At 43.2% G+C, this 288,358-nt stretch overlaps 1 protein-coding gene and 1 pseudogene across 1 annotated transcript; both read right to left on the bottom strand.

Moving 5' to 3' along the window:
- Positions 1-76,819: 76,819 nt before the first annotated feature.
- Positions 76,820-207,125, bottom strand: KCNA7 (potassium voltage-gated channel subfamily A member 7). Its single transcript, XM_073602821.1, has 2 exons — positions 206,042-207,125; positions 76,820-88,659 (listed from the first exon to the last, which is right to left on the bottom strand). Exons 1-2 carry the CDS (start codon positions 206,627-206,629, stop codon positions 87,790-87,792), a joined length of 1,458 nt encoding a protein of 485 aa, XP_073458922.1. The 5' UTR covers positions 206,630-207,125; the 3' UTR covers positions 76,820-87,789.
- LOC141111520 (U2 spliceosomal RNA) lies at positions 195,289-195,415 on the bottom strand (annotated as a pseudogene).
- Positions 207,126-288,358: the final 81,233 nt, after the last annotated feature.

Raw genomic sequence — 288,358 nt, 5'->3', positions numbered from 1 at the left:
CCAAAATTAATACTGGTGGCAACCCGGGCGGACCCGGACACACCTAAGGTGAACATGTGACAATAAGAGTAGGAGGTAATTAGGCCAAATAAATTTAGTGCAAAGTTGGTGTGAAAGGGGGTGTGAGGTCTATGTCGTGTGGTGGGACTAATGTATACAGGGGAAGGGGAAAACTGCACGCTGGATGTGCGGCGTCCTTGTGATGCCAGTGGTGCAAAGCTGAGGCCAACCTATATTTGTGTTTGTTGTTTCATTTAATTAACACTTTTTATTTCAGGAGATTTATTTAAAAAAGGGTGCTTATGGGCTCTGCAATCCCATGCCCAAAAGATGTGAGAAACTGTCAGGTTGTTTGCTTTTACTTTATCTACCAAAAATGAAACATTAGTTTTGGCAGAATGACCTTTAAAAATAGGAAAGAGCGACACAATCAGCATACCCCATTTTGCTTTGAGTGTCCTCATCACCAAATCAGCCTGAAACCTTATGGTTGGTACATCTGTGCCATCGTGTAACCCAGGCTTGGAAATCAATTTGGAAGAAATCCACAAAGGTCCTCCTGACCAAGCGTTGCAGAGGTGTCCACCTTTCTCCAGTCTGGGCAGTTTTGTTCCATGTATGTTCATAACAGGTCAAAGTCTGAGGGTGTCAGGTGTGGGGTGGATGAGGAATGACCAGACAATTTTTTTGCACTGGGTTGACCAAAGCATACATGATCTTGGCAGCTTCAGTCCAGCACTGAGTTATCACTAGGTTTTATTTATGACACAACAAAGTGAAAAAGTTATTCACTTAAAAATCCCTTTACTTTCCTTCCAATGTTATGAGGCATCTTTCACCGCGATCATCCAATTCTGCTTTAATAACAAATTAATAAGAGAGAGGGAAGATACATTTCATAACAGGGCAGAACTATTACCGGAGCGGAACTGCTCCCTCAGATATCTTCATGAGGTAGAGGAAACTTTATAGCACCAACACTTTTAATTGAATCTATTTATTAGTGGAGACCCACTTAAAACTTGCATAGTATGAGGAAACCTCCATGTGAAATGATTGCCCTGATATGTCCCTTTGGCCTCCAATGGGTTTATTTTTTGTCATGTAAACCAGGGAACAAGTCCTAATAACATTTCCAGATTTCTTAAAGGCTCACTAAAGCTATTTTTTTTTTAAATAACAAACATGTTATACTTACCTCCACTGTGCAGCTCGTTTTGCACAGAGTGGCCCCGAACCTGGTCTTCTGGGGCCCCTCGGCCGCTGTCTCGGCCCCCCCCCCCGCAAGGACGCAACACTTTCATGCGAGCTCCCTTGCACGGTGTTGAGTGCTTGCAGGCGCGCTCCCGTGATACAGCCGGCGGCCATAGCCACTCACTGTATCACTCAGCCCCGTACCCTGGCGCGCTGCATCATTGGATGTGATTGACAGCAGCTCGAGTCAGTGTTGTCAGATGTTTTTTCACCTTAATGCATAGAATGCATTAAGGTGAAAAAACTTTTACCTTTACAACCCCTTTAACAAAGAAAATATGAAATAATAATGAATAACAATAAAAAAAATAAATAAAAAAATACAAACTTTAATGCATCTCTGCATTTTTGTGTATTTTTTTTGTTTGTTTGTTTGTTTTGTTTTGTTTTGTTTTTTATGCAAACAGTGTAAGTACCTGAATTTAATTGGAATTAGCTTCTTCCAGTCCCTGTACAGCACAGTTCAGATCAGGCCTAGGAGGGAGAAGCAGCAAAAGTAGCAATTCAATTGTTCTGACGTAAAAAGCATGTTGATAGCAGGAGAGAGCAGAGTGACAAGGAGATGAGCTTATCAGTCTGTTGCTTTTCTTTTCACTGTCCAGTCACAGACGGGGTGAGGGACAAGACATGTAAGTGTTACTGATATGTAGCAAAAAAAAAAAAAATAGGTTTCTTCCCTGACAGACTAGTATGTGTTGTGTAAATCAGAAAACGTAAAGGAGAAAAATACAAATCCTTTGACATGTAAAATAGCTGCATATTTAGATGTTTAAAAGATAATTCTCCGCTAGGTGATAAAAAAAAACAATAATCAAGGAATTATACACTGAGCGATATTGTGATTATTCAAAACGATTGACAGCTGCACTCAAAATATTGTACACACCAATATTAACAAACACCATAAAGAAAATTATATTAATATCATACGCCATCAGTTGCTTATTGCAAAGTGCCACAAACAATAAAGTGAACACATTTCCAATGTCCATAAAGAAATATGGTGAGGTTCCACTTTAAAAATCCATAGTGATCTCCATGCTAAGTAACCCGAAAAATGCTCCACCCCCACAGATAAGAATCAGCTCCTTACCAGAAAAATGTCACCCTTGCAGGTCAAAAAACGCATCAACAGATAGGTATCCACAAAAGTAATGGCTTTCAGCAGGCAGGTTAAAGCCCAACCACTTAAATGGTTGAGCTTTAATTTTTTTTTTCAGTTAGAAAATGCAGCTGTACCTCAATCTTACAAATTAGAATTCAGTCTGTAACGTAGACATTGGAAATAAAAACAAAGAAATGGCCAAAAATTTTGAGTACTGAAGCTTGTCGCCATTTCATGGACGTGCGCAATTTTTGAGTCATGACATGTTTAGTATCTATTTACTTGACACAGCATTATTTTTTTTAATATGTTATTGATAATATATTGGGTTTTTGTACACTAAAAATCATTTTAGTGCATTTTTTCCTGAAAATTTGCATTTGATAAATGGCTATTCAAATATTGTGCGGCATGAAAAATTGCAACAGTCAACATTTTATTCTTCAGGGCCTCTGATTTCCAAAAATAAATTTGGGGATAATTGTATGAGTAATTTTTAAGTAAAAAAAAAAAAATTGAGTGTGTGGAAAATTTTAAAAATGCCCCAGACAGCAAGTGGTTTAAAGAAGAACTTCACTTGAACAAAAATCAACAGAAAACGTGCACAATGTCTACCTATGTACACCTACTGTGTTTTTTTCAGTTAGAAACTGCAGTTGTACCTCAGTCTTACAAATTTGAATTCAGTCTATAACCAGTGATGGCGAACCTTGGCACCCTAGATGTTTTGGAACTACATTTCTCATGACGCTCATGCACTCTGCAGTGTAGTGGAGCATCATGGGAAATGTAGTTCCAAAACATCTGGGGTGCCAAGGTTCGCCATCACTGACCTAGACATTGGAAACAAGCCAAAAAACAGATGTCAGGGTGGTGCCTTTTATTACATTATCGGGAAGAAAATAACTGCCTCTTTAGGCTCGGTTCACACTGGGGCGACTTGGGATCCGACTTGTACGCCCTCAAGTCGCCCCAAGTCGCTCCAGAAATAGTTTCAATGGGAGTTAACGCTAGTGTCTTAACAGACACTACTGAAGTCGCTCCGACTTCAGAGCGTACTCCCTGTACTACTTTGATCCGACTTTGATCCGACTTCAGCCTATTGACTATCATTGAAGTCGGATCAAAGTCGGATCGCCGTCTCGCATGATCCGACTTCGGCATGCGACTTGTGCTCAGATGATCTTGAGGGGAACTCCGCGCCAAATTTTAAATAAAAATCCGGCATGGGTTCCCCCTCCAAGGGCATACCGGGCCCTTGGGTCTGGTATGGACCTTGAAGAGAACCCCCTACGCCGAAAAAACGGCGTGGGGGTCCCCCCCCCATTCCATACCAGACCCTTATCCGAGCACGCAGCCCGGCCGGACAGGAATGGGGGTGGGGACGAGCGAGCGCCCCCCCCCTCCTGAACCGTACCTTTAATAAGGGGGCCCCCAGATCCCGGCCCCCCACCCTATGTGAATAGGTATGGGGTACATGGTACCCCTACCCATTCACCTAGGGAAAAAAGCGTCAATAAAAAACACAGTACACAGGTATTTAAAATAATTTATTAGGCAGCTCCGGGATCTTCTTCCCACTTCGGGGGTCTCTCCGGCATCTTCTCCCGCTGTCCGCATCTTCTGCCGGCTCCACCGCTATCTTCTGGCGCTCTTTTGCCAGCGGTGGTCCAGACCTCTTGATCATCTTCTTCCCTCTTCTCTTCCAGAGATGTTGACACGACGCTCTCCCCAGCCAGAATGGTTTCTCTGCGCTCTGCAAGGGACTTATATAGGCGGTGACCCCGCCCCCTTATGCCGTCACAGTCCCTGGGCATGCTGGGTCTGTGACGTTTTAGGAGGCGTGGTCACCGGGTGATGACCACGCCCCCTTATGACGGCACAGCCCCAGCATGCCCTGGGACAGTGACCTCATAAGGGGGCGGGGTCACCGCCTATATAAGTCCGTTGCGGAGCGTTCAGAGACCATTCCAGCTGGAGAGAGCGTCGTGTCAACATCTCTGGAAGAAAAGAAGAAGGCAGAAGTCCGGACCACCGCTAGCAATTGAGCTGCAGAAGATAGCGGAGGAGCCGGCAGAAGATGCGGACACCGGGAGGAGACGGCGGAGAGACCCCCGAAGTCGGAAGAGGACCCCCGAAGTCGGAAGAAGATCCCGGAGCTGCCTAATAAATTATTTTAAAAACCTGTGTACTGTTTGTTTTATTGACGCTTTTTTTCCCTAGGTGAATGGGTAGGGGTACCATGTACCCCATACTCATTCACATAGGGTGGGGGGCCGGGATCTGGGGGCCCCCTTATTAAAGGGGGCTCCCAGATTCCGATAAGCCCCCCGCCCGCAGACCCCGACAACCAACGGCCAGGGTTGTCGGGAAGAGGCCCTTGTCCTCATCAACATAGGGACAAGGTGCTTTGGGGGGGGCGCACACTGCGCCCCCCATGCCCCAAAGCACCCCCCATGTTGAGGGCATGCGGCCTGGTACGGTGGGGGGGGGCCGCCAGCGAAGTCGCCCGTCATGGAGGCGACTTGAAGTCGCCTCGTAATTTGCCGAAGTCGTGCCAAAGTCGCGCTGAAGCCGCGTTGAAGTCGCGGTACAAAGTCGCGTTAAAGTCGTGTTGCCCATGTGTGAACCGACCCTTAGGCTGGGTTCACACTGGTCCGACAAATGCTCCGACATTGGGAGCTCATGTCGCATGACGTGTGAAATTTAATGTTTCCCTATGGGAGCCGTCCTAACTGGTCCGACACAAGTCGTTCCGACTTTAGAAATGCTCCCTGTACTACTTTGGTCCGACTTTGATCCTACTTCAGCCTATTGACTATCATTGAAGTCGGATCAAAGTCGGATTGCCGTCTTGCATGATCCGACTTCGGCACGCGACTTGTGCTCAGATGTCCTTGAGGGGGAACTCCGCGCCAAATTTTAAATAAAAACCGGCATGGGTTCCCCCTCCAAGAGCATACCAGGCCTTTGGGTCTGGTATGGACCTTGAGGGGAACCCCCTACGCCGATAAAAACGGCGTGGGGGTCCCCCCCAATCCATACCAGACCCTTATCCGAGCACGCAGCCCGGCCGGACAGGAATGGGGGTGGGGACGAGCGAGCGCCCCCCCCCTCCTGAACCGTACCAGGTCGCATGCCCTCAACATGGGGGGTTGGTGCCTTGGGGGAGGGGGCGCGCTGCGGCCCCCCACCCCAAAGCACCTTGTCCCCATGTTGATGAGGACAAGGGCCTCTTCCCGACAACCCTGGCCGTTGGTTGTCGGGGTCTGCGGGCGGAGGGCTTATCGGAATCCAGGAGCCCCCTTTAATAAGGGGGCCCCCAGATCCCGGCCTCCCACCCTATGTGAATGAGTATGGGGTACATGGTACCCCTACCCATTCACCTAGGGAAGTGTCAATAAAAAAAACCACAGTACACAGGTTTCAAAATTAATTTATTGGGCAGCTCCGGTATCTTCTTCCGACTTCTCCCGGTGTTCCGCCTCTTCTCCCGGGCCCCGCCGCTATCTTCTTCCAGCTCTATTGCCAGCGAGGGGCCCGGTCTGCTGCCGCTGTCTTGTCGCCGCTGTCATCACCCGATGACCACGCCCCCTTATGCCGTCACAGTCCCAGCATGCCCAGAGACTGTGACGGCATAAGGGGGCGGGGTCACCGCCTATATAAGTCAGAGCAGAGCGCACAGAGAGCATTCCAGCCGGGGAGAGCGTCGTGTCAACATCGGAAGAAGAGATGAAGAGAAGAAGCGGCGAGACAGCGGCGACAAGACAGCGGCAGCAGACCGGGCCCCTCGCTGGCAATAGAGCTGGAAGAAGATAGCGGCGGGGCCCGGGAGAAGAGGCGGAACACCGGGAGAAGTCGGAAAAAGATACCGGAGCTGCCCAATAAATTAATTTTGAAACCTGTGTACTGTGGTTTTTTTTATTGACACTTCCCTAGGTGAATGGGTAGGGGTACCATGTACCCCATACTCATTCACATAGGGTGGGGGGCCGGGATCTGGGGGCCCCCTTATTAAAGGGGGCTCCTGGATTCCGATAAGCCCTCCGCCCGCAGACCCCGACAACCAACGGCCAGGGTTGTCGGGAAGAGGCCCTTGTCCTCATCAACATGGGGACAAGGTGCTTTGGGGTGGGGGGCCGCAGCGCGCCCCCTCCCCCAAGGCACCAACCCCCCATGTTGAGGGCATGCGGCCTGGTACGGTTCAGGAGGGGGGGGGCGCTCGCTCGTCCCCACCCCCATTCCTGTCCGGCCGGGCTGCGTGCTCGGATAAGGGTCTGGTATGGATTGGGGGGGACCCCCACGCCGTTTTTATCGGCCTAGGGGGTTCCCCTCAAGGTCCATACCAGACCCAAGGGCCTGGTATGCTCTTGGAGGGGGAACCCATGCCGGTTTTTTATTTAAAATTTGGCGCGGAGTTCCCCCTCAAGAACATCTGAGCACAAGTCGCGTGCCGAAGTCGGATCATGCAAGACGGCAATCCGACTTTGATCCGACTTCAATGATAGTCAATAGGCTGAAGTAGGATCAAAGTCGGACCAAAGTAGTACAGGGAGCATTTCTAAAGTCGGAACGACTTGTGTCGGACCAGTTAGGACGGCTCCCATAGGGAAACATTAAATTTCACACGTCATACGACATGAGCTCCCAATGTCGGAGCGTTTGTCGGACCAGTGTGAACCCAGCCTAATCATTAATTTAATGATCTGCTATGTTCATATTTGCATGTTTTAGGTGCGCTGCAGGTGGTGCACATTGAGAAAACAATGCGTGGTATACCTTTGATGCAGTTAACATGCTCTGAAGCTTAGCTTTAGGCTCTATTCACACTAATAACCTATGGAACATGTTCACATCAATGCATTTTTGTGCCTCTGCGTTTTTGGAAATAGTGGGGGACTTTTTTTTCATGCAAAATGCAGCATTTTGCATGTAATAGAATTCAATGGACCCGCATCCAAAACGCAAGTACCCGCGTTTTTACCGCGCATTTGCCGCGTTTTGCGTTTTTTTTCTTTGTTTTTTTTTTTACATTGTATACAGTATAAAAAAAACACTGTAAAAAAAAAAAAAAAACACAAAATGCGCCAAAAACGTGCCAAAAACGCATGTTCAAAAACACGGCAAGCACCGCAAAAAGCACTGCAGAAACGCTCAAAAGCAGCATGCATAGATGTGAATCGAGCCTGAGGCTCCATTCACACTAGCGCGCTTTTTGATGCATTTTGCATTTTGCAGAAATGCACTGGAATTTTTTAACATGGGTTCCTATGGAACATGTTCACATCAATGCCTTTTTGTACCTCTGCGTTTTTGGAAAGGGTCAGGGACTTTTTTTCATGCAAAATGCAGCGTTTTGCATGTAATAGAATTCAATGGACCAGCATCAAAAACGCAAGTGCATCGTTTTTGCAGCGTTTTTACAGTGTTTTTGATGCGTTTTGCGTTTTTGCCTTTTATTATTTTTTTTTTTTAATCTGTAAACAGTCTTAAAAAAAAAAAAAAAAAACGCAAAACGCGACAAAAACGCTGCAAAAACGCTGCTCAAAAACGTGGCAAGCATCACAAAAAACACTGCAGAAACGCTCAAAAGCAACATGCATAGATGTGAATCGAGCCTGAGGCTCGATTCACACTAGCGCGTTTTTTGATGCATTTTGCATTTTGCAGAAATGCATGGGAATTTTTTAACATGGGTTCCTATGGAACATGTTCACATCAATGCCTTTTTGTATCTCTGCATTTTTGGAAAGGGTCAGGGAATTTTTTTCATGCAAAATGCAGCTTTTTGCATGTAATACAATTCAATGGACCAGCATCAAAAACGCATGTGCACCGTTTTTGCAGCGTTTTTTTTTTTTTTTTTTTTAATTTTTTCTTTTTTAAAAACTGTAAAAAAAAAAAAAAAAACGCAAAACGCGGCAAAAACGCAGCAAAAACGCTGTAAAAACGCTACAAAAACGCTGCTCAAAAACGTGGCAAGCATCAAAAAAAAAACCTCCAAAAACGAGCCTGAGGCCTGATTCACACCTATGCATTTTTAGTGCTTTTTGCATTTTGCAGATTTGCACTACAGTCCATTTAACATGGTTTTCTTATGGAACATGTTCTGTAGTGCAGATCTGCAAAATGCAAAAAGCACTAAAAATGCATAGGTGTGAATCAGGCCTTAGGCTCGATTCACACCTATGCATGTTGCTTTTGAGCGTTTTTGGAGGTTTTTTTTTCATGCTTGCCACGTTTTTGAGCAGCGTTTTTGCCACGTTTTTGCAGCGTTTTTGCAACGATTTGCGTTTTGTTTTTTTTTTTACAGTTTTTTATTACAGTCTTAAAAAAAAAAAAAAAAAAAAAAAAAACGGCAAAAACGCACCAAAAACGCTGTAAAAATGCTGCAAAAACAGTGCACTTGCGTTTTTGATGCTTGTCCATTGAATTCCATTACATGCAAAACGCTGCATTTTGCATGAAAAAAAGTCCCTGACCCTTTCCAAAAATGCAGAGATACAAAAAGGCATTGATGTGAACATGTTCCATAGGAACCCATGTTAAAAAATTCCCATGCATTTCTGCAAAATGCAAAATGCATCAAAAAACGCGCTAGTGTGAATGGAGCCTTAGGCCTGATTCACACCTATGCAGGTTGCAGTTTGCATAATGCAGGTGCATTTTGCTTTTTTAAACTACACGTATTTGATCAGTTGAAGTCTATGGAACCAAAAACCAGAAAAAAGGCCCCTTGCCCTTTCCATAAAATGCACAGATGTGAACTTCATCCATAGGAAACCACGTTAAATAGACTGTAGCGCATAGGTGTGCGCAGCCTATTGCATTAGGGTGTGCACCCCAAAGCTCAAACACATACTACCGATCACTCACGATGAAAGGGAAGGGGCTGGTAAGTTACATATTTACCGGCCCCTTCCCCTACTCATCCTAAAACATCCCCACAGCAACAGCCGGAGGGAGAGGAGAGTTGGGAAGCCGGCAGCACTGCGAGGGAAAGGATGGGGGGGAGCCAGGGCAGTAGGGGGGATCTGTGCTGCACAGTGTGATTAGGGTGTGCCTGGGCACACCTGGCACACCCTGTGCGCACGCCTATGCTGTAGCGTGTTTCTGCAAAACTGAAAATGCACTAAATGCTGTACCCGCTAGAGTGGCAAAATATTCACCTAATACCTCAGCTCTTTGTTTTCGAGGATGCCCAGAAATAGGCACATATTTACACATATGGTGGACGTGCCCAGTAATCCAAACCTTCTGGAAGGAAGTCTTCGTGATTGCATCTAAAATATTAAAAAAAATAATACAACCAGATCCATATTTAACTTTACTTAATCTAAAACCGGAATGGTTAACACTCTCTCAATTCAAACTTATGATCCAACTAATAACGGCTGCAAAACAAACAGTGGCCAAGGCATGGAAATCTCCTACATTGGTACTAGCAGAAACAATTCACAGATTGAATAATACAATATCCCATGCTAAGATGGTAGCCATCGATCAAAATCAAATTCCAAAATTTGAAAAACTTTGGCATCCTTGGATAAAACAACAGTTCCTGTCAAACTTCAATGACTCTGTCCTGTTGCCATGGTAACAGATTAAATGACTTACAGAGACACCCATTCTAAGGCTTCAAAGAGAACTAAAAAGAATAATAAACTGACGAGCGGGACAACCTTGTGGACCATACCTCTACCTTTCAACCCTTTTTCTTCTTTCTCTTTCCTTTTCTCCACCTTACGATTAAAGCTCATTATCAGAATTTATTTGACCTATATACACTCTACTTGTAAACAATATGTATAGTAGGTATAAATCATTTAAATACCTACAAAAGTAACTAAGGAAATGATATATATCTTTAATTTAGGTTTACGTGAACCCAATGTTTAATATTTGAAATTTCATGATATTTACCTATATAAACCCTACTGTAAAACAATGAGCTTACTTTATAGATCCTTGTAAACTTACTTTATGTATCTTTATAACATTGTATACTCAATAAACTTCTTTTGACAAGGAAAATGTACTAAATGCATAGGTGTGAACCAGGCTTAACCCACTCACAATCACCCTGCTGTTCTTAAGTGACTAATAATGTCACCTTTTGCCAGTGTGCTGGGTGTTTTTTCCTCTGGAAAGGCTTCACAATACTTAATGTTCAAGGTGAACTTCTGTTTATTTAATTTTCAGTTCAAAAGATTTGTATTCTGATATTCAAAAACCACAGGGACTGTTTAATTTTAAGAGATCTATGTAATATACAATATATCCTATCTATATAGAGGTTTGCATCTTTATAATATAATTGTCTGATACTGAATATGTCTATACTTTGCTCACTGCTTTGTATAGTCAGTATATCCAGTTTTGCTCATAAGTTTACATACCCTGGCAGAATTTATGATTTCTTGGTCATTATTCAGAGAATATGAATGATAACACAAAAACTTTTCTTTCACTCATGGTTAGTGTTTGGCTGAAGCCATTTATTATCAGTCAACTGTGTTTACTCTTTTTAAATCATAATGACAACAGAAACTAGCCAAATGACCCTGATCAATGACAGCTTCAAGTCTTTTGTGGTATTTGTGGATGAGGCTTTTTATCATCTCAGATGGTAAAGCTGCCCATTCCTCTTGGCAAAAAGCCTCCAGTTCCTGTAAATTCTTGGGTTGTCTTGCATGAACTGCAGGTTGGAGATCTCCCCAGAGTGGCTCAATGATATTGAGGTCAGGAGACTGAGATGTCCACTCCAGAAACTTCACTTTATTCTGCTTTAGCAAATGACAGGTCAGCTTGGCCTTGTGTTTTGGATCATTGTCATGTTAGAATGTCCAATGCGCAGCTTCCTGGCTGATGAATGCAAATGTTCCTCCAGTATTTTGTTAACATATTGCATTCATCTTGCCATAAATTTTGACCAAACTTCCTGTGCCTTTGTAGCTCAGACATCTCCAAAACATCAGCGATCCACCTCCATGTTTCACAGTAGGAATGGTGTACCATTCATCATAGGCCTTGTTGACTCCTCTCCAAATGAAGCGTTTATGATTGCGGCCAAAAAGCTCAATTTTGGTTTCATTACTCCAAATGACTTTGTGCCAGAAGGTTTGAGGCTTATCTCTGTGATGTTTGGCGCATTGTAAGGCTCGATTCACACCTATGCATATTGCTTTTGAGCGTTTTTGGAGGGTTTTTTTTCATGCTTGCCACGTTTTTGAGCAGCGTTTTTGTAGCGTTTTTACAGCGTTTTTGCGTTCTTTTTTTTTGTTTGTTTTTTTTTACAGTTTTTTTTTTTGACTGTATACAGTCAAAAAAAAATTAAAAAAAAAAAAAAAAAAAAAAAAAAAAAACGGCAAAAACGCATCAAAAACGCTGTAAAAACGCTGCAAAAATGGTGCACTTGCGTTTTTGATGCTTGTCCATTGAATTCTATTACATGCAAAACGCTGCATTTTGCATGAAAAAAAGTCCCTGACCCTTTACAAAAAGGCATTGATGTGAACATGTTCCATAGGAACCCATGTTAAAAAATTCCCATGCATTTCTGCAAAATGCAAAATGCATCAAAAAACACGCTAGTGTGAATGGAGCCTAAGTGGGATAATTTGTGGCATTTGCATGGTAATAGCTTTCTTCTGACGACTCGACCATGCAGCCCATCTTTCTTCAAATGCCTCCTTATTGTGCATCTTGAAACAGCCACATCACATGTTTTCAGAGAGTCCTGTATTTCACCTGAAGTTATTTGTGGGTTTATCTTTGCATCCCGAACAATTTTCCTGGCAGTTGTGGCTGAAATTTTTGTTGGTCTACCTGACCGTGGTTTGGTTTCAACAGAACCCCTCATTTTCCACTTCTTGATTAGAGTTTGAACACTGCTGATTGGCATTCTCAATTCCTTGGATATCTTTTTATATCCGTTTCCTGTTTTATACAGTTTAACTACCTTTTCCCACAGATCCTTTGACAATTCCTTTGCTTTCCCCATGACTCAGAATCCAGAAACGTCAGTGCAGCACTGGATGAAAGATGCAAGGGTCTGTCAGGAGTCCAGAAACTCATTGACCTTTTATACACACACACTAATTACAAGCACACAGATCACAGGTGAGGATGGTTACCTTTAATAGGCATTCAAACCCCTTTGTGTCAACTTGTGTGCATGTTATCAGGCCAAAATCACCAGGGTATGTAAACTTTTCATCAGGGTCATTTGGGTAGTTTCTGTTGTCATTACAAATTAAAAAGAGTAAACACAGTTGATTGATAATGAATGGCCAAACACTAACCATGAGTGAAAGAAAAGTTTTTGTGTTATCATTCATATTCTCTGAAAAATAGCCAAGAAATCATAAATTCTGCTAGGGTATGTAAACTTATGAGCTGAACTGTATATCTATATGTAGTATATTATTTCTTATACATATTTATATGCAGGTTACATTGTATAAAAGCAATAAGTAAAATAAATATTATGTTTGCATTTGAGTGCATTATTTTTAGAAAAAAAAGTGTTTTTTGAGGGGGGGGTAGGTTGAGGAGGTTTCATACTTTTGTTGTTACATTTGAGAATGGGGCTGACTGGGGCAGTCTATGACCAGAGATAATCATCTGCAGATAATTGCTGCATGATTGATTACATAAAAATGGCTGCAAATACCTGCAAACACTGTCAGCAAATTGTTAAAGCGGAGTTCCACCCAAATTTTGAACAATATCTGTATATATTCTCTTCCTTGCCTAGATGCTGACATGCCGTTTAAAAAAATTTAAATCGCCGTAATTACCTTTCATTTTTCTATTCTTCTCTGCACTTCCTGGTTCTCCTCCCGTGGGAGTAGGCGTGTTTCTAGCCTCTCCCAGACTCCTGGGAGCTAGTCTCAGGCTTCCCAGGATGCCACTGAGCATGTGCGGGAACGAGCGGTGAATGCTGGGAGCACAGCATTCACCACATCCAGGAAATAAATGCTTGTGGGCTTCAAATGCCCACAATGAAGATGGAAACCGCCTGCAGTGAATAATATAAGTTATTCTTTACGACGAAATCTGACACAGGCGGACATATTACACACAATATGTGAGTATGTAATGTTGAGAAGAAAAGTTTGTGAATGAACTAAAAAAAAAAAAAAACGATAGATAGGTGGACCCCCGCTTTAATTGGAGCTGCTCCCCTTAAAGTATAGACATGCTAACTTGAGTATTTGTAAACAATGGTAGGGGCGCTAGTGATAAAGTGCTATAAACATAATAGTATACAACTTTAACATGCGTAAAAACTTAATATATATTTTCAAAGTGCAACGTGCTCAGCATATTGTGAATGCAGTAGAATAATAAGAACAGTCTTTCAAAAGTCCATTAATTCTTCAGTGATAAATTGCCAAATCATAACACCATCACCATGAGGCAGTAGTCCATGCAGATTACACCCGATGTGTCTGATTAAGATTTACTACTCACCAGAACAAAAAGACCCCGTTAAAAAAAAGAAGGTCAGACACCCTTGGTTTGTGGATCTTTGAACTTGCTTGGATTTCAATGGAGATGGAAAATTTAATGGGATACCATGGTACATCTCCATTGACATCCAAGCAAGTCCAAAGACCCACAAGCCAAGCTTGTCTGACCTTCTTTTTAATTCAAGAGGTCATATTGTTCTGGTGAGTGGGAAATCTTAACTACTTGCTGACCAGCCGCTGTCGTTATATGGCGGAAGGTTGGCTCTCCTGTGCGAATCGCCATAGCTGTATGGCAGCTATCACCCGCGGCATGCTGTGGGAGCTTGCCCGCGAGTCGGGAGGACTCGATGTCCGCCGCCAACCTGCGATCGCCTAGTACAGAGGCAGAACAGGGATCTGTCAGTGTAAACAAGCGGACCCCCATTCTGACAGGGTACATGTCAGAGATCTACTGTTCCCAGTGATCGCGAACAGTGATCTCTGTTATGTCCTTGGCAGACCATTCCCCCCTTTAGAACATGCTGTGGGAACATAGTTAACCCCTTGATCGCCCCCTAGTGTTAACCCCTTCCCTGCCAGTGTAATTTTTACATTAATCAATGCATTTTTATAGCACTGATCATTGTAATAATTTCACTGGTCCTCAAAAAGTGGCATTCAGGGTCAGATTTGTCCGCCGCAGTGTTGCAGTCCCACTAAAAATCACAGATCGCAGCCATTACTAGTAAAAACAATAAAAAATAAATAAAAGCCCCTAAATCTATCTCATAGTTTGTAGACGTGATAACTTTTGTGCAAACCAATATACAACTATTGCGTTTTTTTTAACCAAAAATATGTAGAACAATATACAGTGGGGACGGAAAGTATTCAGACCCTCTTACATTTTTCACTCTTTGTTATATTGCAGCCATTTGCTAAAATCATTTAAGTTCATTTTTTTCCTCATTAATGTACACACAGCACCCCATATTGACAGAAAAACACAGAATTGTTGACATTTTTGTAGATTTATTAAAAAAAAAAACCTGAAATATTACACGGTCCTAAGTATTCAGACCCTTTGCTCAGTATTTAGTAGAAGCACCCTTTTGATCTAATACAGCCATGAGTCTTTTTGGGAAAGATGCAACAAGTTTTTCACACCTGGATTTGGGGATCCTCTGCCATTCCTCTTTGCAGATCCTCTCCAGTTCTGTCAGTTTGGATGGTAAACGTTGGTGGACAGCCATTTTTAGGTCTCTCCAGAGATGCTCAATTGAGGTTAAGTCAGGGCTCTGGCTGGGCCATTCAAGAACAGTCACGGAGTTGTTGTGAAGCCACTCCTTCGTTATTTTAGCTGTGTGCTTAGGGTCATTGTCTTGTTGGAAGGTAAACCTTCGGCCCAGTCTGAGGTCCTGAGCACTCTGGAGAAGGTTTTCGTCCAGGATATCCCTGTACCTGGCCGCATTCATCTTTCCCTTGATTGCAACCAGTCATCCTGTCCCTGCAGCTGAAAAACACCCCCACAGCATGATGCTGCCACCACCATGCTTCACTGTTGGGACTATATTGGACAGGTGATGAGCAGTGCCTGGTTTCCTCCACACATACTGCTTAGAATTAAGGCCAAAAAGTTCTATCTTGGTCTCATCAGACCAGAGAATCTTATTTCTCACCATCTTGGAGTCCTTCAGGTGTTTTTTTAGCAAACTCCATGCGGGCTTTCATGTGTCTTGCACTGAGGAGAGGCTTCCGTCGGGCCACTCTGCCATAAAGCCCCTACTGGTGGAGGGCTGCAGTGATGGTTGACTTTCTACAACTTTCTCCCATCTCCCGACTGCATCTCTGGAGCTGTAAGGTCTTATATAGACAGGTGTGTGGCTTTCCTAATCAAGTCCAATCAGTATGATTAAACACAGCTGGACTCAAATGAAGGTGTAGAACCATCTGAAGGATAATCAGAAGAAATGGACAGCACCTGAGTTAAATATATGAGTGTCACAGCAAAGGGTCTGAATACTTATGACCATGTGATATTTCAGTTTTTTTTTGTTTTGTTTTTTTTTTTAATAAATCTGCAAAAATGTCAACAATTCTGTGTTTTTCTGTCAATATGGGGTGCTGTGTGCACATTAATGAGGAAAAAAATGAACTTAAATGTTTTTAGCAAATGGCTGCAATATAACAAAGAGTGAAAAATGTAAGGGGGTCTGAATACTTTCCGTCCCCACTGTATTTTGGCCTAAATTGATGAAGAAATTTAATGTTTTTAAATTTTTTGGGATATGTATTATAGCAAAAAAGTAAAACAAAGGTTTTTTTTAAATTGTTGCTCTTTGTTTGTTTATAGCGCAAAAAATAAAAACCACAGAGGTGATCAAATACCACCAAAAGAAAACTCTATTTGTGGGAAAAAAGGACAACAATTTTGTTTGGGTACAGCGCAATTGTTAGTTAAAGCGACGCAGTGCTGTATCGCAAAAAAATGGCCTGGTCATTAAGGGGGCAAATTCTTCCGGTCCTTAAGTGGTTAATCAGACACATCAGGTGTAATCTGCAGAGACTACTGCCTCATGCGAATGGTGTTATGATTTGGCAATTTATCACCTAAGAATTAACATACTTTTGAAAGACTGTTCCTAATATTCTACTGTATTCACAGTATGTCAAGGGAGTAGCCCTTGACATATTCTTCCAACCCCCTTCTAACACAATATACTGAGTACGTTGCACTTTGAAAATGTATATTAAGTTGAACATTTATTCTATTCACGCATGTTAAAGTTGTTTACTATTATTTTTATAGCACTTTATCACTAGCACCCCCATTCTTAAATAAGAATGAGGCCTAATATTCATAATGTATCACATGACTAGACTACATTATCAGTAGACGTATTTCAAAAGGAGGGTATGATCTTGTACTTTCTGATACATAGTTACTGTACAGTAGTTAGATTTGTTTATACTATATTTACTGTGTTCTCATTTTCTTCTCCCAGATGCAGATCATAAGTAGGGTTAGGAAAGGGTAGATCCCTGCTACATTGTGCCCATGATGCCACTGTATGCATTTCTCAGTTTGTAAATGTTGTGTTAATGTATACTCCAGTCAACCCAAGTCAAAACTCGAAGATAAACCTCAGTGGTTTGATCTGCTGGCTCCTATTTCATTACTGTGTCCAGCAGTGATGTGGGTGTAGCGGTAGCGGTAGGAAACACAGCAGGATCTCTTCACTACTGTAGAAATCAGTAGCACAAACAGCAAGGAAGATGAGTATTCAGGAATATTATTTGCAGAGAGCCCTATCCCCTTGGGGACTGCTTGGACCTACCTGCTCATCTGCACCGTCATGACCCTGGGAAAATTCCAACCCATCTGACACTCTGGGTTCAGACATCTTTGCACCACCTTAAAGTAATAAGTCAAACCACTAAATGAATTTATATTCTATATTCTAACGTTTACTGAATAACTCAAGAAAGATTTTGTTGCACAAAGGAGGTAATAAATCAACTGAACTTTGGATAACAGTCCTAGTTCAGAAGAATAAATCCTTCTCAATAATACAAGTTAAGACAATTAGAAGACAACAGTATATTATATACACGTATGTACAATGGAGTACCACTTGAGCATAACCTAAAAGGATAAGCAAGAGTTAAGCATTAGTTTTGGCAAGACTTCTAAAGGGGAAACCCCTATTCAACTTTTAATCCTAATGAGAGGTTGATTAAACAAGAACGCTATGAGGGCCCTTTAAGCAGTAATGACAGCAATGTCCCAGTTGCAGGCCTGATGGTCTTCACCAGCAGTCGGAGCTTGTTAACTATATCCAATAAGGTGCAGCAACAAGGCAATGGTATTTCTTGGAAAGGTTGATGCAACAGGTGTATATGTACAATGTTCAAATAGAGATGCAGTAAAGTGTTTCCCCAGGGTAAAGCTGTCTGTGAACAGTGTCCCAGTGAGGCAACAAAGAAAGGCTTGCAAAGGTGGGCAATTGCCGTCTCACCAACGATCAGGCCGATTCAATGCCTTCTGAACAGTGGTTCCCGAAGAGGCGTCCTTGCAGCGGTTCCACTCATGACGATCATCCGATGCAAAGCACGAGATGTTGGTCTATCAGAGTTATGCTGGATAGATGTCTGATGATCAGCAAGCAGTGATGGGCCCTTCTCGACTGGGTTGGGATGTCGTACACCGCATGGTAGGCCACGACCTCACCCTCTCTGAAGAGAGGTCCATCACACACCAGGCCCAGGAGGAAGAGAACGTAGTGCGCGTCTCTGGTCTCTTTTATGCTCTTCCCAGCATTCTCTCTGATGATAGCAAAGATCCCTGGGATATGTAGTCCGGGTGTATCGTCATACGGAGCAATTGTCATTCTGAGGAATTACTAATCCCACAATCCCTTTGGGTCAGCTCACAGTTATGATCTGATGTCAGTGAGTGATGCTGGGCACTAGAAGGACAATACGGTACATAGAAATGACGGGGAGTCGCTATGTTTTTCAATTGTAGTCCACATTGCTACATTAGAAAGTTCCATTTTATCAAAAGAGTTTCTTTGATAAGCGGCCATGATAGAAATACATAGCCTCTCATTGCTGATGTCTTTCTAAAATGCTTGGTCCCTGGCTGTCACGCTGATACACTGGATGTAAAGAAAAGTTATGACTTCATATGTTTTTTTAATATACTAGCCCCTCCTTTGGGTATAAGGGACATCTAGCACTTTGTTCCATCATTCTAGGAGTTGTAGATGTTGAGATCCAGTATGTGACAGCGCACCCCAGCAAATGTGACTGCAATTTTATTTTTCTGCCGAGACAGGTTTTCTGAATAGGAGGAGACCCAGCAAAAACTATGATAACTGATATGAAATTCATCGAAACCAGCCAAAGAAGCAAATGCAGTGGTAGCCATTGACTCCAACAGCATGAAGTACAGAAGCTGCTGTCACATTATATTCATCCCACTTGGTCCAGTTACAACTTCTTCAGAACAGGAATCTCGACTATCCTAACAGCCTAATTTTAACGCAGCTGTCTCAGCAGGCAGAAGAGGCATCTCGTGCAAATAACATGACAGAAGTTGTACAGACAGTACCTTTACTATGGGGACCTCTGTCATGTCTTTAGTAGGAATTGCGTGCTTCTGCAATGTTGTTTCCAACCAAACAAAAGCATCAGCAGGGCTGTCATATTGTACTATATATCTAAATTCATTAAAGCCCAATTCCAGCCAACACATTTTTTTTTGTGGGAAAGGATTTGTCTTCAAATGGATGACCAAGCCTAGACAGCAGCATTAGACTGCGTATTGCTGAAACTGGACTGACAGGTTGTTGCGGCCTGTACAAAGCAATGACAGGCTGACCGAAGCAGCAGCTGTACACCAATATTTGCATGTATTGGCAAATCAAGCAGTTATCTGGAAACACACAGATTTAGGAATACACTGGATTCTTTCTGCAGTTGGCACAAAAGTACTGTGCGAATGAAGCCTTGCCTTTTTGCTGATTTTTTAAATCTTTTTTAACTTAGATTTGTAACAGGTGATTAGGAGAGGAAGTTATTAAAAGGGAATTTTGTCCATAACAACTTGATTAAATGAATGTTCTTTAGCAAGGAGCATACGTTCCACATTAATAATTATGCTACAAAATGAGTGTGTGCTGTAAATTGCTGTAAAATATTGCTTCTGTTTCTCCTTCCTGGAGGTTGACATTTTGCTGAAGCCCAGAGCACCTGAACAGCAGTAAAACTTTAGGCTCTTTGGATATTAGCCTCTAAAAATTCAGCATAGTGCCTAAAAATAGAGAGCAACTAAGCATGTGAGGCAGTGTATTGTTGGGTTTTATACAGTATAGGCCCTTATTTGTAATGTTTTCCATAGCTATACCTGCAAAAAGAGCCAGACTGAAGGTAAAAGGAGTGTTTGGGAAGAAAAAATGTAAATACAGCAGACTGCTTCTGGCCAATCAGGAGTTTGCAGGAACAGAAAAAGAAGATAAAGGGGATGGCTTACATAGTGAGTGGCATTATATAGGTTCTAGTGAGCACTTACATATTCTCTTGAGGCAAGGCCTATCTCCTACCGCCCCCTATAGATATGCTGTTCTTCTCTTCTAGTGAGAAGTTCTAGTCAAACACAGGTGGGGCTTAGGAAGCAATATGTGATTTCTTGATGCTCTCCTGGGTGTTTTCTGAAATCTGATGTTACTTTTGAAGAAAGGAATAAATAATTTTAAAATGAACAGTTATAGACATTTCAGTCCACTTTGCTGCGCTGACGGACAATGAATGAAGACATTATGTAAAGTTTTTAAATTATAGTACCCATTATATCATTTGTCTGTGCCCCAAGTCATTTTCTTCGCAGTGGAGGTGAAGTCATGTTGGAATATGAACAAGTTGAAAGTTTGGGTGAAATGGCAGGATACAAATAACCATCTTGACTATTAAGCTTGCTAATGTTTGAGATAGTGGTTGGTTATCTGTGTACAGAAGCTTCACCCCTAGTATATGCACAGGTGGAAGTAATTCTATTGTAAGTGAAACATACTTTTTTTACTATATGTCAGTGGTTCTCAACTCCAGTCCTCGGGACCCACCAACAGGCCAGATTTTAAGTATTACCTTGGGGAGTTGCAGACTAGAATACTGCAATCACTGAGCAGCAAGTGATATCACCTGTGATGTATTTCAGTTATCTTGCAAACCTGGCCTGTTGGTGGGTCCTGAGGACTGGAGTTGAGAACCACTGCTATATGTAGTATAGTATGTATCTGCAAGAAGCTACAAAATGCCTGACACACAAAGGAGTCACAGCTATTAAGGAAAGAATAGGTAAAGGATAGCCCCTCTGTCTTGTTTTTGTTGCTTTCTGTGTCCTCATTGGGGAAAGTCACCCCTATATTTGTCCTGGTAACCACTGTCACCAAGAAAATCCAAAATCTGTCCCCCAAAAAAGAGGTAATGGGAAAGCTTTCTGAGTTTTCCCAGGACAGAAAATGAAGGGAGATTTCCCCAAATGGTACACGGGGAGCAAAAATAAACTGGCAGGGGTTTTATCTTGAATAGTTTTCGCTATACACACACTTGAAATTGTATCTAAAGCCCAAATTTTTCCTTCTAGTTTTAGAGTACAGAAAGGTTAAAACTGTTGTCAGGATTTTATTGCTGTCTGTATCCCTGCTAAAGAAATTCACTCTGTCTTGTTGTCCAAGACATTACTTAAAATTGAGGTCAAATTTAAGAGTGCACCACAACAGGAACAGAGGAGAAATCTTCCAAATGGAGCACTTGTTCTGGTGGTAAAAATTGTATAAGAGGGAATTTACCTTACTTTGGACGTATATTTAATTTTTAAAGAGAAGTATGGTGGAAGCTCTTTTGGCTATACTTCTCTTCTAGGTGCACTTATTTTTGCATTTCTGTGATCCAGATTCAGCTGACATCACAGAGCCGGTCCAGGCTCTGGAGAGATCCTGACTTTAACCAGAAGCTGATGCCCTGAGAGCCTGAGCCAGCCATTCCTACCCCCTAAACAGTTTGGCGCTCCAGTGAGCGCTGGAGGAGCAGCACAGAGAGCGGTGACTGAAATTTACCACTCTCTGCTCAGTGAAGACCAAGAACTTAGTAATCAGTAATCATGTGAACTTTCTGTTCTCGGGCCTAGAGCCAGTGGGGGACAGCTGCAGCATTGGACTGAGCCTTATAAAATTTTTAAAAAAACATTATTTTGGAAACAATATATACTCCACAAGTCCAGTATCGGTTTTTCATGTTTTCCCCAAGTAATCTTAAGTCCTGATTAAGGTGAACAGCCTCTAAATGTGTGTTTTTTGGAATGTAGCTCCCAAAAAATGTAATTTTAACAAACCTGTTGCTTGCTTAAAATGGGCTTGTCCTGAAGATATTTTCTAATTGGTTGCTATTGGCTACTCAAAGTTGCACATTGTTTTATGAAAGATCGTTGTGTTTTATCAGCTCTATTTCTATAGAATTATTTTTTTTGTATAATCTGTGTTTATAGATTTCAAAAAAGTATAAATAGATCACATATAATAAGGAATAAAAATGTTGTATACAACCATTTTACATTGGACAGATATTTCCCTGAGAAAAACACAAATGGTCCAGTTACTGACAAGACAATGCACACTTGCCATGCTTAAATATGTCAAAGGGGTTCTGATTATAAAACCAATGGCTGGTGCTGAAGACAGTGTAAATGTAGTGATTAATTATTCATTGGCTGGTGCTCCATTTTTGGGGGGGTGGCAAAAGCACCCGCCACCCTCCGGCTGGTCGGTCACACCCGCCCCCTCCCTGTTGCTCGATCATCAGCCCACCAGCCCCGCACTTACCCCATCTAGGTCGTGGGCAGCACTTCCTTTGTGTCGGCTTCACCCAACGTTTCCTCTTCCTCTGCTTCACAGAGGCTTCCCCTGTGTCTCCTCTTCCTCAGCTGCCAATGCAATCACTTCTTCTCTTGACCAAACAGGTTTCAGGACCCACTTCCTGATTGGGTCTGGCTCTAATCACGTGCTTCTAAAAAAAAAAAAAAAAAAAAAAAACCCATTGGAATCCATGCGCCGGTGCCCTGCATGTAGATTAGGGGTCGGGCACATGGACTTATGGACGGGCCGCCATTGATTAATTGTATGAAAACAAAGGGAAAAAAAACCTGTGAAGTTAGCACATGTAAATTAAACATACAAAATTCAATCTCATGTTGTACAGGAAAGTCATATAGGCAAAAACTGTAGACCAATTTTGACATGCGATCCCAAAAGAGATTAAAAATTTTTAGCAGCTGTCATGTTATCATATTACCGTAATTAGAACACAAAACATATTTTCCACCCAGTTCTGTGAATGCAGCACTCATTCTCACACAGAGGATATGTGTTTTAAATAGTCCTACAGACTGAAGATACATATGAGGTAATAAGGCTAAAATAAAACTCAAAATATTCCAACAGCAAGAGAAATGTACAAATACTTAATTGAATTCATACTGAATGAATAAACATACAGTTCATGAGGTTCACTTACTGTATAAAGAATAGTGAATAGTGAAGAATAGCCACAGTCACAGAAGTCACAATAATGACGACCACCAAGGGATCATGGGGCTCATAATACTATCCCTGACTGCTATTTAAACCTCCACTTTTTCTATGCAACACTTACAAGTACATCCAGGGAACTCTATAATGAGACATTTATGTGTAACAATACAGACCTGAATTTTTGCAGACTTTATGGAGTGGATGTGATATGTCAAAATATGGGAGATTTTAATGTGAGCTTTTTAGTGGAATTAGATGCTGGTAGTTTCAAATAATAGTATTATGTATATGTAATATTATGCATTGTTACTGAGAGTGCAGAAATGTATTAATCCACAACATGGTAGCATTCAGCACTTTTACTTGCCATTGGCTTACTACAGGTGTACAGAGACTTCTGGGAATTGTAGGCTGTAAGCAGAACTTTCTTCACAGTGAAGCTGTGATTTGGATTTGGATTTTGTGGGAATTTCAGAGACCTGGTTCAACAGCTCTCATGATTGGCTGGCAACCATTAAAGGGTATACCCTTTATCGCAAGGATAGAGAGGGTAAAAAAGGGGGAGGGGTATGCCTATATATCAAGAATAATGTACAAGTGAATGTGAGAGATGACATCAATAAGGGAGCTAGGGAGGAGGTGGAATCCTTATGGGTGGAGCTCCAATGGGATGAAGCCAAGGGGAAAATAATACTGGGAGTATGCTATAGGCCCCCTAACCTGAGGGAGGAAGGGGAGGCAGATCTCATATCACAATTTGGATTAGCAGCAAGGATGGGAAGTGTTATCATAATGGGGGATTTTAATTATCCAGACAGACTGGGCGGAGGGAACCACGCATTCATCTAAGGCTCGCCAGTTCCTAAATGTCTTGCAGGACAATTTTATGGGTCAGATGGTAGACGCCCAAACTTGAAATAAAGCGTTACTGGATCTACTGATTACCAACAATACAGACCTGATCACGGATGTGGAAATACGGGGCAATTTAGGTAACAGTGATCACAGGTCAATTGGCTTCAGTATAAATCACACAAGCAGGAAACATAAGGAGAATACAAAGACACTGAATTTCAAAAGAGACACTTCCTTAAACTACGAACCTTGCTAGAAGGCATAAATTGGGATAAAATCTTAGGAACAAAGAACACGGAGAAGAGCTGGGTTTGCTTTAAGAGCATATTAAATAAGGGCATTAGTCAATGCATCCCATTGGGTAATAAATTTAAAAGAGCGAACAAAAGTCCTGGATGGCTTAACGCCAAAATGCATATAAAAGCAAAGGAGATGGCCTTCAAAAAATACAAGGTTGAGGGATCATCATCAGCATTCAGACTTTATAAAGAATGCAACAAGAAATGTAGTAAGGGTGCAATAAGGACAGCTAAGATAGAACATGAAAGACACATAGCAGGGGAGAGCAAAAAAAAATCCCAACAAATTCTTTAAGTATGTAAACAGTAAAAAAGGGAGGACAGACCATATTGGCCCCATAAAGAATGAGGAAGGACATCTGGTTACAAAGGATGGGGAGATGGCGAAGGTATTGAATATATTCTTTTCCTCAGTCTTCATGAGGAAATATGGGGCTTCAGTAACCAAAACTGCAGTGTTTATCCTCATGACACATCACAGGAAGCACCTCCATGGTTAACAGAGGACAGAATTAAAATTAGACTTGGGAAACTTAACATTAATAAATCACCAGGACCAGATGGTTTGCACCCGAGGGTACTTAGGGAACTCATTTAAGTAATTGCTAGACCATTGTTCCTAATTTTTACTGACAGTCTACTGACTGGAATGGTACCAGCTGATTGGAGAAAAGCCAATGTAGCACTAATATTTAAAAAGGGCCCAAAATACATCCCTGGAAATTACAGACCAGTTAGCCTAACATCAATAGTATGTAAACTCTTGGAGGGGATGTTAAGGGACTATATACAAGATTTTAGTAATGAGAATGGCATCATTAGCAGTAATCAGCATGGATTTATGAAGAATTGTTCTTGCCAAACCAATCTATGAGGAGGTGAGTTGCCATCTAGATAAAGGAAGGCCCGTAGACGTGGTGTAGCTGGATTTTGCAAAAGCATTTGACACAGTTTACTGTACAAAATAAGGTCCGTTGGCATGGCCCATAGGGTGAGTACATGGATTGAAAATTGGCTACAAGGGCGGGTTCAGAGGGTGGTGATAAATGGGGAGTACTCGGAATGGTCAGGGGTGGGTAGTGGGGTCCCCCAGGGTTCTGTGCTGGGACCAATCCTGTTTAACTTGTTCATAAATGACCTGGAGGATGGGATAAACAGTTCAATCTCTGTATTTGCAGACGACACTAAGCTAAGCAGGGCAATAACTTCTCCGCAGGATGTGGAAACCTTGCAAAAAGATCTGAACAAATGAATGGGGTGGGCAACTACATGGCAGATGAGGTTCAATGTAGAAAAATGTAAAATAATGCATTTGGGTGGCAAAAATATGAATGCAATCTATACACTAGGGGGAGAACCTCTGGTGGAATCTAGGATGGAAAAGGACCTGGGGGTCCTAGTAGATGATAGGCTCAGCAATGGCATGCAATGCCAAGCTGCTGCTAACAAAGCAAACATAGTAATGGCATGCATTAAAAAGGGGATCAACTCCAGAGATAAAACGATAATTCTCCCACTCTACAAGACTCTGGTCCGGCCGCACCTAGAGTATGCTGTCCAGTTCTGGGCACCAGTCCTCAGGAAGGATGTACTGGAAATGGAGCGAGTACAAAGAAGGGCAACAAAGCTAATAAAGGGTCTGGAGGATCTTAGTTATGAGGAAAGGTTGCGAGCACTGAACTTATTCTCTCTGGAGAAGAGAGGCTTGAGAGGGGATATGATTTCAATATACAAATACCGTACTGGTGACCCTACAATAGAAATAAAACTTTTTCGCAGAAGAGAGTTTAACAAGACTCGTGGCCGCTCATTAAAATTAGAAGAAAAGAAGTTTAACCTTAAACTACGTAGAGGGTTCTTTACTGTAAGAGCGGTAAGGATGTGGAATTCCCTTCCACAGGCGGTGGTATCAGCGGGGAGCATCGATAGCTTCAAGAAACTATTAGATAAGCACCTGAATGACCGCAAAGTACAGGGATATACAATGTAATACTGACACATAATCACACATAGGTTGGACTTGATGGACTTGTGTCTTTTTTCAACCTCGCCTACTATGTAACTATGTAACTATAGTATATTGAAACATATTTTTGTGGGAAAATAATTGTTGTTAACTAGATGTTATTATTGATAACAAATTAATGATTTAACAAAAAGTGTTTGACATATCAATAGACAGTAGGGGCCAAAAATTATTGGGACAAGAATGAAAAATGCTGGGGTCAGAATTATAGTCTTTTCTATTTATTAACATTCAATTTGCAACAGTCATGAGCTGAAAATTGTGTGTGATTGACGAACCAAAAACTAAAACTATGTCCCTTTTTCATACACAGGAAGACCTTAGCCAGGACGAGGCTCTGGAATGTGGCAGCCAGGAGGAGGCGGGGGGAAGTGTCAGTCAGGAGGTGGAGGTTAGTGTCAGCCAGGAGGTGGTGGGGCCCAGCCTCACCCAATCCCAGGTGCCTCCCCTCCACCTTCCAACCAAAAGGCCCAGGAAGGGGAGGAATGTGGAGGAGGCAGCACTTGTCCTCATTAAGGAGTGTAATGATGCCCTGAAAGCCCCCTCGACGCTGGAGAGGCCTATGGCTACTATCTAGCCTCAAATATGCAGAAAATGGAAGAGGGCCAGCGCCTCAACTGTGAAAAGATTTTTTTTTTAGGCCATTCACAAGGGGTTGAGGGGGCAAATGACCGATGATGTCCACTTATGTTCGCTCGCCCATTCTCCTCCTCCTCCTGCCACAAGTCCACCTCCAGAGTCACAGCCTGCAGGGAAGGCTGCAGGCTGCAGCAAAGTGATTGCCTGGGTTCAGTCTGGTCTGACATAAGTTGTTGTAGTACCACAGCCTGGGAACATATATGTCATCTGCTGCTGTTCATGATCTCTGGGAGTCCTGGATCAGATTGTGCTCCCTATTAAATGGACTTCTCAAGCTACCAATTTTTTTATCCACAGAGTTGATGTCTGCCCTAGGGGCCAAAGGCTTTGCAAATTCCAGCTGTTTCTCCAGCGTTGCCTTCCCTCTTTATTTTGTTATTATGGGCCAGAATAAATGGAGATTTTTTTATGTGAAAATACTTGCCGATGTGTTTTTCTTCAAATAGGACAGTTTTTTTGGTGAGTAGGCAGGTACATTTCAAAAATGCAATGTCAAATTAACAAGGGACACTAAGCAACCTCCTTGAGGTTTAGAAATACAAGATACATAGTTACATAGTTAGTAAGGTTGAATAAAGACACCAGTCCATCCAGTTCAACCCGCGTGAGTGTGGGTGCATGTCTACAATTATCCCTATTTATTTAAGGTACCCATATAGCGCTGGCAAATTACGCAGCATATACTCCACATATACATCGCACACTCACATCGGTCCCTACCCTCAAGGAGCCCACAATTCAAGGTCCCCAACTCACATTCATATACTAGGGCCAATTTTGGACAGAAGCCAATTAACCTACCAGCATGTCTTTGAAGTGTGGGAGGAAACCGGAGTACCCAGAGGAAACCCACGCAGGCACAGGGAGAACATGCAAACGCCAGGCAGGTAGTGTCGTGGTTGGGATTCGAACCAGTGTCGCTTTTTACTGCTAGTTGAGAGTGCTACCCACTACACCACTGTCCCGCCCAAGATAATAATGGTGTTGTGGAAACGTGACATACAAAAAAAAGAAAAATATGGAGATCACTATAAAATAATAAAAACAAAAAAAAATACAACAGGAGATCTTGATGAAAAAAAAAATTACTATAAAAAAAAAAACAAAAACATTATTTTGGAGATCTGGCTTTAAAAACAAGAAATATTAGTCAGGAGATCACGAGAAATAATAAAGAAATAAGTTTGTGAGAAGTCTGAGTGAACGACCACAGCATACAGGGATATACAAGGTAATACTGACATATAATCACACACATAGGTTGGTCTTGATGGACTTGTGTTTTTTTTTACCTCACCTACTATGTAACTATATATGTAACTATGTAACTATGAAGTTAAACTACAGAGCCCGTGAGCAATCACCAAGGATTTTTTATTTTATCTGTTCTTAAAAAAAAGTCAAAAATATAAAAGAAAATGCCGGGAAGACACAGGAGGAGTTGGAGAGAAACTTGGCAAGTGAAAGAAGTGTGTAAGAGTTTGTGCTGAGCGGCGTAATTCCAGACTGAACCGGGTTGGGCCGGAGTACCCAGAGTAGAGGAGAGGTGCGCATCTTCACTGGCCTCGCGATTCGATTAGATTATGATTATCATGTCAACAATTTCATTCGATTCAATATCATGATGCATCGCAATTGGTTTTCATTAAAAAAATTCAAGCAGTCAGGAGAACTCTATTTTTTTTATTTTATCTGTTCTTAAAAAAAAGACAACACTCCCTGCATGTAGCAAAGTCTAAAGACAGCAGACAAACTTTAAGGAGCTCCAGGCTCTCCCCCAAAATACTAGAGGAGATGGACAGAGACTGCAGACATAATACAAGAGATGGTCAGAGACTGCAGACATGATACAGGAGATGATCAGAGACTGCAGACATGATACAGGAGATGGTCAGAGACTGCAGACATGATACAGGAGATGGTCAGAGACTGCGTGCGTACATAGTACAGGAGGTGGTCAGAGACTGCGGACATGATACAAGAGATCAGCAGGTAAGTACGATATCTTTTTTATTTTAAAGAAAAAATAATACCCTTTAGTATCACTTTAACAAATCATTGAGTCTTTTGGCAGCAACTTGCATAGTAAACAGGTACACATCACTGCAAAAATAAAAAAGGAAGACATTCCAATCAGCAAGAATTATACTGCTTGCAGATCAGTGGAAGTTTCCAGAGGGGAGAGATGATAGGGAAATCTCAGGAAGAAATTTGACAGAAAAAGCTTGTGTACTGTGCAGCCCCCAATGTGTTAGGCACACAGCACACACACACTGGATAGGTGCAGCAGGTGGGGGATGTGGCACTTCTATACCATCACCCGCACATATATCAAGCATGACAGGCTGATCTCTCACCTCCGGAGCACTCCTACCATCCCCCTTCTCTCCTCACAGCTCCTTTCCTGAAGCCGACTCTATGCCTCATTCCACAGATGTTAAGACAGCTGCAGTGATCTGTGTGTCACAGCTACGTGTGGCTCAGCGCCCGCCCATTGCGGAGATTACAGGTGTCACTGTCCAGAGCTACAAATCCCGAGAAGGGGGAGAGCATGGGTGGTGGCAGTACTCTGAGGCTACATTTTCCAATGAGGGGGGAACGACGCCAGGCGTAGCCAGCCGGTCGGCAGCTTGTCATTTCAGCAAAGAGACTACTGTGTGGGGGGAGGAGCTGGAATTATGTCATGCACAATCGATTATGCTGGATACCGCATTGATGCCGAATCGGAAAGGGCAGCATCGTGATGCATCGATGTGACGATCATTTTCAACACCCCTAATCCAGAGTAGCTGTGGAAGCTGAGAATAAGACTGTCAAGCCGAACATCACAAGGAGAGGGCTGCTCCAGGGAGACCTTTCAGCTGCAGGAGTGCATGAGTCACAGCTCCCACAGCCGCATCTTCAATTACAGGGGGCCCCCACCGCACCGCTTGTCGTTCTCTGATTGTCACATAAGGACTGGATGAGATTCTCGCTGACCTACACATCATTGCTACCAGTTACAGTTAGTTTGTTGCCAGCTAGGTTGTTCAAGGTTAAAAAACGTTCTTAAGCATTGGCCTTTATCAGAGACAAATACGCCAGTGCCTTTAACTGGTGAAAGCTGCTATCTGTTGTCATTGCCATTGTGATCAGTGCCCGCAGGTTGTTGAACTGAGTTAAACCCTTGCTCCCTGCTTGGTAGAACCTTTTCCATGTGGCTGCATCCACTTTGGCCCAGGTCATTTAAAAAAGGCACTGTTGCTGTTTAAGCCCAAACTTACATCTACAGATTCACCCTCTTAAAGTATTCTTCCCAACAATTCTATGTCTTAAAGTGAACTATGCCAACAACCCCACCTTTTAAAGTGACCTGTGCCAACTTTGCTTTTAAAGGGAACTATCCTGTTCAATCCACACCTTCAAGGGATAGTATCTTAACCAATTTTTAGAGTGCTTCATACTCAGGGTTTATCCTGTTAGCAATACTCGTTTGAAAACAGTCTAATGCTGCGTACACACGAGCGGAATTTCCGTCAGAAAAAACTTGGATGGTTTTTCCGACAGAATTCCGCTCAAGCTTGCCTTGCATACACACGTTTACACAAAAGTTCTCTGAACTTCCGACCGTCAAGAACGCGGTGACGTACAACACTACGACGAGCCAAGAAAATGAAGTTCAATGCTTCCGAGGATGCGTCGAATTGTTTCCAAGCATGTGTGATTTTTTGCGCGTCTAAATTGCATACAGACGATCGCATTTTCGGATAGGAAGTTTCCCCACCGAAAAATAGAGAACATGCTCTCAGTCTTTTGCTGACTGGAATTCCGCCAGCAAAAGACCGATGGAGCATACACACAGTCACATTTTCCAACATAAAGCTCTCATCAGGGTTTTGCTGGCAGCATTTCCGATCGTGTGTATATGGCATTACAGATTTTCAGGCTTAAACCTAGTCTCCCCTAACTGTGGGCCTATAGGTAAGCTGGCCAGTTTATCTTCTTGTTTATCCATACATGTCTCACTTGGGGAGTGATCTCCCAGCCAGAAGGCTATTGTTTATGTCCTTGGTCTGGCAGGACATAGATGGCCATACTTTAAAAGGGTATTTGACTGTACAGTATTATTACTGTGTTGATTCCCTGAGTCTATCGTATTTCTTCTAAACTGTTGCTTTGCCTTACCCATTAATTGCTATCAATACAACCTGTTCATTTTTATCACAATTGGTGTGTATCTTTCTTGTATAACTGGAGATTCGCTGGCCAAGGTATTTTGGTGGTGTCAGCAGGAGTAGGGCTACATTTAGGGCCAGGGAAAGAGCAGAGAAATCTATCAGTGGCTCCTTCAGGGGTAGCACTACATATACATTATTAGTCAATAAACGATTTTTACACTTTTCTGGCAGTAGGTCCCTTTAAACCTACCTTGGCCTAATCCAAGCAAGCCTTTGGGACAGATTTGGGAACAGTACCCACATGTGCGAAAAATTCAGGTAGTTCTTTCTAACGCCACTTTAAGAACCCGTTGCCATGGCTGCAACAGATTCAAAGGGAATTACTGCCAATTTGCAGATTACAAAACTGGCGGGATTTAAGATCAACTTTAAACTGGCTACAGACAAATGCCAGTGCTCAGAGTGGGAAATGTCTGTGCTAGGAAGCTGTTATGAATGGGACTGCTTCTTGCACCGGGCTCTATCACCAGCCCCATTCACCTGTTTCCTAGGAGATTCCTTGGCTGAAAACTTCATGTAAACAAAGAGGCTGGGGATGCTGGTTGACATCATTACCCAAATATGGACACGTCCATATTTGTCCAATAACAAGTCACATGGTATGGGAGGCAGAATTGATGGAGAACTAGACTCAGAGTTCCCAATCAGGCTTCACCCGGCCAACTTCATGGCCACAGTGTTTGCGCTGTCAATCAAAAGCAAGGCAGAACTGATAGTTAACTTGCCTCCCACTTTCCCTTCAGGCTCAGCTGACCCCACTACAAAACTGTTTGGCCATCTGCCTTTCTGTGCGACAGGAGCAGCAGCCAGGGAGGGAGCTCAGTAGTGTTGGGCTGCTCCAAGGGTGCAGTATCAGTTATAGACACTCCAGCCCCAACATTGCCACCTTCTAATACAGATTTACATACCATTTCCTGACAGGTACATAAATCTGTGGTAAACACCAACCATTTTAGTCGCAATGGAATTCTAAAAAACTGACACTTTTTATGGTTTCTCCCTAGACAGTCTAGCTGAGACTTACTACTTCAATAAAACCGTTCAGACTACAGCTTCTTGCAATTATCAACATAACCAGCATCGCTCCCAGTAGTCCAGGGTTGTTCTGGTAATACAAGTGTACAGCTGGAGGGAACCAAGATCAAAGGACACAGGGTCACCCAATGTAGCTGGAATACTCACATCACTTACAAGCCATGGGGGGGACTTTATTCTGCAGTACAGTATACCATCCCTCAGGAATGGGATCATGTTTGTTTATTTCTGGTAGTAGCTTTGATAACTTTCTGGGAGTGGGCTATCATGATAGCTAAGTTGCTATATTAGGTGGCAACCACTGTTACCTTTCTCTGTGTCTCTGATTAGTTTCATATGAGGTTCACTTGAGGCTTACTCTTAGGCCTCCCTGCAGTCAAGTCGGGATTTTTTATCTCTTCAGCTTCTTCATCCACATCTTGGTGAGGCCTGACTAGTGGCTACAGCGATAGGGAATCTGTGTTGTTCTTTCTTTAGAGACAATACAAGGAGAATTCAAACTTCGCTAGATGGCTGCACAGTATTTCTCCTGAGCACAAGTTTAGCTGTTTAAAATAGCACCAATGAATTGTTATACATCCAGACTTTGAACTTGACTCCTGTCAAGTACACAGCAAATCTAAGTACCACAGTGACTGGACACCAAAAGGGGAACAGCTCCAGCTTGAAGGAACTGTAGTTTGCAGAGCTCCTCTTGGTCATATGTAGACTTTGACTGAGGTAGGCAATAACCCTGATGTTTGCTATGTATTACATAGTTGGTCAGGTTGAAAAAAGACACAAGTCCATTTACAATGTAGTTCAATCAATACAAGATGACCCTCTCTGGGCCACCTTGCATATGCAAGAGTATGGTCCCCTGGAGTACTACAGCTGGAACAGAAGAGCGAAGATAGCAAAGACCAGCATGGGGGCTGAGATCAGCTGCTGCTTAAAGAAGTAAGTAAAACTCCTCCTGTTGTTCAGATCTCACACCCTTCTTAGCATAACCCGTATAGGGGCTTTTGAATTGGGACATAAAGATAGGCATAGTGTTTGATGAAACACTTATGATATCCTGGCAGCTCCAGAACAGTTCTTATTTCAGTTAGAGTTGTTGAGAATCTCCATTCCTGTATGGCCTTTACTTTCTTGCATGGAGATGACATGTCCCAGAAACTCAATCTGACTTTTCAATAAATGGCACTTACTGGTGCAGTTGGGCTAACACAAAATCTAATGCCGCGTACACATGAGCAGAAATTCCGACAGAAAGAGTCCGATGGGAGCTTTTCATCGTATTCTGACCATGTGTATGCCCCATCGGATTTTTTCTGTCGAAAATTCAGACGGACTAGAGAACAAGTTCTAGATTTTTTGGCCGGAACAAATTACTATCGGAAAAAACGCTCGTCTGTATGCTTTCTGACGCACCAAAAACAACGCATGCTCTGAAGCAAGTAGGAGACGGAAGCTATTGGCTACTGGCTATTGAACTTCCGTTTTCTAGTCCTGTTGTACGTGTTGTACGTCACCGTGTTCTGGACGGTCGGAATTTGGTGTGACCGTGTGTATGCAAGACAGCTTGAGCAGAATTCCATCAGAACTCCGTCGTAAAAACCTTCAGAGTTTATTCCGACGGCAAAACCGGGATGTGCAGGATGGTCCTTTTGAACTGGAAATAATTTAAGTGGTCTTTGGTCCATCTGCCTTTGAAACAGGGATATGACAATACCCACTGGTGCAGTCGAATGTGAATACACATTTGGCCTGTCATTGGACCTGCTCTCTTTGACCCATGGAAGAGAATAGGCATCCCTCGTAGTAACATAATTTTGTGCATAGTACAAACAAAGCAGAGGGTGCTGTCCTCCTTTCTCACCAGGTGGAGCTGTCCAGGGACTCTCACCCTCTTCAATAACCCATAGTTGCAACATCTGTTTTAACAACTGCTTGAATTCTTAGTAGCGGCGTGGAGGTATGCTTCAATATGTCAACTGGCAATAGCCCAGGTCATGATATGAGAACACCTTTGAGCAATAGACACCTTACTGCTTTGTGAATTCCTTGGTGGTGAGTGTTAGGAGTGGTAGTATCCTGCCCTCTCTCAGTTAATTCCTTATGACCACTAAATCATATTCACTCTTGCCATATAGAGTTTTAAAAGCTTCATAGTTGTGGCTATGTGCCCCACCTTGGGGGCAATCACATCTATGATTACAGCCAGTTTTGACACTGCTGTATCAGGGATCAGGCAGAGTGGAAGAGTCTTGGTGTTATGGATTATAACTAGTATCATAGCTTGTCAGACCACTGTCAGGATCTTAGCAACAAATGGAGCCACTTCTGATAACAAGGGTTTCACTGGCACAGTGAACCCTTGCAGTCCACGGCAAGAGCTGACATTTATGGGAAATATGAGTACCTTATTAGGGGGTACCACAATCTCTGTCTCAAAGGGAATTCTAACACTGCCAACTTTTCCCCAGATGTCTATGAAGTGTACATCAGAGCCCTCCAGTGCTTCCAGAGCATACAATAGTTGTCTGATTCCTTTAGGTGGTCAATGTGTGCAGGATGCTCCTTCAGCATCTCGGCCCTCTGTCCCTTGATAGCATGTGTAGCCAGGTGCTGGTAATTGGCCCCTTAAAGAGAGAAATAAGGACTTCTAATGCCGCGTACACACGAGCGGACTTTACGGCAGACTTTGCTCGGCGGACTTTTCGCCGGACTTTGTCGGCTCCTTGCGCCGGACTTATAAAGGGACGGACTTGGACACACATGATCACTGCAAAAGTCCGCTGATTTGGAACGCGGTGACGTACAGCACGTACGACGGGACTATAAAAAGGAAGTTCAAGCCCCACTACGGCACCCTTTGGGCTCCTTCTGCTAATCTCGTGTTTATCTCGTGTTAGTAGAAGTTTGGTTAGAGACGATTCGCGCTTTTCACACTCCAGCTTATTTCGATCGTTTTCTGCGGTTCAGTTTGTGCTTGTGAGGTTTGTATCTGCTTTTCAGTGCGTGTTGGTCAGTTTGTAACCTGCTCGTTCCTGATTTTCAGGTCGTTCTTCATAGGCCTTGCTGTTCTTCAGTGCGTTTGTTATAAGTTTGTTTGTTTGACCAGCCGACCGTTTGAAGCCATGTAGCGTGGACGTACTCGTTCTCGAGTTCATGCTGCGTGGGGACTTGGTGTTGGGGTTAATACTTTGACCCGAGTCCAGTCCATGAACAGGGCGAGGAGGAGTTTATGGATGAAGAATTGGTTGCGCCAGCGTGACCAATTCTCACATATGCCTTTTGCTCCGTGAGCTCCGTGAGAATAATCCTGAGGATGTCAGGAATTATCTCCGGATGACGGACCCCATTTTTAAGTGTCTGCTGGCTATGCTGACCCCCTATATCAGCAGGATACCTGCATGAGGCAAGCCATCAGTGCGGAGCAGAGGCTAGTTGCCACGTTACGTTACTTGGCGACTGGGAGAAGTCTTCAGGACTTGAAGTTCTCGACAGGCATCTCCACCCAGGCTCTGGGGATAATAATCCCAGAGACTTGTTCTGCCATCATTCAGGTCCTGCAGAAGGACTATATGAAGGTAAGTTTTATCCTTTAACAATACATGATATATATTAAATGTTTGCTAATGTATAGTCTAATTGTCCTCCTTACCTAATTACCATGCTTGGAATATGCTGCGAATGTCCCCTTTATCTTCATGCATGCCTGTTTTTGGACATTAATCATTTATTGCCCTACATACATATTTACATTCAATAACCTCCTCACCATGCAATCCTGGGTCCATTTATATCTCTAGCCTATAGTCCCTTGAACAATGTATATTGTCAGCTCCATTGTACTGTTTGACCCTCCCCCACCCCTCAAATGTTTTAAAATGTCAGGTGTATTTTTCACCCTAATTAGAACCTCCCCCACCCCTCAAATGTTTTAAAATGTCAGGTGTGTTTTTCACCCTAATTAGAACCTCCCCCACCCCTCAAATGTTTTAAAATGTCAGGTGTGTTTCTTAACCTAATTAGAACCCCCCCCCCCACCCCTCAAATGTTTTAAAATGTCAGGTGTGTTTCTTAACCTAATTAGAACCCCTACCCCACCCCTCAAATGTTTTAAAATGTCAGGTGTGTTTTTCACCCTAATTAGAACCCCTCCCCCACCCCTCAAATGTTTTAAAATGTCAGGTGTGTTTCTTAACTTAATTAGAACCCCTCCCCCCACATTAAAATTGATCAATGGGCCATCAGAGGGGGTGATTAATCTTATAAGTGGGCCTTATGTTTTTTCTAATTTAAATAACAAACACACATAATAATAATGTTTGACTGCTGTTGTTCAGTAATGTTTTTGTGTAATCTGATATCCAAGTTATGTTTTAAATTCCTTATATTATTTTTTTTTGTTTTTTCACTCCACAGTTTCCTTCCAGTACACAGGAATGACAGACTGTGGCCTCCTAGTTCGCTGACCGTTGGGACTTTCCCAACTGTGTCGGGGCGATTGACGGGAAGCATGTCCGCATTGTGCCACCACCGCATTCGGGGTCTTATTTCTATAACTACAAGGGGTTCCATAGTGTAGTTTTGATGGCGGTGGTCTCGGCACATTTGGACTTTCTGTTTGTGGATGTGGGGAAGAACGGCCGGATGTCTGACGGAGGAGTGTTTGCACAGACTGAGCTGTGCCAGCGTCTCCAGACTGGTGGCCTGGGATTGCCACCTGATGACCAGAATGTGGATGGACTCCCCTCAGTTTTTATCGCTGATGAAGCGTTTGCTCTCCGTGAGCACTTGATGAGGCCGTTCCCCCAAATAACACTCACCCCTGAGAGGAGGGTATTTAATTACCAGCTGGCCAGAGCAAGAAGAGTTGTGGAGAATGCCTTTGGTATTCTGGCCAGCCGGTTCCGTTTGTTCCTTTCAGCCATAAATCTGGCGAACTATAAAATTAATCACGTCATAGTTGCTTGCTGCATACTACATAACTTTTTACATAGACATTCTGCTACATATCTAACCTCTGTTGGGCCTGAGGCCGGACTTGTACAAGATCCAACAATGACAGGCCTGGAAATTGGCCGTATTGGCTTGGCCCCCTGAACCGCACGTCAAGTGCGTGAGCGATATGTGAATTATTTTAATGGTCGGGGGGCCATTGCTATTCAAGAAGAGTTTTAATTTTACAAAATAAAAAAAAAATTTTTTTTGAAAAAATATCTTGTTTTTATTTTTGTTTGCATTTAGTTTGGTCTGTCTCCTAGTGCACTTGTAGTAGTGGCAAGTGCATTTACCTTTAGTTAATAAGGCCCTTTGTCACTGTAACCACACAAAAATTTACTAAACATATTATTGAGAAATAATCAGCCACACACATTGTAGTAGTACAAACATTTTACTGTGTGCTGTTTTTTTTTGTTTGTTTTTTTGTTAAAAAATAATTTTTTTTTTTAGAAAACTTTATTAAAGGCATATTTAAACAAAAATACACCTTGTTTAAAAGCTTAAACTTCACAACAGTGTTTTTAAAAACATACCAAAAAATCAAAGAACTTACAAAGTTCAACATTTGGAGAACGGTGCTGGTGATGTCACCCTTGTAAATAGAAAATTTTGAATATGCTCAAAATTGAGCATTACAAAAGGGTCAAGTCAACATGTGCTATCTCCCATCATGGGTGAGCAATGTACGTGTTTTGTGTGTGCAATCCCTTTGTTCCTCTCACCACTCAATAATTTTGAAGATGAAGGGGTTGCAAACACAAAACAAGTACATTGATATCTCATGATGGAAGATAGCACATGATGACACACCGTGTGCATCATAAAAATTTATGGGTAATGAAAAAACTTGTAACCAAAATTTCAAGAAGAAAGAAACTTCACAAGGAAATGAAGAACATGATTGATGTTTTTAGGCAAAACGTTATTATATTCTGCCCAAAACATCAATCATGTTCTTCATTTCCTGTTGCATGGAGTCCAGGCGAAGTTGCATGCTGTGAATTTGTTCACGCATTTTATCAATTTGGCCATTCCACAGCATTATCTGGCCAATCAGTCTTTGGGCACTGTCTGTGGTGAATGGCTCTGCCGCTTGGCCTTCCACAACCAGAAGCTCACCTAAAACGTGTGAAAAAAACAAGGGTTAAAATATGCACGCCTAAATACATTACCTTACGCTGGGGTGTCAGTCACTCACTTGGTGGGGTTGAAAGGTTGCACACTTCCTCCACCTCTCCTTCCTCCAGCTCGTCGGGTGGGCCTGGTCTTGGGCTGGGGCTTGGGCTATCTTCAGCCTCAGGCTGGTGACTTGGGGGGGTCCTGGGATCCTTGGACTGTTGTCTGAGTATTTTCTCCCCTATGATAAGTCAACAAAAGGTATAGTTAAAACACAGTGTTATTTTATATTTTTAAAAATAATCTGAAACGTTGGTTAGGAGTTATGGACAATTGCCTTTTTTTGTCCTCAAAAAATTAGAAGACAGGATGAACATTCCCTCTGAACAACAATTCTAAACAATACACATTTTCATGCAAGTTTCACAGATGCAGATACCTCAATGATCTCCTATGTGTATTACCCCTCTAAAATTTCTTTATGGTCACATAATACACTAGTGCTCCTGAGTCCAGATGTGGAAGCAGCTCCTGTGTCCTGTTCTTACATTACACTGAATCATTTTTGAAGAAGCATTATATTTTCCAACACATCTACACCACATCCACAAATTATCGGAATAAGAAAAATTAGCAAGACATAAATGTATATGTCCAACCCTGTAGCATCGTATTTGGCGTAAAAAAAACCCATAATTTTCCTTAGTATCATATGTCTTTTACAAAGAACGGTCTTTACGAACGATGCTGTATAAACAAAAAAAATATGGATGAGCATGCAAGTTAAGTATCTCAATAGGAAAACACAACAAGTACTTACTTTTTTAAGCAGCTTCTTTATTCGCAAATATTGTTCTGGCTCCCGACTTTTGATGTCAGACCACCGCTCCTCAATTGTTCTTTAGACCGTTTTATGCCAAATTTAGCTTCTAGAGCAGTGACAACTGAGGGCATTATTTTGTCTTTACGCATATTCGGTCGTGTGTACGGTCCTTTTTTGCCATCGTAGTCCTCCCTTCTCAATATGGACACATCTCCACCATCTCTTCAAAAGCCATGTTGGTGGCCTTATATCTCCTCTGGGATGTGGATGGTTGTGGCTCCGGGCTTTCCTCCGCGCTACTTCCACTGATTCTCTCCGCCATCTTCCTCTATCTACTCCCACTGCGCAACGAAGAGTGAAGGGGCGGGGACAAATCGTACTAAAGAACGTCAGGGGCGGGCGACGCAGGCGGAGCATGACACATGCGCAGTGTATATAAAGCTATTACGATGGCCTACGTATGTCCGTGCGGAAGTAGCGAGCATCAGAAACGATTAAACGTGGGGGTGTGTGTGTGTGTATATGTGTCCCCTAGATTCTTCCCAAAATAATCCTGGGAGTTCTGACTGACATTACAGTTTTGATCTTGTGTCTTGTCTTTCAGCAACAATGAATCCCTTTAAAGAGGCAGATTTTTTGTCGCGATTTATTGACCTATATCAGGAAAAGAAAAACCTGTGGGAGGTCAAACACCCACTATATTACAATAGAGATGTAAGGAAGGCAACACTGGGCACACTTTTAGAATTTGTGAAGACTCGAGTCCCCCAGGCAGACCTCAAGTTTGGACAAGAAAATTGGTATCTTGCGAAACATGTACAAGCGGGAACACAATAAAATCCAGGAGTCGCTCAGATCTAGAGCAGCAGCCGACCAAGTTTATGTACCCAAGCTGTGGTACTACCACAAAATGCGATTCCTGGATGACCAGACAGAAGCCAGGCAATCACTTTCGACCCTTCCCCCCACCCTTCCCCCCACCCTTCCCTCCAGCCTTCCCCCCACTCTTCCCTCCAGCCTTCCATCCACCTCCACCCCAGCTGAGGAGTCCCAGGAAGAACTGGGCCTTTTCATCCCTGATGAAGTGGATGCGCCCAGCTTCAGCCGGGTATCCTTTTTTGTGGAATTTGTGATTGTGTAAATGTTATTAATGATGTTAACGTGTTAAATTTTTAAGTGCTTCATAAAAAATGACTTCATCACAAATATTAATATGTAGACATATCACTAGACAGTAGTGGCCAAAAATATACTTCTGCATAGGTGTGCACCCCAAAGCTCAAATACATATGCATGTGTATATGTGTTGATGGTGTCAGTAGGGCAGTGTACAGTGTAATTTTGTTTATTTTCTTTGCCAAAAAATAATTTTGTTTTGTAACATTTTTTTATGGGGATGAAATATCAGTGGTCTAAACAGGGGGGAATATGCACCACACAAGGCTATTAGGGTGTGCCCAGGCACACCTGTCACACGCTGTGGGCACGCCTATGTACTTCAGATATTGTTGATCACCTGAAATAATGGTGGTGTCAGATAGCCTTTACTATTTGTGGAGAATTATATTTGCAAGTTATGAGCTGAAAATTGTGTGTGATTGCGTAACCCAAAATTACAACTATGTACCTTTTTTGGAAACAGGATGACCTCAGCCAGGAGGAGGCCTTGACCAGTGGGAGAGAGGAGGAGGACTTGCCCAGTGGGAGAGAGGAGGAGGCTGTGGCTGGGCCGAGTAGAAGCCACACGGAGTGTCAGGTGCCTTCTCACCAAAAGGCCCAGGAGAATGACCCAAACTGAGGAGGAATCCCTAGCCCTCATACGTGAAGCAAGCCAAATCCTGAGTACACCACTCAATGCAGAGGAGGCGTATGGGACATATATGGCCACCAGATTGCTGGAATTGGAAAAGGGTGCCTCCTCTGTGAGGGTTTGATTTTTCAGGCCTATCAGAAGGGCTTGAGAGGGGAGCTTACTGCTACCACGTATCTGGCAGATGAAGCCACTCCTCCTCCTCCTCCTCCTGCCCCAAGTATACCACCAGAGGCCCAGCCTCAGAGGAAGGCTGCAGAGAAGCGTGGAGGGAAGGCTGCAGAGAAGCGTGCAGGGAAGGCTCCACGGAAGAGTCGAAAGTGATTGCCTGGCTTCTGTCTGGTCTGACTGTGCTCCCTAGTCGCAAGATATCAATTTTCTTGTCATAAAACTTGATGTGTGTCCTGGGGGATGAAAGGCTTCACAGATTCTAAAAGTGTCTCCAGTGTTGCCTTCCTAATTTTTTTTTCACCAAAATAAATGGATTTTTTGGTTACCTTACATTATTGACTATGTGTTTTGATTCCAAAACGACATTTTGTTTGGGAGTAGGCAGGTACAGGTCAAAAAGACTATGGGGTTGATTTAATAAAAGCAAATAGATCTGTGCACTTTGCAGAGGGCAGTTGCCCTCTGCAAGGGCAATTGCTCCAGATCTTAGGAAATGAGGTAAGTCTTGACTTTGCAAAGAGTACCCAATCCTGTGCAAGAAAAATTAAAAAAATAGCATTTTTGCTTGCACATGATTGGATGATGGAAGTCAGCAGAGCTTCTGCTCAATTACTAAGCTCTGGAGCAACTGCTCTTGCAGAGGGCAACTGCACTTTGCAAAGTGCACAGTCTTTTTCCCTTTAGTATATCAACCCCTATGTGTGTTTTTGCCAAAAGGCTAAATCATTTCTAAAATCAAGTGAAAAGTGCTAGTGAAAAGTTCACTTTAGAAATTGCACAGCAAGTGCACTTGTTGGAAGTGCAGTCGCTGTAAATCTGAGGGGAAGAGCTGAAATGAGGGGAAGCTCTGCTGATTTTATCATACAATCATGTGCAAGAAAAAGGTTGTTTTTTTGGGGGGTTCCTTGCATGTGCCCCTCGGATCCACAGCGAAGGCACTTCAAAATGCTCTTTCTGTGCAATTCCAAGTAGAATTTGCACTTGTAGTGAAAAATGAATTTGCCTTTGGAAAATAAACCCCCCTATGTCTAATTAACAAGGGACACCAACCTCATTAAGGTTCATTAAAACAACGCAAAATATTAAGGTTATTGTGGTAACTTGAAAATACAAAAATAAAATAAACAAAAAAAAAATGTTTGTATAATTTAGCACACATTGTAAAATAGATAAGTGTTGAAATCAATAAAAAAAAAAGATGAGCCCAAAATCTAATTTAATACTTTATTTATGGAGATCTGGCTTTTTAAAAATATCATATTAGTCATGGCATGAGGATAAATCATGAAGAAAGTAGTTTGTGAGAACTCTTTGTGAATATAAAGCAGAAAAACAACTTCATTCCTCTCGCATTATATATAAAAAAAAAGCGCTGTATTAAAAGATCACAGAAGAGGAATGTGCTAGCTTCAATATGAAGGCTAGTTTTACCATACCGAGCGCTTCCGTCTTGTAATTGCTTCAGAGCATGCATCAGTTTGAGTTCGTCGGACTAGCACACAGACGACCAGTTTGTCCGCTAGAAAGAAGAGTCCGTCGTATAGATTTAAAACATGTTTCAAATCTAAGTCCATCCAACTTTTGAGCAAACAAAGTCCGCTGGAGCCCACACATGATCGAATTGTCCGACGAAATCCAGTACGCCGGACCAAGTCTGCTGTAAAGTCCGCTCGTGTGTACGCGGCATAAGACTGCTAATGTAAAACAACAGGTCCCGACATGTCTCACTGTTACTCCTCTGTGGGTATTGTATGCCTTCCATTGATTTAGCAGCATCGGGCTTTGGAAGAGCAGATGCGGCTGAAGAGAAATTTTTGGGAGATGTAATTCTGCTGTATGGTTGTGGTAATACTCTAATGCTGAAAAAAGGACTACAGTTCACAGGAAACCATGGGATGAGAGGGAGCAGTTGAGAGATTAATAGTGCTCTGCCTGGGAAAGTCCTGGGCAGTTGGTGCCAGGACATGGGTACAGACATTTGGGCTAGCGTCTCAAGCTAACCAGAGCTTTCTGCTAGGAGTGTGCGGCAGTACAGCTAGCAATAAGAGACCACTGCCACATCTGCCACTCATCAGATCCAGCATATTCCTGTGGAAGCAAGCGGATTTGCTGGACATCATCAATATTGCCAGTATTCCTTGTGCGGGTTCACCAGAGCTCAAGTCATCGATCCATAAAGGGCCCTTCCTCTATTGGTATTCAAGGCTGAAGCGCAGGACTGGTGAGAGTTTCTTAACCCATTGCATACACTGTATGGCAGGAACAGAGCCTCCTAACCGCCTATCATAGCCATACCCTTTCACTCCCTGGATTATTGTCTTATCACATGTAACCTACCGTAGATTAACAACCTAGTACTCATTATAATATTTGTTGAACTGACTCTTTACTGGATTCTTCACCACCCTTTTCCATGTTTACCTTTCTTCTCAATCCACCACTTCAAAGCACTCCTGCAGCTAATTGTACTTTGAACTGAAGCAGGGTGTTTTCTAACTGTCATGGTTAGTGTACCACCATTAAAGGACTCCAACGATAGCAGAAGAAACCATCCATGAACTGCCCCTTCTATCTTTCTCAATTTGCCTAAATCTCATCATCTGTGACTTATTTGAGGTTGTTAGACCTAAAGGTGTCCTACAGGCAAACTTGGACCTTGCGCGGTCACCCCAGTGCACTAGTGAGCAGTATAGCTCCAGGGGTTTAGACTCATCCACTGCTAAACTGCCCCTTGTAACACCTTTGGTGATCCTGTTACTCTTTAAGCTGATCTAGGTAGATAGTGAAGAAATAGGCCCAAGTACCACCTCCAGTTATTGCACGTGTGACTTTGTATAAACCTACCTCTAATTGTGTATTACTCTATTCTGCTACAGACCAGCTTTGTATTTTATCATTTCTGTTGTCTATTATATGGTTTACAAGTTTCTAACCTTAATGTGTGTGTGTACAGTACCTTGCAAAAGTATTCACCCTCTTGGCATTTTTCGTGTTTTGTAGCCTCACAACCTGGAATTTACATGTATTGTTTGAGGATTTGCATCATTTAATTTACAGAACATGTCCATAACTTTGAAGATTTTTTTTTTAATGTGAAGCAAACAACAAATAGGATAAATTACAGAAAAAGTTAATGTGCATAACTATTCACCCCCCTAAAGTCAATACTTTGTAGAGCCACCTTTTGCGGCTATCACAGCTCCAAGTCGCTTTGGATAAGTCTCTATGAGCTTGCCATATTTTACCACTGGGATTTTTGCCCATTCCTCCTTACAAAACTGCTCCAGCTCCTTCAAGTTGGATGGTTTGCGCTTGTGAACAGCAATCTTTAAGTCTGACCACAGATTTTCTATTGGATTGAGGTCTGGGCTTTGACTAGGCCATTCCAACACATTTACACATTTCCCCTTAAACCACTCAAGTGTTGCTTTAGCAGTGTTTGGGGTCATTGTCCTGCTGGAAGGTGAACTCCTGTCCTAGCCTCAAATTACACACAGAGTGGTACAGATTTTGCTCAAGAATGTCCCTGTATTTAGCACTATTCATCTTTCCCTCATCTTTCCCTCAACTCTGACCAGTTTCCCAGTCCTGAATGCTGAAAAACATCCCCACAGCATGATGCTGCCACTACCGTGTTTCACTGTGGGGATGGTGTTCTTTGGGTGATGTGATGTGTTGGGTTTGCACCAGACATAGCGTTTTCTTTGATGGCCAAAAAGTTCAATTTTAGTCTCATCAGACCAGAGCACCTTCCTCCATACATTTTGGGAGTCTCCCACATGCCTTTTCGCATACTCAAAACATGCCATTTTGTTTTTTGCTGAAAGTAATCGCTTTTTTCTGGCCACTCTGCCATAAAGCCCAACTCTATGGAGCATACGGCTTATTGTCATCCTATGTACAGATACTCCAGTCTCTGCTGTGGAACTCTGCAGCTCCTCCAGGGTTACTTTAGGTCTCTGTGCTGCCTCTCTGATTAATGCCCTCCTTGCCTGGTCCGTGAGTTTTGGTATGCGGCCGTCTCTTGTAGGCTGGCTGTTGTGCCATGTTCTTTCCATTTGGTTATGATAGATTTAATGGTGGGGATCATCAAAGATTTGGATATTTTTTTATAACCTAACACTGACTTGTACTTCTCAACAACATTGTCCCTGTTTGGAGAGTTCCTTGGTCTTCATTGCAGTGTTTGGTTAGTAGTGCCTTTTGCTTAGGTGTTGCAGCCTCTGGGGCCTTTCAAAAAGGTGTGTATATTTATTAACAGATCATGTGACACTTAGATTGCACACAGGTGGACATCATTTCACTAATTATGTGACTTCTGAAGGTAATTGGTTGCACCAGAGATTATTATGGGCTTCATAGCAAAGGGGGTGAATACATACGCACATGCCAATTATCAGTTTTTTATTTCTGAAAAATAGTTTTATGTATATATTTTTCTAATTTTACTTCACCAACTTAGACTATGTGTATATATATATATATATAAGGTTTCACACTTCATCTGCATTTTGGCCATTTTCAGGGTACATTTTTATGGGGTGGTCAAGGGGTAGACCCCTTGAACTAGTGGCTCCTATAGGGGTAGTGCTACACATTAATGCATAATCTCAGCTACGGCTGCCCTTTCTTGGAAGCACATGCAATCCTTATGCCCTTCTGACTGAGGTTCTGCCACTTGGCTATTTTTTTTGAGCGAACTAAACTGGGTTTGGTTTGCAGGACAATCCATAAATCCCATTGAAGTCTATGGGAGCAGAATCTTGTAAGTTTTATCTGGCCTTTTTCAAGGCTAATTTGTAAGCCTTTGGTTAAAAAAAAAAAAAAATCATGAGTAGCTGGGCACTGCCATATGAGATATGTACCAATTCCACAAAAATAATTAAACCAAAAAAATACCATTCAGCGGGGAGCATGTTTCTTAATAAATCTTAATGACATTAAAAATATTTTATATTTTTCTTTTAATTTCTTTAAATAACATGCTTGATGGATACTTTAACCACTTGCCCAATGGGCACTTAAACCCCCTTCGTAACAAGGCCAATTTTCAGCTTTCAGTGCTGTCACACTTCAAATGACAATTTTTCAGTCATTGTACCCATGAATTTTTTGTCCTTTTTTTCATACAAATAGAGCTTTCTTTTGGTGGGATTGAATCACCACTGGGTTTTTTATTTTTTGTGCCATAAAAAAAAGACTGAAAACTTTATAGAAAATGCATTTTTCTTCATAAATGTTATACTGCTACATATCTTTGGTAAAAATAACCCAAATCAGTGTATATTTGTTGGTCTTTGTGAAAGTTATAGAGTCTACAAGCTATGGTGCCAATCACTGAAAATGTATCACACCTGACGTACTGGCGGCCTATCTCATTTCTTTCTTCATTTTCTTGCCAGAAAAGTAAAAATACCCCCCAAATGACCCTGTTTTGGAAAGTAGACATTACAAGGTATTTAGGAAGAGGCATGATGAGTTTTTTCACGTTTTTAATTTTTTTTCCCACAATTCTTTGCAAAATGAAGATTTTTTTCTTTTCACAAAATTGTCATATTAACAGATTATTTCTCTCACATGGCATATGCATATTTACAACTACACCCCAAAACACATTCTGCTACTCCTCCTGAGTATGGCGATACCACATATGTGAGACTTTTACACAGCCTGGCCACATACAGAGGCCCAACATGCAGGGAGCACCATCAGGCGTTCTAGGAGCATAAATTACACATCTAATTTAATTCCTACCTATCACACTTTTAAAGGCCCTGGAGCACCAGAACAATGAAAACGTCCACAAAAAGACCCCATTTTGGAATGAAAACACCCCAACATATTTTCTATGAGGCATAATGAGTCTTTTGAACATGTAATTTTTTTCCAAAAGTTGGGAAATGTGGAAAGAAAAGGAAAATGCATTTTTTACACATTTTTACGGCGCTGATGAGGATCCACTGATAGGCACTTACTGATGGGCACTGTATTGACTCTAATGGGCACTTTAGTGGCACTGATGTAGCACAGATGTGGCACTGTAGGGCACTGATGTGGCACTGTAGAACACTGATGTGGCACTGATGGGCACAAATATGCACTGATGGGGCACTGTAGGGCACTGATGTGGCACAGAAATTCACGAATGTGGCACTGATGGGGCACAGATGTGCACTGATGGGGCACTGCTGGGCACTGACGTGGCACTGATGGGGCACAGATGTCCACTGATGGGGCACTGTAGAGCATGGATCGGGCACAGATGTGGCACTGTAGAGCACTGCTGGGCACAGATGTGGCACTGCTGGAGCACAGATTTGCACTGATGGGGCACTGTTGGGGCACAGATTTGCACTGCTTGGGCACTGATGGACACTTGGAATATATACAAAAAAAAAAAACGAGCAACCTCACGCTGCAGCTTCTCCCTCCACTTTTCACACGATTGGTGTGAGGAGAGAACCGGACATGATGCCGGTTTGTTGACAGTGATTGCTCTATCATTGGACTGATACCTTTACCCCGATCCATGACGCTCTGGTCCCAAGAACCCGGCGAGCACGGACACTCCCGTGTGCGTGCCACAGGGGGCACGCTAGGAGTGCGATTATGGGAGAATGTTATTTTACGTCCTCCCAGAATTATCTGACCGCACTGTAGCCATCATTTGGCTGTGGGCCGGTCGGCAAGTGGTAAATTTGCGCATGAAATGGCACACCTGTAGGATGTACTGTAACATACCACCATTGACACTAAATGACAGTCCCTGCCTTTGCCTCCATCTCTTTGTTTTTTTTTTTTTTTTTTTTATTTAGAGATGTGTCACAGGTACAATAAAAGGACAACTTCTCAGAACAATCAATGTCAAGCTGGTGAGGTACAACCAATACTTCATGCTGTATTGCGAAAGGTCGAAACAAGCATTGAAGGCAATAAGAAATACAAAACATTCGTATCTACATGTATGAAACCTTTCAAGCAGGTTGTACCGAAGGCAAGTTTGAGTGGAGGTATCCCTAAATTGCCAGGGAAATCTATCAAGTCATAGAGGGAAGTCTAAAATGGGGTAGAAAACACTAGCCTGCACACACCATATTTTCTTCTATTTATTTTAGAAGAATTCGAAAGGAAGCAGAAGAAGAATAAGTGAAAGGGAGAGGTAAGGGGGGGGGGGGAAGAAAAGAGGAAAAAAAGAAAGGAATGTGAACGATGGTGGGGCGATGGAGAGACCACCTCCCAGGAGAAGGCATCAGCAGCATCCATGTCTTTGTTAACAAAGCAACCAGGGTTCCCAGGTAAACCATATTGCCATTACCATATTTGGTAAATGAAGTCAGCCAGTATTACTGACCAGTATGTTGAGAGATTTAACCTCCGCATGCAGAAAGGCTTTTTCACAGTAAGTGCTGTGAAAATATGGAATAGGCTCCCTCAAGAACTAGTTCTAGCCAGCTCAGTAGATCGCTAAAAAAAAGATCTGCATGCATTCCTAAATGCGCAAAGTATAACTGGATATTAACATTTATAGATAAAACACCAGATTAGTTGATCCAAGGAATATCTGACTGCCCTCAAGGATCAGGGAGGAATTTATTTTTCCCCCACTGGAGCAAATTGGATCATGCTTTATAGGGGTTTTTTTTGTCTTTCTCTGAATCAACTGTGGGTATAAGATGCTGTATATGGTGGTTTTCTATTTATTCAACTGATTTTTTTTCTATTGGTTGAACTACAGTAGATGGACTTTTCAATGTGTTTTTTTCAACTTAACTAACAGATAGTAGGGTTGAGTCAAAAATGGCCTGGGTTCAGTTCGAGCAGAGTTTGGCAAACTTCAGAGATGTTTTGATGAACAACCCAATCCCCACTGAAATCAATGGGACCTGACTCTGTCAAATTAAACTTGCCAATTTTCTGGGTTAATAGACAATAGGATGCATTAAAATAGCTTTGGGGGTAGGGCACTGCCCTGAGGAACATATACCAATGTAAAAAAATATTACAAAATTCACTTCTTCCAGGAACAGTGATTTTTTTAAATGCTTAAATTGGAACATTAAAAATGCCCAGTTTCTTTTAAAAAACATGCCTGGGGGGAGGGGATGGTCCCTAATCCAGAGCCTGTGAATAAAAGCATCTCTGTGTGATATTTACAAAAGAAAACATGTGTTTAATTTGCTGGCAAATGACATAATTGACAGCTTGTTTGCTAAAAAACAAACAAAACAAATATAAAAACAGCACACACACCCCTTCCAAGGGTCTGCTATATATTTGGGGGACCTTTGGATAGATGTGTGTTGTTTTTTTGTTTTTTTAAGAAGTCATCAATCAGATGTAATTTGCCAGCGGGGTCTCACTGTCTACAAGTTTTTTTTATTATGGGAAAATGACAAAGATTATATCATTGAAATATGTTACTCTCTTTTTCTGTTTTTGTTACTTTCGGATGTAATTTTTCTCCCAAAAAAAAAAGAACTTTTAAACATTCCTAATGACAGTTCTCATCTTGCCTGTGGGCATGTGAAGCCCACAGGCATCCTCTTCCGGGATATTGTGCCGCTGATCGACCAGCATGCACCGCCCGTTGTATTGCCGATCTCGCGCATGCGCAGTAACCATAAATCGGAGCGCCGTAAACAGCTCAGGTTGCCATCACAACGGGCGTCGTCATCGGATTGAAATCTCGCAATAACTCGCGCCAGGCTGCCGCACTGACTCCTGGGAATAATGACACAATCTCCCAGGAGCCAGTGCGGCTAATAGGAAATGACGACTTAGCCGCACTAAACCCGCCCATATCCGCAGGCTGTACATCCTGGAACACAAAAGGATAATCTGAACACCAGAGGTACAGTGGAAAAAAAAAAAGTGCAGTTTTTTCATTAGGGCATTGCGGTAATCCTCTTGAGATATTTTCATAAAATTGGGTGGAGCTCCGCTTTAAAAACTCCCCTTTACAGGCATTTGCCATTTTTTTCTGCCTGTAAGCACACCTCCCTCTGTTAGCCTATGTGTCCATGCATGCATAGGCATTTACAGGTGTATTAGAAGAGGAGTGTTTACAGGCAAAAAAGAAAAACTATCACCAGCATGTTCAGGAGAGGAGCTTTTAGGCAGGAACATCACAGAACATGCATAAACACTAGACACGTTTAGATGTGTTCACATGTTTGCATGTCAATGCATTCTAATGGCCAGAATCAATTAATATTCTAGCCAAGAGAATGCATTAACATGCATGAACGCATGTGCAACACACAGCTTTTACCATGTTTTTGTAAGCAGCTTTTATCCTGCTAGGAGAAAAGGCATTAAGAGGAGCTGAGCAAACGCTTAGTGCGCAAGAGACCTAATTGTTACATTTGTTGTAGCACATCGTATAGCAAGAATGAAAATAAAAATGCGTAGAGTCCCCCCCCAAAATAAATACCAGACCCTTTGGGGTTGCTTTATTAAAGGCAAATAGACTGTGCACCTTGCAAAGTGCAGTTGCCCTCTGCAAGTGCAGTTGCTCCAGAGCTTAGTAAATGAGGTAAGGCTTCACTTTGCAAAGAATACCCAATCACGCGCAAGGAAAATAAAAAAAGCAGCACTATTGCTTGCACATGATTGGATTATGGAAGTCAGCAGTGTTTCTGCTAATTTACTAAGCTCTGGAGCAACTGCACTTGTAGAGTGCAACTGCATTTGCAAAGTGCACAGTCTTTTTGCCTTTAGTAAATCAACCCCATTGAGTCTGGTATGGATTTTAAGGGGGTACCCCATGCAAAGAAAAAAAACACAAAAAAGTGTGAGGTCCTGCAGGAAATCCTTACCAAACCCTTTGGGTCTGATACAGATTTTAAGGGGGACCTCGTGCAAAATAAAACAATTTTTGGGGCATCCCTAAAAGTCCATACTAGACCCTTAATCCAATCATGCAACCTGTCTGGCCATAAAAGGTGGGGGATGAGCATGCGCCTCCCCTCCTGAACCTTACTAGACATTATGGGGGTACCTTCTCTCATGGGACCCCCCGGTAAAGCACCAAAGCACCTTGTTCCCATGTTGATGAGGACAAGTGCCTCATCCCCACAATCCTGGCCAGTGGTTGTAGGGGTCTGTGGGACACCTAAAAAATAAAGACACCCAAATATTTGACAAGTCCTTTTTTAAGAAGAAATTAAATTCCCAAACAAGTCCGTGGTTGAAAATCCATCATTAATCATGTCATCCAGAGTTGCAAATCCATGTCAATCAAGATGCCAGACTACCGTCGTCCAGCCGCCAACGCACCTTTTGCGTGTTCACTTGTCACCTTCCAAAGGACAAATTGGGTGGATGACAGCTGTTATATACAAGGGGGCAGGTGATGTCATTGACTATATTTTATCATGTCCATATATGGCCAAGGACGTCACTGCTCAGTTCTGGGGAAGGGGGTGCTCGCTTGTCCCCCCTTCTTTCCTGGCCATCCAGACTGCATGCTCTGAATGGGAGAATGGAGGGGGAAGGCGGCAGTGCTGTGGGGGTGGGAGGCACACAGGGAGGCCCAGGCAGCAAGAGAATTCTGAATCAGTGCAGCAGGTGGGGGAAATAAATAAACTGGAACCGATCTTTTGTGGCTATCACTGCAGCAGCTGGAGCAGATGTCAGCTTTCAGCTGCTGGAGTGGCAGCCACAAAAGATCTGCTCCAGTTTCCCTACCCGCTACACCGACCACCTACTCTGTCCACTCCACACATGATCCCCTCTGTTGTTGTTAATGACCAGTTTTGCCTGCTGAGAGGCAGAGATCTGCTATGATCAGATCAAGCCCCCACAATCTCTTACTCCAATGACTTGTGTACTTGGGTAATTGTTGCGGCAGGAATGTTAGACCATTACACAATGCCGACCTGAACATGTTCGTTACAGCTCCCGGAGGTGACATTTTCGGTTGGTTTGTGATCCTTAATACCGCACCACCAATGCGCAGATGTATCTGTAAGTTTGTAGGCAACATATATATGGGGTGCTCGCTCCTATCCTATACTTGCTTATATATATTCCCATAATCCTTTGAGTACACTATAAAAAAAATTCTCTTATTTATACATAATCATTACGGTTTTGCTCCTGGTGAGTGGCTATAAGGCCCCGAAACACGTTGAGCTAATAACTACCATATACAGTAACTATTATGGGCCGTCAAGATTTCACTATGAATCAATATATGTCTATATTCATCAATTTTTTATCAACATTCTTTTAACTTATTTCATCCTTTTTCATCTCCATTAAGAGACATTCTAATAGATCAACAGTCTGCATAGGTGTCATCTGCAATGTATGTAAATATGTATCAACTATTCCCTGTATCTGTAAATATATGGTTTCTTGTTGGAATGTCAATCTTTGTGTAACATCAGGTTTGAATGAAATGTAAAAAATAGTAATATATAGCAATATGCAAACAATTTATATATGAAATTATATGATATGTGAACCTATTAAAGGGTGTTTTTTTTATATATCCAACTTATTTATCTGCTCACGTGTGCTTCATACAAAGTCCCACCTCTTGCCTCTCCTCATATTATATTGTTTTGGTAATCTAATTGTTCAAGGATTATATGATCAGATTTTAACATGTATGGTAAGTTATAAACACACTTACCTATACCAGATTCAAAGCATATTGAGGTGCCACATCCCAAAATAATAGTAGCAATTTAAGGTTTTTCTGAAAGGGGAAAAGTGACTTTTGAGCACCCAAATATAATCCAAAAATGATATAAAAAGATTACTAAACTTTTATTGACATGTGTTCACCCTGTAGGTTACTATGGTTACTATGGCACAATAAATGTGTGCATGCAAAGTTAAAAACACATTCTAAACAACCACTGAGTAAGTTATTTCAAAACTCAGGAAAACTGCCAGAAGTGCATGTATAAATCTCAACGCGTTTCAACTTGCAAATAGTGTACATCTTCTTCTGGAGTTTATTGTCACTGTAGAATTCTGCACCTTCATTAGAGAATTCTACAGTGACAAAAACCCACCTGAACAAGATGTACACTATTTGCAAGTTGAAACACACTTTTCCTGATTGTCCAAGATACTTATTCAGTGGTGGTTTAGAATGTGTTTTTAACCTTGCATGCACTCATATATTGTGTCATTGTAACCTACAGGGTGATTTTTAACACTTACTGAGGTTGATTTACTAATGGCAAATAGACTGTGCACTCTGCAACAGCAATTGCTTCAGAGTTTAATAAATGAGCAGAAGCTCTGCTGACTTCCAGCATCCAATCATGTGAAAGCAAAAATGCTTTTTCTTTTTCATACATCATGGGACACAGAGTCAGGCTAATATTCATTACCTGCTGGGTTATACTACATCTCCAGGTGAATGGACACAGGTAGACCAAAGGTCTTTAGACAGGAAGTGATCCCCTATATAACCCCTCCCATACAGGAAGTACTTCTGTTTTTTACCAGTGTCTGAAGGGTGGATGGCACGGTTTGTTTGAGCTCTCTGAGCTCCAAGTTTCTAGTCCCACAAACGGTTCTTAAATGAATCAAGGAACTGACCGACCGGATTTATTTGACACAGGCTTTATATGCTTAGATAAATGGTACCCAAGCCTCACAAAGAAGACTCAAGATCCTGCAAGGTTTTCACAAAAGCGCAGCTGGACTTAGCAGTTTGTTTGGCGTAATGGAGCACGTGGCTTCGCCACACATGCGCAGTAACTTTTATCTGGGAGCACGAAGATTCACATCATACTTAAATACAGCCACGCCCATTCATACGTGTGTACGCACGAATGTACAGGACGTTACGGCATACACCCAGCTTATTAAAGCTGGGTAGTCCAAGCATGCGGTGCTTCCAGAAGGCAGCTGTGGGACACAGAGCAGGCTCTGAACAGACACTTGCAGCAGTTCATTTCTCCTTACCCGAGTCACGTGAGTCACCATGTGTTGCTTGGCAGGCTAAAGGTGCTAAGCAGGATTGTTAAATAGGGGCTTGGTGAGCCCTATTAAGTGCTCTCCCTTCTGAGGTGTTTTAATATTATTAATATATTCAGACAAGCGGTTTTCCTGATAGGAATTGGTTCCGTTGGAAAACATGTTCCATTTCTAGGTCCATCAGAATTTTTGAAAAAAAAAGTCCAATGAGGCATACACACGATCGGAATAGACGATGAAAAGCTTCTGTCAGACTTTTTCTGTCGGACATTCTGCTCGTGTGTATGCGGCATAAGAGGTTTTCCCTTTTATATCCTATGGATGAAAAGTTTGTTAAAAAATGGAGCATGCCAGCCGTAGATGCAGCAGTCTCTTCCTTAAACAAGAACTTAACTTGTCCGGTAGATAACGCACAGGGCTTGGGTTCATTATTAAAGGCTTCCTTTTCTTTGGCCAGCCAGCTGTTGCAGCAATTGGTATCTGCCAGTCCGTAAAGGATCAGGTCAAGCGGCCTGATAGGCCTAACCAGGAGGATGATCTGCCTGAAAGTAAGACAGATATTCCTTGAGCGCTGTGTTTTGCTGTTGACGCCTTAACCACTTCAGCCCCGGAAGGATTTACCCCCTTCCTGACCAGAGCACTTTTTACAATTTGGCGCTTTAACTGCTAATTGCGCGGTCATGGAATGCTGTACCCAAACGAAATTTGCGTCCTTTTCTTCCCACAAATAGAGCTTTCTTTTGATGGTATTTGATCACCTCTGCGGTTTTTATTTTTTGCGCTATAAACGGAAAAAGACCGAAAATTTTGAAAAAAAATGATATTTTCAACTTTTTGTTATAAAAAAAATCTAATAAACTCAATTTTAGTCATACATTTAGGCCAAAATGTATTCGGCCACATGTCTTTGGTAAAAAAATGCCAATACGTGTATATTTATTGGTTTGCGCAAAAGTTATAGCGTCTACAAACTAGGGTACATTTTCTGGAATTTACACAGCTTTTAGTTTATGACTCTAATTTCTTGAGGTGCTAAAATGGCAGGGCAGTACAACCCCCCCCCCAAATGACCCCATTTTGGAAAGTAGACACCCCAAGGAAATGGTTGAGAGGCATGTTAAGCCATTGAATATTAAATTTTTTTGTCCCAAGTGATTGAATAATGGTAAAAAAATAAAATAAAAAAAATTTACAAAAAGTTGTCACTAAATGATATATTGCTCACACATGCCATGACCCCATTTTGGAAAGTAGACACCCCAAGCTATTTGCTGAGAGGCATGTTAAGTCCATGGAATATTTTATATTTTGCCACAAGTTGCAGGAAAATGACAAACTTTTTTTTTTTTCACAAAGTTGTCACTAAATGATATATTGCTCACACAGGCCATGGGTATATGTGGAATTGCACCCCAAAATACATTCTGCTGATGCTCCTGAGTACGGGGATATCACATGTGTGGGACTTTTTGGGAGCCTAGCCGCGTACGGGACCCCGAAAACCAAGCACCGCCTTCAGGATTTCTAGGGGCGTAAATTTTTGATTTCACTCCTCACTACCTATCGCAGTTTTGATGGCCATAAAATGCCCAGATGGCACAAACCCCCCCAAATTACCCAATTTTGGAAAGTAGACACCCCAAGCTATTTGTTGAGAGGCATGTTGAGTCCATGGAATATTTTATATTTTTCCACAAGTTGCGGGAAAGTGACAAACCTTTTTTTTTTGCACCAAGTTGTCACTAAATGATATATTTCTCAAACATGCCATGGGCATATGTCGAATTACACCCCAAAATACTTTCTGCTGCTTCTCCAGAGTATGGGGATACCACATGTGTGGGACTTTTTGGGGGCCTAGCTGCATACGGGGCCCCGAAAACCAAGCACCGCCTTCAGGATTTCTAAGGGCGTTAATTTTTGATTTCACTCCTCACTACCTATCACAGTTTCGTAGGCCATAAAATGCCAAGATAGCGCAAACCCCCCCAAATGACCCCATTTTGGAAAGTAGACACCCCAAGCTATTTGCTGAGAGGCATGGTGAGTATTTTGCAGCTCTCATTTGTTTTTGAAAATGAAGAAAGACAAGAAAAATGTATTTTTTTTCTTTTTTCAATTTTCAAAACTTTGTGACAAAAAGTAAGGTCTGCAAAATACTCGCCATACCTCTCAGCAAATAGCTTGGGGTGTCTACTTTCCAAAATGGGGTCATTTGGGGGGGATTTGTGCCATCTGGGCATTCCATGGCCTCCGAAACTGTGATAGGCAGTGAAGAGGGAAATAAAAAATTTACACCCTTATAAAGCCTGAAGGCGGTGCTTGGTTTTCGGAGTCCCGTACGCACCCAGGCTCCCAAAAAGTCTCAGACATGGTATCCCCGAACTCAGGAGAAGCAACAGAATGTATTTTGGGGTGTAATTTCACATATTCCCATGGCATGTTTGAGCAATATATCATTTAGTGACAACTTTGTGCAAAAATTAAATAAATAAAAAATGTTTGTCTTTTTCCCGCAACTTGTGTCACAATATAAATATTCCATGTACTCGACATGCCTTTCAGCAAATAGCTTGGGGTGTCTACTTTCCAAAATGGGGTCATTTGGGGGGGGGTTGAACTGTCCTGGCATTTTATGCACAACATTTAGAAGCTTATGTCACACATCACCCACTCTTCTAACCACTTGAAGACAAAGCCCTTTCTGACACTTTTTGTTTACATGAAAAATTTTTTTTTTTTTGCTAGAAAATTACTTTGAACCCCCAAACATTATATATATTTTTTAAAGCAAAGGCCCTACAGATTAAAATGGTGGGTGTTTCATTTTTTTTTTTTCACACAGTATTTGCGCAGCGATTTTTCAAACGCATTTTTTTGGGAAAAAACACACTTTTTAAAATTTTAATGCACTAAAAGACACTATATTTCCCAAATGTTTGATGGTATTAAAAAGATGGTCTTAGGCCGAGTACATGGATACCAAACACGACATGCTTCAAAATTGCGCACACACGTGCAGTGGCGACAAACTGAATACATTTTTAAAAGCCTTTAAAAGCCTTTACATGTTACCACTTTAGATTTACAGAGGAGGTCTACTGCTAAAATTACTGCCCTCGATCTGACCTTTGCGGTGATACCTCAAATGCATGGTTCAATTGCTGTTTACATTTGACGCCAGACCGACGCTTGCGTTTGCCTTTGCTCGAGAGTGGGGGGGACAGGGGTGCTTTTTTTTTTTTTTTCCTTTTTTTTGCTTTTTTATCTTATTTTTAAACTGTTCCTTTCATTTTTTTTATTTTTTTTTAGCAATGTTATCTCAGGGAATGTAAATATCCCCTATGATAGCATGATGGTATGTGACAGGTACTCTTTTTTGAAAAAATTGGGGTCTATTAGACCCTAGATCCCTCCTCTGGCCTCAAAGCATCTGACCACACCAAGATCGGTGTGATAAAATGCTTTCCTAATTTCCCAATGTCGCTGTTTACATCCAAATCTAAGTAATGAAATGCTTGTAGCTTCCGGTTTCTTAGGCCATAGAGATGATTGGAGCCATTCTGGTCTCTGATCAGCTCTATGGTCAGCTGGCCGAATCAACGGCTGCATTCTCAGGTTCCCTGTTGGGACAGGAGAGCCAGAGAAAAACATGGAAGACGGTGGGGGGGGGGGGGGGTATTCCCTCCTACTGCTTGTAAAAGCAGTCTAGAGGCTAATTAGCTGCTAGGATTGCTTTTACATGAAAGCCAACCTCTGGCTGAAACGAATGATACCAAGATGATACCTAAACCTGCAGGCATCATTCTGGTATAACCACTTAAAGTCCAGCAACATACCAGTACGTTGCTGGTCCTTGTTGGGCATATATTGTAAACTTTTTTTTCATGCAGCCTGTGGGCTGAACGAAAAAAAGAGATTGATCGGTAGGTATGCCCACCATTAGAATACCTCCCTTCATCCACCCACTTCTAATGATGGGCATATATGCACCATTTATATATACCAAAGCATGGGGGCATCCTCCCGCAAAAGGTAGGAGCAAAACGCTCCTCCGCCCACTGTTGCCCCCACGCTTTGGCATATCTGCTGAAGTATGTAACTGTGGTGGGGAAATCACCTCCGACAGTGCTGGAGTCATGGCTTTATGTATTGTGGGAGCAAACGCTGTTGCTGTCAAGATGGATAAATACGCGCTGCAACTGAATGGCGTACCTACTAAGCAAATGATGGTTCACAATAGAACAAAATAACATTACAGTATAACATTAAGACTTACCATACCTGCAAAGCAAATACAAAAAAAACATAGTAAAAAATAAAACATTTAACGCAACCTGTGCCTAAAATATATATATGCCGAAGCATGGGGGCATCCTCCCGCAAAAGGTAGGAGCAAATCGCTCCTCCGCCCACTGCTGCCCCCACGCTTCGGCATATATGCTGAAGTATGTAACTGTGGTGGTGAAATCACCTCCGACAGCGCTGGAGTCACGGCTTTATGTATCGTGGGAGCAAACGCTGTTGCTGTCAAGATAAATAAATCCGCGCTGCAGCTGAATGGCGTACCTGAAAACAAAAAAATGGTTAACAAAAAAGCACAGTAAACAGTAAAGTATAAAAAAATTACATATCTGAAAAGCAATATTTTTTTTTGTGTTTTTATTTCTTTTTTTTACTTTTTTTTTTACATTTTTTTTATAACTGTAACCGGTTCCAGGCTTGGGTCTCTCAAAATGCGATGGCATCTTGGGAGACCCTGTGAAAGTGTGTCCTAGTCTGTGCAATGCTGTACCCTACGCTAAAACTCAACTAGTGTATGGTAGCGCTCAAAACATTCACCAATGCAAAGACCAGGATTGCCAGGACAGGAGGGACAATAATACCGGGTGTCACACCTACATCTGCGCTTTCTGCAGACACAACATTTTCTTTGGGGGGGTCGTTGGGTAGGGGTACTCGGGAGGACATAAATAAAATGCCTCTCATGCAGCCGGCTTACTGCATTTAGTTGGGGATGGTGAGGTGGAGCACCGTCTGGAAACAGAAGGGCTCTGACGATCTCTTCCTGGAATTTAAGGAAGGATCCAGTCCATCCTGAAGCTCTGTATAGAACATAAGCGTTCAGCAAAGCCAATTGAAATAAGTATACAGACACTTTTTTGTACCAGCGTCTGGCCTTACGGGCAGCTAGGTACAGCGCCAACAACAGGTCGTTGAGGTCCACCCCTCCCATATTTTGGTTATAATCGTGGACACAGAGGGGTTTCTCCACAACACCAGTCGCCGTAGTAATTTGGACCGTCGTGTCTGCATGAAGGGAGGTAAGAACGAAAACATTCTTATTGTCCCTCCACTTCATAGCGAGCAAATTATTACACCACAAGCAGGCTCTCTCCCCCAGCCTAAGACGGGAATCTACAAGCCGCTGGGGAAAGCCCCGGCGATTAGATCGCACAGTGCCACGCGCTCCAATTTGATGATCAAAAAGGTGACTAAAAAGTGGCACGCTCGTGTAATAATTGTCCACGTACAAGTGGTACCCTTTTCCAAATAAGGGTGACACCAAGTCCCACACAATCTTGCCAGCGCTTCCTGTGTAGTCGGGGCAGTTTGTTGGCTCTACGTGACTATCTTTGCCCTCGTAAACCATAAAACTACATGTATAGCCTGTGGCCCTGTCACAGAGCTTATACATCTTGACCCTGTATCTGGCACGCTTGCTGGGAAGGTACTGTTTGAATGACAAGCGGCCAGAAAATTTAATCAGGGACTCATCAACGCAGACAACTTGATGGGGAGTAAACAAGTCTGCAAAACGTTGGTTGAAGTGGTTTACGAGGGGCCGAATTTTGTAGAGCCGATCGTATTCAGGGTCTCCACGAGGACGACAGAGTTCATTGTCGTTGAAGTGCATGAACCGCAAAATCTGCTCATATCTGGCCCTGGCCATGGAGGCAGAGAACACGGGCATATGGTAAATTGGGTCAGTGGACCAATATGACCGCAACTCACTCTTTTCATTTATGCCCATGTTGAGGGAAAGGCCCAGAAAGATCTTAAAATCGGAGACCGTAATTGGTCTCCAATCTCTGGCAAGGGAGGACTGGGGAATAGTGGCGATGTGTTGACAAGCGTACAAATTGCTTTGGTCCACAATAAATCTATAGCGATCTTCGGTGAAAAACAGCGAATAAAAATCAAGTGACGTAAAATCAACTGTTTCCACCTGAATGCCGGGTTGGCCAGTGAACGGGGGAAGTTAGGGTGCTGCAGAAGTGGTGGGTTTCCAATTAGGATTGGCGAATGCAGCAGGAAGGGCACTATGGGCACGACGGGCCTGTGTTCCTCTTCTTGGTGGCAGCGGGACACTACTTGTGCTTGCCACCTCGCCAGCTTGAACTGCACTTATGGGACTCGCCACGTCACCAAGTGTTACTGCAGTGCTGGATGTACGACCAGGGTGTACTAGGCCGCTGGTGCTTGCCAGTTCACCAGAAGTAATAGCGGCGCTAGTACTGCTCTGCTCCATACGAGAGCCCTACGGTTCCTGCACCTCAACAGCAGAAGAAGTTTGGGGTCTGGTACGCCTGACCTTGGCAGGGACCAAAACTCCGTCGTCAGAGCTATCTGTCATGGAGCCGCTGTCGTCTACAAGATCGTATTCTGAGCCTGAATCTGACAAATGAGTGGCTTCCACTTCACTATCTGTCATGCTCAGAAATGTGTAGGCCTCTTCACTAGTGTACCTTCGATTTGCCATTTTGGGCTCTAAATTTAGTGGTACACTGGTGAGACTCACAGGCAAAAAAGCTCCTGACTGTCAGCGACTGTATCAAAACGCTACCAAAAAACTGTTAGCGATCGCAGGTATCAGGCCTGACTCTGCGAACGCTGCAGTTATGTGTGCTTAGTGTTTTGTAAGTGTCAGTGATTGATCGATACTGCACTTGGGTGGGCTGGGCTGGGCCGAGGGGCAAAACGCAGGTGTTAGCAGGTATCTGGGCTGATCCCGCTAACACTGCGTTTTTGGGAACCCTAAACTGCTGGGGATGCTAGTATAGATCTGATCGGATCAGATATTGATCTGTTCAGATACTATAATGCCGCGTACACACGGTCGGACTTTTCGTCTACAAAAGTCCAACGGACGCCGACGGACTAAAGCTGGCTGGTAATCCGATCGTGTGTGGGCTTCTCCGGACTTTCAGCAGACTTTTTCAGCCTCAAATCCGACGGACTTTAGATTTGAAACATGCTTCAAATCTTTACGTCGTAACTACGACGGACCCCGAAATCCGCTCGTCTGTGTGCTAGTCCGACGGACAAAAACCCATGCTAGGGCAGCTATTGGCTACTGGCTATGAACTTCCTTATTTTAGTCCGGTGTACGTCATCACGTACGAATCCGTCGGACTTTTGTGTGGTCGTGTGTAGGCAAGTCCGTTCGTTAGAAAGTCTGCTGCAAGTCCGCCGAAAGTCCGCCGGAAGTCTGTCGGACAGGCTGTCGGACTTTTGTAGACGAAAAGTCCGACCGTGTGTACGCGGCATAACACTGAGGGAGGCCTATGCTGCGTGTGTGGGTGTTAGCGCTACTGACACTAACCTGGGGCGACGCAGACCTTATCTGACCCTAAAACTTAACTTATATCACCGCCGGGCGATCAGGGGGCTAAACCTTTATTAGGTAATAAACGGCGGGTTCCCTAAAGCTATAAAAAACAAACTAACTAACCAGCGTCACCCGTAACAGTTATACGGTGATCACTGGTGAAAGGGTTAACTAGGGGGCAATCAGGGGGTTAAAACCTTTACTAGGTAGTATATGGGGGTCCCTGTCGCTATAAAACACTATATACTTACCTCCCTAACTAGCGTCACCTGTGTCACTAATACAGCGATCAGATAAACGATCGCTTAGTGACACTGGCGACGGGGGGTGATCACGGGTTTAAACTTTATTAGGGGGGGTTGGGGGGGTACCCTAGACCTAAAGGGGGCTAACCCTAACTGCCCTACCACTCCTAACTGTCACAAACTGACACCAATGCAATAATCAGAAAAAAAACCCCGCTATTGGTGTCATTGTGACAGGGGGTACAGGGGGGGTGATCGGGGGGTGACGGGGGGTGATGGGGAGTGAAAAGTGTGCCTGCGTGTTCTACTGTTAGTGTAGTGTTGGTGCAAACTTACTTGATGTCTTCTCTCCTCGGCGCCGGAACGAAAAGACCAGCTCGAGGAGAGATTACATCACTTCCTCCGCTTCTGTTTACATTACAGAAGCCGAGGAAGCATTTCATTCGCCAGGAGCGATCGCGAAGGGGGGGCCACGAATGAGTGGCCTCCCCCTCACCTTTGATTGCCCCTGACGATAATCCGACCGCCGCAGGCACCGGGGGGGGTCCGATCGGAACCCCCCCCCCGGGAAGGCAAGGACTTATATATAAGTCCTTTTGCCTGCCCGTGCCATTCTGCCGACGTACATCATTGTATGGCGGTCGGAAACTGGTTAAAGGATTCAATACAGCAGGTTTCTCGTTTGGCTCTCTTGTCTGTACATGTGTGCAGACTCTTGTGGCTTAAGAACTGGTCAGCCGAGCTTCCTTGTAAAAAGTTATTGGAAGGTTTCCCTTTTCATGGGGAACGTTTATTTGGTGATCATTTGGACAAATATATCAAAAAGATTTCCGAAGGGAAGAGTTATCTACTTCCTGTGAAGAAAAGCACCAGACGTCCCTCGTTTAAAACCTCAGGGACTGCTTCCTCAAATGTCTCAGAGTCAAGTCAGTTCCACCGCCAACACGGCGCTAGGGCCAGGGGCCCTTCTAAAATTCTTCTAAACCCAGCATCCAGCCCACCTTTTGAGGGGACGCTCCCACTCCATTGAGTGGGGGGAAGGCTGCTGCACTTTGCGGACATTTGGAGAACAATAATTCAGGACGAGTGGGTCACCTCAATTATATCTTGTGGTTACAAGCTGGAGTTCCCCCTCAGAGGTTTTTAAGATCCAACGTTCCTTTGGATCCTCCAAAAATAAACTTATTGCTTCAGGCACTACATCATCTAGAGCATCAAGGAGTGATTGTAGAGGTTCCTGTATCTGAAAGGGGCACAGGGTTTTACTAAAACCTGTTTATGGTTCAGAAACCAAACGGGGACACAAGGCCCATTTTGGACCTAAGATACCTGAACAAGTATCTACTGATATAGTCCTTTCGGATGGAGTCTGTCCACTCAGTAGTACTTTCTAGCCTCCATTGATATAAAAGACGCGTATTTACAAATATCTATCTTTCAGCCTCATCAGAGGTTCCTACGTTTTGCAGTAGAGGAACGTCATTTTCAGTTTGTGGCTCAACCCTTCGGGCTTGCTACAGCTCCCCAGGTGTTCACAAAGGTCCTAGCACCAGTACTGGGTCTTTTAAGGGCCCAAGGGTTCCTGGTGCTCGGGTATCTGGAAAACCTCCTGCTCAGAGATCACTCGTTACAGGCTCTAGAACAGAGCATAATATGCACCGTGCGGTATTTGAAAATCTTAGGCTGGATCATAAATACCGAAAAGTCAGCCTTGAATCCAGCTCAAAATCTAAAGTATTTAGGTCTGATCCTATATACGGTTCAAGCCACCTGTAAGGATCTGTGCCCTGAAGGTTCAGGTGCGTCAGATAAGAGGCACCAGACAACCTTCTATTTGGCTCTGTATGAGTCTCCTAGGGAGGATGGTATCCTCCTTTGAAGCAGTGCCCTATGCCCAGTTCCATTCCAGGCCTTTACAACAAGACATCTTGTTAGCTTGGAACAGAAGAGGACAAGCCCTGGATTATCCAATGTGCTTATCTCCTCGGGCACGCTTAAGCCTAAACTGGTGGTTGCAGGATCAAAACCTGCAAAAGGGAAAATCCTTTCTCCCGGTAACTTGGAGAGTACTGACTACAGATGCCAGTCTCTCAGGCTGGGGGCGACCCTAGAAGGGCTCATAGCTCAGGGGGAATGGTCAGGGACAGAATAGATCCTGACCATCAATGTCCTGGAATTACGGGCAGTACGTCTGGCCCTACGGTCCTGGACGGTAGAGCTTCAGGACTGCCCTATCAGGGTTCAGTCTGACAATGCCACTGCAGTGGCCTATATAAACCACTAAGGTGGTACCAGGTACCGTTCAGCTCTGAAGGGGGTGAACCACATACTAGCCTGGGCAGAGGGACATGTGCTGATACTATCTGCAGTCCATGTCCCGGGAGTAGAGAACTGGAAGGCAGGATAGCTCGGCCACCAGCAGATCTGCCCAGGGGAATGGTCCCTACACCCAGGGGTGTTCCAGGAAATTTGCCAGCATTGGGAATGGCCAGAGGTCGACCTATTGGCATCCAAGTTCAACAACAAGCTACAGCAATTTGTGTCCCGAACAAGGGATCCTCTGGCAATCGGAGCTGATGCTCTGATAGTTCGATAGAGCCAGTACTCCCTGGTTTATGCTTTCCCTCCAATCCCTCTCCTTCCACATTTGTTGCGTAGGATTCGAAGAGAGGGGGTTCCAGTCATTCTGGTGGCACCAGCCTGGCCCAGAAGTCCCTGGTTCCCGGAGATTGTGAGAATGACAATAGACGAGCCATGGACACTTCCACATCGCCCCGATCTATTGTCTCAAGTTCCTATATTCCACCCCAATTTACAGTCTCTAAATTTGACGGCATGGCTATTGAAGCCAGGGTGTTGAAGGACCGTGGCTTCTCAGGACCAGTAGTGTCTACCCTAGTGAATACTAGAAAAGCCGTCACTAGGAAGATTTATCATAAGGTCTGGAAGACTTATATTGCTTGGTGTGAAGCCAGAAAATGGCATCCTCGGAAACACGTGATTGGGAGAATTCTCTCTTTTCTACAGTCAGCCGTGGAAATCAGATTGGCTTTGAGTATAATCAGAGGTCAGATTTTGGCCTTGTCAGTATTCTTCCAAAGGTCTTTAGCATCCCAATCGTTAATCTGAACCTTTATGCAGGGGATGACTCGTTTGCTTCCCCCCACTAGGTCACAAATGTGTCCTTGGGACTTGAACTTGTTTCTGTCTGTGTTACAGAAACAACCATTTGAACCTATCAAGGAAATTCCATTAGACTTGCTGTCATGCAAGCTAGCCTTCCTGATGGCCATCACCTCGGCTAGAAGGGTGTCAGAGTTGGCGGCCCTTTCGTGCAGAGAACCATACTTGATCCTTCACCACGACAGGGTTGTGTTACAACCTGTTCCATTCTTTTTGCCAAAAGTTTTGTCGGCCTTTCATTTAAATCAGGACATTATTTTGCCTTATTTTTTCTCTCAGCCTCGCCCCGGCGGAAGAAAGACGACTGCATTCATTGTACGTTGTCCGGGCAGTCAAGGTTTATTCGTCTAGATCTGCGGCCATCCGAGGATCAGACTCCTTTTTTTGTTTTACCAAAAGGACCCTAGAAGGGGCAGGCAGCTTCCAAGGCTTCTATTGCCAATTGGGTCCATCAATTGATCATTCAGGCCTACGGTCTGAAACATAAGGATCCTCCTTTTAGGGTGAGTGCTCATTCTACCAGGGGTGTAGGAACCTCCTGGGCTTTTTTGCCATCAGGTATCTGTGGCTCAGATATGTAAGGCTGCTACCTGGTCTTCAGTGCATATGTTCACAACATTTTATCAAGTGGATGTTCGAGCACCTGAGGATTTGGCTTTCGGACGTAGTATACTGCTGGCTGCCGTATAAGTTCTGATGGCTATTGTTTGGCAGGGTGTCTCCCTCCCCTCAAGGCTATTGCTCTGGGAGGTCCCAGCAGGTAATGAATATTAGCCTTACTGTGTCCCATGATGTATGAAAAAGAAAATAGGATTTTTTTCATCATATTTACCTGTAAAATCCTTTTCTTTGAGTACATCATGGGACACAGAGATCCCTCCCCTCTTTTTTTGAGGATTCAGTGCTTGCTACAAAACTGAAGTACTTCCTGTATGGGAGGGGTTATATAGGGGATCACTTCCTGTCTAAAGACCTCTGGTCTACCAGTGTTCATTCACCTGGAGATGGAGTATAACCCAGCAGGTAAGGAATATTAGCCTGACTCTGTGTCCCATGATGTACTCAAAGAAAAGGATTTTACAGGTAAGTATGATGAATACATTTTCCTTGCACGTGATTGGATATTCATTGCAAAGTGAAGCTTTACCTCATTTACCAAGCTCTAGAGCAACTGCACTTGCAGAATGCAACTGCACTTTGCAAAGGGCACAGTCTAATTGCCTTTAGTAAATCAACCGCATAATGTCAATAAAAGTTTTGTAATCTTTTTATATAATATTTGGGTGCTCAAAAGTCCCTTTTCCCCTTTCAGAAAAAAACTTAAATTGCTACATGTATGGTAAGCTTTACTGGTGTTAGAAGCCAGCAGGTGGCTTTTGCTGCTGGTATATACCCAAGACACATAAGATTTGGATAAAGTAAATCTTTAGTTACTATTGGATTCATTGTTTTGGAACAATTTCCAGCTATTAACAGACAGTAAGCTTATATAAGTAAAAGAGGTTTGATAAAACAGAAGAATCAAGTCATTAAAGCCAGCTAATGAAGCTAGACTCCTAACTGAAAGGCTCAAAATTATATCAACATTATTATTCTTGGGAAAAGCATGGGGAGGCAATTCGTCAATATTATATGTCTGCATCCCATGGGGATAGTACATTTCCAGAAAAAGAAATGTCCTCATGAAGAATGCCAGACACACACATACACATACACACCAAGCTAAATGTCATATCTCAGATGTTTATCTCTTGGGCTGCCTTGCATTTCTATATGCTGGTATTATATAACACATAACATGCATTAGGCAAGATGAAAAAGAAGTTCAAATCATTGGTATAAGGTCCAAGATGCCCTGAATATTTGCTAGATATGTTGCGGTGTTTTAATGCTGATGCAAAAAAGGGCATTTACCCAAGCAACGTTCACATTAGTTCACCATCATGGAGCTTTGATGGGGGGGATTAAAACGGAAAATTGAGTTCAAATACTTACCATAATTTTCCTTTCCTGACAAGCTCCATGGCAGCACAGCTGGGTGTAGGCTCAGCCCCCCATATCTCCAGGACTTAACTCATATAAATTTGAGCCCACCTACAGCCTGAGCGTTCTGTAACTAGTCCTACCTGCTGGGTGGGATCTGTGCTGCCATGGAGCTCATCAGTTAAGGAAAATTACGGTAAGTATTTGAATTAAATTTTTCATTTTCCTGATGGTTCCATGTCAGTACAGCTGGAAACTAACTAGCCAAAACAGGGGAGTGATAATGCTACACACTCCTCAATTCTGACTAAAAAAAAGAAGCCAGGATGCCTCTGCTAAATTCAACTGTCATTAAGCCATGAATATGAATATTTTGGTGCCCACGTAGCTGCCTTGGAGAAAGTTTCAGACACTCGGCCTGCTGCCACTCTCAAGGTCAAGACCCTTCTAGTGAAGGGTGCCATGATTCTCATGGCACGGCCAACCCTTTCAACTTGTAGGCCAAGGAGATGAGCTTTACCAACCAAGAGGCAATAATCTTGCTGGAAGCCGTAAAATCATTTTGTGTTCCACCTGGAATGACAAACAGATGCTCCGACTTACTGATGGCAGAAGTCACCTTGATTAAACATTTTAAAGCTTGGCCCATATCCAATGGGCTAATTTCTTGAGTACTCCCCAAAAGGAACATAGGAGAAAAACCTCTTGTGTGATATGGACTCTGAAGGTCAGTTCAGGCACAAAATTCAAGCATTGGCATGAGTACCACCCTGTGTGGGAAGTACGCAAGTATGGGTTCTTTAAACCCCAAGGCCACCAATGCTGACTCTCTTCTGCCTGATGTTATTGCCACCAGTAAAGCAGTTTTCAGTGAGAGGTACCACAGGGAGATTGAATTGATTGATCTGATGCAATAACGTCCAACAGCAATGGGAGATCCCATTTCGGAAACAATTTAAGGTTTCAACCAAATTGCATCTCGAAAAACAGTATAAATTAAGTGTTGGATGCCCACTGTATGCCGGTGAAGGCAAAGATAGCCGAAATGTGTGCCTATAGCATACTTATGCATAGACCTAAATCAAGCCACACCTGCAGGCATTTCAGAACGGACTTCTGAAGAGTCCAGCGTAAAATCTTGATCAGCAATAATACTGGGGATTTATGCCATATTCTAGTATGGGCACGGTTAGCGCAGTCCTTTTTTGTTTTCGTAAGAGTATTTACAATCTTCACAGAGCATTCAAATCCATTAGCCCCTCCTCTCTAGACCCAGGCCATCAGCCAGTGCCTGTCGGATGCTGGATGAATGGGACTTTAGAGAAGATTTGATCTTACATACAGAGGGAGTCAATCCTTGACACTTATAAGGATAAGCAAAGGGTACCAAGGCCCCTTCGACCAATCTGGGATCACTACCAGAACTGTTACCTTCCCCCGCCACAGCCTCAGCTGGAAGCTGAGAATCAGAGGGAGCAGCAGAAAGGCATAAGCTGTCTTGGAGATCCACTCTGCAGTCAACACCTCCACCCCGATTGCTTGCAGATTCTGGGTCCTGGAATGGAACTTCAGCAACTTGGTGTTGACTGGGGATGTGAGCCGTCTACCTCTGGAAGAAAAATACCAAGCTCTGTTAGTTCTCGAAAGACTCGCAGTAGTCTGGACCATTCATTGTCGTCCAGACTTGTCCTGGACAAATAGTTTTCCTGAAGATTCTTCTGACCAGGCACACAGGTCGCAGATAGCTACAGAAGATTGACTTTGACAGATTCTAGAATTAGAGAAACCTCCTTCAGAAGGGAGAGACTGAGCCTTGTTTCCAGATGTAGGCCACAGTAGTTGCACTGTCCAACTTTACCAGGACAGGCTTACCCCGGAACATTGCAGACAATTTAGTTTCTTCAACCATAAGTTTAGGCCACTAGTCCAGAAACCCGACTTGAATGGGAGCGGGGGTTAAACTGAGCCTACCTGAGCTGCTGGAGCGAGGCGATTTATATGGCTCAATCTGAGATGTGAAGGATGAAAGATCTCTAAATATGACCTAAAATGCTTGCTTTAATGGACCACATGTCAATCACCAAAGCCGTACCTATGTCCACAGAGGAGCCACATAGTGCCCATAAGGCATGCATGGGTGGCACAATCCCAGAATAACAGAAAGCATCCTGACGTGGAACTCTTTACTGACTTCTTGGTGTATGCGTTGGCATCCCAGTTTTTTCTGTACTCCCAGCCAGAAATGCTAAGCTCTCTGGAGTGAGCGTGGAAACTGAGTCTTGAGTTTTTCGGTCTCCTTTAACTTAGCAGACATTCATCTTGAGGCAGGAAGCCAAACTGACCACTATTAAATTTAGGCTTGACCTTCTATGATCAAGAAAAATGCAGTGATAGCGTTTGTCCTCGAAGGCCACAACATCTTCTGATGGTAAGGTCATGTATATGGCCAATCCCACAAGGGACACACACTGACCAGAGGGGTGATCCCAACCCCTGGACATCTTTCAGTTCAAAAGGGAATTACTTTGACATCCTGCCGTGACAACATACTCCAATCTTGTAGAACAAGCACTTGATCCATCCAACATAAGGACATTGTCAAGCTGTCCTCTGGAGGTACTTAAAATATTTCCAAAGCTTCACTTATACTCAAAGGCATTTCACCAACCTTACCAATCTGGACAAAGGTTGTCCTCATCTTCCTGTTTAGAAGAGACTGAAGAGGATTGATTGACTTGAGAAGGCCCTGACAAGAAGACTGGAAATTGCCAGAATAGATGGCCCTTGCAGAAGATGAATTTAGCAATTCATTTTAGAGTGTCTTGACCATATGCTTAATTGTGAAAACTTGGTCACCATCATCTTAATCACAGCCTGCCTGAACAAAGTAGGAATCACATGTTTATTCACCTCTACTTGGGAAGAAGCTGACAAGGGTTAATTTGCCTGAGGAGGTTCTGAGGCTACTCATTGGCACATATATGTCTCCTTCACAGAGTGAGTGGAAAAGACTCCTTTAGAGTCTATTGACCACACGCTTAATGAATGTGACAACCGGTTAGGTGTTGTCGTCATCTTTATCCTAGGTTGCTTTTACAAGGTAACATTCTTGCAGTCATGTTCATCTGTCTTCTCTTTGGAAGAATCTGAAGCAGATTGTTTGCCTGGGAAAGCTTGGAGACCTCCCCGTAACTCTTTCACAGGGTGAGTGAAAACACTCCTTTAGAGTGTATTGACCACAGGATTAATGAATGTGATAACCTGTTAGGTGTCGTCATCTTTATATTTGGTTTCTTGAACAAAGTAGAATTTATGCAGTCATGTCCATTCGTAAATTCGGAAAATGGACTGTTTTGCCTGGTATGGCTAGGCAGCTTCTCATTGCCAGAGCAGATAAGCCTTTCGAAGGGTGAGCAGAAACCACTCCTTTAGAGTGTATTGACAATGTGTTTATTGAATGTGACATCCTATTAGATGTCATCCTTATCCCTGGCTGCTTGAGCCAATGGGATACATACTGTAATGTCCATCTGGAAATTCAGAAAATGGTGTTTTCACCTGGTATGGCTAGGCAGCTTCTCATTGCCAGAGCAGATAACCCTTTGAAAGGGTGAGCAGAAACCACTCCCTTAAAGTGGGTTGGCAATGTGTTTATTGAATGTGACATCCTATTAGGTGTCATCTTTATCCCTGGCTACTTAAGCCAGTGGGATACATACTGTCATGCCCATCCATGTTTTCCTCTTCTAGAGTCTGAAGAGGGATGTTTGCTTGGGAAAGCTATGAGACTGCTCCTTGCCAGAGAATTTAACCCCTTCACAGGGTAAGTGGTAATAACTCCTTTGAGTGTATTGGCCACTTGTTTAATAAATAAAACAACCTGTTAGGTATCATCATCCTTATCTCTGGTTGCTTAATCAAAGCAAGATTCACACAGTCATGTTCATCCACGTCTTCTTTATTGAAGAGCCTGAAGAGGGCTGTTTGTTCTGAGACTGGTAATTACCAATAGATAACCTTTCCACAGGGTTTTGCGTGCCAATTAACAAACCAGCCCATAAAAATAATTCAATGCAGTAAAATAGTTTGCTTAGTAACAAACCTTAAGGGGTTAACCACTGCTAGAGGGAGACTGAAGCCTCCATCTACTGCCCTGATTCACCAGGTGGTTAATGAGCTAAACCTTGCCCTGCCAGGAATCAGGACATTATGAAACATTTTGTCCAGGACAGCAACCAAAAGGGAGGAATTTTCAACAGAATTACACTAATATTCTGCAATGTAAACAAACCAAGGGAATTGTAGACCTCATAAACATGCTTCTCCCCCTTTTTTTTTTTTTTATGAAAAACTGGAGAGCACATAGAAATATAAAAGGATATCCCATACCTCAACAGGCCATGGCTGGCCCAGTAGTCATCCACAGGTGACTCTTCTACCTTCTCTGGAAATACTGGTCTTTTGAGGGGGTTGGCATAATGACACAATAGTAAAGCAAACATGAGAAGCCACCAACAGGTTATTGCCATGTGTGAACAGACAAAGTGTTACTTTGTGTACCTGTTATGCAGAGTACTCCCTGTGGAGGAGCTCAGGCTATGCATAGTGGCTGCAGGGAGCAAGGCACAACAATACCCAGCAATACAGCATTCAATTGGATACAAAGCATTTTTCAAATTTAGCTCACCCATCCTCCGTCATTCGACCGTAAACACCGGCACAGCAGGGGTGCGCGTGCATAGGGGAGACTCTGCCAACACCGCTGCCCACTTTACATGGACCCAGCGGACGAGGCTGTTAGCCCTGATAAAAGCCACCCCAAGGACCAGCAACGTTCTCCCTGGAGTATGGAGTATGCGTCCAGCCTAATCCACACGCATGGACGGACAGCCAGCCCTTTAGACCAGCCAGGTAGAGGAGCATATGAAGGTCCTGCGCATAGGAGGAATAAAGAAGAAAGCTGTAGGTGGGCTCAAATTTATGTGAGTTAAGTCCAGGAGGCATGTGGGGGGCGGAGCCTATACCTAGCTGTGCTGACATGGAGCCGTCAGGAAATAACATTATATTTCATCTGCCTGGTGCATTACGAAATTATAAAACCTCTTGATCCAAGGGCATGTAAAGTGGTTTGGTATTTATTTTCTTTTTAGCCCCTGAAGAAGTTGCATGGTAGACTGGGCTTTCTGTTCTTCTGCCTAGACTCTGAGAACAACCTCAACCTCATGGACTCACCAGGTTAAACAAATGCATACTGCACTGCTACTGGAAGCACAATTATAATTACCCTGCACCAGGACCGGATCTAGCCTGTCTGATCTGGGGGTGCAATAAAAAAGTCAGGGGGGCATAATGTCAATACACTATCATTTTATCCTCTCATCACTTAGTTCCTTATATTTTCATGTGACTGCAATGAAAAGCACATGTATTAGGCCAGTATTTCTCAACCATTTTTTTAATTACCGTATTTATCGGCGTATAACACGCACCGGCGTATAACACGCACCCCAATTTAGGAGGGAATTTTAAGGAAAAAAAACTTTTAGGAGGGAAGTTGAAGGGAAAAAAACTTACATTTAAATGCCCATCATTGCAGCCTTGTCAGTGCAGCCTTCCCCAGTGCAGCCATGTCAGTGCAGCCTTGTCAGTGCAGCCTTGTCAGTGCAGCCTTCCCCAGTGCAGCCATGTCAGTGCAGCCTTGTCAGTGCAGCCTTGTCAGTGCAGCCATGTCAGTGCAGCCTTGTCAGTGCAGCCATGTCAGTGCAGCCTTGTCAGTGCAGCCATGTCAGTGCAGCCTTCCCCAGTGCAGCCTTGCCCAGTGCAGCCTTCGATCCCCTGTCTTCAAAATCGCCGACCGCGATTTGAAAATGGCGCTGCCGGCGCCGAAATACACAGAGCCGGTCCTCAGCTCTTTCCGGCGGCTCTGTGTATTTCCGCCGGAAAGAGCCGAGGACGGGCTCTGTGTATTTCGGCGCCGGCGGCGCCATTTTCAAATCGCGGTCGGCGATTTTGAAGTTGTGCAGCTCGGGATCGGCGTATAACACGCACCTGCGACTTTCCCCTGATTTTAAGGGGAAAAAAGTGCGTGTTATACGCCGATAAATACGGTATTCATGGCACCCTTTCAAATCCTGAGACCCCCCCCCGTTCTGATCTGTATATATTTGACTGAGGGACGGACACTGACATTTGTACCAGAGCCTGCTTTTGACAACGTTGCACACAGACGATGAAACGCATCAAGCTGAATCTCCTGTGCATCACCTCCGACTCAGAGAATGGAACGCATGCCAGGTAATCAGCAGTGAACAACACTCTCACGCTCACAAAGGCCGTTTTTTTATTGTGATGCTTAGTCCTTTTTTATCTCTATTTCTATTCTTTCTTTTTATGAAACCATTCCGAAGAGTTTTTTAACCATGTAAGATGCCTTATATTGAATAAAATCACCCAAGGATTTTACACTATGAAGAGTTTTTCTCTCTATTCATTGCAAACCTGCACAACTTGAATTGGGAGCTCTGGAACCATCATTGGAGGTCATCTCTACTAGTGGAAGTTACCAGAGGATATTGGAGTGGGATAGGTCCCCCAATAAGATCTGCAAGCTCAGCAGACTCTCCTTGCTATATGGTAAGGGAGTCCATCATATCTGGTGAGTGCGGAGTGTTTACAGTCTCTCACAAGGTGGATGCACAGACATCAATTCGAAAACAGGGCACTACAGCACTTTATTGTTCAGAAAAAGACTTGTTTTGCACAGTTATAACTTTATGCACTTTAGCACTTTATTTGACAGTTTTTTCATCAATTGATTATAAGTACTATTTTTCAGCACAAAATATTTTATCGGTTTATGATTTTGTTATTAGGGAACAATATTGATTGGTACAGTTATAGACTCACAGTATACACTATCACAGTAATGGTTTAATAGTTTAAGGTGGAGTAAGCATATTTCATTCAATCTAAGTGACTTACCTGAGGGGAAAGCATTGATAGCAGCAGCTCAACCACTCTGTTAATAAAGTAACCAGGGCGTGGATTTTTAACACAATTATTTGCCTCCATTACATCGCCTCCTTCAAATCGGAACCATCTTATCAGAAGGGAGGGTGAGAGAGAGAGGAAAAGGATAGAGAAGGGGGTGGGTGTAAGAGATATGGTAGCAGGAGGGATAAGGTGGAGATGGGGAGGGAGGAGGAATCGGAGAGAGGAGGGAAAGCGAGAGAGAAAGATGGAGTGAGGGGAGACATGGAGAGGGGAAAAGAAGGGGCAGAGATGGGGAGGGAGAGAAGAGATTGGAGGTCAAAGGAATTAGGAGAGAGAAAGGGCAGGGAGAAGGAAAAAAGTGGGCAGAGAAAGAGGAGAGAGAGGGGGGAAGAGGAAGAGGGACAGGAAGAAAATGAAAAATGAGGATGTACAGAGGTCACTTACAGTGGTATCTACAGTGCCTTAAAAAAGTCCACATTTTGTCATGTTACAACCAAAAACATAAATGTATTTTCTTGGGATTTTATGTGATAGACCAACACAAAGTGGCACATAATTGTGAAGTGGAAGGAAAATGATAAATGAGTTTCAATTTTTTTTACAAACAAATATGTGAAAAGTGTGGTGTGCATTTGTATTCAGCCCCCTTTACTCTGATACCCCTAACTAAAATCTAGTGGAAACAATTGCCTTTAGAAGTCACCTAATTAGTAAATAGAGACCACAGCTGTTCTGTGAAGCCGTCAGAGGTTTTTTAGAGAACTTAATGAACAAACAGCATCATGAAGGCCAAGGAACACACCAGACAGGTCAGGGATAAAGTTGTGGAGAAGTTTAAAGCAGGGTTAGGTTATAAAAAAATATCCCAAGCTTTGAACATCTCACGGAGCACTGTTCAATCCATCATCCAAAAATGGAAAGAGTATGGCACAACTGCAAACCTACGAAGACATGGCCATACGCCTAAACTGACAGGCCGGGCAAGGAGAGCATTAATCAGAGAAGCAGCCAAGAGGCCCATGGTAACACTGCAGAGATCCACAGCTCAGGTGGGTCAATCTGTCCACAGGACTATTAGTCGTGCACTCCACAAATCTAGCCTTTATAGAAGAGTGATAGGATTGGCACAGCACAATGCACCAGCTCCCAGCCAGAACATAAACTCCCAGGACCAACAATGATGCTGCTACTGGCAAAATATTGATTACATTGTGTGTGACAGAGGTCCTGGGGTGTGGCACTGCCTAGATCTGGCCCTGCCCCGCACACAACTGAAGTTCAGGATCAAAAAGCAAACATCAAACTGATTAGTTGTAAATTAACCTAATATATTGTCACAGGTTTTAGTAAATAGCAGTTTGTTCATAAATAAGTAAAGGATTAGGTCAATCACAGTTCACTAGACCATATGTTCACTAGCCAACAGCAGCATAGAATAGAGTTGGCTAGTGCTTGGCTGGGAATTGAGAGTGAGAGGTACACTGGCTGCAGCTGCTTTCTGTAGCTGCTGCCCTGCGGTGCTGAACTGGTTAGCAGCTATATCAGCAAGAGGAAGGAGCAAAGCAGGAAGAATTTAATAGACAGTCAGACAGTGATGCACTGTGGGAACTGTAGTCCAGAGGAGAGAGACTCTACTGTAAGCAAGAGCTTTTGAACTGCATTTCCCACAGAAATATTGCCAGGAGGATGGAAACAGCTACATTTTCTCGTGCTGTACAGGAAACAGCTTCCTCTTACTGTGAGGGAGACCAGATGGTGCACATCGCTGTCCAGTGTGCACCATCAGTACTGCATATCAGCGGCCTGAGCTGGATCCAGAGCTTTGGAGTTTGGGAGTGCCAGAGTCAACTGGGTGCAGGGCAGAGAGTGGACTAATCGCTGTGCGTGATCAGATAGTGAGCTGCAATATTACTGGGACTGGTGAGCTGTTGCTGTGGGGATTTACTATCTGCCGCTAAAGAGACTGAGCCCTTTAGGAAATGACCATACAGCCATCTAGGAGCCTTATGGCAGCCTGCAGGCTTGGCTGGGGCTATTCTCATGTGCATCAATGGTATAACTGGGCCCCAATGCTAGCCTGTTGAAGAGTTATGACTAAAGGCTGCCCATTTTACAGCTGCTACACAGAGACCTTAACCTATTGCTTATGTTAAGAGGTACCTCTGAGGGTATATTTCACCATATCCTAGCCATTATCATAGAGTGCACTCTAGAATAGTTATAGTATTCTTATTCATATTGCAGTTAATGCTTATATGCACTGTTTATTGTTGACTTTGCTAATCCACTAATTTATGCCATTTTAGTGGTACAGCACTCTATTCTAAATTACCATAGTGATATTGTCTAGCAGACTGAACCTACTGTCTGAACCTACCTCCTGTGTGTTTTTTCATGCTCTAACCACCATTTATTCCTACCCTTACCAATACATTGGGTTCATTTATCACTAAATGGTTTTGTGGCTACTTCCTTGTGAAAATAAGGGAATATGAGCCTGAATAAAGTAAACAAGTGTAGCATGTTTTGGAATTTACACTTTATGTACTTCGAAGAAAGTGTGTAGATAAGAAGTGTATGACTGGCCATACATTATACAATTTTCTTGCACAACTTTTCTTTAGATTTACCAAAACCATATAATATGAGGTCAGACCTAAACACTTTCAATTTGTATGCAATAAGGCAGGCCCTCCCACTACATAGTTGAAGGTAAATCTAAAGCAAATTGATTAAGAAAATTGTATGGTGTGAGTGAAGTCTGAACTTCAAAACTCCTGATATGGTCAGTGAGATTTTCAGGAGTGCTAAGCAATGGCAGCCTCCATATTCTCTCAGAACAGGTTTACTGAAAAGTCAATCCAAAGCCAAAACTTACATGCCTCCAATTACTCATACCATAAAAAACAAACACAATCTCTGCAATAAATAATGATTTATTATTAGATAAATATACATTACTCCAAGATGCCATTGTGCTTACATGGATTAAGAAGTAGCCTATATCACAGGCCGTTGTGCATGTGGCACATTTTTCATGATTTAACAGCAGTAGTCCTGTGTAAACATTTTGCAAGTTTTTTTTTTACTGTTGACCAATAAGTTAATACAAATTATTGATGCATAAAAGCACTCAAAGTAGAATAAAACATTGTGGTTCTATAAAAACAGGCTTATTTATTCTGTTTACCAAACAACAAATGTGAAAGCAATGTTGGATTTAACAATGCAGAAAAGTCTTTGTCATATTTTGTTGAACTGGAAATGAGAACTTGCAGCTCTTCAGCATTCAAGGAACTACAGGTTCTAGCATGCCCTTTATTGTAGTTCCTTGGTGGTTGGGAGATACCATTTGCTCTCCCTGTGTCTAAATGCCTGGTTGTCATATTTTCTATATGTTATCAACTCCAGGGATAACTCAAACCGCCTCCCTCTGCTCCCAATTCTTTACTTGTCATCTTGTTGGCTTGGAAGGCTCATTAAAACAAAACTATGCAGTTTATTTTGTCATGCCTCTTGGCAAGCTGGTTGATTGAGCCAATTACAGCTCTATGTTGAGTCTGCAATGACTATGACCTTACTGACTTGTGAAGCAGTTGAAGAGGTAGACATGAAAACCAACTCCTTCACTTTCTAATGACTTTAAGGACAGTCAGAAGCACATGTATGGGCCCCATTCTCCAAATACCTCCTATCGAACTCTGGACTCTGTCTAAAAATACAATTCTGATAGAGCATTATGTCCCATTTTCAAACAGTTTCTTAGTACATGTTACAAATTTACATATTCCTCCCATGATCTCCTGCAGACCTTTCAATATTTGGAAAAGTCCAAGTGGTGGGAGGAATGCTACCAGTGTTATTTCTCTAGTCTGTAATGTTCCTGATAGGCTATGCAACCCCAGCTTCCAATACCATTGTAATTTCAAGTGTGGATTGTACCCCTAGTTTCTACGATCTTCCTGGAAGGAATCATCAAAATTCACAGTAATGCTGATAACAATTATGTTTTCATACAATTGCAGATTTGTGAAGGTATAGAAAGGGGCAGAGAGGTGACACAGAAATGTGGCACCTCTTGTGGCCATTTTTGCTTTGCCAACTGGAAAAATGTTGGTCGTTACAAAACTTTCTGCAGGGGATACATCATTGGATGCAGACAAAAGGCCAATTTTACAACTTTATGTATAATACTGCAGGGTAAGTGCTGAGGCAATATTTTTCATAACATTAGTTTCAGTTTTGGCTCCTTTATGTGATCCATAGGCATAAAGGTCATTCAGTATGAATAATTCCTACCATTTTAAAAATTATCTATCTATGTGTATCTGTGCAATTATTAGATCAACAAATAGTTGAACAAACTGGCCAAAATGTTTTTGTTAACTTACCGTCAAAGGACAGTGTATAGACATTTCCATAAACAACATCCAATCAGTTATTGAAATGTGCATGTGTAGGAAAAATGGGAGAAAGTGTTTTTCTCTTAAAGTGGAATTAAAAGCAAAACGCTTTTTTGCATTTTAGAATAAGAGAGGATTATAACCCCTGTCAAGTTTTTTTGCCTTCTGTGTCTCATTTAGGAGATTCCCCCTTACTTCCTGCCCCATAGCCAAAACAGGAAGTCAGAGGAAATCCGTGCAAAGTTAGGGAATTCCTGGTTTTCACCAGGGTCTCCAGAACTAGTGTCCTCATTGGAAGATTTCCCCTCTATTCGTTTTCAGGGGAGAACCCAAAATTTTGAATTTTCTTTTACTTTCAGTAATAATGGTAAATAAGACAGTCAGGGAGAATTAATCTTCCTAATTGAGACACAGACAGCAAAAAAACCTGGTTGTTCCAATCCCTCTCCACTCTATCCAAAACTAAAAAAAAAAAAGTTTTACCTTTAGTTATACTGTAACCACTTGCTGGTTGGAACTGAACAGTGGGAACCTTGAGTGGAGTGTGAAGGATTTTTGCTTTTGACTGCTGGTGATTGCTGTGTTGCATTTTTAGTTTTTTTTTGGGGGGGGGGTTTCCTTGCAGCTTTTTTAACACTCCTTCTGTCACTTTTTAAACAGCCTTTTTTTTCTTTCCTTCCTTCAGTCCACTAATTAAGGGGAGTAGTTAATTGGTCACAGGTGCTTGAGGCCTATATAACTTTCTTTAGAACTTATTTTGAGCCTGCTCATCTTTGAGCTTGCCACCTTTTTGCTCGCTGGAACTTAGACCAAGTGGAACTGGACTAAGTGGTGAGTTTAAAACCAGAGTTGAAAACAGGAGGTTGTAACAGGGGTCAAAGTACCTGTGTAGTGTGAGTACCTGTGTATTGCAAGTGCACATGGGCGGTAAGTACCTGTGTATTGTCTTGTTGAGTACCTGTGTATTGTATTGTGTGGTATTAGTGTCAGGAAGCTAGTTAGGCAATTTGGACAGGGTATAACCCCAATACTCATTAAATTAGTAGGTACGATGCCGTCGGGTGTGGAGATGCGACTCGGTGTACATCTTGCTGCATGTATGCATTCTTTGATCATCTGATCGAGGGCGAATACTGCTGTGCAAAATGTAAGCACATTGTTTCCCTGGAAGCCCAGGTTCTGAATCTTGGGAAACAATTGTCAGCACTGAGAAGACCCTTCATACTAAAAGAAGAGCTGGGAACATACGGCAGAGGCCAGCACAGAGGTGGGTGGAGACAAAGAGGTACAGGCACCAGAAAAGAGTAGTTGGGTTACAGTCAGGAAGGATAGAGGGGGAAGTGCCAGGGAGGTCGATCCAGGGCTGGAGCATCCTAATAAGTATGCTCCATTGAGTGACATTGGTGAAACCAGTCAGGGACCAGCACTGCTGGAGCGGAGGGACTCTCCTAGCTGCCAGGGGAAGAACTCCTCCAGTGAGAGTGGGGGGGAAGCGAAGGGAAAGGATAGACAGATTCTGGTGGTAGGGGACTTAATTTTTAGAAGGACAGAGAGGACAATCTGTGACAAAGACGTGAAGCGCCGAACTGTATGCTATCTACCGGGCTCTCAGGTTCGGCACATCACGGATCTGGTGGACAGATTACTGGGAGGGCCTGGGGAAGACCTGGCTGTCATGGTGCACGTTGGCACCAATGACAAAGTCAGAGGCAGATGGAGTGTCCTAAAGAACGATTTTAGAGACTTGGGAGCTAAATTGAGGAAAAGGACCTCCAAGGTAGTATAATCAGGAATACTACTGGTACCATGAGCCACACCAGAAAGGCAGAGGGAGATTAGGGAAGTAAACAAGTGGCTGAGAAGCTGGTGTAGTAAGGAGGGGTTTTGGTTCCTGGAGGACTGGGCTGACTTCTCAGTCGGTCACCAGTACTATAGAAGGGATGGACTGCACCTAAATGAGGAGGGTGCAGATCTGCTGGAAGTAAAGATGGGCAAAAAGTTAGAGGGGTTTTTAAACTAGGTGACGGGGGGGGGGGTCCAGAGGTAGAGATAGTCAGCGCAAAACATGGAGGGTAGTATTGGGGGCATTAGTAGTAGGTTGACTAAAGCACATAAACCCAAGGTAAGTGTAGTAACAAGTCCTAATTGCAATCTCGGAACACCCAATAAGAGGATAGTATGCGACCGGTCTAAACTACGTGGCATGTTCACCAATGCCAGGAGCCTGGCGGACAAAATGGGTGAACTAGAGATACTGTTGTACGAGGAGGATTCGGATTTTGTGGGAATTTCAAAGACCTGGTTCAACAGCTCTCATGATTGGTAGGCAACCATTCAAGGGTATACCCTTTATCTCAGGGATAGAGGGGGTAAAAGGGGGAGGGGTATGTCTATAGATCAAGAATAATGTACAAGTGAATGTGAGAGATGACATCACTAAGGGAGCTAGTGAGGAGGTGGAATCCTTATGGGTAGAGCTCCAAAGGGATGAAGCTAAGAGGAAAATAATACTGCTATAGGCCCCCTAACCTGAGGGAGGAGGGGGAGACGGACCTCCTATCACAATTTGGATTAGCAGCAAGGATGGGAAGTGTTATCATAATGGGGGATTTTAATTATCATATCATAGACTGGGCGGAGGGAACCATGCATTCATCTAAGGCTCGCCAGTTCCTAAAAGTCTTGCAGGACAATTTCATGGGTCAGATGGTAGGTGCACCAATTAGAAATAAAGCATTACTAGATCTACTGATTACCAACAATACAGACCTGATCATGGATGTGGAAATACGGGGCAATTTAGGAAACAGCAATCACAGGTCAATTGGCTTCAGTATAAATCACACAAATAGGAAACATAAGGGAACATTGGGTAATAAATTTAAAAGAATGAACAAAAGTCCTGGATGGCTTAACTCCAATATAAAAATGCATATAAAAGCAAAAGAGAAGGCCTTCAAAAAATACAAGGCTGAGGGATCATCATCAGCAGTCAGACTTTATAAAGAATGCAACAAGAAATGTAAGGGTGCAATTAGGGCGGCTAAGGTAGAACACGAAAGACACATAGCGGAGGAGAGCAAAAAAAAAATCCCAAGAAATTCTTTAAGTATGTAAACAGTAAAAAAGGAGGACAGATCATATTGGCCCCATAAAGAATGAGGAGGGTCATTTGGTTATATTGAATTTATTCTTCTCCTCAGTCTTCACAAGGGAATTGGGGGGCTTCAGTAACCAAAACTGCAGTGTTTATCCTCATGACACATCACAGGAAGTTCCCTCATGGCTAACAGAGGACAGAATTAGAATTAGACTTGGGAAACTTAACATGAATAAATCACCGGGTCCAGATGGCTTGCCCCCGGTGACACTTAGGGAACTCATTTAGGGAACTCAGTCAAGTAATTGCTAGACCATTGTTCCTAATTTTTACTGACAGTCCACTGACTGGAATGGTACCAGCAGATTGGAGAAAAGCCAATGTAGCACCAATTTTTAAAAAGGGCCCAAAATACATCCCTGGGAATTACAGACCACTTAGCCTAACATCAATAGTATGCAAGCTCTTGGAGGGGATGATAAGGGACTATATACAGGATTTTAGTAATGAAAACTGTATCATTAGCAGTATTCAGCATGGATTTGTGAAGAATCATTCTTGCCAAACCAATCTATTAACCTTCTATGAGGAGGTGAGTTGCCATCTAGATAAAGGAAGGCCCGTAGACGTGGTGTACCTGGATTTTGCTAAAGCATTTGACACAGTTCCCCATAAATGTTTACTGTACAAAATAAGGTCCGTGGGCATTGACCATAAGGTGAGTACATGGATTGAAAACTGGCTACAAGGGCGAGTTCAGAGGGTGGTGATAAATGGGGAATACTCGGAATGGTCAGGGGTGGAAAGTGGGGTCCCACAGGTTTCTGTGCTGGGGCAAATCCTATTTAAATTGTTCATAAACGACCTGGAGGATGGGGTAAGCAGTTCAATCCCTGTATTTACCGAAGATACTAAGCTAAGAAGGGCAATAACTTCTCTGCAGGATGTGGAAACCTTGCAAGAAGATCTGAACAAATTAATGGGGTGGGCAACTACATGGCAAATTAGGTTTATTGTAGTAAAATGTAAAATAATGCATTTGGGTGACAAAAATATGAATGCAATCTATACACTAGGGGGAGAACCTCTGGGGAAATCTAGGATGGAAAAGGACCTGGGGGTCCTAGTAGATGATAGGCTCAGCAATGGCATGCAATGCCAAACTGCTGCTAACAAAGCAAACAGAATATTTGCATGCATTAAAAAAGGGATTAACTCCAGGGATAAAGCGATAATTCTCCCTCTCTACAAGACTCTGGTCCGGCCGCACCTGGAGTATGCTGTCCAGTTCTGGGCACCAGTCCTCAGGAAGGATGTACTAGAAATGGAGCGAGCACAAAGAAAGGCATCAAAGCTAATAAAGGGTCTGGAGGATATTAGTTATGAAGAAAGGTTATTCTCTCCGGAGAAGAGATGCTTGAGAGGGGATATGATTTCAATTTACAAATACCGTACTGGTGACTCCACAATAGGGAGAAAACTTTTTTGCTGAAGGGAGTTTAACAAGACACGTGGCCACTCGTTAAAATTAGAAGAAAAGAGGTTTAACCTTAAACTACATAGAGGGTTCTTTACTGTAAGAGCGGCAAGGATGTAGAATTCCCTTCCACAGGCGGTGGTCTCAGCGGGGGGGCATCAATAGTTTCAAATAACTATTAGATAAGCACCTGAATGACCGCAACATACAGGGATATACAAGGTAATACTGACAAATAATCTCACACATAGGTTGGACTTGATGGACTTGTGTCTTTTTGCAACCTCATCTACTATATAACTATGTAACTTGCTGACTGTAGAACGTCCATGGATGTCCTGGGATTGCAGTAGTTATACTGGGATGATGCCTGCACCGGCATCATCCCGGTATGAACATTTTCAGCCAGCGATTCCCTGTACTGCAGAAGTGATCAGAGTGGCTGAGCAGCATAGAGAGAGGAACATTGTTCCTCCCCCTCTGTTACCCCAAAAACCGCAAGCGACGAGTATGTCATCACTCCGATTCCGCCTCTCTGTTTACCTGACCGTTATCGGCCAGGGAAGCAACAGATCAGACCGATCTGTGTCTCATCGGCTGCATTGGAGGCCAGAGGAGAGATGTGGGGTCTAATAGACCTGTCACAGCCCATGCTGCCACAAGGGATGTTGTTCATCCCTTGTGATAGAAATAAAGTTAATACAAAAAAAATTAGAGACAGTTTAAAAAAAAAGTTTTGAATAAAATAAATCATAATAATAAAAAAAATTTTAAGTGCCCACATTCCCCCTTGTTTACACACAAATGCGAATGCATACGTTACTACTGCACGCATATGTAAACAGTGATCGTACCACACATGTGAAGTATTGTCACGAACGTCAGAGCGAGAGCAATAATTCAATGAAATAATTCTTTAGATTTGAGCTCACTCAAAACTAAAGCTGGCCGTTTGTGAGATTATACTCCTCTTTAGAGCAAAGCTTTGAAAACAATCCTATTCATATTTGCGCAGATATAGTATAACTCTTAAAATAACTGAAAGAGGAACCTTTCTGTGTCCAGGTATTTATATCATCATTGGTAAGATGAGCAATTACTTCTTTTTCCTGTATTCTACAGCTCTAGGCAGAGAATCATAATCTGATATTTTTAAAACCAAAGACTATGTGACTGTCTTCAGTTTGACCCCTGGTTTAGTGGGATAGAACCATGAGGCTCAATTAAGGCTTGAAAGGCTCAATCAAAAATGAGAAAAAGAAAATATCTCAAAACACATAACCTAATCCTTGGAAATATTCTGCAAGCTTTCTCTAGAGTTTCCCTCAGCTGGCTATGATTGCAGCTCGCTGGAGTTCTCTGGGGCAGGTTCCATCTAAGGAGAGGTTCTGACAGGTGCAAGAACGGTGTTACAACCCTGCCGCTGGCCACGGTTGTGGGATATAGCTGACTTCACTCCACCGGCCTGGATTCACTGCTTCTTCTTAATGTTTGTGAGTAGCTAAATAGTTTTTAACATTATTAATTGTATTGTTTTTTTTTCACAAGATCTATGCACCCTTGTTCTGCTCTTTATTGTTTCTGTATCCTTGTTATGCATACCACAGAACAAATTCTGATGGAATTTGAGATGTTGGGGTTGTGAAATTGATAATCATCGACTGCAGTTGCAATGAATAATAATATTATACTTACTGTATAAAGGAGTTAAAGTTATATTAAAGACAAAAAAAAATAAAAACAATAAAAACAAACATGCAAACAGCTTAGGATGGGGGCACCCAAGCAGGCGCATTCCCGAGCCGCTGCTCTGTGGTCCATTCAGACAAAGGGCCATGGCTCGCCCCTCTCTCTCCTCATTGGCTATATTGGCTATTGTGATTGGCTCCCGCTGCTGTCTCAGCCAATGAGAAGGGAGAGTCCCCAGTGAGCCAAGCTCTCATTCACATCACTGGATCGAGAGGGAGCTCAGGTAATTATAAGGGGGGCTGAGGGGGACTGCTGCACACAAAAGGTTTTTTACCTTCATGCATAGAATGCATGAAGGTAAAAAACCTTCAGCCTTTAGAACCACTCTAAGTTCCAGAAGCATATATCACTTGATTAAAAGTGCTTACAAACCAGGGCATACCTAAATGTGAGAAGGGAATGCTGTATTTCAGAAAAAGTTTAGTAGTCTGGAAATGTCTTATTTTACAATGTACAAAAAGCAGAAAAATGCTGCCGAGGGAACACAAACACATTTAATCTTGCCCAGGGGATTAATGGAATATGGTGGATTTCTTCTTTGTTGTACCTGTATGATGACCCACTGACCATACTTTTCATACATTACTTTATAAATTATTGGATCATGTTTTTATTTTTTTTGTTTTTTCTCATCTCCAGAACCTAAAAAGAGGGCCTCATTGCTAGAAATCATCAATTTGTCTATCTGATGCATCCCTTTACCTTTTAAGGAGAGGTGGGCTCCCTCCAGGCAGACCTGCCCTTAAACTATCCAACAGCTATATATGTGCTCCAATTTGGGAGACTCTAAAAATTAGTTAGGACGGCAGTAAATTGGAGTGCCTTGACATGGCCACTGCGGCTTACACAGATGTTTGTAAAGTTCTTTTCTTAACGTGAACTGTTAGACAGGGTCAATTTTGGTTTTGTTACAGGCTAGCTGGTAAGTGAGCCAGGAAATTTTGTTTGTTTGTTTTTGATATGCATGGCCCTTCCATGTGCTCCTTGCTGCAAAGGCTAGTTATAGGTTGGGGTGGTTGCCATTTGTTTGCTCAACTGAAAAATTACCTAGTTCAATGTTGTTTTCGTTAAGTGATCAACAATATACTACGTTGTACTTACTTATCATTTTGAAAACATTTCAGTGTCTTTTGTTGATGATTGTAAACCCTAGCAATATAAAAAGGCAACATTGGTATACAGTCATAAACACCTTGGTGTAGAATATACATTGTGAATATTCTACACTTCAGGATTTTTGAATAAAAGCTGATAAAAAAAATTGAACACCAGTGCCACTATCCAAAGGGAAAAAAATAAATCACTTATGAATGTCTGTTCTCCTTAAACCCAGGATAATTTTAATCGTTTCCATTCTCCAGTTTCTTTTAACAGCAGGAATGGGTAAGAGGTATACACTCCGGAGGTAGACATTTTATAAAGTGTACCACCTATTATAGACCACTAACACTAAAATATACATTGCAAATGATCTATAATAGTGGGACCCGTTATAAAATTTCCACATCCAGACTACAGATAGTTGTTTAGATATGTTTTTTTTTTTTTTTTTTTGACCAAGTAACAACAGGCAACAGAATATATTCACTTGTGAGTGTGTGAAAAGTTCTGGGAAACTCTCATTAGTGACAAACAAGGGTGGGATACAAATTTATGCAGAAAAAAAAGGAAAGAGGCATTTAGAAAGTATTCAGTTAACCTTAGCTAGCTATGTAAGAAATATTGATATGGAAGGTGCATGGCTGCACTACTCTCACGGTGTGGACAGAAAGTCAGCTTTTCATGAGCCAGGCATGCACTGTAAACATGTTTAAATCTTCAAAGGAGGGTACAATCTAGTTTCTTGCCTACATGTTTTTTTCCTGCTCCTAGCCTTAACCATTGCTGATGACTAAGGCGAGGTATAGCTGAAACGCATAAGTTGTATCCTGATTTGAAGACTTAGTAAAGAGTAAACAGTGGATGCATAACACCTGGAGTGCTAGTTTTCTGACTGTGAAAATCAGAACTTGACCTGAAAAAGGCTTCACAGATAATTGGGGCCCAGTATAAAAGAACTAAGCGCTTCTGACTTAGATCAAAAGTTGCACCACCAGAAAGAATAGACACCGTGCCAAGATTTTCAACTTAAAGACCTTGAATGCATTATTTTGTTACAAAATATACTTTATAAAAATTAAGACCAACCTGACTGAAATTTATATTCAGTTTGAGCAAAATAAACCTCAAACACTCTGAATAATATGTACTTGCTGAGCATATTGATAAACATTTTCCTGCATAATTATAGACTTGGGGAAAGCAGTCCATTAATAGTCTAGATATTGCGATTTAACATCAACATGTCTGCATAGAGACAGATCTTTGGAGATCACTCTTTTATCATTGGGGCTTGAACTTAATCATAAAAAAACTATTACAGACAATGTTATTTTGTAAACCTCAAGACTATTAAAATTAATTTGACAAGCATTTTTCACAAGCTGAGGTTTTCTGGTTCCCTCCAAAGCAAAAAACAAGTTTTCCAGTCTGTAAGGATCACATTCCAACAGTAAATATACTGCAACAAATATTGGAGCAATGGAATCTTGACATTCAACTTAAATACTTTTTCTCTGTAATGCCATCTTTGGTGGAAAGGCTCATTCAGCATTCATGCCCTTGGTTACCTTTACAGTCATATATATGTATTTAGTCAGTTGCTGTTATTTGATCTTTCCCTCCACTATCTGTTTCTCTGGGCTCTACAGCACTTGTAATTTAGTAGGTGTGTTCTATTATTTCATAGTTGGGTAATGGCCAACTGCTTTCCTGGAGATGTTGGTGAGAAATCCTTGCTACTACAAGTGCAATGCATTTTTCAAAGCCTTTCACTGGCCAACAATGAGTTCCAGTCTCCAAGTCCAAAAGTCTTCAATAAAAATCCTATGTCACCTGTTGAGGTGTCATTTTGTTTTATCTCCAGCTTTGCATCAATCCATAGTGATGCTTCCTATCGTATGTCAGATTGTTGAAAAAACAAACACACTATAAAGCAGTTTCCACTGGTTGCATAAAATAAAGAAACCAAGGATTTAAAAAATCAGTTTGGTACCATGCAGTTTCTTATTTTAGGACGTCTTTGTATTTCTGTAAAACTTTTAATTTAAGACTCCTGAATGAAGGGTGATGAAATAAGCTTATGCGAGAGTAAACCATAATAACAAAAGTCACACTTGGGTTATTATATGTGACTGTCCCACAATCATATTTTTATCATCCACAGGTCCAAGTCCATCAAGGAATTCTGCCTTGGAATTACTGTAGAAGTTCTTTAATTTATCCAGTTTTGGGCTCTTATCCTTCACTTTAGGCTTTGGTGTATGTGGAGGACCATTTGGGCATGAACCAACATGGTTGTAATGGCCAATATCTGAACATTCGGTTTCACGGTGGTAAAAGTAGCTAAAGTTGGATACGATGACTGGTACAGGAAGAGAGATGGTTAGCACACCTGCAATGGCACAAAGAGAACCCACCAATTTTCCACCTACTGTCTCAGGAGACATGTCTCCATAACCTACTGTTGTCATGGTGACCACCGCCCACCAGAAGGCCTCAGGGATGCTGGTAAACTTTGTACCTTCATGATCAGCTTCTGCAAAGTATACAGCACTGGAGAAGAGGATAACTCCAATAAAGAGGAAGAATATGAGCAACCCCAACTCTCTCATACTTGCTTTAAGTGTTTGCCCCAAGATCTGTAATCCCTTGGAGTGGCGAGACAGCTTGAAGATACGAAATACTCTAACCAAACGGATAACCCTAAGGATAGCCAGTGACATGGCTGGCTGGCCCACCCCTCTGTGACGAGCAAGTTCTGTTCCCAGAGCAACAAAATATGGTATGATTGCTACAAAATCAATCATGTTCATGATATCTTTGAAGAAGGCTGGTTTGCTGGGACAGGCAAAGAAGCGCACAGAGAGTTCAAAAGAGAACCAGCAGATGCAAATAGTCTCCACGATGAAAAATGGGTCTTCAAATGGACTCTTTTCTTTAAAGCTGTGAGTAGTGTTGCTTCTGTGAAGGGGTTGTACCTGCAACAAAAATAAACATGTAAACAAACTAGCAAAAAACAACCTAATCAGCTCAAAATGAAATAGTAACATCCAGCAATTCGTCATTTAACAAACTGTTCCAAAAAGTAGCCCAAGCTGTATGCATTCAGTAGGACATTAGGGCAGATTTAATGTAGGATATACAGTGCCTTGCAAAAGTATTCACCCCCCTTGGCATTTTTCGTGTTTTTTGCCTCACAACCTGGAATTAACATGGATTGTTTGAGGATTTGCATCATTTAATTTACAGAACATCCCCACAACTTTGAAGATTTTTTTTTATTGTGAAGCAAACAACAAATAGGACAAAATAACAGAAAAAGTCAATGTGCATAACTATTCACCCCCATAAAGTCAATACTTTGTAGAGCCACCTTTTGCGGCTAGCACGGCTCCAAGTTGCTTTGGATAAGTCTCTATGAGCTTGCCACACCTTACCACTGGGATTTTTGCCCATTTTTCCTTGCAAAACTGCTCCAGCTCCTTCAAGTTGGATGGTTTGTGCTTGTGAACAGCAATCTTTAAGTCTGACCACAGATTTTCTATTGGATTGAGGTCTGGGCTTTGACTAGGCCATTCCAACACATTTACATGTTTCCTCTTAAACCACTCAAGTGTTGCTTTAGCAGTGTGTTTGGGGTCATTGTCCTGCTGGAAGGTGAACCTCCGCCCTAGCCTCAAATCACACACAGAGTGGTACAGCTTTTTCTTTAAGAATATCCCTGTATTTAGCACCATCCATCTTTCCCTCAACTCTGACCAGTTTCCCAGTCCCGACTGCTGAAAAACATCCCCACAGCATGAAGCTGCCACCACCATGTGTCACTGTGGGGATGGTGATCTTTGGGTGATGTGATGTGTTGGGTTTGCGCCAGACATAGTGTTTTCGTTGATGGCCAAAAAGTAAAATTTTAGTCTCATTAGACCAGAGCACCTTCCTCCATACATTTTGGGAGTCTCCCACATGCCTTTTCGCAAACTCAAAACGTGCCATTTTGTTTTTTGCTGAAAGTAATGGCTTTTTTCTGGCCACTCTGCCATAAAGCCCAACTCTATGGAGATTGTCATCCTATGTACAGATACTCCAGTCTCTGCTGTGAAACTCTGCAGCTCCTCCAGGGTTACCTTAGGTCTCTGTGCTGCCTCTCTGATTAATGCCCTCCTTGCCTGGTCCGTGACTTTTAGTATGCAGCCGTCTCTTGGCAGGTTTGCTGTTGTGCCATGTTCTTTCCATTTGGTTATGATAGATTTGATGGTGCTCCTAGGGATCATCAAAGATTTGGATTTTTTTTATAACCTAACCCTGTACTTCTCAACAACATTCTCCCTTACTTGTTTGGAAAGTTTCTTGGTCTTCATGACAGTGTTTGGTCAGTGGTGCCTCTTGCTTAGGTGTTTCAGCCTCTGGGGCCTTTCAAAAAGGTGTGTAAATGTAATGACAGATCATGTGACACTTATATTGCACACAGGTGGACATCAATTCACTAATTATGTAACTTCTGAAGGTAATTGGTTGCATCAGAGCTTTTTATGGGCTTCATAACAAAGGGGGTGAATACAAACGCACATGCCAATATTCAGTTTTATGTATATATTTTTCTAATTTTACTTCACCAACTTAGACTATTGTGTTCTGATCCATCACATATAATTCAGATTAAAAAAACTTTGAACTAAAGTCTGTAATAGCCTGTAACCTGTAACAAAATAGGTAAAAAGCCAAGGGGGCGAATACTTTTGCAAGGCACTGTGTATACAGGATAATAAAGACGCATCTATTACCAATCCCTTCTACAGAGCTCTAATTGCAGAGGGACCCTTGCCATGCTGTTGTTTATTTTGCTCTTTAGAATGATACCAGACCAGTAAGTTGCAGCGCAATGTATGAATAGACTGTGCAGTAATAGTTGATTTCACCAGCAGGTGGAATTGCATATGAAATCTGAAACAGGGGGTACAGACTGGATCTTTTTTTACTTACCCACCACTTTAGCAACCTAAACCATATCCTTAAAACCCACATAAGACAGACCATGCAATGGAGCTAAATGGCCACTACAGAAAGTGTCTTTTAAATTACAGTCAAATAACAGATAACAAGTAAACAATAAAGTAGCATTGGGCTCAAGATCCTTTAAGGTACCTGGTATTAGACATAGCCAGATCCATATATCTGTGGCATCAATTCCACACATTTGGTCCCCAGCTGAACGACATCATCTCAGGAAAGAATTCACAAATTGCCCATAGACACCTCCTGATCCATCAAGTAATGGGTCACTGCATGCTAATAATGCAGATGTGAGGTCACCATATCCAGGATGGGTCCCTGACAATGTCTTATTACACCAAAATAACCACCTTCAAGGACCCCAACCAGCCAACTAACTTCCATGACTTCGGACCAGCAATCCAAAGTAATCCAATTCAAGGCAGGTGGGAGTGAAGTTCTCAGGATGCCTGCAACTCACCAATAGAAAATTGCTAGACCCTGACCTGCAGACCACCTCTGGGGCCCCTCCCTGCAATCTACAACCTCCCACTCAAGTAAGTACCTTCCAGATAACTTTTTTACTTACACATTCAATCCTCTTTTTAAACTGTTCCCCCTTCCAGCCAGTAATGTAGGACCTCCCCCTAATTAGTTTGTTTTTTCTGCTCTGGGCCTATTCGGCCTATTTAGGGGTAGCTTACTATGCAGTAACAGATGTAGTTTTGGAATTCCCACTGAAAGAACAAATCCTCATTTAAAGCTGCTTTGCTGTCAAGAATAAATACTACTGCTAAAGATAGTTTCAACACATAGTGCATTGGTAATGTACAAAATGCAGCCACCTACAGTGCCTGCTCTTATTTCAGTTTCATGCAATCAGCGGGAAAAAAAAACTATTTTTACTAAAAAGAGATAAATATGATTGCCATGCAAGTCATTTAGCAATTTATTGGTATTTAAACAACCTTTCCATTCCATTCTGCCACCAACCACATTTTTCGAGCAATAATAGATTCCTGAATGCTCCCAGAAAGCCACATTTACATTTCAGTGATCAGCCGACTCTTTATCCCAGAATTCTGCACATGTGAGATAAATCTATAGGCATCCCCTGGAACAGAAGCCTTATTTTTGATGAGATACAGTACTTTCAAAGAGTCTAAAAAACACAGGAATATTAGAGCTGCTCCTCTAAATAAAACGCTAAGGCTATTTAGATGGTTATAATGATAAAAGACAATCTCCTTTGGCTGTCAGTTGGAGAATAGACATAGTATAGACATAGTAAGGTTTTTGGAATGGAGTTTATGGTAAAGTGAGTGAACTTAATGGCTTTAGCAGAGTTGTAGTGTTTGTTGGATAGCATTAGCAGTTCCGTTCATTTTTCAGCTTAATTCATTGCTTAGAATGGCTTTCTTTTTGGTGCTCTTTCACTCTACAAATTATAATTGCGCTTTGCAATGTCTTTGTGAATAAGCCTATTTTTTAAGGTCAATGATCTATAGCAGTTGTGGTCAACTTAGTAAATAAAGGGTACCTTAAATGTATCCCTCAACATGTCCAGAGGGCTGCACATGCTTAGATTTCATAAATTAGTTGCAATCAGCCAGCAGTAGATCACTATAGCAGTAAACTACTCTTGCAGAGAGAGGCTAGACAGAGATGCTTCAGATTTGCCTGAGCCTCTTTAGACCCCTTTCACACTGGGGCCGTGGGCCCGTTAACGCTAAAGCGCCGCTCATTTTAGCAGGGATTTAGCCTTGTTTAAGTGGTGCTTTTTGGCTGCTATCGGGGCGCTTTTAACCCCAAAGAAGGGGTTAAAAACTCCCATGTTGCGGCACTTCCGAAGCGCTTTTAAAGCACTTCCGAAGCGCTGCCCATTCATTGCAATGGGCTGGGGCGTTTTGGGAGTGCTGTATACAGCGCTCCCAAACTGCCCCAAAGATGCTGCTTGCAGGACTTTTCCGAACGTCCCATAAGCGCACCGCCTGGGTGTGAAAGCACCTATTGTAATGAATGGGAGGCAGTTTTCAGGCACTTTACAGGTGCTATTTCTAGCACTAAAACACCTGAAAACTGCCTCAGTGTGAAAGGGGTCTTAGATGGAGTGCCGTGATGTCACTTCTAATAAAAAACCCAATGCAGGAGCAATGTCCTGAATTGTGTTTTCATTTCCTTCTACAAGTGGAACCCCAGGCACTGCTTTTAGACTTAGTTCCGAACTGACTGACACTATTCCAGCACTAAAGCTCAACGAAGCTGCTGTCACTTATGTACACACGATCCGAAAATCGGATGACAGATCATCCGTTTTTTTTTTTGCATTATAGTCGCATATAAAAGATGGAGAGCTTACTAAAGTTACGAAAATTCTTGTACAACAGAATAAAAAATCGGAAGTGATGTCATGTGTTGTTGTGTATTTGTATTGTATTTTCTAACGACAACAGTACTGATTAAACGCAAATCGTCGGATCTGGTATCATACAAGAAAAATTTTCGTGCTTGTCCCATTGGATAATATCGGATGAACTGTCGAGAACGGCTCTCTAAAGCTCTGTAGTAATGATCAAATTATTGTACGATCAAGTTATTTTTTGTCCGATTTTCGGATTGTATGTAAGGGCCATTAGTATGTAGGGCGTTGTGCTCCAGACTGGATTAAAGTTCTGGAGCATTGTGAGCTGAATGCTGGATACAGGCAAGCTGATTGTTTGACATCAATGATCTTCAATTTTCCTAGATACACATTTAAAAAGATAATCTTAATGCAAATAATCTTGTTAATATGTGTTTGAGTTTTAAATACCTTTTTTCTATGTATAACTTTTATGTAAAAAAAAAAGTGCGGCCATACTTGCTCATTACATGTACATGTTGTGCATCCTGCTTTGCAGTAATACACAATACGGTAGATTTACTAAAGGCAAAAGGACCGTGCACCTTCCAAGTGCAGTTGCACTAAATTTCCCCAGAGCCTATTAAATGTGGTAAAACGCTGCAGATTTCCATCATCCAATCATGTGCAAGCAAAAATGCTGTATTTTTATTTTCCTTGCACCTAACTGAGTATTCTTTACCACCTTGAGAAGCTTTACCACCTTTACTAAGCCCTGGCGAAAATTATTACAACTGCACTTGCAAAATGCACAGTCTATTTGTCTTTAGTAAATCCACCCCAATGGTTGTGTTTTATACTCTTTCTTAAAATACAAATCTATGAATTGTCTAACTCGCTGAAAACAATGTACTTTATATATGGCTGATGCATTATCTCAACAGATGTTAATCAGCAAACTCATGATTCTTTGGTACCACCGACTCTGACCACTGCCTCTACATAACATGGGTTCATGTGAGGACATAACCTTTCAAACTTTACACAGGGGATGTTCTCTTCCAAATGAGTGAGTCCCTAAGCCAATGCACATTGCATTGGTGCATTGTTAAATCTATGCAATGTAAAATATATTTTTTAATACAATATCAGCTGTGTCCCATTTAAAGAGAAATGTAGAACACTATTAATTCTCATGAATAGTTTTCAAAATGTAAAATGTCAACTTTTACTGGACCTTCCAGTAAATGACAGCTATTCGGCATTGTATCGCTATCTGCAAAGCACCTGGCAAAAGAAAATACTTTCATCCTTGACTTCTTTTGTGGCCCTAAAACGTACAGAGAACTGCAATAAAGTTGGAGCTACAGGAATGCGTGTGTTATGCACATTTGTTTGAGGAAGCTAAATGAAAAGCATTATTTGTGATTATGGCATAGCATTTTATTTATAACTTTTTTTAGGTAAATCCATATAATTGGATTGGAGGAGCAGTTACCTTGTTCAGCTTACAAAGTACTTTTTATTTTACAATTCATCCCTTATGATTAGGGATGAGCCTGATGTTCGAATCGAATGTAAGTTCGACTTGAACATCTGGTGTTCACCTGTTCGCCGAATAGCGAACAATTTGGGGTGTTCGCAGCAAATTCGAAAGCCGCGGAACACCCTTTAAAAGTCTATGGGAGAAATCAAAAGCGCTCATTTTAAAGACTTATATGCATGGTATTGTCATAAAAAGTGTTTGGGAACCTGGGTCCTGCCCCAGGGGACATGTATCGATGCAAAAAAAAGTTTTAAAAACGGCCGTTTTTTTTCGGGAGCAGTGATTTTAATAATGCTTAAAGTGAAACAATAAAAGTGAAATATTCCTTTAAATTTCGTACCTCGGGGGTGTCTATAGTATGCCTGTAAATTGGCGCATTTTTCCCGTGTTTAGAATAGTCCCTGCACAAAATTACATTTCTAAAGGAATTTAAAACTCGCGGCTGTAATGAATTGTCGGGTCCGGGAAATCAGGTAAAAGTCATTGAAAAAAACGGCATGGGATCCCCCCAGTCCATTACCAGGCCCTTGGGTCTGGTATGAATATTAAGGGGAACCCTGAACCAAAATGTAAAAATAATATTGCGTGGGGGTCCCCCCAAATTCCATACCGGGCCCTTCAGGTCTGGTATGGATATTAAGGGGAACACTGCGCCAAATTTTTTTTTTTAAAATGGCATAGGGGTCTCCCTCAAAATCCATACCAGACCCTTTAGGTCTGGTATGGATTTTAAGGGGAACCCCACACCAAAATTTAAAAAAATGGTGCGGGGGTCCCCCAAAAATCCATACCAGACCCTTGCCCGAGCACGCAACCTGGCGGGCCACAGGAAAAGAAGGAGGGCGAGAGAGTGCCCCCCCTCCTGAACCGTACCAGACCACATTCTCTCAACATGGGGAGGGTGCTTTAGGTAGCCCCTCAAAGCACCTTGTCCCCATGGTCCCGATGTTGATGGGGACAAGGGCCTTATCCCCACAATCCTTGCCCGGTGGTTGTGGGGGTCTGTGGGCGGGGGGCTTATCGGAATCTGGAAGCCCCCTTTAACAAGGGGACCTCCAGATCCCGGCCCCCCTGTTTGAAATGGTAACGTGTACATTGTACCCGTACCATTTCACAAAGAAAGTGACAAAATGTTAAAAAAACACAAGACACACCTTGGGACAAGTCCTTTATTAAAAAATAAAAAAATAAAAATGTCCCACGAAGTCCATTCATTTTCTTTTCTAAGGGCGGTGCCACACAGTGACGTACCCGGGTGACCCCGCCCCCCTCTGACGCACGGGGACTTCCCAATGGCTTCCCCATGGCGTCAGAGGGGGGAGGGACCACCCGTTTACAATGTACCCGTTACCATTTCAAACAGGGGGGGCCGGGATCTGGGGGTCCCCTTGTTAAAGGGGGCTTCCAGATTCCGATAAGCCCCCCGCCCGCAGACCCCACAACCACCGGGCAAGGATTGTGGGGATGAGGCCCTTGTCCCCATCAACAACGGGACCATGGGGACAAGGTGCTTTGGGGGGCTACCCCAAAGCACCCTCCCCATATTGAGGGCATGTGGCCTGGTATGGTTCAGGAGGGGGGGCACTCTCTCGTCCCCCCCTCTTTTCATGCGGCCTGCGGCCTAAGGGTCTGCTATGGATTTTTGGGGGACCCCCACGCCATTTTTAAAAAACAATTTGGCGCAGGGTTCCCCTTAATATCCAAACCAGACCTAAAGGGCCTGGTAATGGACTGGGGGGAATCCCATGCCGTTTTTTTCAATGACTTTTATCTGTATTGCCGGGACCCAACAATTCATTACAGCGGCAAGTAATTTTAAATGACTATTTTTCCTTTAGAAATGTAATTTTGTACAGGGACTGTTCTAAACATGGGGAAAATGCGCCACTTTACAGGCATACTCTAGACAACCCCCAGGTACGAAATTTAAAGGAATATTTCACTTTTATTGTTTTACTTTAAGCTTTATTAAAATCACTGCTCCCGAAAAAACAGCCCAGGTCCCCAAACACTTTTTATGACAATAACTTGCATATTAACCCTTAAAATTAGCACTTTTGATTTTTCACGTTCGTGTCCCATAGACTTAAACGATGTTCGCGAGTTTGAACAAATTTTTTTCCTGTTCGCATGTTCTGCTGCGAACTGAACCGGGGGGTGTTCAGCTCATCCCTACTTACGATCCCTCCTTTTAGCATTTACTGTATACCATATGTGAAAACCATGCATGCAAAGCCATTTTTTTAGTTTTGGATAGAGTAGGGAATGGTTAAGACCCCTCTCCAGTTTTTTTTTTCCTGTCTGAGTTCCATGTGCTTTCACTTTCTGTCCCAGAGTGGAAAACATTCCCATGCAAGAGGATAACCCTTTCTTAGATACCAATATAAAATATGTTGGTGCGCTTATCAAACTATCCCCATCTGTTCGAGTGGTGCTTATATATAAAATCCTATACCATAAAAATACCCTGATATCATAATCAGTAAAGTGAATAAGTGCAAATAAAAAATCAATCAATAAAGTGAATAAATGCAAAAAAATGCAACAAAAAAACATATACCCTGATATTACAATCAGTAAAGTGAATAGGTGCAAATAAATATAGCAATCAATAAAGTGAATAAATGCAAATAGATGCATCAAAAAACATATAAGGGAACACACATCCCTAGATATATGTAAATGAAAAAAACAGCAATAAATAGTGTCTGTTTGTGTTAATCCAGCTAAGGTCTAAATGTCCAATCAATCTACAGCGAAGTGCAGTCGCTGTAGATCTGAGGGGAAGCTCTGAAGTGAGGGGAAGCTCTGCTGATTTTATCATCCAGTCATGTGCAAGCTAAAATTATGTTTGCATGTCCCCCTCAGATCTACAGCGACTGCACTCCCAGTGCACTTTCAAGTGCACTTGTAGTGCAAAGTGGATTTGCCTTTTGTAAATAACCCCTATTGTCTGTAAAAACTTTTACCCATGCTCAAAAAATCGAATTGCTTTTATACACATCTCGGTGTGTGTGTGTCTGTTCTCTTGCAATCGCAATACTGATATCTTAATTTGAGTCCACCGACTAACATTATCTTGAAGAAACCTCAAACTACTGGTGCCAAAACCCAAGAGGAGCAACCACTGTTGAAGGTATTCCAAGAAGCAAGAATAACATCTTGGGTCAATAGGAAAATTCTCTTCTGGTAGGTAAGCTGTTTTTGCTTACTGGATTTTGCCCTTGTTCTTTGAATACATTTCCTCATAGGCCTTGTTCATATGAGCGTACCTGGAGAGCATGTGTTCTGTGCAACTGTGTGCAGGCAGTCCTATTCATGTCACTTGGGACACTGTGGCTGCATAGATACAGTCACTGCTTCCAGTTTGACATCTGTGTTCGTGTGGTTGCATGACCCAGAACTCACTGTCTGCTTTTGAAAACACACACCTGTATGTACCCAAACCAACATGGATCTCAAATTGGGAGCAGCAGCTGCACAGACATTTCATGGAAATAAACAGGACTGCTTACACATAGATGCATGGAACACCTGCACATCTCGTGTGGACAAACATGGCCCTCACACAAGTGTACGCTTAAGTACACTCGCATGAATGAAGCCTTACTGACTTGACACATCAAGCCCCTTCCAAAGAACTTTAGTTAGTGATATGTTTAATTGGTATGAACTTTGGTATGTCTGATGTGATGTTTGGTTGGTATGCATTTTGGTGTATCTTATAACGTTGTATGATGTTTAATAGTTTTTGTACATCTTTTGTGTTTTCTTGGGACTCATAGTTGTTTTCTGGATTTTTTACAAACAATGGAAGTCTCCTAGGGAAGGTACTCCATACTTTGTTGTCAGGGTTCCCAAGGGTGCCAACAGGATCAGGTAGGCTGACTGTGTGACAGACCTTTTAGGCCAAGCAATTAGTGTACTAAAAGAAATGGCCAGACAGATATGTGATATGATATATGATATGAAAATATGGCAGGTGGCTTAGTAATTATAATTTCTGTCTTGCAGCACTGGGGTCCATGGAGGTTGCATCTTCTCCTTTTGCATGAATGGGTTTCCTTCAGGTATTTTTTTCCTCTCACACTTCAAGAGATGCTGGTAGGTTAATTGGCTTCTGTTTAAATATTGGCCCTCAAATGAAATTCCACTGAACGTGCCCAAGACGGCTGCTCAACAGGGAGAAAAGTGCTCTGGAACTATAAATGATCTAATTATAATTACCAATAATAATACATTTATGGACCGTGGTTAATCAAATGCCTAGATCAGGGGTCTCCAAACTGCGGCCCATGGACCAGATGCAGCCATTTACTTGTTTTTGTATCCATCCCTTGGGACATTACTCCCCCCCATTGTTGCTGACAGTATAGGATAGTTCCTGACACTCTATTCCTCCTACTGACACCAATGATGAGATACTAGTCCTCCCACTGATACCAATGATGGGACACTATTCCTCCCATTGACACCAACAATGGGACACGATTCCTCCCATTGACACCAACAATGGGACACTATTCCTCCCATTGACACCAACAATGGGGCACTATTTCTCCCACTGACACCAACAATAGCGTGCTATTCCTTTCTCTGACACCAACAATGGGGCACGATTCTTCCCAATGACACCAACAATGGGGCACAATTCCTCCCACTTTTACCAACAATGGGGCACGATTCCTCCCACTGACACCCAATGATGGGGCACGATTCCTCCCACTGACACCCAATGATGGGGCACTATTCCTCCCACTGACACCAATGGTGGGGCATTATTCCTCCCACTGACACCAACAGTGGCACACTATTCCTCCCACTGACACCAACAGCGGGGGACGATTCCTCCCACTGACACCAGTGATGGGGCACTATTCCTCCCACTGACACCAACGATGAGGCACTATTCCTCCCACTGACACCAACGATGGGGACTATTCCTCTCACTGACACCAATGATAGGGCACTATTCCTTTCACTGACACCAATGATGGGGCACTATTCCTGCCCCTAACACCAAAGATGGGGCATTGGGTGCCAAAACCCAAGAGGAGCAACCACTGTTGAAGGTATTCCAAGAAGCAAGAATAACATCTTATAACACTATTCCTGCCCCTAATACCAAAGATGGGGCATTGTTTATTTCCACTGACACCAGAACATTTTTTGCTCCCACTGGCCACAGTCTGGCCCCCCTAATGTTTGAAAGACAGTAAACTGGTCCTTTGTTTAGAAAGTTTGGAGACCCCTGACCTGGATGAATGAGACAGGGAAACACAGAGGACCAAGAATATGTACACAATATGTAAGGACAGTATTTTTAGACACACCAGACCTAACTAGTGAAACATGAGAGCAGATAATACAGACAATAAAGAAACAGTCAGATTAGAGAAGAAAAAATGTATCTATGAGACCTCCCCCCCTCACTCGCATCGGGTCTCAGGCCGGGAGGAGAATTAATTCACTATTGTCACACAACTGGGTGCTCCCCGAGCTCAGGCTCTAATCATGTGCTTCCAAAAAAATTAAAAAATAAACCCAATTGAAATCCATGCATCTGGCACCCTGCATGGAGATTAGGGGTCGGGCGCATAGATTAGGGGGGGTGGCGCCCCTGCGCCCTGCATGGACGAGCCACCACTGGTATATTCACTATGCCGTATAAGTAGGCACTGTTGTGTCTCAGGATTCACAGAGCCTGCCTTCTAAACCAGTGTTTCTCAACTCCAGTCCTCAAGGCACCCCAACAGGTAATGTTTTCAAGATTTCCCTCAAATGAAACAGCTGTGGTAGTTACTAAGGCAGTAAAACTGATCAAATCACCTGTTCAAAATAATGGACAGCCTGAAAACATGATCTGTTGGGGCGCCTTGAGGACTGGAGTTGAGAAACACTGTTCTAAACTACAGAGGTGCTGAGAGGAGGAGTTTTTAAGAGGCGGAGTCAGTACAGGAATCATAGCTTGCAGGCAGCAAGGTACCATGGGATATATAGTCCTTAGAAATCAAACATCAACCAAAGCAATTAACAGAAGAGAAGCTGCAAAGAATGCAGAGAATGCAGGAAGTTGTGGAAAGAGATGTCCATCTGACAGGCAGTAATTACAACATGAAATTAGATTTTTCAAGCAAGTTTGTTTTGGATTGTCAATATTACCTATTGTTTCTATTGCTATTGCAATGCTGCTGTTAAAAAATGAAAGTGTATACTGTGACTATAGATTTCCTTTAAGACTAAACCTGGTACTACTTTACCCAGGTTAACACAATATCCAGGTGTTGCAGAGAATTGATGAACAAATTACATTAAAGTTACTGCCTTGTACATCCTCACCTAAAACACCAAGTACAGAAGAAAATAATTAAGGGCAACCACCTATTTATGGCATAGTGAACCATTTAAGGGCAATTAACAAGATAATACAGAAAGATACACCTGTAGTCCTTAATCCATTGTTTCCAGGGCTGTTTTTGATGTGCGTTTGATGTGCCCATCAAACGCAGCCACTGTGCCCATCAAACGCTGCCACTGTGCCCATCAATCATTTCAATCTGTAATTTCTTGTTTTTCAATTACTTGCTTTTCAAGATTGTGTTATATTGTAATGTTTAAACACTGATTTTGTTGGAAGTACCAATAAATTTAGCCTTATTGATAATTTGCATTTTTATTCTCGTGCGTGATTGTGTAGACAGGGCCCCAGTGCACTGTATTGCCCAGAGGCCTATAATGCTCTTAAGATGGTCCTGATTGTTTCTCAACCCTTTTGCAGTCAGGGCTCCCTTGAAAAGTATTTTCAGTCTCAAGACACCCCTGTCTATGGTTTGGTTTACATTACTGCATTCCTGACATGCAGATAAACCTACTACTCTTTAGCAGACCCCGCAGGGATGCCTTTAACATGCACTGGCAAACAAGGTGCAATTTCGGTTCAGTGCAATTTCTGCATGTTTCCTTGCATTTCTATGAGTAGGACAGCCCATTGAAATCAATGGGCTGCCCTACATGCAACACATAGCCGCACAAGGGCTTGTCCACACATGAGGTTGGGGGGGCGGGGGGTATTAAAACCATGCGGTTGTCCTTTTTTTAACCACCCCCAACTATTCCCCCTTTAGCTGCAGAAACAATAGCCAGGGTCGTACACATGTTGTGGCAACTTGAAGGTGGGGTGCAGCGTGGTGTGGCGGCAATAACACACACAGTCCAAGTGCGAGGAAAGAACTTGTATTGAAATAATGCACAGACAGTTCACAAATAACCAGTGTGAAGGCAACCCTACTGGGAACACTCACAGGTCTGACAGCGTGTAGGAAGCATTATTCAGCCAAACTGACAGCGCCTGTTGAGAGGGGCAGAATGCGGCCTGGCCGTCTTGTGCCAAGCAGGAAGATGTTCAAAGAAGTCGGTCCCTACCAGGCGGAGTACTTGTCCCTACTCTATTCACTCGCAGATGCGTGTCAAACACGGGAGTCAGGGCCTTAAAAAGGCTCTGCCTGACCCAAGATGGCTGCTAGAGTCACATGGGGCGGCAGCATCCCCAGTGACCCAGGAAACCATAAAGGAACATTGTTCCTCTTGACTACTTCTCCAACTGCAGTGCCGCTGTGGAAGAGGGCTACCTGCAGTGGAGAAAGTAGGCTACACCTTGAAAGTAACGTATATACATACATACACAAACACATTAAAAACATACATATATACACACACACACACACATACAGTGCATCTGGAAAGTATTTTTTGGCAGTTTCTCCCACTCTTCTTTGCAGGACCTCTAAAACTCCATCAGGTTGGATGGGGAGCGTCGGTGCACAGCCATTTTCAGATCTCTCCAGAGATGTTCAATCGGGTTCAAGTCTGGGCTCTGGCAGGGCCACTCGAGGACATTCACAGAGTTGTCCCATAGCCACTCCTTTGTTATCTTGGTTATCGTGTGCTTAGGGTTGTTGTCCTGTTGAAAGATGAACCTTTGCCCCAGTCTGAGGTCCAGAGCGCTCTGGAGCAGGTTTTCATCAAGGATGTCTCTGTACATTGCTGCATTCATCTTTCCCTTGATCCTGACTAATATCCCAGTTCCTGCTGCTGAAAAACATCCAACAGCATGATGCTGCCACCACCATGCTTCACTGTAGGTGATGTATTGGCCGAGTGATGAGCGGTGCCTGGTTTCCTCCAAACATGACACTTGCCATTCAGACCAGAGTTTAATCTTTGTTTCATCAGACCAGAGAATCTTGTTTCTCATGGCCTGAGAGTCCTTCAGGTGCCTTTTGGCAAACTCCAGATGGGTTCTCATGTGCCTTTTACTGAGGAGTGGCTTCTGTCAGGTCACTCTACCATACAGGCCTGATTGGTGAAGTGCTGCAGAGATGGTTGTTCTTCTGGAAGGTTCTCCTCTCTCCACAGAGAAATGCTGGAGCTCTGTCAGTGTGACCATCGGGTTCTTGGTTACCTCCCTAAAGAAGGCCCTTCTCCCCTGATTGCTCATTTTGGCCAGGCGGCTCGCTCTAAGAAGAGTCCTGGTGATTCCAAACTTCTTCCATTTAAGGATGATGGAGGCCACTGTGCTCATTTGGGACCCTCAATGCTGCAGAAATGTTTCTGTACCCCTCCCCAGATCTGTGCCTTGATACGATCCTGTCTCTGAGGTTTCCAGACAATTCCTTGGACTTCATGGCTTGGTTTGTGCTCTGACATGCACTGTTAACTGTGGGACCTTATATAGACAAGTGTGTGCCTTTCCAAATCATGTCCAATCAACTGAATTTACCACAGGTGAACTCCAATTAAGTTGTAGAAACATCTCAAGGATGATCAGTGGAAACAGGATGCACCTGAACTCAATTTTGAGTGTCATGTCAAAGGCTTACGTACATGACATTATTTTGTTTTTTATTTTTAATAAATAAACAAAGATTTCAAACAAATGTCTTTTGTCATTATAGGGTATTGTTTGTAGAATTTTGAGGAAAATAATGAATTTAATGCATTTTGGAATAAGGCTGTAACATAACAAAATGTGGAAAAACTGAAGCGCTGTGAACACTTTCCGGATGCACTATGTGTGTGTGTGTGTGTATATATATATATATATATATATATATATATATATATATATATATCACACGCACACACATACATATATAAAAACACACACAGATAATCTTTTTAAGTACTGTACCTGTGCTCACACTGCCAAGTACTGTACTGTTGGGGGAGGCAGAGAGCTCAGAACTCAGCCGCCTTCCCCTTCCAATGCTTTCACATTGCTGACTGCTTGTCACTGTTCTTACTGGGCTACGGTTCCGATCTACAGTTCAGCAGAGGGAGAGGAACTTGGTATCATCTGAATGCTTTTTTCTACCAGGATGTTGCGGCACCCCTAATGACCTCAGGCAGCACCCAGGTTAATAAAGGCTGCCCTAATCCACATATACTCTTAGCTTGGATACCACCTATAGCTACTTGTTTCTTAGTAATATATTTAGCTAAAGTTTTATTCTCTGTTCTATACATGAGCATTGTTAGCACCTGCATGCACACTTAAGCCTCGTATCGTTTTTTCGGCAGGGAATTGTGTGATGACAGACTGTTTGCCTAAAATCCGACCATTAGTACGCTCCATCAGACAATTGTTTGCCAACTTTCTGCCAACAAATGTTGAGACAGGCAGGCTAGTAAATTTTCGGTGGACAACAGTCTGTTGTCAGATTTTCCTATCGTGTGTCACACAAAAGTCCAAAGAACAAACACGCATGGTCGGAATCAATGCTCACCAAACATGACATTAGCAGAAGGTGCCCAAAGGGTGACGCTCAAGAGCTGAAATTCCTCGTATTACCTCACTACGTTCGTGTGTGTTGGCCGACAACTGTGTACCGTTTGTATACAAGACAAGTTCCTGGCACACACCCTTCAGACAAAAGTCTGACGATTTGTCTGCCGAAAATCCGATCGTGTGTACGAGGCTTAAGTAAACACTTCTTTCCGGGTACAGTAAGTTCTTTTTTTTTTTCAAAATATAAAACAATTCCCTTGCAAAGTGAACATTTTCTTGGAAAGTGAACAACCTATTTGCCTTTAGTAAATCTAACCCATAATGTTCGGGGTTTGATGTTTGTTCTCAAGTACTGATTCTATTATGTGTATTTTATGTATGCCTTATTTTTATCTTGTCCTTTTATTTAAAAATGGCTGCACTTCAGTGTAAGTAAAAGGTCATTTCCCCTTCAGCTGTTTCTCCATTTGGAAGAAAATAGATACATGTTTTAATTAGTTTACATTTAGGTATTTCGCTGCTGCCAACATAAGACTTACATTGGCAGCCATGCACACTTTTACACACACTCCTGGCTGCTACTGTTTTTACATTTGTTGAGCCGACTTTCACACAATCCCAAAAGTACCATTCCCCTGCTTGACCCCCAATCCCCCACCATGTATCTTGGGCTCCACTGTTCTACCTGCGGGCTAGGGATGAGCATGGCAGGTGTTGCCAGGTAGAGTGGAGGGAAATGAGTGATTATCCATTCCCTGATCTCCCCCTTCAGTAAATGAACATGGAACCTGTATTAGGTCACTTCCAGGTTCAAAACTGTAATGCCCTGGCTGCTGTGATTGGGGATGGAGCAGAGTAAGCATCTTCCAGAGGTGAGAACAGAGACTGGATGGAGGGATGCAGAAGTGAGATCTGTGAATAAGATGAGATGTGGACCAGTGAGTGCAGAAGTGCGATGTGGAAAAAAAGGAGGGAGAAATAAGCTGTGGAGGGGTGGTGCATTGGTGAGCTGTGGGTGGGGGGGGGGCAAAGAGGTAAGCAGTGGAGGATGGGTGCAGAGGTGAGCTGTGGGGGGGGCAAAGAGGTAAGCAGTGGAGGATGGGTGCAGAGTTGAGCTGTGGGGGGGGGGGCAAAGAGGTAAGCAGTGGAGGATGGGTGCAGAGTTGAGCTGTGGGGGGGGGGCAAAGAGGTAAGCAGTGGAGGATGGGTGCAGAGGTGAGCTGTGGGGGGGGGGGAGAGGTAAGCAGTGGAGGATGGGTGCAGAGGTGAGCTGTGGGGGGGCAAAGAGGTAAGCAGTGGAGGATGGGTGCAGAGGTGAGCTGTGGGGGAGGGGACAAAGAGGTAAGCAGTGGAGGATGGGTGCAGAGGTGAGCTGTGGGGACGAAGAGGTAAGCAGTGGAGGATGGGTGCAGAGGTGAGCTGTGGGGGAGGGGACAAAGAGGTAAGCAGTGGAGGATGGGTGCAGAGGTGAGCTGTGGGGAAGGGGACAAAGAGGTAAGCAGTGGAGGATGGGTGCAGAGGTGAGCTGTGGGGGAGGGGACAAATAGGTAAGCAGTGGAGGATGGGTGCAGAGGTGAGCCATGAATGATTAACATTTGGGAGTGTTGCTTAAATTAGGGGGGATTTTTGCTTGTGGAGAAGGAGGAAGATTTACTGGGGCACAGCAAAGCATACAGAGTTCAGTGGTCAAGAGAATGTAATGTATGACAAGGATGCCACAGTGCAGTGGTCAGGATTTTGTAATGTAAATGTAGTGTACATATATTACATACCTTTTACTGTCATATACAGTTAGGTCCATAAATATTGGGACATCGACACAATTCTAATCTTTTTGGCTCTACACACCACCACAGTGGATTTGAAATGAAACGAACAAGATGTGCTTTAATTGCAGACTTTCAGCATTAATTTGAGGGTATTTACATCCAATTTAGGTGATCGGTGTAACAATTACAACAGTTTGTATATGTGCCTCCCACTTTTTAAGGGACCAAAAGTAATGGGTCAATTGGCTGCTCATCTGTTCTATGGCCAGTTGTGTGTTATTCCCTCATTATCCCATTTACAAGGACAGATAAAAGGTCCATAGTTCATTTCAAGTGTGCTATTTGCATTTGGAATCTGTTGCTGTCAACTCTCAATATGAGATCCAAAGAGCTGTCACTATCAGTGAAGCAAGCCATCATTAGGCTGAAAAAACAAAACAAACCCATCAGAGAGATAGCAAAAACATTAGGTGTAGCCAAATCAACTGAGTGAATACAGGGGGTTCACCACAAGATGTAAATCATTGGTGAACCTCAAAAACAGGAAGGCCAGATTAGAGTTTGCCAAACAACATCTAAAAAAGCCTTCTAAGTTCTGGAACAACATCCTATGGACAGATGAGACCAAGATCAACTTGTACCAGAGTGATGGGAAGAGAAGAGTATGGAGAAGGAAAGGAACTGCTCATGATCCAAAGCATACCATCTCATCAGTGAAGCATGGTGGTGGTAGTGTCATGGCGTGGGCATGTATAGCTGCCAATGGAACTGGTTCTCTTGTATTTATTGATGATGTGACTGCTGACAAAAGCAGCAGAATGAATTCTGAAGTGTTTAGGGCTATATTATCTGCTAGACATGTGCACACTGAAATATTTTGTTTCGGAATTTCGTTTTCGTCCAAAAAATACATTTATTTAGTTACTCCCGAAATTCGTTTTTATTTATTTCGGTTTTCGTTAAAAATTGCATTCGTCCGAAAATCCTAATTAAGGTCGAATCTGTCATTGAATGCTTATGGTGTCTGTCGAATGTTCAAAGAAGATTCGACGGAGCAGCTAAACTGTGCAACGCCATATAGTTTACCTGCTCCGTCGAATCTTCTTAGAACTTTCAACAGACACCATAAGCCAAAGTACTGTGTACTTAGTTCTAGCTATTTTACTGCTCCTCCTCTTTGGTTACAATCAGCCAATAACATTCATCATCATCATTATTTTTATTTATCTTTCCTCCCCTACGTCGAATCTTTCCTCCCCTACGTCGAATCTTTCCTCCCCTACGTCGAATCTTTCCTCTCTACGTCGAATCTTTTCTCTCTATGTAGAATAATCTTGGACTAATAGAGCTAAGGTTAGGCACATTCGACCACAGGTTTGATGGACAGATTGTTATTGTCATCATCATGTCGAATCTCCTATCTATATCGAACTGTTGTAGCAACGAAAACGAAAATAAAGCATTTGTTTATGTCGGATCTTTAGTTTTTCGGACTCTGCACTTTCGTTATCGTTTGTTAAAACGATAACGAAAATACCTGAAATTCGGACGAAAATGCATTCGGACGAAAACGAATGCACATGTCTATTATCTGCTCATATTTAGCAGATGCAGATGGACAATGACACGAAGCATACTGCGAAGGCAACTAAAGAGTTTTTTAAGGGAAAGAAGTGGAATGTTATGCAATGGCCAAGTCAATCACCTGACCTGAATCCGATTGTGCATGCATTTCACTTGCTGAAGACAAAACTAAAGGGAAAATGCCCCAAGAACGAGTAGGAACTGAAGACAGTCGCAGTAGAGGCCTGGCAGAGCATCACCAGGGATGAAACCCAGCGTCTGGTGATGTCTATGCGTTCCAGACTTCAGGCTGTAATTGACTGCAAAGGATTTGCAACCAAGTATTAAAAAGTGAAAGTTTGATGGATGATTGTTAATCTGTCCCATTACTTTTGGTCCCTTAAAAAGTGTGAGGCACATATACAAACTGTTGTAATTCCTACACCGTTCACCTGATTTGGATGTAAATACCCTTGAATTAAAGCTGAAAGTCTGCAGTTAAAGCACATCTTGTTTGTTTCATTTCAAATCCATTGTGGTGGTGTATAGAGCCAAAAAGATTAGAATTGTGTTGATGTCCCAATATTTATGGACCTGACTGTATTACATACTAATGGCTACTGGACTGAATGCTACACTATTTAATGGGTTGTATGTTACATATTCCTAAACCCTTCAATTAGTATGCTGTGCTGCACATTACATAATCTTGATCACTGCACTCTGTACGCTGTGATGTATTTTACATACTTCTGTCAACTGCACTCTATACACAGGGCTGTATGTTGCACACTCCTGACCACTTCACTATGTATGTGGGATTATATGTTACATAATCCTTACAACCCTCTATGGTGGAATTTCAGCAGCCAAATGTGTGCAAGGTAAACTGCAACATACAGGGGTTGATTTACTAAAGGCCAACAGACTGTGCACCTTGGAAAGTGCAATTGCACTCTGCAAGTGCAGTTGCTCCAGAGCTTAGTAAATGAGGTAAAGCTTCACTTTGCAAAGAATACCCAACCACATGCAAGGAAAATTAAAAAAAAAAGCATTTTTGCTTGCACATGATTGGTTGATGAAAGTCATCAGAGCTTCTGCTCATTTACTAAACTCTGGAGCAACTGCTCTTGCCATGTGCAACTGCACTTTCCAAAGTGCACAGTCTCTTTGCTTTTAGTAAATCAACCTCACAGAGTTCAGCAGTCAGGAGTAAAGTACAGCACAGCTTGCAGAGGGCAGTGGTCAAAAGGATGTAACATACAGCTTAGTGTAAAGACAGCAGGGGTCAGGATTAGGGATGAGCCAAACACCCCCCGGTTCGGTTCATGGCAGAACATGCGAACGGACCGAAAGTTTGCACGAACATCGCTAAAGTCTATGGGACCCGAACATGAAAAATCAAAAGTGCGAATTTTAAAGGCTAATATGCAAGTTATACCCTAAAAAGTGTTTGGGGACCTGGGTCCTGCCCCAGGGGCATGTATCAATGCAAAAAAAAGTTTTAAAAACCAACGTTTTTTCGGGAGCAATGATTTTAATAATGCTTAAAGTGAAAAAATAAAAGTGAAATATTCCTTTAAATATCGTACCTGGGGGGTGTCTATAGTATGCCTGTAAAGTGGCGCGTGTTTTCCGTGTTTAGAACAGTCCCTGCACAAAATGACATTTCTAAAGGAATAAAAGTCATTTAAAACTGCTTGCGGCTGTAATGTAATGTCGGGTCCCGGCAATATAGATGAAAACTATTGAGAAAAACGGCATGGGTACCCCCCCCCCCCCTAGCCCATTACCAGGCCCTTTGGGTCTTGTATGGATATTAAGGGGAACCCTGCACCCAAATTAAAAAAAGAAAAGGCGTGGGGCCCCAAGGCCCTATATACTCTGAACAGTAGTATACAGGCGGTCCAAACAAGACAGGGACTAGGGATAGCATAGGGAAGGGTTATCACCCTGTAACATTTGTTTTTTGGATTGGTGATAAAGCATCAGTGGAGACACCTTTTTCCCCATATTAACTCTTACAGGAGAGAATTTCCCTTCCTAGGGGTAGATTTCCTCTCACTTCCTGTTGTCTCCCTCCGTTTGTAAGTAGGAGTCGTTTGTAAGTCGGATGTTTGAAAGTAGGGGACCGCATGTATATACTATACAGCCTGCCCCATATACTCTGCAGAAAATTGGGCCTTAGGTGTTGGTGGTACCAGAACACTGTAAGCCCTCACAGTTACTCTTGGTGGGTGCTGGAATGGCCCTGCTGTGAAATATTATATCAAGAATTGTAATTACATGCACCTATTGAACAGGGGCAGAAAAATTGGGCCTTTGTTGGTGGTGTGGTGGTGGTGCAACAACACTGTATGCCCTCACAGTTACTCTTGGTGGGTGCTGGAACGGGCCCTGCTGTGAAATATTATATCAAGAATTGTAATAATTGGGCCTTGGGCACGGGTGGTGGTGCCACAACACTACAACCCCTCACAGATACTTTAGTTGAGCGCAGGAACCAGCCCTGCTGTGAAATATTACAGCAAAAATTGTAATTACATGCCCCTGTTAAACAGGGGCAGAAAAATTGGGCCTTAGGCACTGGTGGTGGTGCCACAGCACTGCAACCCCTCACAGATACTCTAGTTGAGCGCAGGAATGAGCCCTGGTGTGAAATATTACAGCAAAAATTGTAATTACACGCCCCTGTTTAACAGGGGCAGAAAAATTGGGCCTTAGGCACTGGTGGTGGTGCCACAACACTGCAACCCCTCACGGATACTCTAGTTGAGCGCAGGAACGAGCCCTGCTGCAAAATATTGCAGCAAAAATTGTAATTACACGCCCCTATTAAACAGGGGCAGAAAAATTGGGCCTTAGGCACTGGTGGTGGTGCCACAACACTGCAGCCCCTCACGGATACTCTAGTTGAGCGCAGGAACAAGCCGTGCTGCAAAATATTACAACAAAAATTGTAATTACACGCCCCTGTTAAACAGGAGCAGAAAAATTGGGCCTTAGGCACTGGTGGTGGTGCCCTGAAACAAAAATGTTCTTAGAAGCTATCAACATAAACATTGAGGAGGAATAGGATAGTCACTCGGCATAACAGGATAGTCACTCAGCATAGGCAGTCTTCAAGGGATCTCACATTCATAGAAAAATTAATCGCTTACATCAGCATAAGGTGCTTGGTAGCTGGTAATCAAAGAATGATTAATTTTTATGAAGGTGAGCAAATCAACTGAGTCTGTGGACAGGCCCACTCTGTGATCGGTTACAAAGCCTTCAGCAGCACTGCCAAAAGAACGATGGATGCAGGACAGACCAGTAGCTCAATTGCATATTGTGCAAGTTCTGGCCAGTGATCCATCCTCAAGACTCAGTAACCCAGTGGAAAAGTCCCCAAGTCTAATCTTGCCCCTAGGTATTCCTGCACCATGTAAATCAGACGCTGGTGATGGTTGCTGGAACCGATCAGACCTTGGGGCTGCGGACTAAAGAATTGTCTGAACGCATCGGTAAGACGGCCACCTTCTCCACCATCCCTAATGTGACTGACCAAAGCCTTAGCAACACCTTGTCCCAGGCTCTGGAAACACATTGCACAAACCTTTCTGCAAGGCCTCCTGAAGATATTTCATCCTCTGCTCCCTCTGCGAAGGCTGGATAAATTCCGCAACCTTACCCTTGTAACATGGATCAAGAAGGGTTGCCAGCCAGTAATGATCCCTCTCCTTGATACCACAAATCCGAGGGTCCTTTCGCAGGCTTTGCAGGATCAGGGAGGCCATGCAGCAAAGGTTTGCTGAGGCATTCAATCCAGAGTCCTCTGTGTCACTAAGCTTCACATGATCCACAGCCACCTCTTCCCAGCCACGTACAAGTCCACGGGCTTCTGGGGACTGAAAATGATCCCTTGAAGAGTGCTGCTGATGCTAAGTGCCAGGCTCCACCTCCATGCTAACACAATCCTCCTCCTCCTCCTCTTCCTGTGTGATCGGCGGGCCCGCAGGAATACTGTCTGGATAAAGGGGGCCTTGAGAGGTAAGGAATTCCTCCTCTTCCTCCCTCTGTTCTGCCTCAAGTCCCCTGTCCATTATTCCACGAAGCGTGTGCTCCAGCAGGAAGACAAGAGGGACAAGAGGGACAGTATCACTGATGCATGCACTGTCACTGCTCACCATCCTCGTGGCCTCCTCAAATGGTGACAGGACAGTGCATGCATCCTTGATTAGTAGCCACTGGCGTGGCGAAAAAAGCCAAGCTCCCCTGACCCCATCCTGGTGCCATACTCACACAGGTACTCATTGATGGCCCTCTGCTGCATGTGCAGCCGCTGCAGCATTGCCAACGTTGAGTTCCACCTGGTGGGCATGTCACAAATGAGGCAGTTCTTGGGCAGGTTGCATTCCTTTTGAAGGTCAGCCATCCGAGCGCTGGCATTATATGACCGGCAGAAATGCCCACAGACTTTCCTGGCCTGCCTCAGGAGATCCTGTAAGCCTGGGTACCTGCACAAGAACAGCTGCACCACCAAATTAAGGATGTGAACCAAACAGGGAACATGGGTCAAGTGTCCCTGCCGGAGGGCGGAGAGGAGGTTGGTGCCATTGCCGCAAACCACCATTCCTGGCTGAAACTGGCATAGCGTCAACCACCTCTGAGTCTGCCCCTGCAGAGCTGACAGAATCTCTGCCCCAATGTGGCTCCTGTCCCCTAAGCAGACCAACTCAAGCACAGCATGGCATCTTTTTGCCTGAGTGCTTGCGTAGCCCCTTAAATGCCTACGAAGCACTGCTGGTTCAGAGGAAAAATCTGCAGACGAAGAGGCAATAGAGGAAGAAGAAGAGGAGGGGGTGGAGGAGAGAGGTGTGGCAGAATCACCACTACTAGCATTTTGGAGGCATGGTGGCGGAACAAGCTCCAACAATACTGCACCCTGTCCTGCATCCTTCCCAGCTGCCAGCAGAGTTACCCAGTGCGCCGTGAAAGAAAGGTAACGTCCCTGTCCATGCCTGCTGGACCATGAGTCAGTGTTAATATGCACCTTACCGCTGACCGCCCTGTCCAACTAGACCAAGACATTGCCTTCCACATGCCGGTAGAGAGCCGGAATGGCCTTCCTTGAAAAGAAATGGCGTTTGGGAACCTGTAACTGAGGTACCACACATTCCACAAATTCACAAAAGGGGCAGAGTCTACCAGCTGAAAAGGCAGCAGTTGGAGTGCTAGCAATTTAGCCAAGCTAGCATTCAGCCACTGATCATGTGGATGTCTGGGACCGAATTTCTTTTGACGGTTTAGCAACTGGGGTAGGGAAATTAGCCTGCTACAATCGGATGTTGGTGTAGCGATAGCAGATTGCCCGCGAGTACTTGGCACACCTAATTCTACACCTTCATTCCTATCAGTGCTGGTTTCTGAGAGGACTGAAGGTATAGTGGGGTTGGAGATCCCAGCTGATGAGGAGCAAGGAGAGGTCCGCCTTGTTCTTTGGTGTGGGTCTTTTAAGTACTGTTGCCAACGGACTGTATGGGAGGTCGACATATGTCTGATCAAGCATGTGGTGCCCAAGCGGATGCTGTTTTGGCCACGCTTGATAAGCTTCAGACATATGTTGCAAACAGCAATGGTGCGATCTGCTGCACACGTATCAAAAAAGGCCCACACCAAAGAACTTTTCAAAATACGCGGGGAGTCAGCAGCGACCTGCACATGCGGAGCTCTGCGATGTGATGCAGTCGGGTGGCTGCCCTTAAGCTGGCCCCTGGAGGGCATCCTGCCTCGTTGGAGATGTGCTTCCTCCTCCTCTCTTGTTTCAGGCACCCACGTAGAGTCAGTGACCTCATCATCCCCCTCCCTCCACGTCACTGGAGCAAACCTGGCAGTATGCTGCAGCTGGGGGAACATGACTGCCAGTTTCTTGTCCTTCTTGGGCACCCCCTCTCTCTGCGCTCACGTTACTGCCTTCCTCAACCTGGGTACCATCATTGGACCCTTCAAAATGCTGTGCATCCTCCTGCAGCATGTACCCGACACTGTGGTCTCCTCCGTGCATGATAGTGGAGCTAGGGAAGGAGTGACTGATGACATTGAGCCGATGGAATAGGCCACTTTGGTAGCTGCATTGGCAGGCAAACTACTCTGAGCCTGGGTGACAGAGGATGAGGAGGATGAGGACGGCTTTGTTATCCACTCTACCAACTCTTCTGCATGTTGTGGATCAACACGGCCAGCTGCCGAAAAAAAGATGGCCACGTGCTGAGGATGCACCGTGTCCATGACCACCACTGTTGGCTGTAGACACAGAGCCTGCTTGCCCTCTTTTAGTGGCCTGTGAGCATTTGCCTCTCCTCGGTGGCCTTCCAGACATGCTGTAAAATTGTATTAGCAAAATACCGCCTGAAGTTTACTAGAAAAAGTACAGCCTGAAAGTGTATTCGAAAACGTACACCAGGAATGGCCTGCAGTCAGATATAGGCTTGGCTAGACTATAATGCAGTGGATATATATGTAGGAGACTGTATATATATTTAATGCACTGCAGATCACTGAATCACCTGCTTGCCTGAAAGTGTATTTAAAAACGTACACCAGGAATGGCCTGCAGTCAGATATAGGCTTGGCTAGACTGGAATGCAGTGGATATATATGTAGGAGACTGTATATATATTTTATGCACTGCAGATCACTGAATCACCTGCCTGCCTGCCTGCCTGAAAGTGTATTTGAAAACTTATACCAGGAATGGCCTGCAGTCAGATATAGGCTTGGCTAGACTAGAATGCAGTGGATATATATATGTAGGAGACTGTATATATATTTTATGCACTGCAGCTCACTGAATCACCTGCCTGCCTGAAAGTATATTTGAAAACATACACCAGGAATGGCCTGCAGTCAGATATAGGCTTGGCTAGACTGGAATGTAGTGGATATATATATATGTAGGAGACAGTATTTATATTTTATGCACTGCAGCTCACTGAATCACCTATCAAAAATTAGGGTGGGGGATGGGATAGGGAATAGGGGAAGGGAAAGGGAAGGGAAATGGTTGGCATGAGTAACCACCAGTACTTGCTCAAAGAAATGCTATGGCCCATACTAAATCCTTAACCCATTTGGGTACTGTTGCTGTAACCATAAGTAATTGGCATAAAAAAGAGGGGATGGGGGAAGGGGAGTAAGCCTAAAAGACAAGCTTAATTCAAGGGGTTACCCTAAGCAACAGAGTAGTCATAGGATATACCACTTAAAAAATCAACTTTATTACGGATAATATCCAACAATAAAATTCACATGGTATTTGTGAAATGTAGTGATCATAGTACAACAAAAATATGACCGCGGACAAATACTAGACAAACAAGACAGACAATTTAAAAGAAGTGGAGCTTGCCCAGTCCGGGCATATTGCTTTGTACCTCAGGGACCTTGAGGGGCCACCAATAAACCAAATGGTAACAATCTCAATGGGTAAACCATTTTTAAACTGAAATTTTAAATTAAATTTTAAATTAAATTTCAGTTAGTAATGGTATATACGGTCAGCTGTGGTCCAAAGCAATAAATGGGTGGAGAGAGAGAGAAAAAGTAGAGGCGCGTGTGCTGATAGATAGGCAAGAGATCATAACCTGAATATGATGCTTAAAGGGTATTAAGCTGTAGGCAAGGCTACTAGGGCTATAAATGATGAGTCCAGGAAATGATGCTACGTGATGTGGAATAATAAGCAGTCCAGTAGGTCAATCCTGGTATATGGTGTGGAAATTTCCAAGTAAATCATCAAAGAAAGTCATTAACGGTCAATCGTACTGGTCTTTAGCTTTCCCTAAAAATCTCCTGGTAAGTGCAAATAGCTTAGTCCTTTAGACGGTAGCACTGCTGCACTGGTATATTATTGAAAAGTTGCTGACAAAATACGAGCATATGGGCTGGTAAACAGTCCTATGTATCAATACGTTACCATCTCCGCCAGGAGCTGAACCATATAGTCCGCTGCAATCCTTGAGGCCATAAGACTGTCAGTCCCTTGTCATTTCAATAGTGGCTTGCGATAAGCAGTGAAAGAAGGCGGTCTGTGCAGTATAGATAGACTGTAGCGGTCATTGGAAGCTTGAATCCTAGTGCTGTAGACGGTATTGGGGATCTCAGTCACACACGCTGATCTCCTCTCTCAGCGTGTGCTTCAGCGCCTAACACTCTGCACCGTACCCGTGATGTGACTGGACAGTGTTGTGACGTCAATGCGTTTCGCCGTGGCTAGTGGCGTTGCTTCATCTCGGACGTTCATTGGTCAGGCTTCCACACACCATTCTTATCGTGTGTTTGCTGGTGGTTGCCGCCAATGGGATGTTCTTAAAAAAAGGTAGAAGGGACATAGTCCAATCAGTTAAGACCAGTTTGTCCGTTCGGCCAATCATAGAGCATAGTCATTTGTTGTCACATTAATTCATAAAAAGCCAATAGTATAGATAGGTGAGTTGTTCAGGAGACAGTATATATATTTTATGCACTGTAGCTCACTGAATCACCTGCCTAACTGACAGTATATTAGAAAAAGTACACCAGGAATAGCCTGCAGTCAGATCTAGCTACACTGGATACACTATATATATATATATATATATATATATATATATATATATATATATATCTACGAGACTCACTGTATATATATATATATATATATATATATATATATATTAAATGCACTGCCTGAAGTATATTAGAAACAGTACACCAGGAACGGACTGTAGTCAGATCTAACTACACTGGATACAGTGTATATATATATATATATGAGACTGACTGTATATATATATATATATATATATATATATACATATATATATATATATATATATATATATATATATATATATATATATATTAAATGCACTGCAGCTAGCTGAATCACCTGCCTGCCTGAAGTATATTAGAAATAGTACACCAGGAACGGACTGCAGTCAGATCTAGCTAAACAGTGGATATATCTATATCTATATCTATCTATATGTGTATATATATATATATATATATATATATAGATATAGATATATATATATAGATATATCTATATAGATATATAGATATATCTATATAGATATATATCTATATATATATAGATATATATTAAATACACTGCAGCTAACTGAATCACCTGCCTGCTCAATCTAAATTAAATTACACTCTCTCTCGGTCAATATCAGCAACACACTACACAGGGCCGACGTGCAGGTGGCCTTATATAGTGTGGGGCGTGGACTTAACCCCCTGAGCCATAATTGGCCAAAGGCACCCTGCCTTTAGCCAAATATGTCTCTCTTTGCTGACGGCGCTGTGATTGGCCAAAGCATGTGGGTCATAGTGCATGCTTGGCCAATCATCAGACAGCAATGCACTGCAATGTCGCAGTACATTATGGGGCGTGGCACGCGGCTCAAATTTGTCACGAACGCCCTATAATGTTCGTATTTCGACGAACGCTCGAACAGCCAATGTTCGAGTTGAACTCATGTTCGACCCAAACATAAAGCTTATCCCTAGTCAGGATTATATAATGTGTAGCTCAGTATACAAGGGTAGTGATTCCAAGTTTGCAATGTATAACACAGCATACATTGCAGCAGACAGAATTTTATAATAAACTGTGTTATTTACATGTTCCTGACCATACTCTGTATGCTGTGCTGTGCGGTACATACATTTTTTCTACTGCATCTTACATATTTATGACCTATGCAGTCTGTGCTCTGGACTGAACGTTACATACCCCTGACCACTACACTTTATATGCTGGGTTGTACATAATATACGTCTGTCTACTTCACTGCACATTATAAACACCTGACCCCTGCACTTAATATACTATATTGTAATTACATACTCCTGACCAAAGTGCTCATTGTCTCAAAAGTTGCTGTTTGCTATCCCTCAAATGATAGGGCCCATAGTGGGTAGGTAAGAGGCTAGCATTCAGTCCCCCTTCAAAAGCCTCTATCCCGGGTGAGTCTATCACACACCCCCTTGTTTGGTTCGCACCAGAACACCTCGAACAGGCAAAATGTTCTAGCGAACATGCGAACCCTATTAAAGTCTATGGGACATGAACATGAAAAGTCCTAATTTTAAAGGCTTATATGCAAGTTATTGCCATAAAATGTATGGGGACTCAGGTACTGCCCTGGGGGGACATGTATCAATGCAAAAAAAATGAAAACAATCGTTTTTAAAGTAGCAGTGATTTTAATGATGCTTAAATTGGAACAATAATAATGAAATATTCCTTTAAATATCATGCCGGGGGGGGTCCCCTTAGTCTGCTTGTAAAGTGGCATATCTGTGCAATGTGTAGAACATGCAGCAGCAATAATGACATTTCTAAAGAAAAAAATGACATTTAAATTTTCTTGCAGCTGTAATGTATTGCCGGCTCCTGGGCAATATAGATGAAAAAATGGCATGGGCCCCCCCTTCCCAGTCCATACCAGGCCCTTGGGGTCTGGTATGGATTTTAAGGGGAACTCTACACCAATTTTTTTTTTAAATGGCGTGGGTTCACCCCCAAAATCCATACCAGACCCTTATCCGAGCATGCAGCCTGGCAGGTCAGGAAAAGGGGGGATAAGCGAGCGCCCCCCCCCCCCCCTCCTGAACTGTACCAGGCCACATGCCCTCAACATGAGGGGGTGGGTGCTTTGGGGCAAGCAACTTGTCCTCATGTTGATGGTTACAAGGGTTTCTTGCCGACAACCCTGGCCCCCAGATTTCACCCCCCTATGTGAATGGGTATCGGTATATTGTACCCCTACCCATTCATCAAAAAAGTGTCAAAAAGTAAAACCACAAAAGACCGTTTTAGACTGACTTTTTTAAAGAAGTGTTTTTGTAAGGTTTCTGTAAGGTAGGCAGAAAAGCATGTGTTATGGAAGAGTTTGTTCTTTAAAATGATTGTGCTGAGGTTTCTATGTGTCTGTTAGACTCTTGCTTGTGGCACAATAATAAAGCATTTTTGTTTGTTATAAGGGCTGTGGCACATGAGTGTTGTGCATGCAGCAAGAAGGCTCAGGTTCTAAAAAAATGTCCCTGTATTTGTATCGACCCCTAACCCCCTTGTATACTTACATGAGCCCGATCTCGATCCAGCACTGTGCCTGTGTGCAGTGAAGAGAGAGAGAGAACACTAAAAACAAATGGGCTATTGAAGCCTATGGGTGACATCACCACACCAGGCTTTATTAGCCATTGTTGGAACACTCGCTCTTCTCCCCTGCAGCCACAGGTTGCTGACTCACGTGACTGGATTGGAGTCGGCTGAAAATAGGCAAGTGTATACATCTTCCTTTCTTTAGTTAGCATAAGTGTTAGGAGGGGAAAAGGGACAGTTTTAAGGCTAGTTAGGTATTTTGCCAGAATCACACTTTTAATTGAATGCAAATCATAACAATTAACTTTTATTTTCTTCCTTTTGGTCTGTTAAATATACAGTACCATTGAAAGCATTTTTATATCTGTTTTCTAACTGAAGAAAATACCTGTTGATCTAAAGGAGGATTGATGGGACTTTGACTGAGGCATGGGAACAGCAACTTATAAAATATAAACATATTTATTGTCATAACATATGACAAGACACATAGGAATTAATGCATAGCTCAAAAATACCTGTTGATCTTGTCAGAAATTCAGAGCTGTCCTGAGCTATCTCAAAAAAAATATTTAGTCTTTTTGTCTTTTTGTACCTAAACTGTGAATATAAAGACAATTGGTAAATAAGTAAATAAGCAACATATAATGGACAGGGCTGACACCACCACTCAGTCCACAAAAATGCTGTGTGTTGTCAGTCCACAACAGGAATTAAAATTTATTTCTGGCAGATAAACAGGTATTTTTACTTGCAAGGTTTTCAAGGGATAAAAACTGGGCTACCGTGCATCTATAGCAGAGATGTACAGCATATGTCCTTACTTTTTCTTTGCCTTGACATATGCTTTAACTAGTTGCCTCCCAACCACAGTACATTTACTGCGGCAGGGCGGCACGGGCAGCCTGGTTCACGTACATGTACATCATCCAGCCAAGGGGTCAGACACAGCGGATTGCAGTTCCTGATACCCAGCCTGGGAATCACATGATCACAATGTCAACAGAACTGTTATGAATAAATTTCATTTATAACAGCTGTGATTCCTATAGTGATGCTGTGATAAGCCCACTGCTATCACATGGTACTGGGGCCAATCACAGCAATCTGTACCATGTGATGGTCACTATCATGACACTGAACTACTCTGATGAAAGTATGTAAAAAAAAAGTAAAACATAAAAAAAATAAAATAAAAAAAAAATGTTTAAAAAAATGTTAAAAAATGGAATGAACAATTTTTTTTTTAACATACTGTCACCAGTCAGTATCCCTGATCACTGCCACACCAGTCATATGATCATGTTGTACTGCACTAATGACAGTATGTATAAAAACAAATTGTGAAAAAAAAAGTATTTATTTCTTAATTTTCCTAAAAATTGTGACCAAAGATTACAACTTTAAAAAACTCACCATATCTCTTACTAAATACCTCAGACTGTCTATTTTTCGAAAAGGGGTCATTCGGGGGTATTTGTACAGTCCTGGCATTTTAAGAGCCTCAAGAAGTGGGATAGGCCATCAGTACATCAGGATTGATCCATTTTCAAATACTGTATTTATACCATAGTTTGTAGACACTATAACTTTCACACAAACCAAATAATATACACCTATTGGGATTTTTTTTACCAAAGACATGTAGCAGAATGTAGAATTGATTTTATTGGATATACTTTATAACAGAAAGTAGAAAAAAAATCATATTTGTTGATTATGTTTGGTCTTTTTTTTCATTTACAGTATATAGCAAAAAAAACAGGTGTGATCAAATATCACTAAAAAAAGCTCTATTTGTTTTAAAAGAAATATATACATTTCATTTGCATACAGTGTTGCATCACTGCGCAATTGCCAGTTGAAGTAGCACAGTGCTGAACAGCTAAAAATGACCTGATAAAACCTTCCAGAGGTCAAGTAGTTAAGCAAAGGTGCATTTTAAGTCATTATTTACATGCGGATTATCAAACATTAAAAGAACCTTGGCCATATAGCATAAATATTTATTTTATTACTTTTTTACAAGATAATCTAAGGTTTCACAGATTCCATTTCTCTCCAATTCTGAGTGCATGCCAACAACAAACTGTGCCATCATGTTCTGGATTAAGTGACACCAAGATGTCCATACACCTCAGAATGCTGCTAATCCTGTCAAGAATAGACATGTAACTAGGATGAGCTGTCATAAGAAACCAAACACGCCATGAAATGGAAAGCTCAGTTTCCTTCACCCGAATGCAAGTTCGAAACATAAAAAATAAAGCCTGTACCTAGCTATTTTGGTCAGAATTATAAAAAGATTTTGAAGTCCTACATTTAATTTTTACTTATGATATAGTCTGTTTACTGGCACCTACAGTATAATTTAAATAACTTACTAAAATTAAATGTCCATTATTATAGAAAATCTATGTTGAGAGTAATAAGTAATTTCCTTTTTCGATGTCCTTATGAACATGCTAGTTGCCTGGCTGTCTTTTTTTTTTACCAAATTGACTTAAGATGTTCTGACTTACTGACCAGGAAGAGGTATACAGCCCATGAATCATACATTGATAAAGTCCTGACTAGCAAATTTGTTCCAGATTACAGACACAAAACTCAGAAAAGATATAAGACAGGATCAGCATGGCAGCCAAGTACATGGCCTTTGCAGAGGCAGTGATCAGCAACTGCAGCCAAGGTGTCTCATTCAGTAAAGGTTTTCATTAATTATGCTTTCCAATATTCCTTGTACATTTTTCCAAAATTCGTTTCTGGTAAGATTATTGCCATTTGTAATTATACTTTCATTACCCAGACCAAAACCTCATGCTGCCGCAGCCTTGTTAGGAAGAGGATAAAAAGGTAAATTGGTAAGGCGATGAGAAACAAGGTACAGTTGAGCGAAGTTTTCTTCAAATGTCCAATCTAATGCTGGAACATTTAGAAGATCAATAAACCAAAATTGGTATTTTAGTGTTTGGGAGATGCTGGAGAATTAAACCAAACCACCTCAATGTTTTTTTTATATCTTTCAGGGACTCTATTGATGGTAACTATTCATTGAGTCCCTGGATCTTATGAGGGGTTTCCTACTTGATTTTTTTTATTTTATGTTATGAGTAGGGATGAGCTTGATGTTCGAGTAGAACAGTGCAATGATGTCTGATGATTGGCCAAAGTATGCACCTGACCTGCATGCTTTGGCCAATCACAGCACGCTCTGCTACGAGAGCCATAACTGGCCAAAGGCAGGGTGCCTTTGGCCAATCATGGCTCAGAGGGACTAAGTCCACGCCCCACACTATATAAGGCTGCTTACATAGCGGCCGTGTATAGTGTGTGACTGTGGACGGAGATAGATTGAGCTAGATTAGGCAGGCAGCTTAGTTAGTTAGTAGAAGTGTATTTTATATATATATATATATATATATATATATATATATATATACACATATACATACTCTGCATTTAGTGTAGACTAGATATTCAGTGTAGACTCTATATTTAGTCAGTACAGGCAGTGTAGTATATATAACACAGTGTATTGAAGTGGTTAAGGGAAACCCCGTGCCAAAATAAAAAAATGGCGTGGGGGCCCCCCAAAATTTATACCAGGCCCTTCAGGTCTGGTATGGATTTTAAGGAGAACCCTGCACCAAAATGTAAAAAAAAAATGGCGTGGGGATCCCCCCAAAATTCATACCAGGCCCTTCTGGTCTGGTATGCATTTTAAGGATAACTCCATGCCAAAATAAAAAAAATGGCGTGGGGGTCACCCCCAAAATCCATACCAGACCTTTATCTGAGCAAGCAGCATGGCAGGCCAGGAAAGGGGGGAGACTAGCGAGCACCCCCCCCTGAACATTACCAGGCTGCTTGCCCTCAACATGGGAAAGGTGCTTTGGGGTCCCCCCCAAAGCACCTTGTCCACATGTTGATGGGGACAAGGGCCTCATCCCCACAACCCTTGCCCGGTGGTTGTGGGAGTCTGCGGGCGGGGGGCTTATCAGAATCTGAGAGCCCCCTTTAACAAGGGGGCCCCCAGATCCCGCCCTCCTATGTGTCAAAAAAGAAAAAACGACAGGAGACAGTTTTTGACAATTCCTTTATTAAAAAAAAAAGTGTCCCATGATGTCCATCCATCTTTTATCACAGGGCCTGGACTCGAAAAATAGAAAAAAACAAAAAAGCTCCGCCTCGAAGGGAGGCGTCCCGCTGACTGCTGTCTCTTGGCTGTGACAGCTGTTATATAGGCAAGGGCAGGATCACCCGGTGACGTAACTGGGTGACCCTGCCCCTTTCTGACTTCACATAATAAAGGAATTGTCAAAAACTGTCTCCTGTCATTTTTACTTATTTGACACTTTTTTTGGTGAATGGGTAGGGGTACCCGATACCCATTCACATAGGGGGTCAGAATCTGGGGGGCCCACTTGTTAAAGGGGGCTTCCAGATTCCCATAGGCCCCCCCCCGCAGACACCCACAACCACTGGGCAAGGGTTGTGGGGATGAGGCCCTTGTCCCTAAAGTGCTTTTGGGGGGGTCCCTAAAGCACCCTCCCCATGTTGAGGGCAAGTGGCCTGGTATGGTTCAGGAGGGAAGATGCTCGCTCGTCTTACCCTCCTGGCCTGCCATGGCTGCTTGCTCAGATAAGGGTCTGGTATGAATTTTTGGGGGGGCCCCACGCCATTTTTAAAAAAATTTTGGCATGGGGTTCCCCTTAAAATCCATACCAGACCTGAAGGGCCAGGTATGGATTTTGGGGGTACCCCACGCTGTTGTTTTTTTTACATTTTGGCATATGGACTTGGGGGGGGGGACCCACACAGATTTTTTAATAGATTTTTATCTATATTGCCAGGATCCAGCAATACATTACAGCCGCAAGCAAGTTTGGAAATGTAATTTTGCTGCGGCACAGTAAAACACATGAGAAAGATGCACCACTTTACAGGCAGACTAAGGGGACCCCCAGGCAGGATATTTAAAGGAATGTTTCATTTTTATTGTTTTACTTTAAGCATTATTAAAATCACTGCTCCTGAAAAAATGGCCGTTTTAAAAACTTTTTTTTGCATTGATACATGTAACCTGTGGCAGTACCCAGTGTCCCCAAACACTTTTCATGGCAACAACTTGCATATAAGCCTTTAAAATGCATTTTGATTTTTCATGTTCATGTCCCATAGACTTTAATGGTGTTCGCATGTTTGCACAAATTTTTTGTCTGTTCGCATGTTCTGGTGAGAACCGAACTGGGGGGTGTTCGGCTCATCCCTACTTATGGGGAATGCAACTGGAATAATTAGAACATACAAGGTGGGTGGTAACACCCAATATTTCTTGGCTTAGAGGAATAAAGTAGTAAATTATGACAGATAGATCCCACTGTAGAAGCATGCTAAACATATAAGAAGCCAAGATTGGCTCAATATACCAAGCTTCACCTGTAATGAAAGTATTCTTTTTGAATGGAGTGAGCCTTTAAATACATAAGACTTCTGCATATTATTGTAAGCTTTAATAAATCACCTGAAATTACTTTGTTTCACAAATCTCAATCAAAAATTTTAACGAGAAAAATGTCTGGAGATTAAAAAGAAGGTATACTGAAATGAGCTTGTTTAAAAGGGCCAAACTGGAAAATTTGATACAACATATAGTATCAACTACCAAAAACTAAACTAAAATTACAGTGTATTTCATTTACTACTGTAAATAAAGGTTAGACTTTGAACAACAAAGCTACAAAGACCGCTAAATATGTACATTGTTAAATGATATATGGAAGAGCTATTTTAGGACCTGTAGTTCTTTGGATTCTGTCATTGCCCCATCTCCTCTCTGCACTTCTACTAAGCACCTCTTCCTTACAGCCATCAGCTTAAGTAGGCGCATTCCACTGCAGGCTTGATTTAAATATTTAAATGGCATACAGTATCCCACAAAAGTGAGTACACCCCTCACATTTTTGTAAACTTGCAGTCACAAAATGTTATAGATCATCACATGTTGTCAGCTTGAGGTGCACTAAAAAAATATTTTCTGCTGATACATTTTTATTGCAATACCTGAATTCTCCTACACAAGTAAAATATGTATATAAGGAAAGAATTCCGGACGGCTGTACTTCCAAAAATCCTTTTATTGAAGCTTCATATAAGTGGTTAACAGATGGTAATGACTAAGCGTGAAACGCGTCTACCTCTTTGTTCTCTGCTCCTTCTGTTAACCACTTCTCATATGAAGAGTCAATAAAATGATTTTTGGAAGTGCAGCCGTCCGGAATTATGTCCTTATGTGACACAGCATGCGATCTGGGCTAGCACCTGACTAGTGTGTGTGGGGATTAACCAGAGACTCACTCACCTGGAGCGGCTTTTCTTGTTTCATACAAGTAAAATATGCTTGCATCTAGTTAGGAGCTAAAATAATTATTAGTGTGTTCCATCGCATGCCATTTTAACGGCTGTGTGTTGAGTTATTTTGAGGGGGCAGCAAATTTACACTGATATACAAGCTGTACACTCACTACTTTACATTGTAGCAAAGTGTAATTTCTTCAGTGTTGTCACATGAAAAGATATAATAAAATATTTACAAAAAATGTTAGGGGTGTACTCACTTTTGTGAGATACTGTATATATACAGTGCCTTGCAAAAGTATTCACCCCCTTGGCTTTTTTTTAAGGTGAAGGTGAACCCCCCTTGGCTTTTTACCTATTTCGTTACATTACAGCCTTTAGTTCAATGGGGTTTTTTTAAGCTGAAGTATATATAATGGATCAGAACACAATAGTCCAAGTTGGTGAAGTAAAATTAGAAAAACATATACATAAAACTATTTTTCAGAAATAAAAAACTGATAATTGGCATGCGCGTATGTATCCACCCCCATTGTTATGAAGCCCATAAAAAGCTGTGCAACCAATTACCTTCAGAAGTCACATAATTAGTGAAATTTTGTCTACCTGTGTGCCCCAGAGGCTGCAACACCTAAGCAAGAGGCACCACTAACCAAACACTGCCATGAAGACCAAAGAACTCTCCAAACAAGTAAGGGACAATGTTGTTGAGAAGTACAAGTCAGGGTTAGGTTATAAAAAAAAATCCAAATCTTTGATGATCCCTAGGAGCACCATCAAATCTATCATAACCAAATGGAAAGAACATGGCACAACAGCAAACCGGCAAAGAGACAGCCGCACACCAAAATTCATGGACTGGGCAAGGAGGGCATTAATCAGAGAGGCAGCACAGAGACCTAATATAACCCTGGAGGAGCTGCAGAGTTCCAAAGCAGAGACTGGAGTATCTGTACATAGGATGACAATAAGCCGTAAGCTCCATAGAGTTGGGTGTTATGGCAGTTTGGCCAGAAGAAAGTCATTACTTCTAGCAAAAAACAAAATGGCATGTTTTGAGTTTGCGAAAAGGCACATGGGAGACTCCCAAAATGTATGGAGGAAGGTGCTCTGTCTGGAGCAAACCCAACGCATAACATCACCCAAAGAACACAGTCCCCACAGTGAAACATGGTGGTGGCAGCATCATGCTGTGGGGATGTTTTTCAGCAGTCGGGTCTGGAAAACTGGTCAGAGTTGAGGGAAAGATGGATGGTGCTAAACACAGAGATATTCTTGAGCAAATCCTGTACCACTTTGTGTGTGATTTGAGGCTAGGACGGAGGTTCACCTTCCAGCAGGACAATGACCCCAAACACACTGCTAAAGCAATACTTGAGTGGTTTAAGGGGAAACATGTAAATGTGTTGGAATGGCCTATTCAAAGCCCAGACCTCAATTAGGTAGAAAGTCTGTGGTCAGACTTAAAGATTGCTGTTCACAAACCATCCAACTTGAAGGAGCTGGAGCAGTTTTGCAAGGAGGAATGGGCAAAGATGTGGCAAGCTCATAGAGACTTATCCAAACCGACTTGGAGCTGTGATAGTCACAAAACGTGGCTCTACAAGGTATTGACTTTAGGGGAATGAATAGTTATGCACATTTACTTTTTCTCTTATTTTGTCCTATTTGTTGTTTGCTTCAATAAAAAAAAACATCTTCAAAGTTGTGGGCATGTTCTGTAAATTAAATGATGCAAATCCTCAAACAATCCATTTTAATTCCAGGTTGTGAGGCAACAAAACACGAAAGATCCCAAGGGGGTGAATACTTTTGCAAGGCACTGTATACATACAGTATCTCACAAAAGTGAGTACACCCCTCACATTTTTGTAAATATTTTATTATATCTTTTCATGTGACAACACTGAAGAAATGACACTTTGCTACAATGTAAAGTAGTGAGTGTATAGCTTGTATAACAGTCTAAATTTGCTGTCCCCTCAAAATAACTCAACACACAGCCATTAATGTCTAAACCGCTGGCAGCAAAAGTAAGTACACCTCTAAGTGAAAATGTCAAAATTGGGCCCCATTAGCCATTTTCCCTCCCCGATCTCATGTGACTCGTTACAAGGTCTCAGGTGGGAATGGGGAGCAGGTGTGTTAAATTTGGTGTTATCGCTCTCTCACTCTCATACTGATCACTGTTGAACTGGAAGTTCAACATGGCACCTCATAGCAAAGAACTCTCTGAGGACCTGAAAAAAATAATTCTTGCTCTACATAAAGATGGCCTAGGCTATAAGAAGATTGCCAACACCCTGAAACTAAGCTGCAAGACCATACAGCGGTTTAACAGGACAGGTTCCACTTGAAAGAGGCCTCGCCATGGTCGACCAAAGAAGTTGAATGCACGTGCTCAGCGTCATATCCAGAGGTTGTCTTTGGGAAATATGAGTGCTGCCAGCATTACTGCAGAGGTTGAAGGAGTGGGGGGTCAGCCTGTCAGTTCTCAGACCATACGCCACACACTGCATCAAATTGGTCTGCATCGCTGCCGTCCCAGTACTAAGCCTCTTCTAAAGATGATGCACAAGAAAGCCTGCAAAAAGTTTGCTGAAGACAAGCAGACTAAGGACATGGATTACTGGAACCATGTCCTGTGGTCTGATGAGACCAAGATAAACTTATTTGGTTCAGATGGTGTCAAGCATGTGTTTCGGCAACCAGGTGAGGAGTACAAAGACAAGTGTGGCTTGCAGTCAAGCATGGTAATGGGAGTGTCATGGTCTGGGGCTGCAGGAGTGCTGCCAGCACTGGGGAGCTACAGTTCATTGAGGGAACCATGAATGGCAACATGTACTGTGACATACTGAAGCAGAGCATGATCCCCTCCCATCGGAGGCTGGGCCGCAGGGCAGTATTCCAACATGATAACGACCCCAAACACACCTCCAAGACAACCACTGCCCTGCTAAAGAAGCTGAGGGTAAAGGTGATGGACTGGCCGAGCATGTCTCCAGACCTAAACCCTATTGAGCATCTGTAGGGCATCTTCAAGCAGACCGTGGAAGAGCGCAGAGTCTCTAACATCCACCAGCTCCATTATTTTTTCACAGAGGAGTGGAAGAGGCCTCCAGTGGCAACCTGTGAAACTCTGGTGAACTCCATGACCAAGAGGGCTAAGGCAGTGCTGAAAAATAATGGTGGCCACACAAAATATTAACACTTCGGACCCAATTTGGACATTTTCACTTAGGGGTGTACTCACTTTTGTTGCCAGCGGTTTAGACATTAATGCTGTGTGTTGAGTTATTTTGAGAGGACAGCAAATTTACACTGCTATACAAGCTGCACACTCACTACTTTACATTGTAGCAAAGTGTAATTTCTTCAGTGTTGTCACATGAAAAGATATAATAAAATATTTACAAAAAATGTGAGGGGTGTATTTACTTTTGGGAGATAATGTATATACACAGTGTATATATATATATATATATATATATATATATATATATATATATATATATATATATATATATATATCTTGAAGGAATTAAATTATGTGTTTACATATTTATCTTCAATAGTTCTTTCAGCATTTCTGTACCCATGAATTGTAAAGTGCCCCTTTTATGTGTACATGACTAGTGATGGCAAAATGTAGGTGGTGTCACGTTAAGTCATGCTGACACTCATGGTATGCACATAGCAGAAGTGAGAAGAAGATATGAAAGCTTGATTGAGATCTGGATATAAATAGTCTGTCTTGTAGCTCAACTCACATACTCCCGGCTGGCATTTACTTCAGTGTCATATGCCCACTGCCAGACAGACCTTAAGCCTTGTATTTCACTTAAAGGTTCCACAGGACCGACCCTACTCCAGAGGAACAGATACATTATATAAACATACTAAAGAAAATCACTGAAACCTTCCCACAAGTTCACAATACTATGGTTTAGGTGCTCAGTCCACAAAACATTGGGGTGGATTTACTAAAACTGGAGGGTGCAAAATCTGGTGCAGCTATGTGTGGTAGCCAATCAGCTCCTAACTTTTCAATTAAGCTTTGACAAAAAAAGGAAGTTGATTGGTTTCTATGCAGAGCTGTACTAGATTTTGCACTCTTCAGTTTTAGTAAATCAACCCCACAGTTACTTTGGTTTTGAGTAGATGCCAAACATGGGGCGTAAAATGTGATGGCATATAGTGCGTAGCCACATACTATACGCCATCACGTTTTACGTCCCATGTTTGTTTATACACGGGTGTTCGCTACCAATTTTAACTTGCCGGCTTTTTAATATGTTTACCGCGGAGATATGTGCTCCGTCTTTTTGAGCAATAAAGGCTTACCTTCTTTTACTACACTATTGGAGTCTTTTGAGATTTTTGCACTCACGGCCCTCCTGGACCAGTGAGTGCTTCTCCCCAGATTGACACCTTGGATTCGCTTGCCTCTGGAAAGTTACAGACCTCGGAGGATCCAGACGTAGGAGCTCATCCGTCCCTGCTGAGGAACGTGAGGGTCCATCTGTCCCTGCAGGAGGCTGTATCTGCCTGCGCATTTGACCTTGCTCTAAAGGAGGTCCACCGGTTCCGGTAAGGGCATTGGCTTCACTGTCACCTGGATTCACCTTCAGCCTGGATGTTCACTTTACATATCCCTCTTCCCCTCTCCTCATATGCGGGTTAAGGGGGATGTAATTTGGATGTGAGACCCTTCCCCACTGGCCCTGCTGGTTCTTTATGTTTATTAATGGACTTTATCACATACCTCCTAAGGCGTTTATGAACTTTATCACTATTTTTGGTCATCCTTTTTTTGTTGTCACACATGATTTATGATCACTTATTTTTGTCACTTTATTGTTAGAGTATTGATTTATGTCACTTTATTGCAAGCGCACTTATTTTATTTTTCTTGTGTACACTTAAAGAATCTTACTTATACATACCTCCCAATGTTTTGAGATGGGAATGAGGTACACCTATTAGCAAACGTATGTAGTCATAGGACACACACCCTGCCACGCCCCCTTAAAGGAGAATTACAAAAAAATGATTAGTTAAACCTAGAAGTGCTTTTTTACCACTACTATTCCTTTTATGTTGGCTTTTGAAATTTACAAATGCAGCAATTTAGAAATGGGATGAAAGGTTTAGCACTGGGAAACACTTTTTAAAATATAAAAAGCACATTTTTTATACAACGATATAGATCAGACCAAAATGAGGGACAAATGAGGAGGAAAAAGGGACAGGGGGACTTTGTTCCAAATCAGGGACGGCTCCTTGAAATCAGAGACAGTTGGGAGCTATGCCTATGCTTTAGTACAATGGGGTAAGTAAGGGGGGATTGAAAGTAATAGCACATTTTTTTCATTTTGGAGAATACCTAGCAGAGGTTTAAGGAAAGGAGGGGATAATTGTGATGGGAAGATGCTTGCTCGTGTCAACAAGAGACAGGTGACGTAGATATAATATATGTGCATTGTAGGGTGGGGGATAGGATATAAAAAGCAGCAGTTAAAAAAAAAGCACGCTGACCATGTTTATATGACTATACTTTACTGAGATGGGAAGAATAACATTATTTTTATATTGCCAAATTGCTCAATAGATCACACAGCCTAATAGATCTCACAGCAGACCATGGATTCATGTGCATGGTCCATTTTGGCTAAATGTTTAAACAAATAGTTTTAATTAATTCTAGTGATGTCTGTATTGTTTTAAATGTTTTAAAGGACTTGGGGCATGAGAGGGAGGAGATGGGAAGGAGGGGGGGGGGCATTAAGCACCTGTGAAAGGTCATTGTTAATAATTTAGCTTTTGTTGTGAAAAGCCTAAAAACCCAAAAGCTATCCTAAAGAAGACCTGTATGTTCTTGGGTTAGGGCGCAAATTACTTGTCTTGCCTTGGGTGCTGACAACCTACGCTACGAAAATAATTTTACTGTTAGGGGTTCCCACAACTTGGAAAATTTTATCAAAGGGTCACGGCACTAGCAAGGTTGAAAACCACTGCTCTATAGGTATTGTAGTTATCTGGAACTTAGATGCAATAGCAAGAATCCCAAGTTGTCTGCATTTAGCTTTCTTTCTCCTCTCATGTCAAGGTAGCCTCGAAGTCCAGAGGGCACTGTTGTGCTAGCAATGACTTTTCAAAGAGGCCCATACTTTGACCCTACCCCAAACTGCTCCCATGCCTATCAGCCAGGAAATGTAATAAGTTATTTAAATAATAGAACAGCCTGGGTTTTTGAGCTACAGGGGTATAAAATATATGAAGCTATGTGCAGGTGTGGGCGTGGCCAACTCTCCCTGCATGTGGGGGTACCTTACACCTTGAACATGTTCATCAGTGGCCGGGACCAGGTGGGGACTGCGGTCATGTGAAAATCCAACAATTAAGGCAGTTTCCCGAGTTAGAGTTGAGGTGTGTCACGGTGTGCAGTAATAAAAGTACAGAGTTCTTCTGTCCTGTATCACTACACACTCTCGTGGATGTAAGTTGCATTTAAGAGGGAAGCTGCTGATCCTGCGCCCTCTTCACCAGTCCAGCGTACCTCTGTTACCTCACTCCCAGTAACAGAATGGGGTCCCGTCGAGCACCAGCTCAAACCTTGTGTGTGCTCATGTTAACTCCTTCCTTCCCATACCTTGTGACCAGGTCATGGATCTCCATAATGCAGGTTCGGTTCCAGTTGCTACTGGAAACCGAGTGCTGGGGAGTGAGTCAGAACATCGATCCTCTTGCTACTGGAGGACCCATGACCTATACCAGTTGCCATGCTTCACGACTGGCTGCAAAGTGCCTTGCTCTAGTCCATTGTTACCCATAGAAACTGCATTAACCCCATATGTGCTTTACAGACCCTGTTTCTTTTGATGCGCCAAAACCAACATGCACCCCTCTAAATAACCTCAGACCAGGCTTAGGGCAGTTGATGTACTCAAAGTGTTCCTGACATTATAGTCCAACATAAACAATGTCCATAACCTGATCCTAACTATGACTGATAGGCTGCCCATGCATACCACTACAGGGTAGTAGTCCATAGCTGGCATGCTCCATGTCCTGGTTGATCTCCGTATTCCTGATACCTCAGATGGACTACAAGGTGCAGCAGTCCTTCTCCTCTGTAGCTACAGCATGTCCTGCTAGTGCGGCTGGTCCAACGACCCCAAACAAAGCCTTCCCCCAAATTTATACCACCGGTGGATAAGCTGAATTCAAAAAGCCCGTGAACTACAGCACACACATTAACTTTTCCCCCTGGTAAAAGTTAATGTGTGGGCCAACCACTAACTAAAACCAGCATCCCTGTAGGAGACCCGCCTACACAAGCACCTGTGCAAGCCTGTTATTGCATCTGATTTCCAACATTTTTCATTTTATGTTTGTGATTATATTGAATTCTGACAAACTCCAAGCTGTGTGGTGCATTTATGGTAGGTGCTGCAAACCCCCCCCCCCATTTCAGATTTCAGATTGCCACCACAAAGCCCCCTGACCAACCCCCCTCCACCCTGGTTGCTCTGCCCTGAGCTCTCCAGCAGTGACCCCTGTCCTCCCCCTTGCCATTGGTGACTCCTGTGCTCTGTCCTTCCAGGGCTGATCCCTGTCCTCTGCTTCTCCAGTGGTGATCCCTGTCCTCTGCCTCTCCAGTGGTGATCTCTGCCTCTCCAGCGGTGTCCCCTGTCTTTTGCCATGCCAACAGTGACCCCTCTCCTTCACCCTGCTGACCCCTATCCTCAGCTCAGCTGACCCCTATATTTAGCCCTGCTGACCCTGGTTCTCTGCCCTACTAACCTCCTGTACACTGCCCTACCAACTGCTGTACAATCTCCCGCTGACCTTCCATCTTTTGAAAATGGCATTTCAGCAGAGATATGTGTCTGTGTTGCTATGCAATTATAATAAAAAGCATCCTTTTTATCTTTGCATTGCTTCCTTTGTATGAAATGCCTGGTCATCCTGCCAGTCACCTTGCTTTCCTATTTCAAACTGACCACGCCAAGGAATTGAAGCACATCAATCCAAGTGTGGATTGCATTCTACTTGGGACCACAGCCTACCTGTACTCTAGTGGTCAGTCTTGTGCTGACATTCCTCCCTGCACAGCTCTTCACTGGGAAGATTAGTGTACTTACTGCAGTATCCCTCCCTACTGCTATCATGGCCCCCCCCCCCCTCCACTGCCTAACTCATTACAGTGTATTTCTGTTTCACCAGGCTTTTTTGGCCGCATCATGTGATTTTTTTTTTTTATCTAGTAGTAATGGGCCAGACTTATCAAGTAGGAGTAACAGCCACAGCAGGTTCAAAAGCTATAGGAAGGTTTACTCATCAAAACAAATAGCTAAATAATTCATCTTCCTTCCAATTGCTAAACAGTGTCAAGAAAGTTTGATAGATTAGCTTGTGCTCTTTGTTTTTCTTAGTACCACACTATATTGTCTAGAAGTTTAATAAAATATCAAAAACAATGTGCAGAAAAAACTTCAAAGTAACAACTAGGGATGCACCGATACCAATATTTTAACTCCGAGTACGAGTACCGATACTTTTTTTAGAGTACTCACTGATTGCTGATACCTGCCTAGGATTGCCTAGGTGATTGTAAAGCTAAGTTTTTTTTTTTTTAAATAACAAACATTTCATACTTACCTCCACTGTGCAGTTCGTTTTGTATAGACTACCCCGAGCCTTGACTTCTGGGGTCCCCCGGTGGCGCTGGTAGCTCCTCCCCGCATCGTATAACCCCCTAGGAAAAGCACTCCCCTGGGGGGTTAGCTTGCGGGCGAGCTCCCGAGTCCATATACGCAGAATGCCGGACTTGGCCCTGCCCCCCCGGCGCCTGCATAGGATGCATTAAGGTGAAAAAAGACGAGGATTTACAACCCCTTTAAGTAAAAATAAAAAAAATAAAGTATAAATAAATTCAATGTTATTTATTGAATTAATAAATGCAAAAATCATACCTAACAACCAGTCCTTGAAGTGCAAAGTCCTTAAAGAGGAAGTAAACTTCCTCTGAAGAGATTTGCCCATAGGTAAGCCTATAATTAGGCTTACCTATACTGTAGGTAGTGAAAATATCTCCTAAATGTGTACAGTTTAGGAGATATTTACATTGCATGCAGCCAGTGCCACCAGTGCCATTCCTTCTGAGCCCTGTGCCTCCTGCACGGGAGTGACGTCATCCCAGCTCCGGCCAATCACAGCACTGGAGCCCGCGAACCCAGAAGAAACTCCGAGGAAGATGTCAGCCATGCCTGCGGTATGCGGGAACAGCTTAGTTCTAAAGTAAGTATTTCATAATGAGCTAGTATGCAGTGCATTTGCACAAGTACCGATACTCGTGCAAATGCTTAGTATCGGCAACGATACCGATACCTGTATCGGTGCAACCCTAATAACAACCTCACATTTATATCTCACAGAAAAAAATATATAATATAGACTACATAGACTACATTGCAGCAGTTGTAGCAGGCTGCATTTTACACATTTGACACACCGCATGCTGTTTTCCAGGCCATATGACCACAATAAAGTATATTATTTTGCTGTAAAAAGGCATTGTGTAAAGACAGCAAAGGCAGTATTTAAACGATCTGTTTTAGACCGCATATGTAAAATTACATACTTCAAGCAACTTTTAAAGGTAAAAAAAACATATGAAGTATATATATATATTTTTATTTAAAAATGAAGGAATATTGTACAGACTGCAAAGACAGAATTTTTAACAATCTCTTCCAAGCTACGTTTGGAAAATTGCATACATCATGCAGCCTTTGGGGGCAAAGAAAAATCACAAAAAATGTTATATGTTTCATTTCAAAAACAAAGGAAACTTGTACAGAATGCATAGTCAGTAGGGATAAACCGAACACCCCCGGTTCGGTTCGCAGCAGAACATGAGAACAGGCAAAAAATGTGTTTGAACACGCGAACACCATAAAGACTATGGGACACGAACGTGAAAAATCAAAAGTGCTCATTTTAAAGGCTTATATGCAAGTTATTGCCATAAAAAGTGTTTGGGGACCCGGGTCCTGCCCCAGGGGACATGTATCAATGCAAAAAAAAAGTGTTAAAAACTGAATTTTTTTTCGGAAGCAGTGATTTTAATAATGCTTAAAATAATTCAATAAAAATTAAATATTCCTTTAAATATCATGCCTGGGGGTGTCGTTAGTATGCCTTTAAAGTAGCGCATTTTTCCTGTGTTTAAACAATACCACAGCAAAATTACATCTCTAAAGGAAAAAATTTCATTTCAAAACTACTCACCGCTGTAATGTATTGTCGGGTCCTGGCAATATAGATGAAAATCATTGAGAAAAACTACAAGGGTTCTCCCCCCCCCCCCCCAAGCCATTACCAGGCCCCTTGGGTCTGATATGGATATTAAGGGGAACAACGCACCCAAATTTTTAAAAAATGGCATTGGGGGCCCCCAGGCACTATATACTCTGGTACCAGAACACTGTGCCTCGTGATTTGTCAGCTCCCCACCCGGCGCACGGAGGCTCATTACCCCCTTTTTCCTGGGGGCGGGCCTCCGTTTTATGGGGTTTGCGAACGATCTGAGAGGGTCCCAACCTGATGTGGTGCCTTCCCATTTCTGTATGCCTTTACCCCTTATTTGCGCCGGTGAGCTACTTTTGCATGACGCCTCCCCAGCCCCTCGCTTCCAGTTGGGGGTTCTGGTGTCGTGCCGTGCAAATCTTGCTCTGAGGTTCCCCATGTATGTCCTCCGTGAATTTTTCATAAACTCTTTTCAGCAATTGTCTTCCTTTTTTCTCCCTTTTCCGACGCACAAAGTGCCACACATGCTCAGAATAAATTCAGAGACGGAACTGCTCGGTCTAGTAAAATTAGCGTTCGGAATGGATATAGCACTTTCGTCACGCTGCAATGTTTTAAAATGTTTAATGCAGCGCACTCTCTTCTTCTTTATAATGCTAGAAGAATGAAGTTGTTTTGCTGCTCATATTCACAAAGACTTCTCACAAACTTCTTTGTTTTTTTATTTATCGTGATTTCATCAATATAATATTTTTATTTGTCACATCTACCGAAAAAATATTATTTTTTGGATGTTTTTAATGTTAAATATGTTTTTTTTTTTTTTAAAGCCTGATCTTGTGTTTTATTCTTCTTTCTTTCTTTTTTTTTACTCCAGAATAGTTTTGTGTGTGTTTTGTGTGTCAAGTTACCACAACACCATTATTATCTTGTATTATTTAATCTCAAGGAGGTTGCTTGGTGTTGGTGTCACTTGTTAATTTGACATTGTATTTTTGAAATGTACCTGCTTCCTCACAAACAAACTGTCCTTTTTGAAGGAAAACACACATAGGCGAGTATAATCAAATAAACCAAAAATGTTTTAAAGGGTCATAACCAAAGAAAGAGGGAGGCAACGCTGGAGAAACAGCAGAAATTGGCGAAGCCTTTGGCCCCCAGGGCACACATTTTTTACTGCACATTTGGTGGCCCGAGGAGTCCATATATAAGGGAGTACAATCTGGTCCAGAAGTCCAAGAGATCATGAACAGCAGCAGATGACATGTATGTCCCCAGATGTGGTCATACAAGAGCCTGCATCTTTTGTCAGACCAGACTGAACCCAGGCCATCACTCTCTTGTCTTCCTTCCACGCTTCCTTCCATACTGTGTCTGTGGTGGTGGAGTTGTGGCAGGAGGAGGAGGAGGATGATGCAACTCACTCAGGTGGGTATTGCGTGTGATTTCGCCCCTCGACCCCTTATTTAATGTTTGATAAATGATTTCCTCACACATGAGGCGTTGGCCCTCCTGCATGTCATGCAGTTTGGTGGCAGCCATGGAGGCAAGCGCCTCTTCACGAGTGGGGGTGGTTCTGAGGAACGCAGAAGTCTCCTGAATCAGCCTGAGCGCTGAATCCTCCACATTACTCCCCTTCCTGGGTCTTTTGTTTGGAAGGCGGAGGGGAGGGACCTGCGATTCTGTGAGGCTCCTACTGAGCCCGGCCTTCTCCTGGCTGCCACTTACCCCAGCCACCTCCTGGCTGCCACTAACCCCTGCCTCTTCCTGGCTGCCACATTCCACAGCCTCCTCCTGTCTGCCACATTCCACAGCCTCCTCCTGGCTGAGGTCTCCCTGGGTATGAAAAAGGGACATAGTTTAGTTTTTTCTTCATCAATCACACACAATTTTCAGCTCATGACTGTTGCAAATTGAATGTTAACAAATATAACAGATTATTATTCTGAGCCCAGCATTTTTTCATTTTTGTCCCAATTATTTTTGACCACTACTGTCTATTGATATGTAAAACATTTTATTAAATCAGCAATTAGTGATCAATAATAACATCTAGTAAGCATAATTTATTTATTGACCAGAAATCTGTAGAAGAATGCTATACCTGACTCAAGCTGGGCTCCTCCACTTCTTCCTGGCTGGAAGTCCCAGGTTGGACATCGGAAGCCTCAGCTGGGTTTGAAGATAGGGTGGAAGGAAGAGTGGAAGGAAGGGTTGAGAGGGATTCCCTGACTTCAGTCTGGTATGACAGAAATCTCAGTCTCTCATAGTACCACAGCCTGGGGACATAAATGTCATCTGCTGCAGCTCCGGATCTCTGGGAATCCTGGACCTTCTTGCACTCCCTATGATAAGTGCTCCTCAGGCCACCAATTTTGGCTTTTAAATAGGGGATGTTTGCTGTGGGGACCACCGGCTTCACCAATTCCAGCAGTTTCTCCAGCGCTGCCTGCCTCTTTTGTTTATGATTATAATGTGGATGTTTCACCTGCCACAGACAGGGCAGCTCCCTGTACTTGTCTATGAACAGGGGGACGAAGTTGTGGTCATTGAAGCCATCCATTTTCTCTGCAAGACACAACACAAGACAAACCATAATGTCAGGCTAAACTCTCCTAATCTTGTCCCAATATAGGCCTCAATCTATAAGCAGTATAGGCCCAAGTTTAAATGTTACCTTCGTTATCACGATCTGCGCTTCCGATACTCCTTCCTCCGCTCACAGATCGTACGTACTATGCACGTGTGTTACGCTTCATATACACTGCGCATGCGTGAAACTCTGCCCGCCCCTGATGTTCTTTCTAGTCTATTCCCCACCCCTTCTCATTCGGCGCAGTGGGGAAGAGCACATGGCAGAGACAGAGCAGGGGCGTGCTAATTACAGCAACAATTTCTACAAAAGCTGAACTTTGTAAGTTCCAGATTTGTGTATTTGTGTATTTGTGGTTTGTTTTAAAAACCATTTATAAATGCACATGTGATTGTGCTTTGATTAAAAAGATTGAGAATCAACAATGTGTGGCTTCTTCTTTCAATGCTCAAAAGCATTTTTTGTTGTATAATTGGTGTTTTCAGTGACAATGGGGGTTATTTACTAAAGGCAAATCCACTTTGCACTACATGTGCAGTTTCTGTGCAGTCTCAAGTGCACTTGTAATGCAAAGTGTCTTTGCCTTTAGTAAATAACACCCAACAGTGCTTTATAATTTTACACAATCACGCCATTTTCACGACTCCCCAAATTTCAGTCAGGGTCAGCTAAAAGAAAGACAAGCAGTAAATCTAAGCAAATAGTGGTTCAGTTTAAAAGGTTTTTTTATTTAAAAAATGTCTCAGACATTGTCTGGCATATTAATGGCCCCCCTACCCGCAAAGTATTCCATGTATCTTATATGGACCTCGCGGGCACTCTGGGGGGGGCAAGCCAGGACGGCCGGCTTTAATCGTCATCAGGGTTGGTTCATTGAGATTAATTCCGGCTTCAGGCCCAACTGAGCCAGCATAGTTCACAGAATTTCTCCTTAAAAAGTTGTGAAGAACACAGCAAGCCAGGATGATGTGATTGAGTTTATACTCCACCATGTGTATCAGTGTAAGAAATAGGCAGAACTGGCTGGTCATTATTCCAAACGTATTCTCCACCACTCTTCTGGCTCTGGCCAGCCGGTAATTAAAAACCCTCTGGTCCGGGGTGAGGGTCCTCATAGGGAATTGCCGCATAAGATGGTCCCCCAGCATAAACGCTTCATCCGCAACGAAGGCGAATGGGAGTCCTTCCGCATTGTCTTCTGGACGTGGCAAGTCCAAGCTGCCATTCTGGAGATGCCTGTAGAACTCCATGTGGGCGATGACTCCACCATCTGACATCCGGCCATTCTTCCTCACGTCCGCATACAGGAACTCGTAAGTAGCCGACACCACTGCCAACATCACAATACTATTGAACCCCTTGTAGTTGTGACCAATGGTGACAGGACAGTGCATGCATCCTTGATCAGTAGCCATTGGTGTGGCAAAAAGAAGCCACACTCCCCTGACCCTGTCCTGGTGCCATACTCGCACAGGTACTCATTGATGGCCCTCTGCTGTGTGTGCAGCTGCTGCAGCATTGCCAACGTTAAGTTCCACCTTGTGGGCATGTCACAAAGGAGGCGGTTGGTGGGCAGGTTGCATTCCCTTTGAATGTCAGCCAGCCAAGCACTGGCATTGTATGACTGTCAGAAATGACCACAGACTTGTCTGGCCTGCCTCAGGAGATCCTGTAAGCCTGGGCACCTGCTCAAGAACCGCTGCACCACCAAAATCAGGACGTGCACCAAACATCGAACATGGGTCAAGTGTCCCTGTCGGAGGGCGGAGAGAAGGTTGGTGCCATTGTCGCATACAACCATTCCTTGCTGAAGCTGGCATGGAGTCAACCACCTCTGAGCCTGCCCCTGCAGAGCTGACAGAATCTCTGCCCCAGTGTGTCTCCTGTCCCCTAGGCAGACCAACTCAAGCACTGCATAGCATCTTTTAGCCTGACTGCTTGCGTAGCCCCTTGAACGCTTACAGAGCACCACTGGTTCAGAGGACAAATATGCAAAAGAGGCCATAGAGGAAGAAGAAGAGGAGGGGGTGGAGGAGAGAGCTGTGGCAAAATCACCACTAGTATTTTGGAAGTGTGGTGCCGGCACAAGCTCCAACAACCCTGAATCCTGTCCTGCATCCTTCCCAGCTGCCAGCAGAGTTACCCAGTGTGCAGTGAAGGAAAGGTAACGTCCCTGCCTATGCCTGCTGGACCATGAGTCAGCGGTAATATGCACCTCACTGTTGACCGCCATGTTCAACGAGGCCAAAACATTGCCTTCCACATGCCGGCAGAGAGCTGGAATGGCCTTCCGTGAAAAGAAATGGCGTTTTGGAACCTGCCACTGAGGTACAGCACATTCCACAAATTCACGAAAGGGGGCAGAGTCTACCAGCTGAAAAGGCAGCAGTTACAGTGCTAGTAATTTGGCCAAGCTAGCGTTTAGACCCTGATCATGTGGATGGCTGGGACCAAATTTCTTTTTACAGTTCAGCAACTGGGGTAGGGAAATTTGCCTGCTAAAATCAGATGGAGGTGTACTGCTAGCAGATTGGCTGCAAGTTCTTGGGACACTTATTGCTATACCTTCATTCCTCTCAGGGTTGGTGATCCCAGATGAGGAGCAAGGAGAAGTCCGAATTTTTCTTTTATGTGGGTCTTTCAAGTGCTGTTGCCAACTGACTGCATCATCATATGTCTGGTCAAGCATATGGTGCTCAAGCGGCTGCTGTTCTGGCCACGCTTGATCTGCTTCAGACATAGGTTACAAACAGCAATGGTGCAATCTGCTGCACATGTGTTAAAAAATGCCCACACCAAGGAACTTTTAAAAGTCAGCAGGGAGTCAGCAGCACCCTGCACCTGCGAAGCTCTGCTGTGTGATGCAATAGGGTGGCTGCCCCTAGAGGACATCTTGCCTTGTTGGAGTTGTGCCTCCTCCTCCTCTCTTCTCTTAGGCACACAAGTACAGTCAGTGTTCTCATCATCTCCTCCCTCCTCGTTACTGGAGCAAACTTGGCAGTATGCTGCAGCTGGGGTAACATGACTACCAGTTTCTTGTCCTTCTTGGGCACCCCTTATCTCTAGGCTCAAGTTACTCCCTTCCTCAACCTGGGAACCAACATTGGAGGCTTCAAATCACTGCGCATCCTCCAGCATCATGTACCCAACACTGTGATCGAATAATTCTGGGGACTCCCCCGTGCATGATGGTGGGGCTATGGAAGAAGTGACTGTGGACAAAGAGCCAGTGGAATAGGATGAGGAAGATGAGGATGGCTTTGTTATCCCTCTACCAACTCTTCTGCATGTTCTGGCTCAATAACATGGCAAACAGTAGAAAAAAAGGACAAGCGTGCCCCACGGTCACCTGCAGAGGATGCACTATGTCCACGACCAACACTGTTGACTGTAGACACAGAGGCTGCTTGCCCTCTTTTAGTGGCCTGCGAGCATCTGCATCTCCTTGGTGGCCTTTCCGGACATGATGTATATTTTGTTTTGCAACACCACACTACACTATATTAGATACTGTGTACACCGCCTGCACTGTATTAGAAACTGTACAATGGCTGCACTGTATTTTATACTGTGTACACCACCAGACGTGTAGTAGACACTGTACACACTGTATTAGATACTGTGTACACCGCCTGAAGTGTATTAGAAACAGTACACCACAGAATGCACTGTAGATATAGGCTACACTGGATGCAGAGTATATAAAGTGGGGACGGAAAGTATTCAGACCACCTTAAATTTTTCACTCTGTTATATTGCAGCCATTTGCTAAAATCATTTAAGTTCATTTTTTCCTAATTAATGTACACACAGCACCCCATATTGACAGAAAAACAAAGAATTGTTGACATTTCTGCAGATTTATTAAAAAAGAAAAACTGAAATATCACATGGTCCTAAGTATTCAGACCCTTTGCTGTGACACTCATATATTTAACTCAGGTTCTGTCCATTTCTTCTGATCATCCTTGATGGGAGATAGTTGTAGAAAGTCAACCATCACTGCAGCCCTCCACCAGTCGGGGCTCTATGGCAGAGTGGCCCGACGGAAGCCTCTCCTCAGTGCAAGACACATGAAAGCCCGCATGGAGTTTGCTAAAAAAACACCTGAAGGACTCCAAGATGGTGAGAAATAAGATTCTCTGGTCTGATGAGACCAAGATAGAACTTTTTTGCCTTAATTCTAAGTGGTATGTGTGGAGAAAACCAGGCACTACTCATCGCCTGTCCAATACAGTCCCAACAGTGAAGCATGGTGGTGGCAGCATCATGCTGTGGGGGTGTTTTTCAGCTGCAGGGACAGGATAACTGGTTGCAATCGAGGGAAAGATGAATGCGGCCAAGTACAGGGATATCCTGGACGAAAACCTTCTCCAGAGTACTCAGGACCTCAGACTGGGCTGAAGGTTTACCTTCCAACAAGACAATGACCCTAAGCACACAGCTAAAATAACGAAGGAGTGGCTTCACAACAACTCCGTGAGTGTTCTTGAATGGCCCAGCCAGAGCCCTGACTTAAACCCAATTGAGCATCTCTGGAGAGACCTAAAAAATGGCTGTCCACCAATGTTTACCATCCAACCTGACAGAACTGGAGAGGATCTGCAAGGAGGAATGGCAGAGGATCCCCAAATCCAGGTGTGAAAAACTTGTTGCATCTTTCCCAAAAAGACTCATGGCTGTATTAGATCAAAAAGGTGCTTCTACTAAATACTGAGCAAAGGGTCTGAATACTTAGGACCATGTGATATTTCAGTTTTTACTTTTTTAATAAATCTGCAAAAATGTCAACAATTCTGTGTTTTTTCTGTCAATATGGGGTGCTGTGTGTACATTAATGAGGAAAAAAATGAACCTAAATGATTTTAGAAAATGGCTGCAATATAACAAAGAGTGAAAAAGTGAAAAATTTAAGGGGGTCTGAATACTTTCCGTCCCCACTGTGTATATATAATACACTGCCTGCACTGACTGAATATAGAGTAAACACTGAATACAGTCTATGCTAAATGCAGAGTATATATATATATATATATATATATATATATATATATATTAGACTGACTGTATATATATATATCAAATATACTGCCACTAACTGAATAACCTGCCTGCTTAAGCTAAATCCAGTTATCTCTCTGCCAACACCAACAACACTCCACACGGCCGCCGTGTAAGTAGCCTTATATAGTGTCGGGCGCTGTGAATGGCCAAAGCATGCAAGTCAGGTGCATGCTTTGGCCAATCATTCTACAGCAATGCACTGCGATCTCGCAGAGCATTATGGAGTGTTCCGCGGCACTCTAATTTGCTGCAAACTCCCCATAATGTTCGCTCTTCGGTGAACGGGCAAACACCCGATGTTCGAGTCGAACTCATGTTTCGACCAGAATATCAAGCTCATCCCTAATAGTCAGTATTTCAAAAATCTCTTGTAAGAAGAAGAGACAACAGTCAGACTTTAATCCAAAACATTAGCGCATGCTAATTTTATAGAAAATGAAACCAAGATATTGAAGTCTGTGCACAATAATCAAGCACTTGTACTGAATGCATTTTCGGACAGAAAAGACAACAGTCAGCTTTAAATCCAAAACGCCTCTGAGTGTTGTGTTTCATAGACTAAAGCCAGAAAAATAATTTATTTACTCCTGACACAGTATTTAAAGAGGTATTAAGCTCCAAAATGAAATATATTGCAGCTTACCAAGTCTTAGATGTGGTGAATGCTTTTGTTTTCTTTTTAACCTGCTTAATGACCAGGCCATTTTTTGCGATATGGCACTGCGTCGCTTTAACTGACAATTGCGCAGTCGTGCGACGCTGTACCCAAATAAAATTGACGTCCTTTTTTTCCCACAAATAAAATTTTCTTTTGGTGGTATTTGTTCACCTCTCTGGTTTTTATTTTTTGCACTATAAACAAACGAAGAGTGACAATTTTGAAAAAAAACACAATATCTTTTACTTTTTGCTATAATAAATATCCCAGATTTAAAAAATAATAATAATTTTTTCCCCAGTTTAGGCCAATATGCATTCTTATAAATATTTTTGGTAAAAAAAAATTGCAATATCGTATATTGATTGGTTATAGTGTCTACAAAATAAGGGATAGATTTATGGCATTTTTATTTATTTTATTTTTTTTACTAGTAATGGCGGCGATCAGCAATTTGTATCGGGATAGCGATATTGTGGTGGAAAAAAGAAAACTAAAGCGCTGATGTGGATTCTCTATAAAATAGCAAAACACCAAAAAGAAATGTGTGAGCTGCAACCAACCAATTAGTGCTGTGACACCTGTTGCTATAAATCAATATAAAATATGTTGGTGCACTTATCAAACTATCCCCATCTGTTGGAGTGGTGCTTATATATAAAATCCTAAACCATAAAAACACCCTGATATAATCACTAAAGTGAATAAGTGCAAATAAATATTCAATCAATAAAGTGAATAAATGCAAAAAAAAATGCATAAAAAAAAAATATACCCTGATATCACAAACAGTAAAGTGAATAGGTGCAAATAAATATAGCAATCAGTAAAGTGAATAAATGCAAATAGATGCATCAAAAAACATATAAGGGAATACACATCCCTAGATATATGTAGATGGGAAAAAAAAAAAGAAAAAAAAAAGCAATAAATAGTGTCTGTTTGTGTTAATCCAGCTGAGGTCTGAATGTCCAATCACTTGCCTTTGATGAACTTGCTTGTATTTTAATTCTCACAGATCACAGTTGCATGATGAATTACATTTGAAAGGTGATGATTCACATAAAAATAATAGATAAACCATCATTGTGCAGTGTTTTTAAATGCTACAAGACTGGGCAAACAATGTAATCCACTCACATATTTGCAGTAGCTGAATCGCTTTTGTTATAGTGGTCAGAGAGCTTCACCGCTCATACAGCTATCGCTGTGTTTGCCGAACACTATGCGAAGAGGGAGAGAGAAGGAGTCAGTGACGTCTTCGCATAGTGTTCGGCAAACACAGCGATAGCTGTATGAGCGGTGAAGCTGTATGACCACTATAACAAAAGCAATTCAGCTACTGCAAATATGTGAGTGGATTACATTGTTTGCCCAGTCTTGTAGCATTTAAAAACACTGCACAATGATGTTTTTTTTTTTATCTGTATGTGAATCATCACCTTTCAAATGTAATTCATCATGCAACTGTGATCTGTAAGAATTAAAATACAAGCAAGTTCATCAAAGGCAATTGATTGGACATTCAGACCTCAGCTGGATTAACACAAACAACACTATTTATTGCTTTTTTTTTCTTTTTTTTCCATCTACATATATCTAGGGATGTGTGTTCCCTTATATGTTTTTGATGCATCTATTTGCATTTATTCACTTTATTGATTGCTATATTTATTTGCACCTATTCACTTTACTGATTGTGATATCAGGGTATATGGGTTTTTTTTATGCATTTTTTTGCATTTATTCACTTCATTGATTGAATATTTATTTGCACTTATTCACTTTACTGATTATATCAGGGTGTTTTTATGGTTTAGGATTTTATATATAAGCACCACTCCAACAGATGGGGATAGTTTGATAAGCGCACCAACATATTTTATATTGATATTATGGTGGACAAATTGGACACTTTTGACACATTTTTGGGACCAGTGACATTTATACAGCGGTCAGTGCTATAAAAATGCACTGATTACTGTATAAATGACAATGACAGGGAAGGGGTTAACACTAGGGGGCAATCAAGGGGTTAATTGTGTTCCCTAGGTGTGTTCTAACTGTAGGGGGGATGGGAATGACTAGGGGAAGAGAGAGATCGGTGTTCATACTCAGTATGAACACACGATCTGTATCCTCTCCCCTGAGAGAACCGGGATTTGTGTGTTTACACAAACACATCCCCATTCTTGTTCTGTAACGAGCAATCGCGGGTGCCCAGCAGTGATTGCACCCACCGGGCACTCGCATCGGCTCTGGGGACATGCTTTGGGTGGGCGTGTGTGCCACCAGGGGCGTCTTAAAGAGCCGACGTACAGCTATGACAGCTCGTGCAGGGGAGCCAACCTGCCGCAGTATAACTGCGGTGGCTGGTCCGGAAGCAGTTAAGGATTCTTTCCTTTATTTTCATCTGGTGATCTAGCCAGTAAATCATTTATTTTCAACTTTAACTTAAAGCAGAACTTCATTCTCAATCAACACTGACTATTTTAAACCTTAGTCTGCTAGCATTGGTAAATAGATAGGAAAGTATATCATATTTACTTGTCAGGATCACCCGACACATTTCAACATGTGGTCAGCACATTACTCTTACCATTACTGCTGACCACATGTTGAAAATCTTTCTCCGACCTGAAGTTGGTGAAATTAATGGTGGCAACCTTTTACTGCTTTTAAAAGTAATGGCTGTACTTTTGTTCTTGTGGAATTTGCAATATACGGTACACCCTTTCTTTATGCACCCCTTTAACCACTTGCCGACCGCCTCACGCATATATACGTGAGCAGAATGGCACGGGCAGGCAAAATCACGTACCCATACGTGATTGCTTTCCCGCGGGCGATCGGACCCCCCCCCCCCCCCGGTGCCAGCGGCGGTCGGCATTTGGCTATGAGCGATGAGAGACGAGGGGGAGACCATCCGATTGTGGCCCCCCCCTCGCGATCGCTCCCAGCCAATGAGGAACATCCCCTGCCTGTGTATAGTACACACAGGCAGAGGATGTGATGTCATCTCTCCTCGGCTCGGCAGTTTCCGTTCTAGCGCCGAGGAGAGAAGACATGTAAGTGCACCAACACACACACACACACAGTAGAACATGCCAGGCACACAAAACACCCCCGATCCCCCCCCCGATCGCCCCCCGATCCCCCCCCAATCACCCCTCCCCCCTCCCTGTCACACTGACACCAAGCAGTATTTTTTTTTTTTTTATGATTACTGCAGGGTGTCAGTTAGTGACAGTTACTGTGGTAGGACAGTGAGTGTTACCCCCCTTTAGGTCTACGGTACCCCCCTAACCCCCCCTAATAAAGTTTTAACCCCTTGATCACCCCCTGTCACCAGTGTCGCTAAGCGATCATTTTTCTGATCGCTGTATTAGTGTCGCTGGTGACGCTAGTTAGGAACGTAAATATTTAGGTTCGCCGTCAGCATTTTATAGCGACAGGGACCCCCATATACTATCTAATAAATGTTTTAACCCCTTGATTGCCCCCTAGTTAACCCTTTCACCACTGATCACCGTATAACCGTTACGGGTGCCGCTGGTTAGTTGGTTTATTTTTCATAGTGTCAGGGCACCCGCCATTTATTACCGAATAAAGGTTTAGCCCCCTGATCGCCCGGCGGTGATATGCGTCGCCCCAGGCAGCGTCAGATTAGTGCCAGTACCGCTAACACCCACGCACGCAGCATACGCCTCCCTTAGTGGTATAGTATCTGAACGCATCAATATCTGATCCGATCAGATCTATACTAGCGTCCCAGCTAGTATAGGGTTCCCAAAAACGCAGTGTTAGCGGGATCAGCCCAGATACCCGCTAGCACCTGCGTTTTGCCCCTCCGCCCGGCCCAGCCCAGCCCACCCAAGTGCAGTATCGATCGATCACTGTCACTTACAAAACGCTAAACGCATAACTGCAGCATTCGCAGAGTCAGGCCTGATCCCTGCGATCGCTAACAGTTTTTTTGGTAGCGTTTTGGTGAACTGGCAAGCACCAGCCCCAGGCAGCGTCAGGTTAGCGCCAGTCGCGCTAACACCCACGCACGCACCGTACACCTCCCTTAGTGGTATAGTATCTGATCAGATCAATACCTGATCCGATCAGATCTATACTAGCGTCCCCAGTAGTTTAGGGTTCCCAAAAACGCAGTGTTAGTGGGATCAGCCCAGATACCTGCTAGCACCTGCGTTTTGCCCCTCCGCCCAGCCCGGCCCAGCCCACCCAAATGCAGTATCGATCGATCACTGTCACTTACAGAACACTAAACGCATAACTGCAGCGTTCGCAGAGTCAGGCCTGATCCCTGCGATCGCTAACAGTTTTTTTGGTAGCGTTTTGGTGAACTGGCAAGCACCAGCGGCCTAATACACCCCGGTCGTAGTCAAACCAGCACTGTAACACTTGGTGACGTGGCGAGTCCCATAAATGCAGTTCAAGCTGGTGAGGTGGCAAACACAAGTAGTGTCCCGCTGCCACCAAAAAGACAAACACAGGCCCGTCGTGCCCATAATGCCCTTCCTGCTGCATTCGCCAATCCTAATTGGGAACCCACCACTTCTGCAGCGCCCGTACTTCCCCCATTCACATCCCCAACCAAATGCAGTCGGCTGCATGAGAGGCATTTTCTTTATGTCCTCCCGAGTACCCCTACCCAACGAACCCCCCCAAAAAAGATGTTGTGTCTGCAGCAAGGGCGGATATAGGCGTGACACCCGCTATTATTGTCCCTCCTGTCCTGACAATCCTGGTCTTTGCATTGGTGAATGTTTTGAATGCTACCATTCACTAGTTGAGTATTAGCGTAGGGTACAGCATTGCACAGACTAGGCACACTTTCACAGGGTCTCCCAAGATGCCATCACATTTTGAGAGACCCGAACCTGGAACCGGTTACAGTTATAAAAGTTAGTTACAAAAAAAAGTGTAAAAAAAAAAAAAACAAAAAAAAAAAACCACATACAAAAATATAAAATAAAAAAAAAATAGTTGTCGTTTTATTGTTCTCTCTCTCTCTATTCTCTCTATTGTTCTGCTCTTTTTTACTGTATTCTATTCTGCAATGTTTTATTGTTATTATGTTTTATCATGCTTGTTTTTCAGGTCTGCAATTTTTTATACTTTACCGTTTACTGTGCTTTATTGTTAACCATTTTTTTGTCTTCAGGTACGCCATTCACGACTTTGAGTGGTTATACCAGCATGATGCCTGCAGGTTTAGGTATCATCTTGGTATCATTCTTTTCAGCCAGCGGTCGGCTTTCATGTAAAAGCAATCCTAGCGGCTAATTAGCCTCTAGACTGCTTTTACAAGCAGTGGGAGGGAATGCCCCCCCCACCATCTTCCGTGTTTTTCTCTGGCTCTCCTGTCTCAACAGGGAACCTGAGAATGCAGCTGGTGATTCAGCCAGCTGACCATAGAGCTGATCAGAGACCAGAGTGGCTCCAAACATCTCTATGGCCTAAGAAACCGGAAGCTACGAGCATTTCATGACTTAGATTTCGCCGGATGTAAACAGCGCCATTGGGAAATTGGGAAAGCATTTTATCACACCGATCTTGGTGTGGTCAGATGCTTTGAGGGCAGAGGAGAAATCTAGGGTCTAATAGACCCCAATTTTTTCAAAAAAGAGTACCTGTCACCACCTATTGCTATGATAGGGGATATTTACATTCCCTGAGATAACAATAAAAATGATTTAAAAAAAAAAATATGAAAGGAACAGTTTAAAAATAAGATAAAAAAGCAAAAAAAAAAAGAAAAAAAAAAAAAAGCACCCCTGTCCCCCCTGCTCTCGCGCTAAGGCAAACGCAAGCGTCGGTCTGGCGTCAAATGTAAACAGCAATTGCACCATGCATGTGAGGTATCACCGCGAAGGTCAGATCGAGGGCAGTAATTTTAGCAGTAGACCACCTCTGTAAATCTAAAGTGGTAACCTGTAAAGGCTTTTAAAGGCTTTTAAAAATGTATTTAGTTTGTCGCCACTGCACGTTTGTGCGCAATTTTAAAGCATGTCATGTTTGGTATCCATGTACTCGGCCTAAGATCATCTTTTTTATTTCATCAAACATTTGGGCAATATAGTGTGTTTTAGTGCATTAAAATTTAAAAAAGTGTGTTTTTTCCCAAAAAAATGTGTTTGAAAAATCGCTGCGCAAATACTGTGTGAAAAAAAAAAATGAAACACCCACCATTTTAATCTGTAGGGCATTTGCTTTAAAAAAATATATAATTATGTGGGGGTTCAAAGTAATTTTCTTGCAAAAAAAAATAATTTTTTCATGTAATCAAAAAGTGTCAGAAAGGGCTTTGTCTTCAAGTGGTTAGAAGAGTGGGTGATGTGTGACATAAGCTTCTAAATGTTGTGCATAAAATGCCAGGACAGTTCAAAACCCCCCCAAATGACCCCATTTTGGAAAGTAGACACCCCAAGCTATTTGCTGAGAGGCATGTCGAGTCCATGGAATATTTTATATTGTGACACAAGTTGCGGGAAAGAGACAATTTTTTTTTTTTTTTTTTGCACAAAGTTGTCACTAAATGATATATTGCTCAAACATGCCATGGGAATATGTAAAATTACACCCCAAAATACATTCTGTTGCTTCTCCTGAGTATGGGGATACCACATGTGTGGGACTTTTTGGGAGCCTAGCCGCGCACGGGACCCAGAAAACCAAGCACCGCCTTCAGGCTTTCTAAGGGCGTAAATTTTTGATTTCACTCTTCACTGCCTATCACAGTTTCGGAGGCCATGGAATGCCCAGGTGGCAAAATCCCCCCCCCCCAAATGACCCCATTTTGGAAAGTAGACATCCCAAGCTATTTGCTGAGAGGTATAGTGAGTATTTTGCAGACCTCACTTTTTGTCACAAAGTTTTGAAAATTGAAAAAAAAAAAAAAAAAAATGTTTTTCTTGTCTTTCTTTATTTTCAAAAACAAATGAGAGCTGCAAAATACTCACCATGCCTCTCAGCAAATAGCTTGGGGTGTCTACTTTCCAAAATGGGGTCATTTGGGGGGGGGGGGTTGTGCCACCTGGGCATTCCATGGCCTCCGAAACTGTGATAGGCAGTGAAGAGTGAAATCAAAAATTCACGCCCTTAGAAATCCTGAAGGCGGTGATTGGTTTTCGGGGCCCCGTACGCGGCTAGGCTCCTAAAAAGTCCCACACATGTGGTATCCCCATACTCAGGAGAAGAAGCTAAATGTATTTTGGGGTGCAATTCCACATATGCCCATGGCCTGTGTGAGCAATATATCATTTAGTGACAACTTTGTGCAAAAAAAAAAAATTGTCACTTTCCCGCAACTTGTGTCAAAATATAAAACATTCCATGGACTCAACATGCCTCAAAGCAAATAGCTTGGGGTGTCTACTTTCCAAAATGGGGTCATTTGGGGGGGGGGGTTATGCCATCTGGGCATTTTATGGCCTCCGAAACTGTGATAGGTAGTGAGGAGTAAAATAAAAAATGTACGCCCTTAGAAATCCTGAAGGCAGTGATTGGTTTTCGGGGCCCCGTACGCGGCTAGGCTCCCAAAAAGTCCCACACATGTGGTATCCCCGTACTCAGGAGAAGCAGCTAAATGTATTTTGGGGTGCAATTCCACATATGCCCATGGCCTGTGTGAGCAATATATCATTTAGTGACAACTTTGTGCAAAAAAAAAAAATTGTCACTTTCCCGCAACTTGTGTCAAAATATAAAACATTCCATGGACTCAACATGCCTCAAAGCAAATAGCTTGGGGTGTCTACTTTCCAAAATGGGGTCATTTGGGGGGGGGGGTTATGCCATCTGGGCATTTTATGGCCTCCGAAACTGTGATAGGTAGTGAGGAGTAAAATAAAAAATGTACGCCCTTAGAAATCCTGAAGGCAGTGATTGGTTTTCGGGGCCCCGTACGCGGCTAGGCTCCCAAAAAGTCCCACACATGTGGTATCCCCGTACTCAGGAGAAGCAGCTAAATGTATTTTGGGGTGCAATTCCACATATGCCCATGGCCTGTGTGAGCAATATATCATTTAGTAACAACTTTTTGTAATTTTTTTTTTTTTTTTTGTCATTATTCAATCACTTGGGACAAAAAAAATTAATATTCAATGGGCTCAACATGCCTCTCAGCAATTTCCTTGGGGTGTCTACTTTCCAAAATGGGGTCATTTGTGGGGGTTTTGTACTGCCCTGCCATTTTAGCACCTCAAGAAACGACATAGGCAGTCATAAATTAAAGGCTGTGTAAATTCCAGAAAATGTACCCTAGTTTGTAGGCGCTATAACTTTTGCGCAAACCAATAAATATACACTTATTGACATTTTTTTTACCAAAGACATGTGGCCGAATACATTTTGGCCTAAATGTATGACTAAAATTGAGTTTATTGGATTTTTTTTAGAACAAAAAGTAGAAAATATCAATTTTTTTCAAAATTTTCGGTCTTTTTCCGTGTATAGCGCAAAAAATAAAAACGGCAGAGGTGATCAAATACCATCAAAAGAAAGCTCTATTTGTGGGAAGAAAAGGACACAAATTTCGTTTGGGTACAGCATTGCATGACCACGCAATTAGCAGTTAAAGCGACGCAGTGCCAAATTGTAAAAAGTGCTCTGGTCAGGAAGGGGGTAAATCCTTCCGGGGCTGAAGTGGTTAAAGGAGTTTTCTCTGACATGCGTTGGGTGATCCTGTGTTAACAGCAATAGAGACAAGCTACTATGGAGGAAGACAATTATTGTTAACCTGGAATATTGGGCATTCATACATGTGTTTTTCATTGCACATTGTATGTACAAAAAAATCAGCCATGTTATATTTTTAAATAATATCTTATTGATTATGTAACTGAATATAGATTGACATGATTGTCTTTTAATACATTGTGCCATTTTGACTTAAAATTCATAAAGGAGAAATGTAAAGTTTGTTATTAGTCGCTAGGGGTGTTGGCAATTACCAGAGCAGTCCACCGGTAACATTTTGCATGATTAAAATGAAGGTAAATTAAAAATGAACATAAAAAATAATAAGGTCTATACCAGGGACATATCCTATGATGAGCATAACATATTTAGATCTATTCCAGGGATAAAAAAATGATATCCCATAATAAGGTATCTTTCCAGAAGACCTAACATAGAAATGCCTAGTTTCAGAACGCCATCTGGTGGACAGCTACAGTCAATGCTTAAACAAACATTTGATTAATAATACCGTCCAATCAGATGTGGGTAAATATTCTGAACTACACCTATAGGCTAGTTCTTAGATAAGGGAATTTTGGAAATAAAAAGGGAAAGTGTACACATGAAAAGGATATCTCTCACCTTCTGAACTTTAAGATCATCACACTCCACAAATCATCATTATCACACATTCATACATCTCGCTATCTTGATCGAAGATGCTTGATCGATCAGTCTCCATAAGAGCCCACAGCACATCCTCTACAGGTCATCAGATAAGCAGCCTTGCGGAACCCCAGGTGTGGTTCCATAATCCATCACCATTATTTTTATTGGTAAAGTATAATGTAATTGCTATGTTATTGGTAAAGTATAATGTAATTGCTATGTTGCAAAATTGTCTTGTCACTTTGTTCACTCTCTCCTCACTGGCTCACTGGCTGCCAATGTCTCCTGCTGCTGTCTCAGTCAGTGAGGAGGGAGAGCCCCTGGAGAGCAGTGCACATCACTAGATAAGTATTGGGGGGGGGAGCTGCTGCACACAGAAGGTTTTTACCTACATGCATAGAATGCATGCAGGTAAAAAACCTCGAGCCTTTAGAACAGAGGTCTCAAACTGGCGGCCCTCCAGGTGTTGCAAAACTACAAGTTCCATCATGCCTCTGCCTCTGGGAGTCATGCTTGTAACTGTCAGCCTTGCAATGCCTCATGGGACTTGTAGTTTTGCAACAGCTGGAGGGCCACCAGTTTGAGACCCCTGCTTTAGAACCACTTCAATGTAGGAGAAGATAACATTTATGTAGACACCAAACATGCCTATATTACAAAGTCCAGAAAGTTGATGGAATACATTAGACCTCCTAGGAGAGGCAAACATAAGGTGTCTATCAAATAGTAATTTAACTGTTAAGTAGTATGTTGGTTGTGAGTTTTTGAAACCTTTTTAGATGGAAATACACATGTATTTAAGATACCTGGCATTAATGGAGTGTCCGTTGAGCATAAAATACTCTACAGCCCCACTACAGCAGACCCTCTGACCCTTTGTTTGGGTAAAGTTGATTATACAACACCCTCTTTGTGTAAAGAAGTTTTTATTTCTTTTCATTAAAATATTTTCAATTGGTTACACTGAATCTCTGAATACTTTACTTACAGTGCCTTGAAAAAGTATTCATACCCCTTGAAATTTTCCACGTTTTGTCATGTTACAACCAAAAATGTAAATGTATTTTATTGGGATTTTATGTGATTGACCAACATAAAGTGGTACATAATTGTGAAGTGGAAGGAAAATGATAAAATGGTTTTCAAAATGTTTCTAAATATTTAAAAAGTGTGGCGTGCATTTGTACTCAGCCCTCTTTACTCTGATCCCCCTAACTAAAATCTAGTGGAACCAATTGCCTTTAGAAGTCACCTAATTAGTAAATAGAGTCCACCTGTGTGTAATTTAATCTCAGGATAAATACAGCTGATCTGTGAAGCCCTCAGAGGTTTTGGTCGCAGCTGTAGGATCTGAGAGTGTAATCATCACAAGGATTGATAGGTACACCGTATATTTCCAAGAATATTTTCACACAGTGCTCTTGTAATTATGCTTACCCTGCAAAATACAGCTTAAAAAGATTATAGGATACTAAAACACAAGCTTTTTAATGTGCTCAAATCTGCCATCACTGGTTCTGTACTCAGGGCTGACTTATTGCTGCCACTTGTAAACCCAAAAGCTAGTAGAGGAAGTCTTTCACTAATCGTTTTCTCTGCTGCGCTCTATTTTGGATGATGTCATCAGTCAGGACTGCAGAGGAAGTGAGTAGTGGAAGACTTCCTTTGCTCGCTTCTATGTCTACAAGTGGCAACAGCACAGGTGCCTAGATGGGATAGGGGACAGCCAAACAGAAGGGCTGGGCCACTCGAATAGCTGCATGGCATAACCTGCTTCTTCTTCTTCTTCTTCTTATAAGCATTATACACACATTGTGGGGTAAACCTGGTGGTCATATAGTAATATTCTGCAGAGTTGTATGACATAATCTGGGTCTAATATCACTGCATTGTGCTTTGCACTGCTAATGTCCTCCTCATAATCTATAACTTTGGAAGATGGCTTGTTTCACTTAGTGACCAGGCAGCTTGTGTGTCATCATTCTAGTTCAGATTAAGGTGAAAATGATTTGGCACTGGGTATTAAAAATCAGAATAAACGGTATTAACTACAATTTGTTACATTTCTGTCCAGAACCATAATTAGTCAATGAGGGGTGCATTCTAATTCTAATGGGTGGACTGCCTACTGAAGAAATAATAGGCAATGCTACAAGTTTGAAGGGAGGCACATAGTTCATTCTGAAGTGATACTGTCGCTTAATGTCCTCTGCCCTTGATGCCAGCTTTGTGACTGTATTGCATAATCAACACTGCCAAATTTATATGTGTACACTGGATATATAGTTAGCACTTATGGATACACATGCATAGCATAGCATACTTTACATTAATCATAGATTCATGGGAACAGGAAATATCAGAGGAGGTGTGTACAGAAGCAGCAGGCACAATAATAAGAACAGTTACAATTTTTGCAGGAAATGGTGTAATCTAACGTCCGACAAAATTTAGTTTATGCTTTGATCAGTGGAAAAGGGGTCCATCAGACTGGCTGTGTAGGGGCGGGGGAGCATTTTTTCTTATGGAGACCCTGGGTTAATGTGAAGAGCACTTGCTTAGACTTATGCCGCGTACACACGGTCAGACTTTTCGTCTACAAAAGTCCAACGGACGCCGACGGACTAAAGCTGGCTGGTAATCCGATCGTGTGTGGGCTTCTCCGGACTTTCAGCAGACTTTTTCAGCCTCAAATCCGACGGACTTTAGATTTGAAACATGCTTCAAATCTTTACGTCGTAACTACGACGGACCCCGAAATCCGCTCGTCTGTGTGCTAGTCCGACGGACAAAAACCCATGCTAGGGCAGCTATTGGCTACTGGCTATGAACTTCCTTATTTTAGTCCGGTGTACGTCATCACGTACGAATCCGTCGGACTTTTGTGTGGTCGTGTGTAGGCAAGTCCGTTCGTTAGAAAGTCTGCTGCAAGTCCGCCGAAAGTCCGCCGGAAGTCTGTCGGACAGGCTGTCGGACTTTTGTAGACGAAAAGTCCGACCGTGTGTACGCGGCATTAGCTTTCTATGATAACTGCATCAGACGAAAAAAGGATTTCAATGTATGCTATCTACTGATAATCTAAGCTAGAATACACATAAAATCTACACTATACTACATTTCTGCTGTTGCTATAGTATCTATCCAGACATATGCAGTGATACAGTTGTTCTTATGTTAGTGCTCATATCCATATTAAAATGGTTGATATAAAAACCTTTCTATGCATTTCGCAGGCTGGGAAACACCAAGAAAATGTAAATCGGTCAATGAAATCAAATACAACAGATGCTAAGAAAAAACTGTTACTTATTATTAATTACAGTTTTTTGTGGCTATATGATAAACATATACAGTGAGGGGAAAAAAATATTTGATCCCCTGCTTATTTTGTACATTTGCCCACTGACAAAGAAATGATCAGTCTATAATTTTAATGGTAGGTTTGTTAACAGTAAGACCCCTTTCACACTGAGGTGCTTTACAGGTGCTACAGCGCTAAAAATAGCGCCTGCATAGCGCCTGTAAAGAGCCGCTCCTGTCTCTCCAGTGTGCAAGCCGCCTCTTTGCAGCGCTATAGGAGTGCTGTATTCATCACTCCTAAAGTGCCCCTTCCCTTGAAAACAATGGGGCAGCACCACAAATTCCACAAGGTGAGAACGCTTTGCGGGCAGTTTTAACCCTTTTTCGTCTGCTAACGGGGGTTAAAACCGCCCCGCTAGCGGCCGAATAGCACCGCTAAAACTACGGTAAAGCGGCGCTAAATTTATCGCCGCTTTACCGCCGACTCCCACAACGCCCCAGTCTGAAAGTAGCCTAAAAAAACTCCTGCAAGCAGCATCTTTGGAGCGGTGAAGGAGCGGTGTATATACTGCTCCTACACCGCTCCTGCCCATTGATCTGAATGGGAACCGCTGCAGAACTGCCAGCAAAGCGCCGCTGCAGCGGTGCTTTGCGGATTGTTTTAACCCTTTTTTGGCCCCTAGTAGGGGTTAAAACCGCCCAGCTAGAGGCTGAATAGCGCCGCTAAAACGACGGTAGCGCAGTTTTACCGCCGGCGCCTGCACCACCCCAGTGTGAAAGGGCTCTGAGAGACAGAATAACAACAAACATTTCCAGAAAAACGCATTTCAAAAAAAGTTATAAATTGATTTGCATTTTAATGAGTGAAATAAAAACTGAATTATAATGGTAGGTTTATTTTAACAGTAAGACCCCTTTCACACTGAGGTGCTTTACAGGTGCTACAGCACTAAAAATAGCGCCTGCATAGTGCCTGTAAAGAGCCGCTCCTGTCTCTCCAGTGTGAAAGCCGGAGGGCTTTTACACTGAAGCGGTGCGCTAGCAAGACGTTAAGGCTACTTTCACACTGAGGCGCTTTACAGGTGCTACAGCGCTAAAAATAGCGCCTGCATAGCACCTGTAAAGAGCCTCTCCTGTGTCTCCAGTGTGAAAGCCCGAGGGTTTTCACACTGGGGCGGTGTGCTTGCAGGATGGTAAAAAAAGTCCTGCAAGCCGCATCTTTGCAGCGCTATAGGAGCGGTGTATTTATCGCTCCTAAAGCGCCCCTTCCCATTGAAAACAATGGGGCAGCGCCACAAACTCCACAAGGTGAGAACGCGGTTTTAACCCATAGCGCCGCTAAAACTACGGTAAAGCAGTGCTAAATATATCGCCGCTTTACCGCCAAGGCCCACAACGCCCCAGTCTGAAAGTAGCCTAAAAAAACTCCTGCAAGCAGCGGTGAAGGAGCGGTGTATATACTGCTCCTACACCGCTCCTGCCCATTGATCTGAATGGGAACCGCTGCAGAACTGCCGGCAAAGCGCCACTGCAGCGGTGCTTTGCGGGTCGTTTTAACCCTTTTTCGGCCCCTAGCAGGGGTTAAAACCGGCCCGCTAGAGGCCGAATAGCGCTGCTAAAACGACGGTAAAGCGGCGCTAAAAATAGCGCAGTTTTACCACCGGCGCCTTCACCACCCCAGTGTGAAAGGGCTCTGAGAGACAGAATAACAACAAACATTTCCAGAAAAACGCATTTCAAAAAAAGTTATAAATTGATTTGCATTTTAATGAGTGAAAAAAAAAACTGAATCCTCTATCAATCAGCAAGATTTCTGGCCCCCAGGTGTCTTCTATACAGGTAACAAGCTGAGATTAGGAGAGCTCCTAATCTTAGCTTGTTACCTGTATAAAAGACACCTGTCCACAGAAGCAATCAATCAGATTCCAATCTCTCCACCTTGGCCAAGACCAAAAAGCTGTCCAAGGATGTCAGGGACAAGATTTTGGACCTACACAAGGCTGGAATGGGCTACAAGACCATCGCCAAGCAACTTGGTGAGAGGGTGACAACAGTTGGTGTGATTATTCACAAAAGGAAGAAACACAAAATAGCTGTCAATTTCCCTCTGTCTGGGGCTCCATGCAAGTTCTTACCTTGTGGAGTTTCAATGATCACGAGAATGGTAAGGCATTAGCCCAGAACTACATGGGAGAATCTTGTCAATGATCTCAAGGCAGCTTGGACCATAATCACCAAGAAAACATTTAAGAACTGAAATCCTGCAGCGCCCACAAGGTCCCCTCTGCTCAAGAAAGCACATGTTCAGGCCTGTCTGAAATCTACTAATAAACATCTGAACGATTCAGAGGAGAACTGGGTGAAAGTGTTGTGGTCAGATGAGACCATAATCAAGCTCATCAACTCATCATCAATTCATCTCGCCATGTTTGGAAGAGGGGGAGGAATGCTGCCTATGACCCCAAGAACACCGGCCCAACCGTAAACATGGGGGTGGAAACATGCTTTGGGGGTGTTTTTTTGCTAAAGCGGGAGGACAACTTGACCACATCAAAGGGGTGATGGACGAGGCCATGTACCATCAAATCTTGGGTGAGAACCTCCTTCCCTCAGCCAGGCCTCCACTCCTCAGTTTCCATAATATCCTGAACCTTCTGTAGACACTCTTTGACAGTAGGTTATTACCAAGGATTACCAGTGGAGTGGCTTAAAGCTTTTTGAGTAGGTGAGGCAGTATAGACCATTTATAGGAGGACCACACTGACTTCTGTGCGTCATGGAATAGCATAGGTAGAGGGTCGGCTGCCAACTGCTGTTGAGTCACTTTGTTGATTAAATTATGGACTTCTACCAAAAAGTACGTACTGCAGGAAAATCCCACCACAAGTGCAGGAAGATGCCCCTCTGTCCAGCAAAGATTAGGCACTGTCGAGACAGTTTATCAGGGACCCTACACCACCTAGACAAAAATTTATAGCAAGATTCCTGGGTTTTAGAATTGACTGAGGTAGTGTTGGCTAATGATATTATTTTCTCAATACTGCTATCAGATAAGTCTCTACCCAGTTCTTTCTCCCATTCCCTGATATAATAGGGAGTCATAGCAGTTAATTTTTCTAGTAGGAATTTATATAGCTTAGAAAGTAGATGGGTGGAATCGTCCCTGTCTAGGCACATAGCCTCAAACCCAGAAAGGGAGTCGTGGGAGCTTAGGCTGTTTCTAAATGTCTTAAAGTTTCTAAGCTTTGTGTGTTTCCAACCTTCCCATGGGGTTGTTCCCCATTCTCGACGAAAGTCCACCAAGTACTTTAAATTCGTGCCCTCTATAAAGTGAAAACAGGGGATTTCTTGGGACCCTCCCCAGGACTTAAAAAAGGCAAAATTTTCCCCTGGAGTAAACCAAGGAAAACTTCCCAGTGGGGAAAGTGGTGAGGGTAATTGTGCTAGGGAAAGTCTCTTGTTTAGGTCATCCCTGGTGTTTAGGGTTGCAGCGGAGAGCGGGGAGACCCAGTCCGAGAGTCCCCTCAAAGAACAGGGAAGCCAAGGAGCGTGAGCTAGATTACGACCAGCCATGGTGTTTTCCAAAGGAACCCAGAGTTTGTCGCGGGTATGCAAGTTCCAATTAACTATATGGAGTAAAGCGGTGTCTTGGTAATATAACGAGAGATCTGGAAGACCTAGACCTCCTCTTGTTTTTGTACGATGCATGAGGCTGTAAGAGAGGTGCGGGGGTTTCCCATGCCACACAATCTTAGTAAATACGCGTCAGACTTTAAAAAAAAAAAATCTTTAGGTAAACGCATGGGATCATCTGAAAGAAGAACAAAAATTTGGGGAGGATCATCATCTTCAGGATGCTTATCCTGCCTAGCCAGGTGACTTGCACTTTCTCCCATGCCTTAAGCTCGGAATGGATAGATTGTAGCAGCAGAACAAAGTTCAGCTTGTAAAGATCTCTTGGGTCGGTGGGTAGTTTAATACCTAAGTAGGAAAGAGGTGAGTCCTGCAATTTAAAGTCTCTCACTGTTAAAATAAACTTACCATTAAAATTATAGCCTGACCATTTCTTTCTTAGTGGGCAAACGTACAAAATTTCCCTCACTGTACCTGGCCTATGCCATTCTACACTTTTAGCACACACATAGTTTAGTGTGCAATCCTGCTCAATAGGGTTTAGGTCTGCAGATATGCTTGTCCAGTCCATCACCTTTACCCTCAGCTTCTTTAGCAAGGCAGTGGTCATCTTGGAAGCGTGTTTGGGGTCGTTCTCATGTTGGAATACTGCCCTGCGGCCCAGCCTCCAAAGGATCATGCTCTGCTTCAGTATGTCACAGTACATGTTGCATTCATGGTTCCCTCAATGAATTGTAGCGACCCAGTGCTGGCAGCACTCATGCAGCCCCAGACAATGACACTCCCACCACCATGCTTAATTGTAGGCAAGTAAAACTTGTCTTTGTACTCCTCACCTGGTTGCCCTCACACAAGCTTGACACCATCTGAACCAAATACATGTATCTTGGTCTCATCAGACCACAGGACATGGTTCCAGTAATCCATGTCCTTAGTCTGATTGCCTTCAGCAAACTGTTTGCGGGCTTACTTGTGCATCATCTTTAGAAGAGGCTTCCTTCTGGGAAGACAGCTATGTAGACCAATTTGATGCAGTGTGCGCACTCATATGTCTATTTCCCAAAGTCAACCTCTGGATTTTACACTGAGCGCGTGCACTCAACTACTTTGGTTGACCATGGCGAGGCCTGTTCTGAGTGGAACCTGTTCTTGTCCGCTGTATGGTCTTGGTCACCGTGCTGCAGCTCAGTTTCAGGGTCTTGGCAATTTCTTATAGCCTAGGCCATCTTTATGAAGAGCAACAATTCTTTTTTTCAGATCCTCTGAGAGTTCTTTGCCATGAGGTGCCATGTTGAACTTCCAGTGATCAGTATGAGAGAGCCAATGCGATAACACCAAATTTAACACACCTGCTCCCCATTCACACCTGAGACCTTGTAACACTAATGAGTCACATGACGCCGGGGAGGGAAAATGGCTAATTGGGCCCAATTTGGACATTTTCACTTAGGGATATACTCACTTTTGCTGGCAGCGGTTTAGACACTAATGGCTGTGTGTTGAGTTATTTTGAGGGGACAGCAAATTTACACTGTTATACAAGCTGTACACTCACTACTTTACATTGTAGCATAGCAAAGTGTAATTTCTTCAGTGTAGTCACATTAAAAGATATAATAAAATATTTACTAAAATGTGAGGGGTGTACTCACTTTTGTGAGATACAGTATACAGTATATTACCCCATTAGGAGGACTGTGATATTCTATAAAGGTAGTCTCAAGGAAGTAGAGATGGAATTGGACCAATAGAAAAGTGTTCATGTGTACTACTAGTTTGCCTGTAGCTTCTAATGTTGTTCAATTAGTGTTTTAATCCAGTCATTCCTGCAAACAGCAGATAACATTGCATTGATTAGACAATTTAGTTTGGTCCAGGACCCAACCCAGCCTGTTACTGGCCAGTAAGGGAGCAGCAATACACTTATAAGTTTATACATGTGCCTTTCTTTTCTTGTTGTTGTGTTAGATTAAGGGTCTTCAAACCAGCCCATGGGTCACAACGGACCTCTACAAGATTTTACCCACTTTAATGCCCCGTACACACAGTCGGATTTTCTGACGGAAAATGTGCGATCGGAGTGTGTCGTCAGAAATTCCGACCGTGTGTGGCCTCCATCTGACATTTTCCATCGGATTTTCTGACACACAAAGTTTGAGAGCAGGATATAAAATTTTCCGACAACAAAATCCGATTGCGTCAATTCTGACCGTGTGTGGACAATTCCGACGCACAAAGTGCCACGCATGCTCAGAAGAAATTCCAAGACGGAACAGCTCGATCTGGTAAAATTAGCATTCGGAATGGATACAGCACTTTCGTCACGTGCGTCACGGCAATGTTTTAAATTGTTTAATACAACACACTCTCTTCTTCTTTATGTGAGAAGAATGAAGTAGTTTTGCTGCTCATATTCACACAGACTTCTCACAAACTTCTTTCTTTATTATTTATCGTGATTCCCTCAATATATTTTCATTTGTCACATCTGACCAAATTTCTTTTTTGTTGTTTTATTTTTGTTTTGTATTTTTTTCAAGGCTGATGTATTTTTTTGGGGGTTTTACTCTATAATATTTTTGTGTGTGTTTTGTGTGTCAAGTTACCACAACACCATTATTATCTTGTATTATTTAATCTCAAGGAGGTTGCTTGGTGTTGGTGTCTCTTGTTAATTTCACATTGTAGTTTACTAATGTACCTGCCTCCTCACAAACAAACTGTCCTTTTTGAAGGAAAACACACATAGGCGAGTATAATTGAACCAAAAATTCCTTTATTAAGGGCTCATAACCAAACAAAGAGGGAGGCAACGCTGGAGAAACAGCAGAAATTTGGCAAAGCCTTTGGCCCCCAGGGCACACATCAATTATTTTCCAGCAAAATTGGTGGCCTGAGGAGTCCAGAAGTCCCAGAGATCCTGAAAGCAGCAGATGACATCTATGTCCCCAGGCTGTGGTCATACAAGAGCCTGCATCTTTTGTCAGACCAGACTGAACCCAGGGCCATCACTCTCTGGTCTTCCTTCCACGCTTCCTTCCACGCAGGAGGAGGAGGAGGATGGTCCAACTCAATCACGTTGGTATTGGGTGTGATTTCGCCACTCACCCCCTTAGTTAGGACTTTATAAAGAAGTTTCTCACACATGAGGCATTGACCCTCCCGCATGCCCTTCAGTTTGGTGGCAGCCATGCAGGCAAAGGCCTCTTCAGGAGTGGGTAAGGCTCTGAGGGATGCCGAAGCCTCCTGAATGAGCCTGAGAGCTGAATCCTGCACGTGACTCCCCTTCCTAGGTATTTTGTTTGGAAGGCGGAGGGGAGGAACCTGCGATTCTGTCAGGCTCCTACTGGTCCCAGGCTTCTCCTGGCTGCCACTTAGCCCCGCCTCCTCCTGGCTGCCACTAACCCTGCCTCCAGAGCCTCGTCCTGGCTGAGGTCTTCCTGTGTATGAAAAAGGGACATAGTTTTAGTTTTTTATTCATCAATCACACACAATTTTCACCTCATGACTGTTGCAAATTGAATGTTAACAAATATAACAGACTATCCTTCTGAGCCCAGCATTTTTCATTCTTGTCCCGATTATTTTTGCCCACTACTGTCTATTGATATGTAAAAAACTGTATTAAATCAGCAATTAGTGATCAATAATAACATCTAGTAAACATCATTTATTTATTGACCAGAAATCTGTAGAAGAATGCTATACCTGGCTCAAGCTGGGCTCCTCCACTCCTTCCTGGCTGGAAGTCCCAGGTTGGACATCGGAAGCCTCAGCTGGGGGTGGAAGATAGGGTGGAAGGAAGAGTGGAAGGAAGGGTTGAGAAGGATTCCCTGACTCCAGTCTGGTCTGACAGAAATCGCAGTCTCTCATAGTACCAGAGCCTGGAGACATAAACATCATCTTCTGCAGCTCCGGATCTCTGGGAATCCGTGACCTTCTTGCGCTCCCTTAGATAAGTGCTCCTCAGGCCACCAATTTTGGCTTTTAAATAGGGGATGGTTGCTGTGGGGACCACCGGCTTCACCAACTCCAGCAGTTTCTCCAGCGCTGTCTGCCTTTTTTGTTTATGATTATAATGCGGGTGTTTCACCTGCCACAGACAGGATAGCTCGCTGTACTTGTCTATGAACAGAGGGAGGAAGTTGTGGTCATTGAAGCCATCCATTTTATCTGCAAGACACAACAGAAGACAAACCCTAATGTCAGGCAAAACTCTCCTAATCTTGTTACAATATAGGCCTCAATCTAGAAGCAGTATAGGCCCATGTTTTGCTCTTACCTTCGTTATCACGATCGGCGCCTCCGATACTCCTTCCTCCGCTCACAGATCGTACGTACTACGCACGCGTGTTACGCTTTATACACACTGCGCGTGCGTGTAACTCCGCCCGCCCCTGACATTCTTTCTAGTCTATTCCCCGCCCCTTTTCATTCGGTGCAGTGGGGGAAGAGCACATGGCGGAGACACAGCAGGTGCGTGCTAATTACAGCAACGAGGAGGAGGAGGAGGAAAGCCCGGAGCCAGAAACGTCTGGATCCAGAAGGAGAAGATTTAAGGCATCGAATATGTCATTTGGGGAGATGTTGGAGATGGTGGACATCCTGAAGAGGGCCGACTATGACGGAAAGTATGGACCTTACCCCAACCCCAATGTCCGAAAAGCCAAGATCATGGCGAAAGTGGTCAAAAGTCTGCACCGGAACTTCGGGGTACATCGATCGAAAGATCAGCTCAGGAAGCGGTAGTCGGACCTCAAATTAAGAGATGGGTTTGTTACTAGAATGAAATGCAAACTAGATTCTGTGTAAGGAGAGGACACTCAGCAGCTGTTTACACATCTGGACGCTGGAGCACTAGTGTGGGACACAAGAACACCCGTTTTATTAGGGGGCCCACACAGGTGCTCCAGTGTATACTATAGGGGTGTCTCCATCTGTGAAGCTTGTACAAAACAGGTAAGTATTGAAGCTTCACAATGGACAAGAAAAATGCAACATCTTGGAACTCTGCCAAAACAGACAATTGTACCCCACTTCCAAGCAATGTTTCATATTTATAGTTCTGTCATTAAATATCTGTGTACTAAGTAGACCTATTTTTTTTTTATATAGGGGAGAAAAGACTCGGAGGACACCCCTCATCCGAGGAGACCAGAGACCCCCCACCCCTGGATGAAGGGGAAATACACCCAGAACAAGCAGAGCAGGAGGAGGAAGACGTGGTGGAAATTGGCACCACAACAGGTGAGTGTCTGCGACCACAGGCTCAGGTAACAGATGGATGCCCGCATATTTATAATACATGGTGTTTTTTGGTTTCTATCTTTTTAGGTGATCGTGATGTTGTGGATCCCGATCCTTTCACCTCGGAAAGTGCACAGATCCTGATCGGGGAGATCATGGGGTGTAATAGGGACCTGGAAAACATCAAGAAAAACATCAATGATGTTCTTCAAAAAATGAAGAACATCATTGATGTTTTAGGGAGAGTTTAAAACCCCTCAAAATCCCTTTGTTTTTTGTGTGCTACAAATTTTTGACATTTTTTGACAAATTTGAGAAAAGCCAAATTTTGAAGATGCACACAGTGTGTCAACATGTGCTATCTGCCATCACGGGAGATCAATGGACGTGTTTTGGGGGTGCAACCCCTTCCTCAATAATAAAGTAGCTGTGAGGAAGGGGTTGTACCCCCAAAACACGTCCCTTGATCCCCCGTGATGGCAGCTAGCACATGTTGACATTCGGCAATTGGTGTGCATCTTCAAAATTTGGCTTTTCCTGGGGTGACTTCACCCCATCTGAACGCAATATCAAACACAGTTTGTAAATACTCATGTCTGATATTGCCTTCAAGTTCTACCAAATGTGAACTTCAAGTTCAAGATTTGTGTCTTTCTTGTTGGTTTTAAACATGCCTGTTTTATCTAAAATGGACATTTCTACTTTTTCTAATGTGACCCCAAAAAATGTTATACAACAAACATGTTGGTTTGTTTTAAAAACCTTTTCTAAATGCACATGTGATTGTGCTGGTATTAAAAAGATTGATAATCAAGAATGTGTGGATTATTGTCTCAACGCTCCAACGCTTTTGTGGTGCTCTAATTGGTGTTTTCTGTGACAATGGGTGTTATTTCCTAAGGGCAAATCCACTTTGCACTACAAGTGCAGTTTCAACTGCACTTGTAGTGCAAAGTGTCCTTGCCTTTAGTAAATAACACCCAACAATGCTTTGTAATGTTACACAATCGCGCCATTTTCAGGACTCATCACATTTCTGTCAGGGTCAGCTAAAACAAACACAAGCAGTAAATGTCACCAAAGATCAAAGATTTGAGTAGTTATTCTTTTTTAAAAAGGTTTCAGACATTGTCTGGCATATTGATAGCCCCCTACCTGCAAAGAATTCAAGGTATCTTAGACGGACATCACGGGCACAAAGGGGGGGGCAAGCCAGGACAGCCACTTTCAAGCGCCATCAGGGTTGTTTCATTTTGAAGTCCAGCCTCAGGCCCAACTGAGCCAGCATAGTTGGCAGAATGTTGCCATAAAAAGTTGTGTAGAACACAGCATGCCAGGATAATATGATTCCGTTTGTACTCCACCATGTGTATGGGTGTAAGAAATAGGCGGAACCGGCTGGCCATGATTCCAAACGTGTTCTCCACCACTCTTCTGGCTTTGGCCATCCGGTAATTAAAAACCCTCTGGTCCGGGGTGAGGGTCCTCATTGGAAATGGCCACATAAGATGGTCCCCCAGCACAAACGCTTCATCTGCAACAAAGACAAATGGGAGTCCTTCCACATTGTCTTCTGGAGGTGGCAAGTCCAAGCTGCCATTCTGGAGACGCCTGTAGAACTCCGTCTGGGCGATGACTCCAACATCGGTCATCTGGCCATTCTTCCCCACGTCCACATACAGGAAGTCATAAGTAGCCGACACCACCGCCAACATCACAAAACTATTGAACCCCTTATAATTATAATAGTACGACCCCGAGTTGGGGGGTGGGACGATGTGGACGTCCCATCAATTGCCCCTCCGCAGTAAGGAAAGTCCCACCACTGGGCAAAGTGGGAGGCCACAGTCTGCCATTCCTGTGGCGTGGACGGAAACTGTGGAGTCAAACAAAAAAAATTTAGTCATTTTGCATATAAACAGGGAAAGCTAATTAGACACAAACATTCTTGGCCAACATCAAGATAACATTTATTTGCGGGAGTTTTTAAAGACCAAAGTATAAGGTACACCTATCAGATTCCCCCCATGGGCCATTTCTAACATTATAGGGGGGGGGGACTCTTGGACAGGTAACCCTCTCCACTTCATTGAGAGATGAATGCCTAAACAATGTGTATTACTTTGAACAGCCCCTCCTTAGTTACACTATTGACAGCCCACTGGCCAGGTAAGAAGTGTCATAATACAAAGATATAAATACACATTGTACACATTTGAGCACAATTGGACATTCTGCTATTACCTATCAAGATAATAATAGTATACAGAAACTTGAAACAGTACCATTGGAAAGTATACAGGCAGGCCCTTGCACTACATGCTCTGAGGAATTCATCCATAAATCTGAGCACAAAAGAGATGGGTATAGTGTGTATGGGTTTGGCAAAGTCAGCAGATAGATGATTGAGGATAGATAGAGAATTGTTATCAGCTGACTTAGCAGTTGGGGGGAGGGAGGGTTAAAAATGATTTGGGGACCCCCCAAAAAAGCCTCTGGCACTCTTCCTGAATTTAAAGCACAAATCACATTTAAAAACTTTTTAGGGGGTGTTTAGGGTAAAGCACTACTATGGAGCTGATAAAATACATTGTTAAGTGACTACATGAGGTGAATATAGGGCCAGGAGAGCATGCTGGGGAGGTAAGTGAAGGCAAATATGTATGAAGGACAACAAAAATAATTACATAAAAATCCAGCATGCATGAGGACAATGGGGACATTCACAGCATATTCCAATCATGGTAATTAGGGAATGAGGAAAGAAATACAATACATTATCAAACATTAAATACAATAAAATGTGATATTAAAGGATAAAAATCTTACCTTAATATACTCCTTCTGCAGGACCTGGATGATGGCAGAACAGGTCTCTGGGATAATGATCCCCAGAGCCTGGGGGGAGATGCCTGTCAAGAACTTCAAGTCCTGCAGGCTTCTCCCCGTCGCCAAGTACCGCAGGGTGGCGACTAGCCTCTGCTCCGGAATGATGGCTTGCCTCATGCAGGTATCCTGCCTGCTGATATAGGGGGTCAGCAAAGCCAACAAACTGTGAAATACGGGGTCCGTCATCCGGAGAAAGTTCCTGAAATCATCAGGATTATTCTCACGGATCTCACGTAGCAAAGGCATATGAGAGAACTGGTCACGCTGACGCAACCAATTCTTGGTCCATGAACTCCTCCCCACCCTGTTCATGGACTGGACTTGTGTCAAGGTAAGGACCCCAACACCAAGCCCCCGCACAGCACGAACTCTATGAGGAGTACGTATACGCAACATGGCTAGAAAACGGTCCGCTGCTCAGAACGAAGTAACAGAACGCACTGAAGAACAGCAAGGCCTGTGAAGAGCGACCTGAAAAACAGTAACGAACGAACAAGAACACAATGACAAGAGTCACGCTTCACTTGCTGCACGCACTGAAGAGCAGATACAAACCCACAAGCACAAACTGAACAGCAGAAAACGATCTGAAAACCACAAGTCTGAAAAAAGCGCAAATCGTCTCTCACCAAACTTTTACTAACACGAGATTAGCAAAAGGAGCCCAAAGGGTGCCGCACTTGGTTCTGAACTGGCCTTTTCTAGTCTCGTCGTACGTGGTGTACGTCAGCGCGTTCTTGGCGATCGGAAATTCCAACAACTTTGTGCGACCGTGTGTACGCAAAACAAGTTTGAGCCAACATCTGTCGGAAAAAATCCATGGATTTTGTTGTCGGAATGTCCGATCAATGCCCGATCATGTGTACGGGGCATAACAGTTCTATAATTGCAACATGCGATTCCAGGCTGGTTGCCAGCCCCATAACAACCGAGGACACTGAGCTGCCAGGACAAACGGCTTCACTTGTTGCTATGGTACAGGCAGCCAGCCTAACTGCACCATGAAAACACATGGTGCTGCTCTAGGGTGGCAGCATCCAGGGCCATCTCAGCATTCAGAGAGGAACTGCTCTGCCTCTTGCCCTCTGTCCAGACCTGCTCCACCTCCTGCCCTATGCCATGCTACTGCCTCGGTGAAGATTGTAAACGAACGAGGAGGAAGTAAGTTGAATGGGGGAGTCGGATGTGTAGGGGAGCTCTCATGTGAAGGGGGGCTCTGATGTGCGGGGGGGCTCTAATGTGCAAGAGGGGCTCTGAAAGGGTGGACTCTGATATGAAGAAGAAGCTCTGATATGAAGGGGGACTTTGATGTGTAAAGGGAACTCCTGATTTGAAGGGAGAGATTTGTGAAGTGATGGGGCTTCTGCTGTAAAATTATTTTTTGAAGTGTGTTACATTCATTTAGATTTAATGTATTCATTTATCAAACTGTGTTTTTTTCAGCCAAGGAATATTTGTAAAATATACAATGTAGCCCTTATACTCAATAGTTTGGAGATCCCTGTGTTAGATAGACAGTACTGGGCCGTGCACCAAACTTGATTGATTTACATTGCTGCCCCTCCCTCTCCCTATCTATGTACAGGCCTACAAAGGATTACAAAATGATTTCATGTCAGGTTTAGCCAGCTGTAAAAAAACATGTTTTGCATTTTTTTTGGCTTTTTAATGGGGTTAAACTTCATATGAGATTATAGCAGATTATAACAGATAAGAGCATCTGAAAACATATATTTATTATGTTTGTTTTCTTATATCTACATTGCATTACTATTATCCTTCTTTTATTTTAATAGTTCCATACTTGCTGTTGTTATTATTTAGCTAGAAAAGGCTGCACTGCAGGCAGATCCAGCAGTACTCCTGTATTATACTGTTGATGAAGTATGTACAAGTACTGCATATACTATCAACAAACAATGCTACAAAATGCTGCCCACCTTCGGTCCATAGAGAATAAACTTAGTGGGTGATCTCCTAGGCTAGAATGAAAGGTTCTTTCATAAGCTTTGATCTGCTTGAAGTAGCACTATGGGGGTTAATGTAGTTGGGTAAATGCAGAGTGATTTTAGATGCATTCAACTTGTACTTGAGATCAGTTTGATGTAGTTGCAAATACTCTCCCTTTTGGCTAAGATCAAGTGTAGTATCTGTTCTTATCAGTTATCGGAGGGCAGAAAGCTAGTGCCTCTTGTAGTGTGGGGGCGCTGGTGAGTATTCCTCTTTAATTGGTAAGGAATGGTGATGGTGGGAGGGCATTTTTCCTCCTGGGTTGAATCTGGCCTTGTGTACAAGGCTTGTCCCCATTTGTAGGTAAGGCTCTTCCTAAGCTGTCTAAATTCTGAAGCCTCCCAGTAGGGATGGGGCTGTATTTGTCTGGCCGAAGGCTGGGCTCAGAAAGAAGCCTGTGGTGTATGTGCCCCTGGGGTGGCAGTCCAGGGGTGCCATAATACTCACTGTGGATCAAGCACTTTGAGTTTATTGGCACCAAGGTTTATTGGCACCATGTCACACTTTTTTTGCACCTGCCTCTAGGGCTGGGCCTTTTGGCTGGGACCAGAGAATTTTTTTGTATACCTGGCCGAAAGACCTGCCGTGGTATTGCACCATAGCATATATGCACTTATCCCCTTTCATTTTCCACTTTTTTATGTGTGTTTGTCACTTTTTTGCATGGTATACTTTTCACTGCACGATTAGTAGGGGGTAGGTCCTTGGGCCTGCCTTGAAAGTCTTGGGAGGGGGTGGATGTGGTCTTCTGGCTTAGTTCGCCTTCTCTCATGGGGTCTCTCTTCAGGGGAGCCCAGCCTAGTACTTGGGGTTGGTTTGCTTCAGCTAGGTGGGCTAGGGTAAGGGTCCTTCCTCTTCGAAAGAGGTCCACGTGTACACCCTGTGCACTTTTTTTGTGTTTTCAAGTTTTGTGTATCCACTTTTTTTTTTTTTTTGCACCAGGTGTTAGTCTGAGTGTGTTAGTCTGAGTGATTAAAAAAAAAAAATAAAAAATTAACCCCTTTATTAGTGATTCCACAAACCGTTCTGAAGTATTTTTATAGTGTCAAGATGTAGCCAGGGGAAAGGTACTGTAAGTGTTTTAACACGTTACCTCCAGAGGGCGGCAACTGATACAAAAATATCAACTAGCCTAATGGCAGGAAGGGCGCCTTAAAGTGGATGTAAATCAGATTCATGAAATTTGAGCTGGCACATATATCTGCAGTGTTTTCTTATCTCTCTTCAAAGCGCTAAGTCTCGTGGCTTTATCCTGCTCCGTTCTTCTGTTATCAGCATGATAACTTCTGACAAGTTCTCCATCAACTGTGATAAAACCAGGCTAAATTTTGTGTCAGGGTGGGTGCTATAAATAGATTAGCATAGAGCTAGTCTATTCACAGCACAGCTCTGCAAGTCTCTGCCTATGTGGAGGGGGGGGTGTGCCTTTCCTCCAATCAGCTGTCTCCCAGTGTATGGCAAGAATCCATACCCACAGGTGAATCAGGAAGAGAAAATTCTAACAGGATGTGCACTTTCTAAACAGTATATAAAGCTGAAGACAACAGATATACATGTAAAACTTATGTAGGAGGATTTGTTTCAACTCTGTGTATCATCTTAGGCTGTTCACTTCACTGGGTATATGTGAGGGTTTACATCCACCTTAAGCATGATTACATTGCAAATCTACACCTCTACTTTTTTCACATTGCTAAAATTTACCATAAGAAAAATAAATACTCATTAGTAATGGAAACGTAGCTTGCATTGGTAGTGCTATTTTGTGCACAGTGGAAGGTTTACTGTATTTTATGGGGATTACATTTCCATTTGTCAGGATGTAGTAAGAGATGTCAGTTGTAAATCAACTCTTCAGATACAGTTCTCAGCTCTGTTTCTCTCATTTAGCTCCATGAACCGCACACCCTCAACATGAAGAAAACAAATTACAGCAGAAGAAGAATGAATGGTTATGATTTATGACACCAATAGTCAGTTAACACTCAGTACAAACATACACTTCATGCTAGAATCCTATAACGTACACACTGCTAACAACAAGTATAGCTGACCTATCTGTGTGAAAAGTCTGGTGGTCTGTCTCGCTTGTTAAGCTAATGGATTTACATTTTCTGAGACACTGACCAGGAACAAATATGCAAAATATTTCAACTTCCCTGACCACATTGTTCAAGGTTGGTGACTCTTGGTTGGTGACGCTTTCACACTGAGGCGTTGGGGGCATTGGCGGTAAAGCACCACTATTTTTAGCAGCGCTTTACCGTCATTTGGCGCTATTTGGCCGCTAGCGTGGCGCTTTTAACCCCCGCTAGTGGCTGAAAAAGGGTTAAAACGGTGTATACACCGCTCCTACAGCGCTGCAAAGATGCTGCTTGCAGGACTTTTTTTACCGTCCTGCAAGCGCACCGCTCCAGTGTGAAAGCACTCGGGCTTTCACACTGGAGAAACAGGAGAGGCTCTTTACAGGCGCTATTTTTAGCGCTGTAGCACCTGTAAAGCGCCTCAGTGTGAAAGCAGTCTAAAAGTACTGAAAAGCTAGCAGTTCTAGTCATATTTTTCTCAAATCAAATGTTTCGCAAATCTGTACTAAAAAAAAGGTTGTATAATAATCAGCATAATGTGCTACATGGCTGCTGCAATATTGAAAATGATTTTAAAGAAATGCTAAAATATATCAAAGCAATTTGGCTTATAGTGTCAGGAGAGTCAGCATGCATCTTTCTTCATCCCAAATGACATTACTGTATGCCTAGGCAACTACTACCTATGGGCAAGACTGTGTGCTGTCAGGCAGGGATGGAGACGTACCTAAACATATGCAAATCACAACTTTTAGAAAAACACTGTTAGCATTATATAATCAGAAGGCTGTAAAATTGCTTTGAAACCGATTTTTAGTAATGCTGCTGTTGGACTGTTGCACCTTCTGGTGCCTAATAATAAGGCTCAATTTTGGCTTACATTTTTCATTGAATTCAGGTAAAGTTTGAAAAAGCAGGTATTTACAACTTCTCTAACCCCTTCACGCCTAAGTGTAACAAATGTTAATGCCTAAGCACAATTTTGCATCTTAGACATGTTTTAAAACTGTACATATCATCACAACTACTTTGTGCATCCAGGTGGATTATACCTTATTTTCAGGACAAATTGGGCTTTCATTTGGTGGTAAATGGTAATGGATCTCCCCTGATTTTTCTTTCTATTATCATAGGGAAAAAAAATATTTTTTTAACATATAGCTGTCTAGTTTTTGTTACTTCTATAACTTACCAGCAAAGAACAACCCCCCAAAAAATCTCCTGCTCCAGACGATGGCAGCAATACCATATATGTGTATGTTAATTGTTGTACGTACCCGTAGTACAGCCCAAAAACAATAGTGCGCATTTTGTTTTATCCTGGCTAAAACACACTGGCACACTAACACTGATACTAATTTAAAGAGTAACTCAACTTTTGATGAGAAAAAAATATTTCCCTCTGGGTGATCTATGTACATTACAAGGATTTTAACAAACTTTTTTGCAGATTCCTACTTTTTGCTTTTCTAATGAAATTCCTGTTTGTTTGTCTGAGTCCATGTGGTAAGTGAATCTAATGGGAGTGGTTTCATAATTATTAACCAGCTGCTGCACCTGCAGTGCATTAATAAGGAAAATTGCAGGGTCTGCATCTCTTTGGACGTGATTTCCTATTGGGAGTTTCTCAGCAAAAATGACCCTTACTTGACCCTAACACTGACCCTTCATCTAGATCAAACCTTCATCTAGCTATGTTTTATTTATTTTGTATGCTATTTATTTATTTTTTTTACACACAGTTGTTTTATTTCCTCTCTGCAAGATCACTGTGATAGCTAGTCAGAGGGTATCACAGCTATCAGGTGACCCGGAACCAGGAGTTTCGAATACCGATCGTTAGTACAGGACCCCGGGCTCCTGTTGAGACCCCAGTCTCTATGCTGGGAGTGCGCTGTGTGGTGCGCTCCCAGCACAAAGACAGATATGCAGCCCCATGGAAAAACAAAACAGTCCAGTGGGGCTACATATAAAGATGCATCTCATAAAATTAGAATATCATCAAAAAAAATTCCGTAAATTCAATTTGAGAAGTGAAACTCATATATTTTATATAGATGCATTACACACAGAGTGATATATTTCAAGCATAATTTTATTATAATTTGTATGGCTTACAGGTAGGGAAAACCCAAATTCAGTATCTCAGAAAATTAGATTACTACATAAGACCAATAAAAAAAGGATTGTTAATACAGAAATGTTGGCTTACTGAAAAGTATGTCCATGTACAGTATAGTATGCACTCAATACTTGGTTGGGGCTCCTTTTGCATGAATTGCAGCATCAATGCAGCGTGGAATGGAGGTGATCAGCCTGTGGCACCGCTAAAGTGTTATGGAAGCCCAGGTTGCTTCGATAGCAGCCTTCAGCTCCTCTGCATGGTTCGGTCTGGTATCTCATCTTCCTCTATTCTCTATGGGGATTAGATTCTCTATGGGGATTAATGTCAGGTGAGTTTTCTGGCCAATGAAGCACAGTGATACCATGGTCATTATACCAGGTATTGATATTTTTGGCAGTGTGGGCAAGTGCCAAGTCCTGTTGGAAAATAATATCAGCATCTCCATAAAGCTGGTCAACAGAGGGAAGCATGAAATGCTCTAGAATTTCCTGGTAGAGGGCTGTGCTGACTTTGGAATTGATAAAACACAGTGGACCAACACACGCAGATGACATGGTTCCCCAAATCATCACTGACTGTGGAAACTTCACACTGGACCTCATGCAACTTGGATTCTGTTCCTCTTCACTCTTCCTCCAGACTCTGGGACCTTGATTTCCAAATTAAATGCAACATGTTCCACAGTCTGTGATAATTTGGGGAGCCATGCCATCTGCAATGCCAGACTCCTGCAGACAAGCCCTGCAGCTTTCAGCCCCTACCTCTGTATGGGCTGACTGTTTACAAGCTGCATAAATAATGTTTCACATTTACATACTTGAAAGCATTTATATGCATCGATCATTATCAATATACATTGTTTAGAAACTCAATATCACAGGAGAACTAGGGAAAAAAAATACTGTATATACATACGTATATTAATGATGATATATCCCCCATGTCTCCAGGAGAGGAACTTAGAAAAAGGTCATGTATAGAATCATGTATAGAACCATAGACCCATGCATGGCTTAATGCTGCAAAAATCAGTTAATTGTACATACCTCCTACCTTACACTTGAAATAGAAATTATAGTGTATTATTGGAGAGGCAATAGCCAAGATATTATTCAGTGGCTGGTCAGAATGTAAGTAGCTTGGATAGGCCACAATATAAAGGGGAGAGACGAGGCAGGTTTTATCTTTTAATAAACAATTATTATATTTTCGTTATTAAAGGAATTGGAATTATTTGGCATCTTAAGCAATTTTAAAATGAATGCTGCCAAATCATGTTGCTTAGATATATCACTTCCTAAGGGCACCCAAGACTCTATTGCAGATACATTTCCATTTCAGTGGGCACAGAACTCTATCAAATACTGAGTCTAAATACCTTCACAACTTTAAAAACTGTAAGAGCTAAATTACTGTCCTCTCCTGAATACCATGCAGCAGCGCCTTAAGTAATTATCATCAATGCGTCATTCCTGGCTGAGACGGATGTCCCTTTTTAAGATGGATATCCTCCCTAGATTTCTTTACATTTTTCAAACAGTTCCGATTCGGATGCCACGCTTATTTTTTTGACTGGCACGCTCTATATTACTTACGTTTATTTGGTCTTGATCGTCGGCTAGACTTAGGTATGATATCCTGGTGAGGAAGAGAGAGGCTGGTAGAGCAGGTCTGCCGCATTTGGAACTATATTATACCATGACAATACTTGGCAGAATAGTAGACTGGTTCCACCACGGTCCTTTTAAGCAGTGGGTTACTTTGGAGTCGGACTTATCGCCAGTACTACCGACTTCTCTTCCATGGCTGCTCTCAACGGACTGCCTCCCTCTTTCACAGCTAACACTCCTGCTCTCTTCGTTTTTATACATCTGGGACAAGGCTATCACTACTTATAATATATCTTCGCGCCCGGGGCCTCTTACCTCGATTCTGGGTAATCCAGGGTTCTTACCTGGAAGATCAGATAAGATCTTTCTGTGTTGGCAACCACCATACCCATCCCTGATCCAACATGTTCTCACCCCGAAGGGTCTGAAACCCCTGAGAGAGCTTAGCTCTATTTCTTGCGTTAGACAAGGAGATTGGCTTCAATATTTCCAATTACGTAATTTTTATGATGGTTTGGGCAAGGAGCGGTTTTGTAGGGATCTAACTAAGATTGAGGAGCTGTGTCTTTCTGACCAAAAATGTACACATATCCTCTCTAAAATTAATGGGATACTTTTATTTATGCATTCCATCATTGCCCTTTCTATATCTGAGACTGGTAGTGAGAACTAGGCCATGAATTGGCTCCTGAGGAATAGGATGAAGTCTTTTTTCTTACATTTAAATTAACCTTAGCCTCCAATTCACAAGAGAGAAAATATAAAATCATATCTGTCTGGCTCTATTAAATAGAATCAACCCGCCCTTACCAGACCAATGCTGGAAATGTGGTGGGCCTAGTGGTACACATCTACACATGTGGTGGTCGTGCCCAGCAATTAAACCATACTGGTCTGCCATATTCTTCCTAAGTCAGTTGATCACAGGTATTATCTGGCCAGAGACCCCGGAGGTAGCCCTTCTATCTCGGGTTCAATCATATCCATTAAAAAGGAAATATCTAGATTTTTATTGATGGCAGATAAAGCTTTGATACCCAGATATTGGAAATCGGCAGTAATTCCAACAATATGGGAATGGGTTCCAGAAGTGAACTATATCTTGCGCATGGAAGAGCTGGTAGCTTCAGTCAACGAAAACGATTCTCAGTTTAGGGAGGTCTGGATCCCATGGGTGCAGTGTCTTGAATCTCCTATATTTTGCCTTTTATGAGTTAATTGATAATGGCACCCCTTTTTGAATCTGGTATATCTGTGTGACCTTTTTGGGTCAGATACCAAGAAGTATAAGACAAATGCATACTTACAGACATCTACATGTCTGTATATGTTCATATATATATATATATATAGGTCCCTTTCTTATTTAACAAACTCAGAAGCGTGGCCAGGCCATTCCCCCTTATTGGACACCTCCTACCCCCCTTTTTTTTTCTTTTTCTTTCTTTTTTCCCCAACCATTTAGATCCCCCCCCCCCCTGGAATTTGTTGGAGAAGAAGCCGTTGATAGCAAATATTGTATCACATTATAATTGTATAATTTTAGGTTGATAGTGTAAGAAACCATGAATCAGACTGAGGCAGAAGTACAGTTAAATCACACTTGTTTAATAATAATAAAAAGTAAAAGTAGTCAAAACATAGCCAGAGTTCAGGAACCGGAATGGATAGTCAGACAAGCCAAAATGTCAGGGAGCCAGAGATGAGCGTAGTAGAACAGCAAGCAGGATCTGGAGCCAGAAGGAATGTCAGCCAAGCAAGTCTCATCAACAGGTGAGTCACTGTGGAGAGATAGGAGCTGGCAATTAGCCGACAGATGAGCGGCTAGCTTTGAGAAGGAAGGGCTGAGCGAAGCCCTGACATTACCCCCTCCTCAATGACCCCCCTCTCGGAGGACCACCAGGCTTGATGGTAAAATGTCTATGGAAATCACGGAGGAGGACAGGGGCATGTGCATCCGAGGATGAGACCCAAGAGCGTTCATCAGGACCGTACCCTTTCCAATGTACCAGGTACTGGTGCCACGGTACCACGGTTTTATTAAGGAGACATAAAATACATTCGAAATACGCATATTAGAAGGAAGGTCTAATGCGCAAGCCACTGGGTTAATCCTGCAAAGAATACGGAAAGGCCCAATAAACCGAGGTGCAAACTTCAGAGAGGGAACACAAAGTCGGAGGTTGCGAGATGACAGCCAAACCCTGTCCCCAACCTGGTAGGAAGGCGCACGCAGGTGTCTGCAGTCAGCATGGAATCTGTACATATCATTAGCATGTCGCAAAGCCTTCTGGACTTATGCCCAAGTGGACTGAAGACCACGGAGATGCTACTCTAATGCAGAAATACTCTGCGGAACAAATGAGTCAGGCAACATGGAAGGTTGGAAGCCATAGTTCGCCATAAACGGGGACAAGTGGGAAGCAGAATTTAAGGCACTATTGTGAGCAAACTCCACCCATGGTAAGAGGTCTGATCAGTTGTTATGATGGTCAGAAATATAGCAACGTAGGAATTACTCCAAGGACCTATTGGCTCGTTCTGTGGCCCCATTAGACTGCGGGTGATACGCAGAGGAGAAAGCAAGCTGAAAGGCTCACCAGAACTGGGACACAAACTGACAACCCCTATCCGAGACAATCACCTTGGGTAGCCCATGTAAGCGAAAGATCTCCAGAGCAAAATTGTAAGCCAGTTCCTTAGAAATGGGCAACTTCTTAAGTGGAATACAATGGGACATTTTCGAGAACCAGTCAACCACCATAAGGATAACTGTGTTGCCCTGGGAGTTGGGTAACTCCACAATAAAATCCATAGACAGGTGGGTCCAGGGCCTCTCTCCATTGGGTATGGGTTGTAGTAGGTCCACTGGAAGGTCTTGCAGAGTCTTACTATGAGCACACACAGAACAGGCAGCTACGAAGGTGGTTACATCAGCACGTAGACTAGGCCACCAGAATTGTTGGGAAATGGCCCAAAAGACTTGATTCTTTCCAGGGTGGCCAGCAGCCTATGGAGAATTGTAAGTCTCAAGCACAGCAGTACAGAGACTCTCTGGGACACAGCAGCAGTCACAAGGTTTTTCAGGAGGAGCATGGACTCGAGCAGTAAGAATTTTGTCACCCAAAGGAGAAGTGAGACTGGTGCAAACCATAGCCAGAATACGATCAGGAGGAATCACAGGAACCGGAACCTCCATTTTGGAAGTGGAGTAAAATTGTTGTGACAAAGCGTCAGCCCTTACATTCTTAGTACTGGGTAAGAATGAGACAATGAAATTGAAACTAGACAAGAAAAGAGCCCATTGCGTCCTTCTGGGAGAGAGGCATTTAGCCTCAGACAAGAATGTGAGATTCTTATGGTCAGTAAGAATGAGAACCGGCACAGTGGTTCCTTCGAGGAGATGTCTCCATTCTTTCAGGGCTAAAATTATCGCTAACAGCTCTCTGTCACCAATCTTGATTCTTAATTGCACTCCGCAGGTGACAATTTCTTGGAAAAGTAGCCACAAGGATGCATAGTGCTCTCAGAGGTAGGACGTTGAGACAGAAGGGTGCCAACTCCAGTCTCAGAAGCATCAACCTCAAGGATAAAATGTGAACAGAGTAAACGTAGTCAAAACATAGCCAGAGTTCAGGAACTGGAACGGATAGTCAGACAAGCCAAAACATCAGGGAGCCAGAGATGAGCGTAGTAGAACAGCAAGCAGGATCTGGAGCCAGAAGGAATGTCAGCCAAGCAAGTCTTTAACAGGAACACAGGGGAGCGTCTCTAGAGATGTGACCAAGGCGAAGGCAGAAATAATCTGGACTGGACGGCTTAAGTAGGCAGGACTGACGAGCAGGATATCATCAACAGGTGAGTCACTGTGGAGAGACAGAAGCTGGCAATTAGCCGACAGCTGAGCGGCCAGATTTAAGAAGGAAGGGCTGAGCCCAGCCCTGACAGATAGTTATTGCATGACATGATGACATGCTGAAATGCTTAGGTTTGGAGTCTAGCCTTGAGTAGAGTTAATGATAAGAAATAGAACTGTTGATGTTATAACTGCCACCTTTTCCAACAACAATAAAAATGTATTAAAACAAAAAACAATTATTATCTTTGTATTATCTGAGAGACGATAGCCACAAATATTTTTTAGTGGCTGGACAGTACAATAGCAGCTTGATAAGGCCACAATGTAAGAGAGCGAGACAAGACAAGTTTTATCTTGAAATAAACATTTGAGTGTGTTATTTGGCAGGACCGGCATCCAAACCCATGAACTCTGCTGCGTCTGGCAGTAGCTTTTCTTGCTGAGACAACTGAAATGCTGGACAGCATCCTGTTTGATCCCTTGTATAATCTTGTCTTGCACCTTGCTTCTGGTGAACCTTGAGCTCCTTGCTCCTCCCATGAACTACCTATTTAGGCCATGCCTTTTCACTTCCTGTTTGCCAGATTATTGTGCTCTTTCTAGCCGATATCTTGCTCCTTTGCATGCTTGCAGATGTTCTTATCTCCACTACCACTCATTACCTACTTTTGGCTTGTTCCTCGACTACACTTTTTGCTTTTTCCCAGCCTGAAACTACTTGTTATGACCTTTTTGCTTGTTTACTGACTATGCTTTTACTTGATCCCTACCTGCTATATCTGCTATTGGACCCCGGCTTGCTCTCCTCCTGGTAAATAATTCCAGAGGACCATGACCTGGTAGTTACATGCAGCAAAACACATCTCTACCTTTGGAACGCTGGTGAAAATTCATGCCTAGACCTCAGGTGAGCCTGTGTCATCCGCCAGAGTGACCTGCTGGTGTACATATCCATATGGTTGGTGGAAGCCTCTCAACTACTTTTGCTTCTGGTCTCCGAACCTGACCACGGCATCAGGAGTACTTGAGTAGACCACAAATTTCAAGGCACAATGAGTATTTTTTCTGCAGCAAACACTAGAAATTCGGCAGCAATAATCCAGCTGTGGGAACAATGTGTAACACATTGCTGGGGCACTGAAGCGTAACACAGAGTTTACCCTGCAGCAAACATTAGAAATTAGGTCCTGCTGCACTGAAGACACACCCAATAGTTCATGGGGTCCTCAATTCTGAGAGTGTCCACATCAACCCTGGACCTGATATAGTCAACAATCATAATGTTCAGGAGCTGCCTGTGAGTGTCACCTAACCTGACCCTTTGGTTAAAAAAAGTAGAGCTGAGGCAATTGCCACCACTGCTCCTCTTTTCAGGGATGAGGGGATTGGAGGCACATTGGTCATCAAGAATAAGAATCAATCAGAAAATGTGACAAAGATCTTCTCTGTGCCCCCTCAAAGTGCTGCATGTTGGGCTCCTTATGGCATTATGGAAGTAAATCCACCATTTTACCCTTTTTTCGAAGATCAAATAGGGTGGCCATGCAAAAGTGGTACCTTTCTTTGATGACCCAAATCCAGGGGTTCTTGCACAGGCATTTAATCATAAAAGACTCTATTCATCACAAATTGCCTACAGCCAAGTGCTTGGTGTTGTCCTCCATAATCTCACCCCTCACACATACTAATAGGGTTTTGGTCACCTCTTCAGAAGATACCATACTGCTGCACACATCCTGAATGATAAGCTGTTGATGCAATGAAAAGGACCCTGCTTTCTAAAGTCTGTTCTCATACCATTATCGCATAGGCACTCAAATTTGGCACAGTGCTGCTGGTGCAGTCACTGCAGCATGGCCAACATTCAGTTCAAGGACATGGGGTGTTTACAAGTGAGGCAGTTGGCAAGCATTTGATGTTGGTGCTCCATTTCTGTCAGGCAAACCCTGGCTGGGTATAACTGCCTGAAATGGCCACATACCTTTCTGATCTGACAAAGGACCTCCTTGAAGCCAGTGTACTTCATGATAAATCACTGCACCACTAGGTTGAAAATATGTGCCACACAAGGTACATATGTGATTTTTCCCAGGCGAAGGGCAGACAGCAGGTTGCTGTCACACCAGCAGCTGGCTTATTTAGGAGTTTAACAAGTAAGTGTGGGTGGATGGTTCCTGACCATCTGACTGTACATTAAAATGTTGGCCTCCTGTTTTTCCAGCTGCTTCCTGCCCCAGGAACAAGCAATCATCCAAGAACTCGATTTGCCTAACCATGCATGTGCAATTTGCTCTCTCTCGCAGATGATAAGCATTCTGTGAGTGAGAGAGAAAGCAGGCTGCACATGCGTGGTTAGGCAAGCTGGATTCTGATAGCTGAGTTCACGCTCATTAGGTACTGGACTAAGCCTTTAAACACAGGACAGAGAGGGGGAGCCCACAGCATACGCAGCTTCAAAAAGAGGGATCAATTTTTTTCAATAGAGGACAGCATTTTATTATATATATTCTTTACATAGGCAGAGCTCTATCCAGCCTCTCTTTCCGACGAATGGCGGATGCCAGCGAACATCCATTCGCCGGCACTGATTGGCTTCTGCTGTGACTAATCACCACAGAAGCAGCGCGGCCCCTGGGCGGAAGTGCAGAATCACGTATATATATACGTGATTCTGCACAGAACAGTCACCTTGTAGCGGTAAATCTGCTATAGGGTGGTCATTAGGAGTAGTTAATAGGAGTAGGCTAGAAATAATTGAAATACAATGTAGAACTGAATATATGATTTTAAAGTTTTACCATATTTAAGCTTTAAAGAGTTATGAAATCGTATCTATGGCAAAATGTAAAATCATATGTTCGATTCACATTGTATTTAAATTATTTCTTGTTGTTTGTATTGTTATTACAATGCTGATGTTATAAAATGAAAGCGTATACTGTGACCATCAATTACCTTTAAAGCAATTTTAGTGAGATGCTAATAGCTGGACTTACATGCTCCTGTTGTTCTTTTTCAATTTTTCATCTTTGTTCTTGCTCTACCAACTGTGCCCTAGCTGGGACTTATAGAGTCTCATTGGAGTTTCCCAGGTATGTGGGTGCCTGCCGGTACCTATAGAGTCTCATTGGTGTTTTCCAAGTATGTGGTTGCCCCCTTAGTCTGCCGGGACCTATAGAGTCTCATTGGAGTTTCCCAGGTATGTGGATGCCCCCTGTGCCTGCCGGGACCTATAGAGTCTTATTGGAGTTTCCCAAGTATGTGGGTGCCCCTGTGCCTGCCGGGACCTATAGAGTCTCATTGGAGTTTCCACAGTATGTGGGTGCCCCTTGTGCCTGCCGGGACCTATAGAGTCTCATTAGAGTTTCCCAGGTATGTGGGTGCCCCCTGTGCCTGTCGGGACCTATAGAGTCTCATTGGAGTTTCCAAGGTCTGTGGGTGCCCCCCGTGCTTGCCGGGGTCTATAGAGTCTCATCTGAGTTTCCACTTCATGCATGCTCCCTTTAAGACTAAAAGCTTACGTGAAGCTGCTCCCTGCATCACAGAAACAAGCAAAGCAAGAGAATCTCCTCCACAGCGGTCATTACCAGTGACTCCAGAGTCACCAATTTTGTGTCTCTCACTCTGCCTGTGTGTGCAAAACTGGGAGTGGCTGGCAGTAAACTTGTAGTTCTAAACAGGAGCACACAGTGGATACTCCAGCGAGACTTGGCCAGTGTGATTGAAATTGAGAAAAAAATACAAGAGAATGTATATCCTGCTATAAGCATTTCATTTAAAAAAATGGCTTTAACATTATTTTAAGCACAGTTGCAATGTTCCTCAGATAGCTTTGGGAGGTCACTGATTTTACATGTCATGAGATGCTGTTAAATGAGAACAGCATTTCTGAGATGAAATGCATTCTATCACATGTCATTCAGTAAATGTCAGCACAAACATGTTTTGGGAACACAAATATAATATGTGTAGAGTATAGATGTATCAATTCACATAGCAAAAGGATCCCAAAGTACACCATGGACATCACATCCAGTGCTATTACTATACCAATACAATGATATGTCTTCATATATAAATGTTTTATTTCTAGTCTTCTGATTTCATAATTGATAAAAATATGAGAAGTTCAGATTTCTTAAAGTAAATCTATGGCCAGACTATGCACAATAAACTATTTACATATTCTGAACAAACAGTAAAAGCACATTAAAGCAAGCTTTCATTTATCTCTGTATCCCTAAGCATTGTGGAGCAATTATTTTTCAAATTTCACAACACATGCATTCAAATCTTACCTTTTTTACTATGTGATTAGAATCTTAGCAGTGTGCCAAACCATTAGGTTTCATGAACACAAATGGTAAAACGTTGAAAAATGCACTAGCATAAAACTCACTGCATTTTTCTGACCCAGAGAGCCACAGTTGGTCATATACAGTGCCTTGAAAAAGTATTCATACCCCTTGAAATTTTCCACATTTTGTCATGTTACAACCAAAAACTTATTTTATTGGGATTTTATGTGATAGACCAACACAAAGTGGCACATAATTGTGAAGTGGCAAGAAAATAATAAATGGTTTTCAAATGTTTTTACAACAAAAATTATGTGTGTGGCGTGCATTTGAATTCAGCCCCCCTGAGTCAATACTTTGTAGAGCCACCTTTCACTGCAATTACAGCTGCAAGTCTTTTTGGGTATGTCTCTACCAGCTTTGCACATCTAGAGAGTGAAGTTTTTACCCATTCTTCTTTGCAAAATAGCTCAAGCTCTGTCAAATTGGATGGAGAGAGCATCTGTGAACAGCAAATTTCAAGTCTTGCCACAGATTCTGAATTGGAGAATAGGTCTGGACTTTGACTGGGTCATTCTTACACATAAATATGCTTTGATCTAAACCACTCCATTATAGCTCTGGCTGTATGCTTAGGGTCATTGTCCAGCTGGAAGGTGAACCTCCGCCCCAGTCTCAAGTCGTTTGCAGACTTTAACAGGTTTTCTTCTAAGATTGCCCTGTATTTGGCTCCATCCATCTTCCCATCAACTCTGACCAGCTTCCCTGTCCCTGCTGAAGAAAAGCATCCCCACAACATGATGCTGCCACAACTATGTTTCACGGTGGTGTGTTCAGGGTGATGTGCAGTGTTAATTTTCCGCCACACATAACATTTTGTTTTTAAGCCAAAAAGTTAAATTTTGGTCTCATCTGACCAGAGCACCTTCGTCCATGCGTTTGCTGTGTCCCCCACATGGCTTCTCGCAAACTGCTAATTGTACTTCTTATGGCATTCTTTCAACAATGGCTTTCTTCTTGCCACTTTTCCATAAAGGCCAGATTTGTGGAGTGCATGACTAATAGTTTTCCTGTGGACAGATTCTCCCACCTGAGCTGTGGATCTCTGCTAGGGATGAGCCCAATGTCCGTATCGAACGTAAGTTCAACTCGAACATCGGGTGTTTGTCTGTTCGCCGAATAGCAAACAATTTGGGGTGTTCGCGGCAAATTCGAAAGTTGTGGGGAGAAAGTCTATGGGAGAAATCAAAAGTGCTAATTTTAAAGGCTTATATGCATGGTATTGTCATAAAAAGTGTTTGTGGACCTGGGTCCTGCCCCAGGGGACATGAATCAATGCAAAAAAAAGTTTTAAACACGGACGTTTTTTCGGGAGCAGTGATTTTAATAATGCTTAAAGTAAAACAATAAAAGTGAAATATTCCTTAAAATTTCGTACCTGTGCGGTGTCTATAGTATGCCTGTAAAGTGGCATATGTTTCTCGTGTTTACAACAGGCCCTGCACAAAATTACATTTCTAGGTCTGGTATGGATTTTCAGGGAGACCCCTACGCCATTTTAAAAAAAAATTTGGCGCAGGGTTCCCCTTAATATCCATACCAGACCTGAAGGGCCCGGTATGGAATTTGGGGGGACCCCCACGCAATTTTATTTTTACATTTTGGTTCGGGGTTCCCCTTAATATTCATACCAGACCCAAAGGGCCTGGTAATGGACTGTGGGGGAATCCCATGCCATTTTTTTCAATAAGTTTTATGTGTATTGCCGGGACCAACAATTCATTATAGCCGCGAATAGTTTTAAATGACTTTTTTTCCTTTAGAAATGTCATTTTGTGCAGGGACTGTTGTAAACAAGAGAAACATGCGCCACTTTATAGGCATACTATAGACACCCCCCAGGTATGAAATTTAAAGGAATATTTCAGTTTTATTGTTTCACTTTAGGCATTATTAAAATCACTGCTCCTGAAAAAATGGCCTTTTTAAAACTTTTTTGTGCATTGATACATGTCCCCTGGGGCAGGACCCAGGTCCCCAAACACTTTTTATGACAATAACTTGCATATAAGCCTTTAAAATTTGCACTTTTGATTTTTCATGTTCGTGTCCCATAGACTTTAACGGTGTTTGCGTGTTCGAACACATTTTTTGCCTGTTTGCATGTTCTGCTGCGAACCGAACTGGGGGGTGTTCGGCTCATCACTAAGCTCTGCAGCTCTCCAGAGTTACCATGGGCCTCTTGGCTGCTTCTCTGATTAATGCACTCTTTGCTCAGCCTGTTAGTTTAGGTGGACGGTCATGTCTTGGTAGGTTTGCAGTTGTCCCATACCATACTCTTTCCACTTTCGGTTGATGGATTGAACAGTTCTCTGTGAGATGTTCAAAGCTTGGGATGTTTTTTGTAACCTAACCCTGCTTTAAACATCTCCACAACCCGACCTGTCTGTTGTGTTCCTTGGCCTTGATTATGCTGTTTGTTCACTAAGGTTCTCTAACAAACCTCTGAGGGCTTCACAGAATAGCTGTATTTATACTAAGATTAAATTTCACACACTTTTTAAATTACAAACTCTATTTACTATATAGGTGACTTCTGAAGGCAATTGTTTCCACTAAATTTTAGTTAGGGGTATCAAAGGGGGGCTGAATATAAATGCATGCCACACTTTTCAGATATTTATTTGTAAAAAATTTTGAAAACCATTTATAATTTTTCTTCCACTTCACTATTACGTGCCACTTTGTGTTGGTCTATCACATGAAATCCCAATAAAATACATTTATGTTTTTGGTTGTAACATGACAAAATGTGGAAAATTTCAAGGGGTATGAATACTTTTTTAAGGCACTGTAAGTGAATGGATGTACTTGCATATACTTGTGTAAACGCTAATGCTTCTTGGAATCAGCATATACCCAAACATGTGCGTATGCTGTATTTCCCATTTGCAAAACTTCACCATTCAAGGAAAACTCAAAATGCCTCCTATTGCTGTCTGTGACCTCATTGAGTATAGTCACCAGGACAGGAAGTGAGAAGAAATATTATAAAAAATGTGTCTGGATTTGGACTTTGAATATAAATGAGAAATAACAATTGTATATCAAATATTTTACTAAGAGAAATGTGAAAAGGGTGCATTAGCAAATTCAATCTGTACCTATGGAGGGTTGAGAAGCAGGGTAAGCAGAGACCTTGTGTGACTTGTAGCAGACCAGCTGAATTCAGTACCTACATTTCTGATTTGGCACCAATAATTTGGTGTGTTGAATCTTGTCAACACAATTCATTTATCAGCGTATAACACGCACTTTTTTCCCTTAAAATCAGGGGAAAATTGTGGGTGCGTGTTATAGGCCGATCCCCGCTGTCTGTGAGGGGAAGAGGAGCGAGCGTCGCTGATATACACATAGCCGAATGTACTGTGTACTTGGCTAGGCTAGGCTTCGCTCGCAGTCACGCCCAGTCCCGCCATTGGACCTATGTTATGTCCATCATAGGAGCCAGGCCAAGGGGTTTTTTTTCCTTAAACTTCCCTCCTAAAAGTTTTTTTCCTTAAAATTCCCTCCTAAACTTGGGGTGCGTGTTATACGCTGGCGTGTGTTATACGCCGATAAATATGGTAATTTATACTTTACTGTATATTGCAGCAAAGATTTGTTAGGGAAATTTACCACTTAAGTACCAGCCCATAACACCCTTTAATTATTGTCCATTTTTCATTTTCGTACAATAGTGTACCCAAATACATTTTATCTCATTTTTAAGCCATATAGAGTTTTTTTCTGTGGTATTTAATAACCAATAGTTTTTTTTCTTATTTTTAACGATTTAGAGGCAAAATATAAAAAAGAAGTTGAGAAAAATATGTTTCTCTTTCGTTTATAAAACATATCAAATAAAAATGCATGGACAGTACAAACAACCCCAAAGTAATCCTGCTTTGGAAGGTAAACAACCCAAGGTGATCTCAATTGTTGCCGCAATTTTTGGGAAGGAAGAAACATGCTGGTTTTGAGGTGAAGTGGTTAAGGTTTCGCTTAGCCTTTAAAAGTCACCCATTAAAGCCAAGTAGTAACAATAAATTTCCCCCTCCCCATTAGTAGCCTGTGTCATTTTAAAACCCTTAATCATTGGTGGCGAGTAGCACTTTAACCCCCCATCCTCCAACAATCCCTTCCTACCTGCAATCATCTTTCCTTTTTTTTGTGAGAGGAAGGGGAGGGATGAATGTTTGTAAACACAAACAGTGTTTACACATGTGCTTGGGTTTCATCACAAGGTATAGAGCTACTTTGATTGGCTCTGTGCATTTTGCCTGTGATGTGTGCTCGTTTACAGACATTTAAAGGGTGCACTGGCAGGCCATTTATGTTTTTTGCTACACCATTTGTATACTGTGTTCCAGAAAATTGAGTATGCCTGTCATTTTTTTTTACAATAGCACAGTATCAGGGTGGTTAAAGTATAACAATGTATCACTTGCAGTATAAGCAATAGCACCAAATCAGCATGATAACAACACAGTCAAATACAGGTTTATGATGCTGAAAATGCATGTTATCCTATAAAATGTTACAAAATATCCTAGCATTGATAATCCAATCCCAAGGGCTACTATCCCAATAATCAGGAGGTGTAAACAATGCCAGGAGAGGAAGAGCTGCAAGCTTTACCTCTGCATAAATCTTTCAATGATTAGATTGTTTTCTTACAAATGGTTATGGTCAACCAGGGTTCTTTTGAAGTCATTAGTACTGGATTTTTTAATGGCTGGATATAGCCTTATTCCGGATCCTGTGTGTGCTATGAGGTATCTCATTTTGCCTTCAGAGCCAGCCTGAAAGCCATGTGAAATTTGATCAGTGCTGAATTTAGATTTTGTGTTGCACTAGGCCTCAAGTGTAAACACAGAACCTTGTAACTCTGCACCAGTGTAGCCCTATCTAGCCACCACAGTTCTGCCGAATCAATGAAAGGTCATCACATACATGCACACAAAAGGTGAGCAAGCAACATAAACCAATCACTTGGTGCTATTTGAATCGTAATTTGCCATGGACTACTATGGCCCAGAAATAGCCACTGGAAACAGTTCTTGGCAATTTTAGTAATAAGACCTTGGCTTCATTGATTACTGAATAGACCTTAGTTATGTCCTTAGCCTTCTTGGCTAACAACGCTAGTGAATAGTCTTCTATAAAAAGACTAGAGATAGTTTACAAATTGTACCTATGCCCACAACCTAGGTGAATTATGCACACATTTTGAATCCAATATTAGATGTGTAAAACACTCTGGGTCTAGGAAACCTTGTGTTCTCAGAACATCTACTACTGAACAGGCCACTGGCTCTAAACTCTGCCAGTTTGTATGCAGTCTTTTTTTTTTTCTTTCTTTATTATTCAGAAACAATGATCTAATATGGTCTGTAGAAGGATACAAAGATAAATTATAGCATTCTTGCATTGGCATTGCTCCAGTGATTCCTTGATGGCATTATCAGTTTATTGAATGCCTTGTGTTTAAGGGGGTTTCATTTCAGCTGTTTTAACAATTAGATTTTTGCTTATCAGTTTGGTTTAAAGGGTGAATGATGATAGATTACAAAAAATGGAGACTTAACTAAAGCAGATTTATAATTGATCTATAATTTTGAAGAATTCACCATAAATTCTACAGTAAAAGATGCATGTATACATTTATAGTCACAAATACCATTCTCAAAATAAATACCTGGTATAAAACATTATAAGATCCCCAACACCACTGTACATTGGCGTACTCCATGCTCATCTCTGCCAACCAATTGTGAGCAAGTAAAAGGAAAACAAACATCTGAAAGGATGCCAATAACTATTTAATTATAGGTGCTGAGACCCCTGTGTCCTTATCAACAAATAGAACTGAAAAGGTAAAGGGTTAAATTTGTAGATACATTAGGTAAATGAACCCCTCCACGCTGACCATATGCAAATATGCAGCCCCACCGGACTGGGCTTTTTTCCGTGGGGCCACATATTTGCGTATCTCCCTGCACTGCATGATCAAGACATGGAACGTCCAATTCCGAGTCACCTGATTGCTGTAATAGCCTCTGATTGGCTATCACAGTTATCAATCACTGTGAAGCCCGCCCCTGTGTTTTCTGCCTCTGTGAATGGATGAAACAGATACATTGTATCTTTCTCTGTCCTTGCTGAGATAGAAAAAAAAAAGTGTGAGTAGAAATTAAATAATAATTAAAAAAAAATAATTAAAAAAATCCAGATCAAGGTTTGATTCTAGGTCAGCAGGGTTAGTGTTTGGGTCAAGGTCAGGGTCAAATGTCAGGGTCAAAGGTCAGGTTCAGTTTTTTTTTTTGTTGGTGTTTTTTTTTTTTTCTTTTTTTTCACACTGACACTGACTGTCAGTCAGTGTCAGTGTGTTTTAGGCCGGATAAAAAAAACAAAATGGGCACTATTGTTTCTGGGCTGTACTACAGGTACAAACAACAACTAACATACACATATGTGGTATCGCTGTGATCGTCAGGAGCAGGAGAATTTATTATGGGTTGTTCTTTGGTGGTAGGTTATGGTAGTAGCAAGAAATATACCGTTAAACTAAAAAAAAGTCCTGAAAAAAACAAGGTATAATCCACCTTGATGCACAAAGTAGTTGTTATGTACAGGTTTACTATCACATGTCAAAGTTGCAAAATTAGATGGGGTAACAAGAAATTCTGCGCGGCCAAGAAAAGAGGGTAACAATAAGCAGCTAACACAACCAATAAGATATACACATGTAACAAAAATAAAAATTATGTGTAGCGCTAAAAGTTCAACAAAATGTCCAACAAATGACAGGGATGTCAAGAAACATATAGAAAAAGTCCTCCGTATAAATAAGATTCAAAAATATCAGTGACTTTGTGTGAAGAACATAGCAAATGTGTGACATCTGAGGTGGACACAGAGGAGACACACCACCACCAACTGTAAGGAGGCTTACCAGATGACGTGGACCCAAGGGGGCATACGCCCGACTGGGTCAAGTCAGGCTTGGGTGGTGGATAGTGATGGATGTTCCAGGATAATGATGAAAGTGGAAGTCCGAGAACCAACCGTACGCTTTCACCATGTGTTCATCTCTAGAGTTGCAAAATTACCCCTAGGCACAAAGGGGTTAAATAAATAATGTTTTTTAAATGGAATCTTATTTTTTTTTTAAAGATCATTCTACCCCAAATGTGATATTTCAGCTACAGCTGGTGTGTGGCAGGCTGACTTGCCAGCTGTTTTTTTTTAATGTCTATCAGGGAATCTAGTGGGAAGATTTTCCTGCAATATTCCCAGGCACTGTACTTGCCCACTATGGACTAGTCTTATGCTTCATGTTGCACTTATACATGTAGAAGAGGTCCACCTGGCAATGGTACAAACTTGGGAGCGCAGATATGGCAACATTGGGGTTCACAGGATATGTAGGAAACCAGCAACTACCAAAACAAGATGGACTGCATCTTTAAATAAGTAATCCAGCCTGCTAACATGACCTAGCAAATACTCAACCAATAAACCCTTTATAGGGTCAAACCCTGCATTTTATAAAATGGATAACTCAGTATACCATGCAAAATTATGCCAAGAATTTACCATAAAAATAAACAAACTGCTCATTTACCCATGTCCTTGCTATAGTTTAGCAGTTAGTACAGTTTTGAAATGAATAGAAACTCTGTTCCGGCACACAAGAGCATATTCTATATTCCCAGTGGCTACACTTATACTGTTTCCACGTGTAGGAATGTGAAGCAGAGAAATGGCTGTATTCTTTTTTCACACTGATAACTTTCCATAAGAATGCCTCAAAAGAGTACAGGGTTCGTACTCCAATTAGTATTACAGTCAAGGATGAATAACTGTATAACCATGAAGGCCCATTCAGCCTTGTTTTATTTAATGCGTGATAATGATTTGTAGGCAAAAATCCCATCAATTTACAATGTTTCTAGGTAATGTCTTCTGTATGTGTTGCAGCTCAGTGCACATGGTCATGTAAAATATGTGTGCATTATTATTATTACAATTAATATAATATTATTAGTATTTTTTCTGTACACTGTTGCACATGCATAGGTGTGAAAGGACTTTAAAATATATTAATTTGATCTGTAAATGCAGCCTTATTTTGTGCCTTATGACATTATGCTGTCCTGAATGTTTACAGTGTCAGATGTTCTCACAATTACCATGTATTATGCCGCGTACACACGGTCGGAGTTTTTGTCTACAAAAGTCCGACGGACGCCGACGGACCAAAGCTGGCTGACAATCCGATCGTGTGTGGGCTTCCCCGGACTTTCAGCGGACTTTTTCATCCGCAAATCTGACAAACTTTAGATTTGAAACATGCTTCAAATCTTTACGTCGTAACTAGGCTGGACCCAGAAATCCGCTCGTCTGTATGCTAGTCCGACGGACAAAAACCTGCGCTAGGGCAGCTATTGGCTACTGGCTATCAACTTCCTTATTTTAGTCCGGTGTACGTCATCACGTACAAATCCGTCGGACTTTTGTGTGATCGTATATAGGCAAGTCCGTTCGTTAGAAAGTCTGCCACAAGTCCGCCAAAAGTCTGTCGAAAGTCTGTCGGACGGGCTGTCGGACTTTTGTAGCCGAAAAGTCCGACCGTGTGTACGCTGCATTTTTTTTTACAGTGAGAAATATTCTCATTGTTATCAAGTATTGTTCAATAAAATGTATAGTGTTTTACCACATTTTTTCCCTAATTTTCCCTCATTTGGCCCTGATTCAAAAAACTGCTAAGTGGTACTTAACAAATGATAAAATTGCCTCTAAATATTGTTGTCTTATGTGATTTTAGCATGCTTTAGGCACTATTTTGCTTTTTTTTAGCTAATGATGTCGATTAATGAACCATTGTCTAAGCTCAGGAATAAAAAAAATCAAATGTTTTATTATGTTAAAAAAAAAATGTTTTTTTTCTTCTTTATTTAGTCAGGTATATATGAACCCCTTTGCGCCTAAGGGTAAAGCAAATGTTAATGCCTATGCACAATTTTGCAACTTTGACATGTGTTTGTAAAACCATACATATCATCACAACTACTTTGTGCATCCCGGTGGATTATACCTTGTTTTGGGCTTTCATTTGGTAAATGGTAATGATATCTTCTGATTTGTTTTATTATCAAAGTAAAACTGTCCCAAAATTGTAAAAAAAAAAATAATTTTTTAAAATTTTAGCTGTATATTTCTTGTTACTACCATAACCTATCATTAAAGAACAACCCAAAATAAATTCTCCTGCCCAGGACAATTTTAGCGATACCACATATGTGTATATTAGTTGTTGTATGTACTTGTAGTACAACCCAGAAACAATAGTGCACATTTTTAATTTTTTTTATTTTAATCCTACCTAAAACACACTCACACTAACTGACACTGATACTAAAAATGCTTTTTTAAAAAAAAATCCTGCCTAAAATATACTGACCGACCATGACTTTTGACCCTTACTTGACCCAAACACTAACCCTGGCACTGACCTAGATCAAACCTTGACCTAGCTAATATTTCTTTTTTCTTTTATTAATATTATTATTATTCTTGTTATTATTATTTTTTTTTGTTTTGTTTTTTACACACTGTTGTTTATTTTTTTCTCTGAAAGGAGAGAGGGAGATACCATATATCTTTCCTCTCCATTCACAGAGAGAGAGAAACACAGTGGCAGACTTCACAGTGACTGACTACTTTTTTTTTTTAATCCACGGTGGTGCAAAAACCTACAACGAAAAAACCCATAAGTGTACAAAAAACGTGCATGTGAACACACACAAAGAAGTGCACTTAAAGCGGAGTTCCGCTGGAAAAAAAAATTAAAAGTCATCAGCTACAAATACTGCAGCTGCTGACTTTAGAAATAAGAACACTTGCCTGTCCAGGGTGCCCACAATGTCCTCAACCAAAGCCGACCCTCCCTCGGCTCTGGGTGGAGGCGCCAGCATCTTTAGTAAGAGAGTCAGGAAGTGAAGCCTTGCGGCTGCACAGCCTGTTTCCTTCTGCGCATGCGTGAGTTGCGCTGCACGTTCTGACTGGTCCCTGCTGTCTTCTGGGACCTGTGTGTCTCCCAGAAGACAGCGGGGGGGGACAAAGGAGGGGCCTGACATAGCGTAGATCACAGTGGATTCTGCGGCAATCTTTCGACGGAAGTGGGAGCAAATACCTGTATTAGACAGGTATCTGCTCCCCCCTGAAAGGTGCCAAATGTGACACCGGAGGGGGGGGAGGAACTGGAAGTTCCATTTTTGGGTGGAACTCCGCTTTAAGGATGTGCTTTAGCCCACCCCCCAAAGGAGTAGGACTTCTACCCTGACCTCCGGGGCGCAAGGCTTCTGACGGGGACATAGGTTTACATGGTCTGCCTAGCCAGAAGGCCTGGCAGACCCTGTTCTCCGTGGACAGCCACAGCCATCCTCGAATACTAGGTCAGGGGAGCTCTCCCGAAGAGAGACCCCCCAAAGGCAGGGGAGGAAGAAACCTGAGGGTCACACATCCTCCCCCTAGACTTCAGGGTAAGTCCGAGGACTCACACCCTTCATCCAGTGAAGAAAACACACACAAAAGTGAAGAAGTGACAAAGGTGGGAGAAAAATAAATAAAAATAATAAAGTGGCCATGCCAAATTGTGCACTGGCCATGGCCTGAGGCCTGGTAAGCAAAAATTGCCCCAGACTTAAGCCAGAAGGCCCAGCCCTGAAGGCGCAATGCATAAAAAGTGTTTGGCATTGTGACCATGTGTTCTTTCCCAAAGTGGGTTTCAACACCTATAGTGTTACTAAGAGCACCTCCGGGTGACCTCTCCTAGAGGGTACAAACACTGCAGACGCTCTGCTTTCCCAGCCCGTGGCCAGACAAGGTAGGCTGCTTGAACCAGGAGGTACTGGACCCTTCCAGCTTTCCCAGAGAGAATTTACTCCAGGCCCCCAATTACGTTTGGGCGCTCCGGTTTCAATCCCTGCCTGTACTATCCTTCCAGGCCCCCATCAACCTAGCAGGGTTGCATAGTCACCACTACAACCCAACCCAGTATGGGTCAGAATGATAACACAGCACCCCCACTAGAACATTGATAAGAACAGACACTACACTTGATCTTAGCCAAAAGGCCCAGAAGCACAGTGACTGACCACTGTGATAGCCAAACAGAGGCTATCACAGCAATCAGGTGACCCAGAACTGGGAGTTCTGGGTACCAATCATTAGGATGAGACCCGGGGCTCCCAGTGAGATCCGAGTCTCTATGCTGGGAGCGCGCTGTGTGATGCATTCCCAGCACCCAGCACAAACACAGATACGCATATATGCAGGCCCACGGAAAAAAGCCCAGTCCAGTGGAACCGTATATATGTGTACTGTCGATGCGAAGGAGTTAAATGTTGCAAATAAATACTTATTTGTTTTAACATTGTGCAGGAAACAGTTGAAAAATGTGAGCCTGGTACAACTTCAGACAGCTGTTTACTGCTGTGCTGTGAATACAGACCTCAATAGCAGGACCTCAGGTTGCACATGAACAGCAGAATGACCCAGTGGAGAGATGTCCCCATTTTCTTTCCTGTAGTGATGGTGCTGTCTAGATCTCCATTTTACTGTATCAATTGACAAGAGCAGTCCAAGTGATGGAATTTCGTATTAGACAGCCCAACATGCAACACACACACACACTGTGAAGCATGGAAGCACACTGTGATACGTGTTTACTTGTAAAATGAGGAATTTATTGTTGGTTTGCTTTTTTTTTTTTTTTCCTTATTGCTCTCAGTTGCCATTTTGCAACATTTCTTGTCTAAAATAAAGATACTGTACATTTTAATTTTGAGAGCTGTCACTAGGACACATATTCTTACAGGGAATCCTCCTCTTTACGATGGGATCACAATAATAAAATGGCAAAGGTTCTAACCCTTACTTACTGTAACAGAAACCTGAAAAAAGATTTGGCTGGATTTACTCTTTTTAGATGCCACTAGCATTATTTTAGGGAGTGATAACTCAGCAGTCATGAGGAAAGGACATTTTTTAGTACAAAACACTATTGCACCTCTCTCAGTAATGTCCACAGACCCCACCCCAGTGCCGAGGAGAAGAGTCAAGGAAAGCAGTGTGGAGGAGGGTAGGCGGAGCATAAGGCTCCACCTCCGCCAGTCACCAGCCGCTTATGGGGGCGTGAGTCACATGCCACCCCCCGCATGAGAGAAAGTCCCCCCACCCATCTTCCCGATTCTTGGCTCCCGCGGCCGCCCCCCAGCACACATGCAGCCCACGGCGGCCACCTTGCTGTAGCGGCGCTGCTGTGCATGAGCGTGCTTGGCAGAGGGTGGAGGGGCCCATCCACCCACTGCCAAGCAGGCCCATACACAGCAGCGCCGCTACAGGAAGGCGGCCGCCATGGGCTGCATGTGTGCAGGAGGCGGGCGCGGGAGCCAGGAATCGGGAAGATGGGTGGGGGGACTTTCTCTCATGCGGGGGGTGGCATGTGACTCACGCCCCCATAAGCGGCCGGTGACTGGCGGAGGTGGAGCCTTATGCTCCGCCTACCCTCCTCCGCACTGCTTTCCTTGACTCTTCTCCTCGGCACTGGGGCGGGGTCTGGCAGTGACGTCAGGAGGAGAGAGAGAGAGAAGCACAAGGGAACCCCCCAGGACAGCAGGTAAAGTTATTTAATAAATTATATCAGTGTTATGGGCACAGTGACAGCGTTTGAGGGCACAGTGGCTGCGTTTGATGGCACAGTGGCTACAATTGATGGGCACAGTGGCTGCAATTGATGGGGCACAGTGGCTACGTTTGATGGCACAGTAGCTGCGTTTGATGGCACAGCGGCTGCAATTGATGGGCACAGTGGCTGCGTTTGGTGGGCACATTGGCTGCATTTGATGGGGCACAGTGGCTGTGTTTGATGGGCACAGTGGCTGCGTTTGGTGGGCACAGTGGATGCAATTTATGGGCACAGTGGCTGCATTTGGTGGGCACAGTGACTGCGTTTGGTGGGCACAGTAGCTGCATTTGATGGCCCAGTGGCTACAATTGATGGGCACAGTGGCTGCGTTTGGTGGGCACAGTGGCTGCATTTGATGGGGCACAGTGGCTGCATTTGGTGGGCACAGTGGCTGCAATTGATGGGCAGAGTGGCTGCATTTGGTGGGCACAGTGGCTGCCTTTGATGGCCCAGTGGCTACAATTGATGGGCACAGTGGCTGCGTTTAATGGCACAGTAGCTGCGTTTGATGGCACAATGGCTGCAATTGATGGGCACAGTGGCTGCAATTGATGGGCACAGTGGCTGCGTTTGGTGGGCCCAGTGGCTACAATTGATGGTCACAGTGGCTGCGTTTGATGGCACAGTAGCTGCGTTTGATGGCACAGTGGCTGCAATTGATGGGCACAGTGACTGCAATTGATGGGCACAGTGGCTGCGTTTGGTGGGAACAGTGGCTGCGTTTGGTGGGAACAGTGGCTGCATTTGATGGAACAGTGGCTGCATTTGATGGAACAGTGGCTGCATTTGATGGGTCACAGTGAGGCTGCAATTGATGTGTTTTTTTCTGAATTTTTTAGTTTGTTTGCACTCCCCCAAAAATTTTGAGAACCAGCCGCCACTGGCATGTGCAAAGTGCTCCATGCATGCTAAAATCAATGCAAACCCTTTAAACAGTCCACATTTAGTGAAAGTGCATTAATATGCAGATCATGATATTGCAATAAAGTGCTCCATCAATGCTGAAATCAATGCGGAGTCCTGCCCCCACCCCATAAAAACATTAAAACTCAGCAGCTACAAATACTGTAGCTGCTGATTTTTAATATTAGGACACTTACCTGTTCAGGGATCCCGCGATGTCGACACCTCAGCCGATTTTTGGATTGGCTCTTGGGTTTTGCCACCATCATTCATGGTAAGGGAAACTGGAGGGTTCACTACTGCACATGTGCGAAGTGCGTTGCACTTCTGAATGGCCCAGTGGAGGAAGGAGGAGGGGGCAGTGCAGTCTCCAGGGAGTGGGGAAGGGTACCTGTCAAAAACAGGTACCTGTTCCCCCCTCCCCCCTGAAAGGTGCCAAATGAGCCTAAAGAGGAAGGGGTGTAGTTTACAGATGATAGGGTGGGTCTTAAACAGGAAGGGGTGTGGCCTCGACAGCAAGGGGTGGGTCGTATTTAAAATAGGGGGGTGCATGAGTTTAGTCAGGCCTAAGGTAGCACAAAACCTAAATACACCACTGGTTGATAACCAGTTCAATACAGGGCATTTTCACCCCCTTCCTTCCCAGACCAATTTTTAGTTTTCAGCGCTGTCACATTTTAAACGACAATTGCGTGGTCGTGTGACGTTGTACCCAAACAAAATTGACGTCCTTTTTTCCCCACAAATAGAGCTTTCTTTTGGTGGTATTTGATCACCTCTGCAGTTTTTATTTTCTGCGCTATAAACAAAAGAAGAGGGACAATTTTGAAAAAAACACAATATTTTTTACTTTTTGCTATAATAAATATCCCAATTTAAAAAAAAAAAAAAAATTTCCTCAGTTTCGACCGGTACGTATTCTTCTACATATTTTTGGTAAAAAAACGCAATAAGCGTATATTGATTGGTTTGCGCAAACGTTATAGCGTCTACAAAATACGGGATAGATTTATGGCATTTTTTAAAAAAAATAATTTATTTATTTTTTTACTAGTAATAGCGGCGATCGCGATTTTTTTCCGTGACTGCGACATTATGGCGGACACATCGGACACTTTTGACACATTTTTGGGACCATTCACATTTATACAGCGATCTGTGCTATAAAATTGCATTGATTACTGTATAAATGTGACAGGCAGTGAAGGGGTTAACCACTAAGGGGACACAAGGGGTTAAATATGTTTCCTAGGGAATGATTCTAACTGTAGGGGGCGGGGACGTACAAGGGGAGGAGACCGATCAGTGTTCCTCTGTACTGGGAACACAGATTGGTCTCCTCTCAACTGACAGGACGTGGATCTGTGTGTTTACACACACAGATCCATGGTCCAGACCGGTTAACGGGCAATGGCGGGTGCCCGGCGGACATCGCGGCCACCGGGCACACGCACCGGGTCCCAAGCAATGCGGCGGGCGCGCGCGCCCCCTAGATGGCCGGGAAGCCCAGGCCGTCATATGACGTCCACCCAGGATGGGAGATCCCATCTGTGGACGTCATTTGACAATACGCAGGTAGTGAAGTGGTTAACATTGGAGAGTGCAATATCTGGTGCAGCTGTTCATGGTAGCCATCAGCTTCTAACGTTAGCTTGTTCAGTTAAGCTTTGACAATAAAACCTGGAAGCTGATTGGTTTCTATGCAGAGCTGCACCAGATTTTGCACTCTCCAGTTTTCATAAATCAACCCCACAACCCTCCCCCCTTGGTTTGTGATAATGGTTAGTTCCCCTTGGGGATCAAACTTTGCTCCATCTCACAGTCTGTTCCTAGTGTCCTCATAACAATAGCCCAGCATGAGGATCTCTGCATTCAATGTATAATAATTTTAGTTGTAATACCTATAACAGTTGATTGTATCTGAGTCACATGACTGCCACTCTCGCTTAGTTTCCAACTTCAGCTGGGTTTCAATTTTGCATCTACATAGTACAGTATTTCTGCTCTTAAATGTGCACAGTCAACACAGACAGCATGACGATGATGTTGTCCTAAAGATCTGGGGTTTGTCCATGACTTCCTGGGCTAAAAGGAAGGGGTTGGGCAAAGCTGGGTGTCATTAAACTAGGAAGTTGGCAGCAGCTAATGATGTATCAGGACTCTGAGAGTAAAACAGTGGTATGAAGAGGGTAAATATTATCGTGAAAACTATAAATAAAATTCTAAAATTCAAATTGATTCCACGCAGGTAACACAGCTGAAAGTGGAGTTGGTCTTTAGGTTATGGTGAAATCACAGAACGTGGCATGAAATCAAGAGAGCTAAGTTATAACTGCAGAGAAAAGGAAGGAACCAGAATAACTGCTGAAAATCCTATTACTATCACTGAGAGTTGTAACAATATAGCAGATGACTGACTACATCTACATTCAAAATGAAAAACATTTGAAAAAAAAAACACATGCACTAAAAGCTAACTGTAAAACAATGTATATTTTACCTATTTAACATGCTAAGTATGTAGAGCAGCCTTTCTCTACTTTTTCACCCTGGAGAAAATTTTTAAATCATTTTCAGGTCTCAAACAAGCTCTGCTAAAATTAATTAATCAGGAGTCAGTGGGAAGAATGCCCCTTACATTGGTGCTCAGTGAGAAGACTATTCCCCTTACATTGGTGGCATTGGACACAAATCAAGTGGGAGGTTATTCAGGCAGAGCTCAAGGAACTCCTAGCAACCCGTGAAGGAACCCTAGAATTCTATGGAACCCTGGTTGAGAATGATGTAGAGAGATGTTCAAATACCTTACAGAGAATAAATGGCAGTTCAGGATTGGCCAGTGTGCTGCTTTCTGGGTCTTAGCAAACAGGTAGCAGCTTCATTCAGCCCACCCACCCCTGTCATCCATTTTGTATATACAGTTGGAAGATAGGGTTTGTGATGTACTGGCAGGTTGACGTGAAGCTGCCTGCTTGCTAAGGCTTTCTGACTGGCTCCAAACTAGTATTTATGCTACACGGTGATTATATTATTTATTCCTACACACCAGGTTATTCAGGCAGAGCTCAAGGAACTCCTAGCAACCCGTGAAGGAACCCTAGAATTCTATGGAACCCTGGTTGAGAATGATGTAGAGAGATGTTCAAATACCTTACAGAGAATAAATGGCAGTTCAAGATTGGCCAGTGTGCTGCTTTCTGGGTCTTAGCAAACAGGTAGCAGCTTCATTCAGCCCACCAACCCCTGTCATCCATTTTGTATATACAGTTGGAAGATAGGGTTTGTGATGTACTGGCAGGTTGAGGTGAAGCTGCCTGCTTGCTAAGGCTTTCTGACTGGCTCCAAACTAGTATTTATGCTACACAGTGATTATATTATTTATTCCTACACACCAGTTAAAAGGTACAAATTAAAGAACAATTTCAGTCAAACCCTTTTTTCTTTTAAAAAAATTGTCTAGAATGGCAAATATGTTACAGCCTTTATCAGAATTTGCTTGTGATCTGTGAAGAAATGTCCCTTAATTTACTGTGGGGTCAGCTGAGCAAGAAATAAAGAGAATGTCTTTATCTGGCTTCACACAACAATTAAATCACATTCGTTTAAGGATGGGGGGGGGGGGGATTTTGAACTTCTGTCACCTCTGAGTCCAAGAAGAAGTGAGGAAGTGAGGGGAAATAGTGGCACACAGACAGAAAGTGTAAAGAATTCTCAACACAGGTTATACCCTTCCTGACTCTACCCTTATGGAATATGTTGATTAGAGTTGGGCTTTAGGCTTTGAAATAATACATGGCAGAACTTGCCTGCCCAGTCCTTCAGTTTGTCCTCCAGGCAATGCTATAGTTAATAAGTCTACCCCATTGCCCTTTTACATTAATATGTGATCTGAGAAGGCGAGGTCTGTAAAATATGTGACACAACAGTGCCTATCAAGAGATAGTGAATATAACATACTGTATGTCACAGAATTTGAGTAAGTAAATGTGTAGGGAACTTCACCCAGAGTAAGTTTTACCAACTTCAATATCATTTAAAGTATTAGGGGTAGGCTACAAATTGAAATACAATGTGAAAATGAATATATGATTTTACATTTTGACCATAGATATCATTTAAGGGTTCACATGTCCACTTTTAAATTTAACCAAATCAAAAGTGCAGTGAACACCAATCTCTCCAATATGTCTTAATCAAAATCTACCAAACTAGAACTCTTCCACAGTGTTCTTAATCACCACTGTTGGATATCACAAAATGCAATCTCCCATCTCTCAATAGTATCCTCAGTTGAGAGGGGTGAAATCAGACCACATGGCTGCAGACCATGCTTTTTTAACCACACTAATCTGGACAAATAAAAAAGTCAAGAAATTAACTTTTTTTCAGGCTACAGTAACAAGGCCATGTGAATCAATTTGCCCCGTAAGTACCGTTATCCCTAAAGAATGTTCAAATTGATATATATATTTTTTTGTGTTTTAAAATAAGGTCCGTTGGCATGGACCATAGGGTGAGTACATGGATTGAAAACTGGCTACAAGGGCGTGTTCAGAGGGTGGTGATAAATGGCGAGTACTCAGAATTGTCAGGGGTGGGTAGTGGGGTTCCCCAGAGTTCTGTGCTGGGACCAATCCTATTTAATTTGTTTATAAACGACCTGGAGGATGGGATAAACAGTTCAATCTCTGTATTTGCAGACAATACTAAGCTAAGCAGGGCAATAACTTCTCCGCAGGATGTGGAAACCTTGCAAAAAGACCTGAACAAATTAATGGGGTGGGCGACTACATGGCAAATGAGGTTCAATGTAGAAAAATGTAAAATAATGCATTTGGGTGGCAAAAATATGAATGCAATCTATACACTGGGGGGAGAACCTCTGGGGGAATCTAGGATGGAAAAGGACCTGGGGGTCCTAGTAGATGATAGGCTCAGCAATGGCATGCAATGCCAAGCTGCTGCTAATAAAGCAAACAGAATATTGGCATGCATTAAAAGGGGGATCAACTCCAGAGATAAAACGATAATTCTCCCGCTCTACAAGACTCTGGTCCGGCCGCACCTGGAGTATGCTGTCCAGTTCTGGGCACCAGTCCTCAGGAGGGATGTACTGGAAATGGAGCGAATACAAAGAAGGGCAACAAAGCTAATAAAGGGTCTGGAGGATCTTAGTTATGAGGAAAGGTTGCAAGCACTGAACTTATTCTCTCTGGAGAAGAGACGCTTGAGAGGGGATATGATTTCAATTTACAAATACTGTACTGGTGACCCCACAATAGGGATAAAACTTTTTCGCAGAAGAGAGTTTAATAAGACTCGTGGCCACTCATTACAATTAGAAGAAAAGAGGTTTAACCTTAAACTACGTAGAGGGTTCTTTACTGTAAGAGCGGCAAGGATGTGGAATTCCCTTCCACAGGCGGTGGTCTCAGCGGGGAGCATTGAAAGCTTCAAGAAACTATTAGATAATCACCTGAATGACCGCAACATACAGGGATATGTAATGAAATACTGACACATAATCACACACATAGGTTGGACTTGATGGACTTGTGTCTTTTTTCAACCTCACCTACTATGTAACTATATGTAAATAAAGTAGGGAATGGTTAAGGGCCAAAACAAGCTTTTTCAATCGGGTGTGTTGTGGTAGCATGCATGTGTTGGCACATTAAGGTGACATTCATTTTGAATGGCACTTCAACGCCGTAAGGCAATGGAGCTTTAACATATATGCATTGCACCACACAACAATGCTCTACTGTGCATTGTGGTGTGCTGTGTCAGAAAAAAAAGATGCCTTTGTTTGTTATATTCCAATGCATTGGCAACCCCTGAATATGAATAGACTGCCTTAACACAATGCATGTTAACATGTGACACAACATGGATTAACTTCTGTATGTGTCCCATTGGGGAGATTTCCCTTCATTTTCTAAGAGATTTATTAGAAGATGAGAGGAAATCTCTCCAAAGTGGGAGGAAATACAATTGTAAGGGGGACAGGTCCCTGAGTAAAAGACTTTTTTTTCTCTATTCCTGTTCTGGTGACAGCTGTAAAAGTGTGGATTTCAAATCACTTTTGTCACCAGAAGGTATAACGAGGGTAAATTTTCTCAGCAAGGGTAAAATAGTAATAAAATTCTGATCAAACAAAAAAGCTTTGCCTTTTAATTAACTTTAAAAATTAATTCTAACACTAAGGCTGGGTTCACACCTATGCGAATTGGATGCGGTTTACCCCGCATCCAATTTGCATGACAGGAGATTGTGACCAGCTCTCACATATCTCCGTCTTGCGTCTTTGGCTTCATTTCAGAGCCAAATTCAGGCAAAAATTAATCCCTGATTCATCCTTGAAATGCAGAACAGGGACGCACCAGACCCCTGCTGTGAGCCGCATCCGTCGGAGGTGTGAACCCAACCTAAAAGCTGCGTAAAGTTGGGATCTTGCAAATAATAGTTAAACATGGTTGCGTCAAGAGCAAGAGATTTTTACATAGTACTTTAGTACTATGTATCCAGTTACTGAAAGATTTAAGTTAAACGTGTTACTTTATCTAATAAGTTCAATGCTAAGGTCCACTTTTTTGTGTCTTGATGATAGACTGTCATTAAAATAGCTAACTGTCAATCTGATACTGCTACTAGTTATAGGTGAACATGGTTTATAAACTAAAGGGCTTATGAATGAGCTTGTGACAATTATAAAAATCCTGGTTGCCCCCAACAACCAGTTAGAACTCGTTTTGTTTTCAACTCTATATTGCAAAAATGGCTTGTTAGCATACTTTTGAATGGCCTCTGCAGTCTCTTGCCTTAAATCAGGCCTTAGCGTTATAAATGTGTATCTGATAATGTATCACAACATTTTGTTAGTACCAAGGAACCTGGAGTCCTATAGCATGTTGCTAAGCGCCAGCAATCAAAGAATGCTAGCCCAAAGTTTTGCTCGTGGGCAAACTATGACAAGACAATGGAACTAAAATATTTGTGTACTATTCCACTTAGTGTAGTATTTGGGGCTAACAACCAATCACTTTGAATACATTTTCAATTAATTTAATGGTCCTAATTGGTGCTGTGCAACCAATAAGAGATTTTAGAGTTCACCATTCCACCAGTCAAATGCCAGTGTTTCCAGACTACCATTCAAGTGTGCCTTGATATAGCCTGTGAATGTAAAACCTGCTTCAAAATGAACCTACTTATTAAATTCATATAGGCAGGTACTTCAGAATTTGAAGATGAAAATATAAAGATTAATGTAAATCTTTTATGGAAATATAAGGATGACATATTTACTATTTCCCTCCATCCCGCCAATAAATACCACAAAGTTAAAAATATTGTGAGGAAAAAAAAAATACTTACTAAGTGTAATGTGAGTATATTTGACTTTTTTTTCACATTTTTTTTTTTTATTATAACATTGCATTCTTAATACTGAATATATATGATATATAGTACATATAACATTATCCTACATATCCTAAAAGTAAGTTGTTTATTACTTTAAAGAGAACCTGTAAGGATAGAAGTACAAGGGCTGCCATTCCTGACTTGATTTTAAATAGATAGACTGCTCTTGCTTTCTCAACTAGTGAGTGAATTCACTGGTTACATGCTTGTTCCCAGCCTTTAATTCTCTAAATAAGCCAGGATCAATGACAGCTCCTACTTTTTTCCCTTCATAGGTTTGTGTTAAGGTGTTCTGGGTGGAGACATGTAAATCATACTTCCATGTCGCAGTAGTCAACTGTGCAAGCAGAATTGGTGTAACCAAAAAATCACCCTCTATAGTTACAGTAAGACAACATTGCCTTGTTAAAACTAAATGTATTTGCATATAACCACTTTCCTTCCTACACAAAGTTTAGGTGGTTTATTCCTTTAAAGATTTCTAATGGAGACATGTAAATCATAGTTTCATGACCTAATGATCAGTTGCACATTAAGAATTGCTGGTTAATAGAACAGGTTTGTCCTAATATGTATTATTAATCCATCTAGTATTGCCACTTTTTGGTGGGAGCTATGATATACAGTAAATATGAATTAGAAATGAATTAGAAATAAAACTTAATTTAGTGGTAGAGAATAAAATTATAACACTTACCGGTAAAGACAGATCCCTTTCATCCCGGAATTCAGGTAGTGTTTCTAAGCAGAAAATGACTATGGAGATAAGGATGACCATAACAGAAATAATGGCAATGATTCGGGCTGCAGATGAACTGTCTGGGTGTTCAAACAGGAGCCAAACTTGCTTCATGAACTCACATTCCGGAAGAAGTCTCTCCTCTTCTTTCGGAAAGCCCTCATCTTCCCTAAATTTACTGATCACATCATCTCCAAGCTGGTAAAACATCAGCTCCTCCATAAAGACATCTAGGGGTACATTGGCAGGCCGACGTAGTCGACCTCCTGATTGGTAAAAATAAAGTATTGAGTCAAAACATGGGCGATTTCGGTCAAAGAAGTACTCGTTCCTCAAGGGATCAAAAAAACGCATTCTTTGCCTTGGGTCTCCCAACAAGGTATCGGGAAACCGGCTTAGTGTCCTTATCTGGGTCTCAAACCTCAACCCCGAGACGTTGATCACAACCCGCTCACAGCAGTCTTTCTGGCGACAGAGCTCATACTTCTTCTCATGGGGGACTATCATGAGATTGGAACCCCCAATCACTTCCTCCCCGTTCTCCATGACTGAGAGAAAACTACAATCCTCAGGGTAGTCTCAACCACAACGATTTCTCCATAGTCCCCTAAGTCCTGGCTTTGTATAGTCTTCTTGTTTCAAAGTTTTCACATTCTCTTTTCTCAAATTCTTTACTTTCCTATCTTCGGATGGCAGTGTCTGTCAAAATTTTCTTTCTCCTCAGTAGGGAGGGATGAGTTTACAGATCATGTTTGATTGACTTTGCCGTAAAAGTTTATCTTTCCAACTTTTCAAACTTCTCTTATAAGGTTCCAGGGGAGATTTCTTTCATGCAATGAGCTTACATACCAGCCTTCTCTCTCAAGCCTTTTCTCTCTGTTTTGTGATTGTGACTGCCCTGCTCTAGGGATTAACGTTATGTCACATTCTCTCTCTTTCTCTCTCTCTGTCTGTATACTTCTTTCCAGACCTTCATACCAATAGCAGCACTTCACTCTGTGCTGTAAACACGCACGCTGAGCTCAAGGTATCGAGTTCTCTTAACTGCATAAGCTAACAGTTCCATGCAAAATAAAAATACACATCTGAGGCTCCTCCCTTTGCTAATGTCCAGGAACTCACTGAAGGCTGTAGGTCAGCCCGGCCCAAAGAGCATCACTGTGCAGCCACTAAAAATAATATCTTGCTAGCTAGTCTTCATATAGCAGACTGCTGATGAGGTGTTAGACTACTTTCAATAGTCCTATGCTTCCAATACATGGGACATGTTGCTGGTAAAACAATATATGCAATATGTTATCTTGGAAGGTCATGGTGCACTACAAACCCATAATGACATACCATATTTATCTAAAGCCAAAACTTTTATTTAGTTTTAGTTTTGGATAGAATGGTGGGTTAGAACCTTTGTCATGTGTCTATTGCTGTCTGTGTCCCTAATATGAATATAGGGGAATTAGGGGAAATCAAAAATGTTGAATTGTCACTTTGGGGAGGTTTCCTATTAATTCCTGTTGTGTCTACACAATTGGAAGTAAATAGAAATCTCTCCAATGGAACAGATAACACAAACCCCCCCCCCCTCGGAAGAGCAAAAAAACAAAACCAATATTTACCATTTCCTACTTTATCTAAAATTATAAAATGAAAACATTATTGCTTTAGGTATACTTTAATTAACTGATTTAAGTAATACTCATTTCCAAAACTCTTCCAAAATATATTGAAGAAAATTACATGATCCAAAGGTCATGAGACAGTACAACAGACTGATATTCAGTTTCTATTAGATGTTGGAGTGTTTTAACCACTTCAGCCACGGAATGTTTTACCCCCTTTATGGCCAGGCCATTTTTTGCAATACGGCACAGTGTTACTTTAACTGACAATTGCGCGGTCGTGCGACGCTGTACCCAAATAAAGTTGATGTCCTTTTTTTCACAAAAATAGAGCTTTCTTTTGGTGGTATTTGATCACCTCTGCTGAGCTATAAACAAAAAAAGATCGACAATTAAAAAAAAAATATATATATTTTTTACTTTCTTCTATAAAACATATCCAATAAGAAAAAATAAAAAATATAATTTCTTCATCAATTAGGCCAATACAGTGCCTTGCAAAAGTATTCACCCCCATTGGCTTTTTACCTATTTTGTTACATTACAGCCAATGTTTTTTTTAATCTGAATTATATGTGATGGATCAGAACACAATAGTCTAATGCCGCGTACACACGGGACGGCTTTTCAGCATCAAAAGTCTGACGGTCTTTCCGACGGACTTTCGACTGACTTTTGATGGACTTCCGACGGACTTTCAAATGAACAGACTTGCCCACACACGATCACACCAAAGTCCGACCGCCTAGTACGCGGTTACCTACACCAGGTACGATGAGACTATAAAAAGGCAGTGTAATAGCTCGTGCGCCACCCGTTGGGCCCCTTCTGCTAATTTAGTGTTTATCTCGTGTTAGTAGAAGTTTAGTGAGAGACGATTTGCGCTTTTTCAGACTCGTGTTTTTCAGATGGTTTAACTGTTGTTCAGTTTGTGCGTGTGGGGTTTGTATCTGCTTTTCAGTGCATGTAGTCAGTTGGCATTGGTTTATCAGTGTGTTATTGTCTGCTCGTTGCTGATTTTCAGCTCGCTCTTCACAGGCCTTGCTGTTCCTCAGTGCGTTCTGTTAAAGCGGTTGTAAAGGTATTTTTTTTTTTTTTTTAAAAATAACAAACATATCATACTTACCTTCACTGTGCAGCTCGTTCTGCACAGAGTGGCCCCGAACCTAGTCTTCTGGGGTCCCTCGGCGGCTGTCTCAGCTCCTCCCCGCAAGCATTCACCACCTTAATGCGAGCTCCCTCGCATGGTGGTGAGTGCTTGCGGGCGCGCTCCCGTGATACAGCCGGCGGCTATAGCCGCTCGCTGTATCACTCGGCCCCGCCCCCCGGCGCGCCGCGTCATCGGATGTGATTGACAGCAGCGCGAGCCAATGGCTGCGCTGCTTTCAATCCATCCACTGCAGCCAATCAGCGACCAGGCTGAGCTGCAGCGAAGATGACAAGAACGTGCAGCGAAGATTCGAGGCGTCAGGTAAGTAAAACGGGGGGGCTGGGGGCGGCGGTACTGTCAAAAGTTTTTTCACCTTAATGCATAGAATGCATTAAGGTGAAAAAATTTTTACCTTTACAACCCCTTTAAGTGTGTTCTGACCAGCCGACCGTTTTGAAGCCATGTTGCGTGTATGTACTCGTCGTAGAGCTCGGGCATTGCATGTGCTTGGTGCTGTAGTTCATTCTTCAGCCCAAGCCCAGTCCATGAACAGGGTGAGGAGGAGTTCATGGATGAAGAATTGGTTGCTCCAGCGTGACCAATTCTCTCACGACTTTGCTCCGTGAGATCCTTGAGAATAATCCTGAGGATTTCAGGAACTTTCTCAGGATGACGGACCCCATTTTTCACCGTTTGTTGGCTTTGCTGACCCCTTACATTAGCAGGCATGATACATGCATGAGGCAAGCCATCACTCCGGAGCAGAGGCTAGTCGCCACGTTGCGGTACTTGGTGACGGGGAGAAGCCTGCAGGACCTTAAGTTCTCGATAGGCATCTCCCCCCAGGCTCTGGGGGTCATTATCCCAGAGACCTGTTCTGCCATCATCCAGGTCCTGCAGAAGGACTATATTAAGGTAAGATTTTTATCCTTTAACATCACATTTTATTGCATTTAATGTTTGCTAATGTAATGTATTTCTTTACTCAAACACTAATTACCATGATTGCAATATGCTGTGAATTTCCCCTTTGTCCTCATGCATGCTGTAATTTTTTAATGCTCTTTTTTGTCCTGAATGCATATGCATTGCCTTCACTAACCTCCCCAGCACGCTATGCTGGGCCCATATCCACCTAGTCTAGTCAATTAACAATGTATTTTGTCATCTCAATTGTAGTGCTTTAACCTAAAATGTATCCAAATGGTCTGTGTGTCCTTAAATTGCTTTATAATCCCCCCCAAATTTATCCCAATGGCCTGTGTGTTCTTAAATTGCTGTATAATCCCCCCCCCCTAAAATTAATCCAAATGGTCTGTGTGTCCTTAAATTGCTTTATAATCCCTCCCTAAAATTTATCCAAATGGTCTGTGTGTCCTTAAATTGCTTTATAATCCCCCCTCCCCAAAAAAAATGTAATGTTATACTGATGCTAGGCAAGAATGTTTTTTGTGTAATGTGCTTGCAATGTTATTTGCAAAAGTACTTATATTTTTTTTCTTGTTTGACTCCCCAGTTTTCTTCAACGCCACAGGAATGGCAGCCTGTGGCATCCCATTTTGTCACTCGTTGGGACTTTCCCAACTGTGGAGGGGCTATAGATGGAAAATACGTCCACATCGTGCCACCACCCCATTCGGGGTCATACTATTTTAATTATAAGGGGTTTAATAGTATTGTATTAATGGCGGTGGTGTCGGCAATATGAATTTCTGTATGTAGACATGGGGAAGAATGGCCGGATGTCGGATGGAGGAGTCTTCGCCCAGACGGAGTTCTAGCAGCGTCTCCAGAGTGGTGGCCTGGGATTGCCACCTGATGCATATATTGTGGAAGGACTCCCCTTTGTCTTCATTGCAGATGAAGCCTTTGGTCTGGGCGAGCACCTGATGAGGCCATTCCCCCAAAGGACCCTTACCCCGGAGAGGAGGGTTTTTAACTTCCGGCTGGCCAGAGCGAGAAGAGTTGTGGAGAATGCCTTTGGGATAATGGCCAGCTGGTTCCGCCTGTTTCAGACAGCCATCCACATGGCGGACTACAAAATAAATCACATTGTCCTAGCGTGTTGCATCCTGCACAATTATTTACGCAAACATTCAAGCAATTATCTTGCATCTGTTGGGCCTGAGGCCGGACTTACAGAGAATCCTCTGATGGGCCTGGATACTGGCCATACTGGCTTGGCCCCCCAAAGCGCCCGTCAAGTTCATGATAAATATGTTGATTTTTTTATAGGTAGGGGGGCCATTGCAATGCCAGACAATCTTTAATTTTTTAAATAAAAAATAATGACCAGATAAAATCTCAAAATGTATTTATTGCTTCCCTTTCTTTTTGCCTAGGTTCTCCTAGTGCACTTGTAGTGCCAAGTGTATTTTCCTTTAGTAAATAAGCCCCATTGTCACTGTAAACACCAAATAACTTTCAAAAATGGTATTGAGCATTGAAAGAAGAAGCCACACATTTTGTTGATTAAAACATAATTTTTAATCTGTGCACATTCACAAGATTTTTTTTTATTTTAAAATATATATATTTTAAATATTTTTTTTGTTTTGTTTACAAACAGGCCTCATTTTTTTATTATTATAATTTTTTTTTTTTTTTTTTTTTTTTTTTTTTTACAAACAGGCCTTATTTCTTTTTTTTTTTTTTTTTTTTTTTTTTTTTTTTACAAACAGGCCTCATTTTTTTATTTTTTATTTTTATTTTTACAAACAGGCATCATTTTTTTAATTCATTTATTTATTTTTACAAACAGGCATCATTTATTTATTTATTTATTTATTTTAACAAACAGGCTTTATTACAATAAAATTGAATATATTATTAATATTAATATATTAATATTAAAAAATATTTTTAAAAGTCAAAGCCCAGGATGGGGTCAGCAAAAAAGGAAATGATTAACATGATCGATGTTTTATTTTGGAAAAAGGGATTAGATTCTCCCCAAAATATTGATCATGTTCTTCATTTCCTGCTGCATATTGTCCAGCCGATTACGCATGATGTCAATGGCAGGGGCGTAACTAGAAATATCAGGGCCCCATAGCAAAATGTTGTATGGGGCCCCTCTGCAAACAGCCCCCCCCCCTCACAGCTGCCCTAGTGTCAATGCAGCGTGACCTGTGCCACATACAGCGTGACCTGTGCCCTATACAGCATGACCTGTGCCCCATACAGCCTCACCTATGCAGAGGAATAGGCAAGCCACCCGGATCAGCAGAGAGCGGGACTGCCCGCTGTAATAGCTTTCATTTGAATTTCCTGTCTTCCCGGGGCTCATCGTCACATAGCCCCACCTCTTGGCCCGACGCCTTTGATGACGTCACATGTCCCGCATTGGATCGCCGTTCTGTCTATCAAAGGCACCGGGCCAAAAGGTGGAGCTATGTGACGTGTGCCCTGGGAACACTGGAAGTTCTAATGAAAGCTCTTACATCGGGCAATTCAGCTCTCTGCTGATACGGACAGCTCGCCTCTTCCTTTCCTCCCTCTTCCCCTGGCTGGGAGACTGTGCCGGCGGTGCTCTTATCCTCACTCGGCCCCACTCGGCTGCGGGCCCCATAGCGCCTGCATGGGTCGCTATGGTGGTAGTTACGCCCCTGGTCAATGGTATGGTAATGGATGCGTATGGCATCAATATCCCCATTCCAGGCCATGATCTGGCCAATGAATCCTTGGGCGCTGTCCATTGTAAATGCTTCCCCTTCCACAACCAGAACATCACCTAAAATTGATGAAAAAATGTATTTAGAAATATACAGGTGTACATAGATTACCAGAAGCTGGGGTGACAGACACCCACCTGGTGGGGTGCACATGTTGCCCACTTCCTCCACCTCTCCTTCGTCAACATCCTCAGGGGGGGCGCTGGTGCTTGGAACTGGTTCCACCGCTTCCCCTTCCACAACCAGAACATCACCTAAAATTCATTAAAAAAAAATGTATTTAGAAATATGCAAGCATACATAGATTACCAGAAGCTGGGGTGTCAGACACTCACCTGGTGTGGTGCCCATGTCGCCCACTTCCTCCACTGCTCCTTCCTCTACATCCTCGGTGGGGCTTGGGCTGATTTCCCAACCTGGCAGGCGAGGCCGGGGGTCCCTGGGATCAGGTTGTCTGAGTCTTTTCTCCCCTATGAGAATGAAACAAAGGGTATTTGAGTCCAGGAATAGGAATATGAAACATTGTATTGAAGTGGTGTAAATGGGAAAAATTGGAATCGCGCTGAAAGGAATGATATCCTGGTGAGTGATCACCAATCAACAATAGGTCCCTATATGTGTGTCATACAAATAGGCAAAGTGAAAACAAAAAATAAATCGCAAAGTGACATTACATCAAATACAGTAATTAATACATATAATAAAGTAAAGAATAAATTAAGCATAAGTCCATAAACATAGTGACTGAATCACCAAGTCCAAAAAACTGTGTGATTTCTGCTGTATGTAGACAATAGTGCTCAATCCACCACCACAGGTAAACAATGGCTGCTTACCAGAGACTCATGATCCCCCACTACAGAGGATCTGAGAAAGCTTGAAAAATATGATCCTCCGGGTCACAGCCAATGAACCAGGATCCTTGGGATAAATGGCACAACCGGGACGTTGCTACCATGGTGAAAATAGTCAGACAAGTAGTCCTCAGGACAGGTGGTCTGTGAACTTACCGTCCGGTGCTCCGGACACTTTAGGCGCTTACTTACTACTACCATCATGTGAGTGCAATTCTTGTTACTTATTTTAATAAAGTTTAAATGATTTTACACTATTTGAGCCTTTCTATTTTACATGGTGCATCCATTCTATTGCAAGTTGGTGTCCCAATACATACTAGACTATCTTCACCACGGTAGCAACGTCCCAGTTGTGCCATTTATCCCAAGGATCCTGGTTCATTGGCTGTGACCTAGAGGATCATATTTTTCAAGCTTTCTCAGATCCTCTGTAGTGGGGGATCATGAGTATTTGGTAAGCGGCCATTGTTTACCTGTGCTGGTGGATTGAGCACTATTGTTTACATACAGCAGAAATCACACAGTTTTTTGGACTTTTTTATTTATCACATTGGTGATTCAGTCACTATGTTTATGGACTTATGCTTAATTTTTTCTTTACTTTATTATATGTATTAATTACTGTATTTGATGCAATGTCACTTTGCGATTTATTTTTTGTTTTCACTTTGCCTATTTGTATGACACACATATAGGGACCTATTGTTGATTGGTGATCACTCACCAGGATATCATTCCTTTCAGCGCGAGTCCAATTTTTCCCATTTACTATTCACTGTGTACTTGTGTTGCATAGAGGAATTGCAGCTTTCCAGTTCACACATTATTTATTTTTGTTTTTTTGTTGGCTTCACCAGAGCGCAGTTTCTTCCCTTCTTTTTTCTTATTGAAGTGGTGTACAATTGTCTGTTTGGGCAGAGATCCAAGTTGAATACATGATTAAAACTCACTTTGAAACAAGCCGAAATACTTACCTTTTTTGGCCACAATTCACAGATAGAGACACCCCAACAAGTAGTCACTGGGGCACCTGTGTGGGTTACCCTAAAAAATGTATTCTGGTGTCCCACACTAGTGCTCCTGAGTCCAGATGTGTAAACAGCTGTTGAGTGTCCTCTCCTTACATTCCACTGAATGAAATTTGCTATTCATTCTGGTTTCAAAGACATCTAGACAACAATGTCCTAAACTTCTTTTAATAAGACAAATTTCCAAGATCAAAATGTTGTTTCAACCCTGTATCAACTAAATTCATCATATATATACTTGCTAACGATGTTCCTACGAATGATGTTTCCAACGAACGAATAACGATTAAAACTGTACAGTAAAGAAAAGCGCATGGAGCAGCATGCAAGTTAATAATCAGAATAGGAAATACACGACAAGTACTTACTTTTTTTAAGAACTTTCTTAATTCGTCTGTACTGATCCGGCTCCCTCAATTTAAGGTCGGACCATCGTTTCCTCAGCTGATCTTTAGAGCGTCATACCCCAAAATTCTGATGCAGGGTCTTCACCACTCTGGACATTATTTTTGCCTTTCGTAAATTAGGCTGGGCATACGGTCAATACTTCCCATCGTAATCTTTTCTCTGCAAAATTGCTACCATCTCCACCATCTCTTCAAAGGCCATATTGGAGACCCTAAATCTCCTCTTCCCAGATCGGGACATTTCGGGCTCCGGGCTTTCCTCGTTACTGGAGTTAGTACACACCTGCTGTGTCTCCGCCATTGTTACTCCTACTGCGCACCGTAGAGAGAAGGGGTGGAGAATATTCATGAAAAAGAAAGTCGGGAGCGGGCGACGCAGGTGAAGTTTCACACATGCGCAGTGTATAAAAACCTAACCCGCATGTGCCGTACGTACGTTCTGTGCGTAGAGAAAGGGGCGGGGAATATTCGTGAAAAAGAACATCAGGGGCGGGCGATGCAGGGGGAGTTTCACACAAGCACAGTGTATATAAAGCTGACACGCATGTGCCGTACGTACGTTCTGTGCGTGGAGCAAGTAAAGTTACGAGCGTCCAAAACGAAGGTAAATTTGCTTTACTTTGTAGCGGCCTATACTGCTTAAAGAGTGATACTTATGTTTGGGATAAGATTATGTGAGTTTAGGCTGACATTAGTGTTTTTGTCTTGTGTATTGTGTTACAGCAAAAATGAATAACAAGTATAAGGACCCTGAATTTCTGATACCATTTATTGAGAAGTACAGGAAGATGAGGAATCTGTGGGAGGTCAAACACCCTCAATCTTAAAAAAAATGAAGGTATGGCTAGATGGGTTGCATCAGATGCAGCACCTCATCCCAAAATAACTTAGTAATTGATCAATAGGGAGAGCAGGGGATTATAGCGGTGCCAAGGAGAAAAGTATGAAGGTAAGATAGTAGATGTAAAATTACAAAAAATACTTTATTTAGCACAATTCAATACATACAAGAAATGATAAAATCATTGGCTGCAATTAACATATATATTGTACATGACCACAATGCAGTAGGGTGGGCCAGGTAGAGACGGCCTTCAAAGCAAGAGCTCAGTTTCCTACATGTTTCGCCAAGACATTGGCTTCCTCAGGGAATGGTAAGAGCTTGTTGCAATATATAAGAATCTATGCATAGAGATACAAAAACAACATAAAAACCAACAGATAAATAGACATTGGGATGTAGGCTGTTATGAACAATGGTATATGTTTGAGTACATGGCTGGACTGACTCACAAAGGGAGGTGACCCATGTCAAATTAACAAGGGACAACAACCTTCTTGAGGTTCCAAAAAAAACAAATATCTTATGTTCTTGTGGTAACTTTACACCAAAAAAAAAAAAAAAAAGTTCTTGTTACACCAAAAAAATATATATATATATATGGAGATGACTATAAAATAATTTTGGAACAATCCTAAAAAAAGATCTTGATGAAATAAAAAATAATAAAAGATGACTCCAAAAAAAAACACTAAACATTAGTAAACATTAGTATGGAGATGGGGCTTTTAAAAAATACAATATCATTCATGAGATCAAAGAGAAATAATCCAGAAATCAGTTTGTGAGAACTCTGTGTGAATATGAGCAGCAAAACAACTTCGTTCTTCTAGCATTATAAAGAAGACAATTAATGCGCTGCATTCAACGATCACAGAATTTGCAGCGTGAGAAATGTGCTAGCTACAATACGAACACTAGTTTTACCAAACCGAGCGCTTCCGTGTCGTACTTGCTTTTGAGCATGCGTTGTTTTTTTGTCTGTCGGACTAGCATACAGACGAGCGGATTTCTCGATAGGAACTGGGTCCAGCGGAGTTACGGTGGAAAGATTTGAAGCATGTTCCAAATCTAAAGTCCGTCAGACTTTCGACAGAAAAATTTCGCTGAAGGTCCAATGAAGCCCACACACGGTCGCATTGTCCGCCGGATTCGGTCCGTCTGACCAGTCCGGTCGAAAAGTCTGCTCGTGTGTACGTGGCATAAGTTGGTGAAGTAAAATTAGAAAAATATATACATAAAACTATTTTACAGAAATAAAAAACCTCATTAGACATGTGCATTCGTTTTCGTCCGAATGCATTTTCGTCCGAATTTCAGGTATTTTCGTTATCATTTTAACAAACGATAACAAAAGTGCAGAGTCCGAAAAACGAAAGATCCGACATAAACAAATGCTTTATTTTCGTTTTCGTTGCTACAACAGTTCGATATAGATAGGAGATTCGACATGATGATGACAATAACAGTCTGTGTCCATCAAACCTGTGGTCGAATGTGCCTAAGCTTAGCTCTATTAGTCCAAGATTATTCTACACAGAGAGAAAAGATTCGACGTAGAGAGAAAAGATTCGACGTAGGGGAGGAAAGATTCGACGTAGGGGAGAAAAGATTCGACGTAGTTGAGAAAAGATTCGACGTAGGGGAGAAAAGATAAATAAAAATAATGATGATGATGAATGTTATTGGCTGATTGTAACCAAAGAGGAGGAGCAGTAAAATAGCTAGAACTAAGTACACACGTACTTTGGCTTATGGTGTCTGTTGAAAGTTCTAAGAAGATTCGACGGAGCAAGTAAACTATACGGCGTTGTACAGTTTAGCTGTACATTCGACAGACACCATAAGCCTTCAATGACAGATTCGACCTTAATTTGGATTTTCGGACGAATGCAATTTTTAACGAAAAACTAGATAGATCAAAACGAATTTCGGGAGTAACTAAATACATTTATTTTTCGGACGAAAACGAAATTCCGAAACGAAATATTTCAGTGTGCACATGTCTAAACCTCATAATTGGCATGTGCATATGTATTCACCCCCTTTGTTATAAAGCCTATAAAAAGCTCTGGTGCAACCAATTACCTTCAGAAGTCACACAATTAGTGAAATGATGTCCACCTGTGTGCAATCTAAGTGTCACATGATCTGTCATCACATATACACACCTTTTTGAAAGGCCCCAGAGGCTGCAACACCTAAGCAAGAGGCACCACTAACCAAACACTGCCATGAAGACCAAGGAACTCTCCAATCAAGTAAGGGACAATGTTGTTGAGAAGTAGAAGTCAGGGTTAGGTTATAAAAAAAATCCAAATCTTTGATGATCCATAGGAGCACCATCAAATCTATCATAACCAAATGGAAAGAACATAGCACAACAGTTGGGCTTTATGGCAGAGTGGCCAGAAGAAAGCCATTACTTTCAGCAAAAATCAAAAGTATTACAAAGTATTGACTTTAGGGGGGTGAATAGTTATGCACATTGACTTTTTCTGTTATTTTGTAGTATTTGTTGTTTGCTTCACAATAATAAAAAAAGCATCTTCAAAGTTGTGGGCATGTTCTGTAAATTAAATGATGCAAATCCTCAAAGAATCCCTGTTAATTCCAGGTTGTGAGGCAACAAAACACGAGAAATACTTTTGCAAGGCACTGTATGTATTCTGCAACATATTTTTGGTAAAAAAATCCCAATAAGCGTATATTGATTGGTTTGTGCAAAAGTTGTCGCTTCTACAAACTATGGGATATTTTTTATGGCATTTTTATTTACTTCTTCTTTTACTAATAATGGCTGTGATCAGCGATTTTTTTTTTTTTTTTTGTAAATTACTTTTTTTGTTAGGTTTTATGACATACAAACAAACAACTGCCCGCAAAAAGCGGGAACAACCACTGGTTACAGAGTAAAAACATCCCAGTGTAGAACAATAAAAGGCATAGAAAAGCAACAAAAGAAAAATAACCCCCCCCAAAACCAAACCCCCAACAAATTCAAAAATTGATAACCCAGCCCTGGTGTATTCTTGCCTAGACAGATATGCCCACTACATTACTCTCCATCCGGAGCGGAGGTGTGATTTATAGCGATTCCGTGCGGTGACTCCCTGCTTTATTTTACAGGACAATATCTGCTCATGAGGTCCTTTCCTCCCTGAACCCTACAGTCCCTTCACCAGGAGAGGCAGTAACCTCTATGTACATACATAAACTGCCCATTGATAAAATCTTTATATTAGTCTCTGGTTGGTCTGTATTTCTCTAGCACTCCAAAAAACTTATCTTTCACGACTCAGCAACAAACACCAAGGTCAGTGAGTATATCTGATAATGTAATTAGTCCGAGACTGTCCACTGAAGCCATCCACTCGGGGTGAGGTATGTTCTATATAGGAATTTGTAGTGAATTAACTGATCTCTGGTAGAGACTAAGTACTGAAACGTGGTCCCCCACATGTTGTCCCAGTCATCCCTGTCTAACCCCGGGGCCGTCGCCTCCCAGGCAAGTCTGCAAGGTTCCATTAATCTAATTGTTTCCTAAAAAAGATCTTTATATAGGCTAGAGACTGGTTTAACTAAGGAGTCACCGTGCATCAGTAATTCTAAGTAGCTAGGGTCAAGTTTCAGCTGTGACCTACCAAATTATGAGTGAAAAGCATATCGCAGTTGGATGTAGCTGAAGAAGTGTGAGTTGGGTGGGGTGAGACGCTCTTTGAGTTCATTAAATGACATTAGGACACCATTTAGTACAATATGCTGAAGTTTTTACCCCATACTTGGTCCAGACAACGGGGTCTGGGTAATCATAAAAGTGTACCAAGCTGGCATTTTTCCACAGTGGTAAATTGGGGGAGAACCTGTTGGCACTAGACGAGCCCAATCCCTGGGTCACATTCCATGACCTTATCACAGAGCACATGGAGGGAGTCAGGGAATAAGGGGACTTCAAACCTCTGTAGACCAAGTGTGAGAGCGCCTCATAGGAGCCCACACAGGCCGCCTCCAGGGACACAGAGGTGTCATCTGGGGGAGAAGTCAGCCAGCGGTGAGCTACTGTCAGTTGGCCAGCTAGGAAGGATTTGTAAAAGCTAGGTACCGAAGTATGGTCAATTTCAGGCGGGGAGTTCCCCCTGCCACAGAAAGGAGGAGAGCATACTGTCTATCTACTTGAAAAGAGATTTTGGGATCCACACTGGGGAATTTCTAAGGACATACAGTAGCAAGGGCAGAATTTTTATTTTGATCAGGTTTATTTTCCCTATGAGGGACAGTGGAAGGTTTTTCCAGGCATGGAACTTTTTAGATAGAATACCAAGTAAAGGGGAGACATTAAGGTTGATGAAATCGGTCACCGAGTTTGTGATCAGAAGCCCCAGATATTTAATCTGGCTCACCCTTTGTAGGGGATTATCAGGATCGGCTTGTCCGGGTACAGGATGGGAATGTAGGAGGAGTATTTTAGACTTGGTCCAGTTAACTTTAAGGCCTGAGACCCCCAAGAATTTGCCTAGTAGTGACAACGCTGCCTGCAGAGACGGTCCAGTATCTTTGATAAATAACACTAGGTCGTCAGCATAAAGGGACGTAATTTCAGTCAGGGTGCCAACAGTAATGCCCTGTATCTGTGGGGAAGAACGCAGCGCAATCGCAAGAGGTTCCATATCCGTGATCAGCATTTTTTAGGGGAACAAATCGGACACCTAAAGGCCCATAAACATGATATGAAAATCAGATGGCAAAATTTGTAAGACGAGCTGTCTGCGGATTTTTGGATCGTTAGTACGGTATTTTCGACAGCCGATTTCACTTTTTCGTCAGACAAAAGCTGGATGTGCAGACTATAAAATTTTTGTCGGATGTGAACTCAACGTCTGATATTCGGATGGTCAGTACAGAAATCGTCACACGAAAGTCGAAAGTACAAATACGCATGATCAGCATCAAGGAACAACCGGGAAGAGTTCTTGTAAACTAGCATTCGTAATCTAGAATTAACATTTGTGACGCGGCAATTGATGAAATGTCGAAATACAGCACATATTCTCTTCTTCTTTAATGAAGCTGCTTTGCTGGTGATACTGATGTAGTTATGCCAAACTTATTTTAAAAGGCATTTGTTTTGTAGTTATATAAATAATATTAATATTATGGTTGTTGTTTGATTTTTTGGGGAAGTTACCACAACACCATTATCCCTGAGTTTATAAGATCAAAGATACAACTATGTTGGTGTCCCTTGTTAATTTTCCATTGTGGTGTTATTAATGTAACTGCCTACTCCCAAAATGTCATTTGAAGAAAAACACAAGTATTATTCTACACAATTTTTTTATTGTTCAAAAAAAACCCAACTGAAATTAAATTAGAGATGCTATCTGCCATTCAAATAAAAATAACTTAACAAAAAAGTGCGAATCAACGTTCACCAAACTTCTACTAACATTAAATTAGCAGAAGGGGCCCAAAGGGTGGCGCTTGAAAAATTAATTTCCTCTTTATACTCTCATAGTACGTCACTACATTCATGTTTGTCAAACGACAATTTGCGATAGTTAGCATGCTAAACAAAATCCTGCACACGCGCTTTTGAAAAAAATTAGACGCTCGGTCGGACTTTTTTGTGAACCAGTGACATTATTACAGTGAACAGTGCTAAAAATATGCACTGTTACTGTACTAATGACACTGGCAGGGAAGGGGTTAACACCAGGGGTGATCAAAGGGTTAAGTGTTTACCTAGGGGGTGATTGCTGTGTGGGGGATGGACTCTCTGGATGTACAAAGCGGGGGGCCCCCGCCTGCCCACCCGCTGTCTATTGCACAAAATGACTCACCAATATTACATCAGTAACAAACAAATGGCCCCTGCCCCCACCTATAACTGGCTTTCACAGTAAGGAGCACATGGAAGGGCAAAGCATGTAAAACAAATCCAGAAAAAATTCCCAGCTCAACTCACCAACCAGTCTGCTTACCAACCAAATGAACCTGTCCAACGGTATGTGTTAAAAACAGGGGTTTAGTTAGCAAATGTGTGGTGGTCCTCTTCTACCTGTTGGTTTTTAAGAAACTTCATTACAATACCATGTGTTTGACCAGCCATACCTGGATTAAAGCTCAATCCATGTGTAGGGACAATGGTTGTAAAGAAGTCGATCTACCAATCGACTTCTGTACAACCACCCTGTCTGGTTTTTCCAAAATGATTAGTGCCACCATCACTGATCATTGTAATCTGATGGCTGGGAAAACTCAATGCCTTCAGAACACAATAGCTCAGCGCGAGCGATTCCCCCACCCACTTTGAGTGTGGGGATGATGGAATCGGGTCTTTTTTTTTTGTTGTTGTTCAACTCACTGGTTATGTGAAAAAAATGACTAAGCTATGGGCTGTCTTACTCAAAAAGTAACTGCACTTAAAGAAAGTAAACCTTAGTGGCTGCAAAGGTAAAGCATAATGGGCTACTATGCACCGCATAGTAGCCCATTATGTGTCACTTACCTGAAAACAAAGCCTGCAGCGAGCATCCATCTTCACCCCTCTTCCTTCCGGGGCCGCAAACTCTGGCTCTGTGATTGGACGGAGTTGCATGCACGCGGGAGCAGGATGACCCCTATTAGAAACGGCACGTTCTGCCCTTTCTAAAGTGTGCATGCTCCGCAGTCATCGGCACATGGCTTTTTTCTAAATATCTCCTAAACTGTGGAGGTTTAGGAGATATTTTCAGCACCTACAGGTAAGCCTTTAAGCTGGCCATACATTATAGAGATAAATAAAGTGCACAGTGCAAACACAACCACTAGGTATCCCCAGTGGAAAAACAAATTATATTAAGCAAACAGATAATATATGTGCATTATGCCATCAACTGGTGTTCAATAAATGACAAATAATCAAAATGTAAAGTCCAAAAGTGAATCAGATAAGTGGTATAAGTGAAAAAGAAGTCCAAAAACCTTTCATTAAATGGCTTCCAAGGTGCAGTGTTAGCTTGAATCCAACAATCAAGTGACTGAAATTTTCCTCCACCAACACCAGTCATACAGCCTACTCACCAGACATTAATGACCCCCATTACAGAAGTCATTCACAGCATATGGATACACTGGTGAAGTACGTAGGTCTTTTTTTTTTTAATTACAGGCTCAAAACCACCTATAAAGATCTATAAAAACACCTACAAAAACAGCAAAGTGGAAGCAGGGACGCTCCACCTGCGTTCCACTAGGGCGGAAGTGACGTGACACCCCGGTTCACATATATGCGAATTGGATGCATTTTGAACCCCATCCGATTCGCATTACATGTGACCCAAACGGCTTTCTAAGGAGCCGGTTCACATATGTGCAGTGTGATTTTAAAGAGTCAGCTATGATTTTCATTCCGGATCAGGTGCAATTTCCAGTGTCATACACTTTAAAAATTCACACCTGAAACGCTTAAGGAAATTGCGCCGGACTCTTTTTACAAATCGCACTGAAACCGGCCCCGCACATACAGTATGTGAACCCAGTTACCTAAAAATTGGTATCAATAATTGGTATTGGCAAGTACTTGAGAAAAAGTATCGTTGCATCTCTATTAGCGATGAGCCGAACACCCCCCGGTTCGGTTTGCAGCAGAACATGCGAACAGGCAAAAAATTTGTTTGAACACGCGAACACCGTTAAAGTCTATGGGACACGAACATGAAAAATCAAAAGTGCTAATTTTAAAGGCTTATATGCAAGTTATTGTCTTAAAAAGTGTTTGGGGACCTGGGTCCTGCCCCAGGGGACATGTATCAATGCACAAAAAAGTTTTAAAAACGGCCGTTTTTTCGGGAGCAGTGATTTTAATAATGCTTAAAGTGAAACAATAAAAGTGAAATATTCCTTTAAATTTTGTACCTGGGGGGTGTCTATAGTATGCCTGTAAAGTGGTACATACTTCCGTGTTTAGAACAGTCCAAGAGCAAAACGACATTTCTAAAGGAAAAAAAGTAATTTAAAAGTACTCGTGGCTATAATGAATTGCCGGTCCCAGCAATACACATAAAAGTTCATTGATAAAAACGGCATGGGATTCCCCCACAGGGGAACCCCGAACCAAAATTTTTAAAAAATGCATGGGGATCCCCCTAAATTCCATACCAGGCCCTTCAGGTCTGGTATGGATATTAAGGGGAGCTCCGCACCAAAATAAAAAAAAATGGCGTGGGGGTCCCCCTCAAAATCCATACCAGACCCTTCAGGTCTGATATGGATTTTAAGGGGAACCCCGCCCCAAAAATTTTTAAAAAATGGCTTGGGGTCCCCCCAAAAATCCATACCAGACCCTTATCCGAGCACGCAACCTGGCAGGCCGCAGGAAAAGGGGGGGATGAGAGAGCGGCCCCCCTCCTGTACTGTACCAGGCCATGTGCCCTTAACATGGGGAGGGTGCTTTGGAGTAGCCCCCGCAAAGCACCTTGTCCCCATGTTGATGGGGAGAAGGGTCTCATTCCCACAACTCTTGCCCAGTGGTTGTGGGGGTCTGCGGGCGGGGGGCTTATCGGAATCTGGAAGCCCACTTTAACAAGGGGACCCCCAGATCCCAGCCCCCCAATGTGAAATGGTAACGGGGTACAAATATACCCCTACCATTTCACAAAAAATGTGTGAAAATGCTAAAAAAAAACCACAAGACACGGCTTGGGACAAGTTCATTATTAAAAAAATAAAACTATCCCACGAAGTCCATTCATCTTCTTCTCTCGCTCCGACGGACCGAAAAAGAAAAAAATAAAAATAAAAAAAAGCCGCACGCCGCCTACGATCTGCCTCCATGCCTCCATGCCATGGCCGCTGCGCTGGTAGGAGTTCTCCGTCCGCTTGTGTGTCTGCACCACATGATGCTGGGGGGAGTTCTCTGATTGGGACGGGGACTGGCTGCATATAGGACCCTCACTCATGTTTAGCCTGCTTTCATACAGCACGTCCATCACTGGGTCAGATATGGCTGGCAATTTGTACCATTCTTAGGTAAGGGGGATATCCTATAGACAATTTTGTACTTCTCTGTGATTAGGGGCTCCAGCTTCGTTTGGGGCAATACCTTACACATACTACTTTTATTACCTTAGAACCCTCACCTTTACTGATCACCATTGTGGATCTTCCATCCATTGGGGACCTCTGTGTGTGTGGCCGTTTTCTCTCGCTGCTCCTCTCTTTGAGCTCCTCCCTCAGCTCCCGGACCTGAGCTATTTGGTGGCCTACATTTGCGGACCTCCTGGAGTTCACAATCCCATGGGGGATCAGTGGCTGCCTGTCTCCTCTATATGTTCATTTTTTCTTATCCTGTTTACAGTGCATTTTTTGCACTTTACTCATTCCTTTACCACACTGTCTCTGTTTTCCTTTTTTAGACCCTGGTGCTATATTGCCCCTGAAGAGTGTTAGATACACGAAACGCATCAGGCCTACGACAAGCACCAGACAATCATAGACTTTTATTAGGTCCATATACCCATACGTTTTTAATATTTATCTTGCGACCTTATGCTACTGTTATGAATAATTTTTCCCAGTTTCTTTGCCCTGTACCATTTGGGGGCTGCTCACTACGCTTCCCATATACCAGGCAAGATGGGATTGTTATACGATTGGATATTATTATCTTTACTGCAACTCAACTGTGTCAGTTTGTCAATATGTATCAATAAATGTTTTATGTAATTGTGACTGTCCCGTTGGCCTCATTTGCCCACCTCATTTAAAGTCCCAACCTTCTTGTTCTATATACGCATAGGGATGGAGACCCAGTGTCTCATTTAAAGTCCCACCTTTTATTATTTTTTATTTGCTTCCATGGGAGGCACCCGCCATAATGACAGGCCTCTCAGGTGACAGCTCTTTTATAACTGAGGGCGGGGCCACACAATGACGTCTCTCGCCCCCCCCTCTTTTCCTGCGGCCTGCCAGGTTGCATGCTCGAATAAGGGTCTGGTATGGATTTTGGGGTCAAATGACGGAGCGATCACATGTAAACAAACCGGCGTCATGTCATGACGCTGGTTCCTCTCTCCCCTCTCTGTACCGATCGGTACAGAGGGGGAGGGATTGGATGGCAGCAGAGCTGTGGGCTGGATCTGTAGTGCCCACAGCGCTGCTCTGTAACATGTGCAGTCACAGCCATGGATCCATCCATCCATGCTTAGCAATTCCTCCATGCCCAGCAATACTCTGCAATACCCTGCACTACTCTGCAATACTCTGCAACACCCTGCAATACTCTGCAATACTCTGCAATACCCCACAATACTCCGCAATACTCTGCAATACCCCACAATACTCTGCAATACTCTGCCACACCCCACAATACTCCGCAATACTCTGCAATGCCCCACAATACTCTGCAATACTCTGCAACACCCTGCAATACTCTGCAATACTCTGCAATACGCTGCAATACTCTGCAATACTCTGCAATACCCCGCAATACTTTGCAATACTCTGCAATACCCCGCAATACTCTGCAATACTCTGTAATACCCCTCAATACTCTGCAATACTCTGCAATACCCCGCAATACTCTGCAATACCCTGCAATACTCTGCAATACCCTGCAATACTCCGTAATACCTCGCAATACCCCGCAATACCCTGCAATACCCTGCAATACTCCGCAATACCCCGCAATACTCTGCAATACTCTGCAATACCCCGCAATACCCTGCAATACTCTGCAATACCTCGCAATACCCCACAATACTCTGCAATACCCCGCAATAATCTGCCATACCCTGCCATACTCTGCAATACCCAGCCATACTCTGCCATACCCAGCCATACTCTGCCATACCCAGCCATACTCTGCCATACCCAGCCATACTCTGCAATACCTAGCCATACTCTGCAATACTTGGTGATACCCAGCCATACTTTTCCATACCCAGCCATACTCGGCCATGCTCTGCCATGTTCAGCCATACTCGGCTGTACTCGGCCTCTGTATGTGGCCAGGCTGTGGAAGTCTTACACGTGGTATCGCCGTACTCAGGAGGAGTAGGAGAATCTATTTTGGGGTGTCATTTTTGGTATGTACATGCTATGTGTTAGAAATATTGTATAAATGGACAACTTTGTGTTAAAAAAAAAAAAAAGCGTTTTAACCACTTCCCGCCCCCCCCAGCCGTCATACGACGTCCTTGAATTTGTGCGGCTACATGCAGCTACAGGCATCATTCAGATATCAGCTTTTTCAGCCAGCGATTCCCTACACCATAAGAACGATCATAGCAGCTGTTCCACTGCTTGATCGTTCTTATGGGAGGCGAGAGGGGACGTCCCCCTCCCACCGCTCTCAGGTTCTTCTACCGACTCCCCGCTACGATCGAAGCCAGGATTGTTTTTTTTTTATTTCAGGCTTCCCAGCCTAGAGGTGAGATGTGGGGTCTTATTGACCCCATATCTCACTGTAAAGAGGACCTGTCATGCCATATTCCTATTACAAGGATGTTTACAATTTAATAGGAATGAAAGTGATCAAAAAATTTATTTTTTGGATAAAAGGGTCAAACTAAAATAAATAAAGTAAAATGAACAATAAAAAAAAAAAAACGAAAGCATACGTGAGTCCCGCCCACATATGAAAATGGTGTGCAAACCACACATGTGAGATGTCGCTGGGATTTTGGCCCTAGACCTCCTCTGTAACTCAAAACATGTAACCAGTAAAAAATTTTAAAGCGTTTTGAAGGGTGACATGTTAGGTATCTATTTACTCGGCTTCATCTTTCACATTATGCAAAAACATTGGGCTAACTTTACTGTTTTGTTTTTTTTTTTAAGCACAAAACTGTTTTTTTTTCCCAAAAAAACGCGTTTGAAAAATTGCTGCGCAAATACCGTGCGAGATAAAAAGTTGCAATGACCGCCATTGTATTCTCTAGGGTCTTTGCTGAAAAAAAAATATATAATGTTTTGGGGTTCTATGTAATTTTCTAGCAAATAAATGATGATTTTTACATGTAGGAGAGAAATGTCAGACTTGGCCTGGGTGCTCCAGAACGCCTGAAGGTGCTCCGTGCATGTTGGGCCTCTGTATGTGGCCACACTGTGTAAAAGTCTCCCACATGTGGTATCGCCGTACTCGGGAGAATTAGCAGAATGTGTTTTGGGGTGTAATTTGTGGTATGCATATGCTGTGTGTGAGAAATAACCTGCTAATATGACAATTTTGTGAAAAAATCTTGATTTTGCAATGAATTGTGGGAAAAAATGACAACTTCAAAAAACTCATCATGCATCTTTCTAAATACCTTAGAATGTCTTCTTTCCAAAAAGGGGTCATTTGGGGGGTATTTGTACTTTTCTGGCATGTTAGGGTCTCAAGAAATTAGATAGGCCGTCAGTACTTCAGGTGTGATCAATTTTCAGATATTCGCACCATAGCTTTTGGACTCTATAACTTTCACAATGACCAAATAATATACACCGATTTGGGTTATTTTTACCAACGATATATGTAGCGGTATAAATTTTGGCCAAAATATATGAAGAAAAATTACTAATTTGCAAAATTTTATAACAGAAACGAAGAAAAATGCATTTTTTTACAGAATTTTCTGTCTTTTTTCTTTTATAGCGCAAAAAATAAAGAACCCAGCAGTGATTAAATACCACCAAAAGAAAGCTCTATTTGTGTGAAAAAAAGGACAAAAATTTCATATAGGTACAGTGTTGCATGACTGAGTAATTGTCATTCAAAATGTGAGAGCACCGAAAGCTGAAAATTGGTCTGGTTATTAAGGGGGTTTAAGTGCCCAGTGGTCAAGTGGTTAATATCCATACCAGACCTGAAGGGCCTGGTATGGAATTTGGGGGACCCCCACACAGTTTTTTGTAAAATTTTGGTTCGGGGTTCCCCTGTGGGGGAATCCCATGCCGTTTTTATCAGTGAACATTTATGTGTATTGCCGGGACCGACAATTCATTATAGCCGCGAGTAGTTTTAACCAACTCAATACAGGGCACTTTCACCCCCTTCCTGCCCAAGCCATTTTTCAGTTTTCAGTACTGTCGCACTTTGAAGAATAACAATTGCGCGGTCATGTTACACTGCACCCTTATGAAATTTTTATCATTTTTTCCCCACAAATAGAGCTTTCTTTTGGTGGTATTTGATCACCTCTGCGGTTTTTATTTATTGCGCTATAAACAAAAGAAGAGGGACAATTTTGAAAAAACACAATATTTTTTACTTTTTGCTATAATAAATATCCAATTTTTTTTTTTTTAAACAAATTTTTTCCGCAGTTTAGGCCGATACATATTCTACATATTTATGGTAAAAAAAAATCGCGATAAGCGTATATTGATTGGTTTGCGCAAAAGTTATAGCGTCTACAAAATAGGGGATAGATTTAGAGCATTTTTTTTTATTTATTTATTTTTTACTAGTAATGGCGGCGATCTGCGATTTTTATTGTGACTGCAATATTGAGGCGGACATATCGGACACTTTTGACACATTTTAGTAGCTTAGTGGTTAAATTACTTTTTTTCCTTTAGAAATGTCATTTTGCTCTCGGGCTGTTCTAAACACAGGAAACATGCGGCACTTTACAGGCATACTATAGACACCTCCCAGGTACGAAATTTAAAGGAATATTATACTTTTAATGTATCACTTTAAGCATTATTAAAATCACTGCTCCCGAAAAAACGGCCGTTTTTAAAACTTTTTTTTTGCATTGCTACATGTCCCCTGGGGCAGGACCCAGGTCCCCAAACACTTTTTATGACAATACCATGCATAAAAACCTTTAAAATTAGCACTTTTGATTTCTCCCATAGACTTTTAAAGGGTGTTCAGCAGCTTTCGAATTTGCCGCAAACACCCGAAGCTGTTCGCTATTCGGCGAACAGGCGAACACTCGATGTTCAACTCGAACTTACGTTCGACACGAACATCGGGCTCATCCCTAATCTCTATTTATAAAGCCCTTGCGACGCTGACTTTGCGGCGCCCCACCGATTCCCAAATGTAGTTTTTGTACTACTTTTTGGCGATTTCAGGTGCGATTTCAATAGACATCTGTGCAGGAGACCGCACAGATGTCTCTGAAATCGTCGGACTGACATGCGGGAATGAAATTATGCGAGTTCAGCTGAACTCACACAATTTCAATCCCGCATCAATGTGAACCAGGGCTTAAAAGCACATGTAAACATACAGTGGGGGAAGAACAAGTATTTGATACACTGCTGATTTCGCAGGTTTTCCTACTTACAAAGTATGTACAGGTCTGTAATTTTTATCATAGGTACTCTTTAACTGTGAGAGATGGAATCTAAAACAAAAATCCAGAAAATCACATTGTATGATTTTTAAATAACTAATTTGCACTTTATTGCATGACATAAGTATTTGATACATCAGAAAAGCAGAACTTAATATTTGGTACATAAACCTTTGTTTGCAATTATAGAGATCATACATTTCCTATAGTTCTTGACCAGGTTTGCACACACTGCAGCAGGGATTTTGGCCCTCTCCTCCATACAGACCTTCTCCAGATCCTTCAGGTTTCGGGGCTGTCGCTAGGCAATACGGACTTTCAGCTCCCTCCAAAGATTTTCTATTGGGTTCAGGTCTGGAGACTGGCTAGGCCACTCCAGGACCTTGAGATGCTTCTTACGGAGCCACTTCTTAGTTGCCCTGGCTGTGTGTTTCGGGTCATTGTCATGCTGGAAGACCCAGCCACGACCCATCTTCAATGCTCTTACTGAGGGAAGGAGGTTGTTGGCCAAGATCTCGCGATACATGGCCCCATCCATCCTCCCCTCAATACGATGCAGTCCTCCTGTCCCCTTTGCAGAATCGCAAGCCCCAAAGAATGTTTCCACCTCCATGCTTCACCTTTGGGATGGTGTTCTTGGGGTTTTACTCATCCTTGTTCTGCCTTCAAACACGGCGAGTGGAAAAAAAGCTCTATTTTTGTCTCATTAGACCACATGACCTTCTCCCATTCCTCCTCTGGATCATCCAGATGGTCATTGGCAAACTTCAGACGACCCTGGACACGCACTGGCTTGAGCAGGGGGACCTTGCGTGTGCTGCAGGATTTTAATCCATATCAGCGTAGTGTGTTACTAATGGTTTCCTTTGAGACTGTGGTCCCAGCTCTCTTCAAGTCATTGACCAGGTCCTGCCGTGTAGTTCTGGGCTGATCCCTCACCTTCCTCATGATCGCTGATGCCCCACGAGGTGAGATCTTGCACGGAGCCCCAGACCGAGGGAGATTGACCGTCATCTTGAACTTCTTCCATTTTCTAATAATTGCGCCAACAGTTGTTGCCTTCTCAGCAAGCTGCTTACCTATTGTCCTGTAGCCCATCCCATCCTTGTGCAGGTCTACAATTTTATCCCTGATGTTCTTACACAGCTCTCTGGTCTTGGCCATTGTGGAAAGGTTGGTGTCTGTTTGATTGAGTGTGTGGACAGGTGTCTTTTATACAGGAAACAAGTTCAAACAGGTGCAGTTAATACCGGTAATGAGTGGAGAACAGGAGGGTTTCTTAAAGAAAAAATAACAGGTCTGTGAGAGCCAGAATTCTTACTGGTTGGCAGGTGATCAAATACTTATGTCATGCAATAAAATGCAAATTAATTATTTAAAAATTATACAATGTTATTTACTGGATTTATGTTTTAGATTCCGTCTCTCACAGTCAAAGGAGTACCTATGATAAAAATTACAGATCTCTACATGCTTTGTAAGTAGGGATGAGCCCGATGTTCGCCAAATAGCGAACAATTTGGGGTGTTCGCGGCAAATTGTAAAGCTGCGGAACACTCTTTAAAAGTCTATGGGAGAAATCAAAAGTGCTAATTTTAAAGGCTTATATGCATTACATGTATCAATGCAAGAAAAAGTTTTAAAAACGGCCGTTTTTTCGGGAGCAGTGATTTAAATAATGCTTAAGGAAAAACAATAAACGTGAAATATTCCTATAAATTTCGTACCTGGGGGGTGTCTATAGTATGCCTGTAAAGTGGCGCATGTTTCCCATGTTTAGAACAGTCCGAGAGCAAAATGACATTTCTAAAGGAAAAAAAGTCACTTAAAAGTACTCGCGGCTATAATGAATTGTCGGTCCCAGCAATACACATAAAAGTCATTGAAAAAAAATGGCATGGGATTCCCCTACAGTCCATTATCAGGCCCTTTGGGTCTGGTATGAATATTAAGGGGAACCTCGAACCAAAATGTAAAAAAAAATTGCGTGGGGGTCCCCCCAAATTCTATACCAGGCCCTTCAGGTCTGGTATGGATATTAAGGGGAACCCCACGCCAACATTTTTTTTTTAAATGGCGTGGGGGTCCCCCTCAAAATCTATACCAGACCTTTAAGGTCTGGTATGGATTTTACGGGGAACCCCGTGCCAAAATTTTTCTTTTTAAAAATGGCGTGAGGGTCCCCCCAAAAATCCATACCAGACCCTTATCAGAGCACGCAACCTGGCAAGCCGCAGGAAAAGAGGGGGGATGAGAGAGCGGCCTCCCCTCCTGAACCGTACCAGGCCACATGTCCTCAACATGCGGAGGGTTCTTTGGGGTAGGCCCCCCAAAGCACTTTGTTCTCATGTTGATGGGGACAAGGGCCTCATCCCCACAACCCTTGCCCGGTGGTTGTGGGGGTCTGTGGGCGGGGGGCTTATTGGAATTTGGAAGCCCCCTTTAACAAGGGGACCCCCAGATCCCGGCCTCCCCCCTGTGTGAAATGGTAACGGGGTACAAATCATCCCCTACACGGCTTGGGACAAGTCCTTTATTAAAAAATAAAAAAAATAAAAGTGTCCTTCGAAGCCTATTCATCTTCTTCTCTTGCTCCGAAGGACCGAAAAAGAAAAAAAAAGCCGCACGCTGCCACTGTTCTGCCTCCATGGGAGGCACCCGCCGTAATGACCGGCCTCTCAGGTGACAGTTCTTTTATAACTGAGGGCGGGGCCACACGGTGACGTCGCCAGGTGACCCCACCCCCCTCTGATGCATGGGGACATCCCTGTGGCTTCCCTGTAGCGTCAGAGGCGGTGGGGTCACTCTGTTACGTCACACGAATAAAGATGTGATCTATTCTTGTGTAAATTTGATGTGGTGCAGAGTAATGAGTATAATCTTTGGATCTAGGGTTTAGTTCCCTCCAGATGTCCACAAGGCCCAGAGAGCACAATGTGGAGGCTATCTTAGTGCTCTGTTTCGGGGGTTTCCTTGACCGAGAGGGGAGGCCAGACCCCGATTTGTCAAGGGATTGATCGAAAGGAAGATTTGTGTCGCCTCCCATAATTATTTTCCCTTCCACCTGCGGGCCAAGTGTGGACATCATGGAGGAAAAGAATGTCGCCTAGCTTTTATTTGGGGCATAATAAGAGACAAATGAATACTGTGTGCCTTCAATATTGCTTTTTACTAATAAGTATCGGCCTGCTTGGTCTCTTATAATGTCCGTTGGGGAGAATTTTAGATTTTTAGAAAAGCATATGGCTGCATATGGTTTTGTTACCTGCATTGGAGAGGTAAAACTGGGGGTAGTTACTATGTAGGAAAGAGGAGTTGTACGATGATGGGAAATGAGTTTCCTGTAATAAGAGGACTTCAATCTTTTGAGATTGGTAGTGTTTAAAAAGTTTTTGTCTTTTAACTGGGGAATTTATCCCCTGAAGGTTGTGGGTGGCAATACATAAGAAGGCAGATGTGTTGGTGTCAGAGTACATGGATCAGAGGGGGGATGTGCACATCAACCTTTGGGTTCTTACCCTGACCTCCTGAAGTGGGTTATAGTTCACAGCCTCTGATGTCCGAGGGCCTTGATGATACAGCCATGGGCGTTGTGATGAGCCTCTGGGTGACCGGGGGGAAGAGAGAGAAGGGTTAGAAGGGGGGTAGAGACAGCCGATCCTGAGGAAGAGAGATACGGCATGTAAAAAACATTGTGCAGAACAATATAACAGGCAATAAAAATGCAGCTTAAGTAGAACCAAAGTCCCCTTGCAAGGAGAGGGGGCTGCGACCCTTCCTCCGCAAGTTTTCCCCAAAAAAAGTAACCCCAAACATGGGGGTTGTTTTGCAGTCTTCAAGTGGAGGGGAAATGCCACTCCGAGACAGATGGAGGTGAAGTGCGGCCGCTCCAGCCATTCCGCCAGAAGAAAAAAAAAAACAAGGACTGTGGAAGCAAAGATTATAGGTAGCGATCTAGATCTTATATGTAGTAAGTATAAGAAAAGAGGGCGAGATCAAAAAAGAACAAAAAAACTGTGAGTGTGGGGTGTCCACACATCTCTGGTCTAGGATTTCTCCATCCCCCGGTCACTTAGTGAGGGGAGAGAGAGGGAAATCTGCTTTAAATTAACCAAGAGAGTGATTAAACGATCAGCAAGCTGTCTTTAGGGAGTCTTTTTTCCTGTAAAGGAAAAAATTACCAGTTCACAGCAAAATATAGTAGGTGTGGATAATGTAACTCAGGGGTTTGAAAATTCAGGTACGAAGAGAATGGCAGGGTGTCCAGATCAGTGTAGTAGAGATTTGGACTGGTTGCCATTATTGTACTTTAGGACGTGGAACAGATCCAGTCTGTGCAAGATGGGGAGGGATGACTTGGGGAGTCATTTGACCAGAGTTTAGTCAGTGAAATCCTGGAAAGGAAAATAAAAGGCAAATTGCAGGATTCCTATTAGGGTGGACGTGCATTTTTAGATCTCTTTGCTTGTTGTTTTTGGTCCACAGGGGTTTGATGGGGCTTGTGGGGGGAGGCCTTTTCGTGGAGATTGGAGTCCTGGGGTCCAATGCGAGGGCAGGAGAATGGGAGATGAGGCCCAGTTGTAGTTGCCAGCGTTCTCCATCTATGAAGTTTGCAAAGCTGTATGATTTGTTTAGAGAAGCAAAATTTAAGCTAAAAGGAAAGCCGATCCTGAGGAAGAGAAAGCCGATCCTGAGGAAGAGAGACAAGGCATGTCAAAAACATTGTACAGAACAATGTAACAGGCAATAAAAATGCAGCTTAAATAGAACCAAAGTCCCCTTGCAAGGAGAGGGGGCTGCGACCCTTCCTCCGCAAGTTTTCCCTGAAAAAAGTAACCCCAAACATGGGGGTTGTAATGCAGTCTTCGAGTGGAGGGGAAATGCTACTCCGAGACAGATGGAGGCGAAGTGCGGCCGCTCCAGCCATTCCACCAGAAGAAATAAAAAACAAGAACTATGGAAGCAAAGATTATAGGTGGCGATCTAGATCTTATATGTAGTGAGTATAAGAAATGAGGGTGAGATCAAAAAAGAACAAAAAAACTGTGAGTGTGGGGTGTCCACACATCTGTGGTCTGGGATTTCTGTATTCATCCCCTGGTCACTTAGTGAGGGGAGAGAGAGGGAAATCTGCTTTAAAGTAACCGAGAGGGTGATTAAATGATCAGCAAGCTGTCTTTAGGGAGTCTTTTTTCCTGTAAAGGAGAAAATTACCAGTTCACAGCAAAATATAGTAGGTGTGGATAATGTCACTCAGGGGTCTGAAAATTCAGGTAGGAAGAGAATGGCAGGGTGTCCAGATCAGTGTAGTAGAGATTTGGACTGGTTGCCATTATTGTGCTATAGAACATGGAACAGATCCAGTCTGTGCAAGATGGGCAGGGGTGACTTGGGGAGTCATTTGACCAGAGTTTAGTCAGTGAAGTCCCAGAAGAAAATTAAAAGACAAATTGCAGGATTCCCATTAAGGTGGACATCCATTTTTAGATCTCTTTGCTTGTTGTTTGTGCCACAGGGGTTTGATGTGATTTGTGAGGCAGTTTGGGCAAGTCCTCTGGAGAGCATTTTGGAAAAAGTCTCCATTAAAGATGAAAAGTCTGTGGGGGTAGTGGGGATGGATCAGGTATGAGCCCCTGGATGGTCGGGGGTATCAGTTAAATCTTCCATTGGTGTAAGGGGGAGGCCATCTAGGGTCCTGCCAAGCAGCGATTCAGTGGATGTGGGGGATAATAATGGGGGATGCTGGTTACTCATTGTTGGAGGATGCATACCAGACCCTTATCCGAGCATGCAACCTGGCATGCCACAGGAAAAAAGGGGGAGACGAGAGAGTGCCCCCCCTCCTGAACCGTACCAGGCCACATGCCCTCAACATGGAGAGGATGTCCTCATGTTGATGGGGACAAGGGCCTCATCCCCACAACTCTTGCCCGGTGGTTGTGGGGGTCTGCAGGCAGGGGGCTTATCGGAACCTGGAAGCCCCCTTAAACAAGGGGACCCCCAGATCTCAGCCGACCCCCTGTGTGAAATGGTAATGGGATTACCAATGTACCCCTACCATTCACAAAAATAGTGTGAAAATGGTAAAAATGACATGACACGGCTTGGGGACAAGTCCTTTATCAAAAATGTTAAAAAAGACAAGAGACAGTTTTTGACAATTCCTTTATTAATGTCTTCTTCTTTCCCCGCTTCTTCTTCCATCTTCTTCTGGTCTTCAATCGGTTTTCTTCCTCCATCTTGTTCTTCCCCCGCTTCTTCCTCTTCTTCCTCCGATCCTCTGCTTCTTCCTTCGGTCTTCTCGTCTGTATCTTCCTCCGGCTTCTTCTTCCCCGCTTCATTCTCCGGACGATCCGCATCAATGGGAGGTTCCCGCTATGTTAAACTTCTGTTCTTCTGACAGTTCTTATATAACTGAGGGTGGGGCCATCCGGTGACCCCGCCCCCTCTGATGCACGGGAGCTTCACAGTGACTTACCTGTGGTTTTCCCCGTGGTGCCAGAGGGGGCGGGGTCACCCGTTACGAAGCGGGGAAGAAGACACCGAAGATGCGGATGGAAGTAGAAACGGGGAAAGAAGAAGACATTAACAAAGGAATTGTCAAAAACCGTCTTGTCTTTTTTAACATTTTTGACACTTTTTTTGTGAAATGGTAGGGGTACATTTGTATTCCATTACCATTTCACACAGGGGGGGGGGCTGGGATCTGGGGGTCCCCTTGTTAAAGGGGGCTTCCAGATTCCGATAAGCCCCCCACCCACAGACCCCCACAACCACCGCGCAAGAGTTGTGGGAATGAGGCTCTTGTCCCCATTAACATGGGGACATCCTCCCCATGTTGAGGGCATGTGGCCTGGTACGGTTCAGGAGGGGGGGCGCTCTCTGATCCCCCCCTCTTTTCCTGCGGCCTGCCAAGTTGCATGCTCGGATAAGGGTCTGGTATGGGTTTTTAGGGGGACCCCCACACCATTTTTTTAAAAATTTTGCGCCCGGGTTCCCCTTAAAACCCATACCAGACCTGAAGGATCTGGTATGGATTTTGAGGGGGACCCCCACGCCATTTTCTTTTTTAAATTTTGGCGCGGGGTTCCCCTTAATATCCATACCAGACCTTAAAGGCCTGGTATGGAACTGGGGGGACCCTCACGCATTTTTTTTTTTTAATTTTGGTTCGGGGTTCCCCTTAATATTCATACCAGACCCAAAGGGCCTAGTAATGCACTGTGGGGGAATCCCAGGTCGTTTTTTTAAATGACTTTTATGTGTATTCCAGAGACCCGACAATTCATTATAGCAGCCGGCACTACCGCTAGTATTTTTAAATGACTTTCTTTTCCTTTAGAAACGTCATTTTGCTCTCGGACTGTTGTAAACACAGGAAACATGCGCCACTTTACAGGCATACTATAGACACCCCCCAGGTACGAAATTTAAAGGAATATTTCACTTTTATTGTTTCACTTTAAGCATTATTAAAATCACTGCTCCCGAAAAAACTGACAATTTTAAAACTTTTTTTGCATTGATACATGTCCCCTGGGGCAGGAGCCAGGTCCCCAAACACTTTTTATGACAATAGCTTGCATATTAACCTTTAAAATTAGCACTTTTGATTTCCCCCATAGACTTTTAAAGGGTGTTCCGCGGCTTTCGAATTTGCCGGGAACACCCCAAATTGTTCGCTATTCGGCGAACGGGTGAACAGCCAATGTTCGAGATTAACTCATGTTCGACCCGAACAGACAGCCCATCCCTACTGCTTATCAGTGCCCATTAATGCTGCCTATCAGTGTCCATCAGTGCCACCTATCAGTGCTCATCAATGCCACCTATCAGTGCAGCCTATCAGTGGCCATCAATGCTGCCTATCAGTGCTTAATGCCCATAAGTGCCTCCTATCAGTGCTCATCGCCTATCAGTGCCACCTATCAGTGCCCATTAGTGCCTCCTATGAGTGCCGTCTATCAGTGCTCATCAATGCAGCCTATCAGTGCCCATCAATGCTGCCTATCAGTGCCAGCTGTCAGTGCTCATCAATCCCACCTATCAGTGCCAGCTATCAGTACTCATCAATCCCAACTATCAGTGCCCATTAGTGCCTCCTATCAGTGCCACCTATCAGTGCTCATCAATGCCACCTATCAGCACCACCAATCATTGCTCATCAATGCTGCCTACCAGTGCAGCTGATCAGTGCTGCCTATCAGTGCCCATCATTACTGCCTATCAGTGCTCATCTATGCCACCTACCAGTGCAGCCTATCAGTGGCCATCAATGCTGCCTATCAGTGCCCAATGCCCATCAGTGCCACATATTAGTGCTCATCAATGCAGCCTATCAGTGTCCATCAGTGCAGCATATCAGTACCCATTAATGCCTCCTATCAGTGCTCATCAATCCCACCTATCAGTGCCCATTAGTGCCTCCTATCAGTGCTCACCAATCCCACCTATCTATGCCAATTAGTACCTCCTATCAGTGCTCACCAATCCCACCTATCAGTGCCCATTAGTGCCTCCTATCAGTGCTCACCAATCCCACCTATCGGTGACCATTAGTGCCTCCTATCAGTACTCACCAATCCCACCTATCAGTGCCTATTAGTGCCTCCTATCAGTGTTCACGAACAGCTCGGAGCCAGAGAGCCAGCATTGATAGTTTTCCCTCCCCCTCCTTCCTATCTAGCACGGGATGGGATCTGCCTCCACCTGACTCTATTCCTGACCATTGGTTGCTACAGCTGCTTGGCGCCTAGCAACCAGTAATGTCAGAGCCAGTATTGATAGTTTTCCCTCCCCCTCCTTCCTCTCTTGCACGAGATGGGAGAGGAGACAGCCGATCTGCTCCTCCCCCCAACCCTCTCCTGTGTGTGCACCGCGGGAAGTGTGAGCTTGCTAGCTTTACATTTGACTTTTCACTATCATTGCCGGCTCTGACGTCACTGTTTGCTAGACGCCAGGTGACTCTAGCAACCAGCGGCAAGGAATAGAATCAAGCGGAGGCAGATCCGGAGCCAGCGCTACTGCGGCTCAGTCCATCCCTGTCCCCTGCATTCCAGACTGCTCCCAGTCCCAGTGTCTGTTTCTTTTAATTGTGGGGGGGCACATGGGGAGCACAGTAGAATGTTGGAGGGTCTTGGCTCCCTCTGGCATGCCCCCCCCCCACTTAGACCTGTGTGAACTGGCTCCATTGAGAGACGGTCACACCAGGGGCGGCTCCAGACATTTTTTTGGGGGGGTGATGTGTGGGTGCTGAAAGTATAAGTGGTGGTGCTAATGCGGCACGCGTCGCCCTCTTGTGGGCATGGTCAAAAGTGTGTGTTTTTTCATTGTCTCTCCCATTGTATAAATAAAATAGGACCTTCGGGCACACATAATTGATTGTGGGAGTAAAACAAGCCCAAATGGAACCAGAGATGATAAACCCCAGCATGTATAAGGGCCAGCAATGATAACCCCTAGTACATGTTAGGGCCAGCCAGAACACCCAGCACAGCACAACAGTGAGCAGCATACAGTGGAGGTCAGTGAGCAGTACACAGCATACAGTGCAGAGCAGGAGTGACCCCTTAGAGTGCCCAGATTAGGAGTGTGCCCTTAGAGTGCAAAGAGAAAGACAGTGACCCCATAGAGTGCCCCTTTTAGAGGGCCCAGAGCAGGAGAGTGCCCCCTTTTAGAGGGCCCAGAGCACAACGGTGATCCCATACACAGTGCCCACAGCACGACGGAGACCCCATACACAGTGACCACAGCAGGAAGGTGACCCCATACACAGTGTCCATAGCACAAGGGTGACTCCATACACAGTGCAGTACGAGGGTGACCCCATACACAGTGCCCACAGCACGAGGGTGACCCCATACACAGTGCCCACAGCACGAGTGTGACCCCATACACAGTGCCCACAGCACGAGGGTGACCCCATACAGTGTCCACAGCACAACGGTGACCCCATACACAGTGCCCACAGCAGGAGGGTGACCCCATACACAGTGCCCACAGCACGAGGGTGACCCCATACACAGTGCCCACAGCACGAGGGTGACCCCATACACAGTGCCCACAGCAGGAGGGTGACCCCATACACAGTGCCCACAGCAGGAGGGTGACCCCATACACAGTGCCCACAGCACAACGGTGATCCCATACACAGTGCCCCTAGCAGGAGGGTGACCCCATACACAGTGCCCACAGCAGGAGGGTGACCCCATACACAGTGCCCACAGCACAACGGTGACCCCATACACAGTGCCCACAGCACAACGGTGACCCCATACACAGTGCCCACAGCACAACGGTGACCCCATACACAGTGCCCACAGCAGGAGGGTGACCCCATACACAGTGCCCACAGCAGGAGGGTGACCCCATACACAGTGTCCACAGCACAACAGTGACCCCATACACAGTACCCACAGCAGGAGGGTGACCACATACAGTACCACAGCACAACGGTGACCCCATACACAGTGCCCACAGCAGGAGGTTGACCCCATACACAGTGTCCACAGCACAACAGTGACCCCATAGTCCAATGGTGCACTGTTATGGGGACACCTGATCATCATTTGGGCACTGTAAGTAGCTACTGCGGCTCAGTCCATCCCTGTCCCCTGCATTCCAGACTGCTCCCAGTCCCAGTGTCTGTTTCTTTTAATTGTGGGGGGGCACATGGGGAGCACAGTAGAATGTTGGAGGGTCTTGGCTCCCTCTGGCATGCCCCCCCCCCCCCACTTAGACCTGTGTGAACTGGCTCCATTGAGAGACGGTCACACCAGGGGCGGCTCCAGACATTTTTTTGGGGGGGTGATGTGTGGGTGCTGAAAGTATAAGTGGTGGTGCTAATGCGGCACGCGTCGCCCTCTTGTGGGCATGGTCAAAAGTGTGTGTTTTTTCATTGTCTCTCCCATTGTATAAATAAAATAGGACCTTCGGGCACACATAATTGATTGTGGGAGTAAAACAAGCCCAAATGGAACCAGAGATGATAAACCCCAGCATGTATAAGGGCCAGCAATGATAACCCCTAGTACATGTTAGGGCCAGCCAGAACACCCAGCACAGCACAACAGTGAGCAGCATACAGTGGAGGTCAGTGAGCAGTACACAGCATACAGTGCAGAGCAGGAGTGACCCCTTAGAGTGCCCAGATTAGGAGTGTGCCCTTAGAGTGCAAAGAGAAAGACAGTGACCCCATAGAGTGCCCCTTTTAGAGGGCCCAGAGCAGGAGAGTGCCCCCTTTTAGAGGGCCCAGAGCACAACGGTGATCCCATACACAGTGCCCACAGCACGACGGAGACCCCATACACAGTGACCACAGCAGGAAGGTGACCCCATACACAGTGTCCATAGCACAAGGGTGACTCCATACACAGTGCAGTACGAGGGTGACCCCATACACAGTGCCCACAGCACGAGGGTGACCCCATACACAGTGCCCACAGCACGAGTGTGACCCCATACACAGTGCCCACAGCACGAGGGTGACCCCATACAGTGTCCACAGCACAACGGTGACCCCATACACAGTGCCCACAGCAGGAGGGTGACCCCATACACAGTGCCCACAGCACGAGGGTGACCCCATACACAGTGCCCACAGCACGAGGGTGACCCCATACACAGTGCCCACAGCAGGAGGGTGACCCCATACACAGTGCCCACAGCAGGAGGGTGACCCCATACACAGTGCCCACAGCACAACGGTGATCCCATACACAGTGCCCCTAGCAGGAGGGTGACCCCATACACAGTGCCCACAGCAGGAGGGTGACCCCATACACAGTGCCCACAGCACAACGGTGACCCCATACACAGTGCCCACAGCACAACGGTGACCCCATACACAGTGCCCACAGCACAACGGTGACCCCATACACAGTGCCCACAGCAGGAGGGTGACCCCATACACAGTGCCCACAGCAGGAGGGTGACCCCATACACAGTGTCCACAGCACAACAGTGACCCCATACACAGTACCCACAGCAGGAGGGTGACCACATACAGTACCACAGCACAACGGTGACCCCATACACAGTGCCCACAGCAGGAGGTTGACCCCATACACAGTGTCCACAGCACAACAGTGACCCCATAGTCCAATGGTGCACTGTTATGGGGACACCTGATCATCATTTGGGCACTGTAAGTAGCGGGCAGAGGCACTCCTGATCTGCGTGGCATTCTAATGATTGCTGTACATGTCTCCAAGCCCAATGAGAGGGCTGATATCAGAGGATTTCCCTCAGAGTGTCCACTGCTCAGTCCAGATAAGGCATGCCCCTCAATCAGTGTAATGCAGCATGCTGCTATAGATCAGAGGACTGGAAAGCCCCCCACCCTTCCAGGCTCAGCAGCTACAATAAAAACAGAACGATGCCTGCAGCAGTGATCAGCCTCGCTTCTCCTAAGCCTTCCTCCTCGGACCACACCATGGGGTTGATTTACTAAAGGCAAATAGACTGTGCACTTTGCAAAGTGCAATTGCACTCTGCAAGTGCAGTTGCTCCAGAGCTTAGTAAATGAGGTAAGGCTTCACTTTGCAAAGAAAACCCAATCACATGCCAGGTAAAATAAAAAAAACAGCAATTTTGCTTGCACGTAATTGGATGATGGTAGTTATCAGAGCTTCTGTTCATTTACTAACCTCTGGAGCAACTGCTCTTGCAGAGGGCAACTGCACTTTGCAAAGTGCACAGTCTATTTGCCTTTAGTAAATCAACCCCCATGTGACACACACACCCCTCTTGTCCTCTGACACTGACAGGCTCAGTAAGCCCTGCAGACTGCAATGCACTGAGTGCAGCAGCTCCGTTCTGCTCCCTCACTCCTCCCCCACCATATAAGGAAACACAGCTTCTCTCCTCCTCTCTCTCCTTAGAATACCTGCTTCCTCCAGGTTCCTGGGGCACTGCACAGGGCTGGGCTCTCTCTGCTGCTTCCATCCAAATTCTTCTTTTGGCGGCAAATGTAGGAGACCAGCACTGGATCAATCTGCCACTGATGCAGCCTCCTCACCACCCAGCCCCTGCCCCTACCCCTAAATGATCATTAGCGGCTTATTCGGCAGTATCCCTCCACTTTACAAAAGAGTCCCTAGCCTCTTGCAGACAGGATTCACAGCAGGTACCAAATAATTTGTTTAAAATCCTGTGACTGCACTGTAATACCTCTGTGGAAATTTTGGGGGTGCTATGAGGGTGCTTGAAGATTTTTGGGGGGAGCTTCAGCACACCCAAGCACCCACCTTGCGCCGCCCCTGGGTCACACTCACATCCAATTCGCATATACGTGAACCCAGCCTAAGTCAGTCAGATTGGTACAGGCAGCACCAAAATGTACAAAATATTTACATTTTTGCTTTTTCTTCCACCTCAAAGCATTTCTAGCTGAATTAATTTGAAGAACTGAAGGGGAAGGATATGCAAGATCTTGAGAGGTGAATGAAGGCTCTTTTTAGATCTTCAAAAATGACTTTATCTCAGTTTTCTCTTCTCTGGTGTTCAATACAAATGCAAAGCAGCTCTGCCTATTAAACAGACATCGCACTGCCTTTATTAGCCCACTGCTGGCAGCTTTTTTTCCTATGCTGGACAGATAATAGTAAAATGTGACTGTACTATTCTGAGTGATAAACATTGTGAAATTGATTATGCAGCGCTGCCCTCTTGCGGACTGCTGAGAATTACCTGCTCAGCTGCACAGCCATGACCAAGTGAACCTTCCAACCCACCTGACCTTCTGGGTTTAGACATCCTTGTAACACTGTGCATACACGACACTCACCCAAGTACAAGCTAACTTCCCCTTCCAATGGAACCCTTGGAGTATTTTGTATCTGGGGATAACGATTCCTGCCAATTTATCGGACCTTTACACCCTTAACTATCTCCCCTTACTTAACTATCTCCCCGGCTCCGGAAGGAACTTGATGCTTGGAATGCCACCCCACTGCCCTGGTTTGGCCATATTAATACGCTGAAAATGGACACCCTCCCTAAACTACTTTATTTGTTTCAAACTGTACCTATCTCCGTCCCCAAACGTTTCTTTATCTCTTTACGATCAATGTCCATACGTTTTGTATGACACCACGGCATGTCTCGCATTCGTCATACCTTGCTCACGTACCCCAAAACCCAGGGCGGGGTAGGCCTTCCTGACTTTGAATTATACCACAAGGCGGCTCTACTATCTAGGGTGCTCGAATGGTTCCCTCGTCCCTTCCCCAAAGCATCCATCATGGTGGGACCAGATTTATCCACCTTTGACCTTCGAGCCCTCCTATGGGGTTATGGGCAAAACTTACACTTACTCTCTAACACCTCCCCGTTGACAATTGCTGCCCTGCATTTGTGGTACAAAAAAGGAATGGTCTCGCTGTTGTCCTCGTATCCCTCTCCCCTCACATCTTTATTTGATCACCCTACACTGCCTCAAGGCATGGGCTCTAACTTGATAGACCCTTACTCTCGATCCACATGGCCAACAGTGAACACATTTGTAGATCCCACCTCAGGAGCCCAGGCAGTTCCTAATCCACAGAGTAACTGGCTCACAGCCCTCCGCATCTCCCCCTTCTGTTCTGACCTCTTTACATCCTCTCAAACTCATAGGACCCTAACAGGATACGAACAGCTGTGCTCTCTCTCGGAAACACCCAGACATTTACTCTCTACCATGTACTCATTACAACACACACTGATACATGATCAACCCCCCTCTTACACAAGGAGGTGGTCCGCGGATCTGGGAAGAGAACTCCACTTAGTGGACGGGCAAAAATCATACTACTTTACGCACAAATCCGTAATATCCTGTTATACACAGGACAAAAATTTTAAACTTCTCTCTCAGTGGTACAGGGACCCTCAATCTCTCAACAAAATCTTTCCATTCATTCCTCCCTTGTGTTGGAGATGCAGCTCAGCAGACGGAAGCTACCTCCATATATGGTGGGATTGTCAATCCATTCAGCCCCTCTGGTCACAGGTTTTTGCTATATACAGTAATCTATACAGCCGACCTTTAACACCCTCACCGGAGATAGCGCTGCTGTCTATGCTTCCTGGCTCCATAGCCTCCCAGAAATGCACCCTACTGCGATTCTTTCTGTCGGCTGCTAGACAGCTGATCCCCTTATTTTGGAAAACTACAACTACCCCCCCCCCCCAGTGACCTTGTGGGTGACCTTGTGGGTCTCAGCGGTTAATGACATCATGCGCATGGAAGAGATGCTGGCCCTTGATAATGACACCTTTGACAAATTCAAAACTCTTTGGCTTATTTGGTTAGAATATTCTACCTCAGACTCCCTTAAAACGTTATTGATGCCCCTGAGTCCACCCAACCGGCTGCCATGACTGCATTAGGCAGGTTTGGCGTGACAAGGTCTGCTCGGTCCTCCTAGGTTCCCCTTTTACCCTTATCTTCTGCTTCCCTCTCTACCCCCCCCCCCCCCCCGTCCTCTTACTCTTTTCTTACCCTCTTTCCCCATTCCGGTCTTTTCCCTTTTACTTATCCCACAGTCAGATGTAATGACCCACAATGGTATGGACTCTCACGACTCCAGGTATAATGTGTCACCATCTCTTTTAGAAGACGGCGGTGTAATAGTGCATATAATGTATAAGTTTCCACTGATAACAGAAAAGTGAGACTTGTATTGTTTTACCCCATGATAAGGACATCTGAAAGGTATTTGTATTGTTTTATCATATTCTGTTAAAAACAATAAAAACATATTTGACTCCACTTTGACACAAACAATGGTTCAGCAATGAACAATGTTATATACATACAGTGGGGCAAAAAAGTATTTAGTCAGCCACCAATTGTGCAAGTTCTCCCAACTATGAGAGACAAAATGTGGAAACAAATCCAGACAATCACATTGTCTGATTTTTGAAAGAATTTATTCACAAATTATGGTGGAAAAAAAGTATTTGGTCAATATAAAAAGATCATCTCAATACTTTGTTATATATCCTTTGTTGGCAATGACAGAGGTCAAACGTTTTCTGTAAGTCTTCACAAGGTTGTCACACACTGTTTCTGGTATGTTGGCCCATTCCTCCATGCAGATCTCCTCTAGAGCAGTGATGTTTTGGGGCTGTCGCTGGGCAACACAGACTTTCAACTCCCTCCAAAGCTTTTCTATGGGGTTGAGATCTGGAGACTGGCTAGGCCACTCCAGGACCTTGAAATGCTTCTTACGAAGTCACTCCTTCGTTGCCTGGGCGGTGTGTTTGGGATCATTGTCATGCTGAAAGACCCAGCCACGTTTCATCTTCAATGCCCTTGCTGATGGGAGGAGGTTTGCACTCAAAATCTCACGATACATGGCCACATTCATTCTTTCATGTACACGGATCAGTAGTCCTGTTCCCTTTGCAGAGAAACAGCCCCAAAGCATGATGTTGCCACCCCCATACTTCACAGTAGGTATGGTGTTCTTTGGTTGCAACTCAGCATACTCTGCCCTCCAAACACGACAAGTTGTGTTTCTACCAAACAGTTTTACTTTGGTTTCATCTAACCATATGACATTCTCTCAATCCTCTTCTGGATCATCCAAATGCTCTCTAGCAAACCTCAGACGGGCCCGGACATGTACTGGCTTAAGCAGGGGGACTCAGGGGCACTGCAGAATCTGAGTCTCTGGCGGCATAGTGTGTTACTGATGGTAGCCTTTGTTACGTTGGTCCCAGCTCTCTGCAGGTCATTCACTAGGTCCCCCCGTGTGGTTCTGGGATTTTGCTCACCGTTCTTGTGATCATTTTGACCCCACGGGGTGAGATCTTGCGTGGAGCCCCAGATCGAGGGAGATTATCAGTGGTCTTGTATGTCTTCCATTTTCTAATTATTGCTCTCACAGTTGATTTCTTCACACCAAGCTGCTTGCCTATTGCAGATTCAGTCTTCCCAGCCTGGTGCAGGTCTACAATTTTGTTTCTGGTGTCCTTCGACAGCTCTTTGGTTTTCACCATAGTGGAATTAGGAGTGTGACTGTTTGAGGTTGTGGACAGGTGTCTTTTATACTGATAACAAGTTCAAACAGGTGCTATTAATACAGGTAATTAGTGGAGGACAGAGGAGCCTCTTAAAGAAGAAGATACAGGTCTGTGAGAGCCAGAAATCTTGCTTGTTTGTAGGTGACCAAATACTTATTTTCCACCATAATTTGCAAATAAATTCTTTCAAAAATCAGACAATGTGATTGTCTGGATTTGTTTCCACATTTTGTCTCTCGTAGTTGAGGTATACCTATGATGACAATTACAGGCCTCTCTCATCTTTTTAAGTGGGAGAACTTGCACAATTGATGGCTGACTAAATACTTTTTTGCCCCACTGTATATGTACACTATATTTAAATCTGAAGTCACCTCCTAACGGATGTTTCAGGCCACTAATTATGTGGCCACTTTATGAAGGATGTAATCTAGCCAGCCTATGCTATCCTAATGAAAGATCAAGTCTACTAAAGGTAATATATAGGCTTTCCTATAAGTAATGACAAAAGAGTTCCACGTTGCAGATCTGATGTTCTTCGCTAGCTAGAGCTCATAATTGTAATCCATTTGGCTGTAGATAAAGCAATAGGTTCCTAGTGGTGAAGATCTAAGGCGTCTGTGCACAGTGTTCAAGCAATGCATTAAAGTGTTCTTGGGGTAAAGATGTCTGTGCACAGTGTTCTGTAATGGTGGCAATGAATAAAGAGTTGAGCAGTTTGCCCTTTCACCAACGACCAAATCAATCCGAGGTCTTCTGGACGGGAACATGTGTAGCAGCACTCAGGCAGTGGATCCACTGTCTCGGTCTTCCGAAGTGAAACTTGCCCCACGCACCCACACCGACAGGCATGCGATCCAAAGCGACAGGATGTTCAGCAGCTGATAACAGAGCTAGGCCCCTTAGACCTCGGATTGGAAGTAAGGCTCTGCGTGGTAGGCCGCCACCTCTCTCTCCCTGGTACACAGAGAGGTCCGTCTTGCGTCAGGCCCAGGAGGAAGACTCTGCATAGGCTTCTCACTCCTTATATGGTCACTCCCAGCAATCTTCATGTCACTACGGAGATCCCTGGGATGTGTAGTCTTAGGGTACATGGTTGCATAGTAATAGTCTGAAGGAGAACTATACGTCCCATAATTCACTTTGTTGGACACACAGATATGTGGTCACTGATTGCACTGATTACCAAGGGGACAAGCGATGTCTAGAAACACTGAAAGGTACGGTGCTTCTTGCTGACAGTCCATATCACTACAATTTATTTATATCAACATAAATTTCAAAATAAAAAAGTTTGCTAAGGATCTGGGATCACGAAGAAAAGCTTCAGAAATAATGCAAGCTTGTAATAATTGACTTCAGTTTATTTTTTAGTGTTGCAGCCCATTGGTCTAAGAAAGCCACTGATTCTGATTTTAGGTTTTTGAGCAAACTACAAATGTAGATCCTAACCCAGATACTCCCCAAAATAGAAAACAGCAGAGAAATATTGAACTACTGAAAAAAATACATAAGCACGAATAACAAGTAATAAAAATAATATTACTGCGGCTAATTTTAAGATAGTGGGCAATATACAGTACTGTGCAAAAGACAGGTGTGAAGAAATGCATTAAAGTAAGAATACTTTCAAAAATATGCATTTCAGTTGTTTATTTTGATCAATTTACAAAATGCAAAGTGAGCGTACAGAAGAAAAATCGAAATCAAATCACTATCTGGTTTAACTGTGAGGGCTTACAGTGTTGTGGCACCACCACCACCAAAGGCCTAATTTTTCTGCAGAGTATATAGGGCAGGCCGTAAAGTATATATACTTCTGTTCAGAGTATATAGTGCCTGGGGGCCCCCCACGCCATTTTTTTAAAAATTTGGGTGCGGAGTTCCCCTTAATATCCATACCAGGCCCAAGGAGCCAGGGGCATGTAATTAAAATTTTTAATATAGTATTTCACAGCAGGGCCCGTTCCTGCGCTCACCAAAAGTAACTGTGAGGGCTTACAGTGTTCTGGTACCACCAACACCTAAGGCCCAATTTTCTGCAGAGTATATAGGGCAGGCCGTAAAGTATATATACTTCTGTTCAGAGTATATAGTGCCTGGGGGCCCCCCACGCCATTTTTTTTTAAATTTGGGTGCGGAGTTCCCCTTAATATCCATACCAGGCCCAAGGAGCCTGGTAATGGGCTGGGGAGGAGGGAACACATGCCAATTTTCTCAATGATTTTCATCTATATTGCCGGGACCCGACAACACATTACAGCCGCAAACAGTTTTAAATGACTTTTTTTCCTTTTGAAATGTCATTCTGCTGTGGTACTTTTCTAAACACGGGAAAACTGTGCCACTTTACAGGCATACTATAGACACCCCCAGGCATGATATTTAAAGGAATATTTCATTTTTATTGTTTAACTTTAAGCATTGTTAAAATCACTGCTCCCGAAAAAACAGCCGTTTTTAAAACTTTTTTTTGCATTGATACATGTCCCCTGGGGCAGGACCCAAGTCCCCAAACACTTTGTGGGCATTTGTAGGGCATTGTGTACAGAGGTCAGTAGTATGTAGGGCAGTGTACAGAAATCAGTAGTATGTAGGGCAGTGTACAGAGGTCAGTAGTATGTACGGCAGTGTACAGAGGTCAGTAGGATGTAGGGCAGTGTACAGAGGTCAGTAGGATGTAGGGCAGTGTACAGAGGTCAGTGGTATGCAGGGCAGTGTACAGAAGTCAGTAGTAAGTAGGGCAGTGTACAGAGGTCAGTAGGATGTTGGGAAGTGTACAGAGGTCAGTAAGATGTTGGGAAGTGTACAGAGGTCAGTAGTATGTAGGGCAGTGTACAGAGGTTAGTAGTATGTAGGGCAGTGTACATGGGCCAGTAGGATGTTGGGAAGTTTAACCGGTTCAATACTGGGCATTTTCACCCCCTTCCTTCCCAGACCAATTTTTAGTTTTCAGCACTGTCGCACTTTAAACGACAATTGCGCGGTCGTGCGACGTTGTACCCAAACAAAATTGACGTCCTTTTTTCCCCACGAATAGAGCTTTCTTTTGGTGGTATTTGATCACCTCTGCGGTTTTTATTTTTTGCGCTATAAACAAAAGAAGAGCAACAATTTTGAAAAAAACACAATATTTTTTACTTTTTGCTATAATAAATATCCCAATTTAAAAAAAAAAAAAACTAATTTTTTCCTTAGTTTCGGCCGATACGTATTCTTCTACATATTTTTGGTAAAAAAAATCGCAATAAGCGTATATTGATTGGTTTGTGCAAAAGTTATAGCGTCTATAAAATACGGAATAGATTTATGGCATTTTTTAAAAAAAAAATTTTTTTTTTTTTTTTTTTTTACTAGTAATAGCGGCGATCAGCGATTTTTTTTCGTGACTGTGACATTATGGCGGACACATCGGACACTTTTGACACATTTTTGGGACCATTCACATTTATACAGCGATCAATGCTATAAAATTGCATTGATTACTGTGTAAATGTGACAGGCAGTGAAGGGGTTAACCACTAGGGGGCGGAGAGGGGTTAAATGTGTTTCCTAGGGAATGCTTCTAACTGTAGGGGGAGGGGACACACAAGGGGAGGAGACCGATCAGTGTTCCGCTGTTCTGGGAACACAGATCGCTCTCCTCTGAACTGACAGGACGTGGATCTGTGTGTTTACACACACAGATCCATGGTCCGGCCCGGACAACGGGCAATCGCGGGTGCCCGGGGGACATCGCGGCCGCCGGGCACACGCACCGGGTCCCGAGCAACGCGGCGGGCGGGCGCGCGCACGCGCCCCCTAGGCGGCCGGGAACCCAACCCCGTCATATGACGTCCACCCAGGATGGGAGATCCTATCTGTGGACGTCATTTGACTATAAGCGGGTAGGGAAGTGGTTAAAGAGGTCAGTAGGATGTTGGGCAGTGTACAGAGGTAAGTAGGATATAGGGCATTGTACAGAGGTCAGTAGTATGTAGGGCAGTATACGGAGGTCAGTAGGATGTAGTGTATTGTACAGAGGTCAGGAGGATGTTGTCAGGGCTGGGCTCAGCCCTTCCTTCTCTGAGCTGGCCGCTCAGCTGTCGGCTAATTGCCAGCTCCCATCTCTCTCCGCAGTTACCCAGCTGTTGTTGATTCTGCTTGTCAGTCCTGCCTACTTAAAGCCATCCAGCTCACTTGATCACTGCTTTCGCCTTTGTCAACATCACAGAGACTTTCTCCTGTATTTCTGTTGAAGACTTGCTCGGCTGACGTTCCTTCTGGCTCCTGATCCTGCTTGCTGTACTACTACGTTAATCTCTGGCTCTCTGACATTTGCTTGGCTGACTACCCGATCTGGTTACTGAACTCTGGCCGTTCTTGTGATCATTTTGACCCCACGGGGTGAGATCGTGCGTGGAGCCCCAGATCGAGGGAGATTATCAGTGGTCTTGTATGTCTTCCATTTTCTAATTATTGCTCTCACAGTTGATTTCTTCACACCAAGCTGCTTGCCTATTGCAGATTCAGTCTTCCCAGCCTGGTGCAGGTCTACAATTTTGTTTCTGGTGTCCTTCGACAGCTCTTTGGTTTTCACCATAGTGGAATTAGGAGTGTGACTGTTTGAGGTTGTGGACAAGTGTCTTTTATACTGATAACAAGTTCAAACAGGTGCTATTAATACAGGTAATTAGTGGAGGACAGAGGAGCCTCTTAAAGAAGAAGATACAGGTCTGTGAGAGCCAGAAATCTTGCTTGTTTGTAGGTGACCAAATACTTATTTTCCACCATAATTTGCAAATAAATTCTTTCAAAAATCAGACAATGTGATTGTCTGGATTTGTTTCCACATTTTGTCTCTCGTAGTTGAGGTATACCTATGATGACAATTACAGGCCTCTCTCATCTTTTTAAGTGGGAGAACTTGCACAATTGATGGCTGACTAAATACTTTTTTGCCCCACTGTATATGTACACTATATTTAAATCTGAAGTCACCTCCTAGCGGATGTTTCAGGCCACTAATTATGTGGCCACTTTATGAAGGATGTAATCTAGCCAGCCTATGCTATCCTAATGAAAGATCAAGTCTACTAAAGGTAATATATAGGCTTTCCTATAAGTAATGACAAAAGAGTTCCACGTTGCAGATCTGATGTTCTTCGCTAGCTAGAGCTCATAATTGTAATCCATTTGGCTGTAGATAAAGCAATAGGTTCCTAGTGGTGAAGATCTAAGGCGTCTGTGCACAGTGTTCAAGCAATGCATTAAAGTGTTCTTGGGGTAAAGATGTCTGTGCACAGTGTTCTGTACTGGTGGCAATGAATAAAGAGTTGAGCAGTTTGCCCTTTCACCAACGACCAAATCAATCCGAGGTCTTCTGGACGGGAACATGTGTAGCAGCACTCAGGCAGTGGATCCACTGTCTCGGTCTTCCGAAGTAAAACTTGCCCCACGCACCCACACTGACAGGCATGCGATCCAAAGCGACAGGATGTTCAGCAGCTGATAACAGAGCTAGGCCCCTTAGACCTCGGATTGGAAGTAAGGCTCTGCGTGGTAGGCCGCAACCTCTCTCTCCCTGGTACACAGAGAGGTCCGTCTTGCGTCAGGCCCAGGAGGAAGACTCTGCATAGGCTTCTCACTCCTTATATGGTCACTCCCAGCAATCTTCATGTCACTACGGAGATCCCTGGGATGTGTAGTCTTAGGGTACATGGTTGCATAGTAATAGTCTGAAGGAGAACTATACGTCCCATAATTCACTTTGTTGGACACACAGATATGTGGTCACTGATTGCACTGATTACCAAGGGGACAAGCGATGTCTAGAAACACTGAAAGGTACGGTGCTTCTTGCTGACAGTCCATATCACTACAATTTATTTATATCAACATAAATTTCAAAATAAAAAAGTTTGCTAAGGATCTGGGATCACGAAGAAAAGCTTCAGAAATAATGCAAGCTTGTAATAATTGACTTCAGTTTATTTTTTAGTGTTGCAGCCCATTGGTCTAAGAAAGCCACTGATTCTGATTTTAGGTTTTTGAGCAAACTACAAATGTAGATCCTAACCCAGATACTTCCCAAAATAGAAAACAGCAGAGAAATATTGAACTACTGAAAAAAATACATAAGCACGAATAACAAGTAATAAAAATAATATTACTGCGGCTAATTTTAAGATAGTGGGCAATATACAGTACTGTGCAAAAGACAGGTGTGAAGAAATGCATTAAAGTAAGAATACTTTCAAAAATATGCATTTCAGTTGTTTATTTTGATCAATTTACAAAATGCAAAGTGAGCGTACAGAAGAAAAATCGAAATCAAATCACTATCTGGTTTAACTGTGAGGGCTTACAGTGTTGTGGCACCACCACCACCAAAGGCCTAATTTTTCTGCCCCTGTTTAACAGGGGCATGTAATTAAAATTTTTGATATAGTATTTCACAGCAGGGCCCGTTCCTGCGCTCACCAAAAGTAACTGTGAGGGCTTACAGTGTTCTGGTACCACCAACACCTAAGGCCCAATTTTCTGCAGAGTATATAGGGCAGGCCGTAAAGTATATATACTTCTGTTCAGAGTATATAGTGCCTGGGGGCCCCCCACGCCATTTTTTTTTAAATTTGGGTGCGGAGTTCCCCTTAATATCCATACCAGGCCCAAGGAGCCTGGTAATGGGCTGGGGAGGAGGGAACACATGCCAATTTTCTCAATGATTTTCATCTATATTGCCGGGACCCGACAATACATTACAGCCGCAAACAGTTTTAAATGACTTTTTTTCCTTTTGAAATGTCATTCTGCTGTGGTACTTTTCTAAACACGGGAAAACTGTGCCACTTTACAGGCATACTATAGACACCCCCAGGCATGATATTTAAAGGAATATTTCATTTTTATTGTTTAACTTTAAGCATTGTTAAAATCACTGCTCCCGAAAAAACAGCCGTTTTTAAAACTTTTTTTTTGCATTGATACATGTCCCCTGGGGCAGGACCCAAGTCCCCAAACACTTTGTGGGCATTTGTAGGGCATTGTGTACAGAGGTCAGTAGTATGTAGGGCAGTGTACAGAAATCAGTAGTATGTAGGGCAGTGTACAGAGGTCAGTAGTATGTACGGCAGTGTACAGAGGTCAGTAGGATGTAGGGCAGTGTACAGAGGTCAGTAGGATGTAGGGCAGTGTACAGAGGTCAGTGGTATGCAGGGCAGTGTACAGAAGTCAGTAGTAAGTAGGGCAGTGTACAGAGGTCAGTAGGATGTTGGGAAGTGTACAGAGGTCAGTAAGATGTTGGGAAGTGTACAGAGGTCAGTAGTATGTAGGGCAGTGTACAGAGGTTAGTAGTATGTAGGGCAGTGTACATGGGCCAGTAGGATGTTGGGAAGTTTAACCGGTTCAATACTGGGCATTTTCACCCCCTTCCTTCCCAGACCAATTTTTAGTTTTCAGCACTGTTGCACTTTAAACGACAATTGCGCGGCCGTGCGACATTGTACCCAAACAAAATTGACGTCCTTTTTTCCCCACGAATAGAGCTTTCTTTTGGTGGTATTTGATCACCTCTGCGGTTTTTATTTTTTGCGCTATAAACAAAAGAAGAGCGACAATTTTGAAAAAAACACAATATTTTTTACTTTTTGCTATAATAAATATCCCAATTTTAAAAAAAAAAAAACTAATTTTTTCCTTAGTTTCGGCCGATACGTATTCTTCTACATATTTTTGGTAAAAAAAATCGCAATAAGCGTATATTGATTGGTTTGTGCAAAAGTTATAGCGTCTATAAAATACGGGATAGATTTATGGCATTTTTTTTTAAAAAAAATTTTTTTTTTTTTTTTTTTTACTAGTAATAGCGGCGATCAGCGATTTTTTTTCGTGACTGTGACATTATGGCGGACACATCGGACACTTTTGACACATTTTTGGGACCATTCACATTTATACAGCGATCAATGCTATAAAATTGCATTGATTACTGTGTAAATGTGACAGGCAGTGAAGGGGTTAACCACTAGGGGGCGGAGAGGGGTTAAATGTGTTTCCTAGGGAATGCTTCTAACTGTAGGGGGAGGGGACACACAAGGGGAGGAGACCGATCAGTGTTCCGCTGTTCTGGGAACACAGATAGCTCTCCTCTGAACTGACAGGACGTGGATCTGTGTGTTTACACACACAGATCCATGGTCCGGCCCGGTTAACGGGCAATCGCGGGTGCCCGGGGGACATCGCGGCCGCCGGGCACACGCACCGGGTCCCGAGCAACGCGGCGGGCGGGCGCGCGCACGCGCCCCCTAGGCGGCCGGGAACCCAACCCCGTCATATGACGTCCACCCAGGATGGGAGATCCTATCTGTGGACGTCATTTGACTATAAGCGGGTAGGGAAGTGGTTAAAGAGGTCAGTAGGATGTTGGGCAGTGTACAGAGGTAAGTAGGATATAGGGCATTGTACAGAGGTCAGTAGTATGTAGGGCAGTATACGGAGGTCAGTAGGATGTAGTGTATTGTACAGAGGTCAGGAGGATGTTGTCAGGGCTGGGCTCAGCCCTTCCTTCTCTGAGCTGGCCGCTCAGCTGTCGGCTAATTGCCAGCTCCCATCTCTCTCCGCAGTTACCCAGCTGTTGTTGATTCTGCTTGTCAGTCCTGCCTACTTAAAGCCATCCAGCTCACTTGATCACTGCTTTCGCCTTTGTCAACATCACAGAGACTTTCTCCTGTATTTCTGTTGAAGACTTGCTCGGCTGACGTTCCTTCTGGCTCCTGATCCTGCTTGCTGTACTACTACGTTAATCTCTGGCTCTCTGACATTTGCTTGGCTGACTACCCGATCTGGTTACTGAACTCTGGCTTGTTTTGACTACGTTTACTCTGTTTACCTTATTATTACTATAAACAAGTGTGGTTTAACTATACTTCTGTGTCGGTCTGATTCATTGTTCCTGATAGTAGGCGAAAGCCATGAATTCAGAAGATACAGTCAATCCACTTGTTGGTAATATTTTTTCCAGATTTGATGAGCAATCACCGCATGGATCAGTTTGCCATAGCAAACGCTCCTGAGTCGCACGGCTCACCTGGAGACTCCCACTGTGGCTGCTCTGGTACAACCTGAGTTGCAGGCAGTCCCTGCTGCTGCCCCAGTCTCTGTGCAGGCACCCGCCTCTAGTATTACCTCTATAAGAGGTATGTCTGGTTCCGCTCCACTTCCCCATCGATTTGGGGGCGATCCAGGTCAATGCAGAGGGTTTCTCAACCATGTTGAGATTTACTTTGAGATGCTGCCCCAGGCGTTTCCCACAGACAGAAGCAAAGTAGGTTTCGTGATATCTTTGCTTTCTGAGAGAGCCTTGGCCTGGGCAAACCCTCTATGGGAGACACAAAAACCTGTTGTCTTGAGTTCCCCTGAGTTTGTGGCCTCCTTTAAAAGGGTATTTGACGTTCCCGCACGCTCCACTTCTGCTGCCAAGTGCCTCATGTCCATTAAACAGAGTACGAGAACTGTTGCCGACTAAACCATTGAATTCCGTACTCTGGAAGCAGAGGTTGCTTGGAACAATGAGGCCCTCGTGGCTGCTTTTTCTCATGGTCTCTCAGATTCCATCAAGGATGAGATAGCAGCCCGAGATATACCCACTGAGCTGGAGAGGTTGATCACGTTTGCCATCCTCATTGACTCCAGATTGCGCCTTTATTGTGGCAGGTCACTTTTTAAAGTCTTGTACTACCCGTCCAGGGAACGCCCGAACCTTGAGGTCCTGTCATGGACAGACCTTAGGTGGCATTGTTTCGTCCACAGTTTATCCAGAAGGATAAGCCCCTGGTTTCGTTCACCCTTTCTTGGGCTGAGTCATCCATCGAGATACAGGCTCTAATCGACTCTGGGGCTGCAGGCCTGTTCATTAATGCTGCCTTTGTATCGCAGCACTCGATTCCGCTGCAGCTGAGTGACACTCCACTTGCCATTGAGGCTATTGACGGGAGACCTCTACAGCCTGCCCATGTGACTCATGAGACGGTTCCGTTGTCCATGGCCGTAGGGGCTCTTCACCAATAGATAATCCTATTCCAAGTTATTTCCTCACCTAGGTTTCCACTGGTTATTGGTTATCCTTGGTTACAGAGGCACAACCCCTCTTTTGATTGGCTCCGTGCTGAGGTTCTCTCCTGGTCACCACAATGCAGTGAGACATGGTTCCAGAAGGTAGCCAAGACCCTGTGACCTCTTCACTCTCCTCCCTGACGGAGGAGTACCGCGATTTTAGCAATGTCTTTGACAAAAGTCAAGCCGGTAGTTTGCCTCCACACCGGCCTTATGATTGCGCAATTGACCTTCAACCTGGTGCCATACCCCCTCGTGGCCGGGTTTACCCCTATTTTGGTCTTGGATGATAAGGCCATGGAGGAGTATGTTGCAGATGCACTTTCTCGAGGTTTAATCCACAAATCCTCGTCTCCTGCTGGTGTTGGTTTCTTCTTTGTGAAGAAGAAGAGCATTGAACTGAGACCTTGTACTGATTATGGGGGTCTCAATCGTTTCACGATTAAGAATGCCTACCCGATTCCGTTGATTACAGAGTTATTTGACCGCCTCAAGGGAGCAAAGGTTTTTACAAAGCTTGATTTGAGAGGGGCATACAATCTCATGCGGATTAAGGAGGGTGACGAGTGGAATACTGCGTTTAATACCAGAACAGGCCATTATGAGTACCTCGTAATGCCTTTTGGCCTTTGTAACACCCCGGCAGTTTTTCAGGAATTTATTAAAATGTTCTCTGAGATTTGTTGCAGTTATGTGTGGTGGTTTATCTCGATGATATCCTCATATTTTCCAAGTCCCTGGAGAGCCACCACACAGATGTCTGTCGTGTGCTTCAGAAACAATCTCTATTGTAAACTGGAGAAGTGCGAGTTCCATCGTGAACAGGTTAAATTCATGTCATTTCCACTGCTGGTTTTTCGATGGACCCAGAGAAACTTTCGGCAGTCCTATAGTGGCCCCGACCCGTGGGTTTACGTCCTCTGCAGCGTTTCCTGGGCTTTGCCAACTATTATTATTTATTCGTAACTTCTCGTCTCTGGTCAAGCCCCTGACTGATATGACCAGAAAGGACGGTAACCCACAGAGTTGGTCTCTGAAGTCCATTAAGGCCTTTGAGAGTCTTAAGGCTGCCTTTGTTTCTGCTCCTGTGTTGGCACATCCTGATCCTACGTTGTCTTTTATCCTAGAAGTTGATGCTTCTGAGACTGGAGTTGGCACCCTTCTATCTCCCCTTCTATCTCAACGTCCTAACTCTGAGAGCGCTATGCATCGGTGTGGCTACTTTTCCAAGAAATTGTCACCTGCAGAGTGCAATTACGAGATTGGTGACAGAGAGTTGTTGGTGATCATTTTAGCCCTGAAAGAATGGAGACATCTCCTTGAACGTACCACTGTGCCGGTTCTCATTCTTACTGACCATAAAAATCTCATATTCTTGTCTGAGGCCAAGCGCCTCTCTCCCAGAAGGGTGCGATGGGCTCTTTTTTTGTCAAGTTTTAATTACATTGTCTCATTCTTACCCGGTACTAAGAATGTAAGGGCTGACGCCTTGTCATGACAATTTTCCTCCACTTCCAAGTTCCGGTTCCTGTGATTCCTCCTGATCGTATTCTGGCTACGGTTTGCACCAGTCTTACTTCTCCTTTGGGAGACAAAATTCTTGCTGCTTAGGTCCATGCTCCTCCTAAGAAACCTTGTGACCGCTGCTTTGTCCCAGAGAGTCTCCATACTGCCGTGCTCCAGACTTACCATTCTGCCAAGGCAGCTGGCCACCCTGGGAAGAATCAGCTCGTTTGGGCCATTTCCCAACAATTCTGGTGGCCTAGTCTACGGGCTGATGTAACTGCCTTCGTAGCTGCCTGTTCAATGTGTGCTCAGAGTAAGACTCCACGACACCTTCCAGTGGGCCTCCTACAACCCATACCCAATGGAGAGAGGCCCTGGACCCACCTGTCTATGGATTTCATTGTGGAGTTACCCAACTCCCAAGGCAACACTGTTATCCTTATGGTGGTTGACCGGTTCCCAAAGATGTGTCATTGTATTCCACTTAAGAAGTTGCCCACTTATAAGGAACTGGCTTCCATTTTTGCTCGGAAGATCTTTTGCTTACATGGGCTACCCAAGGTGATTGTCTCGGACAGAGGTAGTCAGTTTGTCTCCCGGTTCTGGCGAGCCTTTTGTGCACAGTTGGGAATTCAGCTTGCTTTCTCCTCTGCGTATCACCCGCAGTCTAATGGGGCCGCAGAATGAGCCAATCAGTCCTTGGAGCAATTCCTACGTTGCCATATTTCTGAGCATCATAACAACTGGTCAGACCTATTACTGTTGGTAGAGTTTGCTCACAACAGTGCCTTGAATTCTGCTTCCCGATTGTTCCCGTTTATGGCGAATTATGGTTTCCAACCTTCCATGTTGCCTGACTCGTTTGTTCCGCAGAGTGTTCCTGCGTTAGAGGAGCATCTCCGTGGTCTTCGTTCCACTTGGCCACAAGTTCAGGAGGCTTTGCAACATGCTAACGATAGGTACAGACTCCATGCTGACCGCAGACGCCTGCCTGCGCCTTCCTACCAGGTTGGGGACAGAGTTTGGCTGTCGTCTCGCAACCTCCAACTTCGTGTTCCTTCTTTGAAGTTCGCACCTCGGTTTATTTGCCCTTTCCATATCTTTCCCAGGATTAACCCAGTGGCTTACACCTTGGACCTTCCTCCTAGTATGTGAATCTCAAATGTGTTTCATGTCTCCTTATTGAAACCTTTGGTCTGCAACTGCTTTACCACCTCGGTGCCACGTACTCACCCTATACAGGTTGAGAACCATGAGGAATATGAAGTACAATCCATTATTGACTCCCGTAGGTTCCGTGGGTGCATACAGTACCTGGTGCATTGGAAGGCTCTTGGGTCTCATCCTCGGACGTACATACCCCTGTCCTCCTCCCCTGTGATTTCCATAGACGTTTTCCCCTCAAGTCCGGTGGTCCTCCGAGGGGGAGGGGTCATTGAGGAGGGGGTACTGTCAGGGCTGGGCTCAGCCCTTCCTTCTCTGAAGCTAGATGCTCAGCTGTCGGCTAATTGCCAGCTCCCATCTCTCTCCATAGTTACCCAGCTGTTGTTGATTCTGCTCGTCAGTCCTACCTACTTAGAGCCATCCAGCTCACTTGATCTCTGCCTTCGCCTTTGTCAACATCCAAGAGACTTTCTCCTGCGTTCCTGTTGAAGACTTGCTCGGCTGACGTTCCTTCTGGCTCCTGATCCTGCTTGCTGTACTACTACGTCTATCTCTGGCTCTCTGACATTTGCTTGGCTGACTACCCGATCCGATTACTGAATTCTGGATTGTTTTGACTACATTTACTCTGTTTATCTTATTATTATTACTATTGAACAAGAGTGATTTAACTATACTTCTGTCTCGGTCTGATTCATGGTCCCTGATAGATGTGGGGCAGTGTACAGAGGTCAGTAGGATATAGGGCAGTGTATGGAGGTCAGTAGGATGTAGGGCAGTGTACAGAGGTCAGTAGGATGTAGAGCGGTGTACAGAGGTCAGTAGTATGCAGGGCAATGTACAGAGGTCAGTAGTAAGTAGGGCAGTGTACAGAGGTCAGTAGGATGTAGGGCAGTGCACAGAAGTCAGTAGTATGCAGGGCAGAGTACAGAGGTCAGTAGGATGTAGGGCAGTGTACAGAAGTCAATAGAATGTGGGGCAGTGTACAGAGGTCAGTAGGATGTAGGGCAGTGTACAGCAGTCAATAGAATGTGAGCAGTGTACAGAGGTCAGTAGTATGCAGGGCAGTGTACAGAAGTCAGTAGGATGTAGGACAGTGTACAGAGGTCAGTAGGATATAGGGCAGTGCACAGAAGTCAGTAGTATGTAGGGCAGTGTACAGAGGCCAGTAAGATGTTGAGAACTGTACACAGGGCAGTAAGATGTTGAGAAGTGTACAGAGGTCAGTAGGATGTTGGGCAGTGTACAGAGGTCAGTAGTATGTAGGGCAGTGTACAGAAGTCAGTAGTAAGTAGGGCAGTGTACAGAGGTCAGTAGGATGTTGGGAAGTGTAAAGAGGTCAGCAGTATGTAGGGTAGTGTACAGAGGTCAGCAAAATGTAGGGCAGTATATAGAGGTCAGCAGTATGTAGGGTAGTGTACCGAGATCAGTCGTATGTAGGGCAGTGTTCAGCGGTCAGTAGGATGTTGGGCAGTGTACAGAGATCAGTAGTATGTAGGGCAGTTTACAGAGGTCAGTAGTATGTAGGACAGTGTCCATAGGTCATTAGGATGTAGGGCAGTGTACAGAGGTCAGTATGATGTAGGGTAGTGTAGAGAGGCCAGTAGTATGTAGGACGGTGTCCAGAGGTCAGTAGTATGTAGGGCAGTGTACAGAGGTCAGTAGTATGTAGGGCAGTGTACAGAGGCCAGTAAGATGTTGAGAACTGTACACAGGACAGTAAGATGTTGAGAAGTGTACAGAGGTCAGTAGGATGTTGGGCAGTGTACAGAGGTCAGTAGTATGTAGGGCAGTGTACAGAAGTCAGTAGTAAGTAGGGCAGTGTACAGAGGTCAGTAGTATGTTGGGAAGTGTACAGAGGTCAGCAGTATGTAGGGCAGTGTACAGAGGTCAGCAGTATGTAGGGCAGTGTACAGAGGTCATCAGTATATAGGGTAGCGTACAGAGATCAGTAGTATGTAGGGCAGTGTACAGCGATCAGTAGGATGTTGGGCAGTGTACAGAGATCAGTAGTATGTAGGGCAGTTTACAGAGGTCAGTAGTATGTAGAACAGTGACCAGAGGTCATTAGGATGTAGGGCAGTGTACAGAGGTCAGTATGATGCAGGGTAGTGTACAGAGGTCAGTAGTATGTAGAACGGTGTCCAGAGGTCATTAGTACGTAGGGCAGTGTACAGAGGTCAGTAAAACATAGGGCAGTGTACAGAGGTCAGTAATACATAGGGCAGCGTACAGAGGTCAGTAGGATGTAGGGCAGTGTACAGAGGTCATTAGGATGTAGGGCAGTGTACAGAGGTCAGTAGTATGTAGGACAGTGTCCGGGGGTCAGTAGTATGTAGGACAGTACATTGGCCGTTTGACGGCAATCATCAAACCCGTGTGCAATATTTAAACAAGGGCGCTCAGGGATCCAGCAAAAGAAGAAAAAGTTTACAAAAAGACAACAAGTGGCGGCAAAAGGAATCAACAGGGATAACAAAGACCGGTATCAACTACGGGATCGAACCTGGAAGTAACCTTGTCCTGAATTTGTCACATCGTCCTTTAAGCTCATTGGAACTATCATTATTATTAGGCTCCATGCACACTGGAGCTCCAAAAAGCTTTTTCTGGATGCCAGATTGCTGTCAGAAAACGCTGGTTGAAAAGCACGATTTTAACAGCGTTTTGTACTAGCGTTTATGAGCATTTTTTTAGCCTTAGCGTTTATGGGCGTTTTTAATAAAAATACACAGAGGACACTCCAAAAATCCTACAATGCATTCCCATACTCCCACAATACATTGAAAAAATAGAATGCCGAACACTAATTAACGCGCGTTTGTGCACGTTTATCAGCGTTTGGCGTTATTTTGTGGTCAGAAAAATGGCACTTTGAACACAATTTTATAGCGAACAGGCCATAAACTCCACTGCTGATATAAGCTAAAAAACATCCCTGTGTGCATGGACACATAGAGTGGAGTTTATGGGCTGTTAAAAAAAAGCCCAAACTCCAAAAAACGTCCTTTTATGAGCTCCAGTGTGCATGGAGCCTTATTGACTGAATTTTTGTCCACAACGGCATTTCGATTTATATGTACCATTTTGGACATCAACAAATTTGTACGTACCCTTACTCTAAGGAGGCATTGTTTTAATGATTCCACAGCTGGGTTGGATATGGATGAAGGTGGATCCGATATTGTGGCTGCTTTGGGTGAGTCTTGTTCCTTTCCCCCTGATTTCGCAGAGTAATGCGCTTTATGTGATTTGGAAGATCTTGCTATTGAGTCTGTGTTTAACCCTGTTGAGATATCGGGTGGCTGTACGACCATTCCCTTCCGTTTGAGATTTGACTTGTACCCAATTACCTCTCGGGGCAAAGACATGGATCTCTTTCAGAAGTTGGTGGAGAGGGACCTGACTCATCTGGTGTGCAATTGTAGGGATTCCCCAAAATATGACAATCTCACTAGTTTGGAGAGAGAGGCTTGATGTGTCTCAGTAAGGACAGTGATATTGTAATAAGAAATGCTAACAAAGGGGGGGGTCTATAGTAGTCTTAGATTCCGAGGTTGATAGAAATGATGCTATTCGCCAGTTGTCAAATCAAAATACATATCTCAGATTAAAAGGGGATCCTACAGTATCTCACAAAAGTGAGTACACCCCTCAAATTTTTGTAAATATTTTATTCTATCTTTTCATGTGACAACATTGAAGAAATGACACTTTGCTACAATGTAAAGTAGTGAGTGTACAGCTTGTATAACAGTGTAAATTTGCTGTCTCCTCAAAATAACTCAACACACAGCCATTAATGTCTAAACTGCCTGCAACAAAAGTAAGTACACCCCTAAGTGAAAATGTCCAAATTGGGCCCAAAGTGTCAATATTTTATGTGATATAATACAGAAAGTGCAGCGCTGGACATATGAAGTGAATGGTGAAATATTACTAAACCATGTAGTAAAAATTAATCAACATCAATATATACAAATAGTGACCTATAACTATAGGTAGTGAATTATTTATGACCGTGAACATATAAAGTTATAGAAAAAATTCCTGGAAATGAAACTCTTTAAAGGTGCATAAACGTCCAAAGCAATATATTAAATGCAATGTGGGTTTCAGAGGTGCATCTTCGATAATCAGTATTGCCCACCACCGAATAGGTGAATGAATAAAAGGCTTACCAGAAAGCCTGTGACCGCCCTTATTCAGGGGGGTCAAAACAGGCTTAGTAGATATGGGGGGACCACCACACGGATACTCCAGTTGACACCTGATGGACCAGTGAGTCCAGACTCCTTGCTAGGTAACTCGCCAGCCGACAACCACTGTGGATGTTCTCCCGAATCCTGTCCTCTCATGGGGCAAACTTGAGGTATCCACGGATTCAGTGCAGGAAGATGTAATATAAAATTGCCAAAAAAAGGGGAATAAAGAGAAATGCTCCGCTGGTGCAGATAACTTTGGGTTTCCTTTATTGGTATATTACGATCTCAAATATTAAAAAGCAAAAAGAACGAAATAAAACAAACAAGATAAAAAACGACACTACCGCCGTTTGTTTAAAGATCGCGCATGCGCGGTGCGTGCAATGTTGTGACCCTACGGCCGTTTCGTCACAACTGACGTCATCAGGGGTACGCACCGACGCACGCGCATGCGCATTAAATACACAAGCGTCAAGACGGAGGACGCTATGATTGGTTCACACCGGGCTGTGCTTCATGTGGGAAATCAGCTACAAGGAAATTTACCATAGACATAAACCTACTTAATCAATTAAGCAAAGGGAACGTCAAGCTGTTGGGTTACACCCCATCGAAGCGACAGCATGTAAACACTCAACCGATGCCATCTAGTGGTTTTCTTAAAGAATTACACCAGAAATTCAACAGCGGCATGTAACCAAGTTGCATTATAAAAAATAATGAAGTTAAAAATAACATAAAAAATGAGAAATATAAAAAATTTTTTTTAAAAACACTTATATATGTATATGTAAAGCTATTGACATATTTATTATTATAATGTCCACAGACATCTATAATATTGTACAGCTATGTTAGTTGATTAAAAAATTATCAAAACAACAAACCTAATGTGATAAAGGCAACAACAAATGACGTCACTTCCAGTGCCATCTAGTAGGGTATTAGAAAATTATTGTACCCAAATTAATGTCAGCCTTAATGTTCACAATGAAATGAAATCAGATAACAATATACCACTATATAAGAGGAAAGTTTATATAATATATTGAGGAAAAAATAAGAGGGTAAAACTGAAGCCTGTTAGTGCCCATTGTGAAACCAATAACATAGCCTACTCCTTACAATAATTCTAAAACAATAATACATGAAAATACCACCCCTATTCAGGACCAGAACTAAATCAGTATATAGAAAATATAAGGAGAATTATAAAAAGAATTCAATAAAAATTTTAGAAATTCTTTAAATTCCCTTCACCATCGGGGGGCATATACCTGATATTCAACTTTTATCATTAGAAGTACATTAGATAATCAAGACATGGTTAAACTTAGAAAATATACCAGAGTGGGACATCAACTTCACCAACCACCTCATCTTTTCAGCTGTTGTTGATAAAACAGTTAATGTCCCACTCTATATTTAAACCATTAGGGGCATGGGAACCAAGCCTAAAGATCCAGTTAGTTTCTGATCTCGATATGGTTCGCTTCCCATTACTGCCTCGCCAATGTGGAACATACTTTTCTATCCCTATAAAGGTGGTGCCACTAGGGTCTCTATTGTGCACTTCGTCATAGTGTCTAGAGACACTATGTTTATCGAACCCTTGTTTGATATTAGTGATATGCTCCCCTAACCTTACGCTAAGTTTCCTGGTGGTGCGCCCCACGTACTCCAAACCACAGGGACACCTAAGAAGGTACACCACATACTTGGAAGCGCATGTTATGAGAGAGTTAATAGGGTAAGTAACTCCTGTGCCTGCTGATGTAAATTCTGTAAGCCTTCTTTGGCGTAATGCATTCACTCTACAAACCCTACATCTTCTACAGGGGGAGAAACCCTTTAGGTTTACCAAAGAAGGTCGAACGCTGAGGTGGATCGGGAACATTTGGTGCCAGAGTATGCCTCAAGCTCATGGCCCCTCTAAATAAGACACGAGGGTTGTTAGGCAATAAAGGGCCAAGAACGCGGTCGTTTTTAATGACCGGCCAATGTCTTTTAATGATTCTCTTAATGGCCCAGTGTTGGCTGGAATAAGTGGTAAGGAAAGCCAAACTGAAGTCCTCACCGTTGTTAACCTGGGGGGGTTTGTCACTTAGAAGTTCCATACGGTCTCTATTTCCGACTTCCACGATTAAGGTTTCTAACATAGTTGCCTCATAGCCTTTATCAAGAAATTTCGATTTAAGGGATGAGGCCTCTCTAAAATACTCATCCAGATTTGAACAATTCCGCCTTAAGCGTAAAAATTGGCCCTTAGGGACCGCAGACAGCCACGATTGATGATGGCAAGAGTTAAGGGGAATAAAACCATTCCTATCGGTGGATTTGAAGAAAGTAGATGTAGTAATTCTCCCATCCACTATAGTTATAAGTAGGTCCAGAAAATGGATCTGTACTGAGCTAGCCTCATGTGTCAGAACTATACCCCTATCATTTCCATTAAGGGAGAGGAGGAAGTTGGACAAAGATTCAGAGTCACCGTCCCAAATAAATAGGACGTCGTCAATGAATCTTCTCCACATAACGAGTTGGGGAGGTTTATCATATAAAACTACGTCCTCCTCCCATTTGGCCATAAAGAGGTTAGCCATAGAGGGAGCGAATTTCGCTCCCATGGCCACTCCCCTTGTTTGTAAGTAATGCTTGTTATTATGCCAGAAATGATTATGTGCCATCGAAAAGTCCAACAGCTCCATCACAAAATTACATTGTGTGATGGAGATGTTGGAGTCACGATAAAGGAAATGTCGCACCGCTTCATGACCCAATTGATGGGATATGGATGTATAAAGCGATGCGACATCCGCAGTCGCTAGCATATATGTATCTTTCCACTCTATGCTACCCAATATATTAAGGACGTGTTTAGTGTCCTTAAGGAAAGCGGGGGTGCCCATCACCAGTGGCTGCAGATAAAAATCAATATATTTACCAACACGTGAAGTGATAGAATCTATACCACTGATGATGTAACACAGCAGCAGGACCTTTTTTACTTTATCACAAGTTTTATGCACCTAGCGCAATTTCTTTTTTTCTTTTGATTTTCGTTGAATATTTTATGTGGCCACCATTATTTTCCAGCACTGCCTTAACCCTCTTGGGCATGGAGTTCACCAGAGCTTCACAGGTTGCCACTGGAGTCCTCTTCAACTCCTCCATGAAGACATCACGGAGCTGGTGGATGTTAGATACTTTGCGCTCCTCTACCTTCCGTTTGAGGATGCCCCACAGATGCTCAATAGGATTTAGGTCTGAAGACATGCTTTGCCAGTCCATAACCTTTACCCTCAGCTTATATAGCAAGGCAGTGGTCATCTTGGAGGTCTGTTTGGGGGCCGTTATCATGTTGGATTACTGCCCTGCGGCCCAGTCTCCGAAGGTTGGGGCTCATGCTCTGCTTCAGAAGGTCACACTACAATCATGGTTCCCTCAATGAACTGTAGCTCCCCAGTGCCGGAAGCACTCGTTAAGCCCCAGACTATGACACTCCCACCACCATGCTTGACTGTAGGCAAGCCACACTTGTCTTTGTACTCCTCGCCTGGTTGCCGCCACACACGCTTGACACCATCTGAACCAAAAACGTTTATCTTGGTCTCATCAGACCACAGGACATGGTTCCAATAATCCATGTCCTTAGTCTGCTTGTCTTCAGAAAACTGTTTGCAGGCTTTCTTGTGCATCATCTTAAGAAGAGGCTTCCTTCTGGGACAACAGGCATGCAGACCAATTTGATGCAGTGTGTCTGCATATGGTCTGAGCATTGGCAGGCTGACCCCCCACCCCTTCAACCTCTGCAGCAATGCTGGCAGCACTCATACGTCTATTTCCCAAAGACAACCTCTTGATATAATGCTGATCATGTGCACTCAACCTCTTTGGTTGACCATGACGAGGCCTGTTCTGAGTGGAACCTGACCTGTTAAACCGCTGTATGTTCTTGGCCACCGTGCTGCAGCTCAGTTTCAGGGTCTTGGCAATCTTCTTATAGCCTAGGCCATCTTTATGTAGAGCAACATTTCTTTTTTTCAGATCTTCAGAGAGTTCTTTGCCATGAGGTGCCATGTTGAACTTCCAGTGACCAGTATGAGAGAGTGAGAACAATAACACCAAATTTAACACACCTGCTCCCCATTCACAACTGAGACCTTGTAACCCTATCGAGTCACATGACACCGGGGAGGGAAAATGGCTAACTGGGCCCAATTTGGACATTTTCACTTAGGGGTGTACTCACTTTTGTTGCCAGCAGTTTAGACATTAATAGCTATGTGTTGAGTTATTTTGAGTGGACTGCAAATTTACACTGTTATACAAGCTGTACACTCACTACTTTACATAGTAGCAAAGTGTCATTTCTTCAATGTTGTCACATGAAAAGATAGAATAAAATATTTACAAAAATTTGAGGGGTGTACTCACTTTTGTGAGATACTGTACATCCACTTTTATCAAGGATCTGCACACATTTTTGGATAGACCAGTGACAGCAGGTATTTTCACTGTGGATAAGAGATGTTTATCCCAGAAGCCCCAATAATGCCCATTTTTCATCACTTGCCTAAAGTACAAAAATGATGTAGTCCTTTGTATGGTAGACCCATAGTGGCAGGTATCGGGTCCCTAAACGAACGTTTGGGTCAATGGCTTGATCACCAACTACAGCTTCTGGTTTTCATTTTGCCTGGTTTCCTTATAGATACCAAGTAACTTCTAGTAGATGTAGCACATCTTGAATCGGGCCCTAATCTAGTATGGATTACCTGCAATGTAGCAAGTTTGTATTTTCCTCATTCTTTAGGTCTTCAGGCAGTGGCTTACTTTTTGAAACACACCAGCAGTTACTCTTTAGTCCATCAAGAGTTCATCTTATGTTGTTTGGAATATTTACTTACCCATAATTTTTTTATGTTCGATGGGGACTACTATCTCCAGAAGTGCGGGGCCTCCATGGGTGCCAAGTTTTCCTCCTCCTTTGCCAATTTATACATGGGATGGTGGGAGAGGTTATCCCCATCGTTCTAGGGTTAATTTCTACCATTGTTATATAGACGATTTGCTCTTTGCACTAAGGAAGTGGGGGATATCAGCGAAAAGCTTCTGTATATTAATGATAATTGTCTCAATTTGAGCTTTACGGGTACTATGGATCAGAGACAGATAGAGTTCCTTGCTGTTGTCTTGGTGGGCGAAGAGGCTGGTGTTTCATCCAAGCTCTACAGGAAACTGTCAGCGGCAATACTCTCTGTTGAGGGCAGACTCTGGTCACCCCAAGCATACTATTAAGCCCCATAAACATCATTAGACTTTCTGATGGAAAATGTTGAATGTCAGGCTGTTGGCGGAAAATCCGACCATGTGTATGCCCCATCGGACAATTGTTGTCGGACTTTTTGCCAACAAATGTTGGCTAGCATGTTTTCAAATTTTCCGCCAACAAATATGTGTTGTCGGATTTTTCGATTGTGTGTACACAAGTCCGTCGGACAAAAGTCCAAAGTACAAACATGCATGCTCGGAAACAGAAGCAGTCAGTCTTGTAAACTAACGTTTGTAATGGAGAATTAACATTCGTGACGTGGCAAATTATGAAATCTCCAAATGCAGCGCACAATTCTCTTCTTCTTTAATAGGATAATAATGAAGCTGCTTTGCTGGTGATACTGATGGAGTTATTGCAAACAAATTTTCAAAGGCCTTTTTTTTCTAGTGATATCAAGAATAATATTATTATGTTTTTTTTTTATTATTTGTGAAAGTTACCACTACATCATTATCCCCTAGTTTATAAGATCAAAGATACAACTATGTTGGTGTCCCTTGCTGGTCAATTTTACATTGTATTTTTTAAAATGTAACTGCCTACTCCCAAACTGTCACATAGCCAAGTATTATTCTACACAATTTTTTTATTGTGCATTAACACAAAAAAAAAAAAAATTAGACATGCTATCTGCCAATAGAACTTAACCAAAAAGTGCATTCTATGCATCCAAAAAATATAGGAAATATACCTAAACAAATCATTATTCAACCAAAAAAATAATGTCAAAGCAATAACTCCAAGGCCAATAATAAATAACACGTTATCTCCTCTGATTCTGCAACATGTTTGGTTGATGAGTGGCCGTTCAGAAACGAACTGAGAAGCATGAAATGAAAAGCGGGAAAAGAAAAGCACGAATCAATACTCACCAAACTTCTACTAACACGAAAATTAGCAGGAGCCCAAAGGGTGGCGCTAAAGAGCTCAAAAACCACGTAGTACGTCTAGTACGTCACTACGTTCGTAATTGTTGGCCAACATTTGTGTGGCCGTGTGTATGCAAGACAAGTTTGAGCCAACGCCCTTCGGACAAAATTCCACGGTTTTGTTGGCGGAAAGTCCGATTGTGTGTGCAAAGCATTAGAGGTATTCCAGTCTGCCAGTTTTTAAGGTTGAAGCGTATATGTAGTAATGAGTCTGACTTCCAGATGGAAGCTTGTAAAATGAAATCATGCTTCATGGATAGAGGTTACCCTGAGTCTGTCCTCAACAGAGCCCTCAACATTGCCAGTAACACTGAGAGAGGTGATCTCCTTTGTGACAAACCAGGCAGACCTAAAGATAGGAACAGACATGTCAATAATCGTGACATGTCTGGGTCTGTTAATATCCCTGTCTTTTCAACTTCTCTCAGTTTTGAATTTAATAGAATTAAAAACACGATTGTGAAATATCTGCCTGTGTTGTACAATGATTCTATCTATGCCGAGGTGCTATCTAGAGGTATCAGATCAGTGTCTCGTAGAGCCCATACTATTGACGGCACTTTATCCCCAAGTCTCTACACGAGCAGACCTTATCATCCACATTGGTTACAATTCAAATCATATAAATATGGAGGTAATGGTTGCTCTTGTTGTTCCCACATAAAAAGGGGAGATGTGATACATTCTAACTCTTTGAATAATGCCGCGTACACACGAGCAGACTTTCCGGCAGACTTGGTCCGGCGGACTGGACCCTTTTCGGACAATTCGATCATGTGTGGGCTCCAGCGGGCTTTTTTTTCCCAAAAGTCCAACGGACCTAGAAATAAAACATGTTTCAAATCTTTCCGACGGACTCTAGTCCGGTTGAAAAATCCGCTCGTCTGTATGCTTGTCCGACGGACTAAAACCGACGCTAGGGCAGCTATTGGCTACTGGCCATCAACTTCCTTATTTTAGTCCGGTCGTACGTCATCACGTACGAATCCGTCGGACTTTGGTGTGATCGTGTGTGTCCAAGTCTGTTTGTTTGAAAGTCTGGCGGACCTACGCTGCAAAGTCCGTCGGAAAGACTGTCGGACCTAGTCCGTCGAAAAGTCTGCTTGTGTGTACCCAGCATAAGGATTTTAAGGTATTTACATTTATTAACTGCAATACTAAATTTGTGGTATATGCGATTACCTGTGAACAATGTTCTGTTCAATATGTGGGTCGCATGACCCGTAGATTGAGAGACCAAATAGGTGACCATCTGTATGACATAGCTAAGGATCATTCAACCAATATAGCAAGACATTGGAATCAATGTCAGGACAAGGATGTCAGCAGTTTGCATATCCAGGGGTTTGAAAAGATTGTGCTATCTAAAAGGGGAGGTGACAAGTTTAGATTGTTGTGTAAAAGAGAGGTGTATTGCAGTGGCGGCTGGTGCTTAAAATTTTTTGGGGGGCGCAAACAAACTGAAAAAAAAAACCATCAATTGCAGCCACTGTGCCATCAAACGCAGCTACTGTGCCCATCAATTGCTGCCACTGTACCATCAAACGCAGCCACTGTGCCCCTCAAACGCAGATACTGTGCCATCAAGCGCAGCTACTGTGCCCATCAATTGCTGCCACTGTACCATCAAACGCAGCCACTGTGCCCATCCAACGCAGCCACTGTGCCCATCAAACGCAGCCACTGTGCCCATCAAACGCAGCCACTGTGCCCATCAAATGCAGCCACTGTGCCATTAAGCGCCGCCACTGTGCCCATCAAGCGCAGCCACTGTGCCCATCAAATGCAGCCACTGTGCCATCAAATGCAGCCACTGTGCCCATCAAGCTCAGCCACTGTGCCATCAAACGCAGCTACTGTACCCATCAATTGCTGCCAGTGTGCCCATCAATTGCAGCTACTGTGCCCCATCAAATGCTGCTAGTGTGCCCATCAATTGCCGCTAATGTGCCCCATCAAATGCTGCCAGTGTGCCCATCAAATGCCGCTACTGTGCCCCATCAAATGCTGCCAGTGTGCATTGCCCGGCACTTATCTTTCAGCGGGTCAGTGGAGGTGTCCTGCATGCCCCTCGATGTCTTCTTCCGTCCTCTCTATCAGGCGTCCAATCACAGCGCCTGACGTTTCAGTCAATCAGGTGACAGGTAACAGACCCAAGCACTTGATTGGCTGAGAGGCGGTTCAGTGTTAGCAAAGCAAATTCCTTCGCTCTGCTAACACACAGCTGAGTGAACAGCGAACACACAGCATTGCACCCACTGTTCACCTTTTTGGGCACCTATTATAGCCTATGGTTCTCTATGGCTGCTCTAATTTAGGTGCCCGGTGCCCGAAATGGGGCCAGACACCTGAAAAGGGGGTGTCAGCGGCGACCATAGATAGATTCATGCAATGCATGAATCTCTTTGGTGATAGAGCGGTGCCATGAGAGAGGGGGCAGCACTCCTGCGTCCTTTATGGACGCACCGCCACTGGTGTATTGGATCTTTCACCTTAATAATAGAAAGCCCCTTGGCCTTAACTTTGAATGGGATATCTCACATTTCTATGAGTAACTAAGGTATCATTTTCATTATATATTATATATTGATTTTCCTTCCACCTTTTCTATCCCTTCTTTCTCTCCCCCCCCCCCCCCCCCCCACACTTTTTTCCATCTTCCCTCCTTTCCCTTCCTCTTTCATCTTCCCTCCTCCCCCCCTTCCCCCCCCCACCCCCCATCTTCCCCTTTCTTTCCTTGTCCCTCCCTTTTCCTTCCCTTTCCCCTCATCCCTTCTCCCTCTCTCCCTTCCCCCCTCCTTTTTTATTGTATTTATATACACACATGTGCCTTTTTTTATGTTTATTTTATTTACATTAGAGAGTAGAGGGTGGGAAAAAACAGAAACATGAAAAATATTGTGAAAAGTCAATTATCGATTTAATGGTTAATAGACATTGGCTATCTGTGTTCTTGATATTCACAGGTGACACTCATGGACAATCAACATTTCACATGTCTATGGGCTATTTCACACGAACGATCCGTTCATGTCCGCCTGTCAGTTTTTTAGGCGGACCTGAACGGACCCTTCATAGACCTCTATGGAGCGTCGGATGTCAGCGGTGACATGTCCGCTGACATCCGACCCCCTCCGATCCGAAAAAGTGTAATGGAGGAAAAACCTACTTTTCCATCCATTTGTGGATCGGATGACGATGGACTCGACAGTCAGTCATCATCTGATCCCCCATAGGGGAGAGCGGCTCTCTGACAGGTCCGTCCCTGCACAGTGTGCTGAGACGGACCTGTGGTTTACCTGCTCAGCGGGGATCGACGAAGCGATCCCCCGCTGAGCAGAGCGGGCTCTGTACACGGACACGTCCGTGTGAAAGAGCCCTTAGTCTTAATTGTTTTATTGTCTAGAGGGGTATATATATATGTCTATATGTTGGTGAATCACTTTGGATATGGGTAAGCACCGTGATTGGTGTGAAACGTGTTAGCGGTGCGTGTTGGTTTGTACTTATCCGTGGATGTATTTGGATGCTGTTTTTATGAAATAAAAGGTGAACATTTGGAGTGCGGCTATTCAGTATTTTCGATATCATGTGCCTGTTGCAACCAGAGCTGGCACCCAGACAGGGCAAGACTTAGGGTGTTGGGGGCCCCTGGGCTTGAGTCGCTTTTGAGCCCTACCTTCTATACATTACCGTATTTATCGGCGTATAACACGCGCCGGCGTATAACACGCACCCCAAGTTTAGGAGGGAATTTTAAGGAAAAAAACTTTTAGGAGGGACGTTTAAGGAAAAAAACTTACATTTAAATGCCCATCAATGCAGCCTTGCACAGCGTCCATCTGCAGCCTTGTCCATCCATCTGTAGCCTTGTCCATCCATCGGCAGCCTTGTCCAGTGTCATTGCAGCCTTGTCAGTGCAGCCTTGTCATTTGCAGCCTTGTCATTGCAGTCTTGAAGTTTAAAAATGGCACCAACGAGATACAGAGTCCTGTGTATTTCAGCGGCTCTCGGGTCCTCTCGGCGGCTCTTGGGTCCTCTCGCAGTCCCGAGTGGAGCCGAGAGTAGCCGAGTGTTTGGGTACAGCATCACACAACGCCGCAATTGTCAGTTAAATCGACGCGGTGCTGTATCACAAAAAAATTATTGAAGTGCAATATTTCTATTATTACATTGTTATATAAAATAAAATAGTTCAACTCACCATAAGCAGAATCAGTCGGAGCCTGAGCATGTCACTTGCCAACGTCACCTGCCTTCAGATGCAGATTGTCACTTGCCACGTCACTTGTCAGCGGATGCAGGGTGTCACTTGTCAGCGGATGCAGATGCAGGGTGTCATTTGCCACGTCACTTGTCAGCGGATGCAGGGTGTCACTTGTCAGCGGATGCAAGGTGTCACTTGCCATGTCACTTGTCAGCGGATGCAGGGTGTCACTTGTCAGCGGATGCAGGGTGTCACTTGTCAGCGGATGCAGCGTGTCACTTGCCACGTCACTTGTCAGCGGATGCAGGGTGTCACTTGTCAGCGAATGCAAGGTGTCACTTGTCAGCGGATGCAGGGTGTCACTTGCCACATCACTTGTCAGCGGATGCAGGGTGTCACTTGTCAGCGAATGCAAGGTGTCACTTGTCAGTGGATGCAAGGTGTCACTTGTCAGTGGATGCAAGGTGTCACTTGCCAGTGGATGCAAGGTGTCACTTGCCATGTCACTTGTCAGCGGATGCAGGGTGTCACTTGTCAGCGGATGCAGGGTGTCACTTGTCAGCGGATGCAGGGTGTCACTTGTCAGGGGATGCAAGGTGTCACTTGTCAGCGGATGCAGGGTGTCACTTGTCAGGGGATGCAAGGTGTCACTTGCCAGGGGATGCAGGGTGTTACTTGCCAGGGGATGCAGGGTGTCACTTGTCAGCGATGCAGGGTGTCACTTGCCAGGGGATGCAGGGTGTCACTTGTCAGCGGATGCAGGGTGTCACTTGTCAGGGGATAAAGGGTGTCACTTGCCAGTGGATGCAGGGTGTTACTTGCCAGCAGATGCAGGGTGTCACTTGTCAGCGGATGCAGGGTGTCACTTGTCAGCGGATGCAGGGTGTCACTTGCCAGCGGATGCAGGGTGTCACTTGCCAGCAGATGCAGGGTGTCACTTGTCAGCGGATGCAGGGTGTCACTTGCCAGGGGCTGCAGGGTGTCACTTGTCAGCGGATGCAGGGTGTCACTTGCCGGGGGATGCAGGGTGTCACTTGTCAGCAGATGCAGGGTGTCACTTGTCAGCGGATGCAGGGTATCACTTGTCAGCGGATGCAGGGTGTCACTTGCCAAGGGATGCAGGGTGTCACTTGCCAGCGGATGCAGGGTGTCACTTGCCAGCAGATGCAGGGTGTCACTTGTCAGTGGATGCAGGGTGTCACTTGCCAGGGGATGCAGGGTGTCACTTGTCAGCGGATGCAGGGTGTCACTTGCCAGGGGATGCAGGGTGTCACTTGTCAGCGGATGCAGGGTGTCACTTGTCAGCGGATGCAGGGTGTCACTTGCCAGGGGATGCAGGGTGTCACTTGCCAGCGGATGCAGGGTGTCACTTGTCAGCGGATGCAGGGTGTCACTTGTCAGCGGATGCAGGGTGTCACTTCTCAGCGGATGCAGGGTGTCACTTGCCAGGGGATGCAGGGTGTCACTTGTCAGTGGATGCAGGGTGTCACTTGCCAGGGGATGCAGGGTGTCACTTGTCAGCGGATGCAGGGTGTCACTTGCCAGGGGATGCAGGGTGTCACTTGCCAGCGGATGCAGGGTGTCGCTTGTCAGTGATGCAGGGTGTCACTTGCCAGGGGATGTAGGGTGTCACTTGTCATGTCGCCTGCCACCGGGTCGAAGGGGGCCCTGTCAGGTAGGATGTACGGGGGCCCCATGATTTCTAACATTCGGAGGGGCGGCAAACTCCCGCCTGCTAGCCAGCCCGTTTTATTTCACGGGGACCGATCAGGCTTGTGTACTCTCACTTCCTGGTAGCGGTGGAACGCACGGTAGGGCGGACGTGATGTAATCAGCCGGAAATGATGCAAGACATGGGAGGCCCTATCTTGCGTTCCACCGCTACCAGGAAGTGAGAGTACACAAGCCCGATCGGTCCCCGTTAAATAATAAGCAGCGGTGCCGGCGAAATGGGCTGGCTAGTGGGCGGGAGTTTGCCGTGGATCCGGCCCTGCCCGCAGGGCCCCCTATTAGGCAGGGCCCATGGGCTTGAGCCCACTCAAGCCCAATGATAAGTCCGGCCCTGATCGTGGAGACAGCTGATACTGGGAGGGGTGATTATCTTAGAGTGGTGAACTCTCATTAGGGCAGTGTACAGAGGTCAGTAATACATAGGGCAGTGTACAGAGGTCAGTAGTAGGTAGGGCAGTGTACAAAGGTCAATAGGGCGAAGAGAAGTATACAGAGGTCAGCAGTATGAAGAGCAGTGTATAGGAATCAGTAGGGCAGAGGACAGGGGGGTCAGGAGAGTATGATGCAAAAAGTGGACAAGGAAAGATTACTCCTGTGCTTGTGAGGATGTATTAGATTTGGAATGGTAGTATTGTAAGCTGTAGAGAAACTGAAAGAGATGGTATTGCATGTCCCGCTGCCCAAACTGACCCCGGGGTGGTCAGAGTAAGACTATATGGAGAAGGGTGGATGGAGGGCACGTGATCAGTTGCTCACATCAAAATACGTATAATTTATTCATGTATTATAAAATAAAAACAAATAGATAATACCAATACTACGTTTCATGCAAAACAGGCAACAAAATATGCATACAATAAAAAATAAAAATAGGTTAAAAGTAACACAAGCCCATGTTAAGATGAGTGTTTAAAATCATCTGACGCGTTTCGAGGATAACCTCTTCATCAGAGCCTTGAGAACCAGGGCACAGTCTGTATAGGCCGGTAGGCCAACATGTGTACATAAAAAGGAATGGCTAGTTGGGAGGTGTAGCCTGTGATGAATAGTTAGTTTTTCTGAGTTCCATACCAGTCCACGTTCAAACGTTCTAGGTGGAACAGAGATCAAAAAATATATGTATATAATATATATATAAATATAAATATAAGTAAAGTATGGAGCACATGGCAAGTATATGCAACACAAGAGACATATGATAAATTCAAATAAATTTGATAGATGGAAATCACATATATATACATAAAATTGATAAAGGATACAATGTCTATAAAAACCATAAATGATTAATCGATGGTGAACCTTGAAGCAACAAAGTAGAAACTTAACAACATAAAAAAAAAAAAAAAAAAAAAGAGGGAGATGACGGATTGGTGACTAGATGTGTGAACACACCTACCTATGTGGTATGTTAACAGTATGTGTGTTCTCCTTTAAATTGTTGATGTGAGACTGTGGGGTGAACCTGAAAGGGGGGGGGGCACAGTGTTGAAAAAATCAGGGGGAGACCAGAGGGGTAACCTGGGAGGGATCCCTCAGAACACTGGTAAGCAGACAAATGAAACTTCATAGCATGATGCAGAGTTAGTGAAGAGACTGGATACCTGACCTGTCTCACGGGCTGGATGGAGGAGAGGCTGCAGCCTGTGTACGTCCTAGGGGGAGAAGGCAGTCCTGTGCTCTAGGAGGATGGAAGAGGGAAGATATCTCTTTATACAATGCTGGAGCCGTGTGTGTCTGAAGCTGTCTCTCCGCCTCAAACATAGGTGAATGTCAGGATGAGGAGGACATGCTTGTGTGTTATAAGCCGGTTGGGGGCGGGGCTGAGCGCGGGCTGCATGTGCATGTGGTGAGCTGGAAAGGAGGGGGGTGTGGCCGACACTGGAACGCACGTAAGGGAGTGGGCGTGGTCGTGCGCTCCAAAGGCGAACACACGACCGGACTCCTGTCAGCTCCCAAAGACAAGGGATGCGCCGGCGGAGTCCTTGCAGTGAATGAGCCGGTCTGGTGTGTGCCGTGTGGGAAGGAAAAAAACACACACACAGGCGGCTCTAGTCTGCGAGCACACAGAGGGTGTGTGGAAGCAGGGGGGCTCGAGTGAGAGTGGAGCATAGTGAAACCAAAAAACGTCCCTGCCCATCTGGGTGACATACAGAAAGCAGGGATAATGTGCCAAAAACAAAAAACAAAAAAATTATTAATGTTCACACATCTAGTCACCAGTCCATCATCTCCCTCCTTTTTTTTTTTTTTTTTATTTTATGTTGTTAAGTTTCTACTTTGTTGCTTCAAGGTTCACCATCGATTAATCATTTATGGTTTTTATAGACATTATATCCTTTATCAATTTTATGTATATATATGTGATTTCCATCTATCAAATTTATTTGAATTTATCATATGTCTCTTGTGTTGCATATACTTGCCATGTGCTCCATACTTTATTTATAATTATATTTATATTTATATATATATTATATACATATATTTTTTGATCTCTGTTCCACCTAGAACGTTTGAACGTGGACTGGTATGGAACTCAGAAAAACCAACTATTCATCACAGGCTACACCTCCCAACTAGCCATTCCTTTTTATGTACACATGTTGGCCTACCGGCCTATACAGACTGTGCCCTGGTTCTCAAGGCTCTGATGAAGAGGTTATCCTCGAAATGCGTCAGCTGATTTTAAACACTCACCTTAACATGGGCTTGTGTTACTTTTAACCTATTTTTATTTTTTATTGTATGCATATTTTGTTACCTGTTTGCATGAAACGTAGTATTGGTATTATCTATTTGTTTTATTTTATCATACATGAATAAATTATACGTATTTTGATGTGAGCAATTGATCACGCGCCCTCCATCCACCCTTCTCCATAGGGTCAGGAGGGTATGGTGCAGGGAGGATAGAAGGGTACTGAACTGAGGGATCAGGAGGGCATGGTGCTGGGGGGGTGGTCAAGAGGACATTGTATTGGGGGGTCAGGAGGGCATGGTACCAGGAGCTCAAGAGGGCAGGGGATTCAGAAGAGCCCTGTACTGGGGGGGGGCAGGAGGGCAGAGTACATGGGGGGTCAGAAGGGCATGGTACAGGGAGGTCAGAGGAGCATGGTTCAGGGAGGTTAGGAGGGTATAGTATTGGGGGGTCAGGAAGGCACAACATTTTTTTACTTATGCAGAGTGATGCAGGGAAGTGGTCATGGCAGAGCTGCATGTTCTGATCCCCACCACCCTCCTCTCCAAGTGCCTTGGATGAATCGGAGATGGAGGGCCGGTGCGGAGGCGTGCACTGTAGTCATTGAAAGAGCTCGAGCATGTTTGGTTACAAGCTCGAACCCTCCCAAGATATTTCTGAAGCTTTGCCCGCCCCGCAGCTGCACATATGCAAGAGGCGGGAGCTGTCTCTGAAGGCTTGGATTGGTTGAGTGTGTGCCTGCATGCTCGGAAGCAGTCGGGGGAAAAACACAGTGTTGGCAACCTGGGGATCTGTTTACGATCCACCTGTCACCTGCCCGCAGTCCACAGGTGGATCGCGCTCGATGGGTTCCTGACCCCAGCAGTAGAGTCTCTCCTCTGGACTACAGTCCCCACAGTGCATTGCTGCCCGATTCAGGCCTTGAACTCTTCCTGTTCAGCAGCTCCTTCCTCTTGCTGAAATAGCTGTTAACCAGTTCAGCACCACAGGGTAGCAGCTGCAGCCACTGTTTCTTTCACTCTCATTCTTAGCCACGACCTTGTTACACAGGGAATATCCAAGTGCCTTCTGGGGGATCAGGAAGGAATTTATTTCCCCCCTACTGGAACAAATTGAAGCATGCTGTATAGGGTTTTTTATGTGCCTTCCTCTGGATCAACTGTGGGTATAGGATTCTGTATGGTGGTTTTCTATTTATTTTTTTTATATAGTTTGAACTACATGGACTTGTGTCTTTTTTCAAGCTAACAATGTAACTGTGTAACACAGATATTTTGCTTTTTAGCAGATATCCTTTTCTTCCTTTCAACATGCTGGGGATAAATAGTTGATGTCCATTTCTTTTTGTCAATATGTAATTTGATAAATCACTGTGTTGTGTATGACACTACAGATCTATATAGTGTATGTGCATCGCGATTACCGGTAAGAAACTGTTACATCATGTTCCCAGCCAAAGCTCACTCTAATATGACACACTGGGATTACTGGGCAGTTTGCGCAGTGATTATATGCAACAGTACAAAGTATTAACAAAGAATTAGTTCAGTTGCACATCATAATAGAATTTATCGTACTTAGCATCTCTTCTATTCATTCTGTTACTGTACATAAAAATCCAGCACTCTGATTCTGTATAATCCTGTCTGGGAGAACAAAAGATAATGTTTCCGACACACTTCAACTGAAACAATCTACACTGCAATAACAATTTAAGGTCTAAGCCACCATTACCTAACCAGAAGCCATCAAATGTTTGCCAGCAGTTTAACTGATGTTTGTGCAAGTCAAGTAGCTTAAAAGATAAGTTCACTTTAAAAAAAATATATAATGTGCATTTTTTTGCAGGTAAAAATATGTGGATTTATTATTTGTTTTTTTGAGCCTGTAAAGCATTGCACCAGTGATCAACAGATTGTTGGTGCCATGCAGGTCTCCTTAACTGGGACAGTAAGTAAAGAACAGTAATTTATTTCTCCAACCCTTCCCCAGTATACTATAATACGTCTACTTCAGTGTCCTTATTAGAGGGATTTTTTATCACTTCCTCTCTCCTGACATAATGAAAATCTCTATGTTGACAGATAACAATAAAAACTTGACAGGAGATCGAACCCCTCCCCGCTCTGTTCAAGACAAAATAAAATAATTTGCTGGGGTTGAGCTTTAAATGTTGCACGACTGTAACAACAGCCATGACTATATCAAGGAGAAGACTAGGACAGCAAGATATTATGCTTTTTGCTTTCAGCCTGCTAAGAAGCAAGAATAAGCTCAGCCAATCTCAAACTCAGCCTGGACAGGCAGCCATGTAAGAAGATGAAACCAGTCATCCAGGCCAGAACTCAAAGCAGCAGGTGGGTGGGGGCATAACCAGCATATCCAAACATTTGGGGAAGTCAAACTTTGGGGCTTGCTTTATATTGTAGAAATAAAATGATCATTGAAATTAGGTAGTGTACAGAAATGGCACCGTATATGTTTAGGGTTACACATTTCTTCAGGCAGAAAGGTAAAGTCTGTCAAAAAAGCACTTTTTTAAAAGCAAAATAATATGAGTTTACGGACCACAGAATGCCTGAGGAGTACTTTCTGTTGTGCTGAGATCCCCAAAGTCCTTACAGTGTATCTGACTGATGATGAAAGAGTTCCACAAAGCTGGCATAAGAGATACCCTGCAAGAGGAAACCTCTTATTTTACTTTCTGCCAGGTGCCTATCCTTTCCCCTCTCTCCCTATCTGCTGGTGCTCCAAGTAATGCATAAACTGCGATTTAAGCATTTCTGTATCAAGATGCCTGCTGAAATCCATTGGAGAGATTTTCCACCTTCTGAACGAGAGAACTATACAAATATAAGACAATTCTATCAGAAATATCATTCACTTACACTTCATCCCCCCTATACACAATTTGAGCAAATTTGTATCTCTTTCCCCCGTGATAGTGGTTTAATCTCCAGAATATATAAAAGTTTAAATGAGACCAACATGCCTGAGAAGTCACACCCCATGCTACAATGGGAATCAGATCTAAATACCTCATTTACTCCTGATCAATGGGATACTATTTTTACAAATCTCCATAAATGTTCCAAAACAACCTCGATCAGAGAATCATCCATCAAATTGCTCTATAGATGGTATCTCACCCCCGCTAAACTTAACTCATTCTATCCCTCACTATCCCCACTCTGCTTTAGGGGTTGCCCCTCTCAGGGTACACTTTTACATATCTTTTGGGATTGTCCCCATATAAAAAACACCTGGCATAAGGCTAGCATAATCATTGAAAAAATATCCGGTAGGAAGTTTTCTCTTACACCCCAAATATGTCTTCTTTTCTCCCCTATACAGGATATTCCAATGACTAGCACAAGGCTAATCCACACATTTCTCAGCTCCATTCATTGGGCTATAGCCTTCAATTGGCGCTCCACTACGGTACCTTGGTCACAAATTCTCAACCGCATGTCGAACATCAGACTTTCTGAAAAAATTCACCACACGTTATATGACTCTATGCCTCTTTATCAAAAAAAGTGGACCCTCTGGGACACCACCTCTCTGATTTAGAAAAATTTCTATTTAATTTTCCTCACCTCCTCTCCTTAATACATACGTAATTGCCCTTCCTTCTTCCCTCCATGATAACTGGCATATTTATGACACTGTGCAATATTTAATCTGAATAACCATAACCCTTTTTTATTTCCTGTACAACATTCACTGTTAAAGATATTTGTATGTATACTTGTACCATCATTGTAATTGTTTTATACCTTGACCTTTTGCATAATAAAAATCGTTTGTAAACAAAAAAAAGAAATCCATTGGAGATACCAGCCTCCTCAAGATGGCTGCCTGGAGCCCCCTAATAAGGTACAGATGAGTCCCCAATGATTGTAATAGGGAACCACATTAGTTTTTTATTGAAATGAATGGGAAGTATGTATGTTTGTTGTGCAAAGCTTCCATTCCTTTATCCAAAAAGGAAATATTGAGAGACCCCCTAGAATATCTCATGCTAAAACTGATAATGACTGACTCTGGGTTAAGAAAACAGAAAGTGCAACAATTAAAAACATTACTTAATACACCAAATAAGTTTACTAGACCTGCAAAGAAAAGCATAGCTATAACCTATAACATTGGTTAAGCTCATTGCATAAAAAAGTAAGGTTAATAATATAACTTAGATTGCAAAATCTTCAGTTTTACTCAAATTAGTTGATGCAAAAATGAATACATCCCACAACAAAAACTACTACATCTTTCTTTTTATGACCTCCATGATTTGTAAGGACAGCATCAAATTTTTTTAGGCATGAAATGAACAAGTTGGCAACATATTGCAAAATCTATCTTTTTCCATTCTACAAGAACGACCTAGCCTATCTTTTCCATTCTTCAAGAACAGTCTGGATGCTGGATGGATATTGATGCTCAACTTGTCTCTTCAGGTGTTTGATTGGGTTCAGATCAGGAGACATACTTGGCCACTGAATCACTTTCACCCTGTTCTTCTTCATAAGTGCAACAGTGGCCTTAGATGTGTGTCTTGGATGATCGTCATGTTGGAAAAGCGCACAATGACCAAGGGCATGGAACAATGATGGTGGCATCTTCTCTTCTCAATATAGAGCAGTACATCTGTGAATTCATTATACCATCAATGAAATGCAACTTCCCAACACCAGCAGCACTCATGCAGCCCCACGGAAGGACACTGCCACCACTATGTTTCACTGTAGGCACCATGCATTTTCCGTTGTACTCCTCACCTTTGCAACACCATACAGTTTTGAAGCCATCAGTTCCAAAAACATTTATTTTTCTCTCATCACTCCAGAGTACAGAGTTCCAGTAGTCTTCTTTTCTTTCAGCATGGGCCCTGGCAAATTCTAGGTGGGCTTTTTTGTGCATGGGCTTTAGGAGAGGCTTCCTTAGTGGACAACAACCATGCATGCCATTCCTCTGCAGTATACACCGTATTGTGTCACAGGAAACAATCACCCCAGTTTGGCTTTCTACTTCTTTAGCTAACTGCAGTGAACTTGCATGGCGATTTTCTTCAACCCGTCTTATCAGAAGACGCTCCTGTCAAGGTGTTGACTTCTGTGGACAGCCTGGATGTCTCTGTGACATGGTTGCAGTTCCATCTATTTTAAATTTTTGTATTACTTTTGCTACAGTATTCTGGCTGATAAGACAAGCTTTGCTGTTCTTCTTGTAGCCTTCACCTTTCTTGTATAAAGAAATTATTTTCTTTCTCAGGCCTTGTGACATTTCTCTTCCATGTGGTGCCATTGCTGACAGAAAGCAACAGGAAGGGATTTTTTTTGTTAAGTAATGCCATTTTATAATCAACTGTCTGCTGGACACCTGTTTAATGAATAATTAGACTCACCTGTAGTTGAATTCTTGTTAATTAGGATTTTGTTGTCTAAATCCTTTGCCCCTAATGCTACGTACACACGGTCGGACTTTCCGGCGGACTTGGTCCGGCACACTTTCTGACGGACTTTGTCCGCCAGGTGCGCCGGACTTTAAAAAGGACGGACTTGCCCACACACGACCGGACTTTTCCGGCGGGCTAAGTCCGCCCGTCTTTCCGACGGACTTTCGCCAGAGGTACGGCGGACTTTCAGAATGAACGGACTTGCCCACACACGGACAAGTCCGTTCATTTTGAACGTAACTCATGTGCGACGGGACTAGAAAAGGAAATCAATCTTGCCGCTTTTATCAGCAAGATTGACACCTTGCGAGCCCCGTCGCGGGGCATACCAGGCCCTTAGGTCTGGTATAGATTATAAAGGGGAACCCCCTACGCCGAAAAAAAACGGCGTGGGGTTCCCCCAAAGATCCATACCAGACCCCGATCCGAGCATGCAGCCCGGCCGCTCAGGAAAGGGGGTGGGGACGAGCGAGCGCCCCCCCCCCCCCTAAACCGTACCAGGCCGCATGCCCTCAACATGGGGGGGTGCTTCAATATCGCCCGGTGACCACGCCCCCTAAAACGTCACAGTCCCAGCATGCCCAGGGACTGTGACATCATTAGGGGGCGGGGTCTCCGCCTATATAAGTCACAACGGAGCCCTCAGAGAGCAGTCCAGCCGGAGAGAGCGTCGTGTCAACATCTGGAGAAGAGAAGAGGGAAGAAGCCAAGAAGCCCAGAAGCCCAGAAGCCCGGACCTCTGCTGGCAAGAGAGCTACCTGAAGACAGCAGAGGAGCCGGCCGAAGAACTGGAACACCGGGAGAAGAGAGCGGAGAAGAACCAACCGGACGCCGGGAGAAGAGGAACCGGAGGAACCCCCGAAGCCGGAGGAAGACCCCCCCTGAGCTGTTTAATAAATTATTTTAAAAACCTGTGTAGTGTGTTTTATTATTGACACTTTTTCCCTAGGTGAATGGGTAGGGGTACCATGTACCCCATACTCATTCACATAGGGTGGGGGGGCGGGATCTGGGGGCCCTCTTATTAAAGGGGGCTCCCGAATTCCGATAAGCCCCCCGCCCGCAGACCCCGACAACCTACGGCCAGGGTTGTCAGGAAGAGGCCCTCCTCCCCCAAAGCATCCCCCCATGTTGAGGGCATGCGGCCTGGTACGGTTTAGGAGGGGGGGCGCTCGCTCGTCCCCACCCCCTTTCCTGACCGGCCGGGCTGCGTGCTCAGATTGGGGTCTGGTATGGATTTTAGGGGGGACCCCACGCCGTTTTTTCGGCGTAGGGGGTTCCCCTTTATAATCCATACCAGACCTAAGGGCCTGGTATGCCCCGCGCTCACCGCAATAGGAAAATCTGTTTTTCCTATTGCAGCGAGCGCGAGATGCAATACCCTGCCCTCGCGTCGTATCTGGTCCGTCGGACCAGCATACACACGAGCGGACTTTCCGTCGGACCAGCACACAGACAAGCGGACTTTCCGCCCGAAACTGAGTCCGGCGGATAAATTTAAAACAGGTTTCAAATCTTGGTCCGGCGGACTTTGGGGAAAAAGTCCGCCGGAAAAGTCCGCTGGCGCCTACACACGGGTGGATTGTCCGGCACACTCTGGTCCGCCGGACCAAGTCCGCCGGAAAGTCCGACCGTGTGTACGCGGCATAAGACTTTCATTGGAGTGTATTCATTTTTTCAACATGGTCTTGAATGAATTTGTTAGGAAAAATACTTTTTTTTGTGTGTGCAAATTAACAAATCTTGGTTGCATTTGTGGGAGTATTTTGTAGTATAGTGTCCCATAGAAAATGTTGATTCTGAAAGGAAAGTAAAGGTTTTCTGACAAATCTGTTTGGGTGTACTCATTTATGCTGAGAACAGAGAAAAGTGAATTTTTTACAAAATTTTCGGTCTTTTTTTGTTTATTTAACAAAAATAAAAAACTGACTGGTGATTAAATACCACCAAAAGAAAGCTCTGTTTGTGTGAAAAAATGATAACAATTTCATATAACTAAAGTGTTGCATGTGTGACTAATTGTCATCCAAAGTGTGACAGCGCAAAAAGCTGAAAATTGGCCTGGACTGGAAGGATGTGGAAGTGTCTGGTATTGAAGTGGTTAAATAAGCCTTTGTAGAAGCTATCAATTCCTTCATTGATCATTTTAAAAACAAAACAGAAATAATATGTGCTATAAATTCCCCTGAATGTTCTGCTAGATCAGTTACAAGGAAGAGTTGCAGTCATGGCAGTTGACATAATTTCACAACTGAAAACTTGGATGACTGCAGCTACTTTTTCCCTTTGTCTCAATGAGTTTGTCGAGCAAACTGATAAATCACAATTAGTTATGTTTGTTAGACTGGTTTTCGGTGACTTTAAAAAAAAAAGTTCTGAAAATCATTCTTTTGAAAGGCCATACCAGGGGTGAAGATAAGTGAAAGAATATCTCATCTCTGAAAGTATTCAAATACAGCTTATTGACATTACTACAAATGGAGCTCTTTCTTTCAAAGGCAGTACCAATGGCATTTTAACTCTATGCCAAAGATGTGCATCTTTTTTCCTTATTATTACATCCTGCACCAACAAGTACTCTGTGGGAAATTTTTGAACATGAGTAAATGTATTGAAAAAATGTGATTAGGATTGTTAACAAAATTCAGACCCACTCCCTTGAAAGAACATTGTTCAGGGAGTTGATTAGAGAGCTTGAATGGAGAATGGTGATCAAATTCTATACTGAGGTGCGTTGGTTCAGCAAAGGGAAAGTCTTCTATCTCTTCAAACGGCATCTGCTATCCATGGTAACATTTCTAAAAGAATGTAATGATGAAGCATTTGTAGTGATGCTGGGGGATTTTAATTGACTTCAATATTTGCCTTTTGGTAGATGTCGCTGAAAAACATAAGGCTGAAGTTTAATACACTTATATTTTGCCTTCCCCAGTTTCTCCTCCACCGCCAGTATAAACATGCTACTGACATTTGTAAATAAAATGTTTCCAGTTTCATTACATACCTTATTTTATAAGAAGTGGGGTTGATTTACTAAAACTGGGCAGTGTGAAATCGGGTGCAGCTCTGCATAGAAAACAATCATCTTCCAGGTTTTATTGCCAAAGTTTAATTGAACAAACTGAAGTTAGAAGCTGATTGGCTACCATACACAGCTGCAATAGATTCTGAGTGCTACTGTTTTAGTAAATCTACTCCAATAGATCTCTGTGCTTCTCCATGCAATACAGGCAGAAAATATCACAGCACCTTGCTTCAATACTATTCCCAAACGCTCACTCGGGATGTAAGCAGTGTGCTGGCTCTTGAAAGGAGTAATGCAAATATCAAAATGCCTTGATGGGTGGATGTCAGTCTGGGGAAATGGATATTCCTAGACAGGCTGCATTTACATGCAGACCACCCTGGGGAACATGCTTATATTGAATCTCGAAAACTGAAGTCTAGTGAATGAAAGGGGCAGGCCAGGGATAGTAATATTGGGGAAGAAAGGGTTAGATGTCCTCAAGCTAGGAAATAGTGTGGGGTCTATCTGACATCCTGCAACTTCTAATGCACACTTTGAGAAGCTCACAGTGTGTAGTGAAATCAGAATAAGATATTTCTGTACAGGAAAGGAGCCTGATCAAAAGTGTAAGCCTAATGGTAAAGCTGAGTTTCAGCTCTAATATATTTGAACCTGAAAATTCACAGCAAAAATATACATAGCTTGATTGCAAAAGTAAAACAATTTTTTTGATAATCTTGGCTTTTGGGAAAATACTTAGAGAATTGAGATTTGAAGTACTGTCTAGAGGTACTAAACTGTACTAGAGGTATCTGTCTCAATAAAAAAGGAATCACATGAAGTTCAATCTTCTGTTACTGAACTTTTTGCTCTAAAACTTGGCTCTGAAGAGTGTTGCTGATTGAAGAAATGTCTGGTCTGTAGTTTTAAAATGTAGCAGGTCCCCCTCTAGTGTGGTAGGCTAGCCTTTAAGTTTTAGGTTTGAATCCTTGGTGTATGTATGTTGATGTATAGAAAAGTTACTTTAGTCTTATTTATGAAATATATTTTTGGGGGAGAAGGTTAGGGGTACAGG

Source organism: Aquarana catesbeiana, linkage group LG10 (genome assembly GCF_042186555.1).
Source record: "Aquarana catesbeiana isolate 2022-GZ linkage group LG10, ASM4218655v1, whole genome shotgun sequence".
NCBI lineage: Eukaryota > Metazoa > Chordata > Amphibia > Anura > Ranidae > Aquarana > Aquarana catesbeiana.
This window is presented reverse-complemented; position numbering and strand designations above follow the sequence as displayed.

What these genes read in the sequence shown, in the direction of transcription:
- KCNA7 (XM_073602821.1), bottom strand. Translation starts at nt 206,629, where the DNA reads ATGGAGAACGGGGAGGAAGTGATTGGGGGTTCCAATCTCATGATAGTC. An exon ending in AAAGGGATCTGTCTTTACCG is followed by an intron (nt 88,660 to 206,041) that starts GTAAGTGTTATA and finishes TTTTTGTTGCAG; the next exon opens with GTACAACCCCTTCACAGAAG.